General features: G+C 39.3%; 1 protein-coding gene and 1 long non-coding RNA gene across 3 annotated transcripts; both read left to right on the plus strand.

Moving 5' to 3' along the window:
* Positions 1–37968: 37968 nt before the first annotated feature.
* Positions 37969–152152, plus strand: SUCLG2 (succinate-CoA ligase GDP-forming subunit beta). Its single transcript, XM_080605929.1, has 11 exons — positions 37969–38154; positions 60181–60322; positions 89840–89939; positions 90066–90156; positions 95989–96141; positions 97139–97228; positions 99994–100090; positions 103749–103910; positions 105222–105364; positions 143934–144054; positions 150197–152152. Exons 1-11 carry the CDS (start codon positions 38071–38073, stop codon positions 150310–150312), a joined length of 1299 nt encoding a protein of 432 aa, XP_080462055.1. The 5' UTR covers positions 37969–38070; the 3' UTR covers positions 150313–152152.
* Positions 152153–205594: 53442 nt separating this feature from the next.
* LOC308200519 lies at positions 205595–216600 on the plus strand. Of its 2 annotated transcripts, XR_013955661.1 has the most exons (3): positions 205713–206828; positions 210570–211041; positions 216333–216600. It is a non-coding gene; the product is annotated as an uncharacterized lncRNA (long non-coding RNA). The 2 variants fall into 2 exon arrangements; XR_013955660.1 differs by lacking the exon at positions 216333–216600 and having other exon boundaries at positions 205595–206828; positions 210570–213100.
* Positions 216601–223824: the final 7224 nt, after the last annotated feature.

Here is a 223824-nt window from a genome sequence, read left to right on the forward strand (position 1 = left end):
GTTTAAAGCTACCTTAGACAGTTTATAAGCTCCGTATTCATGGAAATGTAGACATACCCTGAGATCACACAGTGATTATTGCCAGGAGGAAGGAGACAAGCATATCATAGCATAGCAATGGAAACATACTATGAGTCTAGCGCATTACCTCTACCTACAGTCTATTGCCATTGTCATGAATCTACTTTATTATGTTCAACAGTTCTGAGGAAAATTCTCATTTTCTCAGGGTAGGAGACCTCCATTGCCCCAGAAAGTTGGTAAGTGAGGCATATCAGACAGAGAAAGGAGGACAGAGGTGACAGCCAGTGGAGGACAGAAAGTGCCAAAGAGGCAGATATCTTCTGTATCTCAGCCTAGTATCCTAGCCATAAAGTTATTCTTTCCATCACCTTCTCATCTGTGAACACTGTATTTTGGGTTAGTGACCCTACATATTAGAGTACAGAAAAAGTACAGAATGCAGCAGACTCAAAACCCAAAGCTCTTTGATTATCTTCTTTAATTTATGTCTTTTCTTGATGCATAATTATAACTGCATCTATATGTATTCATCACGTGTACCACAGCTTCTGCTGAATCCCTAGGTTTTGTCAAAGAGAAAGCAGTACAGCAAAAAACTTTTCCACTTAAAAGTATTCTGCTCCAATGAATTATGGCTGTCATTTCGAAGCTATTTATTGTGTTAACAATATTTTTCCAGAAGACTGTTTCATTTAGTGATTTGGAATGTAAGGACAATAGTAGGGAATAAATAACCATGCAAGCCGTAACATCAAAATCCACAAAGATTTCAGAACATATGAAAAGAAATGTATTTTAAAAAATCCTGGACATGCAAAGTTAAAGATTCTGATTAAATTCTCATAGCTGTAAGGCTTTTGCTTGCTATTCATGAGAGCTATGGAATTCACTTCTACTTGACATCAGAAATGCAGATTCAGTGAATTAGTTTAAGACAAAATTGAAATCTTATCTTTTTAGTCTGCCTTTTCTAGCCTTAAATGCAGCTCAGTTTTAAATCTCCTAGATATTATTTTATGTGAAGTTATTTGGGATTCTTTGTATTTTCTTCACTGGGTACATTTAGTTGTATTGTATTTAGTTCACGTACATTAAAAAAGTACTCAGGAGAATAGGTAAAAGATGACAAACTGGATAATGGGAAAGGAAAAGCAGTCATTTGCTAAGGCAAAAGGATAAATGCAACAGAAATGGAAGAAGGAGACCTCTAAACCATGTTCTTAAATATGAAGAAGTATTTAGTGAATGGATGAATATGCCAGAAGGGTTCCTACCTCCTAATTCTTTAGCACCCATGTGTAGCTGTGTGAGTAATGGGGCCAATTAGGAATTGTGTGGCTCCACCATGCACCCACTCCTACCTTCCCACAACACAGCACTTCCCAGTGTTCCTATTTCTTCTTCCTCACTTCATTCTGTGAAATCTTCATCCATGCTCTCTTCGTGCTCAGTCTATACCACCCGCTTACGGACTACTGCACGAGTAGCCCGCTGACCTGCTCTAGAGCCCTGATAAAGTAGGGTCAGCAAGTCAGGAAGACAGCAGAGCAAATGTCTGCTCAGTTGCCAAGTGGCTGAAGAATCGCTGAACCTTAGTGGATGAGCTAGTTTCATGATGCTAAATAAATAAAATCCCCTTTAAATTAGGATTCTTGAACTACAAGTGACACCTACGCTCCTGTGCGATGCACAGGGTGGTCTAGGTAGAGGGTCCCCAGTCAGCTACACATGCACACAGCACACCATGTGACATCAGATGGATCACAGTCCTTTCATTAAAACAAGGAGCAATAATATCTTCTGACAGATTTTTTACATTACACAGCATGTTTTCTATTTTACATAAACATTTCCTCTGTGTCTGCATTTGCAACAGTCCAGTTGCAAAGGGTGCAGGACTACTCAACAGGCTGCACTGCAGAATGGCCACGGAGAACTAACAGTGTAATTTAAGAAGTCTTAAATTATAAAAATGAAAGGCATGTTTTCTACATGAAAACTTTGCTCTTGTGAAAGAGGAGCCTGAAACCTGTAGTGTAACTAGCAATAATCAAAAAGGAAAAGTCTTTGCAAAGGTAAACAGACATTGTTCTAGTTACTTTAATCAACCTACTCCCAGTATCTTCAGACATTTATAATTGATTTTGGTACAGAATCATCAAAGGAATGCAGCATAAAATTTCAACAACTTCCTTAAAAAATATTAGCAGAGCTAAATTATATCATGTCTATGAAAAAAAGTATAGCACATGCAGCAGAAAATGAAAGGCAGGTGGATATAGTGAGTAGAGATATCAAGGTGCAAAAATACCAATCCAAATATACTAAACATGATTTAAATATTCATCAAAATGTTCTTCTGTATTTTACAGTTCATTCATCTGTGACTTCAGGAGTCACATGACAGCAGGCATGGATTGAATTAGGAAACCCATCTTTTCCAGCTTCACTCTTCAGCTTTGCATGAGAATAAATAAAGAGCATTTCCTCTATGCCTGGGTTTTCCAAGCTGTGCGATAAAAATAATGATAATTATTTTATGATGCTTTGAGTTCTATAGTGAAAAAGTGCTCTGGCAGAGCTGAGAGATAAGGTGATGTTGCAGGAAACTTCCTCCTTATTTGAGTCTGGTTTTCTTTTATGTGCATAGTGCCAATCTATGTTAGGTGCCCTTTTGAAAATTGTCACAATTTCTACGACAAGCTAATGTTTCTTTCTAATAACCCCAAGTCTGTTTAAGTCTTTTCATTCAGTCTCCCTTGAGTCTCCCTTGCACAGGTGACCATTAGGCATGTTCCTGTGCTGTCACACTGTCCCTGGCTGTCAGCATCCAACCGATCAGACTCTTTGTGATGGGTCTTTTCATGGACTTGCCTGAGGGCAAGGCTTACATTTTGAAATGTATCACATTTGTGATAATGACCCAAGTTGTGACATCAGACAGGGAAATGCATTGGGTTTGCCATTCAGATTTCGTTCTGGAGTAGCTGAAAGGCAGACTCTGACAAGGCTGGAACCAGCTGGTTTTTAAAGCAGCCCAGTTCTGACAATAGACTCATTTTATGCCAGGTAAACATCCTTCAGATTTGCTGGCATTTGTGTGCAGCTTTCCTGCATTTGCATAGGTCTGAATCAGAGTAAAACTTGCTCCCATTGGCACACTCCAGTCTAGACCACCTTCTGTTCTTGGCACACGTAACAACTATTTTCACTGCATCCTTGTCAGCTTGTTCTTTCAGGAAATGCATTCTATTTTCCTTTAAGTCCTTTTTGCATAAAGTAATTCTTACATCAAGTAGTCTGCCAGAAAAGGCTTTCTTTATCCTTGACTGACCTTTGCTGGGTTTGTCTGGCTAATGTCTTTCCTATCAGCTCCATTACTCACAGTCTTGTGCTGCTCCTATTGAGGGCAGTGCTTTCCAGGAAGTACAGATACAGCCCTGCAAGCAGCCACTTCACTCATCTAATACCCTGATGAGATCTATGCAGTGTCAAAATCTTCAGGCTTGATCTTAATGAGAAGCTGCTTGCGTATTTCTGACCAGGTGCAATGCTTCAGTTTTGATTCCCAGACTCCCCTGAGGACAGGGACAGGTCTGCGGCAGAGCAAGGATCCCCACACCTCGCTGGGGCAAAGCGCTTCATTCAAGCAGGGCTGTGAAGGACCCATGGCAATACTCAGCACAGGAAAAGTCATTTCAGCCCAGCCTTCAGGAAGCGCATGCCAAATTTAAAAGCACTGCTGTTTTGATGAATTAACTGGAATCCTGGATGCTCTAAATGAAGACTGTACAGATTTTTGCTTTCTGCCAAGAAGCAGCAGTAAAGCCAGAAGCCTTGCAGGATCTAAGAGGTCTTTTTGTCTAGAGCTTTGTATCACACAACCTTGTGAATTTTATCCAGTTAACCATGTCCTGAACCCATTACTATCATTACTGTAACCGTTACCACTTGCTAAATTGTATGGCACAAAGGGTTAATGTCTTCCAACAGGCACTCTCACAGTACTTGTGTGGTTTTAGAAAGAACACACAAAGACTTCTAAAAGAATGTAAATTATATCACTGATGAGAATCAGAAAGCAAAGTGATGATTCCTCGTCTTTGATCTGCCTTGTTGTGTATTACTGTATTTCTGAATTGACAGAAAAGATGTTCATTTCAAGGCACCAAAATGTCTGAACTATTTAGGAATTGTCGCCTTGAATCAATTCTGGTTTCATATACTGTGTCTTCACAGGCTTCCTTCCAAATCAATTCCATCTCTAAACAAATTGTTTAAAAGCCATGACTTCATTCCCATGTTAAGGGAGTATCTGTGGCACTCCCAATTAAAACAAAAATATTTACAGTAGACGCACAATTTACACAATGGTATTGACAATAGTAAAAGTTTCCAAATGCAGGTCTTTTGCCTTTGCACATGCAAAAAGTAGCTTTCTAAAGGCTGAAGGGCCTGTGTTAGAAAAACACACAGTACCTACTTTAGGAAGAAAACCAGACATCATTTATAATTCATGTAAGTATATTGAAGTTTTCCACTGCCATCGAAGAAAGATGGTTTCAAATCTATGGAGTGCAATAAGCCTATATTCTGTGCAGTAACCTCTATATATCTCATATAGATTTTACTCGGGAGATCATTTCCATACTGAGGTCTTCCCTTCTGCAATGTGAAACATTCAAAACCATCACTTTCTCTGCGTATCTATCAGTGTTAATTTGTCAGTTTGTGCCCCATGTCATTTTCATGAAGACCTTTGGGATGTGGATTTGTTAAACAGATTGAAGAGTTAAACGTAATCCATGAGTAAACAGAAGGAAAAGGAATGGTTTTCTCAATATTACAACTATATTTTTGTTCGTATCCAATATAAAATCCAAAGAAAAATGAATTATTTCTCCAGTCAGTTCCTACTGTACTGACAGGCTGATGCAAAATTGCTGCATATAACTCAGCTATTTCCTACAAGCACACAGAATTTAAAAGCCCAACAAGTGAGCTGCTGTGCTAAGGGAAGTTCATTACTGCTCAGTCACAAACAGCTCAGTCCTACTCAAACACGGACTTAGATTGTATTTTTCAGTATGAGAAACTTGACTGCCTGCAAGGCATCTAACATATCCAAGATATCTTTGGAGTGCAAGAGCAATTCAATTTTCAGCTCTTTTTCTTAATTTTCCAAAGCATGTAGCCTCTTAAACAATCCTCTGAAATAGGAGGACTGACATTAAATGATTATGTCTTAATGTATAAAATCCAGTTTTACACTTCGGTCAAAACTCCGGGAGAACTTGATTTCTAATAAAATTTTCCTCCATCTCCGCAGCTGTTGATAGTATTTAGCACAGAGCAGAAAAGGCTACATGCTGTATAATGCATCACAAATGACTTTATTGGCTGTCATACACTTTAAAAGGCTTTGCTCCGCACTTGATTAATTTGCGAAGCAGTTTATTTCAGATATCAAAGCTGCTTGTTCTGAATGATTATTAAAACTAAACAGAAGCAAGTATCCATTATTGCCTAAAAATAATGAATGCAGAAGAGGCAGGCACTTGGGACCCAAGGAGGTGACATTAATGTTCAACATCTCGAAAACAGCAGCATATCAAATTATTGATGCAAAGCATTTGACGACTGTCTTTAAGAGGCAGGGGCATAGGCTGTCTAGACATGATCAGATATCAAGGTCTACGAGTTTTGCAATCTGATCATTTTGTTTCCCTTTTACCAAGGTAAAGAGGCGCCTGTCAGTATTTGACAGGCTGCAGACACAATGATTACAACAACAGTAAGAATTACTGCTCTCTGTAGTACTATCATCCTCTGAATAACTTTGTTGGAGGAACTCGGTTGCAGTTTGTTTATTTGTTTGTTCAGTGGTTTGTTTTTTTTTTTGTCTCTTATGGAGAGTAATGTCTGCATATTCTGTGACCCTTTGTTGCAGCTCTATTAGACAGGGTTTTATATACAGATCCCAAATTGATCACGAACCACAGTGGAGACACTAAATGGCAACATCTGTAGAAGCTGAATAGAAATATATTCCAGATCAGGCAAGTAGTCCTTTTTTGATTTGGACATAGTGGATAAAATCTGACTTAACTCTTCACATGCCCCGAAAATTTCTCCCAGCTTCCCATCTCATGATTGTTTAACAGACTGCAGGCCCAATGATTATAAAAATAACTGCCATTTTTAGCTGTAGCCTCTGATAATAGATTTCCACTATATATTTAACATATGCCAACAGCAATTTTAGGAAGTGCTGTGTGCTTGTTTTTTAATTATAATTCAACATATCTGTCAACGTTGCTTTTTTCCCAGGCTCCATGGTTGTGTTTTTGTCAACAGAAAATCGCAATATTTTCCTCTAACAGAAAATTCAAGGTCAAATCAAAGTTGAAATATACAGAAAGCACAGGGTACCAGAAACTAGGATTAGAGCATTTGGTTTAGGTTTTCCTTTGTACCAGATTGTGTGGACAGCCCTTGCTAAAGTACACGTAAGAACAAATTCCCAACTTGGTATTAGTGTTTAATTTGATTTAGACAATGATGCTGATGTCATTTGGGTGAATGCCTATGAGAAAAATAGGATAAGACAGCTACTTAATAGGAGATTAAGTGATTCTATGTGGAATGTCACAATTGTAGTTTAAAGAAATAGAACATGTTCTGATTCCTGAAACTGAAACTGTCAACTCTGTACTATGTCCATAATTTTGTTTCATATTGTCATCTCCAAGTTTTCAAATGTTTCTTGAGTAACACCATCATATGATGCTGCATTATGACAGTTAAGCCTCTGGGTTAGAACACCATGTCTGCATCAAGTCATCCTGTTTCATACCCTGATGTTAGATCACATGGAGAATTTTCAAAGGCATTAAAATCACACTGCACACAACTGCTATTAATCATCTCTATTTACTGGATTTCTAACTCCCATCTCTGTGAAGACTGATCTTCCTAATGGTGAATCAATTTCCGTATTGCAGAAATGATACTGTTGCCTGTCATCAAGCGGCCTTTACACAACTGGTCAGTAGCCATTGTTCATAGCAGCCAGTGCAAGCTTCCAGCAGAAACTCAGAAAATTAATATGAATGGGCTTTGCATAGCTCGCTATAAAATGTGTTTCCCATTCTCAAGGAGACTTTAGGGGTTACCAAGGGAGTTAGTGCTTTGCTTTGCAAAACCAGTACCCTGCTGTGTTGAGAATTAGATGCACATACAGTAGCAAAACGTTCTTGCTATTACGAAGTTACCTATATAGATAGATCAGAAAACATCTTATTGTCCCATTTCAGGGCAAGGAAATCAAGGCCATTGTCTGAAAACTGCAGCAGAAGCAGGAAGTAAATCCACGTCTCCTAAATGTGCACAAGTCATTTTTCTTTTGCATGAAGTCAGTGAAGGAAAGATAAGGAATAGCTGTGAAGACTGCAAATATTTAGGCACCCATGGTAGCACTGAGGATAACCAGCGGGTGTTCTATAATTAACCTTCACATTTAGGCCAAAGGCAGCAGCTGTGAGAGCTGTACCCCTTGAAACCCATGCACTGATCCTGAGTCCTGTTGCTCAAGTTCTGAAATATGATGTGGTCACCCCTCCTGCACTGTCTATGATCTCAAGTTCTAAATCTCCACAGCTGTCATTTCTCTTAAGGACACATCCCTTCAGACATTTAGGTGCTTAAAGGTGCAATGCGCTGTGTCTGATCAGGAGCAGTGGTGAATCCACAACTCACCCCCAGTTACTGCATGATGGCCTGGCTCACACAGAGGCGTAGATGTCAGCTGTGCCTTTGCTGGGACTTAAGAGGTTGAAGCAACAAACCACCCGAGTGATGGAAAGGTTCAGGGACCCAAACTGGATCTAGTCCTAAGTAATGCCCTGGCCACGTGGACTGCAGATGGAGGGGCTGCAGCATGTAAGGCCTTGATGCACTACTCTCCTCCCACTTTGCCAAATAACCCTTATGATGTTGACATGGCTATGGGCACCCACAGGGTCCATAACAGCGCCTAAACCACTGAGAGATGAAAGACAAACTTGTGAATCTTGATGCTTATTTCATTTTATTAAACTTTTGTCTGCACATCTGAAGTCCCAAATGATTTTGAATTCTGCCACTCAAAATGAAGTGCTTTTTAATCAGCCTTTATGTGGCTGGGATTCCTACCTAGCCAAAGGTCAGCCATGTCAGTGTCCGCTCTACGTCTCCCCTTCTAACTCCATAACCTTGATTCACTATGGACTTCTGATACCTCCTGAACTCTTGATCTGTATTATGAATAATGACAGATAAGCAGATAACATTGTCAGGCTGCCCTACATCCATCGCCAGAATGGGGTGAACTTTTGCTTATGTCAGTTGAAACACTTAATGGAAAAAGAGCCTTTTGTTCCTGCAGAAGACTTCATCTATTAACCCCTTTTTACTGAAAAAAAAAAGGCATGTCTAACCCCAAACGGGAGGGCTTATCATACAAAGTTTACAAGACAGAGATAAAGGAGTCATTATTTTAAAAGTTAGTTAATAGCATTGCACACAATTGACCAGAAATGTCAATTGCTAGGGAGAAAGGGCACAGGATACTTTATGAAATCGCAACCGTTGCTCAGGGGCACTTATGTTTGAGTCTTTTTGACAACATCTACAACACTCTAATTGAACTGCCTGGGCATAGAGGAATTGCTTCTTGCTACTGCAAAATAGCTAGCAGAATTACAAAAATGGCGTATCAGAAAAATGTAGTGTATTTTCAAGCTTTTGAAATGTCACACTCCTGGGCACCAATTTATCTGAGTTACATTGCAACATTACAAATAGCCAGAAAGTCCTACAGGGCCATTTTTCACAATAAAAATACTTTCCTAACTGCTATTTTAGTTCAGTAATGATTGTATAGATCTGTTTATTATGCATTTATATTTTTCCCTAAATAATACCTTACTGTCGGCAACGTACTGAAGCAGAGGAAAGTGTGTAATACAAATGGGGCCAACCACTTGCTTCAGTGTAAAAATATTTCTGACTTTGTGCAAAAAAAAGGAGAGAAAAAGAATCGTAAGAAATCCATAAAGAAAACAAATAAATCCTTCAGCTATTTTTCTAATTTAATATTACTTCCACTTCTATCTGTTGTCTTCAGGATAATGGCCATTATGATCATAGTGAAAAGATTACATTGATTGCAGAGTGCCAGGGAAGCTAATATTAAAGGTCAATAAGGAAAAGTAGTACATCTCTCTGCTGGAGCTATGATTCAGCCTCTTGAGACCACTTCTTAAGATATTTCCATTGTTTTCTGTTGTATGTAGGAGCACAGATAAACTGCCACTTTTGTAAAAGCACAGCCAAAATTACAGGGAATCCAGCTTCTGAATGCTTGAATGCACCTGTGTTGTACAAGTTATACAGCATCAAAGAAACCATTAGGCATGGAAGTCCCAGTTCTTGGAGCCTTCCTTCATTAGCCCTGAGATAGCTGTTCTCGCTGATGGATGTCCTGCACCTGGCTAGGTTAGCTGGCTCTAAGGGCTGGAGTTGGGATTCCTAGCTCCAAGTGCATATGCTGTACTGCTAGAGCAAAAATGTAGTGCTCTGTACCTGACTAATCCTCATCTCTCCGTGGTTTATGCATCTCTTAGAGGGCAGCAGCATGACACGCCAAATGTACAGATCTGACTGTGACCACTGAATACATGTCCCTTCCGACACCAACCAAGAGTAATACTGAAACACTTATACCTGTGCATCTAGCGCATCATTTCCACTTGCACCTCTTCTGAAGTTATTGAGCAATAATTATTAATAGTAAATTAACATGCAATTGGCCACAGGTAAATAATAAGTACTCTTAACAAACGTTTGTGTGCCCCTCTTACTACTGAGAAAACTGTAACTCTGGAAAGCAAGGGCTTGGTTTCAATGGGACCTCCATGGTCCCAAGTGCATCCTCTAACGTATGTGCACACTCACACAGGTACTTTCCTAATCCCATGATTTACAAATGGAGTTGACTGAATCTAATACTCTATAGCTAGCTAGAAATGGATTTAAAGATTGATTTTCCTTGGTACTCATTGAAATTAGTTCCTAGTTCTCACTTAGATAGTTCCAACCCAATCAAGAAATGGGATAAATTTAGCCTGTTATTTTCCTCTGACACCCAGTGGAGCCTGTTTTCATCCCAGCTCAGCTCAGTGTAAGCATCTACCTGAGATGCCTGTGTTATAAGGACAGTAATACTACGTCCCTAGAAAAAATGCTCTATCTCCAGATGGTGGTTTAGTCTGTCTTGGATCTGAATCATATCCAAAGAAGTTAGCATCTTTCAGTTGTCTACCAAAGTAGCCTAAAGGGAAGAAACATCTTAAATTCCACTTAAAATTAGAGGGTATGAATACCCACTATGTCCATGAGCCAAATTTCTCTGACAAAAGGAGTTTGGGGAAATCTCCCCGTTATGGCTCTAAGTGCCAGTAACTTCCTAACAGAAGGAGTTGTTAAAGGAACAGCTCTGCCTCTTGAAAAAATGGTTGTTTTTTAAAGAATTAATTGCCACCAGCTTGCTTGGCAGTGAGAGCAATTGGAAATAGTTGGTGTGTTTCATGTAACAGCAAATGGAAGTGTTTTAGGACTCCTTGGTGTCACCCTCTGATGTCATGCAGAGGTGAGAAGAGACTAAAGTATTTTTTACGCTGTAATAAAAAAAAAAGTTTAAGTACTAATAACTATTGCTCATTCCGTTGGCAGAATTTTAATACAGCACCCTTTGTCTTTGATTTTTAGAAGCATGATACTACAACCTGGAGAAAACATTTATTCTTTATATGGACATAAAACAATTCCATGCAAATATTCTAAGCAGATGCCGCAGCACAGACTACTCTGCTGGCTGGCTGTGTCTATAAACTGGACTCTTTAAAATAAAATCTGGGAAGCTTCTAGATTAATTAGCAAATAAAAAACATAGAAAGTAGTTCAGCCCACAGTTTTGTATGTGAGTAACATCCTCATTATAGTTTACTTTTATTTGTGCTTTTAAACTGTATTTTAGGAATGGTTTGAGGAATTGCAGCTGTTGCTATACGGAAACAATGGGCTCAAGAGGACTCTTGGAATAATCAAAAGCAGAGTAGAAGCCACAAAGGCAGAATATGACTATTTTGAAGTGAAATATGTATGTGACTTCCACCATGTACAGAGGGGCTATCAGAAGTCATTAGTTTTCTAGCATATCTTTCTGAACTAACTTCTCTGTATTTATTTTTTTCTCAATGACTTATTCCCCCCTGTTTTGCAGGGGGTAATATCTCTGGGCAGCACAAAAGAAGCTGGTATAAGTTAGGATTCAGTGAGGACATGCAGAGATGAAGAGATGCTGACCCACAGGATTGTCTCATGGCTTTGAGCTTCAGAGCAGAACACTCAGATTACTCTGAAGGATGCTGAGGCTGATAGTCAGCAAATGCCAGCTGACTCTCCCTTGGGAAGCTGACTCTTGGGACAGTTAACATGCCTTGTTTTTGGTGTCTGCTTATGTCTAGGGACAATGTCTCAACCCTCAGAGGCAGTACCATGACTTTTTTCGAGTGATCACTTGACAAACAGGAAAAACTTTGAATGACTATGTGCTACTGAAGAAGCCCCAAATGAATTGCTTACAGTTTCTTTCCAGTTTACCTACTCAAATTGAGTCTTAATATATGTCTACCAACACCAACAAGCTAATCCACCGAGGAGAACTGAAGATTAATTCCTGGTGATTTTTATCTCTTTGACTGTAGAAGACTTCTATAGAAGACCTTCATATGCTATACCAAAACCTCGGCCTACAAAAGTAGATTGCCAAAGGAGGACATGCAGCATAATGACACCTTCATAAAAAATCTTTCTTTGAAATAAAAAGAACAAGTTTAGACAGTCCAATGGTCTGTCCTAGTTAAATCAGTGTCAACCAAACATCTAGCCCATCTTTTGGGAAGTCGGAGTCAAGCAGGGCTATTACCGGGCATTAGAGGCTGTTTCTTTTTTTAATTTTTAACATAAATTTGAACATCTCCATTTTCATGCAACTCACAAATTACAGAAGATGAGCTAAGAAAATAAGTCAAGATACAGACTGCATACTTCACCTATCGTTTGATGGGAAAGACATCATTGTTTTTTTTATTAAACATAAACGCAATTAAAAACCAGTATGCAAGAACATAATAAAATCTGTGTAACCAGTCAATATTTTGTCAATGGTAATTGTAATTTGCAGGAAATCAGTAATAAAATGTTTGTTTTCAACATTATCTGTAAGATGATTTGCAAGTTATGAAAATAAATCCATACGGCTGTGGGTCAGCAGATAAACATCCACAGGCAAAGTTCATGGGAAGGTGATCCAGCTTAGGCATTGAGCTGAGAAGTGTTATTCAGGGAAGATAAATTATAGTTTACTTCTTCAAGTCTCCAGCACATTGTGCAGAAATGAGTTTAGTTCCTTTGAGAATAGCTGTCATATCCAAGCAGGGAAGAATACCTTAATAGGATGTGCCCATTTCATAATGCATACAAGCGAGATGTCTCCAGAGGAGGGCGAGGAATTGTCTTATATTTAAAAGTTTCTGAGCACAAGGTTTGCTAGGAAAGTCGGCAATCAATTACAGAAACTAATCCACTCAGTGAATTACTAGTGTTTGTTAGTAAAGCACCACTGGTGTGACATAATTTCATTAACTATTACAATATGCACGCTACACTGTGCCCTAGTCTTCATTTTCTCTAGCAAGTATAGCAGCCAGTTTTTTTAAAGCCTGACATGAGTCAATGAGTGGCAACTAACCAAATCAAAGGAAACAAAAACACTAATCCTAAGGATTTTACTTCCAAAGGAATTTAAAGCAAAATGGTACCTATTAGTTGTAGTGCTTGACAGGAGCATGCACGAGAATAGCAAAAGGAGCCTATAGATTGAAACGGGGGACTTCCAAGCAGTTCTCCAAAATGCCTGAAAACATTTCCAAAAGGACAAAAGGATTTGTTTATGGTAAGAAAAGCAGTTGTTGATTTTTTTTTTGTTGTTGTTGTTGTTTTTTCCCAAATGTTGCTCAGGGTGGCAGGCAGGCATGGTGCCAGCTCACAGGGATGGGGCACAAAGCCAGACCAAGCAGCTCCGGTGTGGAGCAGCTCAGCTCAGGCTGAGACTGTGATCTGAACCTTCCCACTGCCTGGGTCAGTCTGAAATCAGAGTCCTTTCTCCAGACCTCTCCTGAGCTTGCTTTGGCTGAATGAATTTTTTTGTTCTGAGCAGAAACGAGGGGGTGATTTGACATGCAAACAGCACAGCTCTGCAGCAGCAAGCACATGAAAGACGAGAGATACAGTGCTGTAAAGTAAGCACCAGAATTTGTTTTGCATTTTGAGCAAAGACATACCACCGAGTGTGAAGCTTTACAGCACTGGTCCAATGGACCAGATCTCCTGGGGAAGGGCCACAGAGATGGGAGAAACCACAGGGACTTAATAGGCAGGTTCCCCTCTTTGATTCCTTGATTCCTTCCCCACTCCTGCTTACCAGGCTGTGGGACCGACGGGCTGATAGAGCAGCGTTAACCTGCCATAACCACACTTAGTGCCAGAAGCACTTTCCAGACCTGCTGGGGTTGGGTTGTTCCTAGGCGACACATGAAACACGAGCGTGACGTGCGCTCAGGACAGGCATGCGTTTAAATTCTGTGTCACAAACACCCCAAACCTACCCTAGAAAAGCAGCTTCTCTCTGTGACCACAGGTGGGCAGAACCCACTGTGGGGACATGTTGAAACTAAAGATACTGGAGCTTTGAAAATCTGCTGCCTGGGACTGGGCCACAAGCAGAGTGTGTCTGACAGAGAGGGAGGCAAGGATGGAGATAAACACTGTGGTGCCTTCTCTAATCATACAGCACCAAAAGACCGAAAGAGATGTCTGATTGCCTATGTGTAGAGCAGTGGCCAAGCACTGACCTCAACATACCTCTCCCTTTTTTAGCCTCCTGTATACCCTCTAGAAGTTTACGCTGAGCTGCTTTAAATTGCTCAGATCCTTCCCCTGTAGTGTCCCGTTCCCCCCCCCCATACACACACCCTGGCTGCAGTTACACCACCCATTGCAAAGACTTTGTAATGCCTCCAGCCATACTACGAGAGGAAGCAAATTATTACTTCCCCAGCACTTCAGCAGAGGAAGTACCGCTGGTTTCTCTGCGGGCGCTGCATATCTGTGCTCTCATTAAAGTTCCTGTAGAAATCTCACCCCGCTGAAGTCATCAGGAGGCTGGCACTGGATTTCATCCTTTGCAAATGACTGCTACGCCCTTTGAAAACACTTGCTAATATCTCAGCATCCCCAAACTAGTAGAACCAAAATTTTCTAGTTAGATTATCCCACAGATCACAGATGTTTTAGTTTAAAAAAAAAAAAAGGCTCCCCTCAAGGCTGAACTTCTGCCTCTGATGTCCCCAGTTCTGCAAGCTGACCAGTTCTTAACCCACGTGTTTCGGAGACACCAGACATTTTAAAACACTGGGAAACATGGTTGAAGTCTTGTGGAACCGGCTTCTTATCTGCAAGCACTGAACTATTTGAAAGAGAATATACTTTTCAAATGTGTGCAGCAGTGATTTGGCATCTTTATGTTAAAATTAACTAATTTTATGGTGCTACCTTCTGGCTGCTGCTCATGACAATTTAGAGTTTGCAGTTACAGCCCGTTATAAAAGGGAAGGGCTGTAAGAGGTTGTTAACAGCCTATTTAGGATATAAAGCATCATGCAGTACACAGATTTAAATTCAGGTGCAGTATAAGGTCAGCCTTGAATTGTATGTATAATATGTTTGTCAGGCACCCCATGTGTAAAACTGACAGCTCTAACCTAGTTGCCACGGGCTGTTTTATACAGTTGGGGATATTATGTCTTTTTGACTTCGGTGATGTACACTTGAAAAGAAAATTGTTTCATTTTGAGGAAACTTGGAAAGCAAAAGCCTATTGCAGTAATGAAGTACAACACACAGTTTCTAGCTAAAAAGGCTATTTGGAATTAATTAACATCAGCTCATGCCACAATTACATGCAATATATACACATTAACAATAATAATAAAAATGAAGCTTACATAATCCTGTTCTCTTTTTGTACAAATTTGACACGTGAAGCCTGTCTCTGCTCTGCTACATTGCAAATGTGAGCTGAATGCTTTGAGCACTCCAGACTCCAGTCAGTGCTCCCAGAGAGCAGAGCAGGGAGCCAGCAGTGCTCACAGCTCACTGCCTCCTGCAGTATTTGAACCTCGAGTTTTCTGCAGGATCCTGAAGTGCACACCATGCCATGATTAAGGGACTAATTTCCCACTGCTAACACTAAGACACCAGTTGTTTTTCCCTCCGCTCCACCATCTTGTAGAGGTGGTAAGCTGTGGTCCTATCTATTCCCAGTTCATCTTTTAGTAAGTGTTGTTGTGCCTGTTGCATACGCAGTCAGCTATAACGTGGATGGAATAATCCTGTCGTGGAAGGAAATATGAGCAGTCCACGGCAGGGGCAATGCTTCAGTCAAAATCATTTGAATTTAAACACCAGACCGCTTCTCACCTGCAGCATTCCTGCTTCTCAGAAAGAGAAGGATAACAGAAAGGGTAGATCAGAAGGAGTATGTTGATGAAGAAATTGAGGCACACAGTAGCACTGAAGCTTGCCAAAGTCATACCATGAATCTGGGATAAAATTGTTTCCTAATCTATGACCTCAGCTGAAAGCTCGCTCCCTTCCATCACATGCAACCACCAGACTGAAACAGAGGAGGGAACATTGTACAACAACTGCAGAAATGAAAAAAACATTGGCTCTGAAGAGATAAAGATTGGCCAGTGAGTCAGTGCTATGATACCATCTCTCCATTATGCCCTACAGCTTTCTTCCAGAGAACAACAATGCTGTTCCCCATCATTTCTCCCTCACTTTCTCAGAAGAAATGGATGGCGATTTATCAGGCCATTGCACACTGATATAAAAAGTCCAGCTCTTCACAGAGAGGTTTGAAGACACCAGAGTTTTTTATTAGCACTCTTGGGAGCCAGATTCTCAACGGGTGTAAAACAACACTCAGTAATGTCAAATGGAAACATCCTCATTTACATCACCTGTGGATTTTGCAGCTTTGTTTTTTATATAAGTGTTCTCAGGCTCTTTCAGTCACCTCCTTAAAAGGTGTGATTCAGACTGAATATTTATCATTCTTCTATATTTCTTATCTTCACTTTAAATTGGAATGGAACATAACAAGCTGCCTGCAGAGTAATCAATTGCTATAGTAAACATTACTTCAGCATACAATACGGTACTTATCTCTGTTCTCTTTAATTAAATCTGTGGTGTATGTTGGCATTTGTCTTTGCAGAGTAAGTGTTCTCACCAACCAGAAAGTTAACTCTAGTAATTAACTCTTTGGTTTTAGAACAAATTAGGTAGCAGGTTAAGTTAGCCTGATTTGCCTCAGGTGGTTTTTCTTGCTTCCCACATGACTGCAGAACAGTCATTTTTGCCCATCAGCACCTCAGATGTGCACAGTCTGCATTACTGATCTGAATGAGCAAAATTCAGCACTCACTTGTAATGACAGAAAAAATATACAATTTATAATAAATAAGAAAAACCACTTTTACAGGCCTTATTTACCTTCTAATGATGATGAATATTCCAAATCTAACATTTAACAGAATATATGAATTTTTAGGTTGGAAGGATCACAGGCAGGCACGATACTTTGTACCATTAGTCAAGGGCAGAAGTATGAACAAGACACTCATGCAATAGAAGTGAGACTGATGATTTCAAACATTTAGATGAACCAGTATTTGGATTTGCATTACTAACGTGCACAAATATATAAAGCAAATATAAGTGTTAAATTTAAGGGTCATTTGTTCAGCTGTTCCAAATCGTTAAAGGTTCTGCTACATCAGAGAAAATGGTCAGACTTGTCAGCAAAGTGTCTTGACCTATGATCTGAAGAGAGGGAGGCAGTGTGCTGTCTGGGGAATGGCTCCAAGAAAAGCGTAGCAAAAAACAGGTTTTCCTACCATTGAGAAAGCACCTGTAAATGAATTTTAACTACACAGTCTGGCCATTAAACCCAGGGAATGCTTAGAAGTGAGGTGTCCAGACAGCACTACATAACGTACATAACAATTTTTCAGTGGAGGAGTCACCCTGCTCCAGTTCAGAGAAGCAGCCCAGAGGATGCAAAGCCACCCAGGAGCTGCACTGAAATCAGTGCAAATGAACAATGCCTCTAGCATTCATTCATCCAGGTTTAGGACCTTATTCTGCTCCCAAACAGATATGCAGGCCTTGGCTCAAAGTTCTACTTGAAGCACAGTTTGTTTCTGAGCTCATGGCTTCAAATGCTGTGCTGGACTCTGAATACTCCAACGTTGTTGCTGACAAAGTCAGCAACAACACAGCACAGATTGTAAAACATCACCTGAATTTCTGTCAATGCACTTTGCAGATACGATGTTTTCCTCTTGCATAACATTCATAACAGTCCAGTCACTCTACAAAGTTAGTGCATATACTTGGTACAGAGACACGGAAAACATTCTGTCATGTTCTGTGGTAGGGCCCATGGGCACTGATCTAATTTCCCCGCATCACAACAAGGCATCTGTAATATTGCAGCACAACCTACAACTGAGCTGGAGTTAGCGCAGCCACCATACTGCTGGTACAACCCTGTCATTTCAATTCTTCACGCTTTTTTCCCCAGGAAAGTCTCATCTCCCCAGTCTAATACTGTCAGTGAATAACCAGGAATAGTCTCAACAATGGAAAATCTAATGAAAGAAAAAGGAATGAACTGGAATAATGAAACCGAAGTTCACACTCCTGATCTAACCCCAAGTTGAAGGAGTAGGGCAAGAAGGGCATAACAGGGTCTTCTGATTTGTAATCTAAAGGAAAACCAGGAAGCCAAGCTGTACGATCTTTACAATGAAGTTGCTTAAAAATAATCACAGTGTGACCCAAAGTTTCAGGGTAATGAAACAGAAATGAAGAGAAGAGTGAAAATGTCTTTGGTTCAAATAGTCACAGCTATAATGAATTTACATTTGGTTGTGCATTTTTTGGTTTGCATTAAAATAATATTTCCTATAGAGTGCTACCATTTTAATTAAATAAATAAATATATAAATAATAAATAAACAAATAAAACAACTATCAGAAGTTTTGATGGAAAATTTTCAATCTTCTTCAGCATACATGGATTATGGCATGCTTGAGAATTGGCCCTAAAGAATTTGCTGGAATATTACAAAAATGAATAGCAAAGTCACACAGCACATCAGGAGTCTCTGCACATCTATTTTCCATATCAAATTCTACTGGAACTTTGATTTGTGCAAACCCATTACCTGTTCCTGGAATAGTGCCCATAAGAAAGAGATACTATAATTGATCAGCACAAGGTACAATGTGGTGGAACCTCCTTGGAAAAGCTTCATATATTGTAAGATCTCTTTCATTAAGCATCCCTCTGACCTGCCTTCTCTTTTTTGCTCCCCTTACTAAGAAATTTTAAAGGAGAAATAACAAGATCAGCCCCATCGAAAGCACATGAATGAAGGAACTTGCAGAAGGCAGTGCCACCTGTGCATACCAAATTGCATTTCCAAGCAATCTGCTCGGCCAGTAATGGAATGGAGAAGGGAATACAACCTCATACTATCTTCTCTTCAAGGACCTCAATGTGTTATAAAAGCATAAATTAATTAAACCTCGTAACACCTGTAAGAGGCGGGTAAAAGATCTGGGACTACTTTACCTGTCTTTGATCAGGAGCCACAGCAGCTGTTCAACAGTAGACTGCAGCATTATACATCCAAGAAGGAAAAGAAGGGAAAGAATTAATATGCCCAACAGAACATTGGAGGGAATTTAATTCAGATTGGTCCTGTATTCTTACAAAAACTGATTCTAAAATCAATTAGGCCTTTGCGTGGAAGTATGTGTATTGCACCTGACTATTTTTTCAGTTATCTCTGTGAGTTGCAAACCAGATTCTCATCTCAGCTACAGGAACACTTTACGGTGCAAGACCATGAGCTTTGCACAATAGAAATGATGATTGGTATATGCAGGTTCAGGCGATCCCTGAGATTATTGTGTAAATAACCTTTACACAGATTTACTTCAGTAGTTAACGTTTTAAAATAGCCCAGAAAAACATGTAAACAAAATTAGACGTGTGTATGAATATTTAGTCTAACCTCAAACTATTAATTGTTTGATGCATAAGATGAAAAATTATATGATCTCTTTCATAAAAAAAAAATTTAATTGTAAACTGTAATGCACACATAAAAATATGTTTTTCAGCTGCCAAAAATATTCTCTAATGATGTTAAATAATATTCATTGTCATTTTCACTTAGTATATTAAACTAATAAATTTGGGGATGAAATATTGCATAATGCAAAAGGAAATATGTTTATTTTTCTAATAACTTCCATGTTTTTTAATCAGTTCAATGTGAATTCAATACAGCCAATCTTCTCTTGGTACTGCTTTCTGTATTGAAATCAATTCTTCAAAAGGGAAGGCAATAAAAAAAAAAAAAAGAATAAATGTCTGGGTTGCAATCAATTGAAATAATTCGACCATCCACTCCCATTTCTGTGAAACAAAATGGCTGTGGGCTCTGCCTTCAGACTTGTGCAAAGGTAAAAGTTCTCTCCCATACAAAGCACTCAGAACCGATGTGGTGTTGCCATGAAGAATGTAATATTCTGGATCTGTCTCAAACAAGATTTTTCTATGATTTATTTTTTGACTGGAGCAGAGTTAGCATTTACTACTCTACAGAAATTGGCGTTCCATCCTTTTCTTGGTGCCTATATTCAAGCAGTATTTGACAGTTTACATCATCAGTTGATCCTATGATGTTTCTACCAGGGACAGGACATTAGCTCTTCCTTGCAAGAAAGAAAATGTGTCTGTTCTTTAAAACACATAACAGAAATAAAAGTACCAAAAGCACTATATGATCATCAGATGAATGACATGAGTAGGAGCTCTGGAGGTGTAGGATACTAAGTGTAAGCCAGTGTGCTGTCTGCTTATTCTGCTAACTGAGGACAGGACATCACAGAAGAGTATTGATTCTCCTTTGATTCTTCCTGTCTCTCCCATTGTCTCAGCATGTTCCCATTCACCCAGAAAATGTAACTCCAGCAACAGGAACCTCACAGATGTCAGATCCAAAGCAAGAGGTAAAAGAATTAGCTCCATCAGCTTTACACAAATGAAGATTCCCTCTAGCACAAGGTGTATTCTCCAGGTGTCAGTCTGGCCAGTTAAGTTCATTTCATACTGACTGAACTTAATGGACTAGAAAATCTATATTCAGTATAAGCAATTCTTATTCAAATCTAGAAGGCAAAAATAATTTCTTCTCCCTTTTTGAAGCCAACAACAAAATTCCCATGAGTTTTCTTGCAAACTGGCAACAGCCCTGAAAGCTTCTTTCCCAGTGTGTTGCCACTTTTTCCACTTGAGAGATTGTAAACAATTTCTGAAAAATAGTATAAAAGTATTATAAACAAAACCACTCTCACTTCCTCTCCAGTATGCCATTACACCCACAAACAGGGCATTTAGGGACTTTCTCCACCTTCTTTCATGGAGTCCTGAATTTATTCTCTTCTTGTTCTCTTCAAATCCATTAGCAAGTCAAGAGTTAGCCATGCCAGATGTTCATCTATGATTTGCTACCTGAAAGCATCTGAAGCCCAGAGTGAAAGCCCTGGATCAAGCATTCTTGGCTGAAGTAACTTGCCTGGGGAACAAGCCATCCACCTTGGGAAAGCTTTCCCACCAATAATGGAAAAGATCGAGTGACTAAAAACCTGATCACCTAGCAGTAATCACTACCAGAAAAGTGCAAAAACCACCATGAAGATGGGAAGAAGCTTCCAAACACTGCATGCACTGGCTCAGAAACATTCAGCTATTGCAAGGTTTAGGTGCTATTTTCAATACCCTTAGTCAGGGAGGCTGCATGAAGCATCACAAAACAGAAACAGTTGCAAGGAGGAGGGAAAGACACACACACACACACCACAAAACAGGCAGAAACACAAGAGCTCGTGCTGTGTCGGGTTCAAGTGATTAATACTACTTGCCTGAAATGCTGAAATATCACCTTTAATAAAGGAAGCATCCCTGAGAGAGTTTGTCTTCAGACTCTCTGTTTACTGATTAGCGTTCAATTTCTTCTATGCATTGCAGGCATTTTTGACATTTGCAGTATCTGAAAGTTAGTTTCACTCGTAGTCTTCACTTGAAGGCATCCTCACCGCTGAGAGTTTTTCAGAGAAACAGCAACCTCTCCCCTCATCCAGAAGTGTGATTTTGAATGGAGTGCAGTTAGATGATTTCAGCTGAACGAGTGTCTTTTAGACGTAGACTCTTACATCTTTTACACTGAGTTCTTAATTTCTTTTTGTGATAGCAGAGGCCTGAATCTATTTATTCAATTACCATGTGTCTGAGCCTACAGGCTTTGCATACTTCTGCCTAGCTAAAATAACTCGCTCCACTGCTGAAATCTAATTGAAAGAGTTCTGTGCAGTCCCATTATGAATTATTCTGTGTTATGCTCGGAAGGCTAGAGGTTGTGAAAGTAGTTATATCAGCAAAGCTGGCATCTGATTTCATTAGCTTACACTGTAATTGCTTTACATATGATGGGCCTGATACCACGACTCCTCTTCAGAGAAAATGCCCGCTGTCTCAGAGCTGTCAGTTCTACTTTGGGAGCTTATGACTCTGTGATCCTGCACTTCATTCTTCTCACCAGACACAGAGGTACTACAATGAGTATCTGGCTGCCAAGAATATCCCAAGCAGTCAGTATGGGACAAAGAACATGGAAATGCCACATGTATGTCTTAGGGGAAAAATGCTTCTACCAGTCAGCCCTAGACTAGTCAAGAATTGGCCTAGTCCATTTTGGACTGCTCTTAATCATTACAGTCCTTTCATTTCTTTGGACTCCCATGAAGGGAATCTAGGTATGACACGCAGGCAACGTTAGAATGAGTGGAGATCATTTTGCCCAGGAGAAACACTGTTGTCCTAAGACCTATTCACACTGAACAGCAGTGCTCCAGGTAAAGCAATGCCACTCCATCTTCATAACACTACATGGTGGCAGATAACAATAACAGCTCTAAAAGCACGACATGTGGGTCAGTGCTGGTACATGAGCACTGACACGGTAAAAGTGTTTCCAACACTAGGAAATGATGAGGGCAGTATTAATGGCTCTTTTCCCCTCCTTTCTTTGAGTCCTGATATCAATCGCTTTAGTACCCAAATAGCTGATCAACACGTTTTGTCTCTCCTGCAGTGAGAAAGCTGAGTGGAAATGGGATCTTCTGTCTCTGCCACTCACAGAACGAAGGATGTCATATACCAGTCATTAAGTTTTACCTAGATTTATGGCATGTGTTTGCCATGCAAAATAAAGACATTAGCCACAAAGATTCTGTGATTTATTACCTGAAGAGCTGATGCATCGCTAAAGAAAAGAAAACTGTGAAGGAATAATAAAGGAGAGAGGTAAGAATGGGCAGCGGCAAGGTGGCAAATGTTTCCTTTCTTTGCCTGCAGTAATTATGTTTCATAATCCATGCACCTCTTTTAGCTCAAGGATTTCCGCAGGCAATCTCAAATTATAGCTGGAAGGCACATTATTCTACCAGTTTATTAACACTGCTTTCCAGTTCAATGTAATATTTGCAACTGTCTTTTCCTGCTTTTAAATTCACCGAGCTCCTGCAGCCAGCATATCATGAAGAAGAATACACTGACCATTTCTAGAAAAGTTGTGAACTTTAATCCTCTCTTTGTTTCCACAGTTCAGGATATCACTGTGTTACTTCTTTTGGATCTTGGGAAGATGGGCACCAGGCTATTCACATGCCACTGACTAAGCTAAAGCCGGCATAGCTCCTGGGGATCTAGACCACTAGACCATAACACCAATACTAAGAATCACAGTGAAAATAACTATCAAACACCTCCCAACAAATCAAACCAAATCCTCTCAAACTCATGGGATACAAATAGTGTGATTTTCCAAAATACACTGCATTCTGAATGAAGTATCCAACTCCTTTTAAGAAAGTATACATGCAAGTATAAAGTTACTGACACCTTTAGTAGGTTGTTACTCAGTTTCCCCTGTCTTCTATTGAATGCGTAAATCATGAATGTTTTTCAGAGAACAGCTATAAAACAGTTTGTCATAAACCAGCTACCTTGCTGCAGAACACGGGGTGCTTACAGCACATACTCCACAAAAAGGCTCTGTAGCTGTAGCATTAGCATACCCGATTACAATATTTAACATTGCTTCTGTTGTGGGGGAGAAAGACACCAGTACAGTTAGAGTACATGTTATTTGATGTTATGTACTGGTGGAATACTACTTTAATTTATACAAAGATGCCAGCTATCCTACAACTATTCAGCTTTTTTGTCATGCTTTACTATGCAGTTTTATGATAGCAAATTCTTCTGAAACACATAAAATAATTAAGCTAGTCAAGCTCCCATCAAAAACACATTCTAATGGCGTATAAATTACTGACTGATCTTCGGGAAGAAGGCATAATTACATACACAATGCAATATTTCCAATGAAATCTTAGACCAGAATTGAGACAAGTAAATTTTCAAGGCATTTGACCATCAAGTCCAGAATGTGTAAGCATGAACCAAAAAAAAATAACCTAGACGTAGCTCAACAGCAAAATAAACAGACAAACAAAAAATAGCATTTACATTTGCACAGATGGAATGTATAATTTCATTACAAGAGGAAGGTTTACAAAAGTACTTCTTTATGACAATGAGATACATCTTTGCCACGAAGTTCTTTGCAAGGAAAATGGATCACAAAAATGTCCCCCACATTGTGTGGACAACGGAGTGAGATGAAATGATGCTGAGCAATCAGTTCAGTGATGGAGCTGCAAATCACATCTTAAGGTGGAAGGAAACTGAAACAGCCTGTGACAAACCTAGGTAACTGGTAGCATTTGTTAGGTAAATAGAATCAAGTGACAACAGACAACAAGCCAGGCTGTCTGGACAAAGTTCTAGCACTGAAGTTTTGGATGATGGGGAAAAAAACCCACTGATATTGTTTAACGCTTTTTTTTTTTTTCAAGAACCATCGACATGTTACTAGGGAATGTCAGCAAATAATGAAATGATAAAATTATTATTGCAAAAAGATGTTATGCAAAAGAGGGTTGCTATGAATATTCTCTGAAGCATTTGCAAGTGACCTTTCTATGCTGTTTTAGTTGCAGAATGCATTTCGGACACAGATCTGTGGCAAGCAGATTTTACTAAGAATATTATGATTGCCAGAAAGACTGTTGGTCTGAGAATTGCATATGACTTTGCTTGACTGGTGACACTGGGGTAACACATCTAAGATGTAGAGTATTCCTCACAAATTCATTGAATATGAAAATGACAAAAAGCTAGTCCTTGAAAAATAATTGTAGAAGGAAATTATGGCAGTTCACAGATATCTCCTGAGCAGAAAATATCAGTTCACTACATTGTTAATTTAGTGTTCACCAAAAGTTACTTAGCTCAGTAAAATCACATACAATCCCTGTATTAGTTGTAAGCTATATGTAACTAAAAAGTTTCAACAAATGTAGAAAGAGTGTACTTTTCTTCATATTTTTGTGGACTTCATACATATTATATATGTCTATTTACTTTAGCTTGAGTAGGTCTAGCCTATTGCTTCTGCCATTAGACTACACCATACCTTTCCTTCTTAAAATAGAAAAAAATAAATACATAAATAAAAATATCTGGGAAATTCAAATCTTGATCCTAGCTAAAAAAAAAAAAAAAAAAAAAAAAAAAAAAAAAAAAAAAAAAAACAGGCCCTGTGGGGCAAGTACCAGCAGCATCCTATCAACTGATGGCAATAACTGGAAGCATAGTGTTCCCCGAGTAAGGAAAAGATGCCTTATTCCAGAAAGATACTTTGCTATATAGCAAGTCATTGATAGCAATACCATCAACTACAGTAATACCAGAATTTAGCAGAATATTGATCTGCAGGATCTGAAAGCACTCTTAAGACAGTTGGCCATCTAGATATAAAGTAATAGTAAATGAAAAAATATGTTCTTTGCACCTTAGTACACATTGCTGTTGAATTTTTCCACATCCCAGAGGTTGGTTTTGTTGTTGTTGTTTGCTTGTTTGTTTTTAACAGAGCTTATGTAGTTTATTGTGGCACTAATACAACCAGTGAAAAAAAGAAAAATATCTTCTGTGTCACTCAAATGCAATCAGATTTGCTCTAAGAAAGAGTACTGTTCCAGCCTCTATCCCCAGTGTTAAGATTCAGGACTGCCTCTCAGGTTTGCTTATCTGATAAAAAGCCTCTTCATCTGGAGTCTGATATTAATGCATAAATCCTAGAAATGTGTCCAGAAAAGTTCACACTATTCAACTAAAAACATTAAACAGAACACGAAGGGAGGATAATCCTTTCAGAATAAAATATGACTTCTATGTTTCCTTTGGAAAGAGTAACAACAGACCACAATCTCAAGGGAAAGTGGGGAAATTGTAAGTTCTCCAAGGAACAAACAAGAAAACTGAAAACTTTAAAGATTAATGGTATTTGAATAAAAAGGTTTTAGCAAATTAAATATTCACAACAATTCTACTTCTTATTTAGGCCTCAATATTGTATGTTAGACTCTAGTACAGAGATAAACAAGCAATGAACTGGAGACCTCTGGACCTAAATATATCAGCTATTTCTGCTTGAGTTTAATGACCAACCCTGGAGCTAAAAGCGGTAACAGCATATCATCTGTGGATTGGGACCTGAGAGGATAAGGAAAAGGTACTGACTACTAGCCAATAAACACTTAATCATGTCTATCCATCTCTCTTAGGGTTTTATACTGCCGTCCATCACTGTACTATCTGAGTGCCTTCATGTAAAATCAATAGCAATAGTGAAATCCCTGGAGGATGTCACAGAAACTCTAGCACATCTTCTCTTTCTGGGTCAAACTTTGTGTTTGCATAGCCATATAGTCATGCTCTTTGATTTTAATGAGACTATTCATGACTGCTATGTTAAGGAAACTTCCTATAATGATACAAACATTAAACTATTCCTCCAAATATTGTTGTTAACAAGAAGGAACAGGTTCAGATACTACTTTTTTTTTTTCCTTAAAATTTGCAAAACTAGCCCAAAATATAACTCATGAACTCATGAAAAGCAAACAAACACTGTTTCTGAGTTCGCCAAGAACTATTAATTCTTTCCTAAAAGCTCTGCTTGATTTTCAAATGAAGCTGAAATGGAATTCATCACTGATTTGAACCAAATGCTTATCAATGTTTCTACACAATGTCAATATTTAAAGTAGTTCTGTTGCACCTATGCAGAAACATATGCCGTATATTTGGATATATTTTTTAACTTGGTTTACACATTTGATGAACAAATGATTTCATAGTTTGCCTATCAGCTGCACCCTCTTCATCATTTATTATCAAAAAAGGGAAGAGACAGATCTAAAAATACTCCCTAGAAGGGCTGCCTCATTTCATAGAGGAAGCAATTTACTGTCTCTCCCATTTACATCCTTTGTCAGTGCTAATCCTGTATCATTGTACCTAAATGATGCTACTATCATCTACTGTCATACTGATGTCTGCACTCCATTGCTCAGCACGCTCAACACATCACGTCAGTTATGAACAGATGTACTTACATACACATATAGACTCAGCCTCATTTAATACCCCATGTCAGTCTGAGGTTCCGTTATGGGTAACTCCTAACAATATTATATTTAAATACAGTTCTGATTTTCTTCACCACGCAACAAGTATAATGGTATTTCATTTCTCTAAGTCCACAAATATTTCTCTAAGTCCACAAAAGGGAGGGCAAATAAATATTCCAATAAAGTTTGTACATACTTCCCCCTCTCTTTTCAGTTCACTGACAGATGGCAGCAAAGAGCTCCTACGTTTCAGAGCTGCCACAGTTTCATACGTGCATTTTGTGAACACATGAGCTAGGTATCTTTTCAGATGGATGACCAAAAGATCCATTAACAACTAAAAGTTTTCTTCATGAGACAGGGTTTTGTCTCTTGCTACTACCACATTCAAGGATCAGTTTAATATGATCATTGATATATTAAAAATCAAAACAAAACCACCCTCATGAGCTGCCTGAGCCTATGTGGCCTGTTGGACTGGCATGCTGAGGGGCAGGCTGGTGTCAGTGGTAATGGTACCCAAGGAAAAGCTGTGGTAGCATCACATGGAGTTGCCTTTGATGCCTGTAAAACAAGGGATAATGTACAGGTGGGTTGTCCAATGAGTCATCCCAGATCTTAACACAACAGCCACAAATCCAACCTTACTCTTAATATTCTCTACACTACCATATGCTGCATACAGGGGAACCACAGTTTCAGTGACAACAAACAACAAGGCTTGAGACAAGAAATGGGCTAGAGTATAGGGCATCCCAGCTTCCTACTGCCCAGTTTCAAAACATATGACAGCTCAGAAGGTTGAACAAAATTCATTTCTCTACCTGATTGTACAGTTCAAAATTGAAACAACAGTTGCTTGAGTTCAGAAGTATTCCCTTAGTGACCTCCTTTTTTTCCTCCCAAAGACTGTTGTTTTCTTGCAATTAAATGTCCAGACTAAAAATAAACTGGGCTTAATTTCCAATTACATCAGGAAGAAAAAAGTAACTGAATTTCATTTTATTGCCATGAAATTAGATTTTCATTAATATTAAAGTTAAAATGTAATATGTAGATCACTGAGGCAGCAGAAAGCTCATAGCCAAAAGAAATGGGAGCGTATACTGTAAATAACTACAGTTATGTACATTATTTCAAGAATAATCCAATAGAGCCTAAGTAGATGAATAATATTAGAAGAATGAACAGAAACTATTTAAAACTCATGGTCCCCAAGCAAAAAGTCCATGTCCTTAAAGTTTAGAACAAAAGCCCCCAGCTTAAGGTTTTTGAGGCCATTGCTTCAAACCTGCCCAATATGCAACCTCTCCTTTTGTAGATGCTCCTCAGCTATTAGGAGAGAGCTAGTCCTTACAGAGTCCTATTATCCTGAAGTCATTGGATACTAAAAAAATAAATAAGGCTTGAGGTTGCTTCCATTTCAGAGTCTGCAAAGGCATATGAGATTTACACACAGGCATCCTACAAAGACAGCATGGATGCAAGGTGACTTATCTGAGCATCTGCCTTTCCTGGGGCTGGTCAGTTAAGTTACCAGCAGACATGAGCAGTCCTTCTTGTACTGCTGCACTGAAGCAGAGGGAAACCTTTCTTCAGCACTCATTACAGTAAATTCTGCTAGTAAGTTACTGGATAGGAACTGAGTTCATAAACCACACAGACTTAGTTTTGTTAGTTCTATGGTATGTACAATTGAACGGGTACTGTTTCTCTAATCATATAAGTCTGTATTGCAGATATTTTCTGGATGCTTGCATGGGAAACTGGCATATTACATTTTAGTTTCCTAGGCACAGAGGAATGCTGAATATGGTTGGAGGAATCTTTAATAGGTTCATGTCTTAAAATTGCCTCTAACATATAATAGTACTTCAAGCCCTGGACTCGGTAGGTCAGGTTGATGTTTGGACATGATATTGAAAGTCTTTTTCAACTCAGATGATTCTATGATCCCATGATTCCTCACCTTGCTTTTTCCTTCCTTTGGGGAAAATGAAAAAGGACGGCTCCTCCTTTTATGCAATGGTTTCTAGCCCTCCTCCCCATTAGCTCCCAAAATAGAGCTATGTCTGCCTATTTTTTTTCTCTGCTAACGATCAAACTTCTTCCTAGAAAATTCTTGATAAACTTTTCCTTACAAAATGTTTCAAAAGTGCAGAAAGAATGTCAGAAAACAGTAAAAACATGACAGCATATCCTCTTCTCCCCCAGCCCTCACCTTATAATCTCTGTAATTAGAAAGCAATTGTATTGCTTTTTGTTTTTCTCAGACTTTCCAGAATAATTCAACTTTCAGCAAAAAACATATCTGGAAATACTTCTATGTTCTAAACATAGAAATAAAAATGTTCTAATGAAAGTTAAGTTGCACTCTTACCTACAGCATTCCCTACTGTGAAGGTTACTGTTTAAAAAACCTGTTTATACTGCACCATCTGTTTGGCTTCTTTAAACTCACTTTATTCTTTATTGTGTGCTGTAATTAATGAGGCTTTCTGTATTATTACCATAATAGCTGATGTTTTCCTTTATAAATGAGAAGCAATAGCTCCCTGATGAAAATTTCAGCTTACTTCGACAAATGATGGGAATTGCCTTAAGATAGGACCTTTTTTGTTTAGGTGTCATGGTATCTGAGCAGAAATCTTAGCAATACTGCAGACCACTTGCCTAGAGACACCATGAGAATTAAGTTATAGACGGGCTGGATAAAGTTAGGATGGCAACCTTGTCTGTAAAGGAAGGTTGCCGTATATGACTACTGCACTGTTTGGCAGATAACAAATGGAATGAGACAAAATAAGTCATCACCAAACCTCTCTGTGAGCTTTTGCTTCATCTTTGTTAAGTGGCTTTGAAATACATCACAAAGATAAGGCCATGATTCTAATGCCTTTTTGACTAGGATGACAGTTGCTGCATGCTCTTACCCCCTCCTTTTTTATTATTTTTCTGAAGTTGCAGACCATTTTATCTTCCTAGGGTACGACTGAATGTTTTAGATATACAAAACCAGCATTCTTTGTAAGAAAGGCACAGATTGAATAGCAAACACGAGCACTGGTTCAGTTTCACATAGCCAAGGGAGGAAAAGTGCCACACAACATAAAACAATCGCTGGCTTTCAGTTCATCAATAAGCATGCTGCCTTAAAAGGGAGAGCCCTCTCCTTTTCATTGACTTCGACTTCGTCTCTTTTCTTTAACTTTCATCTGTGATAAGCACCCTTCACTCAGCAGATCACAGCTGTACATATAAGACTTTTGAACTTGCCATTTAGTCTTGGCTAAGGCCTAAGACATAATCAGCCAAGGCTTAAATGACCTCTGATAGTTGCCTCTCAAAAACTTAACAGCCTACCTTCAAAAACACATTTTTCCATCTGCCCATCAAGAAAAATGACTTCTGATGGTCTACACTCACTGTTCATCAAGGGCTGATTTTCTCATTTGGGTGGAGTTTTATGGAGCTGATTCTCAGTCTCTCAGCCCTTAGGTTTACTATGTATTACTTATCGACAGACATGTTCAGTCTGACAGCACAGATGCAACAGGGCAGGAATGGGCTACATTAAAAATTCTATGCAATTTGATCAGTGTTATATGCAATTAATCTGTACATTTGCTAGTGATCTGTGGAAAATTAGGTGTACTGAAACTTACAGTTTTGAATAGGAGTTGTACTTGATGATCCTTATGGGTCCCTTCCGACTCAGGTTATTCTGTGATTCTATGATTCTACGAATAAGCAGGAAGAAAATGGAGGAATTAGAGAGGAAAATACTGCAGACTTCTTTATGTCATAAAAAACAATAGAAGAAAAATCTTTTATCCCATTTTAGCATATTTTCTATGCTAAATAGATAAATACAAATATTCTGTCAATAGAGGTCTGCATTATATATATATATATGTACACACACACACATATATATATCTTTTGTTCTTTATATGATGCCAGAAGTCTTTGGTTTACTGCTCTCACTGGTCTGAAAAGAATGAGAGACTTCTGCAGGACACAGCAGAAAAAGGTCTCTATAACGTGCAGTGCTACTGCCTAAGTCTGTGCTTCTAATGTAAGACAGCATGAGCCCAGCTGCTCTTTATGTTTAGAGATGAGAGTTAACATAAAGACTCACTGCTATTCTCCAGAAACTCTGAACATGGGACAAATCCCTTCCCAAGCCTGTTCTTTGACTGTGTATTGACTAAAGCTCATACTCATATGCTGTATCACAAAATTATACTTAGCATTAAAGCTAACTGATTAATTCATAACAATTATTGCCTAACAAATTCTTCTCTTCTTCACAGAACACTGATGTATTTTGCAAATTCCTCAGTTATTTGTTCTTCTGAAGTAATGAATTGACTGTAATCATTTTCAGTTTTACAGGGGGGAATAGTTGTGTTTTCAGCTGAAATGTAGCAGTCAGTTGCATGTGCCTTACAAATCATGGTCATTGGTATTTCTTTCTTTTCTTTTCTTTTCTTTTTTTTTTTTTTTTCTTCTTCTCCTGGCTGGCAATACAATATGGGATTATTGAAGGAAATACAAACTGTTGACTATACCCAAATTCCACTAGAATTTGGGAGAGTATTCAATGGCAACATTTTTTTTCAGTTAAAAATAACACCTGATAATTTGGGTATTCCTACTGATAAAACTACATTATGCACTTGCATTGATTTCTGCTGGTTAACTAGTATTAGTAAGTTCAGTATTTTGTATAGAACTGAACCATAAGCCACAGAAACTGTAATAACTACTTTCCCAGAAACAATAAGATGTTGGCATTTCTCTCTTCAACTTTGTCATTTGTTGGGAATCTTACTCTAAATTTCATTGCATAAACCACATGTAGCCTGGAGAAACAAACAGATTCATTTCAGTACATAGCTTAATACTAAAAAAAGTCTAAAGAAGCTAACTCTAAAGCGAATAAAACAGTAATTATCTCAGAACACTACACTTTAGATGCACATTACCTTAATTCTAAACATAAAATCATCACAGCCTTTAAATGAGCTGTCCATGTAGATTTTCTATTGTTTCTCTGAATTTTTAGTACTGTATGCATTTTGAGCCTAAATGATTCTCAAAAAAAATCACATACCTCCTATGGCAGTTGCTTTTAATGAATTGGTCTTCACTGGTTTTCTACGTAAGACAAAATTCAGCCTTTTCTGAAGCAAAGACTGAGAGTACAAAAATACCCATTGGGGTAGAATTTTGATTGTAGACTCATTTTTATGCACTGAAACATTCCAAAATTTCCTAGAGAAACAAAACCATCAAAACATGCTTATTAAGGACAAACAAAACACATTTATTAAGGATAAACAATCAACATAGCAGAAGCTATACCTGCTTTGTGTTCAGGCAGTTCGGTTTTCTCTGGAGGCGTATTTAGGTTTTAAGATTTTTTTTACACAGTGCTGCACTTCTTTGTTAGGCTGCTCAGAAAGTTTATGGTTTTCATGAACTTCCGTGATCACTGAACCACTTGCTGATGTCCAACCAGTTATAATGAAAGTGAAACCTGCATCCATGCCAAAAGATTTTATTGAAATAGGAAAACATAGCAAGCAATCTACAAAATCCAGCGAAATAGTACCCCATGACCCTAAACTAGCTAGCATAGAAAGCTACATTTAAATCAATACTTAATTCGGCAGAAAAATCAATTTCCCTCCCTCTGCAATCCATAAAATTCATCAGGAAAAAATTACTCCTCACATATTATGAGCCCCTTCAGCCAACAGGTTTAGAATTTAATCACAATAGACAATTTCAGACCTGTGACTGGTTGGGGTGACATGCTATAAGGTATTTTGCAATCTTAATTAAAACATGGGTTAGATGTGATGAGAACACCTGTAGCTTTCCTGATTTCCCTAGCCTCCTTTTACCAAAAGGCAGACATTGCTTATAGGAACACTTTTAGTTACAGCTGTCTGTAGTCTCAAGCAGTACCCAGGTTCCATTCCTGGAAAATGCTCAACTTTCTACAGAGACTGTGCTGGACACAAACAATCCTACATAACAATGCTTGCTCTGTTAGAATCCAAATAATTTCTCTTTAGGCAGTGCCATCTTGCCTTTATTCTTCCACATGGGTATTCCAGCCCTACTGTGAAACAGCTAAAGAGATTAACTGCATGGCACACACAGAGCCCACAGATTCCTATCAGTAAGCATGTGCCCTTGGGTGCTGCTGTTCCACATTTAACTGTCAGGGCAAGCTCCTCATCTGTGGACTTTTCTTTATACACTAGATAGCTTGCTGTTAAATATGTTTTTAAATATAATGGCTCGCTGATAAGTATGTTTTTAATGTAATTTAAAGAATAGTATCGATCTAGCCACGACTCTCCTTCATATTTGATAAATCAGCGTGGGCTTTTTTAGAATGTTTGCCTCTGTAATAGACTGAATTGCTTAGCACATACGTGACAGTGCCTGCTTTTTCATTACATCACTGTTTTGCTGCTATTCCAACCTCTGCTCCTTTTCCCCAAGTAACTCTTTTTCACTTTTTTTTAACTTTTTTTTTTTTTTTTACTTTTTTTTTTTTTTTTTTTGGACTGTTAGACATTTCTTTCCTGAACTTAGATTGTCTATGCTTTTTAAAGGCTTCAAAGTCTTTCTGGGGATATAGTCACACCTTATCAAAGAGGTCCAGCCTTTGAGAGGTTGTTTTCTTCCCCTGTATCCCACAGCTCAGTTCTTTACACTTTTTCTATTCACAGTCCTATATTGTCTCTGACAGAAGTTCAATAAAATTGTCTTTCTGTCCACAATATCAGGGTCCTCAACATTGCTGGAACTGAGTGTTATAGACCTATGGTGTATCTCTGCTGAGAAACCCGAACTCCCCTGCCTGCCTTATTATACGGTAGGCTGCTGGCAAAAGGAAGACATCTCTTACAAACTGATGCATCACTTCTACTGTTTTCAGCCCATTAATTTATGTCATAATTCCTGAATGTTTCTCTTTCACAGAGTTGAACGTTTAGATATCAAAAAGGGGGAGCATTACTGTTACTACTGCTTCACCTGGTATTGCCTCTCTTGCTATAAATCTTTTTAAATTTGGTTGCTTCGCTACTGTTTCTCTTTATTCCTACATTTTGTTATTTAAAGCACTTCATGTTTTAAGGCGCTGCTTTTCTGTTTCTAGTTTTAACTATGCCAAAGTTATCACAGTGTTACAAGGTGGCACAGTGGTTTCCCTCCCCAACAAACAGGAGGTGCAAAGAACCTGTTTTGAAGCTCAGCTTTATTCGTTTGCTCCTAGCCACATCCAAATTCCACTAGGTATGGCAGAGGTGTGCACAATTTGAAAACGAACAAGGCTAACTGATATTTACATAGATAGACCAATGATGCAGCAGTAGATAGAGCTCACATATTTGCTGAAAACACTGCAACCAGAAAATTCAATCCTACCTAGCCAAAAAAACACTCTATCTTGCTAACTTCCTGGATCCCTCGCATTATATTTGAGTAATTTTTTAACAAATGGAAATTCTGTGTCTGTATGCAATGACTGAACTCATTGACCTAGGAGGTCACTTACAATTCTAATATGCTATTTTTCAATCTTTAATTTCATCCTCCTTTTGTGTTCTAGAATTGTACATTGTTATTTTAAACTTCTGTTATCCTTCCTCCACTCATTGGTACATTTACCACTTACCATAGCCTTTTTCTCTCTCTCTTTTTTTTTTTCAATTTCATATGTGGAGGTGAACAGACATGAACTCAAAAAAGGGATGAGGAATAGTGAAGGACTGAGACAGCAACATAGACTGAGAGGCACTTGCGCATCGGGACTCACACTCTCTAGTGACACTGTGTCTATGATCATGTTTTCTGTCCTTCAGTCACCTTCAGTGGTACTCTTCTAGTGATTTTCACGCAGTTTTACTACAGTCATGCATTATTCCTGGGAATACTGTGTGTGGCGTGTATTTCACATTGAAATTAATGTACTCTTTAGGAAATGTATGTGGATATGAAGACTGTGTTCTGCAGTTGACACAAGTATAATTAGAAGTTAATATGTACATGATGAAATGTCTTTCAGTCCACTGTTTACACTGTTCCAAAAAGGAGGCTGCAACCCATCAAAAACAGATTAGAACAATCATATTACCAGTGATCAAAAGTGAAACGATGAGGGTTCACCTGAGTCACAGGTACTCTACTGAAGTTGTAAGACTAATCATCTTAATAAGGAAAGATGTATTTGTCCCAATTATATTTCAGTCTAAATTAGAAGACTATGTTATCCATTAAAACATAAATGCTCCCTGCTTCATTGCTGTAACAATGATTTTATTCCTGACAGGTATCAGCATAAGCTCAGATATGTTGCACAGGAAAAAATATTGAGAAAAAAAATCCTCCATTCAGCTCTGCTAGATATAATGAGTTTGTATTTGTCAAATGGTTTTATGGTTAAATGGAAAGTTAATGATAAACAACCTTTCTGAACTGCTGTTTACACCATCCATGTGCTGGGTGTGACATCCATCTCTAGCAAGTAATGTTTTGGGAGGTAATCTGTACGGATGAGAAAATGAATGTACTATTTCATCGTTAACAAGAACCGCTGCAATGAAGAGGAAATGTAAAAACACTCAAAAATATTCTTTTCTTTACTTGCAAAAAGGTTACTTTTTTCTTTTTTTAATGTTTTCACTTAGACACTATCATCTACTTAGGCTTAGGGATAAGTTCATAAGAGTTGTGCATTATGGCATGTTTTTTTAAACTTTACTTAACTGCAAAAACATTACTGATTGTTCTGCATTAAGAAGACCAAAGTATAGCTACAATCTAGCTTTTTATGCATCCTGGGGAAGATATGAGGAAGGCAGCACCCTCAAGTGCTGCATACCCATGACAGATACAGGGAGGAATCTTTGGAAGCCTAGAAGGAATGTACTTCGCAATCAGCCTCCCTCAGCCCTTTTTTATTTTGCAATTCACTCCTCTTCTCTCCTTACTTGTGAGGGTAGTACATTGGGACCAATCCTTAGCTGATCCCAAATTCCAGCATCCCAAGTGGGTTTCCTAACAATAATCCATGTTTGATGCCTCTCAAACACCCCTCCCACCCCCCACATCTTTGTACCCCATATTCCAAGAAAGCTAGCTCTTGCTTGCCTTGCTGATTGCTTGGGACCTATTCAATCTACATTTTCTTTGGTTTATATTTACAAACAAGGTGACTAAATGTGAAGACAGTGAATCCCAATACTTTTTATACTTCAAAGATCAGATATCTTCTGCCATAGAGATACACAAAAATCATCCCTTGGTGACTAACACAGACTGCGCATTTGCACGGTGTTTTTGCATTTACCAAATCTAAACAATAAAAAATATAGTAAAGAAGCTTCTCCACAATCTATGTTACGCATTGAAAGTGCTCCTCATAGCATTAAATGATAGTGTTGCATGCAATCCACACACATTATCTGAAAGCTTATATACCTGTTATATATATAAACCTAATGCAGACAGCTATAATAGTTTGTATGAATAGGAAATACTGTGCTTATTGAGCCACAGTCATGAAACTAAAAATGAAATTATATTTCCTCCATCATAATACTGAAGTCAGTATATAACATTTTGAAAGAACAAGCACACAGTAATACCTAGGTTAATATTGGGTACCATACATTATTGCTCAATGCTATCAAAAAGCTGCATCTTCAGATTCTTTATTGAAACATATTGCATTACTTAAATTGTCATGACAAAGACAAAACTGTTCAATTTCAGATTTTCCTAGCACCTCTGTTTTTATGAAATTGCAGATTTTTTTCTAATAGAAGTATAATTTATTTACTGATTAAATTCCAATAAAGATGTTCGGTCCTGATCTTTTTTTAAAAACACATTTAGGAATATAAGTCCTAAGCACTGACAGGAGCATTCTCCTTTGTTCCCACTGATGTCCTGGACTAGGAATAACTCTTGTTTATCTTACTATTTCATTACAAAACACTGAATAAATAATGATCAGCATAATGCCTTCATATAATGTTAAACTTTGCATTCTTCCATGTAGGTGAATTTAATTTGAACTGCTATAAAATTACAAGGGTATCTCATCTGCTGCTCATTTTTCACATTTTTTTTCAAACTATCATTGTTAATTGCCAACGTGCGTGAATTATTTAAAGCCAACTCTGCATTACTTATGGATGGATTATCCAGAGTGTGGATTAACTAGAAGCAGATACAGACAAGGCCATTTGACTCATGAGCTTGTTTGACATGCTACACCTGTGTCCATACCAGCCCCCGTGTCTTTCCAAACCGATGACAATGAGGTATTTTTCCAAACTTGTCTGCTGGGACTCACTTTCATGAAACCACAGCTCCGCCTGGGAGCTGTTCTGTGTTAGATTTTATAGCCAGATGATGAGACGCAAGCTACCAGGGCTCCGATTTTATGGACTGTCCTCCAGGAGGTCCAGAATTCAGTACCTCAGCTTCGGCGTTAACGAACAGGTTTTACCCGTGGGTGAAGAAGGAACTGAGGCACCTCTTGGAGTTCTGACCAAAGTACCTACTAAGAGTCAGCTGGATCGCAGCAGGGTCTATTAGGGCTTATTAGCATAAGTTAATTTACCATTCCCCATTAATCTTTTTAAAGTGCTTTTAATCATGAAAGAAGGGGAGCAGACAGTGCAGTACCTCAGCAGGTGACCACTTGCAACTGAGTATCAGCCCACACTACCCAGCTGCCCATCGCTCTCAGCCACTGCCTTCTCTACTTCTCCATCCTCCTTTTTCTCTTTCTTCTCCTTCTTCTTTCTCCTCCTCCAACCTCCCGCTCCGGCCCCGCACCGCTACTCCCAAGCTGCCAAGCACCAAGATGTCTTCCTCCCTCCCTCCCTCCCCGCGTCTCCTCACGGCCCCCCGCCCCTGTCGCCCCCTGTCCCCGTGGCCCGCGGGCACCCAGCCCCGCATCCCGCGCCCCGCCCGGCCCCTCTCCGCCCCTCCGCAGCCGTGAGGCGCCCCGGGGCCGAGCCGAGCTTCCGCCCGGGGCCCGAGACAGGGCGGAGACAGCGGCGGCCGGGCGGGCACGCTGCGCGGCTTAAGATGGCGGCTCCCCTGGCCAAGCAGGCGGGGGCTGTGCTGCGGGACCTGGCCCTGCGATCCGCCCGCCTGCGGGGCGGCTTCCCGGTGAGTGAGGCCGGCCCCGGGGCGCCGAGGGAGGGCGGCGGGCACCGCACCCGGCGCGCTGGAAGCCTCTGCGGAAAGCGCCGTGCTCCCCGTCCCTCCAGCCGCTGCTCGCCGGCCACAGAAGCTGCTTCTCCTCGGTGCCCGGCGGGGGCTGCACCTCGCAGCCTCCCCGTCGGAGCGGGGCTCTGCCAAGCGAGCGCCCGTTGGTGGCCGGCGGGAGCAGGAGACCTTTGCTTTCCTCCTTCGCGCTCCCCAGGCTGCTGCTGGTCAGGTTTTGGCTGCCAGATGTGCTGAGCCTGAATCCACGCTGTGTCTGTAGGGCTGGAAATAAACAAATAAGTCCCCCTCTCTGGAACATGCCCTACGGAGTTGGGGCAAAGGGCTGGTAGCGGGGCTGTGGCCATGGCAATCCCCTCCTTGGTAGGGCGAGGTGGCCCCATGCCACCCCGCTCCTTGGGCAGATGAGGGTATCAGATCAGGGCTGTTTCCTTCAGACGGTCTTTGGAAGGCTCTAGTGTGGCCTGTTGGTCCTGGGAATTTAGGAGGTACTTTCGCTTTCCATAACGCAAGTTTAGAGTGTATCAATGCTGCTTAACGTAATCCTTTTAATCGTTGCTTAGCACTGCTGCGGAATATTCCCTTCCCCTTCCTTAAAATTAAAACTAATTTAAGTATATTAGCAGCTGGAGTAGGTGACACCATGCCTGGAATACATCGTGTATCAAAACACGTGGCGGTGCCCCTCAGGTGGCAGCATCGCCGCGGGGTGTGCTGCTGGGCTGGCACGGGCTTTGCCTGGGTGGCCACAGGCGGGTGCTCGGCCGTCCTCGGGGTCTGGGGTGAGCGGCCCTCCCGGTAGGGCGTGAAGGAGGGAGCTCCTCTGAGCGGTGGCAGGAGTTCTTTATTCACCGTGACCGCGGAACAGCAGAAATGCTGAAGATAAAATGAGATAACGTACATTTGAGATAGCTCTGGTGCCTTTGGCAACCAGCCTCTTTATTTTGTCCCTTTATCAGATCAGCAGCTGCACAAGAGTTTACTCGGGTCCACGCTCCTGAGTGTAAGCGTTTTCCCGAAAGCAAAAGCCTCTTGAGCGAGCAGAGCTCATTCCTAGCCAGCTCTGCTCCACGGGTGCCGCTGCTGGGGTGCTCGTGTCTGCTGGCGTGGGGCAGCTGTCAGATAAAGCTCTGTGCGGGGGTTGAGCATAACTCCTGATGTGCATCTTCCTTTGTGTGGATTATCTTTTAACCCAAGGGAAGTTAGCCAGCTCGGTTTTAAGTCTGAAATCTTTCATGCCCAGCTCTCCTTTTCCAACGGTGGGTGGAGTGTTTGGCGATTCAGTGCAATTGACTAGCTGATTTAGTGCAGGTCCATTTTGTTTATATGCGTATACACATGGAGTGTGTGTGTGTATTCATACACCTAAGTATGTATACAAACACGTAAATGCTTGTATATATACATTTAAATCTGTTTGCACTGATTAGCAATCCTGTCAGTCCCAACAATGTGTTTGGTGCTCCTGCATTACATGGTTGAAGATAGGTTTCTGCCATGACTACTTTGGTGCCTCTGACTGAAGTCAGAACCCAGTAAGGAACCCGGAGGTAACCTCTCTGGTTTTGTATGCGTCCTCACTGTTTCTGTAGGGCTGTGATCAGAGTGCCTTTGTAGGGCATATCAGCTCAGATTCTCAAGATCAGTAAGATACTAAGGTGGCCAACCTTTTAAAAGTTTTTGTGTGTTACTTATGAAACAGAGCTATTGACCTCGTATTATAAATGACATTTTATTGTTTCTGAATTTTGTCAGATAATAAGAGCATCTACCAAGATCTATGCTTTCCAATTAAACTGTTTTCAAAAACACAGTTAATACTGTATGACAACAAATTGTTTTCTTAATTTCAAAGTAAAACATTTTTCCTGTAGAAAGCTTATTACACCAATACTTTTCTGCAGTTTTATGGTAAACAGATTAATTGTTTTGTCCTTAAGGCCTATCACAGTGTTCTTTTCACAGTTAACGGTCCTCCATACAGCAAGGGTATCAGCAAGAAATAACAGGCTTAAACTTTTAAGTGTTTCTTCTGTGAGCGCGTACTTTATTTCACATTTTCCAAGCTCCAGTTGTGTGACAAGTTGTGCATTTGCTTAGTCAATTGTTGGTGAGCTGGTGCCAGGAGATGGTCATGTTCTTTTTGCATACTGAGGCAAGACAGTATTGCCTTGATTCGCAGTATAGATTTGCGGATCAGTTTTGTTTCTAATCCAGTGCCCTCTGTTCTCATAACCCTGTGTGAGTAGATGCCTGGTGAGATTTAAAATCTTTCCTCATAAGCCTGATGACTTATTATTGGCATGGTGTTTGCACACTTTGTTGCAAAATTACTTATTTCAAAACTGTTGATGCTGCACATAGTTATAATGAAACTAAGTTTTGAGAAGTTCGGTTGTATGCTGTTGTAGTAACTGACATGAACAAACATTTTTCTGTGTAACTTTATATTTAGAGTAGAATAAATGATACTTGATCCTATCAAATGAAACATTTTATCATCTTTCGGCTTTGCCTTTGGCATTTTACCATTTTATAACTGTTAACTTTTCTTTTTTTTACTCCGTTTTACTTTTTATATTCTTGATAGGTTCAATTCTTTGTGCTCTTGGAGTTTAAATCTGACCAAGTGTTTCAAGAAGATAAAAGATAGATTTCAGTTGTCTGCAGTGCATGTGGACAAGCGTATTTAGACCTGCTCTTACTGGAGCAATATTTGTAAAGAGCTGTGACAAACGCTCCAGGGACCACTCTGCAGCAGAATTCAATCTTGTTGGCTAGCAACAAATAGGCTCCATTGAAGGCTGTTTATTTGAATGGGAGTTGGATTGGGCCCTTTGGGAGAATGCTGTGTTTTCAAAATAGCTTCAGATGCAGTGGATTTCAGCGATGAATATAAATAAGAAACAATTAAATCAGAATCATAACAAAATGCTTAAGGTAACTCCAGTTTTCTAGTATAGTGAGCGGATACAGCCAGCATTGTGCAACCCTATCCTAGTCTTCAAAACCGTCCTCTGTGCTACCGTAACATTTCCAAATTTCACGGATGTTGAAAATACGAAAATGAAATAAAAAGATAGGATGGAACAATATTCCTGTTTTAAAATCTGCTGAATTCTCTATAGGTTAAAAATAGAGAAAGTAATTCACTGCAGATGCCTTCAGTTCTTAAACTTGAAAACCCATGAAGCCTCGTTAATGCTGAACAGAGGAAGTTCCGTCTTTGTTATGAAGGTATCAGCAGTAAGTAAAGTTAATGATCTTCCATGCAACGGAAAATATTATTGAAGTAACTTGCAGTTCATGACTTTAGAAGCTACTCCAGTGCCAGTATTCTTGCTCTCTTCCTGTATTTGTTAAGTTGTTAGAAGTTGCTTGAAAGTTCAAGTTCAGCCTGTTTTTCTATTCGCCTTTACTTGGTTGACAACTTTGCTGTAATTTTTAAGGCTTTACATTCAGAGGCAGCAGTACGTGACCCTCAGACTTTCACAAATGGTTAGGTGTTTGGTTCAAGTATGTATAAGAAAAACATCTGCAAAGTCCTCTTCAAACTGTAGGCAAAACTGTAATGCCAAAGCAGAACAGAAGTTTGGCCTGCTTCTACCTGGCTCTTCTGTTAAACACGTGGTTATTGAAACCTTCTTGGGGATGGAAATGAAAAATGTAAATGTAATGTTAACACTGGTTTAATTTATCATTTTTTAAGTAACTTTGCACTTCATCTAAATATATTCAGGGGATAGGGCTAATTAGATAAAAAGGGACAGGCTTCATGAAAATGACATTGGGTTGAGAATTAGCTGGGACAGCTATGTTCTTAAACGTGGCTGTGGATAAGTAAATCCTTCCTCCCTACCTTCCATCTGAACTCCCAACCAGTTCATCTAAAGATACTCCTTACTGCGCTTGGGTATATTTAGGATTAATTAAAGTTTTTGCTATAAAAGCAAGTACTTTTTCATTGATTGGCCTCCTCAGGTACTAGTTAAGTGTCACTAGACAAACTCTGTTTCCTTTGTAGGTGTCTGGTTTTCTTCTTTCTTCCTATTCTTCTCTTTCTCTGGAATATTGTCTGTGTGGCGGTTCTTTTTTTTATATATATTTTGTCTTAAACAATAAGGTTGCTACGAGGAATGCAGGAAGATGATGAAATTCTTTGGGAATAGAGAAGAGTGAGATGAGTGTTAAGAAACCAAACATTCAGTGTTCCTAAAAGTAGATCACTTTTCCAATATATTTCCCTCTCTCTTGTTTTGAGTGTTCGTTTTCAGCAAAAGTTGGAAATTTAGCGCCTAGAGATATGATTCCTGCGCTGGTCTTGGAGGCTCACAGGTAGAGTTCTGGGATTACTTAACCCCTACTGATTTATTCTTTTTGTTGCAGTGGACTGCAATGAGTAATGACTAGCTCAGCTCATTATTGCCTCAGACAGTCCAATCTTTCCATGCATGTTTGAGACTATAATATGCAGCTTTGAGCATATACCCTAAGGATTTTGTTCAGAAAATTCCCTTCTTTAATTTTCTCTCCTGAGGAAGCCAGTTTCTAGCCATCTGTGTATCAGAGCTGTATGCTCATCTTCCACCTCAGCATTTTAATAAAATACAGGACACAGACAGAAATCATGTTATCGCTGCAGCTGATTATGACAGTAACTTGGAGAATGGTAATTAAACATTGATCCGTAATTAATGGTGAGCTATTGATCTTAGTTTAACTAGATAACACAGTAGGTATAGGCGTCAAACTACATGGAGAAGTTGAGATTAAGTATTGTGAAGAAGTCTTTAGCAGCAGTAGTATGCTGTGCTGGTGAATAGATGCTGTTCAAGTCTCCATTGTTTGGATGTTACTTAGAACAGATTCTAAATTGTAAGCCAAAGCCCTACGCTGATATGGTAATGGAAATACGAAAATAAGAACCAAATGCTTGTGTTTCTGTGTGTGTCTTTGATTGTTTGTGACACCGAGCTGATAGTGATGTTCTTGTATGATTAATGGCTAAATGCTGATTTTGAGGGAATTGGAAAATAGGAATTATTGACTTACTTGTCACAACGCTTGTTTAATCCTCAGTTAAAATATACCGATAGCACACAATACACTTAGTAAATGAGAATTTTTCAGTATTGCTTTTATCTAAAAGGAGCCGGTTTGTTGAGCAGATTTTTTGCTCATGAATTTGCCCATGATTTTTTTCTTCCTGGTCTCTTTCTGCCTGCTCATAAGTTTCCTAGACTACAAGAGTCTGAATTCCAAAATTGAATTACCTTTTGTTTTAGTTCTGTAATGATCTGATTAGCGTATAAGCTTAGGAGCCAAACTCATAAAGCTCAAGGCGCTGTCCCTACTGGGGACAAATGTGGGTTGGGCTGTTTCACTTGAAAAGTTACATTTAAGAAAAGTACCTTTTTAATATTTTGTGAGTGCTTCATTATTATTCATTGTAACTGATTTACCTTGCACATTAGTGCTTGGTGACAGATCAATTTCAGTCCATCCTGTTTGTCTCTGATTTGTGCAGTGGTGCTTTATTGATTGGCCCTGGGGAGCAAAAGTAGTTTAAATTTGCCTCTATAATTTGTATCTTTCTATAATTAATGATTTAGATTTTTGTTTTCTGCTTTTTGTAATAAAAAGGTGTAGATTTGTGGTGTTTACAAGTGAGGGACCAAGGGTTACGTGCATGTCTTTATCAGTTAAATTAGTTTGTACAAGAGACATTATTAATGTACAGCTTTGCAGTGTGCTTTATGGCTTTGTAGAGTGAACATCTCACTCATTTTATAAAGCTTCTGGTCATTTTGAGTTAATAATCTGGTTGTTTGTCTTAAGGCGGAAAAGACAGAATACTGACCTTCAGGATTCAGTGGGCATTAATTCAGTTCGGAGCAAGAGTTTTGTTTGTTTGATTACACTATAAATGGAAGGGTTTCATTTGTCTGAAAATGGATAGATATTTTGAGAGCATCAGTAGCAGAAACTTTAAACACCCATTCGTACGGTGTGCATTTAGAATACTTGTGGAGCAATAAGCAAACTCACAGGAGCAGTAACTGGGAAAGAAGAAAAATGGCAAGGTATTACAGGAGTAGATGGACTCTGAGGACTATAAGCAATGAGCAATAGTCTCAATTTGTGTCAGGAGGAGAGAGAATCACTCTTACTGTAGTTACGTTGCTTTGGAGCCAAACTCATGCACCTAAATTCTTTCTGAGATGCTGAAGTTTTGTAGGAATTGCAAGGAATGAAGAGTTAAGGGAGACTTCCTGGTTATGTTTGGTAGGATTGTCTGCTTCTTCAAGACTTTTGACTAAAAAATCTGGAGCTGCAAACTAAAAACCAAGCACAAATTACTAGTTGAACCTTTCACATCTCGCTTTTCTGAGATCTTCCTCTGAGGGATCCATGGGCAAAGGAACAGTTTGATTTGACAGCTCCTTATTTAGTGGCAGCCAGGAAAGCAGTTACTGCCTTGCAACAACAACAAAAAGTTGCTCCTATATAATATTGGTATGAAAGCATCTGGGAAATTACAGTTATGGGAAAGATTACATATGCAAATTATAGATAAGTGATAGGTAAGATAAGATACAGATTTCTGTCTATGAAAAATATAGATGAAAGTGCTATTAAAAGCAACAGAGTACTTCTTACTATCAGCAGCTTACTTGCTTAGCTTTTTAAGGTCTGAAGATGGCATGAGAAATTTATTTGCACTTAAACTATTTGGCTTCTTCAACTCTGCCACTCCAAACACATGGGAAACAATGGATGTATTTAATTGAGTTTCTTTCATGCAGAGTTTCGGTCTGGATTTTTTTTTCAGTTAGATGGCTCAGATTGAAATAGTCTACAGCGATGCCATAAATTTAGAGGAACTGGCATTTAGAGCTTGCTTTGAACATGGTGTGGAAGATGAGGTAAAGAACGCATGGGATGTGTGGGACCCAGCTGAGAGCCTGTGGGTCGGGATTAGTGGGGCAGGCTGGTGTTAGTGGCTGGGGCATTGCAAGACCACTGCTTAGCAGCTGGAGATTTGAGATGGAGCCAGGGGATGTCTTGCTTAGCATTGTGTCGTGGAGAAGCCTGGGGTTGGGAGGAGGAGGTGGGAGTTGCTGACGCCACGAAATTGGCATGTCTCTCCTCATCCCCTCGTGCAGAAGGCTCTCTGGGGGTCTCCTGGCCGGTTGCAGACTGGATTTCTGAATGCTATGTTCATTACTTTGCTTTCTGTTACGAGCAGCCACGTTGGGTCGACGTTGGCTTTGCTGGTGACCTCCGTCGCTTAGTGCCTGATTAATGCTATCAGCTTGCAGGTAGGCCGTGTTTTTAAAGAGCTACTCGACGAACATGCCTCTGATGAAGGATTGCTCTCCCCTACTCCCTCGGCTCGCTGATTAGCTTTTATTGTATGCTGCGCTTCCCCATGTCTGAAAGTCTCAATCATTCCAAATGGCCAAGCGCAGGCGATGAATGCGCCTGCATTTCCAGAAGGCAAGAAATCAGAGATGGCTTTGTTTTAAAGATGACTTAAAATAGACTTTCAGTTGCCTGGATTGTTTGATCAGCGGTGTAAGAAATGTAGAAATACGCTTTAAGGTCAGAGTCTTTGATGATGAAGAGATAATGCTGCCCGTGGTGTCCCAAACTTGCTTTGAGATTTGAGGATGACAGCAAGGTGAATTTCCAGTGTGAATAATGAAAAAATATTAATAAAAAAAAAGTGACCTGCAAAGTAAGGAAAAATGCTCATAACCTTTGGTTTTCTATTAAAAAACATACTTTCATTCATTATTCTGTGACAGGTTCTGCTTTCTCTGCAGCTGTGCCCCAGCAGCCAGAAGGCTGTCTTCCTCTTGCATGTTTGTTCCTTTACATTTCCTTCATATCAGTCTAAGTCAAGCCGTCTAATTAAAATCAAGTTGGTTTTTTTTTTTTTAACAATAAAAGGTGAAGCATTCTGATTTAAACAAAACCTGTGTACCAGTCATTTTTTTGGTGCTTCCAGGTTAGAAATTGTTACGGATCATTCTGCATTAGTTTGCTAAACAAGGTATGACTTAGGCATGCAGTGAATCTGTTTGTATAGACACTTTTATATTTCTTTTTCTACCATTGTGGACATTTGCATGTTTATTGCTTGGGAGTGTTACGCTGCTTAGCGCTCAAAGTCATAATCTTCTATGATGACATAATTAGGTAGCATGGAAATTACGATGATTTGGCTGCAAGTATCGAAGAGCTGGAACAAAAACTGTGATTATGTTTCGTATTTGCTTCTCAATGAGGAGAAGTAGAGCTCAGACTGTCTAAACTGACACCTTATTGGTGTTTTCCTTAAAATATCAGCGACTCCTAATGCATGAGAAAGTATTCTTCCAGGGCACAGAAGGCGTGAAAAGCTTTTTTGATGGATATGATTACTTGAGTCAGGAGTTCAGAAACGTTTCTGATCAACCTATTGGCCATGCTTTGAGTTTCCTAATTATTCAGGAAGCTTAATTAGGAGGAGATGTACAAAAAATGCATATATCCTTATATCTCATGGTTGCTGGTAAAATATTTTGAGTTATTTTTTCTTAGTTATATTTAATATGTAAAGCACCTCTTCATAGTTGCATTCAAATATAATTTAAAACTTGTAAAAAATTAGGGAGTTAAACACTTCATAAGGTGAGAGCAGAAATATTAAATTTCCCCTTAAGATATTCAAAATAAATGAATATTTCTGATTTATGTGGAGAAGGTAGCGTGCTTCCCTTTCTGGATAAGTAATGCACATCACCTAGAGTTATTTCATTTGCAAAGGTAGTTAGTATTTTCCAGGATGTTTTGCAACTGATCACCCAGTGGTATATGGCAGTAAGTTTATTTTCATCAGATACTTCAAAGCCCTTATTTTTCAGGTCTGGAATGAATGCTTCTCTGAAAGCTTTGAAGTTTTAAATAAGCAAAATTGGCATAATTTGACTAAAATTAATTAGTAATGCAAAACAATGCTATTGATAGCTAGTACGTTGGCAAAAGGAGAAATTGAGTCTGTGAGTTCATATTCTTGGTTCTTTTACCCAAGCAAAGGCTCTGAAAATTGATTCCAGAAATGCAAAGCGTCTGCTTGTCTTTTGCATACATGGATGTACAAAGTTTGGTTAAAGAATTCAAGAGGCTTTTTTCAAATGTTTTCTGAAGTCAGCAGGGGGCATGTTCCCTACCTAGTGCACAGCTGTTTGCCCCTTTGACTGGTCTGTGGGCTTTGTGTTGTTGACATCCTGCTTCTTCTGTGGCCTTAAATGTGTAATTCAAACCCGAAAGTGTTTGTGTAATCTCGTAGAATAAGGAGCCTGCCATATTTAGGCTGTATTTTCAGACGTTGTTAATGATTCACTGCTCAGCTGAACTTTGGTGGGGTTTGAGCATACTCAGCTCTGCTCAGTCAGCCTTTAAATGCCAAGCAGGACGCATTGGAGAACTCGTGTCTAAAATATGCTGTCACTTAATTTGCTGCAACTTCTATTTTTGTGTTTGTATGTAAATAGAGGCCTTGATGCTCCCTTGTGTCGTGGTGCGGGATTGTCAAGGATTTGACTGTGTCCTCCTTAATTCAGAGGTGAACCTGTGGCTGCCTCACTGGAACAACTGATGAACAGGCTGGCAAAGTACGGGAAATGGAGCAGTGAGGTCAGGGTCCGACTGCTTAAGAAGACATCCTTTCTGTCATCTCCTTTGGTATTTCTGAGTACTGCAGTCCTCAAAAAACCATATCCCCAGACATGCAGAATGATTGTCCAGGTGGTAGCTGCTAAAATCTGTCTTGTAGTGCACAAGGATGTGGGCTCAGATTCTGGTTTTCTGAGATAAGGAGAACAACGGTGACAGAAGGAGCTCAAGTCTGACCCTGTGCATGTTCCTGGTAGTTTACAATGGAGCTTAGTAGGTGGGAGAGTGTATTTACAGAATAGCTGTCAAAATCCCTGTGTGTAAGCAAGCCGCAAATAAGTCTATAAAGTATAATCATTACTGGAGGCTTTAAATCTGCAATGAGTGAAGGACTTGCTTCAAGTTCATTCTTGTCTCTGCTTCCTTGCATGAGAAGTAAACAGAGGGATAAATCAGAAAGCTGAGTTTATAAATGTGATTTAAAGGCACATTGGAGCAGAATTGTGTAGTTTCTTTCTTTCTTGGGCTAATGGCCCAAATGAGCTGTGCAGTGTAGGAACACCACACTGTGCTGCGGCATTTCTGAGGCAACGCAGAAGTTAAGCTTGGGATCGTTCAGTTTGCAGTGGGCGATTATAAAAGGACAAAAAGGCATGCAAGGTAAAAATCAAAAGAACATAAGACAGAAGGGTATAGAGAAAAATGTTTGGGAACCTTTGGACTAAAAAGGTTTCTTTTAGTAGAGAGCTATCAGGAACATTCAGGACAACTATTGAGGGAGATATTATGGTCTTGTTAAAATAACCATTTAGGGTTTTTTTTCCAGCCCAGAATGCATTTACTTAAAGGCTGGCAGAGCTTAAATATACCTTGCCATTTTGTCTGCAATACTGTGAGATATTCAGGACATAACTGAGATGCCTCTAAAACAAGAGGACTTCCTTTTTATGTATATATTGTTATGACTCAGGTAAAATGGAATAGTACTTACCCAGGAACTTTTCCTTTTCAGATCCAATCCATTTGGCTTTATAAGTCCAAGTTTCAAAATGGTGAATAATACGTGAGCTAGTTTGGTGCTGTTTTTTGGAGTCCGTCTCTATTTGTGGCATATGTTAGAGCGCAGCAAAACAATTCTGTTCTGGGTTGGGGCTGCTGTGGAAAGATTCAGGAGGTGGGTTTGAAGGAAGGAGCTGGATATGGTAAAGAAAGCCTTGACAGCAGGCAGCCACTTCGGAACTGATGGACACACTCCTGATGTTCCTCCTGTGTGTGATTAAATGATTACAGATTGACAGATACTGGTTTTTCACTCAAGAAAAAAGTCACTACAAGCAAATAATATTTTATTAATTTAGGAACTATTTGCATCATATTCTTAAGGAGAAACTACACATGCCTTCCCCCTCTGCGCGCCCCCCCCCTCCCCCCCGGAGGAATTGGTTTGGAAGCTGAGTAGTTCCTTTTGTTTGCAGGGCCATACTGCACTGCACTACATCTGCACCTGGACAATCTTCCACTACACTGTTCCTGGAGGTGGGTTAGAAATTTATTAGTAGCAGGAAAAAAAAAAAGGTGCCACAGGTGATCGTGTGGAAAACACAAGGCACTGTATTCTTTGGAGTGCCTAATCTGTGTCCTTCAAACTGTGCCCTACAGAGCTCAGTAGTGCTGAGCTCATGGTATATAGCAGGGGGTTTCCCAAACAGAAACTAGTCTGCTAGAGCAGACTTGGGTTAGAAAATGCCTCTGCAAGAGGTTGTAAAGCACAGCAGTTTGCGTGCCTCCCCTGTGCTCTCCCTTGGGCTCACGAGGTTCAGGATCTCAGGGCACGAGTTCCCATGCATATGAAGCTTTGTGCTGCAGCAGGAGGTTTTTAGGTCCGTACAGTCCTGGAATTGTACCCATTTCTGAGATGATCATGACCATTCGCTCTACCAGGCTTTCATTGTTCCTTTACATAGCATGCAGTACGTTCTGTTTTAATTTGTTTTGAAGTAAGTCAGCCACGCATTATAATGCTTTATGGAACTTGTCAATACTGCCTGTGTACCTGTCTAATAAGACTTCAATAAGTTAGCATAATTATTAAACAAACAAATTCTCATTCTGTTAGTAATTGGTGACTGCCTGTTTCTCAACAGGCAAGTGAAGTCAGCTGGTGTTTATTAGTTTCTGGCAAGTCTTGTTATCTACAGGCAGGTAACCTGTACTTTATATCCTTGCCTCGTTACGTCCCATTAGAATAATCACTGTTGCCCGGCGATGGAAGAAAAGGTAGATTTCCGTAACTAAAACAGATAGGGTGACTGAATATATCTTCTGTAGCTTTTCAGTTAAAATAGCTTCAGTTTCTCAATTTGATGTTACTCATTCAGGAAAGCTCTTCCCTTTATTTCTTTGGTGTTTGTCACCATCTTGATGTTTCACGCTGGGATGCGCTGTGATTCCTGCCTCCCTATCTCTGGTTTGCAGCGGCTCCTATTAAAAGAACCTTGCAACTTGACAAGAGAAATTGGCTTTTCCGTGAACTATGTGGAAATCTTCAGGGGAAGATTTAACTAAGTGCTTTGTTTTGATTGCATGAGCTAGGATTAAAATGATGACAGTAACGCCTAATGTAACAATAAAAAATCCTGTTTAAAACCGTAGACGTCTGAACTATAGGTTTTCTGAAGTGTTACTCTTCTCTACAATGAACTGTGCAGTGAATTTGAGTAACTGCTTCAGGAGACGTGCAGTTGAGTTCAGGAGGCATGCATGTAGTTTCATGTTCTTCCCAGACTTGGCTTGCAGGAGGCGGTGCAAGTGATGTCCCTGCTCCTTGGGGACAAGGGCAGGCCGCTCTCAAAAAGCGTCCTCCTGTCCCCAGTGCCATGCTCCTGCTGCATCCCTTCCATGGCTCTCTACTTTGCCTGGGGCATTGGTTCACGGAGCAAAGTGGGCAGCAAAGGAAGCCTACTGCTGGATTTTCTCCTCTTCAGGCACAGGTGGGAGGGCGCAGGAGCTGCTGGTCCCAGGGCTGCCGAGCAGAAATGGGAAAATGCAGCCTTACAGTAGCAAGCACTTTGGCTTCTCTGTTTCAAGAAATACATGGATGTTACAGGCTGCTATAGGGGCTGTACAGCTGTGTGAGCAGCATAGGGGAGAGCAGTGAAGTCTACACTGATGTCAGCTTGGGTTGGAAAACTGCACGAGGCAGAAAGGTGTAGAAGGTGTAACACAGCACTGGTTTTCTTGGCTTGCAGGAGCGCGCAGGGAGCAATTGTTTGATTGCTGAAGTGTGCTGTTATTTAAATGTCACTAAACTGCCTATGGATTGAGCTGATACACTTCTCCTTCGGTGTAAGCATGACTTAAGGGCGGATTAGTGCTTTCAGAGACTACAGAATGCTCAGTTTTGAATAAGCTCTTCTGGGTAATTGAAAAACGATATTAAGGCAATGCTGGGCAAAGATTTTCTGAAATAGGATTTAACTTCAGGCTTTGCTATCAAGATTTATTCACTCAAGGTAGCAACTTGATTTTCACTAATACGGGCATTTAAGTTGCCTGTTTCACTATTTGGAAGCTTTAAATTTGCTTACTTAAATAGAACTTAAAATTTTGAAACTCTTGGCCATGCTCTCAACTGTTTGTGTGAGTCTCATTTTTGTAAACAATTTACCAGTTGAAGTTCTAATAATATTAACTTCTTTAGTATAGGTTTTATAACCAAGCCACCAATTTTTCTACTTTCTTCTTGTGCATACAAAGACAATTACCTAACTATTTAACATAAACACCTTGCTTCAATGAGTCATAGAGCTGTTAGGAGTAGCCAGAATTATCCGGAACGGGCTACCTAGCTTTACTAAACAATGATGTGGTGGCGTATTTCGTGACTAAAGGTTGGACTAGATGATCTTAAAGGTCTTTCCCAACCTGTATAATTCTACAATTTCATGATTTTTTTTAATTATTTTTTTTTTAATTGGAATTTGCATCACATAAGCCTTAATTGCAGCGACAGATCTCATTCTGAAAAACGAGTGCACGGTTCAGTGGTAGAAAACAGTAAATTGTCCCTGCAGTTTATTGATCAAAATGGCTACAGCATTTTGATTAAAGAACTTGGAAATGTGGTCTCTATTTTCCTCTCTTCTTATGAGACTGAAGCCTACTGCATTTTACTGAGCCAGGTGCCTTGTGTGGTCTGTTCTGAGACGTAAATTAGGGCCCTAAAGCCCTCTAACTGTGAACTGGAGTTAGTGTGGTGCCTTTTTTCTAACTCAGTTCAAGTGAGTTCCCATTCATATGGAAAAACAGGGGGCGGGGGGAAGCTTCACTCTTGAAAGGTCTTCTGCTCTACCTGTGGGAGATTTTAAACAACAGTACTTAAGATTGTTTACGGTGTTTTGATACGCATTTTAACAAGAAATAAGCAATTCCTAAATGCTGTGGAGAAAAGTATGGGTAGTGTTTTTGTCAGGAAAATATTCAAGGCTTTGTCCTGAAGGATAAAATTAATTGCATGACTTAGCAAATAAATAAATCTCAGAAGCCTAGATAGACACTTTGATCAAAACGTCCAGTGTTGGGTGAAGTTGCTTGTCTCTGCTGAGACCAGTCTAAAGTCAGCAATCTGGGATGCAGGTGGAAGATAAGTTCCTCTCCAGCTTTTAAATAAGATGGTCTAGGTGCCAGCTCCTGGTTTAGAAGTTTGAAATACTTGGTTTGTAGTAGCTAAGAGGATATTCCCTGGGAAGGACATTCTTCATCCTCTTTTTTGTAATATACACCTAGCTCTGTGGCATTAGTTGCCTTTGGACAGAAGAGGATACGTGGTTTGACGTGAGATGGCAGACCTTAACGACAATCACTCTTACCATGAGTCTTTCCATTTTCTTTCGTACTTGAAATATTTGATCTTGTACAGAACAAAGAGGAGTAATTTCCGTATGTTTGCGTTTTGTGACTCATGTTTGTGGTAAACTCTCTGTTCAATGTACTGCGCTTTATCTAAATTTTTGTTTCTTGTCAGACCAACTCTACTAATAGTTATTTTTTACATCAGCACTACCAGCGAATGTAAATAAGAGTTTGTTTATTTTCAGTGTGTTATGTGGTATATTTCAAGTATACGGTCTAGTAAGATGTACTGGTATCTGAGCTGGTTTGTCAAATGCCCACCCCTTAGTTGTATTTCTGATGCTCCTTTTTGATAGGAACTTCTGCTACAGCTTTGTCAATTACAACAGTTGTATGTCAATAAATATAATAAGTTTATTTCTTATATTGATGACCGATATGCTGTTTCATTATTGTCATCTTTGTGTATCTGTTTTCTTTCATATGAGCTTGGAATTGTATTCTAGGTCAGAGCACAAAAATCAAATAAATTGGAATGCTGTAGAACGTCTTGGGTAAGCAAATACATTTTTGGTTAGGTGCTTTTATTTTAGGTAATGTATCTTAAATACCTTTTATTTTTGCTATAGGATTCATCTGAAAGACTTCCCCATAAGCACTCCAGTTTTGCTCCCCACTTGACATGTCTAGTATAACAGTTACAAGATAATCCATAGTTACGACACTTGTAAATTATGTCAAATGTATATAGTATCATCTATCCAGAGATAATTTGCATTGACAGAGCTGTTTTATACTGGCCCAGGATCTATTAATTAGCACAGCTACATTACTTCAGTGGAGGAGCAGAGGAAGAAGAAAGTAATCTGCATTTATCTGACCAGTTTCTGCGTCAGGTGCTTTTAAGAGGTCCATTTCTGTTTCATGTTGTTAATACGGGCTTTCATCATGAATGAAAAGGGGATGTTGGATGTCACTGAAGTATGCCTTGCTTTTAACATTGGTGCAATAACATACATTAAGCTAGGTTAATGTAAACAGTAGAGTTGCTCAAATTATATAGTCGTGTCAAGGGATATTCAATTATCGCAGAAACCTGCTGAGTGGTGATTTTGTTATTTTTTAATAGTGTTGATTGTATTTGGCATTTTCCAAAAGTACATGATTTGGCCTGAAAAGATTTGCTAAGAACTATGTCTTTGAGTTTGTTTTTTTTTTTCTAGAGAAATTGTCTGAACTTGATCACTGAACACGATGTGGGAAGGTACTTAATGTAAATGTTTAGCCAATATGATGCCATGTGGGATTAGGTATGAAATAGCACAAATTTTTTTGAAATAAATTTATTGGCCTCACCAGGGAGGCAAGGGAGTAAAAAAAAAAAAAAAAACAACAAAAAACAACAAAACCTACAAAAACCATGATATGCGTTCAGATAAGGAAGAAATTGCATAGTCTAGTTTGATGCATTTTGCTTTGCTGATGCTTTTCTTGTTCTGTGGATACATGGGACATTTATTTCTGAGCAGAGTTCACCTAAGTAGTTAACATGCAACTTGCACATTTTTTGGTGAATACAAAGACGGCTTCTCCTGTTTTTTTAAAAAAAAAAAAAAAAAAAAAAAGAGAAAGCCACACACACACAATCAGGCACTCAAAGGACAAAAGGACATCTCCTGGGTCACCTAAAAGATGTTGCACATCACAGTACCTAACATTGCATATTATATATATATGGACAAAGGTATCTCTGTTGTAGTTCATCTCCACTTTAACTATCTTACGTAATTTAGTGCATATTATTCAAATAATGCAAATTGTTTTTTCTTGCCAGCTCCAGAAATGGCAAACTGAGTAGCAGAAGAATCTAGTCTGACTGCTCTCCAAATACATTACTCATGTAGGGTCCTGAGCATTTCATATAAAACAAACCCAAACAAACAAACTGGTGTAAAATAAGAGATTATGCAGGTTATGGGAACAATCAATTTTTGCTGTAGCAGTAGTCAATAAACCATTACAATGTAAAACACCTTGTCTTATAAGGTGGTCAAGAGAAGACATTTAACTTCTTTATATGCCTGCGTCACTGATTTTGGTAGCACTGTACATATGTGATTGGACCAAACTCATGTTATCTATGTGTGTAAAGAAGTAACTGAACAGAAGGCTTGTTGAGAACAAAATTGAGAAGAGTACTCAATTACTAGTAACAGTGCTTTCAACATCCTCATCTGTTTCTACACCTTTGGTCTACACTATTGTGAATCTGACTAGTAGCAAAAATCTGGGAAGGTGGAGAGGGAAATGGAGTTTGGAGGGGAACCCCAAATATGAATCCCCAGTGCTTGTAGAAAATGCCAAATAAATCCATCCAGCAGGAGAGAACCCAGTGTGAAACTTGTACTTGATCAAATAATTCTGTCTTCATCTTACTTCATTTTATTGTTCAGTTGAGGCCTTTGATCCCACTTATTTTAGTTCTGGGGTTTTTGATGCTGTTGTCAGGCTCTAAGAAGAATGTTATCAGTTGTAACAGAGACCCGTTTAAATGTATTAATCTCTTTGATAAACACTTATATTAGAAATGTAATCTTTAAGAATTACCTTACTAGGAAGAGTTTAATTCATCTTTAAAACATTCTAAAATTATTTAAAATCATAAATTGTATAAAAAATATGTGTAGCAGTACTGACTTTTTCTTATTTTCATAAACGCATTTTTAATGTTTATTTGCTTCTGCCTGTGATTAAAACAAAAGAAGAAACACCCTTTCAACTTACCTGGCATATATAATACTCAAACTAGTGTTTATCTCCATCTATACTGTGTATATAAACAGACAACATACATAGAAAGCTCATATAAAAGCTATTTTTTTCAGTATGAGATGTCTTGGAAATTTTCAGTAGAACTATGGATGTTACTTACTTTGTCCTTTCAATAAGAACTTGCTTTTAAACGACTGAAACCCTTAGTTTGAATTCTTCTTTGTTCCACTCTGAAAACATATTGTCTGGATTTTCAGTTCTTTAATTTAGGCTCACTGGAGTGACTTAGGTTTTTTTAATAGAAATTGTAGTTAACATGCAGAGAAGTAAAAATGTCAGTTAAAAAATGGCTGGGGGAAAGGGTGGATTACAGCTGCCCAGAGAAGAGTAGGTCTGGGAAATAGCTTTCTTCCAAAACTTTGTAGACTCTTGTTTAGGCTGTCTTTAAGGCAGTGCCTTTGTGCAGTAGCTGTTACTGTCAGCTGGGTATAGACTGGGTATATATTTCTATGTTGGATGCATGGAAATTTATGATGCCCAAGAAGCTTAAAGTATTTCAAGGACATCTCGAATTCTTGTGACTGCTTGGTGTAAATGTATTTGAGAGGGGCGAGAACTTCATCTGGCAAGGATTTTTCAAGATTCTTGTACTGATTTCTTTTTATTGCTGTCCCTCTTAAATCTTTCAGACATTTATTGCAATGAAAACATCTTTGAACTCAGAATTAGTTCAGGGAATCATCTGCTTACTCACATTTCTAACATCTTACAGTCATTTTTTTGTGCGTGCCTTAAGCTTTAAACGCATAAGTTTACAGCTGTTTTGTGTTTTCAAGATAGTCTTGGAAGAGTAGTCATCTTCAAATTCAAGGCTTTTGCGTTTTCATCTCTTGTAACTGCTTTATTTTGCCCACTCTTCTGAAGACATATGGTATGTATGCTGCAAAGGCTTTAAAGCATATTTTTTTTTATATTCCTTGCTCTTCAGAGCTTCTAATACAAACTTTGTTGGTTTCTTCAATGCATTGTGCTCTGTTATGCAGCGGTAGGCTGTACTAACTCATTTTATCAAGTGCCTCTTTCACAACCAGGAGTTTCTTTTGTCAGAAGCCTTGATTGAAAGTCTTCAGTTGGCCTTCAGGAAGATGGTCTCTCTAAGAACCATAAAATATAGGAAGATGGGAAAAAATATACGTGCTTACTAACCTTATGTTTGCTGGCTTCTCCATACCAAAGTTTTATGGCCAGATTTTTTTGTCACCTTTAGGACTGCTTTGCTAATTCTTTCAAATGAATTTTGCTCTTACTTATGACAGCGTTCCTCAAACCTGTCTGTTTCATTATTTCCAGAAGAAATGTTCCCATGGTTTCTTAACTTTACCGAATTTTTGTACATGAACAGACTTCTGTATGCATGCGTGTTTGTATATGTAACATAATTTTTAATGTCTCAGCAATGATTTTGAGAGAATCCCTGTGGAGCACTGAGTTATATTAATTTGACACCTGGAGAATGTGTACCTGCACCACGAGCTTCTGTAACACACCAGGAGCGTGGCAGAGACCAGAGCTGCTTGCAGGATCCTGCTGGAGCTGTTGGACTCGGCAGATGGGCTTTCTTCATAAAGCAAACAGAGCTTCGGCTGCTTTCCTGCTCCGTTACCTGTCAAATGTTTTGAGTTATCACTGGTGGCCTTCGTTAGGCAGTGACCCTTTGCAGTCTGTAGTATAGAATGAAGTCCTTCAGAGATTTTTATCGTTTAAAACTTGCTGGTTTGAGCTAACACCACAGGTGTCAGTTGATGCACAGTGCTGTATCGCAAGCTCCTAACTATTTAATCCCTATCCAAGCAGAAAATTTAAAAACAAATTGTGTTGAAATACTTTTGTAAAGTAACAGCAACACAAGTCTGCCCCCAAAATAAAATTGAGTAATTTCTTTAGGTTTATCTGATTTACATCAGCTGAATAACATACCTGTGTGAAACTAAGATTTATTGTTCTACGTGGTGAAAAACAGCTTACTTCTGAAGACTTGTTCTTAAATTATAAACAGAGTCATCAAAATTTTTGTGGTCCTATGAGAAATACAAGATTGCGTAACACAAAAATAACTGAATTTATAAGACTTACAAATAAAAGTAAGAAGTGCTGTCAAGCTCAGTGTAGACTTATTCTGTTTCAAATCTTCCAACTTCCAACTAAGGAGAATTGGCCTTTCTTGTGGGAAGTACAGGTACAGAATTTGAATATAATTGATTATTTAAATCAAGATTTCTTCCTTTCAGATTTAAATTAGAATTGTTGATTTGGTTTATTTTTAATTCTAATTTGAGTTGATTATAGTTAGGGGTGTGGTTTTTTAATTTTAATTTTCTTCCCTGAGCCCAGAAAGTCAGATCTGAAAATATTGGAGATGTGCATTTTTTCCTCCTTCATCCGCTCCCTCCCTTTGCAAGCATGGTTGGCTTGATGGCTGTTGGGTTGTTCTTTCTTTTGCTGCTTCTTACAGCTGAAAGAGGGGGCCTTTGCAGATGTCTCTTAGTCTCATGGCAGTGCTCAAATAACGCATCGGTAGACTCCTGTGGCTGACTGTACAGGTCCAGATACATGAAATGATAGGTGCTCTCAGATGATGCTTCTCTTCAGTGTGTGTGTACATGTGGATTACGTGTGGGGATTAGTAATGCTGTGTGCTGAAATCCTTATTATTACAATGCTGTTGTAGTCTTTAGAGAAATGGTGAAAAAGAGAAGGTTAATGATTGTCATGGTTAAAAAATGGTGTTTTTGCCAGTCACACTCAAAGCTTTTCAGTAGATTGACAGAAACTATGGGTTTGTGGTATCAACTTTTGGTTGGAATTCCTTGTCCCGTTTCTGGGTGAGGCTGGAATTGACCTTCAGGGCTCCTCTCGGCTCCTCATTGTTACTCCCTTGTGGAAGTGATCATCAAGTGATAGCTCCTGGAGCCTAACGCGGGCTATAGGGAAATACAAACTAAAAGTGCATTTTAGTTTGTATTTTATACAATGTATTTTGTATTTTCTTTATGTCTTAATCTTATGTTATGTTTCAAACCAAGCAGAGCAGACAGAGGTTTGCTTTTGTTACAGTGCAGCATTTAAAATTCTAGTATTGTGATAAAGGGCATGCATTATTGAAAGGCTTCAGCAGGGAGGCTTTTGTTTTCGGTATAAAGTTTCATTAGGATACTATTTTTTATCATGCTGTTAGAGATGAAAGTATTAGTGTAGTAAATAATCCCCTTTGTCTGACGTTTCTGAATATGCCGTGCTAACTTGCATACTGTGCTCCTTAACTTCGGGAGGAACCGAGGGCTGATTCTGGGCTCTCTGCCAGTAGGCCAACAGTTTGCCTCTCCATGTGGGATGGGCATCTTTTGCTGGCATAAGATGTGATTTTGCCATTGCCAGGAGTCAGTGACACCTTTCAGAGTAATTTCTTGGAATTGCTAGTAGAGGGGCTCACCGGTCCAGAGAGATATCTAAAATACGGATGTACTTCGATCTGTTAGGTCTATGCAAACAAACTATTTGTTGTGGAATTCATATTATTATCAAGAAATAGTACTTCCAGAGGTGTGTTTTTAACATCTTCAGGGGAAAAAAAGTTTGTTATTGAGACTAAAAAATAAACAAAAAAAAAAATTAAACCCACGTTACTTCCAATTTTTTTTTTTCAGAGCTGGGCCTAAGGTATCTGTTGCACTTGTTGCTGAATTTAAACCAACAAATTGTTGCTGAATTTAAACCAACAATTACAGAACTGTATGTGAAGTTAACAGGGTGTTAACAGCTCCTTAATTCTTGCTTTTATCTGTAACGAGTCATCCCCTGTGGAGAAAGTGTACTTTAAATCGTTCAGTAATGAACCAGCGATGTCCAGAGTGTCAATGGTTTAACCTCTGAAACTAGCAAATATAATGTGTGTGGGTATAACTCTGCCTTATCTTTGTATCCACGATAAATATTTCTGTATGCAGAAACATCTAAGCTGGTGTGTTGAGAATTCCCACCATCAGGAATGGTGTAAATTGTTCTCCAGTTGTTGGCCTCACGTGGCTGGCATGGTTGTAATGGCTTCTTCAACAAGATGTACTTACGACCAGCCAAGCATAAGTAATAGACCACTGATAATACATACATTTTGTTTAATACAGGGTGATGGTAATTCCATGTTGTTTTTCTTCCCGGAGATGCTGGAAAATATGCATAGAATAAGTAGAACCATTTTTATAATGAGAATTTTTGTAAGATTGAGTGTAAATAAAGGTATTTGATATGAAAAAAAAAATTGTTTTAAGGTAATGGTCTTCTAATACAATCTTTATAGTACAGACTAACATAAAACCATAAATAAATATTACTGTTCAAATGAAGTTTGCCAATCTTTGTTGATATTAAATGCAAGACGTTTTATTTCTAGCAGAGATCACCAGTGACCCTTGCGTGGCTTAAAATCTCTGTAGCTTTCAGAATACTTTGAATGCATAAATATTAAGAAAATGCTTTTAAGGGAATCGATGTGTATTTTACCTTTTCTCTGAAACAGTGTTGTTCAGCTGCTGACTTGAGATAACCACAGGACTGAAGAGCTTAGTTGACTGTCTGAGGAACTGTTGTTAATGAGCATTATGTTATTTTCCCCTCTCATTTTTCTAGGCTGTTCAATTAACCCCTAGACGATGGCTGAATCTGCAGGAGTACCAAAGCAAAAAACTAATGGCAGACCATGGGGTTACAGTTCAGAGATTCTTTGTGGCTGATTCTGCAAATGATGCCCTGGAGGCTGCTCAGAGACTAAGTAAGTTGACTGATAATGGGAGGAATCTGCTTCACCAGATAACAATCTGGAAAATAAATTGCTTTCTAATAAGTTGTACACAATCTTCAAATTGAGGTTTATTGAAAAGGTTTAATATATTATCCTGACCATAAATATTTACTTCATATGTGAACAACAATGTTTAACAATAGTATTTTCTCTGAACTCTTTTTCTTAAAGGTTGGCAACATACAGCACGCAGTTTATAATTGACACTATTTATGTCATTTTGGCAATTCAGAACGTCATGAATGGCTGATACTTGATAAAACTTAAGTAAATAAAGTAAATGAACTTGCAGAAAGCTGTTTTCAAACAAAATTTTGGTTTATGAAAAAACTAAGGAAGAAAAAGGTCTTGGACTCTCCATTTTTGAAGACACTCAGAATCCAGTTGGACGCAGTCTGGGGTAACTTGCTGTAGCAGACCCTGCTTTGAGCAGGTGTGTTGGACTAGACAATCACACCCTTCCAACCTCAACTGTTCTTTCTATGAAGAAATAAAATATATAATAAGGAATTATGTACACACTTGTTTGGCCACGTATATTTTTCCATATGGGGAAATGAGAAAAGGTGAATTCAATTACCTACTATCAGAAAAAGATTTGGTAGTGCTTGGGAGAGAAAACCATGGTTCTGGAACATCATTTATGTTCTGTGGCATCCTCGCTTTAGTGCAGTGAACATAGGATGAGAGTATAGGTCAGAAAGGAATTAATGTAATACCTGTTACCTCAAACAATTTAAGTACATATGTCACCTGATTCTAAATGTTCTAAATGTTAAAAAGTTCTCTATTTTTCTAAAGTTAATATTAGTATTTTGCATAGTCTTCCACTTTTAATTTAGCTTTTGTTAAAATTAATTTACCATACATCAAAATGCTGGAAGAAAGCCGTTACTGCAGTCTAATTGTCTAACAACAGGAAGATTTTTAATGTTTTACATAATGCACGGGCAGGCCACTTAGTTAACTGTTTTTCAGTTACTGATATGAAAGATCTCATCAGACCTCAAGTAGCTGAATAGGATTAGCATAATGGCTTGCTAAATCTCTATAACATCATTAAGATGATACATTTTTCAGTAATCAAAACCTTCTTATGTCAACCAGAATATTTGAAAATGTATTTGAAATGAAGCATTAAATGCTACTGCTCTGGTCGTTTGGTAGGGCAAACTGTAAAAAGCTGACACAAAGCAAAGCTCATAAAATTGGAGGGTTTCTTTGCATCTGGACATCTGAGAAAATCAAGAAATGCTAAGTGAGGCTGTGGCAGGTTTCCCACAAATCTTTCAGTGCTTAAACTCTCCTCTTCATGATTGAGCTCATAAAAGGATTAGTCTATCCAATAACGATAACTATTCTAGATCCCTATAACTATTTGCAGAAATAAATTGCTCCATTAAAGGCAGTGAACCTTTTCTGTTTTATGATGCTAGATTTTAAATAACCTCTTGCTTGGTTGTTTTGCAAATCGCAGAAATGCTTAGTCTATATGTTTTTTTCTGGCAAATAAAAAAAATTAACTTTTGTAGTTAATGAAACTGTCATGTAAATTTTGTGTGTTTTTACTAGGTTGGCTTGTTAACATCTCAAAAAATTACCAGTCACTGATACATTTCTTCATCTTATATAATTGCATTCAAACACGCTACATTACTGGGCATTAAAGAACCGTGGTTTAGTGTGAAAGCTATTTCATGTTGAAATGATTGACACACCCCATCAATCCACTAAATAATTAACAGCATCCTTGTAATCATTCTGATAGTATGCTGTCTTCCTTCTAACATGCACTTTGAAAACGAAGCATTAAGAACACAAGTTTTGCTGCTGTAATCTTTGTTTCAAGATTTTATCAGATTTAGCTCCTTTATGATCCTTCAGACTCAGGTTTGTCTGCACAATGTGATGCAGGCTGTTATCTTTTGAATATACAACTGCCCAGTAAAAAGTTAGGAGCAAAACAAAAACCTTCAGCCTACAAGAGGCACAAAATACTCCAAAATAAAATAACGAATGGAGGCAGCTTTGGGACGTTCTCAATAGGTAGGCATTCTGGAATGAAAGATGGTGAAAGGAAAGGCCAATCACCACTGCCAAATACTGCTCAAAAATCTGGGGTTTTGATATTATATGACACATTGCAGCTGTCCTTATCTTTCAATTCTGAAAACAAGAAAGAATACTTGCCAGCATACTCAACTTACTCTGTTTTTCTCTTTTATCAAAACTTGCAATTCAAAATTTTGGTATTTTTCTTGTGAAAGAAGGTTCTTTCTGTAGGCATGTCATCTTACATATGGGAAAAGCAGTATTTTCCCTTGATAATCTTACAGCATTGTCATTCACGTGGATCTCTATGTGTTAGAGGGGTACAAATAATAGGACAGAAATTGCTGATACTGAAATATTTACAAAGTGTTAATTTTTATTAAAAAAATCACAATTCCGCCAAATACAGAAGACTGAGCATGTATTAACTGTGCCTGTAGTCGCCAGTTTTGCTATTGAAGTTCCCGTTGATGCAGTGGAAAAAGATGGGATCAGATCATTTTTACTGCTGTCTTCGCTTGTCAGAAAGGTGTTAATGCATGTATTCTTGAAAGGCTTTACCTTTATCCAGTATCAGCAGTTTTATTATCGTTTGCTCATTTCCTCTATTGCTCTGTGTTTTATTAATGTGTATACTGAATACACTGAATATTAATTTTCTCAGAAATATTTTCAGAACTTACCAACGGTACAAAAGGCAGTCTACAAGGAATTTTTAATGAAATTAAAGGTTTTTTCTTCTAAGATAAGAACGGCAGATGTGAAGAAAATTAAAATGACATCACTAATACTGACTTCAAAAGAAGTTTAGTACTGTAAAGAATACAGAATTAGGCCCCAAGGAATTCAGTGCCTTTTACGTGCTAAGCAATTTTCAGGTGTAAGTCTTGTAGAGAAGGCAATATTTATAGAATGCCAAAAAACACAGTTACAAATGACTTTGTGTTTCATGCTAAAATTCCTAAGTTTTCAAGAGTGAAATAAAAAGGTGTTGTGCTGTTTTGCTGCATCAATAAGGTACTGCTTGATCTGCCATCTGAAGAAACACAATCTGTAAACAAGTTCTTACATTTCAGACAAATGCTCAGCTCCCAAATATTTCACTTTGTTCTCTGTTAAATGGAGGTACTAGAACTGTAAGATAATCTGGCTGTTCTGTATTAACTCACACGTCTTTTGATCTGATTTTCTCTTGATGCAGTGGTACATTCGGGGTTTATTTATCTGGAGAAGGCATTCCCTTTTTTTGTTGCATTTCTTTCATATACTACTGTACTGATATAAGCAAAAAAAATCGTATCTATGTATACATACACCCACGCCATTAGGATGTGAGCATTTTCATTGCTTGGATTGGGCAGATGCACTGTGCATCGTTTCAGGATCCATTTTTCTCTAGCCTTCCCCACCAGAGGCACTTAAGTCTACTTCAACTTGGGCACTGTGTTTTACGTTCTGTCTGATGGCGAAGTTGTTAAGGGAACCTTCATTTTAAACTAGTAGATGGACAAAGCTGAAAGGGATTATAATTATGCTGGAGGGTGTTACTATGTACTGTCAATTGGCTCTTAGAATCAGTAGAGAACTTATGGAGGTGGTTGAAAATGCTGAGTATCCTAAATGGATGCTAGAAGCTTGGCATGCATTTCTTTTCCTGATTTTTAACAAAAGCAATAGAGTGCTGCCCATTGCCACTTAGAGTGTTTCATTACATTTAGGAATCAGTCAGGTGCAGTGTTCACACTCTTATCGCAGAGAAGTGCAATTGAATTGAGTGCAAGGCCTTTATTCACTTTTTTTTTTTTAGAAGAATATAAGAAAATGTAGTCTCTGCACATCCTATTTCTATTGCCTTATGCATGACAGAACTCAAAATTCAGCTCTGGACTAAAGGCAGGCTTTTTATATCAGGCTGGAGAGGTAAAACATTTTATAAACAACAGCAGGGATTTATTGAAGCCTCTTTCTATGTGGTCATTTACCTGTCACCTATTATTCACCATTTTCTTAGAATATTGAAAGTTTTCAGTCATGTGATCACCACTCCTTCCTATCTCAGCACGTGGGGATTTTTTCCTTTAGTTGAAACACTTGATTTTTTAGAAGCTGGTTTAGATTCCTTGTCTCAAAGTTAATCTCCAACACAAGTCGGGAAAACCACCAGAAAATCGGTATGTGTTTAGAAGGGATCGAAAATGGGTCCTTAGCTCGGTAACTTTCTCTTTTTGTATAGATTACGAAGAAATTGGTGGTGATAGTGCTACCTACAATTAATCTAAGATTTTATGTTAGGAAAAATGAAAAGACCCTTAAACTTAGTGTTTCTGAGGGGATTAGAAATGTGAATTTAGGTTCTTCTTTGTTATACCAAGAGGAGCTTTTCTGTGAGCATCCTGTACAGAGCAGCCATTTGTACTTCAAATTAAGTTTAAGTGACTTGCTCAATTTACTCCTCAGTCTGTGAATTCTTTGCCTGTTTAGCTGATCTTTCTTGCTGTCATCATAGGCTTTGCATACATGCTTTAACTTCCTTTCTTCCTTTTTCTCTTGCAGAGTAGGTACGAGAGGAATTGCCTCCTGCATTTCTGTGATTTCCATATTTCTTTGCATTGTGTGGTTGGTTCACTGCGTAGCAATAATTTATCACCTGTGCATAATGTTATTTCTCCAAAAAAAAAAAAAAGCCAATGTACTTATTAGTTTTAACTAGTTATTTTTTAGAGTCCCTTGGGTTCTGCTTTCTGCATGTGGTGAAAAATCATGTGTTGCTGAAATATGCTGTTCTGTGGAGCTGTGTGCAACAAGCTTGCTCGCTGTGAGGAAACTGCTCTCCCATAACTCCTCTTATGTTCTCTGACAGCTTTTATTAAAGTTCTTTATACTTAAATTACGGCTTTCTAAAACTGTCCTTTCAGGCAAAATGATGCTATAAGTTATTGACTAATATGATTCTATTCTCCAGTGGGTAACTATTTAGAAAACAACCTTTTAAATTTAATAGAAAGCTAGTGGTGGATGAGTTTCTTCTGGACCCTGTTCAGCATTGTTGAGCATGAATATTTCTCTGTTGCATTTAGCAGGTTTTCAGTTAATGGATTTGGCCATTAATGGAAGTGGTGAAATCCAAGACTAGAGGGTACCTGCATTTTGCTGCAAATTCACAATAGGAAATACCTGTTATTATTCTGTTACTTCCAATCTTGGCTTCATTGGCACCTCCTGAATGCAGTTCATGTATTTCATCATCCATTGCAAAGCTCCACAAAACTTGCTGTGGTCTGTGGTTTTAATCTTCTTGCTGTTTGTCCTTTTTCCAATTTCCTATTCTTTCTTAAAGCCTTTTCCTTATAGTATCCATTTTGTCTCGTATCTCTCCCTAATGCCGTCTTCCATCTCCTGACTTACGGTTGAAAGAAGACTCTTCCTTTTTTGTGTGGAAGTCTGTTATATCTCATCCTGCAACAAATTAATTAATTACAACAAATTAGTGCAACAGCTCTATTCTGCTAAAAGGCACTGTGTATTTGTACACACTCACTTTTTTTTTCCTGAGTTGATTTGCTTGAACTTCCACTTGACAAGTTGTGGAAATTAAGCTTTCTGTGTATAGAAAATAAATAGTGACTAGTAAACAGTTCTTACAATGTTTTTCTCTGTATTTGTCCACTTTTAAATGGTTTGGTTTTTTTTGACTTTTTTCCATATTTAGTTGTGCCAACAATATTAAAAATCTCACTTGTATGAAAATGATGTAAATGATAATCTAGATTAAGAGTTATGAAAGTGACATCTTGTATGTTACTGTTTAATTGGGGGGGGGCGCTTAATGATTGTTATGTCAGTTATCCAGTTTGTTTACCTCATCTACTGAATGAAAAATCGGGGAGAATCAGAAGAGTTAGGTAAGTTGTTAAAAGGCTGTATTCACGGAAGCCTGCTTTGCTAAGGATTTTGTTGGAAAGTCGTGGCGAATTTACTGTGATACAGCATACCTGAAATGCTGGAGTATAGTAATTATTCTTTACTTAGCTCTTTTTGTGGACATTCTTCCTTTACTCTAAGATTGCTTTTAGGTGCTTTAACTTAATCTGTTTTGGGAGCTAAACCACATAAAGGCACTGTCAAGGTGGAATTAGAGTTTCCGTTTGAGGATTTAATACACAGCAGCTGTTCTGCACCACTGTGTAGCAGGACCTTTCTCCCTGGACATGAGCCCTAAAATACTACTGTTGTTTTCCTCTTGTTGTGTGTGTGGTTTGTTTATAAATCTTGTAATTCCTGCTTGTTCTCTGCCCTTCTTCTGGGTTTTGTGCAAAGGAACTATTTAAGAGGCGGATGAGAAGTAGCAAAATATTAAGCAGAGCAGTACTTAAGCAATGTATTATCCTTGGTAAACCCTGCAGGGGGTCTCTCACTTAGCTATACTGCATGCCTGGTTCCTCCTCTTCAGCTTAGCAATGTTTTTCCCCGGAAGCCCTTAGCACCTGTGTGGAAAAGGGAGAGCTGTCAAATAACACGTGCATTTGTTGATAACGGCCACGTGTTGCGTCCTGCATGCCAGAAAAACTGACAAAGAAATAAAACTTGTAGCTTGCCTAACTGTGATTTTGAGTTTTATTCTTTTTGAAACAAAATTAATAAAAGATTTTGTGAAAGCTTACCACTGGGTATTGCGCTGTTGAACCTCTTTGTTTCAAGTTAAATTACAAATTTTAGCATTTTTAATATTTTAGGTATGGAAATTCTTCGAGGGACCCTATGTCTAGTGAGAACTTACTGAAATAGTTAATTTCAAATGCATGGTTATGAAAAGCAAATCTGTTTTGTGTTTCTTATCTACTCCCTTTGTTAGAAAATTACATGCTGAGAGTGAGTCAGTAAATGCAAGCTTGAGACTGCTTACAGTAGTTAGGTATTTTATAACCATTCTTTGTCACCAAATGTCTTCATATTCAATAGATTTATAGTAATATGAGTAATGGCTAGGGGGCTAACAAATCAAAATCTCATTTCAGATGTTTGACACTAATGTTGTGCTGACTTATTGTTTTCTGTGTTGGATTTTTGATCAAATTACCAAAATAGCTACATGGAAGGAAAGGAAAAAATACTCCATAAATGGGGCACTGAATTTCATATTTAAAGTTTGTCATAGAAAGTGGTCACTTACAAATTTCAGTTGTGTTAAATATATTAGTGGATTTTTGTTTATAAAAGAAAAAGGTGACAGAAGCCATAGCTCTTGATACAGGAATTCTAAAAGGTGGTAAAAATTCAACACATCACAAGGAAGGTACAATATGACTCCTAGTATTTATTCCAGACTTGTCACACCATATTTTACAGTTCTTCAAGGTAGTTTTGCAGCTGCAAAACAATAACCAGATGTGTAATTGAGAAGCAGCTGCATGAAATTTTCATTTTTTCACGCATAAAATCAGAACCATTAGACACGTTTTATGTATAAGATATGAAAAACTAAACAACGTTGTTTTCTCTGCAGCTCTAGCAGCTGTGTAAAGGAGAGAAATCACACCTTCTACACTCTCTAGATGCCCATCTGCTTTAAAATGTTTCGGGTTGATTACTGAAACTGAAGTTCTTTTTTTTTTCCTTGTTTTTCTGGCTTGCTTTGGAAAGGGTGTGATAAAGCATTTGTTTTGTTTTTAATTTGTAAAGCAGTGTTGTAAAAATCCATCTGTGACACCAAATAGCCATTTTTTTATATTACCTGTATTTATAGTGGCTGCTTTTATCCAAATACCACAGTGTATCCCCTTTTGGGAATGTATGCTTCTGATGGGAGATAAATGAGTTGTGCTGGTTTCTGTTGTTGTTTGTTTGTTTTAGGATTCTGCCATCACTGACTGCATCACTGAATGTGTTTCAAGGTAGAACTGAATACAAATCATTTGATATAAACTGTTCAGCTACTGAACAAAATGCCAGCTTGGCCTACCGACCATTTAGTTGTCTCTTGTATTTTAACAAAGTATATGGGACAAAATAATGGTTATTGCCCAGAACCATACAAAACTTGCACTTCCTTGAGAATTCTCTCATTTCTGATGAAGCCTGATTTATTTTTAAAATAAATGTGTTGATATTAACTAGAGCTCAGCACAGTTTTGATAATAAATACTCTCCATGCTCTTGGTTAAACCTGCGATAGAAAAGTTCTGGTTCTCAGCTGGCAGTTTGCAGTTTTTCCTCTCTGGTCCTCGTTACTATGTTGGCTGTGTTGTTGGTTTTGTGATCTTTGGGCTGACCTGGACCAGCAGAATCTCACTTCTATTGTCTACATGGTATAAACTCTCAGCAGGAGACGTGTTTTAAGTATTAATTTTGCAATAGCATTTATTGGTTAGAAACTTGAGGTGACAAATCTCAGATTGATGGGTCTTCACTGCTTAGTGCTGTATCATCCAGGTGATCAGCCTGTTGACATATAATCCCTTGTATAAGGATGTCAAGAGTGTAGACCCTTATGTCTGTAATATGTGTTATTTTAAGCTTTTCTAATGGGAGTACTAGTAGTAAAATTGTGTTGAATTAATATGAACTCTAAGAGCAGAATGATGACCGTCTAGAGACAAGAATAATTTGTAATTAATCCCTTTTTATAGTGTCTGTTAGGTCCTTACTGGCAAAGCTCTTTCATATGGTGAGCAGCTTGGTAGTAGGTGCTTGGAAGAAATATCTTATTTATTCCCCCCTCCATACTGTGGTCCTTTTAAAACTTGAAACTGATTTTATTTGTGGCCGCAGTTCCATCTACAAAGGGGACAAATATGACATTAGATGTGGTTATCATCTCGTTGTTACCTATTGTTCTAGGTATGTGTAGAGACTTTTTTTTGTCATTGGGGCTTAGAAGGCTGGCACAATAAAGGGGAGGAGGAACTGTACTAAATTTAGGGAGAATTAAATAGGGAAACTTCACAAAGAGTGAAGCTAGAGTAGTGATAAGTTCCTTCAAATTAATAGTTAAAATAGTGCTGAAAGAACAATTCTTAACTCGGATGCTTTTCTTTAACTGAATTCTGAATTATTGTTCAATCTTTTTACTATTTCTTTTGTTGAGATTTTAGTGTGGCAGTTCTGGTTATTGCCCTACTTTGATGCCATCATAATTTCCCCGATCTCCACCATCCCACAGGTGACGCAGAGTGTAGCAGGAGCAAAGAATTGTTAGATAACCACTTTCAGTATATAATTCAATCAAAGAAATTGCATTTTTTCTAGATCTGTCAATTGTTTCTGTTAAATTTGGTATACCTTTGGTCTTTATGGAATAGGTGGTGTTTTAGGATGGGTTATGATTGATGTGTAAGGATATTTGATTGTACATTTGCTATAAAAACACATGGTTTTGAACCAAGCTAGAAATCTCTTCAAGCTTGTACAACACTCAGAGAGCTCACAACATACAGCCTCCACACCACGATTTCTTTTCCCTCTTTTCTTCATCTGGTCTATGGAGTAATCTTAACTGGTATTTGGCAAAGGTTAGCATGACTTGCAAGAGCTTTGTTTTATCTTCAAAGATGGGAGCAATTTACAAGTTGATAGTCTGAATACATCCAGCAGCTGAGAACTATGATCATAAGAGGCTGTGATTTTTTTGTGTAGACAATCTTCACCTAAAATGGTAGAACAGTTTTTGAAGCTGAGGATGATCTGACATTTTGTTAATCTGCTACTTCATATTTGAGAAAGTGCTGTGAATTTAAAATATGTTTATCTACATATCTTCAAATATTTGCAGTTTAAAAAGAGTAAAACATTTTAACACGCTCATGAATATGAAATGTGCCTTTGTAACCCTGCTGGATTCAGTGGGGAGATACTATCTAACTTTGTGCATCACTGTATATTTTAAATGAGGTGTTAACCCTCAAGAATGTCATCATGAAAAACATCTAGTGAAAATCATGTTCAGCTTAGTTCGAGAGTTTAGCTGTGCTCTTATTTAAGTGATTTTTGGTTTGTTATAGGTCACACGGTCAACTTTGGATTTTTCATATGTGGTATACTCTACCCTGTCCCGCTGTGAAGGCAGCTATTGTTTCCTGTGTCACTGTGAAGGAGAACATTTTTCTTGCACCTCCCTTGGGCTCAGTTGGACCGCTCACCTGAGTAAGATAAATAGAGCCAAACGTTAGGCCATAAATCTTAAAGATATTTATTGTTCTAAATGCTTAAGAACAACCCAGGATTTTTGCAGAGAGAGGAAAGGAAGGCAGCCATGAGATGTTTACAGTGTAAACAATAAAAAATGTAAAGGAAAGGAAAAAGAAGGAGGAGGTCATAGATAGTAAGGAGGAAATGCTACAGCAGTGTAACTATGATGCATGTGCAGAATTGTTTTTCTTCATGGAGAAGGTCTTAATTTTTGGTTAAAAAATAAATCAAACAACCTTGCTTCAAGTTATTGCCGTGGTGCTGCTGGTGTTTTGTATGACCGTGGCTGTCCTCATCTTCTGGCCAGACCAACTTCCAGCCCTGAATACATCTCCTGAGTCACGTCGGCCGGCCTGGTGCGCAGCAGAGGGCACGCTGGGCACAGGGTGCTGCTGGAGCCAGGGCGCAGGGCAGGGACACCTGGGAGCATCGCATTGCTGCAGGGATGAAACAAGTTCAAAGTAATTTGATTTTGGAGGAGGAAAAAAAAAAAGTCGGATGCCTGAACAGCTGAAACTTTCTGTGGAAAGTTAGTTCTTTTGTACCAGAAGTATAGTTTCATGGCTTAGTGGTTTTGACCAGTCCATCTAGTTTCTTGTTGTATAAATGATCTTATAATATTTTATTTTATGCTCTCAATGTGTTTTGGGAAGAGGAAAAATATGTTGCTTTGCCTAGTCCCATTCTAAATTCATTAAAGTCACTGGGAAGATTCATCATTACTTCACTGTGCTTCCCTCTGCTCCCTGTCAAATCTTATCCCTTCATCCCTCCAGCCATTCATCTGTGTATCTGAGCAGTAGCTGTCTTGATCTCATTGTCTGTTAGGTGTATGAGTATTGTGCTCCACTGAAGAGTATCATAATAGTAATCCTGATACTGTCTGCAGGTCCAGCATCCCATTTTTTTCGTTTTACCATGGTTGAATTTTTTTTTACAAGATTCAGCAAGTTTAACTATCTGAGAAAAAAGTATTTTCTTATACAAATTTTCATCTATAAATACAAACTTACATCACATGCCATAAAGTAATGTGCCATTTAAATATGGTAATTAACTTGTGCTATAAATAGGTGCTTATGTTTATCTTTTGAGTGACATTCGTATTTGAAGTCCATATGCAGATAGTATTTATTTAAATAGTTGTTTCTTTGAGCCATAAGAAGTTGCTACATGCTTAAAGATACCTCACTGAAAAGTTATTTTACAGTTTGGGGATGAAAACGATGTATTTTCATATTTCATGTTGTCCATTTTCCCAGTGAGTCTCCTGATTTTCTTGTGTCCATACAGCTTTCTGTCTGTTTTATGATTTTGAATGTTATGGATTCTGATTTATGGCTATTTTTTACACTTTTCGACATCTAGTATCTGTAAATAGTGATACGTACAAACTTCCATAGAGTGCACAAAGTGTTCCTTTAGAAAACTGAAGAAAGGAAGTAAACCAGTCAGGTTAAATACTAGGGAGAGATTTTTAATGGCTAGGTTCAGAGGTAATTTACCAGGAGCACATCACTGAAGTAGTCAGAGAATCATAGAATGGTTTGGGTTGGAAGGAACCTTAAAGGTCGTCTAGTTCCAGCCTCCTGCTATGGGCAGGGACACCTCGCACTAGACCAGGTTGCTCAAAGCCCCATCCAGCCTGGCCTTGCCTATACGATAGGATACATTACGTTCCTTCCCACCCAACTAACAAGTAATTACTGCAGTTAACAGCAGGCAAGGCAACATTAATTGTGTGTTCTCTTGTCTCTCTATGAATTGTTTTAGCTACTTAGATCTCTCCTCTTTTGCATAATATTAGGTAAATTATATCACAGGAGACATTCTGGGAGTAAGCTGTGGCCACTGTTTTACAAATATATAGTTTATACTCACATATATAGTTTATACTTTCTCAAATAGAAGGTCTGAACGTGATCTCAAAGTGAGAAGGCTGCAGTGGAAGAGATGGCAGAAGCATGAACAAAGCATCATGCAAAAATTCTGACTCTTAGAGAAAAATTGCCCTATTCTATACCTGACACTTCAATAAAATCCAAAACTATTTTCTGCAGTGTAGAAGAAAGTAATAATATACTGTAAAGTTCTTTTTCAGTAGTTACCTCTTAAAATTCGTAAACCAGGCAGACATGACTGAGTGAGTGCACAAGAGTTGTAAAGTGGGTTTTTCGGGGTTTTTCTTTTCAAAGCAACTTGCTGCCCTTAAGCTAATAAAATATTAACCAGTTTTTAATAGTTGTAAGGATGTCTGGGAATTAATCTGTTTTTAGGGGATTCATAGCAGGGGCCATGTGAGTGGTGCTTAGGTCTCTCAGCTGGACCCTGGTTGTAAAGATCGTGTATAGATACGATCCTCTGCTGCTGACAAGTTCAACACAGATCTGATTCACAGTCTTGCTCATCTGAAGCTGAGCAGTAGCTGAATGGCATTGAACATAAATGCGAACATCTGAGATGTACTTACTCACCTGATACGTCAGTCCCTTTGCAGGTTCAGCACAGGTTCAGAACACACAAATCAGCTGCACATTCTTTGTCTTTGCACACACAGTTGTTGCTTGTTGCAATTTAATTTTTTAACCAGAAAAACTCCCTTGATATGTGAGTAATTGAGAAAGCTGCAAATTTTGGAATTTCATAGGGCTGCTCACTCACAGAGATGCTTGGTCTGTGCAGTTTCATTAAAATACATAGAATTCAAGTTCCAAGCATAATACCTCCTTGCAGAGTCCCTGCAGAGCTCATCTTGCAGTAAGCCTAAATGAAACTGAGCGTTGCTGATTTCAACGTCATGTCGAGATGCATCTTTCCCTGTAAATGCTGACTGCCAAATGAGAAGCTAATGCCTCCCTGTTGCCCTTGCATCCATTTTTGTAGGCTAACTTAATGTTATGCAATCTGGAAAACTTGAAGTCTGAGTGTAACGTATGTAGTTATATCTTTGCTAAGAGGTAGTGACTGGAGGTTGAGATGCGGATGCTCAGCTGCTAGTACTGGTGAGCAGGATGTGTGCTTGCCCTCAAAGGGCTAGGGAAGGTCTACACAGGACAGGGTAGTGCATGAGGAAGGAAAGTAAGCTTCTGAATAACCAGGTCAGCACCAATAATAATTGAGACTTGCACGTGTACCTGGTGGATGTAAAAAGTGCCTTTTTTTGTAACTAAATTTGGTTGTCTTACACATCCTCCTTGTTGCAGGATTTAAAGAGGAGGGAGGATCACATAGCTTAAGGAGACTCACAGTTTGTATTCTTTGGGTTTAAACTTCTCGGTGGTTGGCCTCACTGCAGACTGTTTGGTCACAATTACACAGCATTTGGTATGCTCTCCACTGGACTGTTCTGAATAGAGTTCTGTGTGACAAATCAAATGCCGAATTGATTCGAATGAAATGCTTGGGCAAAGCTGTGTAAGCCTTCTCAAATTCACAGAAAAAGAGAGATTAAAAGGACTGGAGCAGTCAAGGGGAACAGCTGGATGTCTGCACGCTGCAGCCTGCCATGGGCAGGAGCTTCTCGTGCTTCCGAGTGGGCAGTTGTGGGAGCACGTGTCCTCAGCTTTCCTGCAGCTTCGAGGGCAGCTCAGCAGTCTGTGAGCTCTGCTTTCTTCAAGCATCTCAAGAATGCATGCAGATAACACAGCAAGTTTGCAGTCCACCAGTACCAATAGTACCTGTGAGTGTTAGGGAGCCTTTTTTTGTTTTATGCCTATATCAGCACTTTATTCTGAAGTGCAAGTTGTAAATGCAATTGAAGGAATTAATTATTAAATTCAGTAATTATTTTTTTGTTGCGGCAGTGGGTTAAAACATATGTTTAATAGCTAATCTCTTAGTGTACACAATATTTCTCATTTAATGATCAACTACTATTGGAATATGTTGATGGATGGTATTACTACCTGCTGCAAGATGTTCGAGGGGCTCACTGAATGCATGGTGAGTGGGGAGAAACTTCAGAAGCTTTAGTGAAGTTACAAGGTTTATCTTTGAGAATTATGTGAAAGCATGAAATGGGATGTAACATTTTGTTTGCTGGAAGTCGTTGCTTCCTTTGGTGACTGAAGACTGTTCTTAAAAGCAACCATAACTATATCCTGTCTTCAGTGAGACATGGACGAATCTCACAGCATTTGAGATTAGCACAGCTGTTCTGTTGGCTTTACTTGCATTTTACTAGAACTGTAAACCAATGAGGAAAATCAGGAGCTTTAGTACAGTCTAGTGCTGGAGATTCATGGCTCTGAATAACTCAACAAAAGCTCAGTTAAAGAAATGCAAACCTAGAGCTGGACAAAACTATGTTCGGATTAAGAAAGAGAGCAAAGAATTGGTATCTAATATCTCTAAAAGGCACTGTATATAGCGATTTCAGATCAATGTGGACCTGTGGACCATTTTTTAAAAATAAAATACAAAAAAATAGATTTTAAGTGTATGGATCTTAAAGTCAGGAAGACAAAACCATCAATGTGAACATCGTATTTTTTCCAGCAAAGGACTCCGCAAGCTGAAGAACACTTTAACACCCTAGACCACAATGAAACTGCAAGCCATAGGACCTAGGAGAGCTCTAGAAGGACAAGTTTAACACCAGGAAAGGGGTAGAAATTAAGAAATACGCATATAAAAATTTTAATTGTGTTATTAATTGAAATGTTTTCATATACAGATCTTCATTTTTCTGTAATAATTCTGGAATAATCATGAAGTTTTGATTAGACTATTAAGATTATGGATATACTGGCAATATGGTCTTGGCTTTATATCTATATAAACTGTGCTTTTCTCTTTGCCCACAAACAAGATTTTGATCATAACATTACAAGTAACCTAGGTTGATGCAAACACCTAACAAGCATGACCGTTGCTTTCCTGAAGCTCAGCTTCTGTAGCTCCAGAAGGTTTCTGAGGCGTGTGCTTTTCTGCAGGAGGCCAATATGGGGAGTCTAAGCCCCTCCTTTTTTTATGAAATCACAGTCAGACCACCGAGAGCATTCCCTACTTGAAAATATTTTTTACGAGAACAAAAAGATAGTTTCTTTTGTATATAAATAAAGAAATAGGCTTACGTGGGGGAGTGAAGGATCTTAAATAAAATATTGTCCTTTTTCGACTTCAGTTCAACAGGGAAAATCAATTTTTGTTTTTTCAACTGCAAAGAAAGATCAAAAAGAAAAACTGACAATCTAAACAAAGGGCAAGGTGATATGGGCTGCTTGCACTCCTGTTCCCTGGTGTGCTTCATGCAGGCACTTTTCCAAGCAGAATACATCTATGGAAAAATCCAGTTGTTGATTTTTTTTTTTTTTGTTGGCGGTGTTTTTTTCCTCTGTATCAACGAACTTAAGAGTAAAACTGACCTGACTATAGAAGTCAAAAAATGCTACTTCATTATTAATTTTGTGGACTTATTTTGGCTCTAATATAGGCAATAGTTCTCAGATATGTCAGGTACTCATTACTGCCATTATAAAGAGTTACCATTGATTTTACTTCTTAGGAACTGGCCGAAGCTGTGCATTTTTTGAATTTTAAATGCATTACATAATCCATTAATATTCAGTCCCATGTACAGCTAGGATATTCTTGCTTAAATGCCTTGCTGGGTGCATACTTGAATTATCATATAAAAGCTGTGTTGGGAAACTTTATAGAGATTGGCTTTTCTGCTTTGTATTGAATCATATTTTTATTTTTAATAATAAAACATGATTTATTCTTAGAGGCACATATTTACAAGAGGAGGAGATTAAATTGTCAGCAGGAAAAACAGAAGTGTGTGAAAGCTATCTTTTGTTAAAAAGAAAAAAAAGCCCCAAACAGGAAAACAACTTTGACGATCTTTTACAAAGTGTATTAATTTTCTGCAGAAATTACAAATAAAGAGATGTGTTAAACTTTTTGCTCAACCTATGAGTTTGGAAAGTGGATTTTTTTTTATATATACTGTGAAATGCAGCAGCCAGAAGTCATTTTTCATGTATATTTTGTACACAAATGGGTCTGGCAACATAACTGGGCCATATGATTTTAGGACCCTAGAGATTGTAAGGTGCATGTTCAACTGTATGGCTGAATTGCTTTGTTGGGTAGTGAATACTAGAAGTAATGGGAAGATACCAATTGATCTTGCTACTTGTATTGTTTTTTATAATAATTCATCATGTTTGAGAGTGTAAGAAATGCCAACTACAAATTAAAAATAATAAAAACTTTTTTTTTTAAAGGGACTAATGTTTTTCCATTTTTTATAATGTTTTTCCACTTTTTTGAGAGGGTTAGTATATAGACGATGCTTTTGTAGCCAAACAGTGTGCTAGTTCAATGGATGCTATAAGCATAAAAAATAAACAGGCTGATTCTGACTTCAAGTGCATCTTTGCAGGAAAGTGTATTTTTTATATTTGTATGTTTGTGTCTATACCCATGCAAGCAGAACGTGTTTACATTTGAGACTCCCTCCTTTGGCATGTCTTGGCATGGTAAAGGTGCAAATATCTATCTACAGAATGCTCATTTCAAATACAGATGGTCTGAAGTTTCAAAACCAACAATTTTAGCTGGCAGCTCTTGGGTATTTTGGAGAGTGTTTTCAAAGAAGGATACTCTGCACTGTAGCACTTGAAAAACAGAACCTTTAAAAAATGCTTCCGAATTATTGTTACAGATTACGAGTGTTTTATAAAGTTTAGTCTATGATATATATATATTTTTTTTTGATCCAGACTTACTCAAGCACTGAGAAGCTCCATTTCAAGTCAGGTGCATCCAAGGAAAGCTTTGAAAGCAAATCCGTAGACCTTAAATTTGAATGCCTGTGTGATAGCTTTACAGGCTGAGGTCAATATTATAACCAATAGAAGTCTGGCTGTGTTTGATTTATGTAGATTTTGAACCACTTTAAAGCTACTCTTAGTTTGTTTAATGCAGAATTAAATCTTAATTTTTGATGACTGTTCTGACTTAGGTGAATGATAAGAAGCCATGTAGAAAAATGGTAATAGTAATGAAATGTGCGTGATCTTCTAACTGCTCATTTGCAAGATTTTTCTTTCTTTGTCTATTTGCTTAATTGATTGTGTAACGGGATAGTTCCTTGGAGATGTCGACAGAAGGCTGCCAACTCTAACCACCAAGTCACAGGAGTGGTATTGCAGTACTTCATCACTTCACTCCTTGGACAGGAGAGCAGAAGGTTGCAGTAGCACTCTGCTGAAAGTAATCCACTCTTAATATTTAGTTTTATTTGTTGCCCTGTTTCTTTCATTAGGCTAGGAAAGTTGAGAGCTTCATGAAAAGTTTATTGCATAGAGCACACATCACTAATGTGGATGGCCAAGGTCAGAGCCTTAGGTGTCTTGTTCTCTCCATCAACACCTTTTCTGCAGTTCTGGCTGAAGCATTTCTCTAGAGCTGCACTACACAGGGCCGTGAAACATCCCACTCCTAGGGGAAATTACTTTATTTCACAAAATGGTTCAGGTTCTTCATTCTGATACTCTTCTCTTGCTTCTGTATTTCTTGTCCCTCTGCTGTTTTCCTAGGTTACAGGCGCGTGGACAGTGCTTTGTGCTGGGGATGGTGGACCTTTATGCCTTGTTCTGTCGTCTTCTCATTGGCTTTATAATTTTATATTTTTATCTATATTTTTTTTATTTTTCTCCTAGCCTTTTGGGATACAGTACAGGCTGCCTTGAAGCGTGGATCATTTCATTTTACATAAGCCATTATTCTGTGACCAACTAGGGCTTTATTTAAAACTATTTAATTTCTAAAAATGTTTTCTATACTGAAAATCAGGCAATTATTGATATTTCAACTTTGCTGCAGGCTACCAGCAAGCAGGGCCTAACTTCACTTTAGTTGCTGCTGCTTAAAAAGTTTTAGCAGATGCAGATGTGGTTCTGCAAGAGTCAACTGAGGTAATATCATAAAGGCAGTTTGTGTTAGTTGAAAGAAAAGATGTGATTGTAGTTGTTCAGCTTCAGAGCAATGGTGTAAGAGAAAATTATTGTGTGTTATCTGATTTCATTTCTCATGTATTCAATATGTTCATCTTTCAAATTGTAGTCTAGAGGCTGTGTATCCAATTTGCTTTGAAGAAAAATCTGTTGATATCAGAATGGCTACATTTGTGACAAATTTGAAAAAGTCTTCCCTTGTGAAACAATAGAAAGTTGTGTATAAAAAGGAGGAAAAGAATAGATTGTGCTAAAAAAGGAAGAGTCAAGAAAGAAAATAAAGAATGATTTAGATTCTTGTGGGTTTGTTTAGGACGCATGCTAGAGATAACACCTCTTGGGGGGGAAATTAGAAAATGATGAGTTTGGTTAATAATTACTTGCTTTAAATGAAGTCAATTATTTATCTTAAAAATGTCACTTTGGGGTAAATGACTGTACACCAAGACATACATTTTTAGTAGCAGTTTTGTCAGTAATTTAGCAAGTAAAATGCTGCTTTTCAGTATTTCTTAGTAGCTAAAACACTAATGATGTTTGTAATACATCACTGATATACAAAGAATAACTTCTATACTCCATTTAATGTTTGTGGGGTTTTTTTTGTAATGTATAACCATTTTTTATTTTTACTGTGGAATTCTTAAAAGTCAACTGTTGGCATTGTTTTATATTATAAACATATTATTTTTCTATGCTTGGGACCTTTATATGGAACTTTTAAAAGCAATCCTGAAGAGCAAAAGGGATGAATTGTTAGGACTGTCGTTGAGGTAGTGTAGCCTGCTAAAAAGCTGTAGTTCTCTACTTACAAGGAACCATCCATGGAGTGCTGTTTTACAGCAAGGTGGTAGCCAAATTTTCCATAATATTGTGTGTTGTGTCCTAACTTTGATCGAGTCATGTAGACCATGTGGCAAGTTGTTGAAAATCTAAAGCAAATACCAGTATGAAATACCCGGTAGAATACCAAGGAAAGAAAACACAAGCAGTGGGCCATGTGAGTTGACTTGCCTCCTGGTACCGATGTTTGCTTCAAGTGTATCAACTGCTAAATATATCTTTCCAGGAAAAAAGATCCCATTCCCAGGGATGGCTTTCCTGTGTCTCTAATGGTGTGCCTACAAGATCATTGACTGAAACCAGATTGACTAATACAGAATTTGAGATGTTCACAATACGAAGATTCACAAATTGCTCAGTAACAAGCTTTGTACAAAAGAGCAACCCATTTCTTACGCTGTAACATATTATCTAGATGTATATATGGACTTGCCACAGCGCTTTCAAACTGAGAAGAAAATACAGTATGTCTGGTGTGATGTGGGTTGGTGAGATATGTTAGACCTACTTAGGTGTAACGTGTTTTGGAAGTGCACGTTTTGGGAAAGGATCATTACACTTGCAGGCAATATTGTTGAGCGTTCTCTTTAATAGCTAAACTTAGTGTTTTTGTATACAAAATACTATCTGTAAGTTTGTGTATACCTATCTTCTCAAGGTACACATTCCAAAGTACTGTAGTATTTTCAGTCAGACCTGTAAAGTTCTTCGGTATGTATATTTCTTGCTGAATACTTTTAGGTTATATTAGTATTAACTGAAGTTACAGGCTTGACTTTAATTGAATATTATTGCATTATGCAAACAGCAGTTAAATTTAGATCGTTTTTAATAAAATACACAAAGGAGAACATTTTTTTTCTTTGTCCCTGCACTTACCATAATTTTTATATTCTGTACTTTAGAACATGAATATTCCGTTTTAAGTTTTTAGATTAATGAAATCTTTATGCTGGTAGATCTACATATATATGTGTATATATTATATATAAAAGCAGTGCATAGACTGTTGGGGAAAAAAAAATCCTGTGAGTACGAATTTGAAAGGATGTTAAATTTTCTTTTCTTTGGCTTATCTTCAGTATAGCCTCAAAATATCTTTCCACAAAAGATGAATTTGACAAAATTGCTCTCTTGAGAATCGACAGAGATCACAGTGTACAGTACTTTTGAATGCAAGAATTCAGCAGATTTAAAAATAGGTATATTTAGAAAGGTATACAATCCGCTCAACTTTAAAATAATACGTTGATGTCTAAGTTTTTGATATATTTTCTTCCTATTGCTCTTTGTTTAGCAAAATCTCTTGTTAATATTGTCCCCAGGAGATGTGCAGATGATAAGAATCATTTATATGGTGAGTGAATATGTCTGGATCTGCCTGTGCTGGTGGTGAATGCTGCTTTCCAGCTACCCAGGGCTAGCCTGTGCTCTGCAGTCTGGGTGCTCATGAGAAAAACAACTAAATCTCTCTCCCCATCAGTTTGACTTCCAGTAGTAGGGGTAATAAAAGCAGCTATACAAGGTGCTTCTAAGGAAACCTTCCCTTCCCATATGCAGGTCTTAGTCCAGGAGTGTCCAATGAGGAAGGTAGCCAGCCCTGTTATTTCCATTTTACATAAGAAACGTTAAGAGTTTATCTAACTTTGGGTACCCAAGCGGGAGTCCCATATCTAGTTGCTCTACAATTAGCACATACAGAAGCTGTTACAAGGGTCAGAAAGGAGGAAGGGGGCTGCTAGGGGATCATTTGGAGCAACAGCTTAAGTTTCATTTACGTGGGAGAAGAATAGTTCAATTACAGTTGTATGCCTGTGTTGGATAGTGTGAATTGCTGGAAAAATAGCAGGGTCCTGCAGTAAGCCAATGGACTCCCAGATCCCAGTACGGATGAGACTTCTCTGAGTGGCAGAGCTCTGCAAATGCTTGTGCCTGGGTAGGGACAAAGCTGTTAACAAATCCATGCAAGGGATATAGAGGAGTATCAGAATCAGAACACGCATTGTGGTACACAGATCTTAGTACAAGCTGTTGTTATGATGTTGCAGTTTCAAAAGAGAGCCTTAATTATGAGCTTTGAGGCATACATTGTCATTAACTGTAATATCCAGGGTTAGCACGGACTGGAAATGTGTGAGGGGGGAAGAAGCTAAGGAAGTGCTTGGATCCTCCTGGACAGCTGCAGACATTCCAGAGCTTCATTTCCTTCGTGCCCTTGTGCCCATATGTATTTTTATGGTGGTGTGGGTTGGTGGTTTGGTGGGTTTTTTTGTGCATAAAGATTAGAAAATAACTTTTAATTGTTACTTATGAAGCACCATATGGCTTTGTAATTTTGGCTTTCCATGGAATGTGAAAAAAAAAAAATAATTGGAAATCACACTCAAAAATCTATTATTAAGCTAATGGAACTAACAGCTTGTCCAGTGTCCTCATACAGTGTATGTTGTGACTGTGTGTAGTAACAAGCAGCTCTTTATAAATCCATAAAGAAAACTAAGGGGACAAACAGAAGCTAAGACAAGAAGAGAGACTGTGTACGTTGGTACAGTGCATGGTCACCAATATTGTTAGTTCAGCTAGGAAGCTGCTGGTTAAAATTAAGGACACTGAATATTTAAACAGCTGTTTTACAGTGTGATATAAATCATTAATGTTATTCTTCCATGATCAGAAACTAAAGGCTTGTCCCAGGGGATTAAAGGTTTTTATACCATCTTTTACTTTCCTCTTCCTTCGTAAAGCTAATCAAATTGAAACTTAAGTAATGGTGGTGAAGTTGCAGTTGTCTTTATATTTGTTTGTGTTTTTTGTTGTTTGTGTTTTTTTACCATGTGAATTCTCTTGTTTCTTGCTTAGGTTTCATATTTTATGCTCCCTATTTAAAAATATATTCTACTACCACTCTTCTATGCTTAAAAGTAAATTATGGAAGATCTAATATATGTTTACCAGTTTTTATGTTTTCTACATAAGTACAAATTTTTCAAAGTAATGTCTGCAGTTCAGTAATGGGTAAAAGAATCAGAACCAGTTGAAAAATATATATATATTTTTTTTCTGGCTTGTCTGCCTTATGCCTTATACATAATCACAAAGAATAAAGTTTTGAAATCCTTCCAGGAAAACAGGTGTGAGTATTGTTGCAGTTAGGGGCGAGAGCAGTGTTGGTTCTTAATGACTGCTTGACTTCAACACTACAGATTGCATGAAACCTGTTCTCTGAATTGCATTAAAACAAATAGAGTTATGGAATTCAATCAAGAATTTAGGACACAGTTAAGCTGCCAGAATCTGCTAACTTTGAAATATGTTTATACATATATATATATATATATATATGTATTTAAAAAACTAAATGTTTTCAGGATACTTTGGCAAGGGAAACTTGAAATCCCTGGAAACTTTGAAAGGTAAAGAAACTAAGAAAACTGTAAGTAAATTTGTTTCGCTGTAACTCTTTTTTGTACTTTAGGCAAAAGTGAAATGTGGAGAGAGATAACTTGCTAAAAATCAGGTAAAAGGATGAGTTTTTAATTTTCAGTGTTTTAAGAAAGATACATTGCAAGATTTCTAAGTATTTTATATTTATAACAGGTAAATTCTAAATCCATATCTGATTATTGAACCACACAATTTTGCATGCCCAAATTTCTAATAAATCTCAGTGCATACTAATAGATTAGACTGAGGTGCTTTCATGATGGTGTCAGGTAATAGGGAATCACAACCGATACACAGCAAAAGTATTCATGCTGCTTGCTTTTGCAGTTTCTTAGGCTGAAATTGTCCAAAGAGGAGAAAAATGCTTTCATGTGAATATTAAAAAGAATACTATGAAGTCATAAAGAATGAAAATGGTGGATATAATGACGGAAGAAAATACACTTGCATGGATTTTTGTTTTGTTCAGTATGTACCATACAGTATGCTGCAAGAGGGCACGCTGATGTTGCAGGTTACAGAACTTGTCTTTCTCTGTTTTACCTGTAGGATGGATGTTGTCTGAGAGCTGGCATAAAAGGCTTTTGCTGGTTCTGTCAATAGACTTCAGTGCTCTTCCACCACGTGAAGAATTTGTTCCCCCTTTGATGGATTTTTCAAACCATGTCTCCTCTTGTGTTTGTAAGAGAAGATGACAGGTAGTAGTTTGTCTAAATCCTGGGTCTATTCCAGAGCAAAATTACATTAAAAATAATGAGAATTTAGGTTGAAAAGAGAAACTTGTAAAGGTTGGCAAATTACCAGAAACAAGATTTCTGATAAAATTTTAAACATGCATGTACAATGAAAGAATTTTAATGTGAAAACTTTTCTTTGGATCCCTGCCTTGAGGTGCATATTTTTGCATGCTGCTGGATGTAGTGAGGTTCTGTTTGCTGTATAAGTAATTTATCAACTTTAACTTAAATATAAGAAGTGTGATTACTTTTACTTTGAGGTTTAAGAGTGCACTATTAAGAGTGAGCTTTAGCTAAGTTGATTTTATCTAGCTTTAAAATTTTTATCACCGGTGAAGTGTGTAGTAATGGTTATGAAAGCAATTAATAACAGCACTGACAGAATCAAGAGACTGACTAATTTATCATTATAGATTTTAATGAGGCTTATAATCTAGCAATAAATATACAATATATTCAAAAGCGTGGAGTCATGAAAAGGATGATTTATTTAACTTTAAACCAGTCTGAAAACCAAAGGTTGTAGAAACTAGATGTGTAAGAACATAATTCTTTTAGGTGTTACAGAGCAGAAGGATGGAAATAACAGAGGAAGGGAGTTAAGTTTAAAATAAGGGCAGGGGGGAACACAAATCAGTTGTGCAATTCATTCTGAAGATGTTGAAGCACACCAGTAGTTTTGTAGATGTGGGATGAATCTGGTTGCGGACAGCTTCCATTTCCCGTCTCGATCTGCTTCCTCGGCAGGGCATAGCAGCATCTCAGACGTCCCCGCAGTGCTCAGGAGTTGGGGGGCAGCAGGAGCAGTAGCAAGACTTGCTCCGTGGGAAAAGCTGTCTCAGATTTCAGAGGAAGTTCATGTAAAGTGGCACAAATACGAACGGTTCTTATAGCAACTTTGGGATTCAGAGTTCAGTCTGGGAATTATGCTCGATAACTATTTTTAAATATTATCGTTCATCCTTACAGCTTTTATTCTTCTCTCTTCCTTCTTGTGCTGCCATAAGTACACCAGAGTGTGCCTGGACAAGAGCGTTGTTAAAGAATAGTGAGCACCTGGCAGGATCCTGCCTAAGCAGTGTAATGGGATGGCTGAAACTTGGAAAATAAATTAAAGCTGGTCTTTCCCAAAGGGAAGTTAGAAAGTCCTGTAGTGGTAGTTAAAAGGAGAAAGACAAAAGGAGCAACAACAAAAGAGGACAGATGAGATCCAGAAAAGTCGGTTTCATTACTGAGAGTGAAAGTTTTTACTGTTGAATCAGCTAGAGGTAGGAAAAAAAAATCCAAACCCCAAATTTGACCTTGTAAGGGGAACTCTATGTTGTGGAAGACAAGCTTTAAACTGCAGAGAAGCAGCATGGGGGAGGTTATCCGGAATCCCTAGCAGGCACTTCTGCACTTGAGCTTTTTCTATCACCACTGATGGGGAAATTGAAGTAGGAGCAGCATGTAGGCATTCTGGGTTTTGGTGATGCTTTGGTTCTTGTGCTGTCTGAAGTGAGGTGTAACTGCTGGCAGAAAAACTTCTGTAATGTCTCACTTATTTTCATCAAATGAGGGGCAGGGGAGGGAGAGACAGAAGGGAGAAGTGTATTGGGAAGAGAAGCTCTGTTTTAGAAAATCAGTAAATCGGTGTCATGGCTTGCTGGGAATTGGTCATCCTGTGGGCATCCCAGCCAGTCCTTATTGGAGTAATATTATAGACGGTCATGAAAAAGATGGTGATTAAAGCTTGACCAGACAAAGGGAAGCTTGAAGTTGCACGTGTCCAAAGGTAACAATGCAATTTGTGTTCCTCGGAGGAGTTTTACTGGGTAAATGCATTATTAGGTTGGCCACCTTCTGAAGGTAGAGAGTTTGGAGCTGCTTGCAAATGGAAGTACCCCATCTAGCTCTCACAGGACTCAGGGAAGGGGGAGTGCTTGAAGAGCTCTGCCCTACATACAGCACAACCCAATGATACTGGGCAAAGAAGGGTGGCTAGCAGAGTGCTTAAAACTAATACCTGCCAAACCCCAATGTGGCTGGGGTCATTTGGGGCGTATTGAAGGATGGAGGAGTCTCACTGACCCCTGCTGCCTTTGTGGATTGGCTCTCATGAGTTTGTGGGCTCTGTGTTTGTGCTTCTGTTCGGGTCAGTGAGGAGTTGCTGCGTCTGTGAGATGTTAATTTGGCATGTCCTCAGTTTGTCTTCATTGCAGTGTTCCCATGGCACTGGGTTACTTCCATCTCTTTTGCAACATGTCCTAACCTCGTAACAAGAGGGATGCCTGGGTTTGGCCCTTCTCTTGTCATCAGCTGCCTGACACTGGGGTAAAAATACATGAATGTAATACTGAATCAGGTTCTGCATTTTTAAGAGGTGCAAACGCTAATTAATTTTCCCAGAACCCCTGCAGATAGAGAAGCTGAGGTGCAGAAAGTTGCGTGGTGAGACAGAGATGTGATTAGGATTTTGTATGAGACTGCCTCCCATTCAGTCTCATGCTCTAATTCTGCAGTGTGTGATGCCTTGCCAGTGTAGTCCCCAGTGCACTGCTATAAATTATTTTTTTTCCTAAACAGGCAAGAGTGAGGCCTAATACTGTGCTGTCTTGCATTGTCTATTCTATACAGCAGTTTAATTTTGGTAAGCTACAGCACGTGTTAATGTAATTTTTAACACGCCTAATTTGCAATCACACAGTCATATCAATAATAATGGTAAGTTGTTCACAGGTGATAAATTAGTGTACCATATAACAGGCAGAACTATGGTTCTCAGGATATTGTTTCATGATGAAGAATTCAGTAGTTAAATATACACAGCAGTGGGCTGAGAACAAGCTGTTCATTTTTGCTGCAAGCAGTACCAGTGGACCAGAGTAATCATAGCTCCCAAAGCAGGACAGATTTTATTGATTCTAAATAGGCTTTCATTATAGAACTGAGCCTGTTGCAATCGCAAGGAGGATCTCTGCCACTGGTATTCACAACGCTGACTGAAGGGAAGGAGATGTTTTGTTCAGTGCAATGTAAAGGATGCTTGTGCCTTGGAGTTTTGTATTCTGTTCTGCCAAAACAACTGAATTTATTTAAAATAGAAGTACTTAAGTCTTTTTCCTATGGTGTTAGGTTAAATTTGTTAGAAACATAGTTGGACCCAACTACAGTTGTGTAATCTTAAACTCTGAGGACATTTCTGAGGACTGCTGGTCTCACTTATTTAATGGCATCTGGCTTAGGAACAAGATGTATTTTTATTCCATTTTTTAAAGGACTCTTTTATCATTTTTTTCTGTAGGGTAATGTAAAATTAGCATGTGTATGTATATATGATTCAGTTAATAAACTGTTAAGTCTGAGATATTAATGTGTCCAAGTTAAAATTAGTTAAGAACACATGCTGTTACCAGAAATGCGTCATTAATCTGCAAGGAGCAGTTTGCAACTATTTGCTGCTAAATTAGTGACACTTAACAAACAGTCTTTTTTTGTATTATTTTTAATGTGAAAGAAATTTTTAAATCTGTGACAACAGATCTATATGCGTGCAAGAAACAAGCTGTGTGTTTTGTTTGTTTTGTTTTTTTAATTTTATACAAAGGTTTATCAGTCAACGGACATAAACAGAAGTTCATTGGAGCCTTAATTACCAAATGCAATGCTGTTGAAAATGTTGCACTGTACTTTGTGGGCGTGTAAAGACATGTTGCTTGTGCTAGGTTCTCTTCAAATGCAGTATTTATAACCACACAATCCTTCCTTAACATTTTTCCAACCTTACTATAGAAGTTTGGAAGGGTGCTAATTGAAATTAATTACAGCTTTTTGTTTTTAATGAGTACAATATTGACTTTATATACAGCTTTCTAGATTTTATTTATTTTTGTTAGAGCCTACAAATGAAGGTGAAGGTGAATTGCTTCATACATTCCAGCTTAAACCATGTTTTTCTTTGGGGGTAGACTTCCATAACATAATTTGGGAATTCAGGCAGGAGATGGCATAAAAACAGCTCCGTGTGAGCGTTTCAAGAGATCAGCTCTTTAAGTAACATGGTGATGTTAAGTAGTGAATCAACTTGGTAAGTACTGAACGATCAAGCCTAGTTACTAAAAAATAAGATCTGGCTGGTTTACTTCATTTTACAGAGCTTGGGCAAATAACTATTGAATTAAATTGCTTCTTGTTGCTTTCCCCAGGGCAAGAAGAACCTGCTGTACCATGCTCTGCTGAGCTACTATATTGATTAGTTCTTCACGTCTAATCCCTACATGGTTATGCTTACTTTCTAGTGTGTTTATTTATGGTTTTGATAGTTGTTTTTCTGAAGTCATTGTATTGCATTGATAGTCCTCTAGTGGATTATAAAAACGTAGACATTATTACCTTTCTTTACCTTCATTTGTTGTAGCCAAATGAAGATAATCCGTGCTCTGTAGCGTGCCAGTTAGGACTAAAATGGAGTTGCTTGCTTAGTGATGGGTGGCACAGAGGGCAATGATCACTGGCCCAGCTGACATCACGTACCACTGACAACCAAAACTCATCCCAAAACACTGTTGGGATGGTTGGCACCTAGACGGATCTAATTAAATGCTTGCAGCATCTATTAACAACACTATATTAGATTCTTTATCACAGCAGCTATAGGGATTTTAGGGTTTGCTTCTGCAGATCGGAAAGTGATTTATACTTTTAATTCATCTTAATAATTTGTGTGCTTATAAAATACTTGATATAAAACTTTTTGTTGCATTTAAATTTCCTTGTTATCTGCCTTGGAGTGGCATGAATAATAGGGAGCTCAGAACATGAATATATTGGAATGCATGAAATATTTTCAAGGAGAAGGCTTTTAAGTTTCAGAGTGATATATGTCAGGTGTTACTGAATGGATTAACATCTGGAGGGATTTTGTCTTGAGAAGCATGGGAATCGGGCATCTCCTGGTACAATACCTCCAACAGCTATGTTAAAAATACATTTCTGTCTTAATGTAGAAATTAGAATATATTTATTTTATAGTATTTTTTCTGTCCTAATAAACAACTTGCTTTCTTGTTGCTGTATTATCCTCAAACTTTGAAATGATGCTGTGTTAGAACTGGGCTTCACCAAAAATGACCTCATATCCAAAAGTGTATTCAGTCATCAGTAAAATATTTATATGTAACACAAACCTAGAAAGCCTGCGTCTGCTTGACTGTAAGTATCTATATCCTCTGTGCCACTTAAGCACTAAGTCTGTCAATTTAATAACAAATTGTTGTGTTTTCTTGCATACTTATATCGACTGTTTTGATTCAAGGGGTGACCTCATCCAAATATCAGTAAAGTCAGAGATCCCCGCAGACTTCAGAGGGTATTGACTCAGTCACAAAACAACAATTTTATCCTTTAGGCCACGATTAATTTAGGACAGGATATGTTAATTTTAGGATCTTGGACTTCTTTGCAAAATACCTAGTAATTTTATGATAGAAGAGACAATATTCATTATTGATAAACATCTTATAGCCACCTGGAAGATCTTTATGGTTCAAAAAGCATCCATGGAGCTGCAGAGATCATGAAGGGTGGTTTGGTTTGTCTGTTGTTGTTTTTTTCTTTTCCCCATTTTACTCGGTAAGGATATAAAGATCTCTTCTCTTTGGAACATGTGTCTCGCTGCAATTACTTTTATCACTGTCTTGCTGCACTTGTTACTGTTACACTCACATTGCCAAAGCTTCTTGATGTCGTGTCTCATGTGAACAGGAAAACCTGTTTTCCCTTGCTCTGCATTTACCTGGTGATGCCAGCATCAGTTGTGAGGGGGATGAGAATTTCCTCTTTTATGACCACATCCATAGCCTTACTTTCATGTATTCAGAGCAAGGACTGGAATGTATTTTCCTTGATGAAAATTTTTGTTCTGCATTCAAGAGAAATTATGGTTTGATTCGTGATTAAAAAAAACAAATGCCAGAGTGTAAGCCAACAAACGATACCAGCATACAGTTTGATATGCAGGTTGTGTAGTATTAATATCATGATTTTTATCTAAATAATGTCATATTTATCGAGCTGATAGTTACTATGTATTTATCCTTTAATCTACGTATTTTTTTTCAAGGTTGCTTTATAAAAGTGGTGAATTGACTTTTGCTTTACTGCTCGCTAGTTTTGAACATCTCATTGTTTTTAAGTAATCTAACCAGGAAATACTTTTTAAACTTAAGCTAACAAGCTCAATAAATGACACACGATAGAATAGCATTGTGTTTCTTTCACAGAGGCAAAGGAAATTGTTCTAAAGGCACAGATTCTGGCTGGAGGGAGAGGAAAAGGTATTTTCAACAGTGGATTGAAAGGAGGAGTCCATCTAACTAAAGAGTAAGTCTTTAAAATTGAAAAAGTGTGAATAAATTGCTTTTGTTGTCATATTTAAGCTGTTTACAATAGCTATTTGACTTTCTTTTAATATCTTTCAATAAGCTAACCTTTTTCCTTTGTTTGTAGCCCTAAGACTGTTGAACAGCTTGCTAAACAGATGATTGGGTACAATCTGTCAACAAAGCAAACTCCAAAGGATGGCGTGACAGTGAAAAAGGTAAGATATTTGCCTCTTAAAAGTTGAGAACTGTGTTTAGCTACAGCGTATATTAACATGCTGAGGTGTATGCCATAGATTTTTTTTCCATTCCTTTTCCAGCGTCAGATTTCTTTCATCTGGTTGTTGAGAGAAAAAAATATATTACACTTTTTATCTTTGTATGCATATGCTTTGTCTATCAAATTCAGCATACCTAGTTTCTCGTAGCTTCATCCTTTATCAAATATATACTAAATGCTAGCAGAACTCTATATAGCATAGCTGTACATGCATATAGACTGTCTGCTAAGAGAAGTAATATATACATAATAACTTGCAATATTATTATCTTCATTCACTGCTAACTTTGGGCAACCATCATTAAAGATAAAGACAGATGATTTTGCATGAGAATGAACTCAATTTAAAAAATAAAAAATAAAATAGTTGTGATTGAAAGTATTTTGTTTTTAACATGTTGTGGATGCATGGTAGAATGTGGGCATGGTCATGGTTGAGTTGAGCTAGTGTGTTGTAATTAATTTTCAATTCAAGATTCACTTCTAGCTTAGTACAGTTCTCAAAGTCAGGAAATTCTGGCAATTACCTACCTACTATATATGTTTTTATCTCTTGCTTTGTTTGTCTGCACAAAGATCCTCAAACAGGTGCGTAGTCAAGACCCACACTGTATCTGATGCCAAGAGATAATTTGGCATGAGCTGAAAGGAATTGCAGTTCACTTTTTAATATATTGTGAACAGCTTGGTATTAGCATAGAAGGGGAACACTTGTCTGGAAAGCTGCTATCTAATGAGGGCTGGAGGAAGGTGCTCAGGTGGTTCTTCTCTTGGGGAGCAAGGACAGCAAATTACCATCACTCCTGATAGGTGTTGTTAAAAAGAAATACTAGATATTAAAAAGAAGGAACAGTATTACTATTAAGGCATGTCTGTCAGAGATGGTGATAACACTAAGGTTATAAAAAAGGATATACATTTCCAATATCAAGGCACTCTGCTTTGAGAATTGTGTATTGTAAAAGCAGCTTGCCTTTATAAATTCCTTGGTTTTATTCTTTTCCTGTAGTTGAGCTACTTAAAATGCATCAATACAGGAAATTTCACTCTTTTGTCAGAGTGCAAGTCTATTCATTTATATGTTCAGTTCTGAAAAGGAAACGTGTAAGTTTTCTTTGAAATTGATAGAAATGAAAGAAAGGTGTCACTCTTGGGAATTTCTGAGTAAGATTATTTAAAGGATTTATATTAAGATGACTTCTGTATCACGTATAGAATAGCTATAGAAGATTTAACTTTCCTTCCCATCCCCATCTTTCTTGTGTAAATAACAGTCAAGAGTAAGCAGCAAGGGCATATATGAAGTGTAAGGTGAAGTTCGTGCTGCTGAACTTCAGAGATTTATTTTGATGGCACAGGAAAGTAGCCTTGATAGTGTATTTTTTCCATTGAGTTGCATGAAAACTTTGCAGGAAATACTTTGTAAAAATTCTTTGTAAGCATTTTAACGTGGGTTCATGATAAATCTTTACTCAGAGAAGCTGATAGTCTATTGTCAGATGTTACATTCTGATTATACAGTTAACTCTTCAAAGTCATAGGCTAATTGATATGTTTATCACACAGATAAGTAACAAGGTAATAGTAAGTTTTAAATAATTTTGCTGTCAAGATCTCGAGTCTTGGCAATTTATGGTAAGATCATATATCGTTTTTTAAAGTAATTAAATATATAACAGATTGGTTAATGGTATCCTCATTGTTTCTTAGAGAGTTGAAGAAAACCTGCTTAAAATGATGCATCTGTGTCATCAAAAAGACCATTCCCTGGAAAAAAAAAAAAAAGTGTCTTTTAAAAACATCTATCTTTCTCAAGTTTAGCCCATTCTAGGATCTTGAAGATAGTTAAAGGATTTGAGGCATTCAGGTTTGCAGTATGAAGACTGCAATGCCAAACAGTGAAACTTTAATCAAGGGACAAACTACAGAAATGTGAATAAAAATGGGTGTAGCTGTGTCTAGGCTGTCATTTAATGCAGTGGGCAGTTAGTAGTGCACAGAAAATGCCAGACAGACTCTTCATATTTGCTAGAGGAGTAGGAAAGTTGAGAATAGAAGGCAATTTTGTTCAGTTTCAAGGCATTTGTTCTCTCTGTGTGTATATGTAAGAATGCGCGTTTACCTGTACTTAAAGAAAATTACAGTTCACCCTGAAAAGAAAAGGCATATTTTTACATTTTTTGAACTTTTGGCTGTTTTTGAAAGTCTGAGGGAATTCTTATGTTTAAAAATAAGCAAATAAATAGTAAAATTTTACTTTTATCTTTATTTTTTTTTTCAGAAGGAAAATAGTTATTAAATCACTTTCTGCAAGGCAAACAATGAATTAGTGTTAAGTCAGGGAATGGAAGTCACCTTTTACATGTTTTTGTAAGGAAAGAGAAAAGAATTTTCGTACAATTAGAGTAATTATAGAACAGAAAATGGAGTTTTCAGATTGCTTTCTCAGCTTGTGCAGAATTTAAAGTGTTTGTGCTTTTTTAGACTGTTTCTTAAATAAATAGCAGGCTCCTCAGTTACTTCATAACTTGTAAGCTATTTTGTGAGTTTACATAAAATCCTCTTATGGCAGCTTGGAATTTGGAGAGCCTGGTTATCTGAGAAGACAGTCTTCTCTTATCATAACAACCTGATAATTTGCTACCTGTGTTTTCTCTCCAAGCAATAACGATTAACATTTTGAATATTTGATTCAGTATAAAGAGCTGTTATAGTTATCCTTGTGAAATTAGATGTGACTTAATTTTTTAGGTAATGATTTGTTTATAAGAAGGAAAGCTTGAAGTTCTCGTGAAATTTTGGAGAAAAATATTTTTTTTTCCCCAGGGCTCTTTAAATATAAGCCTGATGTGGTAAGCTAGATAGTTTAAATATAAACCAGATGTGCTAAACTGGATACTTCTTTGTCATAAGCAAACAGACAAAATATCAGAAAAGTTAAGAGTTTATAGATTTAATTGCACCCTTCTTAACTGTTCATTATGGATTTGCTTTAGTTTTGTCAAGTGAATGATGGGTAGCCTTTAACAAATAATATTTAATGCCAGTCTCCCTGTTTTTGCTCTACAGCAGAAAGGGAGGATGGTGAAGGAAAGTAACTGTTTTCATTGGGACAAGTGAGAGATGTTGCACCATCTGACAAAAATTTGTACTCTACAATAAGCTCGCTTATTACAGAGTAGAAAGACTAACAGTAGTTTTGTGAGGTAAGACAGAAGTATTTGGTGATGTTGGCATGGTTAATTATCAGTGGTAAGAAGAAACTTGGCTCTGAAGCAGCAGTGGAACAGATACCTGATCTAATAATACATGTTCCACCTGCTGTGCTTGTAAACGTAGTCCTAAAGACTCATTGTGCTGATTCCCGTCATAAGCCTGGCCTGGATCCTGAGCACTCTGGAAAACGAACAACTCTGACAAGTTCCAGTAGGACCAGGTGGTTTTGTTTGACCTGAGTCTAAAGCAAATAACTCACATTTTTCAGATGCATTGATGCAGGATACGTACGAAGGTGAAACCATTCACTCAGGTAAAAGGCCTAATTGTAGCAACTCAAGGATGCTTTCCATATCTTTGCTTTTAATTTGATGAATTGTGGCAGGTAGCTGAACTATGTTTCTGAAGTGGGCTTTTAGCATCCCTTTTATAGTAGTCTAAAATAGGCAAATGCTTTTAAGAGATATGGTAGTTTTTTGTTTTCTTAGTTGTCTCCTTTCCCCTAGTTTTCCTTAGTTTGCTTTGAACAGTTGTTTGAGCTCTTTCTTTACATTACACTATCTTCCATGAATGAGGAAAGGTAAAAGTAGAAAGAAGCAAAATTACTATAAAGAGTATCTTTCCAAAGTCAAAACACAATAAAGAAATAGCATCTTTCCTTGCATTCGGAGCAATGCATTTCATTTAATTCCTTGTCTCTTACTTTTTTTTTTCTGTTCTGTTGAGATGTACAACCTGGCAGAAGGTAAGTACATTATTTCGTATGTACTCAGGAGTAGAATGTCAAAAAAGCGACTTGGGTGAAAGTATAGTGCATCTTTCTTGTTTATAGTCCTTGAAGTATGAAAACCCCAGAAATATTTACTTGATGGAACACATCTCGCTGGGTAGGCAGTTTTAAGACTGCAGGTGTGTGCATGCCTCTTGCATCTCCAGAGTTTGAACTGCTGACTGATAGAATGAATTTCACCTTATCTTTCGTTCAGAGTGATGATCTTTGTCTACAGTCATTTTTCAAAACTGTCACCTGATAATCAGACCACATTAAAAAGACATTGCCATTTAATCCTTTTTAATTATATTAATCTTAAGGAAATATTTTTTCCTGATTTCTGCTGCTTCCATTGAAAGATATGAAACTATGCTTAAGAGATTGGTTGTCGAGAGGGAGAAGCCGTAGTGCAAATTAAAGTGCAGATGTGACTGCTCAGCTTCCAGGTTGAAAAGCAAAACTGTCGTCCTAGAGCAGAGCGCTAGCAGTGCATAGCAGAGCTACAGTCTTTGCACCTGAGATTATGGCACCTGTTACGATTGTAAGGAACAATTAGTAATGATCATATGCAGATGTTTTTTAAAATGAAGAACATTTGGGGAAATTTGGTATTCTTCCATCAAAACCTACATTTTTTGAGTCCTTTTCCAACAGTAAAACTACTTAGTTTCTGAAATTGCTTTTACAGTTATTGTTAAACTACTGCAAAAATCACAGTTCAGAAAGAGATGAGGGCATAGTTATTGTAATACTGAAATGGAAAGGACTTTGACTTTTGGCATATTTTTGGGAGGAGAGAAAAAACTGTAATGAAGAATTTACATGGGCCGTTCCCCCTCATTCTTAATATGAGTACTTGTAGATTCAAAACATGTAGGACTTGAATAATTTTTTGTTACATGCAGAAGTATCTGTCAGATATTGGTACAAACTGGCTCTGTAGTTTATAGTGATACGTAAAAATTAGTAGCTTTTTGGAAAAACAAATTCCTGTGTTTTTAGAATGTGCCAATATCTGAGGGTGCACATCTGCTTGTCTCTAAAGTTAAAGTACAAAGCTGGATGGCAGAATTAGCTGTATCCTCATTTCTTTAAGAGATATTTAGGCAGGGCAGGCATTCAGTGCTAAGATTTTAAGTGTAGGAGGTGGTCTTCTGTGAGAAGGAGGTTGAGAGTTTAAACGTGAGGCTTTGCTGGTAAGGAGTGGCACTATTGATGGGATGCATCAGAAAGCCAACATACGCCCTTACACGTATGTGATTCGCAAGACCAGTCCCTTGTGACTCAAATTTTTCGGGGGGCAGCATGTTAAAGTCCTTGTCGGGAATGAAAAGGTGTTGTGGAGGTTGTCTTTGCAGCGCCTCTGATTCTCTTCTTGGAAAAGTCGGCACTAGGTTCCTGGTTTACAGTGTTTATTGAATATGAGAATAGCAGCATCAGGGGAGTCTCTCATTTAGGGAGAGGAGATTTATTGAAAAAAAATGACTGGGTTATATTGTCTTGTAAAAGCGATGGAAAAAATGTTTCCTTTCAGGAGAGCAAGTATCAAACTGCTGCTTTTTAAGGCTTAGAAGAAAACGTGAGCCACAATGTTCTGTGCTTCATCACAGCAGATGGAAATACTGTCTCTTACTGGTTCTGTTAATTTGTACTATTATATTGCAAAAGATTTTAGCGCATTGACACATCAAGGAATTAAAGCTGCGTTCAGATTAGGTGTAACCAGCTAGATGGATCAGTCAGAAATGTTGCTGTTTTCTTTTCCCCTGTATTGATTTTTAGGTGATGGTTGCAGAAGCACTGAATATTTCAAGGGAAACATACTTTGCAATTTTGATGGACAGAGCCTGCAACGGACCTGTTATGGTTGGCAGTCCACAGGGTGGTGTTGACATAGAAGAAGTTGCAGTTACTAGCCCAGAACTTATCTTTAAGGTATTGAAATAATATTTTAAGATTCAACATTTTCCTTATCAGTTATCGAAAATATTATATGCAATTTTTCCTTCTTTTTCCATTTACCCTAATTCTGTGTGCAGAAGGAAGATAGCAAGAACCACAGAAACTGTATTAATCTAAATAAGAGTCCAGACCTGTCATCTAGTAAACGATAAAGTGTGTATAACACCTGATTTTGTCAGTATGCATGTCTGCAGCTTGGTTAGAAAGAGCTTAAATTCGGCTGTTAATATTTTATGTTGAATTTAACATATGAAATGTTTTTATGAGTGATCTGGTGTGTCACTTTGAGGAAGGTACACAGTTCTTTGACAAGTGGGTCACTGCCAATATGATTATTGTTTCTGTGGTTTTTTTCTAATTGACGTAGTTGTTAATTATTTCGTAGTACCTGGATAACTTTTGCATCTGAAATACAGCTGTTATAATTGCTTTCTTAATAATGACTGCATTTAAGTTTTTTTTGTTTTTTGTTTTTTATATTACTGTGGCATGGTAATGAGTACTCAAGCTATTCATCTGGGAAAATAATTGATACAAACAAGTGTAATTATTCAAAAAAATATAAAAATATTTAACGTGCATTTTAAAATTATATAAACTTCACAGTGTTATTGGGCAGTGACACCATTGCTTTGAAAATATTCCAGAAGATGTCATAAAAATTAACAGACTAAATATTCGTCAACGCCATCTGTACAGTAATTAAAAGTGAAAACTGGTGTCACATTGTCTTGTCAGCATGCCACCCTGAAGAATTATATATTTTTTGGAAGGACTGTTTCATAGATAGTGTGGTAATTATAACATACCCTATAGGCAGCTGCTATAGCCTCAGTCTCAGAGAAACTTTGGCAAACAGCCATATTTTAATTACTAATTTGCAAATATATACTAAGTGTTTTCCTTTTGAAGTTAAAAATCTCCATTCAGATTGCATAAATATAACTAAATATTCATATTATTGTTACAGGAGGAAATAGATATTTTCGAAGGCATTCAAGATCGTCAGGCATTGCAGATGGCAAAAAATTTGGGTTTCAAAGGACCTTTACAACAGCAGGTGACTTGACTCTACTCCCTCAGTTTTTACTGAAGACATTTTAGCTCAGCTGTATGGTAATGCTTCCCAAACATACATGAGAGGCTAAATTTTTATTAGACCAAGACCATTTTGACATTTTAAATACTAACTTGCCCCCATATAATTGCCATCGGGATTTACCAATTTGATTAAGGACCTTATTGTTCTAAACAATCCTTGTCCTTTGGCTTTGAAGCAATTGATGATACCATGTAGGAGTGTTTTATTTCATTAGAATTCCAGTAGAACACAGTGAATTACACGGCTACATCTTTTTTTGGAAGATCTGGCCCTTAACGTGGGGAAGTATCTTTTTGTGTAACTGAAGCCTTTTTTATTACTTCAACTTAAAATAAAACCAAAAGGCTACCAGCTTATCTTTTCAGTATCTTTATATATATATTGGAATTCCACATGGGACATAAGTATGCAAGGTCTTTTGCCTTTATGAATATTTTTGCAGAGAAAAAAAGGTTGTTTAATTTAACTCGGATAACAGGAAAACAGATACAATATTTAGCTACTTCTGCTTGTTTTTTTTCCATAGTATCAAACTGTCATTTTTGTAGAATTCCTTTATTTTTAATTCAGCAGTTTTAATTATTTTCTATCCCAACTGCGCAATTAACAAATGCATAATCATTAAGTTGATTAACACACATTTGAAGAGTTAGCTGTATATTTAATGAGGAGAAATGATTTTGTAGAACCTTTCAACCCTTGAAGAGTTCTGGTACTTAATTATTAACGACTATACATGGACTTTTCAACAATACATTTAAATAATACTGCAGTGCATGCATTTCTTTCCTTATGCTATCAGCTCCTCAAAGGAATTCACTGAATCATAGGGATGTAGTTTTTATTCAGATGAATTCTAGTATTTGCTTATGTATTCAGTACTCCAAGGCTGGGATTTTATGCTTTGCCTTGAAGAGGCTTGAGAAAGGGAAATGGTGACATTAAGCTGCCTGATTCAGAGAGGTGCTGAAAGATAGAGCAGCCCGTAATAAAACTTAAGTGATTTTGGTGATCTGCTGAAATTACAACAGCATGCTGGGGCAGCAACAGTTTTTCAGGTTGCCCAGATTCTCTGTGGGATGCATGGTGGGACTTTGTCCCTAGCGTAATTGTGATAGCCTTACCAATGTGGTATTAGGATAGTTTGTCAACTGGACTGTCTGTGCCAAGGAAACTGCTACCTTGGTGGGTACAGGTTTATAACTCTGATAAATTTTTAAAGTCAAAACCACTGAGAATGCTTGAGCTGATAATAACTTTTCAGCAGGGAAGACTTCATAAGCAATTTGTATGCTCCTTCCAAAGTATAACTCTTTAAAGAGTCTTAGGCGTGTTGGTCAGAAGGGACCGCTGGAGGTCAGCTGGTGCAGTCTGCAGCTCAAATTGGGGCCTAGTGAAATTTTTTTTCTCTAATGTTCAGTTTGAACCTCCCCAACCCACAGCTTGTGACTGTTGTATCTTTTTTGTATTGTCTGCCTCCAGTGAGAAGTGTTCAGTTCCTCATCTTTGTAGCTGTTCTTCACCATAGTTATAGGCTGCTGTTGCGTTGACCCTCAGCATCCTCTTCACCAGAGTACATGAGCCCAGCTCTCTCAGCCTCCCATTGTGGGTCATGTGTTGTAGGCCCAGAGCCATTTGGGGAGCCCTCTACGTAGCCCTGTCCACTTTCTCCACATCACTTTGTCTGGGAGTGTGGGACCCAAAACTGGACGTAGCACTCCAGGTGCAGCCTTGTCATCGCTGAGTCGAAGGGAGTAGGGACATTCCTCAACCTGCCACTCGTGTCCTTCCTGATGTAGTGCTGCATTGGGGTTCAGTCTTTTCAATCGTAATGTTTTCTCTTAGGCATGAAATTGTGGGAGAAAATTGACTTCTGATTTTTATTCTCATTCACTTTGCTAATACGAGAAGTCCCAAATACTTTTGGTTTGTATACTTCAGTTAAATGATCAGTAATGAAAGAACAAATTTGAAGGGTTCTTTATTAGGATACTTCTTCATCTGCAAACTCATTTCAGCTAATAGCTTGTCACTGTGTAATGAACCAAAGAGAATTTTTTTATGCAAGTTCATGTTGCTGTTGTTGAAGGCTAAACTGTTCTTTTAATGGAAGAATGTCATATGAACAAGTGATTTGGTCGTTTATAGTCAGTCACAATATTTTGGCCCCAAACCATCACTGGGAGAGAGATGGCGAGGAGCAATAAGGAACAAGCAAGAGTATACTTTAGGGAATAAACGAGCAGGCTTCTGACATAATTTCTTCAAGAAAACATTTGAGTGATGTAGGAAGGAGGAACGTATATGTTTTTTCTATAGTCACTTGTGTGCACATAGTGCTTTATGGTTTCTGGATTTAGACTGATTAACGTGTATGCAACTTAGATCTCAGCATATTGGAAAATGTGTCATTATGAACTGTTAGGCACTTTTAAAATTAAAGTTGTCTGTACTAATCGTGCTGTTTATTTTGTAGAAAATCTCCAGTTCATGTAGTCTTTAAATGAATGCTTACTAAATGTTATGCAGTATCATATTGCCACATTATAGTTATTTTAGATAGTATGTAAATATGATTAAGAAAACGGAAATAAAAGCTGTAATTATGTAGAGCTAGTGCAATTTAATACTTTAACAATAATCAATAATGGTTTACCTTTGCCTTGAAAACATTAACTTTTATTTTTCTGTGTGGTAACTGTAAATCGCTTGATCAAATTTAGGCAGCAGATCAAATTAAGAAGCTGTATAATCTTTTCTTGAAAATTGATGCCACTCAGGTTGAAGTGAATCCCTTTGGTGAAACTCCAGAAGGGCAAGGTAAGAAATTAAAGAGTTATAATGCCTTCATTTGTTTCCTTTATTTATGCAAGCTATAAATTAAATTGTATGAAAGGCTGTAGCAGCAGCTTTGCATTAATTTCATTTTGTAATGTAATTTAAGCAATATTCATAAATATTCCCACGGCAGATTTTACATTTCAATACCTTTTGTTATTTCATCCAAATACTGAAAGTATCAGCTTCTACATGTTATGCGTGGTGAGAAACAGCAACATTCTCTGCTCTATTTGTATGAAGTTGTTTTTTCTTATTATTTTTATTTTATTGTTAATGCTGCTAGAATTATGGAAATTGTGGAGAAAGAAACTTGTTATTTTAGATTCGTAAACATATGCACTCATGATTTAAACTTAGCTATGACTCTGCAACATAACAGAGCACAGGAGAAATTCCAGCTGGAACTGACACTTGGCTACATCCTTTGGGAAGAAAAAGGTTAATTGATCTGTTTCTACCATGAATACAGGTCCAAGAAAGTATAGGGTAAATGAAAGGAATTTTATTTAGCATTTACGTTGTTCTGCTAGTTAGTTTTCCAGAAACTAAGCAGCCCTCTCTGCTCATTTGAGGCACCATAATAACGTGCGCATTGAATCAATAGTTTCTGCATTGTAAACCTCACTCAGCTTAATAAACGTGAATCAAATTCTCACCAGCTAATTCTAACTTTGTTGGTTCTTATCCAATTTGTGAAACATGTACTGGGGGACAAACAAAAAGCCCTGCTGTTGACCAGTACAGGTCTATAATAGAGGCAGCATTTTAAATAGAAATGGAAAAGTTTGCCTTCAGAGCCCAATAAGTTGTTATTTTTCCCTGCTATCTATGTAGATCCATTAGCCTCATTAGAACCAGTGGGAATGAGATGAGAAGGACATTTCCATATTGTGTTGTACAGTAAAGTTAAAGCACAACAATGACATAGTGCCTTGTAAAATTAATAGTCTGAATTTTCAAGTGCAACACATGATACTTATTTTTACCATTTGAGGATGAATGAGACCTTTAAAATAGGTTCAACAAAATAGCTGGAATATTCCTGCAGGTGATGTTTATCACTTCAAAACAAATCATTGAGGACATGTCTGGCCAACACAGAAGGGAAATTGATAGGCTAGTAGGGCAAGTGAAGGAAGGAATGATTAGCAATGAGAGGAAACAAAACTTTTGGTCCTAAAAGATGATGTACAGGACCACAGTGACAGTAAATTTGAACCCTTGCTTGAGACAGCACTGTGGAAAAAGTGAACTGATTTGGTTAAGTTGCCAAATTAGCTTTTCTTGAATGGCTATTGATAGTAAGCAGGGCATAATTTGAAAGATGATGGTGGGAGTTTTTATGCTCCTTTCATCCTTTTCTATAAGGATTCTTCCTATGTGTTTTGCATCCAGGAAGCTGAGGAGCAGAAACAGAGAAGGTTTCAAGCTGTGAAAGCCATCTTACTGGCAGACATACACAGATAGCATCCTGTGCTCTTTTTTTTTTTTCCTAGCAGTTTCTCCATTTGAAGTGTCTTAAAGAAGAATAAAGATAAAACAAATGGAAGAACATTTCAGTAGCTTAATGCAGTTATTTCTAATGATAAAATAAGTCTATACAAAGACCATTATTCCTGTCAAAGTAATGGTTAAGATGGATTTATTTCTTGCTGTGCTTTCTGTTTTTCACTTGTGCGAATTTCCATTAGAAAATGCATTGTCTTATGTATTTTCTTTTGTTTAATTCTGTCTCAAATTCCTTTTGTTAACACTCTGGGGTCAAAAGCCTGTAACTGCCAGTTTCTTTGTTGGTTTTTTTTTTTTTTTTTTGGTTTGTTTGTTCTCAATGTAAGCTGTTGAATTGGCAGATGACATAAATCCAACACTGCTAACAAAACCAACAGAAATACTCCATGAATATGTGTTGGAGCTTTCTTTGATATTTGTTCAGAAGAAAAATTCATTTGTAAAATCTATCATGCATGTAACAATGTGCTTTTGATAGTGAAAATGGTTTGATAAGTATTACTAGGTGTTTTTTCTGCTACTTTGTACAGCATGGTCTTTGTTAAAGATGAATGTTCCGTAGAAATGAGATTCTATTACTGTGTCATTGAGGACGTTCATGTCTAAGGTAAACTTAGGGTTCTGAAAATGCATTTTTTTCCCTAGTTTTGAGTTGTTTTAGCATTTTAAGGAACTGAAAGCTTGAAGAGGAAAAGTGGTACAGGTCTTGGTTTGTTGTTAACAAAAACTGGCTGCAAGGTATGTCTCCTTTTGGCAGTTTTCCACACAGTGAGTTGCAAGGCAAGATCTAGACTCTTTCAATAGAGATTTATTATATGTGAAAACCCATGAATAGTTTTCTAAAACTGAAGTTGTGAAACTAAATTTGCTCCTGTTTTAATTTAATCTGGTATTGGCTACAAGTCAAAGGTATTTAAAAAGAAAGGAAAGCAAAACAAACAACAACAACAATTGAGACTCTGTCTTTTGCATGCTTAGATATTTTCTCCAAAGTTAAGCAGTTGTATCTTTCCACTGAAAAAATATTGTGTGTTCAGTTATTTTAATTGATGGGTATCTGTATCAAATTTTCTTTTTTTGTTATTGGCTTCTAATTACAGAGGTACGTACGGTGCCCATGAGTAGGTGCACACATACCATGTATGTATTTCAAAGCAATACGAATCAAAGTACAACAGAAAGGAAAGCTGTACTAGATTCTGAATGCAGCATTGAAAGGCATTTAGATCTGACTGGTTTGCTTTGAGAAATCAATTAGGCTGCGGTTAGTAATTATCTGAATCTAGTACAACCCAAATTACTTAAATAGTAAAATGATAAGTATATAGTCTTGTATTTACTTAAAACATTTTAATCTAATGAGATGTTTGCTTATGCAAGCCCATGAAAATAATGAGTTAGTAAATAGGCAAATAACCAGTTTACTCTACGTGCATTTCTATTACTGTTTGGTTTTATATGATTATTATGCCTACTAGCTAGTCTTTGGTATTTATTATTTAATATAGCCAGGTGTAGCTATTTTTAAACTTGTTTTTGCAACCATAATGGATGTTGACATAAAAATCATGTTTTGATAATTTTTTTATGTATATTGTTTTAAAGTTGTTTTAATCTAGGTCTTTGGGAAATGTGTGAATAGCTCATACTATTAAAAATTAAAAATATGGCTAAGGAGAAAAACTTCATACTACTCACCTATAAATATGAGTGCGTGTTACCAAACATTGCTTTGGATTGCTAGTCTGTTATCTTTTATATCTGCTGACTTTCCAAAATATTGAGAGTAGACTGTCTTACGAAATTCCTGCAGATCACCTCTCCAAATCATAAAACCAATGTTCATAACTTAGGGGCACTTTGTTTAAAGCAAACATAGAAGACCGTCCCATGACAAAGGCATCTGGCTGTATAGTGTGGAGGCACTTGCTCTACATTTTCTTAGTATAGAATTTAAGAAAAGCTTACCCTTTTTGTGCTGGAATCAGTGCAGGAGCTTCATCATCAAACCCTAAGGACCTCTTTCCCCCTCCATCCTGTAGAAGTCAGCAATAACAGTAATATTTCAGAAGCTCTGTCTAACTGTAATTTCTAAATGCCTATATGTTTTATATTTTTTTTTCTTTAGTGGTTTGCTTTGATGCCAAGATAAACTTTGATGACAATGCAGAGTTTAGGCAAAAAGAAATATTTGCCATGGATGACAAGTCTGAAAATGAGCCTATAGAGAATGAAGCTGCCAAATATGACTTAAAATATATAGGACTGGATGGAAATATTGCTTGCTTTGGTAAGAACAAATAAATCCAAAAAAAGCATTTGAAGACAAATTCATACTTGTTCAATGTATAGACTTTGTTGAAATTCTGACATTCAATCCACCTGTGATGCCAGTTCATTTCGCTGAGGCTGTCTGCCCTTCCACAAGTTCTTGCAGGACTGAAACAAATTGTGTTGAAGATGTGGTTAAGGCTGCAGCACGCAGACAGGGCATATGGGTTGTCAAAGAGAAGACAGACTGAATGGGGAGCCTTTGGGGTTTCTATGTTTTGAACTTTTAAGCTGATTCAATTGATCTTTCCAGTAAATAAAACACAAAGAGACATTAAAATTTGATTAGTTTTCAGAAATGTGTTTATGTTACTTAGAAGGCACTTTGAAAGCTTGCGTGTAAAAACAAGATATTCCCTCTTACAAATAAATATCAAACTTCATTTTCCTTTAAGAGAAGTTTCTGAAAAAGTTGCTTGGTTATTAAAAGGAAAATAACATTTATTATTTTATTTTTCTGAAGTTTCTGTAAGATAGAAATTAATCTTGGGTTTAGAAAAGACAACAAAAACATGACTTGTTTTAGAAAATGTCCAGAGTTCATGTTGCTTAAATGTGTGCTCCAAACATGAATCTAGAAGATACTGATAATGCATTACAGTTGATTCAGTGAGTAGCAGTGAGATTTTCACATGAACGTAAAAAAAAAAGGCATAATTACAGTAATTTTTATTGTTGTTATTACTGCTATTAGTGTTCGGTATTACATATCTTTGAATTACAGATGACATAGAAGCCTTACTTTGTCCATCAGGGAAAATATATGGGGGACAAATAATTCTTATCTACTTTTGCTAGCTTAGAAGATGTTTGTGCCCATGGGAGCGCTTTTAGACTGGTGCAAACACAAAACAGAAGGCAGTTTTAGGAGTGGCTGATACTTGTCCCCAGAATTTAGTTGTCTGTTTTACAGTAATGCAAATCATGATCTATTGTTATCACAATAGACAGAGGGGAACTCATAATGGGATCACTGTTTCCAGAATTTTCTCACTTCATTCCAAAGTTTTTGTATTTCCCCAGCTTCCATTGCAGTGCTCATACATGCCTAGTGGAAGGTGCATTTATAAGTCCTAAAACTGATACGACCATAAAGAATCCTAAATGTTTGGTGTGTATGCAACTGATTTTAAACTATGTATTGCTATGGATATCCTTGAATAGGCACTGAACCATTGAGAAATATTTGCGTAACATTTTGGGCCTTATTAATGTGGTTGCTCTGATAGGTTGTTAATCCTTTTCACAAATCAGATGTTTCCAATTACAGTGAATGGAGCTGGTCTTGCAATGGCAACTTGTGATATAATATCCTTGAACGGTGGAAAGCCAGCCAACTTCCTGGATCTCGGTGGAGGTGTGAAAGAAGCACAGGTGTATCAAGCATTCAAACTGCTGACTGCTGATCCAAAGGTAAAATAATAATAATAAAATAAATTGGTTTAGGACAGGAAGCTTCCCTGTGCAATACAGTTGTGTTATAGATCTATGTATATAGTATGCTGAAAATACAGCTAACAGTGTAAAGATAGAGGATGAGTTATTAAAGAAACGGTTGGAAAAGAAAATGATTTCACTGAGCCAATGGATCGACTTTTCAGTTCCTAATCCACATGTAGGTTTGCTAGTCAGCCTTCAGCGGGCACTTTTTCAAGGCAGTTCAACAAAGAAATGCAGGTGTGGTATTGTTGGGCATCGCAGTGCTGACCTTTGAACATCTGACTCCTTAAGGGGAATTTGTGAGGATACTAAGATGCTTAAAATCTAATTCCTAACAGTGTAGTGCCACAGTAAGTGAGAAGGAAAATTCAAGTTAAGCAAAACATTAATTCCTTGAGGTTTCTACAATATCTGATTGTACGCTACAGGATATTCAGTGTTTAATTAACATTCACAGGCTGCTATCCTATCCTGGGGCACTCTTTCTTCTGCAGATGGAGGTGCAGTTTCTCTTTTCTTGAACAGGACAAGACTTGAGCCTGTGTGTGATGAGCAGTAGTTGTTTCTAGAGATGCATGTCAGTGTGCTGAGGTCATTGGTCCCTGCTTGCAGACAGAAGCAGAATCGCTACTGAGAGAATATTGATCAGGTGTAGGCACTGGAGTGGTGCCAGCTGACCAGCCTTGCCAATGTGGAGTTATGCTTTTGTGTAGCTGGTACTGAAGTTGCCATAGATTTTTCTTTTACTAATGAAAATCTGTCAAAGGGCTTTGGTCATCTTATCCATCTCCTGCACCTAAGCATCTCTAGTGAAGTCCCAATTTCAACATTTTACTTTTTTGTGGATCTCCCTCTTTTTTTTTTCTTTTCTTGTGCTTCCATCCCCTTTCCTTACTTTTAATGTGTGTATAATATAAACCCATCTAAGTACCACCTTTGTATGAAAATTGCATCACTGTAATTATATATCCTGGGCAGCGATAAGTGACAAAATAGAATTTTCCAAATAGAGGGGGATATTGTTTGTAACAACATTTCAAGGAAGCAACATTTCAAAGAAGAATCCAGAATAAAATCTACAATACAAAATAAGCTCGTATAGACTTTATATTGAAAACCCTTAGCAGTTGCAACTCTTCTTGTATGTTTTTAAGGTATGTAGTACTTTGATGCCTCAACTTTACTAGTAGAGAGTCATCTACTAGAGAGTAATTTACAAGATTTCAAACATTTTTCGTGGATCTTTTTACACTTCCATAGACCTGAGTAGTGCTGACCTTCTGTTTGTAGAAGTCTAGGTTTATGCTGTTCCCAAGACCCTCAGGAAGAGAATTTATTTTCTAATTCTACTTAGCGATCTTACAGACTTCAAATTACTAACATGTCTAAAAGAACATAGACCTGAAGAAGTCAAGAAGCAAGATATCCTGCCTAGGGCAGAAGGGAGGAGGCAGGATGGGACTTGAGATACATTCTGGAATATATGATAGTTTCCTTCATTGTCTAATGCTAGTAGACACTTATACTTGCGTTCATTTGTGTGAGTTCTGCATTGCATGCTTGGTATGATAATCAAGGTTTGGCTGAGATGTAATTTAGTTCTGAAACTTGTATTAGTGGTGGAGAAGCAGGTGTGGTAAAGTCTTGGATACACAACTTAGCTGATGATTATCACTATGCTAAATAATTTTTTTGTCTGCTACAGCACAAACAGCAGGTGTTAATTTTGGTGATTAAAAATGAGTTTAAACAATCTTAAAAAGAAAAAAGGACATTTCAGTAGCTCTCAGCTATATGATATCTACATATCCAACATTTGACTTGTGAATGCATCCTCCTTCTATTCTATATTCTCCTATTTAACACTAGCAGCTTTAACTAGGGATAGTGAAGCTGTGCTAGTTGGGACAGTGGGGGCAAAGCAAAAGGTAGAATGGAAGAGACCTGAAATAGTCACTTATGCTTGTGTCTACATAGGCAACTATAGTTATGCCATTCCTGTCTTTATGACTGGCCGAAAATGTAGAAGGCTTAGCCTAAATGCAGCATAACTCATTCCTCATTCATTTGTTGCCTCCTGTCTCTTCCTTTTGAATGCCTTTTCTGATTGTGTTTTTTTTTCCACACCTTTTCTACACAGGAAAAAATCACAGAACAGCCCTGTTGCATTTCTTTTCTGTTTGTTCTCTGTATTGCGCTTCAGGATGAAGGGTGAGGATGATTGCTGAGAGTCCCACTGGACTCTTCTATTTGGAGTGGTGCAGGGGAAGGAGGGTGCTTCTGAAAGCTTTCTGCTCTAGGAATGTAGCTCACAGCAAACTGGGATGTACGTACACAAGTGACAGCATTGTCAGCTGCAGACACTGCATTTTTTGTGGAGATTTATTGCCATTGTCCATTTTTAAATTATTAACTAGTTATTCTGAGTCTAGCCCTGGACATGTCCAGTCGTACCACAGCTCTTATTGCTGAGAGGCTTGCCAGGTTTAAAAAAGTCATTTCTGAAGTGGTTGTCATCAGCCCTTTCAATTCAAGCACTTTTACCTTATTTTATGTCATTGTGATCATCAGCTATACTGTTTCATTTGCACTTCAGGTGAAAAATGTCTCTTAATGGTAGTTGAAGGATATATACAAAATGAAATTAGGATTCGTGAAGGTATGCTGATATCCCAGGATGTAATAGGAGACTAACAACGCTGGCAGTTGTACCCGGCTAACATCAAAGCATTCGTAGCTTTTCTTACTGCTCTGCAGTTGAATGTTAATGTATGCTTACAAACTGTTAAAAAATAAGCATTCTATGTTTTGTTTCGTTCTGATCAGAAAACATGATAAATGCCCATTATTTCCTCTTTCCACGTACTGTGTCCATTAGTTACATAAGATAATTGAATGAATCCTCTCTTGTCTTAACTAATGCTAGGTTTTCAGTCCCGTAAGTCAGTCTAATTGCTATGTTGTCTAATGTCGCATTCACAGTTTGTATCTGGTCAGTAATTTCCCTGTGACCTGTAACCTGATTCCCCCTTTATTTGAGAATATAAAAACTTACTCTGGGGAACTCTGAAGCCAATTAATTGTTGTCAAGGTCTCCAAAAACATGGGGCTTCTAATGGGTGAGTAAACAAGCTACCAGTCTGCAGGGCTCTAGTATGGAGGAGCACTGATTCTAGTTCCACCGAAATACAGCACTGGCAGAATTAAGGCCATTGCAAGACAAGAAATCTTCCAGAAGGAAATGTTCAACTGTTGCACTTTGAAATACATTTTTCTCTCTCTCTAGTTGTCTTTAATACAAAATAGACATTTTAAAGTAAAAAAAAAATCAAATAAAATACAGGCATGCCATGATTTCATTTAGTAAAGCTAGGGGATACCATTTGTGAGAAAGCTGAAGATGTTTGATGGTTTGCTTTTGGTTTAATCTGGCTGTTGTCAGTGTCTATAATTCTTTAAAAAAGAAAAAAAGTTTGTTGCAAAAGGTTACCCACTGGCTTTTGAATGGAAATGCTGTCTTTGGAGTCAGTGACCCTTTTATACTCTGCTGGTCTTGTTTGCAGTCTGCTATATCCAATCCTTCCTAGGTCAGACAGGTCGTTGCAATGGCTCTGAATTCCTTTCTTTTCACAGTCTAAATTCCAGGCTTTTTTTTTCTTTCCGTACTGTCTTCTTTCTCTGAGTTTGTGCAGTGTCTGCTCTGGCAGAAGATGGAATGTTTTTCCCTCTTTTCAGTTAGGCTCGGGAACAGGGAAGATGACTGGATTTGGGGTGTTGGAGCTGCTGGGGGTTACCATACAACTGTTTGTAGGATTCAATAGTTTCCAAAACGCTAAAGCTGAAAAAAGTCTTCTCAATAAATCTGCTGTCCAGGACCCTGAAGCTCAGTCACCATCTCAGCTCTCTGCTTTGGCCTGGAGCTGTGCAACAAACACTGACACTCCTAAATTACCCCCAGATTCTTCTCTCAACTTTTTTAATACGCATTGTAGGGAGCGGAGTCTTCATGGGAAGTTTCACATGTCAGCCTGGCTGAATCATGATTTTGAAGACCTTAGTGAGTATGGGAGCCCATAATGAGTAGGCTCTTGGTGGGATGTATTTGGTGACGACAGGCAAAACCCAGAAGCATCTTAGCAACAACTTGAAGCAAGTCACATCCTCTGCCTTTCTCTCCCATACTACTGTAATAGAATAAAGGTAATACTGTATGAGTTACTGGTATAGGAGAGTTGCCCATTAATGCTCTCATAAATCTTATGTACACTTCAGATGTGTGGCCTAGGCATGGCTACATAGACTTTTTTCATGTTTTTGGCTGCACAGCATCCCTGTCCCTATTTGTTTCTTCTCCCTACTGAAATACAGGAGCTTAAAGGCCAAAATTGTTTGTTGTTTTTGTTCTTCCGCCTAAAGCTCCTTTGATATTCTTTTGACACCTGTCCTTGATGATGCTACCAAATTGATTTATCAAATCAATTGCTGTTAACAAGAGTTTGTTTGTCATATAGGAAAAAAAAATATTGACAGAATGAAAAACGTTTCTCTGGAAAATATACTCTGTAGTGACATCTGTTAACTCATATCCAGGGAATAATTAATATCAAACACACACACAACTTTTTTTCCCTGTAGCCATTCCTTAGTCCAAATTCAGATTATTGTTTACTAAATGTGGATTATGCATTCTTATTCCTGTCACTTCGCTTTGCCCATTTGCTTATGTCAGATGCATCTTTCTGTCCACCTCGGTGATGGGAAAAGTAATGGCACTGATGTGTCTTGCCATTAAGTGGTGTGTGAAGCAGAGGTCTCAGGGCTTTTATTTTCCAGACATCCGAGAGTGAAGAGAATTCTGAAAGAGGGTATCATTAAATCATAATTTTGCAATTCAGTTATTTTCCAGCTGTGCTTGGTGTGAAAGTAATACAGCTTATCCATCCTTATTATATAAGACATTTTTATGACTAGCTTATCCTTTTGGCTTGAGGGATTTTTAGTATTAGTTTTCTTAACGTTGCAGTCTGTTATGTGGCAACAGAAGGCATAACTCTCTACTAAGAGAAAAGGTTTGTGATACTCTTTTCTCAGGCTTCAGAAATTGGAGGAGAAAAAAAAAAGGCTGCCTTTTGTAAGCTATTTGGTCTTAATTTTGAGTGAATGAATTCCAAACTAATTGGGTGAACTAGTTCAGTTTAGACAATCCAGAAAGTCTGCGAGCATTCAGGCAGCTTGGAGCGTAGTGACTGTCCTGGGGTGTTACTGCCCTCTTTGCTCTCACTCTACAACTTGAAACAAAGACTGGCTCCCAGTTTTAGGGGAAAAGGATCTTTTGAGTATGGTTTCCAACTATGCTTGACTATAAGGCAGGGGATTTTGTCCTGGAAATGATGCAAAAATCTGTCTTATTTCGTGAGTCTGTGCCTAGCGTTTGACTGTTGTGTTATAAACCTAAGCCAAAAAGGGGTTTTGGCAGTGAACCTTTTCTTAGGAGCTGCCAGGTGCCTGTTCTGTTCCCAAACAATTGCTCCATGAAGCATGCCCACCGAGGCATCACTTCGGACAGTCTTTGGGTAGTGCAAAGAGACCGGCAGAAGAAGAGGGGAATGTTGTCACAGGGTGTTCCTGGTCTAGGACTGGGCATTGAGACACTATGATGACACCAAGTAAAAATAAAAACTAATATCAGCAGCCAAGTTGTGAGTGCAGGCAGTTTGCACAGCTGTTTAATGCGATCTGCAGAATGTCTATTGCGCTATTTGTCATGCCAATCAGTCAGAATTGTCAAGTCTGACTCATCTATGAAGAGTTGCAGCTTGAACATCAAAAGCAGCATCCAGAAACAAAGAAACAGCTAATTTGATTTTCTTCTAGGGTTGCCTTGGCCTGTTGCTGAGAGTGGTTAGTGGTGGTGTTACTCGTGGTACTGCTGTGTGGATGAGAGGAGAGTGCTTTGGGGAGTGGGAAGGGGGGGGGTGGCTATTAAGCTTTAAAAGTCACAAGTAGGAAATAGTTCAGAGGTTTAACAATATAAAAATTAAAATGGCTACACTTGCAGCGACAGAAAGCCTTGCCATAGAGCACAGGCTGGTTGTTAATAGTTTGTCATGCACTTTCTGTATTTCACTTCTAACTGCCAGTAGTAGATTTCTCAATATTGTGAGAATACAAAGCCAAAAATCAGTAGGATCAGGCAACCTTCTCTCCATCACACATGCACCCTAGGTCAGTGTGTATATAGTGGTAAAGAAAAAAAAATGAAATGTAAATAGCATTCAGTTATAGACGTATAATAGTGTTAGCATTGGATTTGTTTGAATTGTCAGATTGCATGTCATTTCAGATAATGCAGAGGAACCCTATTCTTACATAGTCATTAGGAATCTTCTTGCTTTCTCATTCAAATATCATACACCCTTTACACACTTCATTACCCAGCTCTTCTTTACACAGCATGAAAAGTCTTTATGCCTTGTGTGTTTTTCTGATTCACACAAGAGGGTGAAGCATTGTATGCTGTTTTGAGTACTCTAAAAACTGTAGCTGAAGAGTTATTGTAGTGAAAAATGTCTTTGTGTTATAGGCTACATGCCAACAGTGCTAGACCTCTGTGGTAGTGGAAGCAATTCCGAAAATTGGAACTGTGACCAGAATTCTGTTGCTTTTATCCAAGCTAGAGCACCAGCTGGCGTGCCGACTTCAACTGAAACCATCACTCTCCTTCCTCTCCTCCCCTCTCCCGCATTCCCCATGAGCACTCTGTAGGTTTTCCTTTCAGTGCTCTATCTACGAGGCCCAAGTTCAGAACTCAAAGGACCCGGTAGTTCTGCAGGTGCTTACTGCAAGTGCAGTGTTCACACCTCTGAAGAGCACTCGTAGCTCCAGACAGGTGTCCAGAAATGCTGGAGCTTGAGTTTAGTGGGTCCTTCTGAGAAAAAAAAAAAAAAAAAAGTGGTATGGAAATTATAAAAGTTATAACTGTTCCTTTACAGCTTATTGCATAGCCATATCCTAGTGGCAGCTTTGTATTCAGCATTGTTCTTGTATAAATGAAATATTAAATTTTAAAAAAGAAAGTTGTAGTCAATAAACCTGTAGTCAATAAAATGTTGGTTTTGTGTTGAGATTTTGACATTTGTGTAAGGTGATGTCTAATAAATTATTGATATATCACAGTTTTCAGAAGCTGGATTTTACTGTCGTCTTAATGTTATTGCCTAATAGCATGTAGAGAGTCCTTTTAACCGTTAGTTAACCCAGGTAGTCAGCCCAGTGTTGGAGGTTAATGTCAGTTGTGGTAAGGCAAGATGTAGTAAGGTTACAAAGGAGCAAAGTTAAGTTAGTTGTTCTGAAAATTGCCCAGCAGAAAAGGTGATTGAGTCCGTCAGCAGTTTGCATAAGGAGCTTACAGGTTATACAAGCATTTGAGAACTGCCTCAAACAAAAACTTAGCCTGGGTTTTTCAGGAAGAGTAGATTCTGCCTTGGGTCCAATGGATGGACTTCAGGTTTCTTTTCCTCTTTCAGGTAACAGATCTAAATCTAAAGCTCTGATTAGTAGCTTTACATGGGCAATAATGCTTTGGCTTTTTAAGCCTTTGAAAGTTTAAGGTTACTATCACAGGGTGACAGTTTGTAGACATGGAAAAGACCTATCAGAGCTCAAACATCTGGTAAAGCTGGGAAAAGTTGAAAAAGTATGAAAAAGTATGAAAAATATTGTATTTTCTTCATCAGTAATTTGTACAAATACTGTGCCTTTAATGGAGAATATTGAGCACATGCATCTGCAAGGTACTAACACTCATAGTTCTTTTACAGAAACTATAGGGTATGGGCTTATTGGGGTCATTTAGGACTTTTCCCATATTTCTATTAGTGCTACGTTGGAGAGAAAATACAGGCTAATAGAATTTGAGCAAGGATTTCTTCTAACGTGTCTTTGCAATTTCACAGGTATTAATTTAAAGTGGCTAGTCATCTTTTAGAGCACTTAAAGTATTGAAAAAGCATTCTTTCATTTCACTTAAGCATTTTTAAAGACTTATAGCATATTGCCGATATTTATTAAAATGTGAGGACAAATATGCATTTTTTAAATGGTTAGAGTTTTCTTGATTTATTATCAAGAGTAATATATTTTTTAGGGGCATGTGTATTATTGAGTCCTAAGTAATTGGTATGTAAATATACTTTAACATGACTGCCATTATTTGTTGACACTGACAAGTTGAGTGCCTTTTGGCATTTTGAAGTTGGCTATAATGAATCTTAAAAGCTGGATATGAAAATATACTTATTAAGCAAGAGAAAAACTTGCAGAGATTTTGTAACCTCTTATACAGAATAGGCAAAATTTACAAGCATTGCCTTTAAAGGGAAATAATGAAAAAATTTGTGAAGGGACCACAATAGAAATGTAGCCGTTAGGTTTGGATGGATCTGTGGTGAAGGAGGCGGGAGAGATCTATCTAAACAACTTCCACACTGGCAAATGAGACGTGTTTCGTTCAACTGGTGGATGGCTTTATATTCGGTCACTTGAATATTTTTTTTCCAATTTTGTGTGCCAATTACCTTCTTCTGTAATGGTGTCTCTTCTGAAATAAGTACAGAGGAGCAGAAGCTTTCAGCTCCTCAGAAAACAGTCTGCCTTACCCTTTTTAAGATAGTTGCTATGTGATCAAGATTTTTTATATTTTTGTGCTTGTTCTGAGCTACATTTCATGAGTGATCAGGGTGATAAAGTGTTTTTAAGGGCTTCTTCCTCCATGGAGGATTGGGACTTTTCTGAGGAACCCTTTGATGAGCCAGTATGTCTGTGGTGGGAAGCGTTTGAGTTAAGACAATTACATGGTAATGAATTGATTATACTTATCTCTTATTTCAGTGTCATAGCGGTGTATTACTTGTCTCACCTCAAATCCAGGCCTAAAGCCAAGAAAGGGCAGTGGATTCAGGTAGTAAGGTGGCAGGAACCCCTTGAGCTGGAAAATGCCCACTGCTGGGGTTGGTGGAACAGCAGTGGTGGAATTGGATAGCCGTACACTGTTACTCTAGGTCTGTTATTTTAACTGTCAGTATTAGAAATATTGGATTAGTATGATGACTGAGGTTTATAACACTGGGGAAAGTCTTCTATTACTTAAACAAGAGAAATCTTCGTCTTGAAAACTTTGCAGTGTCACCTGTAATTGCCAAATGCCTGATATCACATCCAGCGTGTGGAATATAACGTGCAGTTATGTTTGTGGGTGTTAGTATTGCCTAGTTAAAGGAAACGCCATGCATAATACATTAGAAAGGTGTTTAATCCTTTACTGTACTTTACAAATTGATTTTGAAATTTTGAAAATTTGTGTGACTCATTTTACAATTAGGATAAAAAGGGAAGATATTTTGGGAGTCTCGATCTGGTAATTCATCTTGGTGAGATGAGTAGTTTATTATGAATCTATTTAGAGATTGTCTAGCATACAGAGTAATGAAAGAATAACCATTTCATAATACAAGTACGAAATAATGTATTAAAAATTTTAGTTTCCCTACTTAAGCTTCTTTGTAGAGAAAATTGCATTTTATTACTCATTATTTTTAAGTGGTTTGAGGTGTTATGGCTGTCTATGAAAGTGTTTGTTCTTTTCCATCAAAAAGAAGAAATCTAATCACCTCACCTCCATCTGTTCCTGATAGAAACAGGCCTAGATGATGAACTGTATATTTCAAGTAGGTGCTTTTAGCCATTTATATTGGGTAGAACATGCTCTTCTTCTGACAGTGAAATGGATATCAACTGTTTTTACTTAAAATTTCTGAAGTACCCTTGATGGATGGAGTACAGATAGAGCACAGGTTAGGTGAAGAATAAGACTAATTTTAGCACGTATCACCTTTTTTTAATCTCGAAAATTTAAAGACCATTTTCCCATCATAAAATTTTCTTCTTAAGACTAAAGAATAAAGATCGTAGTAAGATTTTTAGTGTAAAGGTAAGCCTATGCTAAAGGAAAAAAAAAGAAAGGTAGGGGAATGTGAAGCAGTGTTTTTTTGTTTTTTAAATGAGCTTTTTGTCTTTTGTCTCTAAGCTGAAAAAGTGACCTAATACTGCTGTGCCCAGTTCAGTGACGTGGTTATTCGGAAAGGGAAAATTATGTGAATAAATACAGATGTATTACTTGTCTCTGTTGTGACAGTTGCGCTGTGGTTTGCATCCTAATACAGGAAACAGATTATGATAGGTGATGCTGGTCTATATTACTATTAATCCCATATGCCATCTGAAATGTCTGGCATAGTGATGTGACTGAGAATAATGTGCAGGTCTGGAAGGTATATAGCTTTTGAAACTATTGGCATTTTTTTAGGAAAAAGATCTGTTAGAACATCCACCCATTTCTATGTAAATGGGTTTTTGAGATACAGTGCATCTTATAGTTTCTGTATTCCAGTGTGTATGCTTTTTTTATAATATAATTTTGAGATAGGAAATGTATTTTTCAGAAGTATGTGAACTTCGGTTTTGGAGCAGTATGCACTCTGTGTTTCCAATCAGAAGGATGTATTTAATTATATTCGAATAAGAAAAAGTATTCCTTGGCCTGTGTTCATCCATTCATTTGCATAGCTGAGCACAGAATGATGAAAAAGCTTTGGAAGAGACAATAATTATTTGAAATATGGCTTAATGAAAGAGGGAAAAGCTATTTCTTTCCTTTGAATCTGTTTTTTTCAGGTGAGACTGAATTATTTCACAACTTCATTATTCATGCTCCAATTCAAGAAGATATTTAAACCTGTTTCAGATTTTAATATTTTATTATCTATTATTCTGAGTGGATGGATAAAGCTGAAATAAATTAGTCTATTCACTTTTAAAGCTTGTCATGTGCTTAAGTGCTTGGCAAATCAAGTCCACATCTACCGCAAATGGGTACTTACTCTTGTTGCTAGAAGTTTAGCTTCATCTTCTGATAGAAAAACTATACTGTATAGGAAGATGAATATCTGGCCTCAAAATATGTGGTCTGTGTTTTACCCTTCAATATTTAACTGTACTAGGCAGTACCTATAATAGGGTGTTTTCTTTATAGTAATATTTTTTCTTAATTTTACATTTCACTGTAGCAAATCATGTGTATAAATGGCAATGCATGTGTGTATCTGCGTACATACGTATTGCTGCTGGTTACACAAATTGTGTGCAAATGCGCACAACCTTTTCCATTTGCACTGTTGAGTGTTGCTGTACTTTAGATGCCATTTACAGTTATTTAAGGGTAAGCCTGAGCAGCCATAAGAGCTGCCGAGCACCAGATGTGCATTCCCCAGGAGCGCGGAGGAGAAGGAGCGCTCTGCTGCTGCCAACGAGTTGTCCATGGCAGAGGATGGCAGAGCATTGGCCAAGAGTCTCCGAGTGCCTCAGTGCAGGCGACACAGCAGACCTTCCACCAGTGCCATCAGATGGCATTTCTCCGTGGATGACATTTGGGCTGACCATGTAAGCCAACATTCACTTTACCAGAAAAGGGAATGAAATCTGTTGTGCCAACTCATGCCAGATTGAGCTGTATTTACAAACAGGCTCCAGCTGAAAATGCCATTAAGCAAAAGTTAACATACAGCTCTGTTGTTTCACAGAGTAGTGCCAGCTTCGTGATTAAAGCAGGAGCCTTCGTGTAAACTATGGATGCATGGTAGATTTGGAATTAATAATGATAATAGGGGAAAAGAGTGAAAGCATCTCATTAGGAAAATAGATGGCACACATGCTTATATGATGTAGACAAGATTAAAACCTGAAAATGCTGAGAATTTCTTTTCCTTAACTAAATCTTGATGAAGTCACCCTCCCAGAACACTGTTATATTCCTGTAACTGGCAAAAAGAAAAAAAAAATCAATTATTGGGTAGAAATGAATGAATGTGCAGAGTCAATATTTTATAGTAGGCGGTGAAAGTTGAATGCCTGATGCCCGGCAAATCATTTGATTTAAAGGTTTGGGACTGCAATGCTTGACTTCTCAAGAAGAAATATAAAAGAGCAAATTACTATTTGCTGGAAAGTCACAGAAACCTTATCAGAATTGTTTAGTTCCTGCTGCTCCCTGGAGGTTTTCCTCTTCAACCACTGATTGAGTATATGTTCTCTGAATTGTGAAGGATTTGTCTTTAATCAAAAATTTATGGGGCCCTATACAGTTGTCTTGTTTTTGTGCGTGTGTGTACTAGTTAGAGGAGCATCTCCAATAGGCTTTTGTTTTCACTTAGTCTTACAAACTATGTAAGTAATTGTACTGAAAAGGTAAAATAAAAGTGATTTAAACTATGATAGTGCCTACATTTCAGCAATGTTAGCTTATCTCCCTTAATAATGTTAAAAATCTGTTTCACTTCAGTAGGAAAACAGATGAGTTCAGCCTTTCCCCTTGCAGAGGAACAGATTTTCCCTTAACTGACCACTGCAGTTTTAGGCTTTTTATCAAAGAACTTCCTTCCTCTGTGTGTAGTATGAGTGGTTAGCTATTCCCTTATGAGAAGGGAAATGAGGTCTTGGGCAGTTTGAGTTTTATCTAAGTTAATACTTTTGTTTGCACCCTCCCTCCCAGGGTGTGCACCGGTGCTCATCCAGCAGCACAATGAACAAGCCCAGGGGGATATGTTGGCAAGACCAAACCTGTAAAAACAGAAATAGATTGAGTGCCGAAACTGGCTCATTGCTAGGACCGATGAGCAGCTCCTGGAGGCTGGTGCTGGGTTAGGTAAGCTTCAGTCCTTCAAGGAAACTACTTTCAGTAGTATGTTGTTTGACATAACCTTATCCAGAAGGAATTTGGTTCATTAAGGAAAACTAATGATGCCATATTGTTGTTGGAGATGATAATTTATATGTAGAAATCATCTAGCGTTAGGCTGTCCAGCAAGAAAACCAATTACGCAGCCATTGCGAGGCTATGACTAGACTTGAGTGCTGATTAAAACAGGCTTCCTTTCTTCACTTCATAAATCACAGGTAGTCTGTGTGCTGGGAGTTTTGATTCAGGTCCAAGAAAAAAAATGAATTTTGTGTGTGTGAATATATTAACATATTTAATGTCTTCAGAAAAAACAACAGAATTAAGCATTAATTCTAGAGAGAAATCTCCTGCAGTTCACTCTGCTTTGTGATCAAATGTGTTGTACTCTTCCACTCTGACACCTGACTTGATAATTCATTTATTTGTGAGGCTTGCTGATTTCAAGCAGCGTGTTTTACTATAGAGGACTTGGTTATGATCATGATGAAGAGCTAGTCACCAAACCTGCATTATTCATAGTTTACATTTAAAACCATAGGAGCAACTTTAACACCAATTTGTTCGCAGCAGCCAGTAGTATTAGTGGCATGCTAGTATTGGTGCTGCCATCCCGTACTGAGAGGCCTGCTTTTCATGTCTGTGATTACGTGGATCGCTAGCAATACGGGATCATCCCAGTGGGCCAAGAAGAGCTTGTCCACCATTGAGTTCTCAGGTGCAGCATCTTGGTGTATAAATCAAAGCTGCTCTACTGTTGCACCAACTTGATGATCAAAAAGCTAGCCCCAGTGTTGAATGTAATTGCGTGGTGGATAAAAGAGCATGAAGTACTTTTGTGCTATTTAGGCAACAGTGGTCATGACTACTCAAGTGCTTGCATTATTCCCTGAACTTGGTGTAAGGCCAATTGTCTCTCTCTCAAAGTCCCTCATTTTCCCACTTCTTATAGTCACTGGTACCATAATACTACAAGAGAAGTCTCAATACAACTCTCAGCAGAGGAAGATGGTATTCTGACTTCCCATTACTCCTGACGAATCAAGTGCTGTGTTTGTGGTGTGTTTTTTCTCTCATAAGAGAAGAGATGAAAACTTCCTAGTGAGAATAATTGCATTATCTCAGTTCATTCTCTGTTTCTGATGTACTTTTATCAACTGATTTTTTTTTTCAAAATAAAATGCCTGAAATTAATTACTATAATGTAAAAGAAAACGCTGGTTTCATCCATTTTCCTCTCCCCAGCTGCATTATATGTACTCAGGCAATTTTTTTGGTTACTTTGGGGAACTGTATTCACAGAAAGTGAGGAGTAGTTTTGGAAGTCAGATTTTTACATTCCCTCCGAACACTGGGGAGGAGGGGTTGGTTGGGCTTTTTTAAAAAGCATTTGTCAGGCCGGAACAGCTCTAGAGGCTTTAAGTAAAGCGCTGATTGCCCTGTCAGTCAGGGCACGGAGGAACGTGGAACTTCACAGATTGATGCTTGACAGAATAATTAGAAAACTGTCACTTGAAGTAACCACTCTGGTGTTCCCTAAAGAAACGTGCCCATGCCAAATGTGTGCTGTCCAAATCTAGAGGTTAAATGTTCAGTAAGACAAAACATAGCATGTCACCAGAGAAAATTACTTCCAACATGCTGTGGAAGTGATGCTCCTGAAGCCCCTAAACAATGACTGCACAGTTTATTGAACTTACCTGCTTTGATCTTGCTCGTGTATTCAAGAGCTTTTCAGCCCTGAACTATGGGTTTAACGTAGCAAGGCACCAAGGCATTATCTAATGCTTCAGGTAACACAGGGTCTTGAAGGGTTTGAGGCAAAAGCACTTAAAGCTCTAACAATGTTTTCCAGTTCTGTAAAGGTTTTGCAGCAATTCTCCGAGTGTTTCCAAGTACCTTTCAGTAGCGCAAGCAGAGGCAGCTACAGCCACAACTTCCTTCTTAATTGCTGGCCTGTAAGGAAGCTTGGGTGGGTTTTTCTCTTTTGGGCTGCTCTGGAGGTTGGTCTGGGGAGTGCAGGAGAGGGGTCGTGACGTTTCAGTGTGGTTTGGTTTTCATTTGTGTTAGTGCTACATCGCCTGCATGGGGGCGTATCAGAGAAATGCCTGATTCGCAGCGTGGCGTTCAAGGGACAATGGACGTTTACAGAGTTAGTATTTTACTGAGCTGCTTATAGATCCTTTATGTAGTAAATATAAAGGATAATTTGAGATTGGAGTTGGAGGCATACATTTCCCTATTAATTTGGAATATTACAGGAACATGTGCTTTATTTTGTCACTCTGAAGCTTAAGATCAGTTCATACGTGATTGTGGTTCCCTGATTACTTGTTAACTCTAGGGCTGAGTCTTGGATCTTGCAATTCTCTTGGTAGAGGAAAACCCGCTTGAGTAAGTTTGAATGAGTGAGTTATGGACACTTGGGCTGCATTTCTCAACCTTGGTTCTGGGGCTGCTGAGTCTGTATTTCCAATGGATTCGTCAATCAGAAGCAGAGGTGTCTTTTCCTTGAATGCTAGAGGTATTGAAGGTCACTGCTTCTATGGATTTAACTAAGCATAATTTTCAAATTTCTTTTTTCAGCATTATAGATGAAATTTCAAAGCTGTCACAGGAAGAGATTTATTTCCATGAGCAGTCAAGGTCTGATTCTCCTCACAATGAAATATTTCTGTTAGCTACACAACTCCTGGTACTAGTGTTAGTAGGTTTTTTTTTTGCATTCCCCTAACTACAATCAGATTATGTTTTTAATACCTGTTCAGTTCTTTCTTGTGCAGAGTGAACTAAACATTTTTTTTACCACATGTATGCAGTTTTGTACATGCATGTATACCCAGTCTTTAGCAGTGTTCACATAACTGTGAATTTTAAAGGTAAATACCACATGCTGGCATTGTGACAGTTTGGGAACCTGGGGTTTGTTTTCACAAACTATAGATTCCTCTCTGGTTTTATTTTCCAAATAGTATTTATGACTGTAATTTTTGTGGTGTTTTTACAGCTTCAGTTTTCCAGAAGAAAACTAGCAGAGACCATAAAGTAGGGCCACCAAGAAACTATTAAAAATGCCTTGGTGAAAGTCTGGGGTTCCAGCCACCTTGCTAACCTGGTAGGATTCCTGTGGTCACAGCAGCACATCTTGGAAAATCTGAGCAGGAGGACAAGAGGAGGGGTCTCATACCTTTCTGGAACAATTGGAGTAATTTCATTCAGAACAGAAAAGCCAGCAGGAGGAGATGAGACGAGGGGAATCTGGTTCTTGGGATTTAGGACTGAAGGCAGGGGGCCTGTTGGATGCAGGACATGCCTCATGCCTAAGGTGATATGCTAGGACAGAATCCTTTGTTTTGGGGTGTGTATAAGAGGTCCAACTTCTACTAACCTGATGTCATGTCGCAGAGATGGAAATTTTTGAGCTGGCTGCCTTCAGGGGGAAGGGACAAGGTTTCTCCTTAGGCTGGTTGCAGTACAATGCAGCACTGGCTGTCCACTAGGTAAAGGTAGTTGGTGTAGCCACAGGTATATCATACATTTCAGTACAGTTTTTTTTGTTTTGTTTTGTTTTTACTTCAGATTTCAAAATAATACATAAACTAAGTTTTCACTGACGCACCTCCTCACGCGCTGCATCAGTGACAGAATTGTTTCTATAGAAACTGAGTTCCTCAGAAGATCAAAATCATAAAGCTTAAACCAAATTAATTGTATGAAATAAAATGTGATGGTGCATACGCTATATCTTTATGATTATTGTTGCTCCTGGAGGGAAATGCGCGCAGCACACATGTATCTCTGGCACCCCTAAGAGATGTCACTCCAAGCTCACAACAGTTAAATCTTTATAGGTTCCCATACCATCACTTACTAATTTTTATTCTTTTTTCCCATCACTCATACCAGTTTTTTGTGTATGTTTCATACACGTTTTTATCGTGACAATCTCAAGTAAACTCCCCTTATCTTGCTGCTATTTTCCAGCCCAGAGTTTTTTCCAGCCCTTCCTACCCTGTTAAATTTTTTTAAAGGAGGTGATGAATTTTGATTGCAGTTGGTAAATAAATGAATAGGGAGAACTTTTATTTCTTATCCTTTTAAGCCATTCCCATGTAGGTTTTGATAAATTAGACCTGGCATAAATCCCTTCGTTTTCTCACTCTGTAAAACTTCTGTGTCTGAATAAAACAAAGAGAGCATCAAAAGGGAGGGGGTGAAAAGGTTATGGGTAAGTGTTTGGGGAGAAAAAAAAGAAAAAAAGACCTCAGTTACTGAGGCAAAACCATTGCATAGTCTTGCCCGCACTTATTTCCTTTGACTCATTTTGGATATTACTTTTCTTAGAGTTAATATTTTATGGTTAATCTCTTTGTAGCTTTTATTGCAGAAAGCAAGAGATAAATTTCTCTCTGTGCTTATTAATTTTCTATCATTTTTTCCTCAGTCAACACGCTATGTTTCTGCCTTATCTTAAACGCAAGCTTTCTCAGCGCTGGAGTAAATTTTCTAATTGAATACATCCAGTTGGCATTCTAATAGCTTGTCAATTTGCACGTTGTCTGACAGCTAGCCCTGTTGCCTTCACAACTAATGCTAGTTGAGTGCCAGTATAAATGAGTATGATAATAGTCCGATATTATGTCTAGTCTTCTCCTAAATGTAATGTCAACATTTTTCTGAATTGTGGTGTTTTCCTCAAAGAAAAATGATTGAGAAATAATGAAATCTTGCTTTGTTTGTCATACGTAGACACAACCCTACAGAGATTTTTTCTTTTTCTTTTGAACGTCAGAGAATTCAAGTTGTGAGTGCTTTGTAAAACAGGTCTTATTAGCCAGAGTATGACAATAGGAAAAGAATGTAAACTTTGATGTCCATTCAAAACACGAAGAGAATGAAAAAGAAAAAGGCAAAGGCTGCCCTTTAGATGATTGATAGGCTGTCTAGAACAGGTACAGTCTAAATTAGACGCATTTGGATAATTGACCTTCTGAATGAATATAGATTAAATTTGATGATGTTACCATTTGAATAAAGACATCTGCTTTTGCTTTATTTTTTCTGGTTTGTTCTGTTGGAATCCAGAGATGATTAAGTAAGTACTTCGTCATGTATCATAACTTTCCAAAAAAATGATACGTGGTTTGGAGGAAAAGTTCTTACAGGCTGTACCACTTTGGTGTACAAAGTATTTCCATGTGAGCATTGAGTTTATTGGGCCATTGGAAAAGATTTCTAATTGTTTACATTGCAGTACTGAATTGAAGCCCTGGCTGAAATCAAGGTCTTTTACACAGAATCCTGCTGTAAAGGGATTTTCCTTTTCCTTAGCATTCTGGTTTAAACAGGTGAAGCAGGAAAAGAGAAAGGTCTCTGGAAGCATCATGACTGTTCCAAAGTCACACAAATCTCAGTGGCAGAGCCTGCATTAGAAGCCGGATCATGTGGCTTTGAGTTGTGCCGTGCCACCTCTTCTGGATCACGTGGTCTTCTAATGCACGATGTAACTGGTGCTGAGTTTTGGGGTAGAAAGTTTAAAAAGTACATGTATACATATTTATATTGGTATCAAAAATCAATGCCATCTTCAGCAGCAGCGTGGAGTAATAGTAGTTCCTCTATGTTGTGATTTTTCCTGCGGCAGAAAGAAACTAATAAAAACTGTTCTCATTATATTTTTTTTTTTTGCTGACATGCTGGCTGAAGAAGGTTGGATATCAGTATTTTGTCAGGAACTTTAGTGAACTGACAGGAAAGGAGATGTTATTTATTAGTGTCTAAAACAAATAAATGCAAATAAACACAAATAAATACTACTGTTTTGCAAAGCTGAGGAGAATCCCTATAAAGCGAAGTCACTTTCATTTCATTTCATCTGTCTGGTTTGTTGAAATAGTGGCCTGTGAAGAGAAAAAGGTTACTTTTTGAGATTTAATGCCGTGAAAATTTACAGGCTTGATGCTTAAGCAGTAATAAGTGGAGCATTAAGGCATTTCTGGGGATTAATGACTGGCTGGGAGGAGTTGATGGCTCAGAGAATAGCTAAGGACCATTAACCTCCACTGGTCATTAATCTTGGAAGACTGCCTTGAATGCTGAGGTCATTATTGCTATTAGAAAATAAATATTTGAGGAGGGGAAGAGAGGAAGGATCATACATACTTCTAAAATACATGGTTTGAATGGCTTAGTAGCTACCTCGTGTCTATTGCATGTCATGCTAGGTGAACAGTCACTAGCAGTATTAATCTACAAGCTTAATAATAGTTTTGATTTCCACTGCTTATGTTGCTTTCATTATATTCACTAATTCAGGCTATAACATCGGGATAAATACAGCCTCAGAAATGTGAATGTAATGTGTGCAGCTGCATGGTTAGAGAACAGGCCACGTAACAGTGCTTCCGACTTTGCTTTCATGCTTAAATGGGATGTCGTGGCTGCCACTAAATACCCTTTCCTCTGCAGATTCCCCGTTGTCTGTTTAGGCACACGGTGCATGCTTGTGTTTCGTTCCCCTGACCCTGTCAAGGGACGAATCTTTCCTGGTCTTCAGCAATGGTGTTCTCTACATTTCTTTTGCAGAATAGTATGGTGTAGCATTTTATTGCCAGCTAGTCAGGCTGGCTCTGTATATGAAAAGACCTAAAAGTGGCCTTCTGTCTCTCAAATACAAGTGAAAATCAAGCTGGTAATGCTGCTGCTCTTTGCAATTTGTGACCTTCAGCTGCAAGCCACAGAACAGCATCACCTGGAATAGCAGATGCACAGTGTTAACTGGAAACAGATATTTCTAGCAACCTCCAAAATGCAGCGCTTTTACACGCTGTTTGTACAGCGTTTACAACATGAGTATTTTGCATCCTTACCACACTTTGCCCTAATAAAGGGGAACACCAGCTGAAAATCAGTTTATCTTTGTTAAGGTTGTAATGCATAGTGTTACTAAACTGAGTGAACAAAACATTTGTTATTTTTTTCATCTGTTTCAATCCATTCAGCATAGCTTTTTGTAGATGTTTAATTTATTTTCTAGGTTAAACTTCCCTCCTCTCAAGTTCTCCCATCACAATGAGCTGTCAAGGGAGCAGCTCATGGATATACTGGTGATCAGTCATCTGTTCTTTGCATATATAGGTTACTGCTGCTTTTAGTGTTCCTCGGGATGATGCTATGTCACTCTCTTACTCTCAGCACCGTAAATTACTTGTGACTTCGTAAATGCTACGTTTTAAGATTTTCAGTTCACTTGAAAACGTGCGTTCCTCTGTATTAGGTACCACCTTCAGGACAATGTGTCCAACCTTCTAGGACTACTGAAGGTCAGCAGAAGCAGTTGGAGGGATATCTTTTGATATTAGGCATACTTATCCCTGCTAAAAAGTGGAAAACCCTTTGCTCACATCCAGCACTTGCTTCAGTCAATGGAAGATTCTCTTTGGATTCTGGAAGCTGCAGAGGAGGTTTTGGAGTGGCAGATAGAAGATAATGTGTCTCATTGTATCTTTGTCTCAGTTGAGGAAGCACCTGCTGTATGCTCCAGTCAGTAGGTATTCACTCACCAGGAATGTTTAGGTAAAATAAGAGACAGGATGCTCGAGGCATGTATGAAGAAGGGTCACCTAAGATATAACCTTTACGGTGTTATCTTTATTTTTGTGTAGAAGCCTGTGTTTAAATAACTTAGTGTCTGCATTTCTAGAGGATGCAGACACAAATAACTTGGGATTTTTTTTTTTTTAACTTTACATTATTCATAATAGTCACTTAAGAGCTTGAAATTAAAGCCTTAGAGCCTAAAGCTCTTTCCCCACTGATTTTGCCCTTTTTCTTTTGGCAAACACTGATTTCTTCCCCACCCTCTGTGTTTCTAATGAACCCTGAAATTACCATAGCCTCTTTTGTTTCCTTCTTGATGCACTGTCAGCATCGGTATTACAGAAGATGCCCTAGTTGTTCCTGTTTCTATGACTTTGAGTCTATATCCAGGGAAACGCTAGCTCTGGTTTCCTTTGCTTGATTGAGAATCTTTCGGTTATTTTTGTTCTTATTAAGGTGTGCATTGTTTTTGCATTATGTCAAGGATCTGCGATTCAGTTCGGTGTTTCTGAATTCAGTTTCCTTGATACCTTCAGCACTTTAATGAAATAATTAAATAAATAAATTGTTGGTCAACAGTTCATGTGGTACAGCCTTTCAAAATGAAAGTAGGTGAGCAGCCTTGTATCTGCTGGTTCTATACCCATAGCTGCTTACGTGGGGAAAGCCAAATCCCATCTGCCCTTTTTACTCAAGGGTAAAAGCAAAATTAATACCTGTAATACTCTCAATATGTTAACATACTTGGGAGTTACACAAAACCAAATCTATATGTGCTCCTCGAAATACAGATTTGAAGATTAGGAAAGACCTTTAAGATCATCTAGTGTGACTTCCTGCAAACTCTTGAGTAAAAATCCCTGCTTTGAGTTGAAAGTCCTGTGGTTGAATTAGTATGTACCTTTTATGAAAGAAATTCTCAATGTTCATATATGAACTTAAGAAGATACCACACACAGCTGTGAGCTTGACAAATCCATAATTTGTCTAATTTTATGCTTGAGAGTCCATTTTTTCACAGTTGAATTTTCAGAGTTTGTGCTTCCAATTGTAGTATGTTGCTGTCTAAAGTATTATCTATCTTTTGTCTGTGCTGTAATCTCACTGTAAAACTTACTATGTAATCTTCCATTCAAAAATGTAATAGGTTGATTTTTTTACTATATCTGCTTTCTCCAACTCCATTGTCTTGCAAAAAAGTGAGAACTTCAGTCAACTCTCCAGTCATCAGGAAGCTGCAAGAGAATAAATGATTGAAATAGCTATTGCTTTGTAGTTGTCTTGCACAGGAAGGAATATCTGAAACCAAAGAGCGTGGAGGTAGCAACAGCAAAATTAAGTTAAAAACTTTCTTAACAGCAGTGTAATACTACGTTTGAAAATATGAAAAACAGGCTGGAAGTTGTCTTTCTGGTTCATTTTTTAAAATCTGCCTCTTCCTACTAAAACATTTTAAATGGAAAACTTTACCACAAGTGAAAGATGAATTAATCAATTTAAGCCTAAGGCAAGACAAGGTATATGTCAAGCTACAAGTTTTTGGTGAAAAGCTGTCTGCTGCTGTGGTTGATGTGTGCAAGTTGCATAGCAAGCTATGCAGTGAAATTGAAAGCTTAGGAATAAATACATGTCTGGTGTTGAAAAGTGAATGGAACAGACTTGTACTGCCACTGAGTGCTCCCAGAAAAGACTTTTGCTTGTAGAAATGAAAAATTAATGAGAAACAGGCGACAACTTCAGCATCTTGTTATACTGAAGGAAACTGCTACCTGTAGCTTTTTAATAATTGGAAAACCAAAAGAGCTATCCAGAAATCAATAGAAAGGTTCTTGTTTCTTTGAGGTTTTGTATCTGAGTCGCAATGCTCCCAGGTGTGTGCAATGTTTAACCGATTCCATGCTTATTTTTGATGTATGGATGAGCCAACATTAGACTTAGCACCAGGTAGGTTCGTAGTCATTCAGCTGCAAAATGCTTGAAAGAATTTTGGTGCCTTCATGTGAGCCATTATTCACTGGGAGCATTCACAGCTCTCCCATTAGATGTGTTTGTGAATTTCATTTGTCAAATAATAAATGTGGGGCATAAAGGAGGGTTGCATTTCCACAGTATTGGAATATGGGATATCATTGGTTTAAAAAAAAAAAAAAAGTGATTTCAAAGGTAGCTTTGTAACTTCTGCATGAATTTTATATCAAGGGGAAAGCAGCGAGCTCTCAGTGTAGAACTGCTTCAGCATTTTCTGCCAGTTCCACTGTTTTCTAGAAGTCATCATCACAGCTGTAGCCATAAGTGGAAATCAGTGATATTGAATTTGCTGAGGTGCTGGTAATCAAAACCTAGCAGGTAATAATAGAGGCAGGCTATAATGGTGATTAACTGGACCACAGTTGTTTTGCAGGAAAGGAAATTTTATGGGAAGTTAAAGTCTGGGCCAGAAAATAACTGAGACGATGACATTGAATGAGTGCTCCTTCTAAATAGGTGCAAAAAACAATGGCCATTTCGGAGGCATAACTGCTTAGACTAAGAATCCAAACATCCTGGTGACAGTGATATGTCACATCCTTGGTTTTGGCTTGGTAATTTGCTTGAATAAGCCTCCTTTGATTCCTTTGATACACCAAGACAGTGAGCTGTTGTATCCAAACTAGCCTGTCCTTCAAGGAAAAGATAAAGAAGCAGTAAACACCAGACATGAGTGTTACCAGTTTGGGTCAGAATTGTCATCCATTAGTCATTATATCTCTGACAGTAATCTTTAACAGATAGCTCCTAACGAGAGAAAAGTTAAAGGAAACCCTACGTGAGGCAATTACAAACCTAAAAAATATTAAGCAGACTTTCAAAGTTTTTTTTTAATTTACCAAAACTTTGTATTGACTTTTCTAAAATAAAATTTTTATGCTTGATGTGGTTAAATGTATTTGTAAAGGTCAATCTGAAATTATAATTTCAATAGCAATGACTTATTTTAAATTGGTTTGTATGTTCTCTGCATATTCTTCTGATATGGTGACTACAAAAAAATGTTCCCTATGTGAACAGGTAAATGAATTCATCACATAGGGATTAATGAAAGACAAATATAACTATGTTGATTGCTCTGTGAGGTAGCACACCTGTTTGCGTTTGAAACTGTTGTGAAATGGTTCTGCATCTGATTGTTCGTAATCTCTGCTTCATTAAGTATTTAAAACTTATATAAAAAATTAAGAATTTTGCACAAGTATTTAGATGCTTTGTTACACAAACTCAGTTATTTGAACTTTGAGCAAGTGTTCTTTTTTGACAGGATAAATAAAACGCTGCCAAGTAGAACAATTTTGCTGCTCTACTTGAGCAGAAAAATATATTCACAGATAAGAGGGCAGGAACTGGTAAATTGAATCATTTCATTGTTGTTTTATTATTGTTCCCTCTCTTTTTCTGTTGACTGTCCCCAATTCATTTTCTCCCTTTAGACCATTGGCTATGTGACTCCTCACCTTTCTAAAGAATTTATACATATCTTGAAACCTCGAGCCATTCACTGCTAGTTTTCTGTTAAATGAACACTGACCCTTTTATTCTGGAACTTTTTTTCTGAATCCTACCTGACTTCATTTAGATCCTCGATAATGCTGCTTCTTTCACATCAAGTTACTACTTTAATAATCTCTTGCAAAGCAACCTTTATAAATGCTTGTTTATTTTAATAATAATGCATGAGTAGCTGTAACTTGCTGACACATTTTGTTCATTTTTTAACTCTGAGGTCTAAAGCCTCTCAGTACATTGTTAATCAAATGTTTGGATTTCTCATCTGAATAGTTGAAAAATCAAGAAATGATGACAGATGCAAATGGAAAGCATTTCGGTATTTATGAGACATGTACTGATTGTCTCAGCAAGGACCTTTCATACTTTTTCAGTGCTTCTTATTTCTGATTTGCATCAATTTTGATTGCAGTAATGTGTTGCCTGGAGTCGCAATTGGTAATCCTCCCATTTCTGAGATAGCTTTGATCATGTGCTCATGGAGGATTTTTTGAACAATCTCGTTCTCTATGACCAGAATAATCCCAAAGGAAAGAAGTGATACAGTAGTCACTGTACCATTTACCTCATCTTTAATTAATTTGTGGATTTATTTCTGTAAATTGTATATTTTTCTTTATTCAATTTCAGTTGTAATATACTTTTGGCTTTGGAACGAAGAAGAAAGAAAGTATGTAACTTTAGAAAGGAGAGTAGTTTTCTTCATGGTTATGAACAGTATGGTCCAATCTATTTACGGTATTTAAGTGAAATGGAAGAATAGCCAGTGAACCAGGTTTAATAACAATTTTTGTTTGGATTCTATTGAAAGTTCTAAGAAATTTAGATACACTTCTAATTTGGATCAAAATTAGAACTGCTCAGGAGTTTGTAGAGCAAAGAGTTTTTCTTCATGCTTTCCTTTTGATACCTCTAAAAATATTCATCCAGATTTTCTGTAATTCTGAAAAGAATCATCATTCCAGCGATATATGGAATAGCTTGTTGTTCGTTTTTCTGCTCAGTGAGATACAGGGCTTTTTGGGTGTCTTGAAGCAAAATTTTGAAACATTGCCCAGTCATTTGTGGAAAGAATTGAATTCATAGGCTTGAGTTGAGGGACTAATTCAAAAGAGTTTTGCAGTCTGTCTGGCAAAGGATTATAAATGAGTGTATCTGTCAGCTGCAGACAGTGAAGACAAACGACAAAGTGAAACTTTGATAATGAATGTATTATCATCTGTTGTTGTTCAAGAATCATTCAGTTGGCTTCATGGATTATGAAGTTAAATTGTTTCTCTTCCTTTCTTACTCATCTTTCCATCACACCACTGACAACCAGTTTGCAATTCTGTAGGTGAGTTACAGGTATCTAAACAAAGTGGTTGGCTTCTAAGTTAGACTTCTAGAGCAAGCTTGTATTAAGTCATAAAAAAAAAAAAAAGAGATTTGGCATTTTGTTAGTTCAAGGGTTAAACGTAATGAAAAAGTGTCGGAAAGAAGCGGAATCATGTTATTCTAGTCTAAGTCTTAGCATGTGGTGAGTTCTTTTGTGTCTTTAGTTGTTTGTGTTGTGGTTTTTATTTGTATTTTTATCAGCAGCAGAAGTTTTGGATTGCGAAAGATGTCACTTGCACAGTATGCCTGCATGTTAGTTTTATTCTGTTTGAATGCAGTGAGCTTCTAAAGACCTTGTAAATCTATTTTTTCCATGTAAGTGGGGAAAAAAGAAAAAAAAAAACATGCAAATTCTGCCATTATAGTCAAAATCATATTCAAGTAGCATATCACATTTCTGGTCTATTTGGGATTGATATTACATTCCTTCAAATAACTGAATCTTTTTACATAAGCAACATAGTTCTCTCTCTGTCTTCATACTGACTCCTAATTGTTGAATTTCAGAAGATGAAAATACCATTTTACAGGAAGTATAGTCATACAGTCTTTCAAATCTAAACATCTGTTGATATGAAAAGCAAATTATTCTTGCAAATTATATGAGCCTGTGAAATTAAATAAACTCTAATGAATATTTTTTTTCCTTGCAACTCAGCCTTTGTGTTATCAAAATAAGACAGGATTTCAAGTAGTTAATTCCAATGACAACTTTTCACAGCTTAAATGTTACTGTATTTTTACAGAATTAGTCTTAACCCATGGCCTTTGACTTTTTACCCACTCAAGCAGGCATTTTTCAATTAATAAGACTGCTGGCATCTTAGCAATGAATATAGATAGGGAAGCCTGCAATTAATAGATAACCTGAAACAATAGTTTAAATAGCCTGTGATTGAGCTTATTTAATATGTAAGGAGTTTTTCCTCACTTGAAACAAAGAATAAGTGAATGTGTGAGGGATTACCAGCATGCATCAGGGGTGTGCCATTGTCTGGGCTGAAAAGAGCTGTGCATCTGTAGATAGTTGATAATTCAGATAATTATTCATTTGTGTGTAACTGACTGTTTCATAGTAAGAGAGGGGTACAAGTTTGGGGTTTTATTTTGTCTGAATTAGATAGGGAAATGATTAATTACAGAGCTGTATTTCGTGTCAAGTTGTGAATAAATATGTTTAGCATTAGTATGGTTGTTTACAAACAAGAAACCCACACCGCTTGCCAACAGTTTGATTAAAAAAAAATTATTCAATTCATCACTAATTCTCTGTAGGAAAGATCCTTACATTTGTGTGGTTTGGCATATTGTAATTAGATTCTTTTAAAACATTTTAATTAGGCTGAAGTAAACCAGAATCCTCTTGTCTGCTGTTTGCAAACACTCTAAGGTGTCACCAAGGTAAGAGCTGCTGAGAGTCCTGCAGGGTTTCTTGGCTTTTGAGAAGTGCTCAGCTTGGGTTTTTCAGAGTGCGGCCCCACTTAATTGATAGATGGCCTTATCAAATCAAATAATGAATCGAAGAAGCAGTTCTTCTAGTTTTTCAACTACGTGTTGGTGCCCTAAAGACCAAATGTACAATACTTCAGAGTAGCATCTCATAGAACTGTGATTATTTGTGAAATTTTCCACCCAAAAGATCAGCACCTTTTAGAAAAAGAATTTGTTGGGAAGGTTTGCAGTTCATCCAGCTTTTGTGCCAACACCACTGAGAACCAGTGAGTTCTTGTCCCTTTCAAAGGACACGGATAAGATCTTTTGAGCGCACGTCATCTTGCTTCCCAGAACGGTAATTTGTTAATATTTAGGGCTGGTACTGGTGAGAATATATCCACACACTGCTGAGGTGCTGGCTGTAGGTAACCACGTTTATTTAGCATTACCTTTGTGGAGGTGAATTGTTTCAGTAAAATGGCAACTAGGGTGAATTAAAAGACAATTGCTTGAAGTGCATGTGGATTGGCTTTCAGGGCCAGTACATCAGTTCTCTGTTGAACTAGTCATTTGGATTAGGTTAATTGCTGTTACAGTACAGTGTCATTGCTGTTGCTGTTACTTCTGGTATTTCTTCATCTACACTGGCTCTTGATGGACCAGGACTTCATGGTGCCAGACAGTGTGTCAACACAGAATAAAATCCAAGTCTCTAATTCAAGGAGCTCACAGTTTTAGGAGATGATTTTGCATTACAGCGAAGTCCTATTAGGTAGAAAGGCAAAGTCTTGCTCCTCTGTCCTTCCATTCTTGATTTAGTTGGATTCTAGCCGTTAGAGGATTGTACCCTAAGGTTCCAGCGTGGTCCAAGTTGGAAAATGGAGATGGAGAGCTGCAATCACAGTGATTCCAGCTTGCCAAGTAGCCTTACCTTTGTCAAGCCTTAAGGTTTTTTCAGGGTTGAGGATGTCATGACTAAAAGGTGTCAGTGGAATGGCATTGGGGAATCTTAATGGAAAGCTTCCCTTAGACATGAAAGTCAGCATGAGAAAATGCATTGGGTTGACTGGCTGAGCTTAGCCAGAGGCTGCCATCAGCTGGCAGTACAGAATGGAGGCAGGAAACCTTTTTGATGCCTGAAAGGAGAGGGTGGGGATGGGATTGTGGTGGGCCATTAAGGACCTTGAAAGTGAAGGCAAGGCTTCCGTGATTAATCAGCGCTGCTACGGCAGACTGCGGCTCAGCGTGAAACACCCACTTGGAAACATTTTTATGTAATCTCTCTTTCGAATTCTCTTTAGCTACTACTGTGCTTAAGTACTTAAAAAGTGATTAACAAAAACTACAAGCAATGCATGCATTAAATTGTTTCTGCCTGCATTAATTTCCTTGCTTGTAACCATTTATATTGTTATCTTTGAAACAGAGACTTTGAATTTGCATTTTTTATACAGCTTTACCCAAATCGTGATAACATTCTAGGCTCTGTGTGTCTGCGAACAAGGTGTGTTAGGTGACAAAAAGGATTCCCTGATAAGGGGAAACTTCTCCTTTCTATCTCCCGTTCAGCAAAAAATATAAAAAGTGGCCACAAGAGGGTCATAAACCTGTAATTTCACTTTTATGCTACCAGTTTGCAGAATAAGAAGTCTGCTCTGCATATGCTTGTTTATCTGATTTTGAAAACCAAAAACTACGAGTGTGTTCTGGACTTAACTGTTCACTTAGTATTTAAAATTATGATCGATTGTTTTTTGCAGCAGACCAAGATTCTGAAACAGTTTGGGAGTTGTTTTTTTTTTCTTCTTCGGATTCCTGCACCAAGGAACCACGGTTAGGTTGCCAATATCTTACAGTATTGATCGCTGCAGAAAATCTGAATTTAGAAGAAGTCGGTTACAGAAGCCAAATGACAGCTGTTGGCTGTGTGATAGATGGGCAGTTTTTATTTGCTGAGCATTTGTTTGTTTTGATCATGCTTAGTTTCAGGCGTTAGGGCTGCATGCATTTGAGGCTCATTCAGACCTTTTTTTTATTTATTTGCCATTTAATGTCAGAGTTTAAGTCCTCACAAGATCTTCTGTTTTTCATTGAAGTTAACAGCTATCTGGATATTTTAGGTAGTTTAGCATACTGAGAGTGGCTCTCCTAGATATATTTTCCTTGACCATACTGCCAAACCACTTGTCAAAGAGAGCAATATGGTTAAATGAGACACCTACAGTTCCATGTGTTGAACCTCACTGAAATATAAGAAGTAGACTGATTTACATGGGTCTCCTGTTAATTTTAATGTGTATGACTCCCCATGGCTGCCTTGAGCATCTCAACCTTGATTACTCTAAAGTTAAGTTCTTTTATGCTGGCTTATCTATGATTATTTTATGCTCACTCCATCTGGTTCTTACTGTAGCTCTATAACTTGTTTCACAGTTCAGATTTGCTGATTATATCACTTTGTGGTTGCGGTTAAAACATTTGACTGTTTTTATTATAAGATGCTTTGATAAATTTGTGAAAAGTGTCTGGTAGATCATTATCGAATAATTATTTCTCTGAAGTTGATTCCTTTTTTGAATACAGAAAACATGGAAAAGTTTATCAAAAATAAACATGAGAGGTTAGATTATTATGGGGAATAAAGTAACATCACTGATCTGTACTTATCAAAGAGTCAGGCTATTTTTCCCCCCTTGTTATAAGGAAAAAAAAAAAAGTTGCATTTTATGATTTTGCAAGTAGCAAGACAATCCAAAAAGGATGTAGAACCACTTTGTCAGCTCCTGAGTCATCCCATTTCATAATAATACAGATCTTAGCTTAGCATCCTATTTGTGAGGATGTTATTACTGGCCATTAATTTTTAAACTGTCACTTTTTTTTTTTAAATTACTTTATCTGAACCTTGCAAACAATAAGGTTCATCATCCGTCTTTCAGCAACACTGTTCTCAGCCTCTCTGCCAGAGAGGCCAGTTTTCCAAAGAGACTTTTCTGGGACAAAATTGTTCAGTAACGTTTAGGTGGTAGCAAGTCCTGATAGTTGGCTACTTGTTGGTGCCAACTGGGAAGGTCGGAGGTGATGAGTAGTAGTCTGCCATACATCTCCTTCTGCTTGCTGGGAAATGCTGCAGGCTCATCAGCAAGGTAGGAGGAAATTGTCCCTAATTCTGCTTACACTGTCTTCCATCTAGGGCTTGGTATGTCCCAGGGAACTTGCTCTTTTTCCTACGAGTGCCCGTTGCTTAATGAGAAAGCTTGATGAAGCAAGAGGAGGGCATACACAAGCTATTCTTAAATTTGTTCTCCATGTAGACAAAGTGATACACCTGAATTTCAGTTCCCATTTTCTGATTGGAGCCCTATCCACAAAAGGATAGGAAAGAACAAGGAATTTAATAGTATTGAAATGAAAATTTTAAAAATGTAATCAAAATCACCTATTCTGACCGCCTGTCCAATGCCACATACTTCGACAATATTACACGGTAACTGCTGAGATGAGGCAGTACTGTAATCAGGGAAGCTGATGAAGGAACAATGACTCACGTATTAACTGTTTAGTGATTTAATTCAGACAGGGGTTGCATAGGTATAATAAAGAAATGATGGATATCTGTTTCTTTTTAATGGAAGAGTGTAACTGCATTGACTAAGACTTGGATCTGTCTTGATCCAACCTTCTGTCTCCAATGGCAGCCAAAAACAGGTTCCCAGAGAAGAGCGTAAGAAAAGGACAAGGCTGTGAGGGTACTTCTGATATGTTCCCCCTGCTTTCTAGTAATCTTTGATATCCTTGTATTTACCAGCCTCTGGCTTTCCTTCCGCAAATTTATAACTGTATTCTGGACTCATGTAAGCTTTTGATATACACAATAACCTGTGGCAATCAGTTCCACACAATAACTATATGCTGTATTTAAAAATGACAGTAAAAGTGCCCCTTTATTTTTCCCCCATCTCTGGCATTACAGGAACTGAGGGCTAGGCAATGAAATTACCTGGAGGCAGGCACTAAGTGATTGCACCCTGTTCCTTTTCCTCTTGCTACTTGCAGTCTTTCCTATATAACCTCCTTCAGCTTTCCTTTTTCTAAGATGGAAAGCCCTAGTTTATTTGTTCGTTCTGTATACAAAGCTTGTTCAGTATCTGTTACCCTTCTTTGTACCTTCCTTAGTTTTATTATTTCCGTTTTGATTTTACTTATGTGTTAATAGTTAGCTGATTTTTATGTGGTAGTAATTCAGAACCTAATGAGCACAGTAATTCAGGTTTTTGATGACTACCATGTTACCATAAAAGAACGATTTCTAATTATTTGGAGATTTCAGATGTGTATATGCAGTTCAGTACCCATGACAAGGCATTTTTATACTTTAATTAAGCTTTGGGAATTACAGAATTCCTTTCTAAAAGTTCATATTGTCTCAGTAAGAAAAACAGTGTGACCTAGATAGCAGTTTCTGTAGCATTTAATTTTCTTCTGCATGGGGAATAGATGTCAGAGATGTTTCTCAGGTGACAAAGTAGGAAGATCCCAAGTCTCCCTAGAGCAGAAGAGTTGCTGTTCTTCATCTGTTTTCTCCCTTGAGGTAGATACAATTGCTTAGTATTTTGATACTCCAGGTAAATATAGTATTTCTGTCTTTAAGGGTATTTTTAAAGAGGGGTAATAAAGATGGTTTCGATGGGTATTGGTTTCAGGAAATAAATCCCTTGCCGTAATGGTTTGAAAAGTAGTATTTAGGCTTGTCCCTTACCTAAAAGAAGGTGTAGAGCCGAACATACAATGATGGAAAAAGTAAATGGCAGGGGTGAAGTCTTATGGTGTGAGTGTCTTGACATGTGGAGTCCCTCTTAAAATCCAGCTCCTGGATTTCTGTTCCTTCTTCAAACAGAAGAGGAAATCTTCACGTAAAGTGACTTCCCAAGTTTCAATAAACAGAGAAATCCTAAGACTACTTTAAAGATCATGATTTTTTTTTTCTTGTTTTAAAACAATTTTAGAAAAAGTTTTAAAGTGATGCGTTGAAATGTACTTTGTTTAGAAATTTGACTGGTATTTGTCAAACTTCATTCACATATTAGTGAAAGTCAAATCAATGGCCAACCAGCTAGAGAGAAGGTGCACTTGAGATCTTCCCAAATTTATCATGTGTGCATTTTTAACTGGCTTTTGAATTAAAAATAAAGACTTGAACTAACCATCACATCAACAGGTCTATTTAGTCAAGGGTTTTTGTTTTTTTTTTTAGATATTCAGGATTGTATCATTTAACTGTATCAGCTTGGGTAACTTACCAAGTTTCTGTAACACTAAAATGCACTGAACAGTGTAATTTACTGTTAAAATAATTCATCTGATGGTACCTATGCTAGGCTTTGAGTATTGTATGAGTTCCATTTTTATGTATCCATGTTCTCCAGGTACACTCTTTCCAAGAATATTCCTTTTTTTTTTAGTTTGATGTAAATTTTTTTGGCCTTTTGCCTTTTGACACAACATAAAGCATGATGAAACTGTACACAGATCCATCCTAGGACACAGCACATTGCTGAGATAGGATAGTGTGCTTCCCATTGTATGGCATTGCTTAAATGATGATCACATTGCTACGTTATTTTTCAGAAAGCTGATTATTGTTTATCAGAAATCTAACTTGAACTAAAGACACTAAAGACGTTAAAGGTAGCACACAGTACAGTATCTCTGAGAAATTAAATCTTTAGTGCAGAGGCAAAATTCAAATAATGGATCAATTTGAGTAGACCTTTTACAGTCATACTACTGTATAGACCATCTTAGGTAAGTGGATTTGGAGGGTATTTATAACCTATTATACTCATATGGTGCAGTCAAATAAGATGAATTCCCAAAGTATTTAATGACCAGCGCTTACCAAATATACCTGTGAGAGGGGTGGCATGTGGGCATCTTGTTTTTGCTTTAATGAAATCCCCCAAATCAGACCTAAACATGCAAATATGCTTGATTCTGGATGCACAAAGAGAGATTTAAATGAAATCTGAAATATTGCACACTCATCTTATACAGAGGAACTGATCATGTGTGTTGTTTTGCTCTTGCAATATGCAGTCATGTAAGTAGTCCTCATCCCTTCATCGTATTTTGATCTGCATCCTGATTGGCTTATCCAGGGGCTTGATCTCCTTGAAGCTCGGATATTTAAATGATAGTCAGAACAAATTTAATTTATGCTCTTTTATTCCTTGTACCCATGATCTGATAGAAAACTTATCCCCTCATATTGGCACCAGAAATTCAATTGTTTTAGGAACTGCCAGGTACATTCCATCCCCAAAACAGTGCTAAAAGTTGTTTTGATTCTCAAATATACTTGTCAATAGTACTTTGTGGCCTCAACATTTTTCTTTCCCTCCCTTTCCTTACTCTTGTAAGGACTGAGGTGTTCCTGGTGGTCCATCCTGAGCTGTCTTTGGTGTCAGAGCTCTCCCTGCTGCAGGACCCCGCTTACCTGAGTGCTTTTCTTACCCCATCAAGGGGCCACAAACACGATCTGGCCAATCGTCAGGGTATCATTGTTGAATGATTTTCAAACTAGCAGAAGCCAATGCAATTGTGTCCCGGTCTAGATCCTGAATTTGTGGTAATCAGCAAAATCTCAAGACTGTAGGCTATTTTAGTGCATCAGAAGCTGAAGTTGCAAAGTTTTGATTTTACAGAATTGTGGTGTTTGGGATTTTTACTGTGTCACCAAAGGGGTTGCATTGCTAAAAGGGCTTCCCCCAGTGCTGTACTGGTGTGCAGGCCGGAGGCTGTCATCTCACCAGCCGTGCAAGAAAAGGGCATAACAGACAACAACTGGGTGTAGCAGAAACCAGGCATTCACTCTCAGAGAGACTTAGGTTCCTCAGGAACCTCTCAAACAGAAGCCAAAAAATAGCATCAGAGAAAATACATAATGTGCTTTTCCTACCTGTCAACCGGTCTTCCCCCCATACTGCAAGAAAGTCTGAATTTTGTTTTGGGGATTCATCAGAGTTCCTGTCCTCCTGTGATATTATGGCACATTACTAATGAATTTTAAACCCTGGCCCATTTTAAAATAGTCAAAAACGTTCAAAATTGCATGGTATTCATATTTTTTGACTGCAAGCGTTCTCGCATTGCTTCTAGATGACTCATCCTTCTTAATTTTATCACCTCCAGACTGTAAAAGTTCCATCCCAAAGATGCAAAATACTATTTTGCTTCTCATTTTATAAAGTAAAATAAGATGGTTTGACTTTAAGCAGAAAAAAAATAACCCTGCTCTTCTCTCAAGGGGGATTTTTATATTCCCTTTCCACATTGAGTTGCACTGTCCTCTAGTGGAGATTTTAAGCAATTGTTTCTGTATTTGTGGCTCTTTCTCCCACTCTGATACAGTAGATTTAATCTTTATTTGCAAATGAACCATAAATGTAGCCTTATATAAAAAGCTAGTGGATTATAGTAAGATTTCAAAACTGGATAATAAAAAGCTATATTTGACCTGCAGTCCAATTTATAGTAATACAGGGACATTTAAAAATGTTTCTGTCTGACTTATCAGTTGGAGCAGAAGGGTGGAGTAAGGATGCAGATTTATGGCATCTGGTTTTTGTTGCGTGGTATTGAAAGTTGCAGGTAATCTGCTTCTCTCACATTGAAACAAATGCTGTAAGGTGTGAATAAATGAATAATAAAGGCCAGTGGAAAAATAAGAAGGATTAAATACAGCTTACTAGATTGGAAATGAAGAAACTCACATCCCATTTTATTCATGGCTTTGTTTTATTTGTCTCAGTATTGCCTGGTAGTATGCTGCAGGCTTGCTTTTCTTTTTTGTTTTCTGGCAACTTCACAGATTAGTTTGGTAAAAAAATAAATGTATTTTTGAGGACATAAAATTAGACCCTGCTGACCAGAAGGACTGGGAGATATGATGCATGTTTTAACCTCAGAGAGCACTAGGAGCCTTCAGGCAAGAGCATGTTTGCCAACTGTAGCATGCGAAGCAACTGCTTCAAAGTAGATGTGACCCGTGCCATCCTGGAGAAGAAATCTTGACAAATTTAGGCTGTTTCATAGTGTCTGGGTACATTTTTAGCTGATGAAAGAGTTGGGAGTGGTCAAAACCTGAATTTAGTTAGCTTGAGATGTCAAGGTGTTTTTTTTCAGATTTCAGTCAAAGCAAACTGTAAGCAAGCGATTTCCTCGTGTAGCTTTTAATTTGCTGCAGATGTGATTTTACTGACAGTTGCTGAATAGCTTCTTTTCAACTAAAATAAATGGATTGAGCTTCAGAGCAACAATTTACAGCAAGGTCAGATTATATTGGTGATTTTATAATAATATTTATAGTTCCTGGTATTCATGCATCTCTGTGTGCATATAAGGGAAAAAGATGCATACAAAGTCACTAAGACGTGTCTGACGCTGCTAATAGATGGAAAACTGTTGCAAACCTTTCGTGCTGTCATCAGTTTCGATGATGTTTTGTGTTTTTTCTATGAGACATTCTCATAAAAAAAGTACACTAACAGAAATCTGGTTTTAGGGGATTTGAATATTAGAATAATTACATTTTTGAGCTTTCTCTGTTGGACATCGTGAAATATTTTGTTTTATGGTAAAATACATTTAAAAAACCAACAACTTACGTTCCAATATACATTTTCACTAATATTCAGAAGAGATCTGTGCTGTAAAATCATGGTCTTGGTGATTTGGGGGTTGGACAGGTCTCTAGCTGAGGTTTTGCCCATGCATTTTTTGCGTGCCTATTCTGATCCTGAAAAGCAACAGCTGAGGAAAAGATTTCACAACTGGCATAAGCTGACGTGAGCCTGTGTTAGCAGGGAAGGTTATTCCCACTCCATCCCAGGCCCTAACAGCTGTCGAGGGCTCTCCCTCGCCTCGGCCTGGTGCTGTCTGTTGGTGGGCTCGGTGGGCATCCGTCGGGGGTGCTACTCTGAGCAAGGCTTCCCTCTTTGGTGGCTGCCCATGCTTGGACTGTCTTAAAGCAATTATCAGACCTCAGGTTAGTTTGCAGTTGTGTTTTATGTGAAATTCTGAGTTTCACCAGATATGAAACTTCTGCCATCGCTCAGCGCTGCAGTGCGTTGTTCTCCAAAGTCTGTTCTAGTTGTTCTGTGGCGGTAACAAAGGTGGAAAACGAAAGAGCAAGAACAACCTGCAAGTGTCAAGGTTTTGTCCTCTCTATTTTTGCATATAGATGTGTGGTGTTAGTGCAGAAGGATGTTCAGCAGACTGGAGTGCAGAGCTGCAGACAGCGAGACGGCCTGTGTATAGATTTCTAAATGGGCTTTAGGAAAGGTGGAGTGCTTTATAGGTGCTGCCTGGAGTCATCCTGAAGTGTACAGTGACCTGATGTCATTGTGCATTTTGTTAAGGCCTAGGAACATTTTAGAATAATAATAATAAAATACACTAAGTGCATTTTTCAAGTGCAGGCAGGTATGTGAAGCTGTGCTTCTGCTGCACCTGCAATGCCCTTAATTGCTTTCAACCGGCAGCCTCGTGGATTATGTCAGTGATCCACAACAAGCCTAACAGCAATCTCTTATCACAATTACTTCAATTAATACAGAAATATATTTATATGGGGTATTTTTTTTTATTTTTGGTGCCAGGTAGAATTGCAGGCTTTGTCAAACCTTGCTAAGGCTTACTTTAACATAAAGTAAGTTGCTACAAATTAAAATTGTTATTAATAAGGCAATAATGATTTTATATGGAAACAGATCTGCGTAAAATTTCCATCACTCTTGCTTTCCAGCCCTGGTGCTTGGACCGGGCAGACTGTGGGTTGTTACCACCACTGATGGTGATGTCTTAATGCTATTGTGGGTTCCCTTATTTCTCCAGAGGAGTCCATAATCAATTGCGAGTACATCTGAGGGTGATATCACATCTGTCAATTGTTTTGGTGGATGGAAAGAGCCCAACTTGTGGATATACTTGAATTTCCTTAATAATGTTGCTGAAATACAAAGTAATTTTGTAAGGTATATAGTATTGGATAGAAGTGGTAATTAGAGTAATAATGCTACCAAGTAACCTGTCCTGTACCGAACTGTTTGCCCTCTTAATATAAATCTCATGTTGCATATGCATTAGATACTGAGAATGCCAATGCGTAAGAATTCTGATACGCAATGGGAGGTTTATTTTTCTTACAGACTTGAATGACACAGAGATCATGCATTCTCTGTGCACATGAAATACTGAAAACCTTTTCATCCATCTGCTGGGTCTGAATGTTAAAGTTCTTTCAACTAGAAATGCAAGATCCAGTCAGGCTGCAGAAGCACATATAAACAATGTTCATGAATTTCCGAGGAGTTAAGGTGAATCTCAGCATCATTTGGGCTGATCTGTTGGCTTATTTGGAAGATTACAATAAAACCCAAGATTGAATTCTGTACCTGATTCAGTTTCTTATTGATTGAATCCTTTTAGACTCCTCTCTAATTTAACAGTGTATTTTTATTAAAGCCAAGCATACAAACATCAATTATCCAAGCTGCATCTAATTTCCTTCAACATTTTTTTCCTTTTGCTGCCAATGGATTAGAGGGCCTGATTAGAATTCAGCTTGAAAGCTGAAAAGAAGATCCTTAAATGAGAATGTCTGCATTAGGAATTAAAATATCTGTACTGAGCATAAAATCCTCCTCCTTATCTCTAATAATGTAAACACCCTTGGTTAAGTTGATCTGTCACGTGCCTGGTGCAATGTCCCTGAATTAGGAGCGTGTATTAGAAAGGGCAAAGCAGTGTCTGGGCTTGTCCTGCTGCTAGAGTGCATCACTAGTACATTTTAACATCCAAGCACTTTGCATAGGTATCTCCCTACCATAAGGGTTAATGGCATGAGAGTTTGAAGGGGCTCTATTTTCCCTTTTTGTATGTTTTACCTTCTAACACTGAGAGTGTTTGCGTGTGCCCAAGTAGTTGGAGCAAGGCAGAGAAGGGGCCTTGTAAGGTTTCACCACTGGTAGCTTCTTCACAGGTAAGGATTCTGTAACAACACAAAGGTTACTGCTGTTATTGCTAGATTTTACTATCACTGTATTTGATTTCACAGAAATCAAGTGATCCTTTCGAGCTGAGGACCCAGAGTGTTGTATCCTGTGAAGTATAATTTAGTTGTGAATCGGGTGCAGGAATTTCAGTTTCAATATACTGATGAATAACGGTTTTTCAAGGTTGTTATCAATTAATCTGTATTAATGAACGCTCTTCATTACATGCCTTCCCTTATTAATTAGAATTAATTAATTTTACTCCTCCTTATCGAGTCAAGGCAACTATATTACCACTTCCTTTGCACTGCTTATAATAAAGCGAGCATCCAAATTGTTTTGTGAAGTGTATGTGAATACTTCATTGCATGTGCATACACACACATCCAAACAGTGTTTTCTGAGCTCCAGCCTCTGAAGATTCAATACATGAAAAGAAAAAAGTCTAAAATGTAGATTGTTTAATCTGTTTTTATTTTTACTAAAAAGTAGAAATTCCACTTTTCTCTGTAATGTTTCTATGACATAAATTGCCATTCCAATTTCGACCAAGGCAGTTAATCACTGCTGCATGTTACAGAAGCAGTACACTCGGAATCAAGTTCTCCAAGCTCTAGATGTGAAGCTTCGAGCAGTCTGTAAATGACGCCCTGTCTAACAGAGGGACGTTTTTACCCTGCTTTGCATATCTTACCTATGTTTAGTAAAATATATATTAAAAATTTCCCGCTCTGTTTCTTTCCTACAGGTTGAAGCAATACTTGTAAACATTTTTGGTGGTATCGTGAACTGTGCCATTATTGCCAACGGTATTACCAAAGCTTGCCGAGAGCTTGAGCTGAAAGTGCCTCTGGTGGTCAGACTGGAAGGTGAGTGCTAGTGCTTTCTGACAAAATCTTCCCTCAGGTGCACAGTAATCCCTTTTGGCTTTTGGTGGTCGCTAAGCTCAAGATAGGCTAGTACGGCACGATACAAATGTGTTCAATTCTTCATCCGTAATGACTTGAAGACAATAAACTCTTTCTTTGCATATTTCTGCATCCCTGGTCCCAGGTGGTATTTGAAGTGATGTAATTTTGCAGTGAAAGCATTATGGTTTTGCTTGTAACATTTGCAATGCAAATAGAAATGATTTTGATGCAAGTTTCTATTCACTGGAAGATATTTCTTTTTCATGTGATTTTTACTGAATGCAATTCTATTATTGCTAAACCTGTAGCAACAAAGAGTTTTCTTAAATTTACTTCAATATAATTAAAAGAAAAAGTTTGAAAATGTTATTTCTGAGAGAACTTACTGTAATGCATTCTTCTGTCCAAGTATCTGATCCAGCTAAAATCCATTAAAAACAGAAGATTTGGTAATGGTATGGAATAATTTTATAGGACACCCAGAGTTGTTAAATTGGAAACAAAAGAGAAATGAAGAGGAGAGGAAGAGCACTCCTTGGTGGTTACTGGCTCCTCTTCCGTTCCTTACCACAACGGCGGTGGGCAGAGAGTTCTGTCATTTCTGAAAAGTGTCCTGAAGGAGGAAGGCAGATTCTTCTGTCACTGAGTGGGTAAAAGGTATAAAATACCCTTTCACTCCGCACTGGTGGTGAATGGAGGAAATGCATCCTTTTTATGGATTAGAGATAATAAACAATAGTGTGTTTTTTCATACTAAAAGAGGTTTAAAAAAATATAGGGTTCTGAATACCCCAGACTTTCTCTTATTCAAAAAATAAACTTACGAGGCAGGCTCACCGTGAAGCCCTTTGTTTAGGGGGGTGCTTCTTTGGCTTTTCTTGATGAAGATAGACACGTAGCACAGCCTGACATGCAGTTCGGTCCTGTCAAAGATCCACGGTGCATTTCCCTGCAAGGCTTTAATAATTTTCAGAGGGCATAAAAATATTCTTGGTTTATCATGGGTAGCCTTTTGCTGTAGTAAGCACAGGAAAATTTAAATAAAATGGATTTTAAAACCAATGGTGAAGATTTTCTTTAGGTGATGAAGCACCTCTGAACACCATAAGAGACTAACTGGATAGTTTGGAACGGGTGAAGGAGAGACTGATGGATGTTGGCTACCAGCAGGGAAGTTTTACAATATAAAATCTCATTGTTTATCAGCTCTAGGCAATGTTGCTTAGCTTTTTGTCATGGCAAAAAAAAACTTTTCCTGTCTGTCTTCTGTAGCTGGAAAAAGTTTATCAGAAGTGCAGAGTAACTGTCTATTATAGCTGTCATTTTATAAGTGAAGATATTGGAAAAGTCATGAGTTCTCCTTCTAAACCTGATAGCTCAAAGTGTTTTCTAATGCAATGGTTGAAAACAACGTAAGAGAAACAGAAGAATTAACTCGCTTGTTTTAAACTGCAGTCCGCTGTGTCTGCCTTTGGTCTTTCTCTGGTACATGTTCCACGATTGTACACAAGCCAGGGTGATTTATTTTTTTTTTTGTGACTTCTGGGAGATTGCAAGAGACAAAGCAGTCCCTGGGCTGAATTAGCAAAGTCCTAATTGTGTTAGCTACTGCATGTTGGGTTTTTCTGGAAGAGGCGTGGAGCGGGAGAGCTTCTGGCTCAGGGTTGCGCGAAGCCTCGTGGAGGCGACTGCGTGGTGCCCATTCCCCTTCTGCCGGTGACCTTTATGAGAGCCATGCGCTGCTTATGCACAGAGGTCAAAACTAAGTCTTCAGAAAGTCAAACACGTGTTTTAATACAAGCATCTTCTGATGCTTGACCATCTTTGACCATCTTCCCAAGATAGCATGCTCTTCGCCAGGTTTGTGATGATGCTTTTCCTAGACTTGCTTAGTGATTCAAGAGATAACGGAGGTAATTTTAATTCCTTCTGTTAGTCCTGGTGTTACCTGTTAATTCATTCTAAACGATGACCTCTGATGTTTACAGCCTTCAGATGTTGTACTTAGAAACTGTTAGCTTGTAGCTTCTGCCTTCTCTGCCTCCTTAATCACCCGATATATGCAATATATGTATTTGGTTCTTTTAATCTTTCCTCAGAAATCAATCCCTCTGGTTCCTTAATCATCTTCCTTGTTCTTCTTTGAACTTCTACTAGGTTATCCAAATATGTAATGATTTTGAATTAATAATGAGGACTGTGGAAGAAATAAGACTACCTAAGACTTTTTAAAACATCACTGATAACATTTTATACTTCAAAAGAAGAAAAAGGGACAGGCACTTTTTTGGATTTCCGTTCTTCTAACGAAAGGTTCATGATTATTCCCATAAATCTAACAGATTTGTGACCTGCACTTTGCATTCAGGCAAAGAGTCTGTACTGTATTACAAGTGTCTCGATGACTAGAGTTTTAATCAGTCAAATCTGCCTTGATTTAGCAGGATTCTGTGGACAAATCTTTGTTCTCAGTTGTATAATAATTACAAGCTGTTTTACCAGTGGATAAAGAAAGGATTACTCTTCTCTTTGAAAATGGTAACTTTATAATTACATGTATTTACTTGCCTTATCGGTAAAGAACTCAGCAGCTGAGACGCAGGATTATTGTTGTTTGAAAGGCTTATGGACAAATGGAGAAACTACATATTCCAAGTTTTATCTTCTACAGATGTCGAAAACTCACTTCTGCTGTTTTTATGCAGGATTTTTTTTTCCTTTAAAATGTAATGTATTTCAATTAAGTTTTGCAAGAACTAGCTAGCAGTGCTGAATGGAAGCCAAAGCTTGTTTTGCGTTTATGTAGCTCAGTGTTAGATGAAAATATGAAAGAATAAAAAAGAATTGTGAATTAGATGTCTTCTTCCTATGTTGGAAATTTTCTTCTTTCTCGCTCTGCAAAAGAATTGTTTGTTTCTCTGGTTCATAGGACAAGAAGAATTGGGAGGATTTAGAACTACTTAATACGTCGAAACACAGTTAGAAGCAAACTGTTTTCTATTCAAATGCCTGAATGCAAAATGTTGCCTTATATTTAGAAATGTTGTGTTATATTTAGCCATGTGATTCATGACCTTCTGGGTTCTTCAGCATCTAATGATTTTATTTTTTTTCAGAAATCTTCCATACACAAGTGAAATTTTGCTTCAGTTTGTGTATCTTGCTCTCATTGGCTTGTCAGCACAAGTACAGTTCAGTATGGATGTCTGATTTTATTATCCCAGATTGCTTATCAAGAATGAAGAATGGGGTATTGCAAGGTCATACTTAGTACTTTTGTATCCATCCCATCAAGCGTTCTGAATTTAAACATTCAGCACAAGTGTAAATGTGCTATCGAGTCTCTCCCACTCTAGGATGTAAACACGAAGCAGAGGAAAATATTTAAATAAACCTTGGGAAAAGTTAAGATAGGAAAGGCAAATTGGTTGGGCAGAATAGAAAGAATTTAATTGTCTGTTGTAAGCAGTCAATGAAAGTGTTGTGGTTTTATTTTTTCCTTGACTGTATAGCCAACAGGTACAAGATGTGTAAGCCACCAAAACTTCACGTTCCCTAGGTAAAGATCATCACTTAAAGCTTATCACTAGAGATGGCATTGCAGAATCTTGCATCCTCGCCAGCCATCATCCCCAAGCAGTGGTGACGCAGCCTGCTCCTAATGTCTATGACAGTGCAGGTGAATAATGAACATCACCAAAATCCTGTTGGAGTATTACTGGGGGTGGATTTTTTTGTTGTTTTCGATCGACCTATGCAGTCCTCTTGACTCATTTGTTACAGTGCGTGCTGGTAGAATCCTACGATTTGTAGAAACATGCTTGGATGTAAAATCTATTACAAGGATTTCAAGGATTTTTAGGTAACGAGTTGAATAGATTTGCTTTGCTAGTGATAGCAGAGATTTCAAGGCAAAAGAGGTGTAAATGTGACACATCCAATGTACACAAACAGAGAGGCTTGTTTCAGAACCCGAATTTCCAAAGGAGAATATTTAAAATATAAAGCCTGACAGCATATGCTGATAAAATTACAGCTTTCCTGTTTTTCTTTGGAGTGTCATTGATGGTAATACTTGTCAGAAGGAAAAAAAAAAACTTTCATCAAAATGGCATTCTCCTAATAGGAGACAAGTTAAAAAACAAACAACAAAAACAAATGACAACAAGAAAAAAAAAAAACACCAACGACAACAGAAGCCCCAAAGCCTTCAGTCTTGTGAATTTTCACCATTTGTCCATTTCCGTGCAGGTGCAGGGCAGGTTATTTCCATAGCCTGTGTTTGGATTCTGTTTACAGTTCTCTGACACCATCCAGTGGCAAGAGGTTAATGTCAGAATAGTGGGATTATTTATTTGTTTATTTTAACATCTGCTGCAATAAGATAATGCCTTTTGTGGATTCTTAAATGTTTCCGGTATTTTCTGAACATATAATTTTAAAACTCTTACCTCTGCTTTCAGCAGGATCTCATTACAATTGCTACATGCTCCATATATCTAAAATACTTATCACAATATGATAAAAAGCTTATATATATATATATATATATATATATATATATATAAAAGATTGCTGCAAAGGAAATGCTCAAAAATGTTTAGTAGTATGCCTGGCCTATAAAACAATATTTTATTTATTAAATACAGTAAGTAACCTCAGTCTTTTGACAGCAATAAAATTTTCTCAGCCTTCATGTTTTCATTCATCTGCATAAACTCCTCTCTCCCTTTTCAGAGAAGTGTTTTCTACTGATTTTGTAATGCCTGGTAGACAAGTGGTGTGCAGAGCAATCAGTGTGGCACAGAATAGAGCCAATGTATTGTTCCCATTCAGACCTGATAGTAAATTAATATTGGCCACTTAGTGAAGAGCAGAAGTTAAGTTTAAACATTTGGCTGTCACAAACAGCACAATATTTTTCTGTATGGGAAAAATTCCAAGAAAAAAAATGTTCCCTGTCTCCATTTATTGTCCCCATTACTACTGGGACCTACTGCTACAGAGATGTCTTCGGTCTTTTTCAGTGCCGATAGTGGGAATCCTGACTTGAGCACCCTGTTGATACAGACTTCTGAATTTCTCTATTTCTGCTGTATAATTTCAGACATTATAAAATGTCTGACAAATAAAATTAAAAAATAAAATAACAAATTCACCCTTTAAAAATTCACCCTTTAAATTGAGCATTCTGGAAGTTGCACAATACAGAGTATACTTCTTGCTTTGTTAATAATTAAAGGTATAATTAGTGTGTAGTTCCAAATATAATTAAAATTCATTTTGCTAGGTCTAGGAATTATAAAGTAATTAAGCATTTTGACATGGCAAATGAACAAGAAACTTGATCTGCAGGAGTGAGTAGAAATGATCCTACAGAGGATCAGCTCAGAGTCTTGTGCATGGGAGAGGTGATGTGATCCCAAAGTGTGCATTCCCCTTGCTCAGTGAGATATCTGATTCAAAGTTCTTCTGTTGTGCAAGACATATCAGTGAGCAAACCTGATGGCTTTGCTGGAGAAAGTTCTGGAGAATTCAGGTTTCCCTTTTTAATTTGTTTAAAAAAAAAAAAAAAAAAAGAGCTAGAGTAAATGGGAAATCTGACTGAATCCTCTTTGGCCATTCTTTTTTCTTCTCCTGTGGATGCATGTGAGTTTTGGACCTCAGTTCCTCCAGAAGTGTTGTTTTCTCTGCCTCTCATCAGCAGCCTACACTGCTAGGTGTTTGTCGATACGTAGTCCTTTAAACTTGAATAAATGTAAAAAAGGAGTCTGCTGTGAAATTCTGAGTGTCTTAAAGGCCTTATACTTAATCCATTATCCACTGCTCTTGCTGGATGTCCCTACCGACGTTGGATTGACCCTCTAATCTTCACAAGCCCCTCTTGTAGATGCAAGTGCTATTACCAGATTGCATTGTCTGTCAAAATTGTCATTGAAATTCAGAGTTCCTTCCTCTCAGCTCAGTCTAAACCAATCATTGAATCTGTTGTTGAAATGATGTGCAGGTTGAAGCATCAACCCCACTAAATCTAGTGATTTAGTAGAAAATGCTCATTTATTCATTAACGTTACTAATTATAGTCAATGTTCTTTATTAGGAACAAATGTTCATGAAGCCCAGCGCATTCTGAATGAGAGTGGACTCCCCATCACGTCTGCAAATGACCTTGAAGATGCAGCGAAGAAGGCAGTGGCCAGTGTGGCCAAAAAATAACTCCTTGAAGTTATTCTCATGGAAAGTGTCTGTGTTTTACAAGATGTCATTCCTGCCATTTCAGAGAGGATTAGTGGACTTTTCCTAACCAGTCATCAGTGTCTGGGGGACTTTGTGACACATGGCAAACTTGGGCTATAGGCTGGCAAATTAGGCTTTGGAAATTTTGCAGCTACTTTCTTGAAAAGTATGTCTTTATCTCGGTCGGGTAATTTTGTTATTGAGAGTCTTATTAAGTAATACTTAGTTTCATAAAGCTGTTTTTCTGCTTTTCCTCCAAAATTGCCACTGATAAACTCATGATAAGATACAATAATTAATAACTGACTTCTATCAACAGGATTGTTCTTTAATCAAACACATAGTTCACCTGTTTCACAATACTATCATTAATTTTTTATATTGTAGAGTCAGCAAACTAATAATGGGTTTATATTTTTATGAATTTTTACAATAATGTAAAAAAATTGTGCTTACAATATCTATTTTTATTCAAATGAAAGTTTTTTTTAGAAAGCACACACTTTGCCTTAAGATGATTTTCTTTTGTAGATGCAAAAGTATACCTCATAATAGGAAAAGAGATTGAGCAGTTGTTAGTGAAAGGACCTTCCACTCTTATACTTTACCTATAAACAGGTGAAATGTGATTTATTTTCTATTTTTCAGAAATGAAGTGCAGTATTTCTAGGTGTAACCATGTCATACAGAAAGCTCTAGGAGAATGTTCCTGTTGGGCAGGAAATGGCTGCTAACTTTTCAGAATAACCTCTTTCATAAGTATGCCACTGCAGTGAGGTTTTAAAGATGAGAACCTTAACCAGTCTTCTGTGGGATCATGGAGTACTCTTCAGTTGATATATCGTCAAAAAAAAAAAAAAAAAAAAAAAAACAACTTTGAATTATTTATTGAGAATAAAATCCAAATTAACTTTTCAAATTTTAAAATATTTTATTTCTAAGACATCAGCAAAAATATGTACAAGAAAAAAAAAGTTTCAGTAGTCAGATATTGACTAAGATTTATTTTGGTTATATATGCCTTTGTAACAGTCAAAATTCAAGCTGTTAGTTACATGAATCATTCATTCAGGGAACAGAAGACAATACCAAATGGCTCATGTAACTAAAGAAATCAGTACAAATCTCACTCAGCACAGGAACTGCATGAAATTCATCAATAAATTGAACAGAGTACAAAGGAGTGAATATAGTGATCTGGTCTTGAAGACTTTGTAAATGGGCAGAGAGGTAAAAATTTGTCTAATAAATTCTTAATTGTGATTTTTTGAGCAGCTCCAATCAATACTATGTTCTACTTAGAAAAATGTAAATAAATTTTTCTTGGCATTCCCATTAAAACTATCAAAATGAATTATCTGCACTGATCTCTGCCTCTTCACACAAACAGTGTAGATAGGTTGCTATCTTCAGTTAGTATAGGGTGTTTTTTTCTTCTCCATTCCTTTCTCTACATATTGCTCAAGGCAAAAATGTCTGACCATTAGAACAGCAATAAATATGCCACTAGGTATGTACTTATGACTGAATGAAGGAGAAGGGTATCGTTAGCAGTTCTAGCGAAGGTGTTTAGAAGTGCAGTGCTTCGCAGGAAGAAATGTTTACCTCACCACAATAAATAAAAAAGTCACTCTTCTCTGTATTTTAATACTGGAAATAGAGGCATTCTGTGGAAGAACTGTTGATGCAATATTGTCGTACACTGTGGATCTACTTCTGGCCTCAGAGCCATTCGTTGTGTGCGTGCATCATTATTAGTCTGCAGAGATCAACATTATCTACACCAACTCTTAGTCCAATAAATGTACAAATGAACCCATTTAATGACTTTATCCTCTCTAGAAAATATGAAATAATTTGTCTGTTGCGTTCTGTGTTCTTCCATTTGGCATTTTGTTACAGATGGGTGAAATTAAATGCATAGGAATTTATTTGCAAGTGGGTAATAAACTCATATATACATGCTTTTTATCTTTAAAAAGAAAACAAAAAACTTTCTCCCCCATGCACCCCATTTCTTACACATAGGCTCATGACAGTACATACAAGTTTTATTCCTCTTAAGCCGTATGTGGAATAGAACCGTAACATTTTACTTTTCAGCTGTTAGGTGGGACGTTTCCTTAGCTCTGGGTGTGGATTTTTGAGCCGGCACGCTTCCCTTGGGCCAAGGCCCTGTGTGCTTTCTGTAAGCAGAGGCTCCCTTTGTATGCTCGGTTTGCCTCGTGTGGTGTTGCGGACCGACTTGTTGTTACTTGCATGGGATGTTTCTCTGTGTATGGAAACGTTTATAAAGTTAGTTTTGGTCTCCCTTGGAAAGGAGATCTGGCTACAATTCCTGTAGTTTTAGCTGTTACAAAGCACAAGTAAACGTGCAGTACCTCCACGGGATGCTTTTGCCTTTGCTCAAGCACGTTGCAGCCCGGCACGAGCGAGGTTTGCTGCCCTCAGCGGCTGTCCTCAGCTCGCTGCCCCCTCCGCGGGCTGAGCGCCGGACTCCAGCCGGCCGCCGTGGCCAAAGGGACGTGCGGGAGCATCGCCCTGCCTGCGGAAAGCCAGCGGCCGTGGAAGCAGCGGGTGAGTCCCAGTTAATCCCCTTTGTGAAAGTTTAAGTGGGATTTAGTCGGCCTTTCCATTTTGAGATTTCAGCCTGTATTCATAAAGCTCTGTAGGATTGGGCACTTAGAAAGAAAAGCAAGAGGAAGCTGTTAGTGCTGACATCGTATTACATCTTTAACAAGATACCTTTCAGTGCTCACAGTGAGTGCGTAACAGCTGGGAGCTCTGGAGTAACGTCCTTAACGTTCATTTACTATCCTGTTCGTCAGGGCTTTCCTTCCATGCGTCTGGAAAAGCAGCTGGTATCATGCAGAACAACAGGGATCAGATCAGCGTGTCGGTGCCCAGGTGGGGCCTTCCCTGCACACCAAAATCTGCTTCCCCCATCGAGGGCCCTGCTCTGCCCCTTGCCTTGCCCTCTGAGATGTGCCGTGCCTGGGGCCTGGGGGGTTTTCAGACCCAGGCACCGCGATAACCTCTGCTTACTGCGGGAGCTTGGCCTGGATGGTTCCCCTGTGCCCAGACACCAGCTGCATGCACCGGGCTAGGTGCTGGCACCACCACGTCCTGTACAAGGAGTCGACTTAACTACAGAAGTCCAAAAACCTACCAGGTTTAGTGCTTCGTTACATAAAAAATACTGATACTAGGTGCTGCTGGAAGGCTCTGAACTGGCTGTGAGGTTTCATGTCTTATTTCTCACTGGCTTTCAGATAATAGGACTTTTTCTGAAGTCTGGGAAGGGGCAGAGGGCAGGCAGATCGCTGCACGTCCGACTGGCTTGGTTTGGAGCGCTGCAAAAGGCTGCTTCAAAGACAGAAGAAATCCTCTTCCGCAAGGGGCAGGAGTCTTCCTTGTATCCGTCATGGGCAGGACAAGCAATGAGGGACTTGGCCCGTGGCAAAGGACATTTAGGTCAACCTGGTGGGCACAAGGTGAGCCAAGGAACAGGCTGTGAAATCATCAATGGGTGTTTTTTAGAGTCAGCTGAGCATCTGTCAGGGCTGGTTTTAGAAGAGCTGATTTTTGCCTCGGGGCAGAGGGATGGATGAGGTGACCTTCCAGCCTGATTTGATAGGATTTAATGCTCATTGGTAAGGTTTTGTTTTTGTTGTTTTCTTTTTAACTTGTAGGTGCAGGGAGGAAAAAGGAGGACAGATCTGGTGGATTCTTGAAAGAAACCGTTCTTAATTTTGTCACCAAGAATGATCTGCAGCTGCCAGGGAAATGAAAAGCAGCTTATGCAAACTCAAGACTTTCTGTAACAATGGGAGCAGTGTTATTGCAATGCATAAAAGGCTGAGCAGAGAATTAGGGGTATCTATCAACTTTAATATGTTTAATTTAAAAGGGAACAGGTTGCACCAACAATTTTTTTTTCACTTAATGAGGCCCATTCATAAGGAGAATAACAGGATTTGCCTGTCACCCAGAGGAAATCATGGTATTCGTATTTGTACTTTGGTGCAAAACTCGTGTTGATCGCAGTGATTTAAAACTTTTTCCAGCCCAGCTGCAGTCGGTTTGATGTCAGGATCCTTTCATCCGGAGACAGATGCAGCCTTGGTAGAATCCTGAACGCGTCTGTGTCTTTGTTCAACCTCACAAAGTACCAGCTAAAGATTAAAAATAAAAGTGTGCATGGATTATTGCACGTTGTTCTTCAGAGAGGCCCACTATGAGCTAAAACCTGAGGTAGCCAAGAGCTGGGTGCCCAGCAGAAGGAGCTTTAGTGAATGTCTTTTGTGTGCCCCTATCCTGCCCGTGTTTGTGGGTGCTGAGTGTTGTAGGGACCGTAGCACTGGAGGAACGCATGGCATATGGCGCTCCCCATTTCTGGGGCCATTCCTTTTCCATAGAACTTGGAGCACTGAAGAGGGAAAAGATTTTCCGTGTGTCACGGATCACAATGCGAGGCTGTGATGCCACCTTGCTTGCGAGGAAGAAGCTCCACATTGGAGCTGTGATGGTTTCCCACCTCAGCCCTCCACGTGTCCTTGGAGCGTTCCTACACTGACGAGGAAGAAAAAGCAATGCCACGAGGCCAATATTCCCTTCTCCCACCTCCTTGGGACAGGAGATGCCTTATTCTGGGTCTCTTTGAGTCTGCAAAGTTCTGAAGGAAGCCTGTCCCTCAGTTCCCAGTAACATCCAGGCTAATCTGAAATGAACCCTAACAGGAGTAGCCAAGCCTGGAGAGAAGGAAGCAACTGACAGAAGTAGGTTACTCAATTTATTAAGTGCTGTTGGGATGTGCAGCACGATGGGGTTTGGAAACTGGGTCCTTTATATTTACCAGAGCAGCTCCTCGGGACACACGCACGCGTACACGCAGGCCACCGTCAAAGAGGTGACAGTGACAAATTATCCGTAAGTGGCTATGGGAAAGGAGGGCTCGGGGAGATCAAACATAAGAGTTTTTGCATTTCTCTAGATAGAGAGATAGGAAAATGAGAAATTTGATCTTTCTATTATAATCGACATAAAGAATTACAGGGCAGCAAAAGGCCACACAGCTAAACAAAGCTGTTCCCGTTAAGTTTATTTCAGATGTCTCTCTGCCTCGGCACCGTGTCCTTCAAGACCTCCTCTGTAATTGCATGTGGCAGGCTCTTTGCAGCTAGATGCCGATTGCTGCTCTCCAGCTGCTCCAAAAAGAGAAATAAAAAATACCGGGCAAGAAAGGGCACTGCAGCAAGTACTTACAGTCCCATTCTTGCTTTGTTTCATGGATGGGTCAGTGGAGGGGTTTAGAAAATGCCATTTTGTGCTTGAGAACTGCTCTGCTTGGCCCTGTGACCCAACACTGGCAATGCAGAGCAGCACAGTTCAAAAAATAGATGGCATTTGGTGCCCTGCCTTATCCGGGCTGCTTGCTTAGCAGAATTGACTTGTTCCCCCAGCTAGGTGGGACCAGAGGCTGCGTGCAAAGGATACTGGCAGCAGTGTGGTGTTCGTCTCCTAGGGCTGCAATATCCTGGGCTGGGGGGGAGCCAGGCCTGTGAAAACAGGCAGCCTGCAGCTCTGGGAGGAGTCCTGCTGCCTTTCAATAGGAAAGCAGCAGCACTACTGTGGGACAGCAAAAGTCTCAGCCTCCTTCTGCCACTAAAATGGGAGGTGGGGTTTGCATAGCAAACACAGACCTGGGTCCTGCCCCTTTGCACCTCTCTGCTACGTACAGACTAGCTCAGAGCTCATGGTGGAGGTGTGAGTCCTTGTTCTTTCCATAAAAGTAGAAGCTGTTGGCCCTAAAATACTCTGCTGCTGCGTAGGTCCCTACGATGTGCCTGGCTCCGCTCTGAAAAGGGGCTGGGGAAGCTGGTGGGTGCAGGGAGCTCCTGGATGGGCTTGGTGGGCTGAGTCTATGGCCTTCCCCTTCCTTTTCCTGGACCTTCTTCAGCTGGCCCTTCACTGAATTTTGGCCACATTAATTACCACTGCTCAGCCTCAATCCCGAGTTGTGAAGAGCTGGGAAGCCGTTAGTGCCAGTGCCCTTTTCTAATGCTTTCCCAAGTGCTTTTCCCATATTGCACAGCAGGAGGACTGCCACTTCAGATGTGAAGATGTTAATCCCCCTTGAGCTGTGCTCTGAAAAAGCATGTGCAAAACACGGGGAAAATGAAGCATAAATTATTTTGCATTTAGTTTTCCATAACTATTGTCTTGTAGCCCCGGTGAAATGTTTGACATAATGCACCTCCACAGCTTGTCTGTGAACATCTGGTAATCGGTCCGTAGGTTTCCTTCAGATAATACTTGGAGCAGAAAGTGAATTTTCTCAGACGTGTGGAATGTCGCTTGCAAGAGAATGAATCTTTTTTTTTTTCCATTATTACTGTGGCAGGTGCAGAATAGTGCTGCTCTCGTGCCAATGTCCAGAATTGAGTGCTTCCTCATCAAGACAAACTTCTGAGGACAACAGCAGACTTGCGTCAGTTCTCCATGTGTACAACTCAACCTTAGATCTTCAATCCTATTGATTTCCTTAACGTTATCCATCCATTGATTTTTTTTTCACTATCCTCTGGATTGTATGCATTGTAGAAATAGCTGCTCACAAGCCTAAAGAATTCTTGCTGTCATGCTCCATCTGCTGAAGCCAGCCTGCTCTTACATGACAGCTGCATTGGCTTTTCTAGCTGGGAAATTCCCAGATACACCCTCATGGGGCTGCCCTTTGAAAATGGCTTGCTTTCAAAAGACACGGAGGGGTCTGCCAGAGCTGTGCATGCTTCTTACGATTGATTTCCAGGTTTCATCATTAAGCTTGAGCTTTTTCCCATCACAGCACGCATCCTGCCCCAGTCATTTCCAGATCTTGCAAAGATCTGAAAATGCAGCAGCAGCAGCAGAAGCAAAGCCTGTGTTTGCAGCCGGTACAGCAGGACTTTCATGTGTGGTCCCTTTTGTTCTGCTGTCTGTTGTTGCTGTAACGGAACCACCCACGTGCTGTGTTCGAGCCTCTTCCTAGATGGGTTCTAAAAGCGGCTAATTCACAAAGTGGCTGTGTCACTCCCAGCCTTCGGGACCAGCTGTGCGATCCCTCTGCAGTTCTCCCAGGCCCCCTACCCCTAGCTCAGTACGTGTGGGTCACAATTCACACATTAAATCAGCAACTCAGGAGTAGGTGCTCCGTCAAGGTTTTGCAGGAACACCTCCTAGCAGGGCAGTACCACACCTGCTGCAACACCAGGGAGAGGTGGCTGGGACCTCCACGGCTGTAAATGCCTCCTGTGCTGGCGAAGCTGAGCTGCCTCTAAGTTGGAAATGTGCTCTCCAGGTCTTGCTGCCGGATATTTTTACAGGGTGGGTGACGGAGACTAGGGAAAGCTGCCTGTTGAATTCGTCCTCCAGTTGCGTGTCCCAAATCCGCTCGTTGTAGAATATCACTGCTGTAGAAAACAACATTAAAACTAGGTGTGCGTTACTGAACGGACAGACCGGGCCTCGTAGCTGTGAGGCCGGACAGAGGACTTTGCACAGGCTGTTACCACATCGTAGGCATTTGGGGTAAGTGTTAGCCAAGTCCTGGCATGTCTGCAGCACCCCACTGGGGATAGCAGCGAAGCTGTTAACGGGGCTGCTGGCAGGGTTTTGTGACCCGTGCGGTCAGTGAGGCACAGCTCGGTGTGTCTGATCCTGCCGCTGATTGAAAAGGGTCGTCTGAAGGCTTTTACCAGAAGTTTTGATTCGTAACAAAATGGAAATTTTCAAGTGTGAAAATTTGCCCAACAGGTAGGTTTGCTCATGACTGAACTGTCAGAACTTTTGGATCCTGAAGATCCCCCAAAGATTCCTGCTTTTCCTTGCAGTACGCATAAATGTAATGTTGTCATGAAAGTCTTCATGGCTGGCATTTTGCCACCATGCGTCCCCTTCAATTTTCAATCAATTCTCTATCTTTCCCCAGAAAGGACAAAAGAAAGCAGATTGGTAAACAAACAAAAACCTTTCTGATAAACAGTCAACTTATTAATTAGTCACTCTAAATGCATCCGTAACTGCAATATTTCATTTTTCAGGTGTAATATTTCATTTCTCAGGCCTGAGCTATGAGTGGGACTGGGCTGGCTGCTCTGCCGCCCGTGGAGGCTCTTTGCAATGGGAGCAGCTGCCGTGGCCCCTGGTCTCCATCCCTGCTGCCTCTCCTGACTAGCTGGGTGCCAGCAATTAGAAATAAATTGAGGGGCTTTAAAAATACATCTCATCCCCGTTCCTTCTGCTCTGTTTAATCCTCTAACAATCCCTAGCAGAGCTGTTCACAAGGGATCTTTGTGCCGCTTTGCTGTTTGCTTGGAGTTAAAGCAGGTGCCTTGGCAGACTGGGGCCGTCTGGGGACCCAGGAGGGACTTGCTTCCCTTGCTGCCTTCTGTTCTGCTCCCTCCGCTCCTGGTTTTTGCAGAATCTGGGAGGTCTGCTGGTTGCACGAGCTTGTCCCGCTCCTAGAGCTGGTGCAGTTATTGAAGCGATGCCTGCAGCCATTTTGGTGATTCGGAGGTCAGGCATTCGGAGATCACTTAGGCCATGTTTGGAGCGTGCCTTGCATGCACAGAACAAGCATGGTCACCCTTCGTGTTACGTTGGGTTTTGTCCCTATTTGTTCCTGTTCCCCAGCCATTTACCACAGGAGGACCTGCTTACACGGGCTTACGCTCACCTCTGATAAAGCTCATCAAGAGACTTATGAAAATAATATATTGAGATCATGGTCTGTCAAATGTCAATAAGCAGAATAAAGAGCTCAGCACTGTGGTTATGGAGATCTAGCAATTAAAGTATTTGATGAAAGTGTTTTATTGGAGTATATATTACCATTTAGTCCAATTATTCTGCCATTAAACATTAAGAATAATTGAACCAAATGGTGCCCAATAGAAGGAATACATCTGCTCTGATGAATTCCTGCCAAAAGGCACTGGGAATCTTAGTACAAGCGTTTTGTCAACCAAGATAACAGTATTTTTCTCTCCAGCTGATAAAGCAGGGCTTTTGAATCTTATTTATGATGTATAAATTGGCTAATTTGTTACCAATATCAAACAGCCCATAAGAATCAGGCAGTGTAATAGCTAACAAAATACCGACAGCTTCATCACTTGCTGACTGCATGGAGTACAATATATGCTCAATTAATATAGAGTGCAATTATCACCGAAATTGCAAGCAGGAACTAATTATACAGAAGCCAATCAAAAACAGCCCAAAAACAGTCCAAAGCCCCGCAAGGCAGGATGCATTTCAAGAAACTTAAGAGTTTCGTTCTTTTTCTTCCCATTTTTTTGTTTTTTTTCTTTTTTTCCTTTTTTTCTTCCTTTTTTTTTTTTGTTGTTGTTTTGTTTTGTTTTTTTGGGGTTTTTTTGGGTTTGTTTTTTTTTGTCTGTCAGTGTTTGCCTTACCTCCATGAGAGGGAAGGGGATGTGGCCTCAACAGGCCGGACAAGTCAGCTGAGAGCCTGGCCATAATCCTATACATAAGCTCTAACACCGGTTCCAATTCCTGTACCAGACAGAAAATCGCTGTGTTTTTCTGTTTAAACATACTGCAATTACGGGGAGACTAAGGACAACCAAAACACAGCTAAAGCAATTTTTTCCCTAAGGTATAAGAGATTCACAGACAGTGACAGATGGGAACATTTTTGAAGGAAATTTTAGGAGGAATTAACATCTTGGAATTGTTTGTTTGTTTTAAATCATGCAGTCAAGGAAGAATCTTTAAACCCCTAGGAAGGACAGCTTTTAATTTTGAGATAAACGCAGTGTCAGTTTGTTAATTGTTTGACAGTCACTTACATATTCAGTAGTTGCTAAGGTAAGAGGTAGTTCTGGTTTTTTTTCTCTAGTTGAAGCAGACAAAGGAACAACATGAAGAATACTGATTTCAGCTGTTTTCCTTGGCCTTGCTTTCCTGCAGCTCTCACTTCTTGGGTAATGTTGGTCAGAGTTGGAAATAAGTGTAAAAACAAAGAAATGTGGAGGAAAAAATGAAAAAAAAAAAAGCAAATCATGCAAATGTCTAAGAGATTTGTAGTGTTTCAAATACTGAAAATATTTGAACAATCCTGGTTATCTTCAAGTAAATAAAAAAACAAACAAACAAACAAAAAAACATTCCAGACTCCGGAATTGTTTAAATTTCTATTAATGCGGATTTTAATTAAGAATGCTAGTATCTTTTGCATACCATCACAATGTCACAACATGGTTTAGTGGGTGACATTGGTAGTAGGGTGATGGTTGGACCAAATGATCTTGAAGGTCTCTTCCAATCTTAATGATTCTCTAAGTAAAAAAATATAAAACAAGGGGAGACAAGGGACACTTCTGCTCAGGGGAGTCCTGCCTAGAATGAGGAAGCGAGAGTTTTACTCGCAGCTGATTGGAAAGGGGATTTTATTTTCTTTGAGAGGCACATCTTCATTTGAAATGCTGTGGCCTGAAGATTTGTTTTTGCACTTGGAGGCAAATGGCCACTTGGAATGAATGTTTTTCACTGAAAGTTAGGAAATGATAGCTCATGCTGAAACTAAAGTAATGTTTGGCTGGTACATGATTGATCCACATGACAAAGCTGTGGCAGAGTCAACATCTATTTTTTTCCTGGATGTTTTCTAGTTTTGATGAGAAAACTTTAGATGCACAAGTTGCACTCTACCTGTGATGTTACATTTTGGAAGCTGCTCTTTGTGCTTTATTGGAGAAGGAGCTGTTGGTCTCCAAGGGATATCGGAGGGAGGGAATTCCCAACTTTCCTTTCATCTCCTTTTAATTTTAGGCCAGAGATTCTGGACTTGCTACAAAACCTTTTAGTCCACAGCCTGCATTTTTGCATCCTTGTGTTCTCTGCTTGGTGAAAAACAAGGTTGTTTACTAGTGGAAATGATCAATGACTCCTGCAGGCCTCGGTTCAGCAAAGACATCCCGCTGCAGGAAACCACTTAAACATGTGCTTCGCTATAAGCAAAGATGAAAGACAGAGGCTGTGTTCCCTGACAAGCGATGGTTGGATGCTGATGGCTTTGTTAGTTCATGTTGTCCTCTGAGGGGTTCATTAGACTTTCGTCTACTTCCAGCTGGATTGCAACTGAGACCTGCAGAGGGGTTTATTGCTTGTACCCCTTCAGAAGAGTCCCTCGTCCACCTGCGGGTGCCTTTCAGTGCTGTCACCCAACATTGCTGCTTCAAACTTAAGCCCTGAGGCTATTTTTGCTGCAGAACCTAAACCCGTGGATTAATAGTTGGTGACCTGCCCTGATGGGTAATCCCCTTCGTGACACAGGGTCAGCCGTTGTGCTGCACTCGGCGTATTCCAGCATCCCTCAAAGCACAACTGCAGGGCTCAGCGATTCTCCTGCTGAGCTGAAAAATCTGGTGCAGATCCGGAGACGACTGGGATTTGGAAAATAGAATTAGCGCTGCCCTGTGGGTGGGAATTGTCAGCACTGGAATGGCTCAGCCTGCATGCCCTCCCCACAGAGAGTGCCAGCTGGAGTGAAACCAGGACTAGTCCTGCTGCAACGGCAACGGAGGAGCTCAGCACCTTGCAGAACTGAGATCTGCAGCACGAGCATCAGCAGTGGCAGATAACGACGCTGTGGGCACGGGCAGTGTAGCTTAGTAAAAAAAGCACTGAAATGCAGCACAGGGGATGTGCCTTTTGTTCGTAACTCCCAGCTGGTCTCTTGGGGGACCAAGAGAAAGAAGCTTTTTCATTTCTGTACTTCAGTTCCTCATCTGCCAAAGAATATTGGTTTCCTTTATAAAATCTAGGGCTGAAGAGTGATACTTCTGTTTACTGCTTTATAAAATTCACCATTGTTAGTTTATTCAATGTCATTTGTCCATGATTTAAAAAATACTCTGAGTGATTGTATTTATTTTCTCCAAGCCTTTGGAGTTGTGAAGCCTTTTCAGTTTTTCTGACTGCTACTCAAATCCTGCTTCTTGTTTGTTTGTTTGTTTGTTTCTGGTATAGACTTCCAAAGCAGAGAAATCCTGGCACACTAGGTTAGTCATTTGATGCTCGATATTTTTGCACTTGCAAGTTCTCCAAGAGCAACCAGTAGCATTACTCAAAACTCCAACATGAGTTTTCCTCAGTCCATTTATGACTAATGACATTCGTCTCCTTCTCTTGTCTGGTACTGGTAACACAGCCTAGCCATACTCTTTGTGAGAAGCACTCTTGGAGCACATTACCAGAGCAACAAGGAACGTAATATATACTAATGCTCCAAAACATTTAGCCCCGTGCTTTTCTTTTCCTCTACCAACAGAATGCAGCTGTTGCTGCACTTTGCACGGACTGTGAGGCTTGTAGAGGTGGCAGGACTGGGAAACCAGAGTTAAACCTTCAGCAAAATGAAAAAGAGCTTTTCATAAGCATTTCTTAGTGTGCCTGGTGCCTGGACACAGCTGTCCACATTGCAGGCAGCATATGGAAGTCTACAGGCATGGCTCAAGGATAGAAGTGTTCAGAGCAGAGCTGTGGTCAGGGAGGAGAAGGCAATAGGTATTGCGGGGCATGCTGCAATTGTTCTTTTATTCCCAGTGCAGCTCCGATCTGGTCCCCACACAGTCCTTCACAGCTCAGAGTTTGCAATGCAGGGACTCTAGGTTCTGACTTGAAAATAACGTTTCACTGATATGCTTATTGGGTGCTGATCCTGCAAGCTGGGAAGAGCCAGCCAGGGCATTTCTCTCCTGAAACGCCCGTTCGTTTATCTACCTGCACGTGAGCGCTGCCATCACGGCTAGCAAGCCTCTGCGCCTTCACTATAAGCAGGTGTTAATGCTTTCCTGGATCAGAGCTAATGTAAATCTGTAAGTGCTTTCAATCAAAAAAGGGAACATAATCACTTAGTCCAGACGCTCATTAGCACTGCCACCATTTGTCAAGAACATCTTGCAGTTCTATTTCATGATATGCTCTGTGCATATTTGATGTTCACGTTTCCATGTATCTGTCATTTGTTCTGTGGACAAACCTCTCCCAAGGTTCAGGGCCTTGGCTGGGGGCAGCTAATTCTTTGGGTTGTCTTCACCTAATGGGATATGAAGATGTATGCTTGATCTATTCAAGTACTAATCAAGGCTTGAATGACTCCCAGTATCACTCCTGTTCATTTTGAATTGGAAATATATCAACAGCAGAGCAAAACGGTGTTTCTCAGCAATGTGTCATAATGATTAGTTATACCGGTGTCACAATTCTGCGAGAAATACAGTAAGTTCAGTTCTGTTGTCAGGAGTGCTGCCTCACGGGGAGGCATTTGTAACTAAAACTGTTGTTCATTTGCAGAATCTGTAAGAAGAATGAAGCCTTGACTGGAAATATGCTGAAAAGCTGCCGTAATAAATTTGACATAATATGCATGACGTGGATGGATAGATCATTGTTTGCAAGGCCTGGCAAATAAAACTGGTGTTGTGGAGCCAGAATTACAGGGAGAGAGAAACATTGTTCTACAAGGCATGCTTCAGATAGGAACCAAATTTGAAGCAGCTATATATTTTAGTTGTGCTTAAATTGAATAATAAAGAAGGCTTGCTCAGAAATCTTATTGTGCCTTGGAAAACACATTGATTTTTTTGTTGTTGTGAACTTTAAGAAAGTTACTTACTTGTAAACAAAAGCACCTACATATTTCTTATTCCTTTTTAATGTTATTAAAAGATATTTAAGAAGTATGTATGAGAAACCCAACAAAGAAAGCAGAGAAACAGATGCATAACGTTGTACCAGGGAGAGCTTTATGACCAGCATTTCAAATGCCACTAGAGAGACTTTGCTCCTGTTCTTGGTGCTCTCAGATTCCCCATACGTCTTTGGCAAATTGCACATTCTCTTTGGCCTGTGCTTTCAAAAGTGTTTTCCAGATCTGATGTTTAGATTTCCAGCTGGGTAGCTACTGTAGGACTTACACAAAAGATATAAACGGTATGCAACAGTTCCACTTTGGAGTTTCGTACTCTAGCATTTACCTGTCTGCATCTTTCAAATTACGATTGTCTTATTATGTGCACATATGATTCCTAGCCTAAAGGGAATGTGATCGGTTAGATGATATGTATAGTATTTAGAAGTACACAGGCTCTCACTAAAATAACGTAGCAATGGGTAAAAGGCATGAATTCGAATAGATGGGAATTGCAGCTTGCAAAAAGAGGCTAGGGAAAAAGGTATAAAATAGCAATTTTCTGTTTGAGAGATTTTAGTAAGATATCTCTGGGAATGCAGTACCACTTCTTGCATGTATGGGACTTGATTCTGAAGCGTGTTGTGGTATTTTACATTCTGGCCACCCATAATTTATCATGTGACATCAAGTTGTTGATAAATCAGATATAATTAAGAAGGTGCCAACTAAAGGGAAGTATCTCTCTTTAGCACCTCTACACAATGCACTTCTTTTTTTTCTTTTTTTTTTCTTAAATGTCTTCATTTTGTTAGGAATCTATTTTGCCATGATGCCAACCAATCCAGTTTGAACACAAAACATGCCCTCCCTGAGCAGACGTGGAAGCAGTGGTGGAAAGGCAGTAGTATCCTATGGTATCCTATCCATATCCACCTATGGATTTGCAGGTTTGGAAAGGCATCCCAGTGCTCCCTCTCTCTGCCGCAGCTGTGAGAAGATGCAGCCATGAATTATAAGCTGTTAAAGATGGCAGCTCTGTTAAACTGCCAGAGCTGCTGCTGAGGTATGGCTGCTCTGACTGCCCTCGAAGGATGTGGTTTATGGGAAGGAAAGTTCTGGTTCTGTCTGTCACTCTTGGACTTCAGTGCAGCTGGGTTCTGTGCTTGGTTCTGAGGACAGCGTGGGAGGCATGAGCACTGAGAACTCTTTAAGTCTTTATCCAAGTTTGGTGTTGCATAGGCAGGCCTGGCAGTCAGGCATCGTGCTAACAGCAGAAAAATATGAGGCCTGGTGGACATTTGCCCTGCAGGAACAGGCAATTTGATGGGCAGTCTGTGAATGTTGGTTACAAGCCTCTTTCAAGTTCCCTTTAACAATCATTTAGGGACCAAGTCCTGTCTTTCCTGGAGGCTCTGGTCTGCGAGGTGGGCAAGAGTAAAGTAGCTGTCTGGCAATAAGATTTACCGTGGGGTTTTCAAAAGTTTTTAATGTGAAGTAGGCTTCAAAGACAACTTTGAATGGCCTGTGTTGTCATTGGGAACAACTGCCTCTTACATGGGTGAGGTCTTTAAGCAGATGGCTCTATCTGAGCTGGTACAACTCAACGATGGAAAACAGTTCCCAAAAGACAAATTAATTTTGGCCTTGACATTAGGAGATGTAAAATCTATGTGACCTTATGTGGAAGCCGGTCTCATTAAACAGCAAATTTGAAAACCATCTGAAACCAAAGACACTCAAAGAGACATGAGCTGGACATTTAGAAGAAGGAATCCACACACAGAAATGCTCCATGAGCAAGGAAAGGCACAAATATTTCCTTTCCCCTCCTGATGCTCAATGCACGTGTTGACAACGGGCTGCACAGCACTGCCCAGCCAGGCTGGGCATTATTAATATTCCCAGCTCGTGGCTTTGTGCTGCCTTGACACCAAGGAAAATGAATCAGTAAAAGAAAAGCTTGTTTTTCCTGTTTATTTCTCCATTTGGGAGTGTGGTGTGAAAAGCAGTTTTACCTTGGAGCAAAATTTCATGGAAATGTCCAGACAACAGAATTCTGTGTGATTTCCTCTGTATATTAGAGCTATTCATTTACCTGGGTCTAAGCAGCCAGCTCCTCCAACCCTGGGGAGCCCCTCAGCCACCCCTAACCCTCATTGCTAGAAGTAATCTCATTTATTCTGCCATGCGTTTCTCTGCTGAAATTGCCACAGAAAAGCCTGTGGAGGATGTTGGACATTGGCCTCTCCCCAGGCCCTCACTAAGACTGTTCCAGTCACAGATAGGCCAGGAGTGACTGTGCAGAGGAGGCCACAGAAAAGGCTCTGAGGTAAAAGTCCAGCAGTTATGCGAAGGAGACAGTGAAATAACAAATATCATGTTTGTCGGGGGCCACACACAACCCCCAGGCTTCTCTCCCTGCCGAGGAGCTCTGTACACCGAGACAGGCAGCTCTCATCTGCCTCAGGCTCCCTGAAGACCGCACCTCATGTCGGGGGACTGGGCTAAAATGGCGGCCGGCCCTGCGGTTGCCATGGTGACAGCCGCGCCCGGGCCTGCTGGTTGGCCAAGGGGCGGGAGCCATGCAGGGCCCTGTGGTGGGCTGAGCAGTGCTGTTGCGGGGCAGAGGTGGGACTTCAGGCATTACACCCCCAGCAAAATACCTCCATAAAAGCGGGAGGAGCCTGCTTCCACCTCAGTGACCTCAGCCTTGTGCTGGTCCCCCGGGAGGGTGAATGGAAGCAGGGCCTTTCGTGTCAGTGCCTGGCTTTGCGTGATTGCCAGGGGGAAGAGTGGGCTTCCAGTTGGCTGCCCAGCATGCAGGCGCTGAGTGTTTCCAAATTATTAATGTCCTGCCCTACCTTTGATTTAATTATAAGCAGTTCATGGCCCAGTCCAGGGCTCTGTTGACCACACCTTCGAAGTGGTATGCAGACAGGAGCTGGGTTCTCCAGAGAGTGAAGGATAGGGCAATGCTGTACATAATTATATCCCTGAAAGACTTACTTACTGCTGTTTGAGGAAAAAGGAGCAGAGTTGGCCCTTAGCACCTCTTTCTCTGTGTGTATGTACCAAAACGTGGGCCTGGGAGCAGGAGAAGGCTGAAGGAAGCTGGGCATATGCCTTCAGAAGGTTTCCTTTTGTGCAAGCGTTTCTGGTTACAAACCACATTTTTTGGTCTTACCAGGGGGCCTACAGTGCATTGTGGACAATAAAGATATGGGAAGTCTTACAATGGGTACCACTGTGCTCATATAAAGGGTACTATCTAACCTACCTGCACAGCAGACACAGGGTCATCAATGTTTTCTCAAAAGCATTGCCTGCCCTCAGAAAATGGGGAGAGAAATGTTTTTTTTGCACTCTCAGTGATAAGCTGTCTGTGTGTGGATGAAGGTCACCTTGCAACAACTCAGAGCAATTATCTGAAGGAGGTTAGATTTCTGTCCTCTTTCTTTATATTATTCTCATAAGCTGCATTTTTGGCATCACTTAGAAGCCAGGAATGTATCAAACCCGCATATGTCAAATGCTATTGACATCAAATACCTTTCATCGAGCCCCAAGCCTCTTGGCGTCTTTTGAGCTCTGCACCCAGGAAAGTGGCTTGTCAGAGATGATTTTTCCAAGTGAGGAAGCAAGTAGCATAATGAGATGGTGTTAGCTTCAGCGTACACCTTCCAACTACTTTCCCAACTGCTCAAAAACCAAACATGAGCCTGCATAGTAATTAGCCCATAAAGAAAGCTGGGGATACAATGAATGTAAAATCTGTATTAGCAAATCCTTTGTGGCCCCTCATTGCCATTCTCCAAATTCTTTATCTGCATTTCCCATTTTAAGCAGTCAAAATCATCTAGGAAAATATCCAACTGTGTCAAGCAGCATGGGCATTGTTGCAGGAAATACACCTCCCGGATGTGCTAGGTGCTGTAAAGATGTTCTCAAAGCTCAAGAAAGCTCTCGAGCTACCTCTAGATCCGTTGACTCTGGACTTCACAGCAATCAGAAAGTTCCACCAAGGATGTCACCCTTCACAGGCTGGTGCATATAAGCAGTGTCTAACATGGTGTGCTTTTGGGTATCTGCCTGTTCCCTTATGTATTACTGGATAAGAAGGAACAAGTTGGCAATAACCAGCCCTGACGACTTCCCAGGGGCACATAACACCCTGAACATTAGTAACTAGGATGCATCCCAAGCCTCTGACAATTGGTTATGTAAAAGATAGCTTTTGTATAAAGCCAGCAACTTACCTTGAAAAATCTGATTCAAGCTAAGAGCTAATAACAACATGTAGTTGTTTAATGGTCTAACACATTAGAAATAATTATTGTCTCTAATTCATGCTGTTACTAATGATTCATCAAGATGGAAATGCAGGTCTTTTTCAAGTGGGCTCAGAGCACCCTTTCCCCAGAGATGCAAGGTTTGTTCCAAAATCTTCACTGCAGTTGCCATACATATCCCATATCAACCATTAAATGAGCAACGTTATTTAAAAAGTAGTTGTTTTCTGAAACCCTCCTTCAAGGACTTATTGGATCAGTTATTATTAAGATTGTAGAACAATAGTTCTCTGTAATAGGCTTGTGCTGGGAGAGTAAGTTGCCCTATTTAATGTATTCATAGAAAGCTACAGTTGTAGGTTTCTCTTTTATACAGGTCAAGCAGGGGGAATCACTGCTGAATCAATGTATCTAACTCCTTGAATGCCCAAATTTACAAAGAATACATTCCTGCTAAGATTTCTATCTGCTTTTTTTGATTGTGTCTCATCAAAGCAAATTCACATAAGGTGAGCCTTTAAAAGGAGCGATTTTCTGCTCCTCTTGACTACATGAGACATTCAAAAATTAATGAAAAAAGCGACACCCATCTAGCTTCCAGGGCATCACATTTATTTCTGCATAAATTCTCCCAGGTCAACTCAAAAACAGTTCAGGGTCAAAATCTCATCTAGTCACCTAGATTAAAAACTAATTTCTCTAAAGTATATCCTATATTGAAGCCTTTTCATGCAAATAAATAGCCAAGGGCCTCATTCTCTCCTTCTCTATTAGTTGTGCATGTCATGAATTTGAACAGAACATTTTGTCCTGTACTCTAATTACATGCATTATAAAGAAAAATCTATTCCTTGCATACATATTATTAGGAGCAGTTCGGAAGCACCATTCCATCAGGGCAGCCGTCATGGTGGCTCATCCTAATATTGACAGTTTAATCTTTTTGTTTCATATGAGATTAAAAGTCATATGATGGCTGTTCCTCTGTGGAGCAGACGGCGAAGCCAATTGGAGTCAATCCGTGTCTAAGTGCCATTTCTGCTCTGAAAATGGACTTGCAGTTTACAAAATATATTAGGTAATTATCAGTGGCTATGGAAGAATAATAAAGAAAATACTGGGTTGATGATGGAGTAAATAGGGTTACTGTTTTAAAAAAAAGTACTCATTTTACTCACAGCTGTGCTGCAGTATATATACATGATAACTTTCTTACTTGCTATTTAATGTATTCATATGCATGACTATTAGCAGTTTTAATTCCCTTTGCTTTATTTCACTGGAAGAGGAAAGAACAACTGATACAGCAGGTGGCCACCTACACCTATTGCAATTAAAGTTGCCTTTTATCAAAGGAAAGTGTAACCTCCTTGAGTAGAAGCTGAGAGTTTTATAAATCTAGCAAAGTATTAGCCAATACCCTTGTTTAAAACATCCTGAATTCACTTTCAGACGTGGTATCTGATTTAGTTGCTGCCTTTCAAAATGTAGACGAGCAATATGCAATGGTTCAGCTGCATCCATTCTTGGCTGCTCAGTATGAGACATGATACAAGGGTATGATTCTTTTTTTTTTTTTTTTCCAGAGAACTTGATAATGTTATCTAAAGATCAGTCCCTTCTAAACCATCACACATAGGGCACACAAGATTGCCTGTCACCTGGAAAAATGTGGACTAAAGTAAATTCCCAAGAGATCCTTCACCTCGCTGGGGCCAGGCTTGCATTATTTCTAGCATCCTAAGAAGTCAACAGCTGATTTCAGTTTGGGTATTCGGTGAATATAGGTCTAGTGGGAATGTCAATAACTCTTTGTTATCCGTGTAATATGGGATTGCTGTCAGTAGGCATGCATATATCTGTCTAGATGAGTGCTGGTTCACCTTATTTCTAGTTTGGGAAAGCACAAGAACTTGGGTACTGCGTTTTGCTGTAGATCACTCAAGATAGCCTTTATCTAATATGAGTTGTGATAAATAATTCCAAAGTTTATCAAGATCAATGACTGTTGATCAAGAAATTTGGAATATGGCTCACTTGAGTGCTTTCCCTTGGATGGAAAATCCTGAAGAGTGTTAGCTAGTATGCAATAACTGCTTTGTTATTGGGAGATTGCTGTATTTGAGGTCACAGGAAAAAAAAAAAATATATATATATATAAAAAATAAAATAAAATAAAATAAAATAAAATAAAATAAAATAAAATAAAATAAAATAAAATAAAATAAAATAAAATAAATAAAAAAGCAATAATTGTTAAAGTGTCTTGTCTCTGGCTGAAATTCCTCTTGGGGTGGATAAAGCATAATTATTTTTCTCTTAAATCCCTTTTGGTGGAGTGCCAGAGAGGTACAGTTCAGCACAAAAAAAGGAGATTCAGAACTGTTGAGTATTTTCCCTGTAAGTTTATAGGCTTTTGTGTTGGGCAATGTCAAAGTGCCGTGCTTCAGCACTTGCTTTCTCTTTGAAGCCATGTTTAGCAAGATCTGGCACAACGGCTTAGAGGTAGCCAGGAAGGTTTTATTGCACACTGAACATCTTCCTGCTGGAAGAAATATTCTGGCTGCAGTTACCCAGCATTAACCTTTCACTTGGCTAAATCAGCCAGAATTGGCCGTGTGCTGTCAGTGTTTGCACATAGGAGTAGCAATTATGAAAGCAGGATCATTCCTACTTTCTACCAGAGTCCAGTCCTTGAGTAAATGAATTGTGATTGGGAAACAATTGGACGGTGGAGATGCTTCTAAGGAGAGCACCTTATTGACATTATTTTCAAACTAACAGGACACATCCTTGCAATGCGAATATTGCTTTCTTTTGCAAATGCGAAAGAGTTATTACTAACCACTCTGTAACAGGACAGACCTGCCATCGAGATAATAGCAACTTAGTATTATATTGTGAATCTTTCCACACAGTTTCTGTGATGTTTATCATAGCAATTGCATAGACAACCCATTCTTCATTTCCACTCTAACTAGATTACAAGTGACAGGAATATAAAGCATGATATTTAATTGCCGTGATGAGCATTGACTTCCTTGAGCGCATACTATAAACCGCCTGGCTGATGCTTTCCAGAGGCATGCATCATTCTGATGATCTGCATTTTTAGGTTCCCAGTTTGGGTGACCTGAAAGGCTCCTCTCAATAAAATGCTTTTATTGAAAGACTTTGTAAATGGCTTGAAAAAGAAGCTTTTTGCAGGTTCCCTGCTGAGGTCCTGGCACAAGGTGAGAAGTTTTTGAATGCTACTGTTGATTCATGTCTCCAAAGCTATCTACAGTCAGAGTAACCTTGACATATCATAGCAAAAGGGAAGAGGAAGCATCTTTCAAATAAATGAGCTGTATTACTTCTGTGAGAGTTCTTCTTTCCCTCAGTGATGCACATCCAGATATACATGTGTACGCATGTGAAGACATTTCAGAGTAGTCTGCAGATATAGAGTAGGAGTTTGAGCAAAAACAAAAAAAAATCTAAAAAGAAGCCTTGACTTTATCATTAAGTGCCATGTTAATTGATATTAGGAAAAGCCTCGTTCCTACATAGCATGAACATCAAACACTCAATTGCTGAGTGAAGACTTAGGATGCTCTGCTTTTGGAAGTTTTTTAAGAGCAAATTATGTGAACATCTGCCAGGAGGTTCATGCGCTGAGCCTGTGACAGGATGATAGGTTCCCTTCCCAAAGCCCTTGATTTGGGCTGTATGGAAGGCAAGGCCCCTTCAAAGATTCCCTCTGACAGCAATTCCAAGTAGCCAAAAGCATGCAAAAATGGTAAGAAATACATTCAGAAGTTGGCTCAAATCCTTTTAACCGGAGGACCTGGGATGTTTCTGAGAATAAAGTACCTGCTTCAGTCTGGGGGTGGATTTAGAGAGTATCACTCTCTTTTTCTTACTCTATCTCCTGAACTGTCCAACCATATCTTAAGATTCATGGAATGGTTGCCAAATGCTAACTCCCTCTTACAAATGCCTCTGTAAATCAATAAATCAAACGTACCTCTTATTCATCCCAGTTCCTTTAAGTCTTTCTGCTAGAAGAAATTCTATGTACTTGAGAACCTAAAGCATAATAAACCTTTCAAATATATATTTTTTATTTTTTATGAATTTGAAATTACCGGAGCTATAACTTTAAAGAGAGCACTGAAATTTAAACTGATGTCCTAAATGATTTAAAGTCATATAAAGTATAGTACCGATAATTATTTTGAAATTAAAAATGACACTCTTAAAGAACGTTTTGATGGTGTCTTAAGTTTGGGCAGCACCTGTGACACACCAATGACATATATGTAGTACTGTGCAGCTATAAAATTGTTAAGGGGATCATATAATACTTTCCAATGTGTCTGTGTCTATATATATATATCAGATATCTATATCAGATATACGCACATAAATATTTTGATTAGAAAATATTCCTATTAAAGATTGTCTACTTAGACCTCATTACATTGATGGTAGCCCTTTTTAGGATGTGGGTGTACAACTTAATTTTTTTTCGAGAGCAGAATTCTACACTTGTCCTCTAAGATTTATCTTTCCTAGATACTGAATTCGTTTTTGATTGGTTTCTAGAATTCCTGAATTAAAGTTGCTTTAAGCTGATAAATCCAGTTTGCACAAACACTTGGAGGTTATGAGATCTTATTAGACACAGAAATAAAACACAAATAAATATAAACTGAGGTTTTTGTTGCTGTTTTTATTTACAGATTTCTGCAAAAAAAAGATTTGCCATTGTCTGCTGCATATTTGCTTGTTTCAGAGAGAACAGTGCATTTCTGAAAAATTGCTATAACCCCTTTTGTTATATTACTAGAATGAATTCCAATCTGAGAACAGGTTAAGTGTCCAGCACTCATGATAGTTATGCAGTTTATCAGTGGATTATAATAATATTGGCTGATGTCAGGATGTTAGGAGCCTACTACTTTTTTTTTTTTTTCTATGAAAATGAGGCATCAAAGATCTTGTGTCACATACAATGTTCTGTTCTTAATGATGCCTTGAAGTTTTGTGGCTTATGTCATTAATTTGTAATTCAATTGGCAGGCTACTGCATGCTTTTATTGGCTTGAAACAGAAAAGGTTAGAAAGTGGGTGGCAATGGCAAGCAGCCTATGGGTAGAAAAATTCTGAACTTAATTCTCAGTTGGATGTAGATCCATTGATTTGTTGGATTCCTTTGGTTTAATCAGGGTTAGACATATTTTCTGAGGATATGATGCTCGAATGTAACCCAAGTTCCCACTACAGGGATTAGTAATGTAAGCAGACGTAGGCTGCGAATGTGTTTGTGGCAAATGCCAGGGGAGGAAAAACAGAAGAAATTTCACTGTGCCTGAATTCCATGAATCTTTAACCAACTTTTTGACCTTTATACTGTTTTCTTCCCTTTTTCCTTGGGAGAACGTGTTTCTGCAGGAAGAAATAATGCTGGAAGAGATGGATAGGTCCAATACTCCACTGAGTTAGTCATCATTGGGTACTGCAGAGCAAAGGTGATGCCCAGCTGCTGCTCAGGGGAGGGATGTGCCCATTGTGTAAGAGCTGAGTGGCTAAATCTGTCTGATGCACTGTGGCAGAGTTTCATTTGCAGGATTTCCCCGATGCTTAGAGTGGGGCTGCCTCAGTCTCGTTGTGGAATTATCTGTTTTATTTTTTTGTTGTTTGGTTGTTTTTTCCAGCTGTGTGCTTCATGATTCACTTGGCTCAGATGTAACGTACGTCAGAGAGCACGGTACGGGGGAATGCCTGGCACAGAGACGTTGGTGAATTCTTTGTTGCTTCAAGTTGTTCAGGGTGACAAAGATCCAGATCTCTTATGTTACCTGCGTGACTGAAACTTCGCATCAATAGCACAATAATTTCGGAGTTAAACCATGCACTATGGACCAGAGGTGCAGTTGTTTGTTTCACGCAGCAAAGCAACCCTAACCCTCGTTAACTGACTGCCTGTGCTGGCTTCTGAGTGTCCTTAGGACAGTACGGAGCAGCAGTGTTTGCTCACAGGCCCTGGTTATGTGTACTGAGGGCCTTGATTCCAGGGAGGTTCAATGCTAGCAGTTCCCAGCAACCCTGAATCCAAGACGCCTCTGCCGTTTTTGTTCAAGAGACCAGTAAATTTAAACACAGTGATGTACACAGAAAAAGGTTGCTCCTGGAAGGATCCTGCACTGTATATGACTTACTGAGGAGACAGGCCTATACCTAGGTACTGGTTAAAGCTGCTTTGAATGGACAGCGAAGCCTTCTCCTGGCATGGAGGGACGTTTTGTTGGTGCAGAACCACATTTGTAGGCTTGTGGTGTGCTGCAAGGGGACATGCTGTGGAAAGATAGATACCGCATCCTCGCTTTCCCCGAGCAGTGTACTACATCTCAGTGTAATATGAGGTACCCACAGAGATAGGCCCCACTGCTGATCTCAGCGATTCTTTCCCAGTGACTGACTGACAGAGTGGCCATGAAGAACTTTGTCGTGACTGTAATAGTTCTTCTGGCCATGGCTCATTTCATTCACAGTTTTATAAAGCCTTTGCTCTAGACAGACACCTACCACAGGCTGCAGCCAGAATGGCTGCTGTCATTTGGCATTTATTTCTCAACATCTTAGACTGGTTGAGGACTCAAAACAATAAAATGATTTGCTCTTTGGATGCATGAAGCATTAACAGATTCAATCATGAAGTCATTGCACACATACATTCTTTCTGCATGTCATTGTAGGTATAGCCCGTTCTGTAAAGGTTCATCTTGGGAATGTGTTAGTTCATAGTCAGTTCATATTCTTTTTTTTAATTTTATTTTTTTTTGGGGGGGGAGATAGGGGAGGTTTGGTGTGATTGGTGTTGATAGACAAATAAAGAGAAGGGCACAGGTACAAGGAGGCCATGAGTCTTAATGAAATGCAAACAACAGGGCAGAAGATCCCCCTCTTCTAGTCCACCGTACTACCTGTTGGGTCACACACCATCTCATGACTGCACTGCCAAACCCAGCCTTTATTTCTGTTATTTCCCCCAAACAGCAACGTAGAAAGCTCTTTTGATACAGCAGCCAGAAGAAAACTTCTGCTTACCCACCGCACTTTTCTGTTTACTTCTCAGAGAAAATTCACATCAAACTGTTTTTCCTTTTGTTCTAATTTTCCTACAGAAAATCTACAACTTTTACTGCAGTTCTGGTACCAGGTCCCTGGGATAGAGGTCTTGGTTCTTCATGTTTGTCTCTCCTAAAGATTACAGACAGCTCTGGGTATTGAAGCTGGAGGTGTGCAAGTTCCAGTGCAAAGACTGTAAAGAGAAGGGGAAGTTTGTAATAAAAAAGGAGCTGGCATGGCATGAAACCACAGGGATTAGGAACAATGGCAGCATGCTTGCTTCGTTGTACAGGATGCTAGAAATGAAAAGACTAAAATTCTTACTTTTTGTTTTTCTGTGTGCTTGTTTTGCTGGAAGGAACTTAGTTAAGCCAGTGGGAATTGTTCTGAGCAGCAACCAGCAGCCCTGCTCTTGCCGTTGCCTCCTTCGTGCTGCTTCACTGTCTTTGCTCTGTGGGCTCATAGTAGAACCAGACCTTGCTGGCCACTTGGTCATTTTGATGTGTTACACCTCAGCTGGGATCTCAGTTTCAACTCACAGGAGTTAAAAGGGATTTAAAGGTGGTGTGTGAGCACATATTTTTGGCTTTAAATATATGTGTAATTTCTGCAGGTTTTTGGAGGCTTTTGTTGTAATTTACAAATGTTATAACTCTAAAATGCCAGCCTGATTGTAATAATGCTCCTTTATAACATGAGTTGCAGAGGAAAATAATTCAATTTAACAAAATCAGTCACAGTTTAAACAAATGGGGAGAGAGGGGTGAATAATTAAATGCAATAAATGCTGTGGTTTCCCTACAAGTATGTGCAGTCTCTACTGAGATCTACAACTCCATCATGAAGAAATGACAGATTTAAAAATAAAAGGAAGAAGAAAAGAACAATAGTCATTACTTTTGTGATCTTCAACAAGAATATGCTCTACTCCATCTGCTAGCTGTGCAGCTGTGGTTAACTAATAAACAGTATTCCCAGTCCTGTGCTAGCTGCATTTGATGTGACTGGTACACAAACAAAGACGTTTTGGCAGAATAAGGTTCTGTTAGAGTTGTTAAAGAAGAACAGCCTTGTCAATTTTAGATCCAATGGAACCAAAGGGGAAAGCTTTGCCTTTGCCATATGGAAAAACAAGCAAGCAAAAACACTTTACCCACAATTTTCTGAACCTCTAAAACAGATAGTATAGAGTAATAGTAGGAGTGTGCTGGAGACTCTGGAGGACTAATGTCTACTTTAGAAGTCCTCAGAAGCAATGATTTTCTTTTTGCTCTTTTTTTTTTTCCAGTGGCTCTGTTGGGTGCAACAAGAGAAAAGACCCTCCTGAAATGCTTCAGCAAGTTTCTCAACCTACTCCAAAACCTTAATCTTGTACCTCCCACTGCTCGAGATAGAAGGTGGCTTGCATGGGGGTCATCTGTGATCTGAATGGGAGCAGGGCTGCCTCTTCCCTGCTAGCTCCATGCTCAGGGCCTCAGTGGAGCTCCCAGCATGGTGAAGCTAGTGTCCAAGAGCCTCGCTGAGAGATGGGCTAGGCACATGAAGTCCTCTGAACGCAAGACTTCAAAGGGTTGGTCCTCAGCTATGGTGCTTCTGCCAATGTCAAGGGTTTTTAAGGAAATGATTTTTTTTCAGAGCTCTTGCCTCCCACAGGCTTCAACAGGAACTGCAAATAACAGCTGCTACTGAAAAGCAGAAACTCTCTTCCATTTCCTCATCTGTGGATCCTGTAGTTTAATTCACAAAGTTTAAAACAAATTAGCCTGGATGACTTGGTTCAGAGGTATAGCAGAACTGCAGGTGGAAGGTTTCTCCTACTCTTGTTGTGCAGGGATCAAAATGGTCATCTTTAGAAGTTAATTACTCTACATCATGGTCATGGAGATCTGCCTGAAGCATCACTGAGATTTTCTCTCCTAGTCACTGGCAAATACTGGTATGCCAGAATAGTTATGAGCCATGCTGGCAGCCTCAGTGTTGGTTCAGACTTGGCACAAAGCTTTGATATGCTGTTTTTGCAAATGAAGGGGAAAATGCTTCTCGTAGAAAACTGGTCTGTATAAAATGATCATGAATTGTTTTGTAGTCTTGGCAATAGGCAAACATGGAGATCTAGGACTGTTTTCCTATGAATTTATCTTGGAGCCATGCAAAAACAGAGGAGAAAACCTGTCACTGAGAGAAACAAGATATGTTAGGCCTTGTCTAAGCAGGGCTTTTAGTGTTTCTTTTAGGAAAGAACAATCATTACCATTATTAGAAAGCAAAGTAGTTACACAGACATAGCTGCAGAGACTTCAATAAAGATTTCTTAGTACCTGATATAAGTAAGGGGTGTGTATTGTTTTACTGCATTGCTGTAAGCATGTGTAAAAGAGGTCTAAATGAAAACAGGGTGCAGGGAGTGAACCAGGTGCAGGAGGACACGTCTGCAGCCAGGTTCCTGCACTAGCTGCCATTGCCACCACTACCGATGAGGGCACTTGTCCCGCTCCCCAGCCCTGCTTCAGTTCTACAGGGCAAGACTGCCGCTGAAATACTCCGCTGCTTTCCCTCCTGAATGCTTCATTAATCCCCTAGCCCTCAGCCGGTTACACCTGATTTTCTTTGCCTTTACAAACAGCTTCATTCGGCTCAGTGAGCCAAGAGACATTTAGGGTCCAGAGCTGGGCTTTGGGGCTCCCGGAGGCACTGTGAGCACAGAGCTCCCCCGAGCAGCACCCTCGGGGCTGGGGCTGGCCTGCAGGGCAGGAGGGGCCTTCAAAATACAGATAACATCTAAATCCTGAAATCAGGATACATACAGCCTATAGAAAATACAGGTGAGCTGAGGTGTGTGTATATATACAGCACATGCCCACACGTACAGCTGGGTCAGGCCTTGGCTAGTCTCTAAATTGCAACGGGCCTTCAGGAGGGCCCATGCCCTCGGTGATACAGGCCTCAAAAATTTACTCCAGCTAAGCACACAGCCCAGGGCCTTTCCTGGGACACAGAGTGGAAAAGCAGTGAGAAGGTCTTTCTTCCCTCACGAGTTTCTTTCATTGGATCTTTCACATATAAAATTAAGGCTCTTCCTGTGTGCTCCATGAAACCTACCACAGAGAAGAGGCAACGTTTCTCGTCCGTGTGTGTCTGCCTAGCTCCTCTCCAGCTATCGGCTGCCACGCACCAATTTACACCATGCCAGATCCAGCCTTGTGTTTGTAAACAGCGCGGTGATAAAGCTGATGTAGAGGAATACACAAATAAACTGCATTCCGTATGGCCAGTAGCTCGCTAATAACTTTCTAAAATTGTTCTCCCGCATTAATTGAAATCATAAATCTCCATCACATTCAAAGCATAACTACTGTATGCCATTGGCTCACTTCAGCTCTTAATCGTAGTCTTCTGGGGAATTTTCTTGCTGCTTCTTCCTTCCCTCAGGAGCAGCCATATTTATTATTGCAGTTCAAATACCTGGAGATATTTCAGTTGAAAAGCCATATAACATCTCTCTAAGCATGTCAATACGTGTTCAGCTTAATATGAATGCCTGTGCCATTCCCACTGGAGAAAAGTAAAAAATGTCAAGGAAATATATTTAACTTGTTTCTGCACAGATGCCTGAAGATATCTTGCATCTAAAGAATATTTAAATTCTGTTTTGTTAAGACAGGATACTTACATTATACAGTGGAGCAGCCAGGAGGTTATAGTCTCCACTAGACAATTTGCCAGACAAGAAAGATGGCTTAGTAGCAATGTTGACAGCTTTATTCTTGTGGCTTTGGCAGAAAAATAGGCAAAAAGATTGCAGAGGCAGCAGGATAGAATACAGCATGAAAGTTCAGAAAAATATTAACTGGTTGTAAAATGAGTGGGTGGATGCACTAAAGGAGATGGCATTTCAGTTATATAACAACACTTATTGCAACATTTTTATGGCCAAATTATGCTCTTTTTCTGTGCGGTATTTTTGCATCTGCTGCCCAGCTCCAACAGTGGGGGACAAAATGTTTATTTGGCAGGAGGAAAGGGCAGCAGCCATTCATCATTTTCAGCTGAATCATCCCATTTGGTCCCAGTGAAGAATCCCCTGAGAATTCTATTCCCTTTCTAATATATCATACATTGTAATTTTACAGATCTGCTTTTATTTCATAGCCCAGCCACTTGCATAAGGCCCCCACAAACGTCCCTGAGCTGAATGTGAAGAAGCTGCACCATGCATGCTGAGCGTAGGGCGTAGCAGGTGAATAGGCATCCCGATGTGGTCTTCCTCAGGAAAAAGCTCCCCATTTACTCTTCCCATCATCCTGCCTGAGGAAGACCTGGCATCCTGGTGCATCTCTGCAGTCATGTCCTTGAGCCATCCAGCAAGATGTGCTCCTGAGCATGACAGAGCCATTTCCTCCTGGGTTTCTAGAGCCACCCATTCAATCTCCTGGGCCTCCCTTGCTGCCTTTGAACTTAGTCTTCAGCTTCCCAGTGCTACAAAGTACATCCATTCTCATATTTTTTCAAGATCTGCCTTGCTTTCTTGTGTTAAGTTCAAAGGGAAAGGTTTTCAAAGCACAAAAATGTATTTTATAAGGAAAAACCTACCCAAACTCAGTGAGACCAGCCAGAGTTTTGTAATTTAATGTTAAGGATTCCTTTCAAATTGGGGCATACCAGTAAAGAGCAGGGAATTTAATCACTTGTTTACACACATACCTAAATCCAAAAGGTGACAGCCTAGAGAATCTGCTCAAAGATGCTGTATGTGTCTGGCTCAGGGCTTCAAAGGTTGCATGGGAATTTACTACAGTAGACAGGAAAGGCATAAGATAAGAAATAATGGAAGAGCCAAGGATCAGTGACCAATGCAGGGAAAAAACGAGATAACAACCACCATAGGAAAAAGTGTACAAAATAGAAACTAAAAGATCAGGGAGAGTATGGACTTGAAAGAATTGGAGACTGATGAAGAAGGGAACTCAAATAGCTGTTAGAAAACGGGCAGCAGAGTGAGAGAAGGGACCAGTTCCTGTGAGTAGAGAGAGGTATCTGTTTGCTTTGGTGACTGCTCCATAGCCCAGGTCTCAGGGGGATGGGAGGCCTGGAGAGGAGAGAGCTGGTAGGGAAAACTGGCTAGAAAATAAGTTTGTTGGGAAAAGTGGAAAACATTGTGCGTTTTCTCCAAAATCAAAACATTTTTACATTTCAAACAGACAAAATATGTCCAGGTTACTTTCAGTGCTGGAGTTTTAATGAATTTCGTAATAAAAGTAATATGAAAATGTTGTTCCGAAAGCGTCAGCACAGCTCCTTTGGATGCTGAGGCACTGACAGAGTAAACTCACGAGAGAAGGGAAAGAGGAGCACAGCTTTCAAAGGGTAAACACACCAAAGGGCCTTTTCCTGGTGCCAATGTCTCTGATATCATTCCAGCCAACATCTGATCCACGCATTTCTTGATTACCACTAGCTTTTTATAGGCTGGATCAAACTTATTTACTGAGCTCTCCTCTATGTTTTCTGCAATATTGTTTACTGGTTCAGACATATTTTCATTGCATGAACATTTTATTTCACATTTTTACAGGTACACTGAGTGCAGTTTGGCTTAGAGAAACTTGGTTTTTCAATAGAACATCCATAGAAAGTTATTACCAGATGTTTAAAGGAACATTTTTACAGTGATGGAGTTTTGTCAGAAAAGCAGCAATTGATAGTGGCTGCGTGTAAAACTGATGTGTGTGAATACTTCTGCCCTGGCACAAAATAAAAAGAGCATTTGAAGTTCTGTAAGAGGTAAACTAACCTCAGCACTAGATGTTTTAAGAGATACTGCTTAAATGCCTTCATAAAAAAAACTCGGAAAAATAAAATTTCTAGGGAATGTTAGGCTTCCCACCCTGGCATTCATCTTCATGCAGCTTGAGTGTTCACTGTACGGTTGGTGTAATCTTTTAGCAGTGCAGAACTCTCTAGACCATTTTTCCCAATTATCCTGTAGATTCCACCCCCCCCAAAAAAAAAAAAAAAAAAAAAAACAGATTAAAAGATTAAAAGATTCTAGAGCTAGTGAAGGAAAGTGTGACCTCTCCAGGTGTGACTGCGGTACCTTTTCTCCAAAGGTTATTGTGTAAGAATAATGATTTTTATTTTGTTTTGTTTGGTTTGGTTTTGTTTTGTTTTATTATTTAGTTTATTATTTATTTATTTTAACTCCTGTCCCTTCCAGAGATTTAGTCCTCCACTTGTACCCTGAGAGTTCAGGTAGTCCATGGGATCTGTGAACATTATACCTCAAATAGCTGTTGTAATAGGACAAGAAGATCAAACATTCGGAAATGTAAGGTTTATTTGTGGAAGTCATTTAGCTACCTATCCTTTCATTTCGCTTCTATAAACAAAGCGAACTGGATCCTTCATGACTTTGAAGCTTTTCTGAATTTGTAAATGAAAGGTTTGGAGACGCTGAGATGCTTGAGAAACAGAGTAAATCAAATTGAAAACCTGTGGAAAATTCCATGGGGATCAGAAGCTTAGGCTAGCTTCCCATTCGTGAAATAATTTGATATTTATTTTCCATATTATAGAAGTACATGAAATAAGCAAATGATTGCACTCTAGCCTTTGCAGAGTATTTCTGTACATATGCTGATGCTGTGTATCAATGGAAATGTGCCTTCAAGGCTTCCTCTGCAGAATGTTCATTTTCCTATGACACCACAGTGGTTTTAAAGCCAAGACTAGGTTTCAGAAAATCCATTCAGTCTTTTGTAGAGAATCCCGTATTTTATATGCATCCCATCTACTGAAAGTGTGGTGCTCAAAATGTCTCTGGGTTTAACTACCTTCCTCATGCTTTCATCTGCCCTTCCGTCATGTTGCCAGCCATTCCTGACACGGGTTATCATGAGGTTATCATGAAAAGAGTAAAAGAATTGTGAGCAAAATGGAAAGCAATGCAGGAGATCAAAAAAGGGACAAGTGTATTTTCTGTGCAATGCTTTCAAGGATTGTTCACGTGGAATCCCAGGATACTGTATCAATGTTCACTGGATTTTTAGAGACAAAAGGGATATTTTCTCTGTGAGAGCTCTGTTACCCGTCCGTTTGTGATCTCAGCTCACGACTCAGGGGAGACGTTTTTGCTCCAATGACCTCTAAGCTGCCTTTAGATTATTGATTGGCTAATAGGAAAATTGATTTTTAACTAACTCACCAGTTTTGAGACCCGAACACAGTTGTCACTTCCAGTAAATGTACGTCTGCTCAATCATATAAGTTGCCTCAGTCACCAATTCATTTTGGATGCTGCAAAAGGTAAGGATGTGCCAAAAGGTTTGGCAAGGAGCCCAGACACAGAAGAGAGAGTCCAGGACAATCCATGGATAAAATGTGTTTAATATTACACTATGCCTATCATACATGCGCTTGTACGGCAGGCAACAGCTGGCTATGCCTAAGGGACAATGGGCTGAGGATAAGAAAAAGCAAATTCGGGGAATACCAGGGAAGGATATCAGGGGAAAAATATCAGGGAGAAACTTCTGAAGTGAGATGTCTCACATGTAGGCTAGCTTTCTTGGCCTGGTACATTTAAGGCCAAAGTAAATAAGTAGTTGAAAATGCAATGTATAGCAACGCTGGCTGAACTGGCCCAGTAAGGAATGGGGTCTATCCATCAACGTTTTCTAATTCTAATATTTAAAGTCTGAACTGAAAGACTGCAGAGGTAGAACTGGTGGATCGTACTTTGTACCTTTCCTCTGCAAGCTCCAAGTCCAAGGCTTCTGAGTCTCATGCCCTTCTTTGTTCTCAGCTCACCTCTGTGCTTGCAAAGCGCCCACCAAGCTGATAGGATGGGGTGGCGGCTGTGTAATTTGGGGGCCCTGAGCTAGAAGAGGTTGTTTCTTGTTGGTTGGTGTTTTGTGGAAATCAGCAACAACAAAAAAAAATAAGTAAGGAAATCTAAAAGAAATGACCTTTTGAGGTTCATATGGAAAATTCTGTTTGCCCAAGGCAGTGTATTTTTATTTTCAAGCTGTTTAATCAAAACCAATTACATTAAATTTTACAGGAATGAAATGTTCTTTCAAAGTGGAAAACAAAGACGTACCAGTTAAAAATGGCAAATGAAACATGAGAAGAACAGAGTAAAATGCATTCCGTTGTTAAGGAGAAAAATGCCGGAAAAAAATATTTCAAAATTTTCAAAAGCATCTGTTTTTGTAAGATTAAAAATATTTGTTTCCATCAAACCAAATGGGTGATTAGCTCTATCCCCTCCTTCCAAACTCTGCTTTCTGAGTGAATTTAATGTATGTCATTCTTCTTTATCTGATTCTAGCTTCAGTGTTGTAAACATTAATGTACGCTAATTAATTTAATCACATGAATAGCTTAACTGGCTTGATTGAAGTTGCTTAGGATTGTGGCAGGTTATTCCGGGAAGGCTGTTACTAGTCTGGTAAACTCAGTCTGTGTATCTGGGGAACTCATGCACACAGCAGCTGTGCAAACAAGCCATTGGGCATCATAAATGTCTTAGCTTGCAGGATCCCATCTCATATATGTGGATTATAATTTTACAATCTATAGGTGACCCGTAATATACAACCCTACCAGCAGAAGTGTAGACTAAGCTCTTCGAACAATTCCTTGAATGAACATTAAGATATTTGTAGAAGTACCAAGACCAAGAACTAAAAAATCTAGGAATTTAGGGCACCCGTATTATGAAAGTTTGAAGCCATGAAAGTTTACCTGTTGTAGCTCCCCCAAAATCCTAGGCCTTCTATCTTTATTCAGGTATTTCTGTTTCAAGCACGGACGTTTCCTGACAAATATCTCTGAGCAAATTGTTTCCTCAGTACATCTGAGCTGCATTTCCTCACATGATGAACAAGACTGCAGACTGATAAAAGCCAATCTGATGCAGTGCAACCCGGTGCCACAGATGAAAAACAGCTGATGAAACATCTGAATTTGATGAAAACCCTTCAGCAGGATAACTAGGTGTGTTGCAAATATGGTAAAGATGGAATATTTCAGTCTCTGTTCACAGTGACAAAGCCAGAGGGTTGCAAATAGAGGGTCTAGAGAAAGGGTCATGGCACCTTTCCATTTATATATTGGCACATACTGAAATTTTCATTCTTATGTGTGGTGTATTTTTTTTTTCCCTCTTTCTTGGTCTGTCAGCTACACACAATACAAATTTAAACATATTTTTGTGCTCATGGCTAGACTCTGTGAATCGTTCTGCTCTTCAAGAGATGGAAAGTAAAGAAAGTAGCAAAGCTTTGGACCATGTCTTACCCTATAATTTATGATCAAGGGGACTTCCAGCTGCTGCAAAATTATATAGAAAATGTCTACAGGTAGGACATGGTTCTGTATTTACTAATAGCTGTTCTAAAATGTACACGCTGGTCTCCATCATGTAAAGTATGTAGCTAAGTGTAGCTGGCAGCGTGTCAAATTTTAAAGGATACTTTTAATTGAATGCTGCAGATTTTGATTATATATCATAAGTTTCACCATTGTTATGCACTCCGCAGTATTCTCTGGAGGTGAGTGGGACTGCAAATATGTTACAAGCACATTAAAAAGTAATGTCTTAAAATTGTCTCAGTTTACACAAAGGAAAACTCCAATACATTTGTTTATTATTTTGAGGAAATTTTACCTCTCAAATTGGACATAAATGCACATGCAACCTGCACACCTTAAGTGCTTCCTTACGCTGCTGTAGTCCCACTAAATTCTCAGAGACTATTGGAGAAGGAAAATACTGCTTTTTACTGTTAAAGAGAAATCTTGACCTCGTGACTCCAAAAAACATGCCGTAGGTAGGTCCTCGTTTACTAGGAAAGCAGAAGTAAACATCCAGCCCAACATGTTCCTTTTAATCTCTTATCTGCATTTCTTTTTTGCATTTCACTGATGTTTATGAGCATTTTAGGCTCTTTATATCTGTGCTGAAGTGTTGCCCTCTGTCAGAAGCAATCAGACATTTAATAGACTGTGGGCAACTTAGCTTAGGCTGGAGAAGCTCATTTTTCAAGCCTCCAAAACACATCAGAAGCTTTCTTTTAAAAGACATGCTGTTTACATGCTGTTTTAGTTTGATCTCAATAATTTATTACCTACTAATGTCTTTTTTCAGTCTTGCTTATTCTCAGCGGAGGCAGTTGGATTTTATCTGAAGGCATGGTTATTGTGAGGATGTGGAGAAAAGAACCTTTAATGGCTCGTCCATTAAACCCTAGAGTTTCATGGACTTGGGGTTTCACAGAATATTTTCTTCTCTTCAGTGAGGGATATATGTATTAAATCTCTTTCGATAGGCAAATAGCAGGTTTTTGCAAACATTATCTTTAGACAAATATGCCTGGCCTATGATGTTTATTATATTTTTATGCTGACCTTCAGTTTGCAACTTCATTTAGAAGGGCTAAATGCAAGGCCTGTGAGGGACACTGTCTGTGCTGTTTCCGTTGAGTGATCACCACTATTTGTTATACAGTGCTGCACAAAAACAGGTAAAAATTCCATTTTACAAAAGCCCACTGAGCAATTTTAAGCAGGATCACTGACTGATCGGATTGTCTGCTCTTCTCAGCTCTTGCGAGCACTAACTTGGAGTTTTACTTCACTGAATCAGTATGCAAAAGTCAGGCAGATTTATAACTCTCTCACCAGATCATATTTATATTGCACTAGCCTACAGAAGTCCCAACCAAGATTATATTCCCAGCGAGAGCCCTGCCCTTCTCTGCAGGCCAGCCTTGGCCACAGTGTGTCAGGGATGCAGTATCGCAGTCATTTATGTTATTTTGATCTCACCCATTCAACAAATTGCATATTGCCATGTCTAGCACGCAGCATAGCTGAATTAATGGCAACAGCTGTGCTTGTATTCGTATTACACGTGTGTGTATAAACATGTATATATGATTAGATTTCTATGTTCTGCTTAAACATTCTGCTTCTTATATTTTGTTTATCATTTCTTGTCCTGAATTGTATGTCTGTCTGTAACATGAGAGTGGTCATTGACTGCATTTGCATTTTGATATCTTTCACAAGAACACGTTTTCTTATTGTGCAGTTGTTTGTCCAAAGGTTAGAGCTCCCAAATGTTATTTTTGGGGTCCAGTGTTCTGAACTCAGATTTACACAGAAGTACATTTCTGCTGGAGAAACCTTCTGGCTGTAGTTTTCCACTTCCACCTTTCTATTTATGTGTTTTCGATGACACTCAGAAACAAGGCTGGCATAGCTGGCATATCCGAACCAGCAGTGCCCCTTAAGTCCTTCTCTTTGTTGTCTCCTTCTACCCTCAGCATTTTGATCAAGCCAGTTTATGCATCTTGAAGCTAGAGATCCCTTATGGAGACATTTCAATTCAGCTCATTCATAATACGGGTTGATAAAACCGCTCTTTCCCTCTCTCAGGATTCAAAAAGCCCCTGCCATTACCCTGGAAGCATCTGTATTAGTTCCCCTCTCCACCCACACCTGGCGAGAGCGATGAGGGCCATGCATAATGCAGCAGCCGGAGCTGCGCTCGGGACCTGACTTCACGGCAGTGTTTGTGCGGAGATCTCACAGGTGCACGCGTTGGCCTGGAGCAAACAGCCCCGGGAATCCATTAGGCAGCTGTTTGGGTTATCACGTTAGCAAGCTTTAATATCCTGAAATTAAACCTGCACTGCTGGTCACTGCGTTCCGGTTCCCCAGGAAACTCGGCCACGGTGGAAAACCCGAAATAAGGTGGCAGGGATCTCCTTCCCCTGCAGCACAGGCTCCTGTGTGCCCCTGGAGGGCTCCGTGAGCTGAACTTTCCTGGTGCTACATCAGCAGTCCACCCCCTCCGAGCTTCAGCTGTTGCAGTCTGATACTCAAGTACTTCCTCCAGCAGATTAATTACACAGGAAATGTCAGAGAGATCCCTCTAAATCCAGAGGATATTCTTTAAACTGAAGTGAATATATAATATCCTTGCCGTGTTACTTTCTGCGCACGTGTGCTTCCTACTCAGGAAGACTTTAATAGGTATACTTGGTATTTGACAAGTCAGTGCAAAGTTTGGATTTTGCAAAATACACTTAGACCCTTGGGTCTGAGTTCTTCATTGGGATAAGCAGAGGATGCATTAACATCAAAGCAGCTTAAGCCAGAGAAGAACTTTATTGGGCTTCTCCCTGGAGGATAACAGGTGTCAGGAAGAGGTTTCAGTCTGATTTAGTGAAAGGCGATGCTTTCTCCTTTCTGAGAAACAGAGATGTGTACCCAGGAGACAGCAAATTAGTTGCATTAGTAACATAAAATATATTTATATATGTAAATGTTTCTGATTAGAGATATATTGAAAGTTGAATAAAAGCACAGGCCACCACAGACTGGAGTTCCAAGTGGAAACATCTGCTGGAACTGAAGAACTGTGCCCCTGCAAAAATCCTCTTTGTGCCTGCAAAATCCTCTTCCCTCTGTTCACTCCTTTATTTCTCATACATGCCACACATGTACAGCCATACGTGTACATCCAAACTGTGTCCCACGAGTCCATCCAAAGAAAGGGTGCCTCTGTTTGAAGGCTGGCACATTTTATCTGTCATGTAAAACCAGTGGGAGTGCACTCACAGAGCCTCCTTACTTCTTTCTCTGCCGTGCTCCTGCAGGCTCCAGCCCCTGTGCGAAGCGCTATTGATTTTGGTTTGATTAGACACAGACTTAAGGGAAAGCCAGAACAGATCAGACAATACCGTCAGGACTGTAATAGCTTCATAATTAAGTAAATCCCAGCTGTGTGCCAGTTTTGCCTAAATCTGCTTATCCCCTTATTGAGTCTCTATTATCAACTGGAGTGTGTCTGCGGCTCGCAACAGCACATTCCTCATGCCAAATGCTTTCTGCCTCATATAGCAGCTTCTGTAATACTTTCTTCTTGCAGCGTGTGACTGCAGCTTCTCATTAGAAGAACTGTATTGGTGGGGAAGGGAGCGATTTCTCTTTCACTGACATCATCTCTAAGCTGCTGAAGTTCCAGTGATCGAGAGGTCTTTCTGATTTACCATGCTGTGCGTGAGAACAAAGCCTGGAGGAACTAGGGGCTTGTTTCTGGCACGCACAAGACGTATTCTTACAATAATAAAAATGAGTCTTGCCAAACAACCTCTAGATGGCTCTTGAGGCTTGCTTTGTCAATTAGCAGGGACCTGAAATAAGTCTGCATTGTGCTGTATCAAGAAGCTTTTCCTTTGGCTTTATTACTTCTTGATAGGAGAGATGAAACATACTGGAGTGTTTTGCATGCAGTGGGAAGACATCCTTTGGTTTTGTGAAAATCACTTCCCCTCAGCAGAAGAGAGGAAAAATGTTTGTCCTGTTCCTACCGGGAAAGTCTTGATTGCAAATTCCACCTGCGCATATTATGCTGTAGCTAGTACATATTTATTTACTCAGGTGTGGAAATTACCACTGTTGATTGTAGCTTAGCATGAAAAAAGCACAGCCATCTATTCCCCTAAAATGCAGAACTGTTTACAAGCATATGATTTACCCGGTGAAATCCCAAGGCTTGGTGCCGTCAGTAATTCTGCTTACAAAAACATATCCACTTTTCATAGCACAAAGGGCTTTTGGGGTTTACTCCTGATTTACAAAGAAGCAGGGAAGTAGGGGGAGGAGGAAAAAAGAACCTATTCATACATCTAAGGCGAGTCACATCAGATTATCCCATCTTTCATCCTCAGCAGATTCCATGAATTACTTCCTGATCAAACTATTACTGAGCAGATCATACTGGAGATGTCTCTTGTAACCCAAAAGGACACAACTGAAACTTGCCATTAAGGGGGTAAAATCTGTTAGGAACTTTAATCTCTACCAGACAAAGTATCTATACAGATAAACGCAACGCATTGCCCTGTTCCCAGTTAAGAGCTCGCATGCCTCCCATCAAATTTCCCCCAGCTCAGTAACTAGATTTCTCAATGGCTAAGGCAGGCATTACATGAGCTGGTACTTAACTTCACTACTAACAGGGAAGGATTTGCTTGAAATGTTTTTGTTTGTTTGTTTGTTTTTTTTTTTGTTGTTTGTGGTTTGTTTTTTTTTCTGGATGAAAATTTCATCATTGCAATTCTAGGGTGGAGAAAATCTTCCTTTCTCCCTTAACCAGATAAATGGTCAAAATATTTTAAAAAGTCTCTCATAAACTGGTAACAGTTAATTGGAAAAGCTAGCAAGGTTGCCAAGACAAAAAAAAAATGTTTAAAGCCACTGCCTGCAAACAAGATATATATGTACTTCCTCCTTTGTGTAGTAAGAATTTATGCACAGTTTAATAACACACTGAGGTCCACCACAATTAAAAAACAATGAGCTGGTTTAGCATTCATCAAGTACCTTGCAGCAAAGAAGAATTCAATGCATTCTTTGTTGCAAAGGTTAATATCTCTGTGGGCCGTACATTAAGAAAACCTGTAAAATATTAATGCAATTAAATGCAGTATAGAACTGGTCATCAGCAGCAAGTGCCATAACTTCCTATACTTCCAGCACCCAAAGAATCATGTTATTTATGTCAGAATATGCAGAATGTAAGGAAACATCATATCAGATACCAGTAAGAGAAATCAAATTCGTGATCTGAACGTATTTTTTGAGATAAAACTGTTCTAGTTTGTCTCCATCAGGGAATACTCTGCAAACTGATCTGGGACCAGCTATCAGTGCTTAAAATTGAAGTTCACGTTGGCAACAATATGAATTCTTTCTTAAATAAATGCTCTGGTCCCATGAGTTTAATATAAAGTAATCAACTCTAGTATCAGCTTTGGCTTTACCAACAATAAATAAATAAATAAAAATCGTTGTGCCTTGCTAAGACTTTAGTAGGTGTTTCATTCGTAAAACAGCATACAGATTGACCCAGCAGACACTCACTGAGAGCAGAATCTCATTTTTTCAGACACTGAAAGAACTGTATGCATGGGGCCAATTTAGAAAAATCCATTCCAATGTCACTTTCTTTTATAGGCTATATAAATAGGAATGAAAAAAAAAAATAATCACGTAACCACAAAGTAATAACACGACCTGCAGATTACAAGGTAATTAAACTTGAAGCAACCAAGTACAATGCTCCAGGAATAATTTACCTCTCGGTGTGGGGAGCTGAGATGTTCTGAAGTTTCTTGCTAATGCAAAATGAATAAGCATTGGGAGCTCCAACCTGCCAGATCTAAGGAATTAACAGGTTCCCTACCTGTATCTTTCACTTCGTAACACTTGTGATGACAATCTAATTTGGAAAGCAGCAATAACCATGTGGTAACTGTCTTTAAAAAGCACTTACCACGTAATTTTATGGTCAGCGTATGAGAAGGTAGCGTAGCTGGCTGAGAACACTGATTTGAAATACTCTGCCTTCATTAGCTGATGGTCACCTCAGCAGAGACCTGAGCATATTTTGCTGACAGATTGATGCACTTGGTTCCTGGCCTGAGCCAGCTACAAATGAAACGTGAAGAGCTGTTTGATAAAGGTTTTAGACAAGCTTTGAGGATTCTAGCTAAGTGATCTGTTCTCCTTCTCTTCTTGCCCCACGCTGCTTGCCCTACATTAAAAGGGTGCTAACAGTGAGGGAGCTTCTATGACACAGGTACACAACCCAGTTTGGTAAAGTACACTTCTTGTTTCTCCCTTCTGACCTGCACCTGGTCAGGGGCAGAATTCAGAGCTGAGTCCAGTTACGTTTAAATGAAGATGAAGGTGATGACACTGATTTGCTATGATGTGCTGCGAGCTCAAAAAGATTTCATTGATTAACCGACAATTGAAATAAACATCAGGGCAGGTATACAGCATTTAAATAGGAATTGTTGTTTAAATTTAAAACTTTTTTTCTTTTAATTGTAAATCGCTGATGCAATGAGTTTGCTCAGGCTGTAGCACCGCTGTTGAACTCATCGCCTCATGTCCACAACAGACGAGCACAAACCTTGCTTTGTTCTTTTACGCCTTGATTCAGGAACAGCCAGTGGACATGGTTTTAACTCTCGCCAAACTCAGTGAGACTTAAATGAGTTTTAAGTGCTCTGCTGGCTGCAGGTGTTTTCTCTAAGTGGGGCACTGGATATTTTTAGCTCTTTCATTGTTCATGTCTTTGCCAGTGTGTCCCCGAGAACAGATGATAGCGCTCAGTCCCGCACTTCCCTGTATGCAATTTTAAGGATACTGTTAAGGTAGGGCTCACAAACTCCTCCCCAGAGATGTGGTGGGACCTCCATACATTACCGTTATTGATCTTCCACAGCTGGATGATTTCTGCTCTTTCAGCCCTGCCCCAGCTTTGAACTATCACTCAGTGTGCTGGTGGAGCCGGGGTGCCTTTCCTTAAATCTTTCTGCTGTAAATGTTGGAAATGTATAAAACCAGACTGTGGTCTGCAGGGACCAGACAACTCTTACGTTAAAACTTAACACAATTTTGACACAGGCATATCATAAGTTCCTAACCTGAATGAGAGTACACATAATAGTAAAATCAGGCAGTCTTCCTTTTAAAACAAGTTTCTTGACTCTGTTTTAATGTTAGCTCCTCCACCCCTATCAACTCAAGTTCAATGGTAGCTGGACACAAGTGTGAGCAAGTTCCTGTTTACATGGAAGACAATAAAGAGAATTCAGCATGATAAAGCTGAGTTTCATAACTGGGTGCAAAATACACAAAAGCACTGAAACTTCAAAATGCTCAAGGTGCATCGTTGCCATGGTGGGTCTCATCCAGTTTCCCTAAATCAGGAGCAAACTGAACATTGCTAGAAGAAAGAAAATCTATTTCAAGAGACACGACGCTTTTCCTCAGTGCCCAGGGATGTAAATTTGACACATACTTCAATAAGTCATATATTTTTATACTGTTGTTCATGTGAGCTGGGGAAGCTGGTACCAGGAGGGAGGGCAGCCCTGCAAGGGGGACAGATTCTGCACTGGCCAGAGGTGTTTGCTTCCTTTCATTAAACCTGTGGGTAAGTACAAGTGAGTTTGGCTCACTGGACAAGGAAAGACGATGCTATGGAATGGGAAGAAAATACCAGTTTAATTTCCTCTCGATTAATACCAAAGCTCAACATCAAGTCAGGAACATACTGACAAAGTTCAGCAAGAACAGCAGAGGACTGCAATGGGCCATAGCAGGAGACAAAATTAATGGGAAATCTCCTCTGGGCATGGTGAATAGGAGGATTTCTCTGCTGCAGCTCTGTCCCGTGGGCTGAAATTTCCACTTCCACTGTATTCTCCTACCAGCATCCTCGGATCCAGCTGGCAGGCGTGGGCAGCGTGCCAGAGGGCTGGTTCTTCCCTCCCAGAGGCCAACAGAAAATAATTCCCCAGCACCAGCCAGGTCAGCCCTGCCCTCCAAAGGTGCCCTGCTCCCCGCAGCTGGCCTTGCAAACAGCTCCCTGCCATGCTCATTGCTTCTCAGGGCCCTGTGTGCCATGCGAAGGCAGTACGACCATACCCATCTCCCTTCCCCCTCCTCTCTCTTTCTTTTCTTTTTTTGAAAAATGACAATGAATGCACACGAAGCTTCAATTACCAAAGATTATGGGCTTCAATTTAGTGTGTGCCGTAAAGTTGTATTAAACGATCAAATGCTAATGAGGAGAGAGGCTCTTCTGGAGAAATAAGGAATTAGCATAAATTAATAGAGTTCCATATGTGCAACTTTTACACAGTAACAAAGTATCTCATCACAAAAGTATAAATATTTAATTTAATTCTTGCTGGGGCCAGTACACAGCATTACAGTCAGCACAGAAATATGAATTAAAGCGTGGGAGGGAGCAAAGTGCTGCCCGATCAGGTTCACAGGGAGGTCACTGCGATGGCTCTGCTGCTCTTTTCCTCTATTTTCCAGCTCAGGCAGCTTGAAGCCAGGCCCAAATGGCAAACAATATATGCATGGCCTCTTCTGCAGCCTGGGGAGCCATCCCGTTGGCTTCACTCGGTGTGTTATCAAGCCCCATAGCTCTGCCCAAGAATATATTTGCTTGGTACTGTTGGATCTTCCTGCTCCTTTGGCAGAGAGAAGAGGCTTCTGAGTCATTTCGGTGGTGCTTTTACAGCACTTTCCCTAACCATGTGGAAACGAGCTGCCGCAGGTATAAATTGCCTTGAATTTTTAATTTACCTTCCGCCTTACAGTGCATTTCACATTAAAGTCGTGAATGAGCTGCTATAATTGAGATTAATTTTACTGAAATGAAAAGCAAGCTCAGTCCTATATGTTATTTCCTGAGCAGCTGTGGCAGTGATTAGCACGGTCTGCTCCAAACGCTGCTCTGCGTACCCGGGGAAGAGCCTCGGTGCTGCGGTGAGAGACGTGTGGGACTCCTGGGCTTGCTCTTGCTTGCGTTGCCCTGCTTGTGGGGGTCGGGAGGAAAGTGTCTAGCCATACTGTTGTACTTCTGCTGCACTGTACTTCAGCGGAGCCCAGAAGTTTCTATTAAGTTAGAACTAACAGTGTCAGGCAATGGTTACTGTCGTGTTTCTGAGAGGAGCACACGCAGCGATCCTGCAAAGCGGGAACCCCCCCAGGTGAGGGGGAGCTGGGGAGGGGTCCAGCAGGAAGAAAAGGAAATTGCTTGTAGAGCAGAGAGAGAACTGGCAGGTGTGCATCTGAAAAGCATGCTCAAAGCTCTGTACTCTGGTGCATATTACATCAAGGACAGTTGTTTTTCATTGGTCTTAGAGAGCAGGCCTGATATTTCTGGTAACACAGAGCACACCTTCCGTCTGCTGGTGTTTGAGTCGAGTTGCTCTCCTTGGCTTCAGAATAGGGACCGGTTTTGATTTATCAGCAGAAAAAACAGGTCTGATATTAATGGCAATTAGATAATGTGCGCCTGGTGACTGTCTAGTGGTCTTCTGCTTTGACTTCAGCTTTTCCAGCTAACCATGACCAGGACGTCAGTGCTGTATCAGTGACACCAGGGTGAGCTCGTCATGGCCCAAACACACACAAGTGCCGGAAAGCACAACGCCCTTTTACAATTTAAGCTGACCCTTGCTGCCGACGGGCTCTGCATGCTTTGCATCCTTGCTTTGCAGCAGCTGAAACTCTTTCAAATGAGTTGCTTTTGAGAATCGTTATGTCGAGAGATCTGTCCTGATCGCAGAGCCTCCGTGGGCAGGGATAATGTCAGTCCTGTTCGGAGCACGCTGCTGACACTCGGTGACTTGCTGCCAGGTTACATGTCTGACAGCTGTTCTGGGGTGTGTGCTCCCAGCCACGGGCTGGACGACCATCATGAAGCCAATTATAGTCAAAGGCAATTAATGTTCCCCTCCTCAGGTTCTCATGGAAATGATAGCATAATGCAGAGGATCAGCGTGAAATCTGTGACCTTTGGAAATATAAGCTTGAGACAGGAGCTGGGCTTGTGTCTACATCAACTGTGTCCAATTAAGCTCTTAAGGCATGGCAAGGGAGAGGGAAAATTACATGTTTCATAAAAGCAATGTGAACAATTTTTTCCTCTCACTTCCAAACACAATAGCTTGTAGTTGACCTGAAAATACCAGCTGTTCCCCCACGCTCTCCTCCATCCGCTATTCAAATCTCATGGTTAGTATCCTTTAGCAACAACTGTAATTTTACACAGATTTTCTGTATTACTGTTGTACACAGGCCTGAATCCATCATGTTTCTTCTGTTCTGAGCCATGTGCAGACAAGCCTACAGAGCCAGGTCCTCCAGTAATGCAAACAATATAATGACACTGAAATGAAAAGGGATATGTTTATCTGCGTCCTTTGAGCTCCTTCCCCAACAGATTTCCATCGAACAAGGGAAGAGAGGATCCTTTCCAGGGTGATAAGGCCAATTAACAGCTATACAACTATCCCAGGAGTGCTTTTTGTTGCTGTGCACTCTGGAGAGAGAGACTGCAAGCAATGAGAAATTTCAGCTCAATTATTGGGTGACACCGCTTTGATTTTTATTTTCCCATCCTTCCTGGCTGCTCCAAAGTCACGGAGGTTGTTCTAGCTGGAGCTGCAGTACCGGCATCTCTTCCTACAGTGGTCGCAGCACCTGAATTTTCCTGGTTTGCTGCTGTATATGTATGGGAATGACCCATTTCTGGGTTCTGCTGCCTGCCAGTGGGAGGAAGAGGTGTCTATGTCCAGATGTACTTTTCACAATGGAAAAAGACACCTGAATTTATTTAGCCACCAAAGAGAGGCTTGAGCAAATGCTTTGGAATTTAGGGAATTCATAGGTGGAGAATTCATGTGTGAGAGCAACATCTAGAGTCCAGGTGTTTCATCTGCTTTACTCCAGAATCAAAGAAATTGCTCATCTGCTTTTAGAAAACCAGGAAGTTGCCGTGAAGCAGATGGAGGTTTTAGGCCAGCATATTTTTGAGACAATTGGTCTAAAATCATGTTGTCTGGGCAAAGCAGCCCGGAGCCTAGCCTGTCTAGCTCTTTGGTTTTGTTGTTTTTATTTTGTCACACTACATCTCACAATAAAACATGCAGGCTGAGAAAGCAGAAATGTTGACATATTTTTTAAATCTCACGGCTTTCAGTTTGGCTCCATAATTCTTGAGAATCATGGGTTTGGCTTAGTTGTTTGCTGTTTGTTTAGTGTTTGCCATTGGAAATATTGCCCTGATTGACTCTGTTCCTAAATGAACCTTTGGATTATTAGAATATCAAGTCCCAGGGCAGGTACTGCTGAGTAGGGAGTCCTGAATAACTGTCTTTTATCTTACTGTCTTCGTGGCAGTTTGGTGTGCTCTAAGGGAAGAATCCAACATCAGAATGATCTAACTCTCATTTCAGAGAACATCATTCCCCAGACTGGGAACACAGAAATTTGAAAATACTGTTTATATTCTTCCATGTCCAGTGCACAAACCGAGAATATATTCACACTGGAAAACAGGATGGAAAACATCAGGCACTGACACCACAGCTGTATTTCTTTCACAGATGTGTGTGAGTGCCTAGGAGAGAGAAAGAATGAGAAAGACAGTGGCTGTAATAGGAGAAAGACCGGAGAGAAAAGCATCCAGTCTGCTCTGCACAAAGGCCAGGAGAAATCAGCACCATGCATTCATCCAAATTCTGGGTGCAGTCAAACATTTACACTGCAAACCAAACTCATCCAAATCTGGCAAGACAAGTTGGTATTGACGTAAACCAAGAAGAAGAAGGAGTGTGTGTAGGGAGGTGGAGGTTATTTTTGTGTGCCCATGATGTTTTTGTCAGTGAGGCTGCGGAGATTTGGAGCATGGATATTCCCACTGGTCTGACACCAGTGGCTGCTTGGTGTCCTTGGGCCACAGATGTTTGGTCCTGGTGTTGATGTCCAATATGCCCAGCTATTGAGGCAGATGGTGAGCAGCTAAACATTTCCGAACTTTTGGAAATATACCACCCTGGAGCCCAACAAGGGAGATAGCTGAAATTGGAAAATAATGTAATAGAATATTTTATTTTCCACAGAAGACTTTAAGGCTGGGAAGACTGCCATTTCTGAAAGGGCAGTTTGGCTGACTTCCCCCTGTTTTGCACAGTGTTACAGTGACCCTCCAATTGTACCCCTTTCCTCTTTTGGACAGAAACAGAAGTTTTACTTATTTTACAGACATATACACACACAATCACAACAGCAAATGATATCAAGGGTAAAAGAGTAGACTCGTTAAAAAAAAATTAAAATAACTCAGTCTTTCTGCAGGAAAGGACAGGAACAACATTTTTTTTTAAATTGTGTGACTTACTGAAATATATGGCCTCTTTGAAGATCTGTCCACTCATTCATGGTCCTGTCTGTCCTCTCTGCATCAGAAGAGAAAGACAAAGGAAGAACAGTAAGAACCTTGGTTTGACAGAAGACTTCAACATTTGTTTAAGTTCAAACAAATGTGGAAATCAACAGAAAGGTTCATGTCACACAGGGAGAGTACCTTTGATATCTATGGGCCACTAGTGGGCTTAATATTAATCTTGTGCCTGACAAATTTTTTCAAGGCAAAAATAATTGCAGTTCAGTATGTATATTTATTTTGTAAGTAACAGAGTTTTTTTTGGAAGGATCAGGCTTTTCTTTTTTTTATGTTTTATTTTTTTTTCCACTTTTTTTTTTCCCCTCAAGGATGTAATTATAATGCTACTGGGAGAAACTGAATTGCTTGTGGGCTTTTTCCATAAAAACAATTTTTCCATTAGTAGTGTTATAAATTCTCTTTGAGGCAAATTCTGTCTTGAAAGAAGAGGCCAGGTCTTTGTCTTCCGAGGAGTGAATAGTGGGAAACAAATCATGGTTTGTATAATTTCTGCTTATTTCAGATTCATGAAATTCTGTAGGCAGGCAGGATGGAAAGGGAGCTCCAAACAAAACAATTGTGATAAACAGACTCAATGGTCTTGATACACTTGGCAGGGGCATTTGCTGAGCTCCATCCAGGGATGCTGCTATGGGGAGGTTGAGGATAAATAACACCGAAAAAGTGACTAACGGTGATTTCATGTGCAAAATCTATTTACTGGTTCTGTTTCCAAGACAAGGCGTGGATAAAAGCATTCTAAATAATTTCTTGGGTTTATATTTTCTGAGTTAATTTTGAGAATATTTTTAATACTGAATTTTGAGGGAATTCTGCAGGACAGTTTAAATCATACCAAAAGTTACAAAATTTCTGCAGTATGGTGAATGGCAATTATATGCTGTTTGAAAAAAAAAAAAAAAAAAAGTTTACAATGAGGAAATGAGGAAAGTAAGTAATTTTATTAGAGTAGTTCAAGATGCATGAAGACTCTGCTCTGAACAGATGTTCAAATATTTTCTTTCCAGAGTGTCAGTTTGTTTATATTCTCTGCAGACTACACTGACTTCTCTGAGATGGAAAGCCCTTGCTTGAGGGTGTAATGTGGGTCACACAACCGTTTTCAGATAGTGGTTGCTGAAGCCACAGACAACTGCAAAAGGAAGCACAGTCAATTTGCAGATCCATTTGTGGACCAAATGGCTGAGTGAATTGAGTATTGACATGGTAACCAGAGACTGGTGTCAAGCTTAGTTTTCCTATCAGTATGGCCACCGTGGCAGTAGTAACGTCTTATACATATTACTGAATTTCTCCCAAGAACTTACTGCAGCAGGGAAATAACAGAATCTCTTTTTAATAAAAATGATGAACTAAGCTGAACTATCCCTAACTATTTCATACCATGCAAGATCGTTGTGAGATACCCAGATAGCTCCAGGAGAGAGACACAGGCACCTTCAAGAAACTTTGGGTTTCTTGGGAACTGTGGGTCCTGGAAACTACCATGGGTCTCAGAGGCTATTTGGCTAAATTAAGATCACTCTAATAGTAACTGACCTTATCTCCCAGGAGGGCTACTGGCTCTGAGCATTTTCAGTGACATTTTGGCATTGGGCTGGGAATAGTTCCCTTTTTTATTTTTATTTTTTTTTAATTAAAGGCAATTGCTTGCTTAGGGTTTTTTCATCCAGAACTGTAGTTTCTTAAGTTTTACAGAGCTCTTTAAAAAAATCCACTATAGTAAATATAAGCATACACATGCTAGAGATGTTAGTGTATAGTATATATACGAACTACGTTTAACTAGACCGATGCTTTCTCACTATGTTCTGAACATTCAGATTTTGTCTGGGGCTTACTGATGGATAACTGAACATGAAAGGTGCTGTTTAAATAAACAATATCATTTATAAAATTCCTGCTTTGTATTCAAGGTGCCAGCAGGCCAAATCGATTTTCAGTTTAATTGCAATGACTATTAGTTATTCATGTTGCTTATTGTAATGGCCATAATGCTTTGCATTAAAGGACATTCTCTTTCCAGTACAGAGGGATTTACATGTGTATGGAAACTTCCATAACAGTTAATATGCAATTGTAGAAATCCCTCTGCATAGGGATGAGACTATACACTGATCTTTCACCATCTGTTCTGTCCTCTAATGATGAATCCAGTATCATAATATTAACAAGTCACTTCTTCAAAAAGTGAGGTACGAGTCATTTAAATGTGGGTGTACCATCTCTTTATTTTGTAGAGAAACTTGGCTCTGCCTTGTTTATGGAGAGAAAGATACCCTGAACAACACCGAGAGCTGTTAATTTTCCTTGGTGCTCTGATCCAGAAGGCCCAAGTACTGATGGCACCAAATTTCTAAATTCTAGCTTTGTGTCCCTCAAAAATAGAGTATGAATATTCACAGAGCTGTGTGTTTAAGACTGTTATGAGCAGGGGTTTGTTAATGATGTGTGTTTTGTTCTGATTCTGTCAGCCTCATTTCCTCATGGAATTATAGAAGCTGCTCTGTTTGGTTGTGATTCTGATCTTAATATGAGTTTAATGGCCAATACGAAATGGGAAGAAAGAGGAGATTTGTTCAGCTTCTGAAAACTCATAGCCTAATATTACTACCTGACACCATGCAAAAGGCAAGGAACTGAGCAGCATCGTTAAAGTGCCTGCGACTCTAACATACAGTGACAGAAATGCTTAAATATGTATGCACGCGTCAGAAGGAACTCATTTCATTTTTCCTCTCACTCAGGTTTTCATCAAGGGTGGCAAAACTGTCAGGAAGGAACAATAGTGAAAAATAGAGCTGAAGCAGGCACAGATGTTTGTACAGCTCTCCCAGAGGTACGGCCTTCGTTGCTTCTCCACAGTGAGAGAGCGCTGCACCGACGTGTGATTGCTTGGAGACAGAAGTATATTTTTAATGTGTTCATAGCTGTCTGGAGGCAGTTATCTGTCATGCTGACAGAGATGGAGTGATCTACCAAAGCTGCAGTGAGCACCTTTCGAAGCACATCAGTTCTGTCCTACATAGTAATGTGGCGTTTACAATAAGCCTGGCGCTGTTCCTCCCCCTCGCACTAGGTTTAAGTAATTTGGAGATGAGAAATGGAGAGAAGGTGGCTCTGTGTTTCTTCAGACTTCCCATTTTCTGGATGCACTGTGCGTCCCCGCTGGCCCTTGATAAAACCAACAGCAGCACTGCAGGATGTGTCTCAGAAGCACGGTTTCAGGCTGCAGCAGTGCTTATGGTAGAAGTGGTAGAAGGCATATTGCATCTAAGGAAGGTGCTATTTCCCCTTTTTAATCTCCCTTTCTTTGTCCCTTCTGTTCGTCTTCAGAACCCAGAGGAAGCAAAAGTCACCCAGCCCTAACCCCTGTAGGCACACAGGGACCAAATTCCCAGAGTCTTCACACAGCACTGTGGTGGAGCAAAAGCAGTGCGAGCCCCAGTAAAGTGTTCAGTGAGGAACACCTCTGCACCCGAGTATGTCCATCATCCCCTTTAATTCCTACCCTCCTGCCTGCTGGATGTGGAGAGCACCCCGCTGTTTACCACAGTTGGATGCGAAATATTCAAGCTAAGGGTTTTCTGAAAGCACTGAGGGATTTAGACGCACCCTGTGCATTAATTTTAATGGACAATACATCTGAATTACCTGCTGTGCTTGGGAAAGTCTCAGCCTGAGGTTTTATTTATTATTTATTGAATATTCCCTGAGTAAACAGAACTTATTAGCACAAAGATGATCTGGCAGAAAGAACAGTCTTAAAAGATGCCCTATTATTCATGCAATTATACTGCATCACTCATTCTATTTTATTATTGTTTGTATTACTGTAGCACCTTGAGCCCCACACCGGAGATGGAGGTCTCTCCATTCCAGCTTCTGTTTGAACACACTAGGAGGCAAACCCCATCCTAAGAGCTTCCAATTTAAATGGATAAGGCAAAACAAACTAAGGCAAGAAATAACTGTGGAGAGAAAAAGCGTGTTTGCTCAAGGTCATACAGCAGATTCTCAGTGAAGTAGATCTAAAATCCAAGTACCTTGAATTCCTCTCTCAGTTAGACCCTACTGCTCCTCTTCTTCCTCAACAGCAAAGCACACTGTGCTAATTCCTACTCTCTGGTCCTTACCCAATGGGTTTTACGGGTTCTAGTAGAATTATTCTCCATTTTGGCTCTTCAGCAGACTTGTTTCCTACCTATCAGTTTCATTTTGACAGGCCTAACATTACAGGGGAATGAAATATATATATGTTCACAACACAAAACTCCCGTGTTATTGGATTTCCTTAACTGGACCTGAGGAAACACAGTGCAGTCTGATGCTTTATAAATCATAAACCTTTAGCAACACACACACACACACAAAGAACAAAGAATAAAAGCCCAAAATTCAGCATAGCAAGCATGAAAATTACACACGGTTTGGATTCAGTTAGCAATTTAATTGCTTCGGTGTCATTTGTGACACTGATGCTAAGAGTCTGGGTGTCGTCTTTTCCTTCTGTACGAAACTGTGGCCATTCTTATTGAGCCCCTGTACAAACAATATTGTCCTCAATCAGCACCAAAACTCTTGGGGGAAAGACCATTAACTGAGGCAGTAGGAATCGTTCCCTGTGTTCTCTTATGGGGCAGTCAGGAAAGAAAAATAGTCATTCCTGAGGCTCTTGCCTACTGGTTTCTACCAAGAGAGCCTGCTTTGGTAGGATGGTTATTTACCTGCTGTCAATTGAGTGGTGTTACCACAGGGGTCACAAATCTTATGGACCTCTCATGTAAAGATGTAAAATACCTCTTTATGGCTGTGTGGATATATGCTGTACGTCAAGGTTTACGGCCCCTCCGGTGCTCTGTGCACAACACGTGCCCTGCCACGCTGTTGGCCTCTTTTTGCAAACGGAGCCCCGCGGAGGATGGGGAGGCTCCTCTCGCCTTGCCTCGCCTCTCGCAGTGCTGCTAGACACAGGCTCCGTTCCCATCCGACCCGGCTGAGCGACACGGCAATTCGTCACGTCCCCTCGGCACAGAGCGGCTCACAGCCTGGGCACATCCGCAAGCATGACTTGGGTAAGGGGCAGAGCTAAAAAGCAGGCTCTGTTCATCTAAGTGTGCAGGAACTTCTTCTCATTTACTTATATTTATTCCTCCTTCTGCATTCAGCAGTGTAACTTTGTCTGTGTTTGCGCAATGACCTGCTTTGGTAGGATGGTTATTTACCTGCTGTCAATTGAGTGGTGTTACCACAGGGGTCACAAATCTTATGGACCTCTCATGTAAAGATGTAAAATACCCCTGTATAAATAGGGGTTGCACATGGGCAAGAGGTAGGCTTTTACCTACTCGCTGGATAAAGTACCCTAGGAAATAGGGAAATAGGGTCTGATCTCTCTCTTTAGTTTCTGATGACATGAGTCTTCCCAAGGTCCCACAGAGTCATTTTTCTGTGAGCTCTGCCCAAGCCTCTCTCATGGTCACAAAGGAAATCTGTAGCTGGGATGAGCTGTGTATTTATTACCTTCCAGGTGCAGAAGACACTACATGCTTATTTTCTTTTAAGGCAAGGACATGATGTGAGAAAACTTGTTTATACATCAGTATAGAGTCACATGGACTGAGTCAGGTAGAAAAGCTGAAAAACAAGGCAAATTGCTGGAGGAAAATGTAGCTTCAAGAGGCAAAGGCCAATCTCTTTCATCCCTTTGCAGTGCAGAGTGCAACCCTGCTAAGCCCCTTCTGAAGCCCCCTGTTTTTAGCAGAGGGCTGGGTACACTTGTAGCTGACCTGTACTGTCTCCACCCTGGAAGAGACACAAGTGCATAGGATGCTGTTCCGTTTCCTGAGGACACTGGGAAATCTCCATGCCGCACTGCAGAAACTTAATAATGTATTTCCAAATATCAGTCACTGAGATCTCATTAAAATCATTTTATCCTAGGTCTCCACACCATTTTCTATCATGTAGTTATTCCTTGAATTGAACAATTAATAAGTAATGGTCAGATCTGTACTGATCTCATAATACTCTGTAAACTTTTAAAGACTATTTCAATATATATTTCAACAGGCCCATTTGGGAGGTTTAGTCCTGCATAGACAGCCTTTTGATTTGAGCATGGTCTCATGCTCAATGAAATGGGGTCTGATACTGGGCTGTCCCCCTTATAGACCCCAGAAATTTGGCTATAGGTGTTTAACAAAACTCCAGTAGCTGCCCCATGTCCAACTCAGAGAGGAAACACACAGAAATTGTTTAGAAAAAAATACTTTCTGAAAGAGAGAAGTCCATGAGCTACTTAAATACTCACAAATATTTTTCTGCCTTGTCCAGCAATGGCCCAGCAGTAGCTGGAGAAGAGATAACGCACCAAAGATGCAACCCCCCTGCTTGGTGACTCTGCAGATACTCAAGAAGACCCTAATCCTTAGCTCCTGCATTTAATTATATTGCTTATCCCAGCTATCCAGGTTTACACAGGGAGGCATGCAAAATAATTATGTTAATAGGGTTCCTCAACTTTTCCCCTGCAAACATCATCTTGGTAAATGGGGAACCATCGGCTAGGGGAACAGACGGTTCTTTCCCACTGTCAGTTTTTCGGCTGTCCCCATGGGAAGCACCCATGTCACAGGGATAAATTCTCTCCCTTGGTAAGAGAATAATGTTCAATGTCATTTCTCTCATATGCCCTGCAGGAAGCAAGAGCAGGATTTGACTCAGATAAAAGACTCAAATGACCCTTGTAAAAGCTGGAAACCCTGCTAGCTTTCAGAGTAACAGAAGGATGGATAAAGTGCACATCAGTACACCAGGTCCATGTATTTCACTATTTCTGTCTGTCTTATAAATCACTTTTCAGGTAGCCTCAGCACTCTAGTATAGGGCAGAAATCACAGTAGGGTCATACAAGCCTCCAATTACAAAACCTGTCTGAACTCTAGGGAGGAAAAACCTCCTTGTTTTAAAATGTGCATGCTCAGCGTGCCGTGGATGGGAGTCCTGCTTCACTTCACTGCTCTGCAGCAGACAGAAGGCAAAATATTGTTTTCTGTGAAATGTTTATTTTGGGGACTGTGTGTAGAGGGGGATGAAAATCCCAACACACTCTTTTTGAAAATTAACCTGTCCTAGCATGTGTGCACGTGTTTGCTGTTTCTGCCTTTTAAATGGAACTGATAGGTGTCTGTGCTTAATTCAAATGTCACATCAAGCCTGCCAGCAGGATGCACATTTCAGTTGTAAAGGAGACAGAATAAATGGAGTTCTAGGTAGAAATGCATGGGACTTGGGTGGGAGTGGGAAGAGGCTCACTGCTAGGACAACTGGACCACAGCATAAGTAATGAAAGCACTGCTCTTCCTCCAGCCTGTGCCAGATCCTTCATCCCATCTATTGTGTCTATTGGTGTTCTCTTTATATCTTGTCTTGCCCTATTTTATTTTATCTTATTTTATTTTTAAAAATGCCCTGATTAAAAAACAAAAACCAACCAAAAAAATATATATCAGTCACACTTTAATAAGGGAACATAAGACAGTTCTAGTCCAACCATGATTTCCCAAAATAAAATAGAAAAAAAACCTTCTGTTCTGTCAGAGAGCAACTTCCAAACTGTTACTAACAGAAGACAAAGTCCATAAATCATTCCTAAATTACCTATCAGGCCACAGTTGGGTTTTTATCTACAAAATAAAGTAGGGCAAATATATAAGGTCTATAAAGTTTAAGGACATAGCATTTACTAGTGGTAATTAAAACCCAAGTACTCTAGAACAGGCACACTGTTACAGAGTGGACTCCAGACTGATGTAAATGGGCACAACTCCATTAGCTACGACGAGGCAAATCCCATTAACTTTAGCTGAAGATTTGTTCCTTACACATCTTATTTTGCTACCGAAAGACCAGGTTGTGCTTTCCTTACTTGCATTATATAATCCCAAATTGATTTCAGTGGGACTATTTGAAGAGCAAGGTATTACTCAGCTTGGGTAGGGATGGTTGTACTTGGCCTTCGGTGTGCAATAGATTTATTTTACACCTATAAAAACAGGCGTTTTCTTTACATACACTTCTTGAGAACTATAATATAAGTAGTTATAACACTTCGCATCATTTGTCTTTCTCTTATTTTAATGGCAATAACAACAGATGGAAATAGTCCTAATTGAGGAATTAGCAGGTGCATGCCTTTCTCAGGCATTCACACTAACAAAGGGGTTAAGACAATGGAGTGATCCCTGTCCCTTCCTGGGACTCGTAGCGTGCCAATGTCAGATTTCTGAAGTCACACCACTCTGCCAGCTCTCCTCCTGTCAAGCATGTGGTGAGTGAAAAGTTAATTCAAGGATGGTGTTATGTACCCTTCATGAATTATGCATCTTAAACAAACTTACATGATCTGAAGCACTCGAGTGGAAGCCTTTTAGCTAGAAGCAGGCCGCTGGAGAGCTTAGCTACAGATCTCCAATGATGATTTAAAATAGCTCGCTGTACTACGCCTGCTCTTGCTCCCTCTTTGACTCAGTGGCCCATTCTTTGCTTCATTTGCTTGCTGCGGCTGCAATGGAGCTTCTGAAATCCCTGTAGGAAAGACCCATCTCAAAGCATCTTCAATGGTTAAAAAGGATGCGCTTCTTTCTGCTGGGGGCTTTGTCTTTTGATGGGCCTGGGGGGAGGTGCTGTCTTGGGTTGGTTTTGTTTTGAAAGAGGGAGAAGGAGAAACAGAAATTCTGCCAAGGTCACTGTTTTTTTTCCCTTTCATGAAAAGATAATGAATGTTGTTTTAATATTTGCTTTCAGTGAAAGCGAATCTTGCTGTGTCTTCATTGCAGCTATGAGTTAGTGGAAGAAATTCATAAGTCACTGTGTCACCTTATCAGCCTCTAACAACATTACCTGGCAGTAATTAATTGTTTCCTATTCAGAAGACACTGGTTAGGTGCAAAATATGGCATTTCTTTTCTGATCCTCTGATGATGGTAATCTGATGGGAAGATGGGCGGACTGCCTACTTGCACACCACAGGCCATGTTTTTTCAGCACATGAAGTTCTGAAGTTAGTAGCTCCTACTAACTGAGGACTCTGTCTACCCAACCTTATCACGATCCTACACAACTTTAGGCAGTGGGAACTTCACTACCAATATCTTTGATGTCAGAGAAAGCCCATACCCATTAAACCCAAAGCAGCAGCATTATGGCTGTTGCCTCCAGAAGGAGCCTGAGATAGGCCGTGCATCCTTCTCACAGGTGTTGGTGTTAGATGGTGGAGATCTGGAAACAACTCGCAACCTGACCAATCCCACCTGGCCAACTCATCCTGCTCCTGGCCACTCAGTGCCTGATCCCTCGGCTATTTAAAGGCTGAAAAGGAAGGTGGCCCTCTTTTTCTCTGCTCTCAGGTGTCTTTCCTGGCCTGTTTTCTAGGTCCACTGATTGTGTTTTCTGACTCTGAGGAGGATATCTACGTTTTCATGTACAATGGAGCAAGACACAAGCTTGGGAGACGGAAGTTCTAATGCAAGTAGTCAAATTTTATTATTTTTTTAGTGCTGCTTTGATTCAAGTTGCTTGTTCTCCCTTTGGGTTCCAGTTGTGGGCAATCAATAATCATGCAGATGATTTGCTTGTGGGAACAACCTTGTGGGGGCCATGAGTGAGTGCCTACTGCAGGCTGGAGGTGTGAGCCTTCACAGAAATAACATTGCATGTGTATGGCAATGGTTGTATTTTTCAAAATAATTCTACTTTTGCATCAGTACATTTGGGGAACCAGAACACAGCTCATTCCCTGCCTGTGCACAGGTTCCTTTTGTATCTTTAGGGTTTGTTTATCATTAAAAAATATTTTCACTTCAGGTAAAGATTTTTTTGAGTCAAGTTTCCTGTAGATGCCCCACTGTGATGTGAAATGCTGTATTTATGGCATAATGAGCTTCCTTTGGCATTGCAGTTTTGACTGAAGGACATAGTGAACTTTTGGAAATGGTTATAAGAAGTGTGCTGAGTAACTGAGGAAATGCATCCTTTCACCATCTTAACAATATATCCAGCCTTCTTGCAAGTGGATTTCTGCAAATATAGCTTAATATAAATCTTCAACAGCTGGCACAGAAATGAGGGCCATGGAGAGAATTCAGGCTACCAGAATCTGGATGCGCCACTTTCCTCCGTATTTTTAAAACAAGTCTGAGATAGACTCCAGCTATCTAAGCAAGCATTTAATTGCCAATGTGTCCTCAAGAGAAGAGCTAGCTTTATTGAGTGCAAATGTTTAAAAAAAAAAAAAAAATCAGGAGAACAAAGGAGCTCAGTTTGACCCTGCAAGATCCCCCTTTAATCACTACTTTGATCAAGCTTTTCCCCATGGGGCTCCCTCAGCAGTGGAAAACATCCTCCCTGGCACGCAAGCAGGCTCCTTGCAGGCTGGAGCACAGCATCTGCCAGACACTCGGCATGGCCGTGTGCTCTTGGGGTCTCACACTGCACCAGCTCTGCCCTTTGCTCATCCTTATTGCCACTTCTGCACTTGCTCATCCTCAGACAAGGATGTTAAATCTACAGAAATCTATATAAACCAAAACTTTGGTTAATGTGCTTGTAATTAAACTCTAGGGGCCTTCTAAAAATGGATTTTAAAAATCTGATTTTTCTTAAATGTAGTTGCAGTAAAAATCCAAATTAAGAATTTGAAAAGAAATAACTGTTTTTTGTTGTTTTTGTTTTTTTAAGAAAAAAAGGACTTGCCAGTTTGCTGTCATTCTTTAAGGCTAATCTGCTACCCAAATTAGTGCATAACATGCTTATTAAGGAAGGGAGAGAGGAAGAAATGGCAATGTTGATCTCTCTAAGTGTGAATTGGCCCTACTTTCCCTCACTGTCTTCCCTGCTGCTTATAGTTGTTCTTTGACATTTTGCCTTGGAAGTCATTCATGTCTGCTTAGTGCTGGATGCTTATTAAAAGGTTAAAGTAATTTCTCCAGCTGTAGTTTGACCAAATCCTGCTTGGGGACTCCATGAGCCAGAGTGCAGCCAGGGCCCTTGGTGGGAATTTTGGCGCCGGGTGGGAGCCTCTGAAGCTGGTGGCTTTGAGACCAGAATTTGACCTTTTAGCTGAGCATGTTGCATTCATTCTTATTGCATCCTGCTCTTTTTCTAGAGCCAGTTAAGGTAACATTAGAAAGCCAACCTACAGCTAACTCATCACTGTAAATAAAGGGAAATTATAATTATATAATGAAATTAAGTCCCAGTCCCTAGTTGCCTGGCTAATCTCATGGAATAGAGTGGGTCTGTTCCTCCCATCTCCCTTGGAAAAACATTGCAGACTTACTCTCAATGTTGTCCAAGTGTTTATTTGGGGATTTTCTTTCAGATATGCTCTTGCAGTTTTGCATAATAAATTTAAAGGAAAAAAAAAATTTTTAAAGACCAAAAAATTATCATTAACTGTCACAAAAAAATTCAAGAATCTTTTGAAGCATATGTAATGTTCCTGATCTAACTTGGAAGCATTTGGCCCAAAACATCTTTTATAACCAACTTGTTGAACTACATTAAATCTCTGAAAAGACAATCTTAGAAAGAATTAGACTGGGTTTAATTGGGCTTACCTTAGTGCTCTTTGGAAATAAAAATCAAATTATTGCTTTCTTAATCATTAACAACATATTTAAAAGAAGCTAAAAATTCAACAAGTTTGTTTTACGCTGGTGTCTACTTTTAATTTGGATACATTGCTCTGGTTTGCTATGTAGGCAAGGTAAATTTGGCATAAATCAAATGTTCTATGTTTTCAGGATTGACCAAGACAAAAGCACAGCTGACCTGATTAAGTGTTGGCTTCTGCATGGAGCAGGAGGTTACTCTATAGATGACTTCTAAAAATTCTTCTCTATCAACATTTCTGATGTGCACCCACGTAACTGAGAGCACTGTGCTAATTCTCCTAACTGGCCAACTTATTTTTTGAGCTGAATTTCTACAATAGAGGCTCTTACATACTTAAATGGAAGTACTACATTTTTCAAGCTTCCAGTTAATTTTGTAAAAATATTGATATGGAAAACAGATGTTTATGTGGGCAAAGTGGCATTCTATCATACAATGATAATCTCAGCTAAGTTTTTAAAGCTCTGAACTTTGTTTGAAGTTCAAGCAAACTTAAACTGTCAGAATAAATTTACTTTATGTGTAGGGATAATAGTAAGGCCTTTGCTTTGTTCAGCACATACAAAGAAAACTGGAAAATATATTGATATGAAGTTTAAAATGCTCTGGGGATGATCCAGAGTCCATTTAAATCAATAGGAAAAACTCACAAAAATCTGTTTCTTAGAGGGTTTGGATTTACAAGAACCCTTAGGGAAGAATTTTCAGTAGCACTTGTGTTGCTGAATTACATGGGCACTTTATAAATCTCACCCTTTATCTCCAGTAAAGCTTATGAATGTGCCCTGCTGGGCTTGATTTGCTTGGACTGGCAGAGTTTTATGTGGCTCTTTCAGACAAGCATTCACCAGGAGAGGGGCTGAGCCTTTTCTTGCATTTCACGTGGTCTCCTGAAAGGTGATGTCTTTTAGTTTCTGCTCAGCCAGACTGCCTTCATATCCTCCATCTCAAACTTCTGTTTCTTCAGACCAAAATCAGTCAGTAAAATGATTCAAATTATTTGAGTTAAGAACCTGGTTGTTATTCACATGAACACGGATGTCCATTGGTGGCAGCCCAGCCCAACTTTCATCTGTTCAGACACCCTACACTGCCCTCCTAAATCTCCCCTCAAACTCACTTGTGCCACAGGACTCACTAGTTAAATGTGAAATTAGTTTGGTCACAAAGATGCACGGAGTCATTAGTCTTCCACTGAAACATTTCATTTGATCTCGAGGAAGATAACTAGATTGACTTTCAGGTCTTTAATCCTTTGTGTAAAATGCTTTGAGGTCAAGTGTCAGATATTGGTTAGGATCAAAAAGAATAAGGAAATATTTTTAAGTGATAGATGACATTATTCCTTTTTGTGCTCCAGTGCCTTTGCAGCTGGCTGCAATAACTAGTTTGGGACCACACAAAAATCTGTACTTTTAATAGGCTTCCCAACAGGCTTCATTTATTCCTGCCAGGGTATGCAAGCACCCATTTTTAGATGCATTGAGCCAATTGTCTTTTTTTAATTGCATCAGTAATATTTTATATGTGCTGAAGTGGTATTAAAATTTAAATTTTCAGCAAGCTAATCATTTATTCTTTACCTGGCAGACAGAGAGTCTCCCACGCATAAGACTTAGACCAAGAAGAGTGAGAAATGGAGTATTGGATGTACTTTAAGACTAAAGCACCTTCTGCAGTCCTGGAGGGTGAAGAACAGACACTTTGATACAGTCATTGTGGTTTATTGATCCTATTAACATTATCTTGTGGTAAATCAATGCTAGAGTTTCAGTCTTGCAGGAGACATGTAAATGAGAAGATGAAAAAACGTGCCAAGGGAAATGGTTTCCTGATGGGAAGAGAGATGAGCAGAAACAATGGGACCAAGGCGTGTGTAGAGCAAAGAGAGAACTGAGTGTGGGACCTTGCCAAAAGTCATCCTCGGTGTTCGATGTGGTCCTCTGAAAGTCTCTTCACTAGCTGGGATGTGGCCTTCAGAGGCACTACATGCTGCCAGCTCCTGTTGCTTGGACAAACCCTGGACCAGGCGGTCCCTTCTTGTCTCAGATCCTACACAAAGATCTGTAAGTGGTTTTTTCTACTTTGGTACCTCTGCACACTTATTTGGTGAACCAGGCTGTGCTGGCACCTGTGGCTCTGGATTTGGGGTAGTCTTAGCTTGGATTTGATAGCAAGAGAAGAAGAGACTGTGCAACCTGCTCGCGTGGGTTGGATGTGAGCTCTGCAACCGGAATGTGCTGCTCACATCCCTGTCCTGTGTCTCTGGTGAGTGCCACAGACCATAGGGAAAACCCAAAGGTGTTGAATAGGAGAGACAGCAAAAGGAAAGGAAAATCTTAGGAAAACATTACAATCCTTTTGAAGTGCTTTAAGGAATTTTTAGAATCAGATTTTCAAGTAACTGAAGCCAGCTGTAAGGCACTCACTCACATCACAGCATTAGTCTAGAATTAAATAGTTTGCACTCTTCCCTATTGCAATTACTTTTTTTTATTTTTTCAACCTGACCAGCTCTTTGAAAAGAGCATGAATTTGTGAGTCATTTGGCTGAAGCAAATTGCATTTTCAAATGATGTGCTCAAGAAGTGAAACCCAGCTCAATGCATAAGTTTCTCTGGATGTTGAAATCTGCGGGTAGCTCTGATACCCTTCCCCCTTGTCATTGCTGCAGCAGGGCAGCATCTCTCACAGATATGGATGAAGCCTCAGGTCTGCAGGCAGTGCTGCACCCAAGCTGACAGAGCCAAAATAAATCTGTTCTGCTATAGCTGGGTCCGAGCACAGTAAAATATCGGTGTCCTCTAGATTCCTTTGGGGAGAGAGGTGGTTTCTATCAAGGTTTCAGGCTTTCTGTTCTTCTCACACTAAGATGTCCACCTTTGTAACAATGTGTTCTTAATGATCAATTAGCAAGTTTCCAAGCTACAATCCACATTACAGAATGACAAGTTTCTCATGAGACCATCTTCCCCCTCTACGGCATTTAAATTAGTGTGGCTTCATTTGCTGGGCAGCTTGATCAGAGGAACTGTCTGTGCATGAATGAACGTATAGCTACAATGTTTTTTTAAAGTTCATTTGATCTGTAAAATCTAAATTTACCTAGTCCCCTGTTCCATTCATTCAGCCAGCTTATTAACGACAGGTAAAATAAAATTTTGGGGAAATATTTCAGTCAGGGTGTGTAAGTTATGCATAAAGTCCTGATCTTCCCAAAAGCCCTCTGGTCAGTATTTAAAAACCGGGGCCACCTTAGACTTTTCTGGGATGTTGCAGCACTTGGTGTACTGGGTTTAATGCTGATAATGAGCTTGTTTTTTAATTTACCTTTTGTCAGCCCCTTTGACCTGGGCCAGGGATTCCCAGCACCTTGCAGGGTGCTCGTTTCTATCCTGATGGCTCTGGAGCAAACCTTGCTCACTTTGTTCTCTGAAACTGTGCTGAGGGAGGACGAGTCCATAGATGTATCTGTATGTTACAGCATCTTTCCAATAACAAAAACTGTAGTTCAAAAATATCCACAATGACTAAACAAATAGATCAGGACTCATTAATAACTGCAGACTCCATTGCCAGTTTAACACGAGGAGCAATTTAATTGGTACCTAGACTGCTTTGTGTAGCCTTGTTAATGTAATTGAGTAATGCATATTGATTTTTCATGGGGCTCAAATCTTTTTTCTTCATCTCGTATAAGAAAGCCTGTTAAGGAATTATTAATCACACTATAATTGCTTTAAGATCTATGCTCTAATTAAAACCATAAATTCTTTATTACATCTTTATTTTAATTAGACATCCAGAAAGACAATAATTTTTACAAGAAAACTCGTACAATAAAATTATCCCACTTAGCAATGCTTCAAAGAACCTGTGCTTAGGACACACAGACTCCAATAGGACTTCCTAAATTAAGACATGCGTGATTCTAGTCATAATCAAAATTAAAGATGTCCTCTGAATGTAATTAAATAACTTTACAATAGAAAGATTTTCTCTGTGCAACAAAACTGCGTTCATCCACAGGAGTAAGACTTTACTTTCTCTTCTTGTTTTTCTTTTGTCTTTTAAAAATCTGGGATCGAAGAAGCATGTTCTGAAATTTTAAGAGTCTAATCAAAGGTTTAAATATAATCCTACTGTAATGAAAATAAGCTTATTATCATAACCACCTTCTGATATTTTCTTTTGGGTGTCTTTCTTCCTGCTGTGATAAGTACTTTCCACCTGCTAGGAGGAATTAAAAATAAGCATATTTCTTCATCTATGTCAAAGGACCTGATATTTCTCTCATTTAACCTATTGGGAAATTAGGTCCTGGAGAACAGAGTCTAGCCTTTAGTTTGTGGGAGTTATTTTTATTTTTGCAAACTGTGAGCCCCATGGGTCTCTTACTAGAATACATCTGAAGATGCTCTAAAAGCATACAGTAAACTTCATTTCTTGAAGACAGAAATTCTTTCTGTAATGTGAAATGGCATCATAGTTTGAAATGTAAACTAACCAAAAGTTTGCTTGGGTTTAAGTCCAGAAGTTTATCAAAAGGTCAATGATTAGCTGACTTAGAGTGAAACTTTACTTAGTATCTAGCATAACTGAGAGTTCTCCTTATCCCTGTTCAGGATAAAATGTCTCCGCTTGCTCAAAATATTCATGGAGGAATCCTCATATGTTCCCTGCTGAGGTCGGTATGTGCCAGAAATGTTTATCATGGTTCTGCAATCTGTTTTGTGAGTAGTGCTTTGTTTATGGTGATAACCTCACTACAGCCAGGGATAGCCTCATCACCCCAGACTAAACCAAACATAGTTTTTACCTATATTTATTTTGTGGGACAAATGTACCCGTTCATTCCTACTTGCAAAGCAGATTTTAAGTTGTGGTTGTGTGCAAAGCACTAGCTACAAACTTCACAGATATGCTTGTAACAGAAATGAATCCCTGTATCCCATTCTCCACAAAGAATTTGCCACATGTCTCCTTTCAAATCTCAGGATCATTCAGAGTGTTAGTTTACTATTTGGGCTGGCAAGGTCTGATTGAAAGCCAACTCCTAGCCAAGCAGTGGATAAAAGGTAAAAAGCTAGGTCTATCGGCCACTAACTCCTCCGCTCATCGCCGAAGGAAGCCAGTGCACAGCCAGCATGTTGCTTAGACACAGCACTTGTCAGATAATGTCTTAATTGCCACTTGATGTTCATTCAAAATAGGTGAAATAAGGTGTTGCTGGAGGGCTCATTAAAGTGGCAATTAGATTTGCATCCCTGGCTCAGCTGCACCCCTTACCTGTGCTGAGCAGTGACTGTTCATCCAAGTGGTGCCACAAAGGTAGCCAGGAGCTGCAGCCCCAAGCTGCTCTGATGCAGGCTGGGGCACAGAGAGGGACTTACAAACACCCTGGCACTTTTTCTCTTCTTTTTTTTTACCTGGCACTTTTTTTTCCCCATTATCTTTTATGGTTCTGTTCTTCCATGGCGCTTGCCCCTGTTTAACCTCCATTTATCGAAGGACTCGACTGATGGTTTAGCATCTCCAAAGCATGCTAGCTGCTGACACAGTACATGAGCTCATGCTTAACATGCCCCACATTCAAACCATTGCTTTCACCTGGGACCTGAAGCCAAACCCACCAGTCTGGTGCAAGTCATGGTGGAGAGCCTTTTCATTGGTTTCAGTGGGCTTAGAATTGGGATAACTTGGCACAAAGGAAGAAATGAGTGTATTAGCTAAGTGTGAATGGAAATGTTTGAAAAATGTGGACATATTCCCCAGAACAGGCTGCCTTGGCAGTGTGTGGCGGTTGGTCAGGAGGATGATAGCACCAGCTTTCATCTATGGGATAATGAAGTTACGGGGGTGGGGGGTTACTGGAACAGCAGTGCTTGAGATGCAGAGAGCTGCCTGCCACAGACAGATTAGCAAACAGATCAAACAGCATTGCCAGCCGTGCACTCCTCTGCCTCAAATGTTTCACTTATTCGGCAGTCTTTGTGAAGTTTTCAAGATGTATCTGCCCTGGCTCCCACTTTAGAGAGAGGGAACAAGATGTTTTTTTTTTTTCAGACTCGAGTTCTGAGGCTTTACTTTCCTGATGTGTCTTTGCTTAGTCTGAAAACAACTCAGCAGGTCTTCTGAGGGAATTAAGCAAACAGACTACAAGGCTGGGAGCATGTTTCGAATACATGAGCTGAGCAGCTGAAGCAGGGAGTGAAGGGATGTGCGTCAGCAAGAGCTCAGTTTAAGCTATCTGTCCTGTGAGGGAGGGCTCTGAGTTTCTGGTTTTGCTATTGCTACAGAGGTGAGTTGATATACAGCACAATGACATTATTCATAGCTTGGCTGATCCTCTCAGATGTGATCTAGCTTCAGTGATACTGCTTGGAATATCGCAATTTATGAACCTGGGTTTGCTGTAATTTTTCCCCCCAAAAAATGGACGAAGAAGGCTGGGCTTTACCTTGGAAATAGCTAACAAGCTCAACCAGAAGCAAACCAAAACTCTGCCTGATGTCAGCAGGTTTTTGGAAAGCTGGTCTGCAGAGCCCAAATGCATGCCTGCGAGGTGTGTTGCTGACTTGTCTCGGATGGCAGCAGAGGGTCCTCCCTCTGGGATGGTGTGGAGAGGCATTTGCTCACAGAAGAGCTGCGTCTACTACATTACTTCACCAAAATCCATTTTGGTATTTCATATGTAGGCATGGAGAGTCAGGCTGGATGCCAAGAAACCTGGATTTTTCTACAGTATGGGGCTTCAAGTAGCATAAGTGACCTCAGACTCCCTTCTGAGGTGTTTTGAAAGCTGTTTTGATGGACAATACTGGTTATCAACAATTATAGGTATATTACAGGTTATTATATAAAGAATAGTTGATTTGTAGAGGCTAGAGTACAGTGAATTGCTTAGATGAATTAATGTCAGCAGTCCCCCTGAAAAGTATCCTCAAACACAAATCTTTTAGACACCTATCAAGAGAGCAGATGTCTTTTTGATCTTCATGCTACTCAAATAGAAGTAAAAACAAATAAATAGGCGGCTTATTACTTAGGATGCTACATTATTTAGCCTGTCAATACATTTCAGCAATAAATCAAAAGGGATTTTTCACATCTCTGGCTTTTGAGCTTCACTTAAGATGTACTATTCATTTCATGGGAGTCCCTGGGTGAATATCATACTCAAAGATTCAATACCCATTTCTTTAAGAATCAAACAATGTGCATTAAGCAATTATTTACTCAGATGATTTGTATGTATTTTGTATCCCTAAGTCACTGATCTTATGATTAAATGGAGATAGAATCTACTTTTTTTCCTTTTGAGAAGTAAATAACCTTTTTTTTTTTTTACTATTAGAAATGCCAGGAAACAGGTATTCTCAGTTTCTCGCAATTGTGACAAGGAGGGAGATATCACATGAAACTATTGAGCAGAAATGTAAAAAATAAATAACGTAATGCGTAATGAAATTGTGGAACTCATAGCTGTGGGATGCTGTGGAACCAAGGGAATAAAAAGCAATGAGAAATTAATTGAAGAAAAGTCCATTGGAGACCATTAAATGAACCTCTAGCCTGCAGACTTCTGGCATCTGGGGATATCGCCTAATTCAAGGCCAAGCAGTCAGTGTAAGAAATAGCACATCTATTACTGGCCACTGGAGATAGGATGCTAGTCTACAATGGGTCTTGCTCTGACTTATGTTACCTGATTTTAAATGGTACGGGGCATGAATGAGAAACAATAAATGATGATGTGTATGCAACTATTTACCCTGTAGACTATTCCTTTGCTTGGAGCAATGTGCTCACTTAGAAACCTTCCCCCAGCACATGCTGCTGAAAGCAAGCACCAGTGCAAAGACTTTTGTTTCCAAAAAGCTTTCTCCTTTGCTTTGTTTCTTGGCTTCCAAACTCCTGACCCAGCATATGTACCAAAACTCTTCCTTCCTCCTGTTTTCTTCAAGCAGGAGCTGACTTATTTTCTCATTATAGCTGAGTAAGCCTACAGGGATGTGAAGAGCAAACTCGCCTGTATTTCTTGGGCACAGTATGACAGAGCTGCAGGAAGAATAGACGGAATGCATTTTTCCTCTGTTATTACAGTTACTGTCTGCACTGTGGATCTTCATTGCAAAATCCCCACTTGTTCTGCATTCAAAACATCTCCAAGGACGTTGATGCAAATTCCATACATTAGTACACTGACAGGTATTTAATATGAGCAGAGAAAGCCAAGTGAAGATTGAAACCTACAGTCCTTCAGACATCCACGTGAGCAGTAAAACTGCTAACTGTTATAAATGCCTGTTGACAGTGCAGCTGAACTCCAGGTTCACAGCAGTAAAGAGGCAGGAATTTTATGGCTTCTGTGGCCTGAGACCAGCCCAAAGGCAGCTTGTGATGGCACAGCTCGGCTGGCATGGATAAGAAAAAACTGGGGAGGAGCACCCAGCTGCTGTTGGCAGCTCCGGATCAGGTCCTGCCTGCTAGTTATGGTGCCAACTGCTCACTGGGGTGACTGGGGGTAATTTCCCCTGGACACTGACCTGCTGTGCTGAGCCCTGGTGACAGGAAACATGAGTGTGATGACCAGCAATTGTGGGGGACGTGATACCCAGCAGTAACCTCCAGCCCCAGCACTACTCTGCAAACCTGTGCCACAGCCGGATGAGCAACACCTGGAAAAGCCTGTGAGAGAGAGGCAGCTACAGTGCAGAAAGTGTTTTGTCCATCAATTACCCCCAATTCTTCATCCAGAAAGATTAAAGGCTGTTTGTTTGCCGTTATGTGTAATGTCATGCTCTGTTTGTCATCTTAATAGCTCTCCCGGGATCATAAGACATGCCTAAATGCTACAGTGCCACCTTTCAGAAAACAGCCTACTAAAACTAATTAATAGTGCACCCTAGTTAACACATGCAAACTTGGCATTATTAGTCTAATTAAAAGGATTTTAACAATCTAAGTTCCCTTCTCTCTCCCCCTCACAGATTCCAACATATGCAAGTCAAGTAAATTAAACCCATTAATCACCATTGGTGCAAATGATATAGGCTCCTGTAACATGGGATCATCTCTGAAGAGAGACACTAACAGGCCTCATTATGTTTAATTTCGCTCCTTAGCAAAGGATAATAAATACAAATTGTAACATCACAATAAAATATTTAATTATTCACGAGTTTGGTAAGAAACATAATTAGCTTACTGGTATGTGTCTTCATTTGGGTGATAATGGATCCAATTTAGAAGCTTAACCATTTCGGGGTAAAGGTTGAAAATGAGAGCTTTTCCAGAACTTTATTGCTTAAGTATAAAGATAAAGAACCCATTTGCACATTCCCCATTAACCTCCCGTGGAGGAAGCTATGCAGACGTCCAAGCCTACGTCCTAACAATGTTCCCATGTACCTGGAGCAATCCTGCTCACGAGCAGGCTGGGGCTGAGCTCTTCGGTCCTGAAGACGTGTGGGAAACTGAGGGCTGATGGTATTTCTAGAGATAATATGGAAGCAGTCCCAAAGAACAACATGTCACTGTTTTAAGCTTACTAGTGGTGGATTTTTAATTCACTGCATGCAGACGTTCTGCTTTGTTTTGCAGCTGATTTGAAATGCAGGGTTTCCCAGTCAGCTGCATGAAAGATGAGCTACAGCTGCGGAGGACACGCTGGAGCCCATGTGGCTTTTGCAAAGGGGGAAGGACTGCACAGAGAGCAGTTTTACCCAGTCCCGCTTGCCCCAGTCCATCTATGTCCCTGGCCATAATAAAAATGTCCCAGGAGCTGCTGGTGGGTGGCCCCGGGTCTTGCAGGCGCGGTGCTGCCACAGCTCAGGGGTGCAGGAGTTAACCTGGAGCAGTGCCTGGTGCAGGAGCTGCTGTGCCTGGAGCTCAGCCACTGCTGTTCGCTTTCACGGGATCTTAATTTTATTTATTTTATGTTCTCCTTATTGCACGTATTTAGGTGACAGATGTGTATGTTCCTTAATCTCTTCCTCGTTACCCTATGAAATTGTAGCTGGGTTTTGACAGCTTTCAGACAAAGATAAAAGAGGAGAGGAAAACTTCAAACATATGGAAATTTGCAGAGACCCCGGACTGACTCCTAGCAAGGAGATCATTGAATGCATAGTTAGAGGAATTAGTTAAGAATCGTGGCCTTTGAGTTCATGGCATCTGAATGCAGATGTAAGGGAAAGCATTGCTCGAGCAGCCATGATCCCAGCTTTCGATTATGTATCGTGCTGGAGCGAAAGGAGCTTAGGAGTGGATTAATGTTCAGAACAGATGAATTTGAAAATGTATTTCCAATGCACTTGTCATGCACCTCGGCACTGTAACCTTTGCTTAAGGAGAAAGAAAAGAAGAAAAAAAAAAAAAGTAGAAAAGAAAGAAAGAAACCACCAGGAAAAATTAAGATGTCTCAGCCTTTGCATGAAGATGTGAATAGTTCGAGTCAAACTTTCTTGGTAAGATAATTAACAGTGGAGGGAGTTGATTAGTTTGGCACAATGTAGTGTCTCACCACAAACGGAAGAGGACCTTTATGCCAAGATTAAGAAAAACAAAGACCTGTATTTTTTTGCTCAGTTTGAATGATTTGGGCATTACCATACCCATTTTACTTACCCTATCATGATGTCTGCATCACCATTTCCCATTCCTAAATAGATTTCCAAAGAATCCCCCAAACTATGAATTATAATGTCTTCCTGGAGAAGGCATTTGCATTAGTGCAAGAGTGTGTGAATATAAATTCGCAGTCAACATTATAAATGCGGTGTGAGTGTGTTTTTTTTTTCCTCCACTAATTCTTCTGAGCAAGATTTACTGTCTTGGTGAGCTTTTTTTAAATAAATTAAATATAACATGAACTAGATAGTTGTTCACATGGAGCTGGAGCTAGAAAGGCTCATTAATCACTAGTTTAAATCCCAGAGTATCCAGTCATCCTAATTAATGATTCAGTGCTGAACTTTACTCGTGCAGTGGCAGCAGAAGGGAGCTATTGCCATCTCGACTGATAGGGAGCGAGTCCCAGGAAGGGAGGCAGTGCTTGGGCTGGTACCGAGGGCACCGCCGGCGGGCATTAATGTCCCTTCCAGCACCAGGGCATCCGTGCTGCTCTCTGCCCCAGCCCATGCTGATGGAGACCCCCCATGGAAACCCTCTGCTGTCCCGTGCTTGGGTTTCCAGTTATCAAAGTCCATGAAGGGTGCTCGTACAAAGGTGCTCGCTGCTTACCCTGCCTGCAGTGCCCACCCCGGTGAGTTGGATCACGGAGGGGTGTGGGGGCGCGTGCTATGGGATGACACCGAACGTTATCTGGGATGAACTGCACCTGGTTGCTCCTCCTCGAATAGCAAAAATAAGGTGGAGTGAGAGACTTACGGTGATCCCACAGTCTGAAGCTAGGGCACATGCAAAGGGAAGAGCTAAAACCTGTCTCCAGTGGGTGCCCCCACTGAAATTCACATAAAATGGAGCATATTTATTGGGGAGGAGGGTTTCCAGCCTCCTGGATTCCTGATAAGCTGCTGGCTAAGGAGATCCTTCTGGTGGAGATGCAGGACCCAGGAAGGGGAACATTTCAAACCCAGGCTGTGCATGGAGCCTGGGGTCTCCTCTCAGTCCTCTCTGGGGTCCTGGCCCTTCGCGCACGGGGACGGAGCGGCTTGTGCACAAGCCAGGGCGTAATGAAGGGCTGCAGAGCTGAAACTCGCTCTCGCAATAGGAGAATCATAAATCATAATCCTATTATTTAAATGAATTTACCTGCTCTTTAGGGCTGCTTTAGTTCTGTATTTCATTTATCTGTGTTTCTAAGGCAAATAATTCACGCTATTTCAGTGCTTTTTTTGCCATAATGTTTTAGCATGTAAATGCTTTGCATTCCTCACAAATGCCAGCAGAAGGACATTTTGTTTTGGTTTTGCTATGGGTGCTTTTTTTATTACGTGCTGACAGGAAACTCTACTAGAAAAGGGTTTCATCATGCCTTGGAGAATAGGAGACACTCGGGCCCTAGACCAGCAAAGCAACAAATCACAGACTTTTTGCTACAGTCCTACTGCCTGGAAGTCAATTAATTAGGTGGTCTTGACGGGCTGAACTTTGTTGACATCAGGGACAGTAGATTTTTTTTTATTTTTTTTCGGGGAAGTGCTTACAGGAGGAGGTTATCTTGAGTGCAGTTGTAGTGCATGGAAATTTTGCAGAGAATGGGTTTTGCTGTTGCACCGTCAATTTGGACTTAAAGCTTTTGTCAGCTGTTGGTATAATTAACTTAGGGCTGTGCTCACACGATTCCGAATGCAGAATCTGGGCCTTTGCAGCAGCAACTAATTTTCATTCTTGTTGATTTTTAGCCCGGCTGGTGGGAGCTGGGAAATTTTAGCATATGTAATTTGAATTATTTCATGAAACATTTAACAAGGGCCTATTTCATTCTTCACTAAAGCAAGTTGATATAAGAAGGATGATGTTATGGTTAATGTAAATCATAATTATTACCAGGTGCATCACTGAACTGGGAAATTGTGCTAAAAATGTAAGTTTTGCTCCATTTCATATTGAAAAATTACTTTGCAGGCTGACAGCCATTAATCTCCGTTACAGGAATGTTATTCTTTATTTTGGTAAATTACAGAGCTAAGACATAACAAGGCATAAATTATCCGGCCGCAGGAGGCCACTTCACTGAGCTGAGCGGGGCTCGAGCAGTCCCTGCTGGGGACAAGCACCAAGCCCCCTACACCTCCTACACCCCAGGGACACTTCCGCTGCCCATGCAGCCAAGCCCGCAGCAAATTCTCCCCCTGAACCTTGTCTTCTGGACATATCTAACATCGTGGTGGCTGTAACAGCACTCAGCATCTTCACAGCTCCCACGAGGCTGTACCCTGGAGATATTTGTGAGCTGGGTGCTCCTCATCTGGTGGCATTGCCAAATACTCTCTAAAAATATTTTTTTTCCTCATAAAACAGGGTTTCAGGAAGAGATCCGTTTTAATCCTACAGCTTCATTCCTAAAGCAGGGTGGGATACCAGGTTTCAGTGCCCAGCTCTGCAAGAGGGGATGCAAAGCTCTGTGGCTCTATTCAGCCCCGGGGTGAGTGGCTAACCCAAGACAGAGGCTCGAGATCCTCTGACTTGTACCAGCGATGCTTTCCCAGATGTGACCAGCTCCCTGTCGAGCCTGGCAGATGGGGAAACCCCATGGCAAGCAGAACTCTGATAGTACTGTGTGCAGTAAGGTCTCTTCTGACAGGTTGGGCACTTGTTGGAAAAAAATATTTATTCTAAAACACCTATACTTCCTCAGTGCAAGGTGCTAAGTTTATGCCGTAACATCAGAGGTATAGAGCTGTAGTATTTTTAGTTTTTCAGGCAGAAGAGGCAATTAAACCTGAGTTCCCCACTGTTGAATTAATCAACACAAAGGTACAGCACCTTTTCAGTTCTTTGAGCTGATTCTCCGCTGGACTTTTCACATGTTTCCAGTGAAATAGTTTTGGTCTGTCCTACTGGATTTGCTGTGAATCCAGATTCCAGGCCACTGACTCCATGGGTAGGCGGTAGCATGAAATTCAGAATGCTCTTTACTTTTGGTAAACGACGTTGTTCTGCATACAGATGATACCTCCTCTCCTCCTCTCAGCCACTTTGTGCAGTTATTCCAAATCAGTGTAATCCTTGTTACTCTCCACAATTGTGTTTTAAAAGACTTCACACACAAAGCTTAAGGCTAAGCAGGTGAAGCACGCATGCTCTCTGTGCGTGCCTGTATCTCCAATTTTGCTGAAGCTCAGCTCCTTGTACTCAAATCCCAGTCCAAAAGCCCTAAGGGCCTCTCCAAACCTTTATATAGATTGTGCAAGCAATATTTCTCAGAAAACCCTTTATTAAATCCACCCTCACATTAGTTCTGCACACTTCATCTTTGACAACTTCTCGGGCCAGGACGAATGGTTTTGACAATGTAACGGACAGCCAGACCAGAGAAAAGTCTGTCTGCCTTTAGTGGCCATTTCAGTTTTTGTTATGCCACCCTCAGGCTGCCGCAGACAGGGGCTGGAGCAGGCGCATCTGTGTCTTGGCACCTCTGATCTCTTTGCTTGCAAAAAACAATATTGAATGCATTAGAAGTGCGCAGCGAAGCTGAAGTGGAGCCTGCGAAAATGATGATAACAGCAAATGGGAAAACATTTAATTCTGGATGTGCTGGTTGGCTTGACAGGACTGTGAGAATTTTGCCCAACCCAAAACGCGTGCCCTGGTAGCACGGAGTCGGTGGAAGAGACCCGAGGCAGCTGCATCGCCGTGCTTGCGTTCAAAGGAATTGCAGCAACAGATGCAGGTCGTGTTGCACTGTGGGCTTTGCTAGAAGCATGTGAGAGCAATCTTGAGTTGCCTTTTACCTAAGCAAGCAAGAAGTGAAATTAAATACATTTCCCTGAAGCTCAGGGTGACTCAGCCCAAATAATGCTCACGGCCTCATTAGTAACTTACCTGATCAAATCTGATTTGCATAGGGATGCAATTACATGCAGCTATCTTCAAATGATTGCTAAAAAAAATTATTGGCGTATTCCTTAATTTAGCATCTGGTGTATTATTTTATAGAAGGCTTATTTCTCCTGGAAATGCACTGAAGTGAAAGGGGTTTTAGTAGGACCATTACCATTTGATAGCAGGGAATGCTGCTCCACAAACATTTCTCTACGTGCCATTTTCTGGGCTCCTAAAAGAAATGTCGTGTCTCAGCCAGAAAGAACAGATGTGAGAAAATTACAAAATGGTTGCCAAGCATTATGAATTAACTCTGCTGGTCAGATGTTCAACAC

The sequence above is a fragment of the Anser brachyrhynchus genome (genome assembly GCF_964034855.1).
Source record: "Anser brachyrhynchus genome assembly, chromosome: 10".
Taxonomy (NCBI): domain Eukaryota; kingdom Metazoa; phylum Chordata; class Aves; order Anseriformes; family Anatidae; genus Anser; species Anser brachyrhynchus.

Excerpts from the sequence above, each read along its gene's own strand:
- SUCLG2 (XM_080605929.1), top strand. The coding sequence starts at position 38,071 with ATGGCGGCTCCCCTGGCCAAGCAGGCGGGGGCTGTGCTGCGGGACCTG. Across the intron at positions 38,155-60,180 it reads GCCTGCGGGGCGGCTTCCCG|GCTGTTCAATTAACCCCTAG; the intron begins GTGAGTGAGGCC and ends TCATTTTTCTAG. Across the intron at positions 105,365-143,933 it reads TGCTGACTGCTGATCCAAAG|GTTGAAGCAATACTTGTAAA; the intron begins GTAAAATAATAA and ends TCTTTCCTACAG.